This window comes from Gymnogyps californianus, chromosome 2, assembly GCF_018139145.2.
Source record: "Gymnogyps californianus isolate 813 chromosome 2, ASM1813914v2, whole genome shotgun sequence".
Taxonomy (NCBI): domain Eukaryota; kingdom Metazoa; phylum Chordata; class Aves; order Accipitriformes; family Cathartidae; genus Gymnogyps; species Gymnogyps californianus.
Window position 1 is genome coordinate 46,795,195 of NC_059472.1, and position 267,676 is coordinate 47,062,870.

Here is a 267,676-nt window from a genome sequence, read left to right on the forward strand (position 1 = left end):
TCTCCCCTGAGCCTCCCTTTCTCCAGGCTAAACAATCCCAGCTCCCTCAGCCGCTCCTCACAAGACTTGTTCTCCAGATCCTTCACCAGCTTCATTGCTCTTCTTTGGACATGCTCCAGCACCTCAATGTCTTTCTTGTATTGAGGGGCCCAAAACTGAACACAGTATTCGAGGTGCGGCCTCACCAGTGCCGAGTAGAGGGGGCAATCACTTCCCTAGTCCTGCTGGCCAGACTATTTCTGATACGAGCCAGGATGCTATTGGCCTTCTTGGCCACCTGGGCACACTGCTGGCTCATATTCAGCCAGCTGTCAACCAACACCCCCAGGTCCTTTTCCGCCAGGCAGCTTTCCAGCCGCTCTTCCCCAAGCCTGTAGCGTTGCACGGGGTTGTTGTGACCCAAGTGCAGGACCCGGCACTTCGCCTTGTTGAAGCTCATACAACTGGCCTCAGCCTATCAATCCAGCCTGTCCAGATCCCTCTGTAGAGCCTTCCTTCCCTCAAGGAGATCAATACTCCCGCCCAACTTGGTATCATCTGCAAACTTACTGAGGGCGCACTCGATCCCCTCTTCCAGATCATTGATAAAGATATTAAACAGAACTGGCCCCAGTACTGAGCCCTGGGGAATACCACTTGTGACCGACCGCCAACTGGATTTAACTCCATTCACCACCACTCTTTGGGCCTGGCCATCCAGCCAGGTTTTTACCCAGTGAAGAGTACGCCCATCCAAGCCATGAGCAGCCAGTTTCTCCAGGAGAGAGCAGTCCCATACCAGGATTATATAACCTTTCTCAGCTTGTATGTCCCTAAATATTTTCAGTGGATGAATAAGTACCAACACAACAAGAGTATGTAGCACAGTAAACAATGATAATACTCGCTTTCCTAATTTATGTTTTTGGGACAGCCGAGTTGTTCTGGCTTCAGAAAGAATCTGTTTTTCATTCTTCTTGAGGTTAGCCACATGGTTCCCAACTTTCTTTTGACAGCTTCCTCAGCTGCACAGAGCAATTTCTCCCCTGCCCAGGGTGATCCCCCCCCAGGGGGGCTCCAATTCTCAAGTTTAGGTGCAAGCCCAGACGAAGAATTCCAGAGAGCTTGACTTACGCCTTTGCTTATAAACCTGGTGTAGGGTCCAGTTTGTAGCCATGCTAAAAGGTTTAGTCTACAGCTACTGCTTACTGAGCCACTGGAAAAAAAACCAACATGTAAATGATCTTCTTCTAAGTGTCATTATTTACTTATTAATTATTTCCAGAAGTTTTCTTCCTTTCATCTTATTTTGTAATCTGGGTTATGAATGTAGAAAGAGAGGTATGTATAACATTTCAGTGGGGAAGTCTTGAAAGCGCAACCACATCCATGATTTTTATTTCAGATGGGTAATTCAGCATGGCTTTAGGGAGAAAACAAAAGAGAACACTGTTTGGACACCAATAAAATTCAAGGTTGGGGTCTTCAAAACAGACCATCAGCCTTGTCAGCTTACCAAATCCAGGATCTGGAGCTGCACAGCTGTATCTTTTAAATGAAATTGTCAGTATTAATTACTACTAAATACCCTAATAGAAAAACAGGGCAGAAAGGGACTACCTAGTCCCTCTCACTGTTTCAAGGCAGGATTAACTATAACTGTGAGTTTTTACTCACATCAGCCCCCAATATTCCTTGCACCAATTTAAAGCCATTGCTCTTATCCACCATATTTGAAGAGATAGCCCCTTCCTCTCTGAAACCATCTCTATATACTTGAAAATTGTGATCATTCCTTTTCTCCCACTCCCAGATTTTTCTTTCTTCATCTAGACAACTTTTTAAAAAATCTTTTATTTGAAGGTTATGTTCTTTACTAAGAAGAACATGTTATTCTCCTCTGGATTCTCTCCAAGTGTGCCACATTGCTCCTAAAGTATAATAATCCAAAACCAGCCACAGTGCTTCAGCTGAGGCTTGATCAATGATGGGTGGAAAAAGGATCTTTCCATGTGTCTTGCAATCTATATTTCTGTCTGTATCTCCCACTCTTATGAGATTCAGGGGGAGTGTTGGCAACAGCACAGTTATGATTTATGTTTAGTATACTCCCAAGACCCTTTTCTGGAAAAAGGCTAGCTAACCATTTATTTTTCATCCTCTATTGGGGAGGAATAATCAACTAACAAATATATTGCATCTTATTTATCTTTATTGAATCTCACCCAGTCCTTTAATCCATTTTTCCAGATCTTTTAAATTCTAAATAACCCTTGTGTGCACTTGCAGTCCCTCCCCACCTTGAGTCATCTTCAAGTTTAACTCCCACTTCCATTGCCTAAGTCAGAGACCAAACGGATCAGCATTAAAACAGCCAAGATGTCTCTCATGCTTCACCCCAGCTAAAAGGCCTGTTTTGGTGTCAGAGAAAGCAAGGTGGCCTGACACCTCCACGAGGAACCGGCATAGGCTGTTATTTATTTCTTTGCAGTTTCCCCCATTACTTACCAGTCTTTTTGTGTGTGTTCTTTCTAGGAACTGGCATCAGGCTGGCCAATCTACAGCTGCCACCATCCTCTGCTTCTCCCATTTTTTCCCTGAGAGACCTATCCCATTTGCCCTTTTCCAGAACTTTACCCACCTTCAGAAATATCCATTGTGTTCTAACACAATTTTAGTCAGTTTTTAAGTATTCTAGGCCCAGCTGATTTCAAAATACCTAACTTAGGCTAAGAGCACTTAGCTCTTTCCTTACTCTTGGAGGAGATCAGTACTTCAACTAATAACTGCTTTTACAATGCATTTTGAAGTTATGCAAAAGCTACACACTAGTCATGAAATTTGATGTTTGACTTTTGTAAGCATACATCATATTTCCAAAAGTACATAAAATACTGGTGGGACTATGCTTTCACGTTTTAGATGTATTCAGCAATTTATTAGTGCGTGAAGGGCACAACATAGGATTGTTCAACAGCATTCCTAAATTTTGATCAGACCCTCGTTGCAAGAATCAAGCTTCCGAATTAGCTGAACACTATTCTGAAAGCAGAAACCCAGCTGTTTACTGCCAAATCTATAGACTATTGATGAGAGCAGAGATTTGTTACTCTATAGCTTGTCCTCCCCCCCATATTTATTGATCAGTATCTAACAGCTGTATTATCACTCAGATTTCTTGCTTTGTAAAATGACTGATGTCTGCAGCAATTCTATCAATGCCTTTTATTCCAGTCATGAGAGAAAGGAGACAGGGGATGCTAGCAAGAGTCAAAGATAACATCAAAACTCAGTCTTAATTTAAGTAACCTCTAAAAAGCTCGGCTTTACCCATTTATTAGGGTAAAGAGACGAACTTAGCACACGTTTCCGATGACCATTACTACTGCCTTGTTACATGACTGCTCCAAATACCTCCCTGCAGGTGATCCTGTCACCAGCGACCACAGAGCACTGCTTGAAGTCTGATGAAGTTGCAGCTACAGGATGCTCCAGATCCAGGGAACCGACATAGCAGAGACAAGAGCAAAACGTGAGTATTAAGCAGTGCCATCTAGTGTAGTGCAGGCACTCATTCACAAGGAAGGGAGCCGGCCTCCGGGCGTTGTTTAGCCTTTAACTGGAAGAGAATTACAGGACTAAACCCATACACACCACAGAAGGGTTTTGATGGCAAATACAAGGAAAAGATGCCAGAGTGGGTTTGGACCTTTTAAGTTCTGCCTGATTTGCACCCTGGATACCCAGCTCCTCCTTTTTTTTTTTTTTGGATCTTTGCCTGAACTACAAAGAGGGGAGTGTGTCTGCATAAGCCTCTCTATAGATTTGAGCATTCATACTGCCGGATTAAGAGACCCATTTGAGCACTGCAATGACAGATGGTAAGAACTTGGTTGGAGGGAGCTACCAAACCAATTTGTGTACAGCACCTGGTACTGCAAGGCTTTAAGGGAAGCTCTAGCAAGATTTGAAGCCCCTGATGGTACAGATGCTTTCACTAGTGAATTAGAAGAACTCCTACACAAGAGGTTAACACACTGCCTAGTTTTAGGCATTGCCCATCCTATACAGAGCTCTGCATTGCTTGGTGGTGAACTCTCTGCATTCCTTATTAGAGTTTACAATTGCAACATAGTTCAAGGACAAACATATAGATAAAATACTCTATGAAATCACATCAATTGCTGTTAAAAAACAATGGACACATACCACAATCAAATCTCTCACATAGGTCAGCAAGGATTGCTGTAGTAAAATAACCTTTGCATCAGCTGAACATTTTCCACTCAGCAAGCATATTCTCAGTCCTCTGTTTCTCTTGAGCAGGCTGGCAGACTAGCTAGCTGAACTGAACTGAATACAGGCAACATTTTCTAAGACTCCTCCTAAAGGGACAAAATCAGTCACAAGCATAACTCAAAGCCAAGTAAAATAGGTAAGCCAAATCTTACCACCTGACTCCTTCCAGCTCTCTACCATCACCTACATAGCCCGCAGATCACCCAGTTTTGCATAACAGAGCCTTATCCTTAACATAACCCAGCCTTTTTAGCTCTAGCAGGCTCCCTCCCTTAAGTAAGCTGCTTGTTAGCCTTATCTCATCAGCTGGGAGACAGCTGATTAGTTACAGGTAGAGGCTAAACCCATCATCTGAAAGCCCCATCTCACATGTGACCTGATGAATTATACTTTTTTTTAAATGCATGGAAAATGCCCGTCTTCCTAAGCACATACTTCGAGAATTACACGTTACTAAGAAACCAGGTGAAATTATGTGACCTGTGTTATACAGAACAATGCGTTAGATGAGACACTGGCGTCTTCCTTCTTAAAAACTATGAATGTATTTTGGTTTGAGCAGTACAAGAAATGCTTCAACTTGTGCCTGAGTTGTAAAACTACGTGCCCTACTATGTGAGAGCATCATTGTCACAAAGAAACTGTCTCTTTAAAGGAAGTAATTTCTTTGAAAATGGTTATCTATAGAAATGGGCAAATTAAAGCTTTTGAGGTTTTCAATTCTCAGTTTGGGCTTCTAAAGTAATCACCTCTGCAGATAAATATAACTGTATGGCTGTTGTTACTCACAAAACAAATATTTGGAAGTGTACTGAAAAGTAGAAAAAACCGGGAGCGTGGGACAAGGGGACGGGAAGGGCGAAGCCTGCAATGGCCGGGTGCTCCCCACCTGCTGCTTCGCCCCCAGCCCCTCCTCTGCCCCTGCAAAGCGGGGAACTACAGGAGAGATTTCTTCTCACCCCTCTGCTCTTCTGCTCCGCTATCCTGTACCTTTGCAGATTTGCCTGGTCTCCAGAGGGCCTGATCTCCGGGTTGGAAAATGCTGCGTTAACACTTCACCGGCCTTGGGACGGGGAATGACAGTGTCACCGGCCTTGGGAGAGGGAGCGGCTGGCGCCTGCGTGCTCTGCAGCGGGTTTTCCACCAGATCGTGGGCGGCGGTGTGCGACCTGCCTCCCTGTCCCCTCAGAGAAGGTGCATCCCTGCCTCTCTGCCTCGTTCAGCTGGGAAGCGGCAGGGGAGGAACACGCCATGCGGCTCTCCAGCGCCAGGCTCGTTACACCGGTCCCTGGCTGAGGCTGGCAGCAATTATACAAAACCCCAGAAGAAAGTGGCCTGACTTTACGCTGCCCGCTCGGTAAAACCTCCCTCCTTTACAGCAAGATCTTTGAAGAGCACATGCCAATATTTTTGGCAATATGTCATTTATTGAGAAATCTGGAAAAGATGTCCCCTATTATTCCATCATGGATCCCGTCAAAAAACTCATGATGAGGAAACAGCGTCAATTCTCCCACCAGGGGCTCTTAGAAGCTAGTGCTAAGAGCAGGCAGCTTCAACCATCCTGATGCCTCAGGGACCGCCTGGTAGACATGCCCTTAGATTTGGCCCTGTGTATAGACACAAGGTGCAAGCTAAATGTGGTGGTGATTTTTACATTTTATCGCTGTGTAATTTCAAAATGCTTTTTCAGAGCCTGTGTAAAGCAGCCAGGCATAGCATTCCCCTGAGAAATTTTGCTGTACAATAAATTATTTTCACCCGTATTTGCTAGCAGCAATCCAGTTCCCAAAGCAGGTACGATAGTGGGGGTGGAGGTCTCAGAATAGGCAAATCCCTTATGCCCAGTACACTTCTTACATGGTATCAATAAACCTAAAGTGTAGGTTTGTCCAGCAACAGTGATTCACATGAGAAACTGGAGTAAGCTTTGGGGGGGGGGGGGGAGTGATTGCAAAATTCCCATCTAAAAAGATGTTTTTAAAAGAAGTTAAGCGTGAAGCGGTTAAGTGTTAGCAGTGCCAGAGTCCAGCCTAGCAGGGATCTGTCAGTATTGCCCTGCCTCGGTGGATTTTATCCACTAACTGAAGGGTTCTGAGTGAGTTTATCTTGAACATCCAGACCGCACTCACCACATTGAGCACCCTTCTTAAAGGGACGGTTCTTCCTTGCTATTAGAAAAATGTCTGACTAAATATTTAGTGATCGCTATCAAAAAAATTCAGCTGGAGAAATAAAAAAATCAGGCCATTGTGGATGTCCTCAGCAAAATTATACAGGATGTCATCAAAAACAGGAACTGTCCCAATAGCACCCTGATCTGGGCTCACTCTCTAATCACCTAATTGACCCAATATTGCAAATAGGTGAGGTTCTGAGTGCTTTTTTATTCTTCCAAAGTCGCTGTTACCTGTTAAATTGCGCTGCAGATAGCAGCAATTTTCCCTCCTTCTCCCCCATCCTCCAAAAATCTCTAATGCTTTACAATGCATCGCCACTTATTGCTCATTTTGCCACCTGAACACTCGCATAGAGCTGACTGACTAATCTCTGCTGTTAATGCACATCAGTGGTCGTCAGATCACTCATATCTGAATCATTTGTATCCTCTGCAAGCTGAGTCTCATTCAGGTGTTTAACATGCTAGTCCAAGTGTAGCTCTACATTACAGTCATTTAGTAAATGAATGATTGTTTTGGTCTTCAGAAAGGAAGGTGGGAGAGGGGAATATTTTTGTTTTCTGTTACAGTGTTGCTGCCACCTAACTTACACAGAAAAAAATGTTATACCCAGTGTCTAACTCTTCTTCCCTTACTTTTTGTTCGCTTAAAATTAAAGATTTTTTAAAATTGTCTTCACTATATCTTGATATGAAGTTAAGAAAAGCAGTTATGAGTTGATCCTTCTTCAGAAAGAGATGATGCATGATTATAGCAAATAGATTCAACTTGATCATGGATAAAATTCATAGAAGGGTATATTCTGTGAAGTAAGTAACTGACATGAATAGTTCAACCTGTGGATTCTTTTAACAATTTTTTTACCGCTATATCTACCCAGACCTAATGTGGAGGGAAAGGGCATTATTTTTACAGACAAATTTGTCATCTCATTTTGTTAAAAAAAAAAGAAAAAACAGTGAGAATATCTAACTATTGGTTTTCTCACCTACGCTTTAAAGTGCATGTTTTACTGTGTATGATCATTGCTTTTGTTTTATTTCTCAAGTATTCTGTGCCGTATGTAAAATCTGTTCTATTAACAATACTGTTTATGCAGAAAGAGTGGTAGCATTGTAGCCATGGCAGTTCAAAGACACAAAGTTTGCAGGAAAAAGTAACCTCTTTGATTAGAACAACTGTTATATTCATTTTTCCAGCTGTAATAAAAGACACTCCCTCCTCTATCTTGACTCTTTTATATAGCTATGTATGTTGTAATGGCTTCAGATGAACTATACAGAACTGCCCAGAGCTACACTTTGAAGTAATGTTTATTTACAGTTCTCTGTATAGTTGGTCTCCATGACTTACCATCAAAATACCGAAAGGGTTCTCCTTTTCCTTGTGAGCAGTAATTTTCTAGGTCAAGTAACATTTGCATTGAGCACTGCTCAGAGACAGACACTCTGCTGGATTTAGACAGTACAATTTGATGCAGTGGCTGGGAAGATCTTGGACAAGTATTGAAACAAAAATTCTCTGCCTATTTTAAAGTAGATTTTTCCTTCTTATTTCATACACCTCAGTGAAAGGTGATCAGGAATAGAGAGGTCCTGGTCAGAGAGGTCCAATGGTGTCTTATTTTACATTTAGTTCTGCATAACAAAATCCATGGAGAACTATTAATTGATATTTTGGGATATCTTCAGTGTGGCAAATGCAGCATCATTTTGGCTCATCCAGTGGAATTCACTGAAATCCAAGTCAAGGTGTCTGCTGGCTTCAGCAGCGGCAGGACCTCATTCTTTAAATTGGGTCCGGGGTGTAACTTACAAAAGTGCCCGGAAAAATCAAGAACTCACATTCCACTGAGATGGACAAGGAGTGGGGCATCCCGCTTCCCCCTGAACCCCCGTGGCAAACGATAACCCACATGCCTTTTGGAAACGGCTGCCGTCAATTAGATGTCAGCTCCTCAAGTAGTGCAGGAACGGTGGGGTGAAATGCGATGCTGTGTGCTGGAGGTACTCGGGCTAGATGATGATTAGGGGTTCCTCAGCCTTAAAATCTTTGAATCCATATGCCAGACAGAATGTCCCACCTGAACAGCAAGCATGTAGCTTACGTTATAGTCCTTCACTGTACATTTCCCAAGCAAACGTAAATAAAGGGAAAAATGTTTGAATCATACTTACTAGTTACAGTAGGAGAATATAGCACATAGGCAGCTATGCATTAGCTATTTGGTGCACGTTTATAGATCATAAAGCTGGAAAGATGATTTGTGATTATCTATTTTTGTCCTGTATTACACAGGTTACAGGACTTTCTTGAATTAACTCCTGTAGGAACTAGAGCATTTCTCTAAGAAAATCAATCAATTTCAACTTCAAAATGTCTAGTGATGGAGAATCCATTACAATCCTTGGTAAATTGTTCTAATAATTAATTACCTTCCATGCTAAAATATGCCTAGTTTCAAATTTCACTGGTTCTTGTCAGACTTTTTTCCACTTGACTGAAATGCCATATATTATCAAATTTCTACTCTTCTATTTCTACAGGGAGACGGGAAGCTTATAAATGATAACCAACTCTCCCCTTAACCTTGTCTTTGTTAAGCTAAATAGATTGATCTACTTAAGTCTCTCATTGAAAGCCATCCCTTCCCCTCCTGTAGCCCTTCTCTGAAGCCCTCTCTGTTGGCTGATGATAGACCCAAAAGTGAACCCTACTTCAGTCACCACTGCACCTCTGCTGATACAGAGGCAACACAGCTTTACTCTGAGAAATCCTGCACCAGATACGAGGCATTGACCCTTTGACTCACATCCCTGGATTGAAAATTTACATTTAGCAGATTATTCACCATTAACCATTACTCTTGATTTTTTTTTTTTTTAAGAGAGCCTTTATACATATGGACAAGACCCCAAATCTATAAATGTATATACCGAGCCCTGAAATGAGCCTGGAGATCCTAAGCACAGTTAGGCTAAGTCTGAAATGGGGCTGATCTGTCAGGAGTTGTGTGCCACAGAGAAATGATTTCTCTGAAGAAGTCAACTGCTTCTCTAGATACACTAAACTGTGCCTCAGACATGGAGAACAAAACACAGCAACCCCCTTAACAGACTGCTTTTCATGTGTACTCCAAGATCTGTGACCATTGCTTGGTTTCCCAGACAGAATTGACGATATTTGGATTTTTCTACGACACTCCACACAGTCTTTTTGGATGTGTCTCTTTTCCTGTTTGGGAATGGTACCCACCATGGCCAGGACACCCAGCAATACCAGAGAGTTACAGACAGAGCGGTATCTGGAAAGGTCTTTTACCTTTAGTTACCCTTTAGGATATATTTCATGCTCACTCTTTAAAATGGGCCAATGAGAGAACTTCTCATGTTGTATCTGTACTTTGGGATGGTTTTGAGAACAGAAGTGATACAATTTGCCTTCAACACACCATGATTATTTCCTGCAGTATGTTTGCAAACCTGCTGTCTGTTTTCTAGGGATACTGCATCTACAGATGGATTTATTGTATTTTAATTCATTCTCAGAGGCCTGTAGCAAGTGATGGGCTAAGGGATCACCTCTTTCATGAAGCCAGATGTGTAAATAAAACTGATAGAAAAAAGCAAGGTGAACAATTGGGCCGGTCAGCATGAGCTAATGTATGACGGACAAGTTTTGGTCTAGCCTATGTTCTTTTTCTGTTTCCTCTGATTAATGCATACATGAAATAGAAAGTCACTAATATGCCAACAGGTAGCTTTCTGCCCATGCTAAGCACAACAACAGAGGGGGTGGTTACAGAGCGGGGAGTCTTGCAAGTTTGGAGGCAAAGGCCAAAATGGCCTTTTCCTTCCCATCAGAGACTAGGGAAAGCACCATGGCCATGCTTGATCTTACACAGAGAGTAAATATCTTTTTAAAAAACCAACCAAAACCAAAACCAAACAGTAAAAACAGTAGAATAGCTTCCTAAGCTACCCTGCCTATGGCCATGCACATCTCTACCTCCCCAGTCTCTGGCATGACTAAGAGTAGTGAAGGCAAGATTTTGCTTATGAAGTTGAGTGCGTTACCCGATGAGTAAAATTCCCCTACTGAGTCATCATTTCTCTAGTATGTAGTATCTGTATAACAAGTTGGCCAGAATTTCAACACTGCATATGGCTTTTTCACACATGAACACATTTTTAATCGCATATTTGTTTGAATGGGGATATCAACTTCAGAAAACAAAGTACACCTCTGGTTCAAAAAATGGCTGTGGGAAGTACAAGGAGCTTCAGTTTTACTTTCTTTCATAAGAACCGTAATGCAAAGTTCAATCAGAAATGTATGAAAATATATAGAGCTTAACACTGCAAAGTTCAGTATGTGTTAAACAGAGTGAGGACTTTGCTAAGGCAGCATTGTTCTCTATAGGCTACTGGTCATAAATACAAATATTCATGCAATCTTTCCCATTTCAGACACGCTGCTGTCACTATTGAGGTTCTTCACTAAGCATTTTTTTCTGTTTCAGAGCCTTGAAGCAGTATCCAATGGGCTATTTTTTTTCAGATGGTCTTTTCCTTTTGGGAAGAGAGAAATCAAAATTAGGTAAGAGAACATGCTGGTTCAGGTGAATCATGTCCATTAGCAGCAATGGACAAGCCTCAGAGGTACCTTGGAGACTTGCAAGCATCCAAAAGACAAGGCACCAGGATCATTTTTGTTAAAGCCACTTTTGCATTGCTTTATATACTAGGGAGTGCTCATTAAATGGTTGGGGACAGCAGGTGGAGAAATGCCACTGCTTAAAAGAAGTCCTTCCTGAAACAAAACAGACATTTTTGCTGCCTCGTGCTCCATCTCTACCTCTCCATACCCCAGCTCAGAGTCAGGGGCTGTATCAAAGGGGTGCCTCGGCAGAATGGTCACAGTGATGCCCAGCTCCATCTACACTGTTGTAAGACTCTGTGGATTTCGTCCTGAGTAACACGAATATGGGATTAAGGAAACACACAGGCACACTGAGGTCTAAATAAACCTGCTTCTAATAGCAAATAACCTGCAAGGCCTTGGTAGGTGCCGTGATTCTGGCAGATCTCCAGAGACAGAGCACAGAGGGGCAGTCCTGGGCTCATACCTCATTTAATTCCTGAGTGCTGTCATCTTTCACACTTAGTGCCTCCTTGCTGCACTGCTTGCGGTAGGGCACAGCTGGTTAGCAATCAGACTGCCACAACTATTTCCCTGTTGTCGCAAACTATTCTGGATTTTTGTTTCTTTCTGCGGGTTTCCAGATTGACATAGAGGGTTGGGAGAGCTGCGGAGCATAGGGGAAACATGGAAGAGGTGTTTTGCAGACCCTCCTTGACTGAATGTTCCAAGGTACTTACAGCAGGTGGGACCTGTGAGGAGGTCCTCTCCAGGCCTGTATTCCTAAGCTGGGAGACCTGCAGGACACGACAACTATCTCCAGCTCCATATCTTGGGCATTTTCTACACACAATGCCTCAAAATTCTCTACCTAATTTGATTTGTGGCAGTGTCCCGCTTCCCTACAGGTGGCAGGGACCATCCTTGGTCAGGTGTCCTCTCCTCACTCCTGAGGGGCGAGGAATAACCCAGTCATGCAGGGCACACAGAAAGCAGCAGACCAACAAACAACCAAACCCAAACAACCAGGAGAACCCTCCAAACCAAACCAAAACTGCTTCTTGGGTCTGAACCAATTTTACTCGCTGGAAATTAATGGAGATCTGCACCCCACTTCTATTTATAAATCCTCAGTTGTTCCGAGAATTCTTTTTATTTAATCAATTCAGTTGTTTGTGTTCACTTTTTTAATTAATGATCTTTCTTTTGTTGTTATTGTTCAGAATGGGGTTATACTCAGTAAAATTTATTCAGTAGTTTAACAGGAACAGAGACCAGCATAAGGAGTGTGCAATAGATAAGCTTCATTTGTTGAGTGGGGAAAAGTCACATGAGGGCAGATACTATTTATACTGTTCTGCTGCTTAAAGTTGATGCTAACGGCACTGACTCGGTGTTTTGATGATAACTTTATTCAGGACATTGAAACGGCGCATAAATGTTACCAAGTCAAAAGCTACCAGTAATGACAGTTTCTGAAAGGGCACTTTTTTAATGACCATTCTGGGACCCTACACATATAACCGCAAAATGTGCATGGCATTTTCATTTAAAGAGCATGGCAAGCTTATAGTGAAACTATGGTGGCAAAAATTTGGGAAGTACTTTGAGCAAATTTCACCTGTGAAGCAAGATCAATTAGGTTAAGGAGCTGAAACCCATAAAATAGTGAAGGAAGTAATATCTGCAACAAGAGGTGACACTCGTTTCTTCTGTTTTGGTCTTTAGCTAGCAATCTCTAATGTTACGAAGTGACAGGAGGACACTCCATGCTGCTGATGCAAAAGTAAAATTTGGATTTTTCTTTTACATCAGATGCAAAAGTAAAATTTGGATGGTATTTTATACCAGGGAGGGATTAATGTTGTATTTTGCCAAATATTTCAGATTGAGTAATTATCTTCTTCTTTTTTCTTCCTCCACAGTTTCCTCCTGTTGTAAGGAGTAGAGTGCCAGCCGGTTAACCACACTCTGCTCCACTGTTGGCTTTGTGTAGTAGTGCCTGACACGATGGCTGTAGAACCATATCTGGAACTTTCTGGCAAAATTTCCAATTATCACATCTTCCTCCATGGCAGTAAAGTTGAAAACACTAACAGAGATAGGCTGCTAGCATTTTCAGCACTGCTTTATTAGTCCTGGCTTGGTTTAGACAACACACTGGGTGATATTGCAGTAGCTGGTTTATATTAGTATTGCTCTAGCTGAGAAAGATACATTACCTCTAGAAAGAATAAAAAATCCTACACACACAAAAAAAAAATTTCTTTGTGCACACCTCCTTCGGGATAAAAGCAAGCAAAGTTGAATGTAAGGCATCATTATAACATTAAAAAACATTCGATGCCCATATACAAACCTTAACACATTTGAAACATTCTTTTTTTTCCACTGTATGTTACATTTTTACTCCCTTTTCCTTTCCTTACTACTAAGGAAATGAGGACATTTGCATGAGAACAAGAGCTTAGATTCTTAAAAGTTTGTCTATTCCTGCTTGTATTTTCCTGCTCTGAAGGGATCGGAGCCTTCTGTAGAGGCTATCGTAATTGCTTCCAACCCAACGAGCTGTGATGAATAAGAAGCAGGAACTTTTAAACAAAGATGCTGTTTTCATGCAAATATTCTCAGTAATAAAGCATTGAGTAAAAGAAATATGTAAAGTTATGTTTTGCAGAACTGCTACTTAAAGCAAAGCAGCTTTGTAGCACGAAGTTGAGTCTGAATTTTTATAACTGCAGTAAGGGCAAGTGAGTTTGAGTATTTTCCGTAAGAGATTCCAAATGTCTCCAAACAAGATTGTTAAAAGGCAAAGATGGAATATATCCCAATATTATTCTCATCAGCATCATCAACATCACTCTATGTGAAAAGTTCCTAATCAGAATTATGGCACCATTCTCCTGTTCCTTTATAAACCCAGGAACATACAGCCTCTTTCCCCCAAAGGTTTAGCAATCTAGTATGTTCTTATAATCCATCGCCGAGTCATTGCCTTGGTCTACCCCCTCTTAATTTTCCAAACTCAGCAGTAACTGACTGAAACCCACTGAAAAAAATAGAGAAGAATATTGGAATTGGAAACAATAGAGAATTTGTAGGAAACATTTATATTCAACAATAACAAATAGTTTAGGCTTCGCTTCACAATAGCTCACTCAGTAGATAAATCAAAAACCAAGAGGCGTTCATTTGCTTGCAGTTTTCATACATTAATATCACCAAGTATCCACCTCTCTAGTTTCTGATCTTCTAAGCAGCAAATGCCTTGGAGTTATCATTAAGACCAACTTTCTAGAGTGGTCCTTTGCCAGTACTATTAGTAGGTGGAACGGTGACTATTTTCTCCTCGTGGAAGCCATGTGACAGCAGAGTCCTACCTCCCCAAATGTAATGAGGTGACTGATCATCCAGCCACTTGGGGAATTTTGTCACGTACCCAAGACCAAAGGAAGACAGCGCAGACAAGTCCATGCAGTGCGTGAACACTGACTTCTGCCTCCACAAGTGGTAGGGCTGCCAGTGCTCATCGGTACTGCCATCACCGGGCTGTAAAGGACGTGACAAAAGACTTCCACTGACATTCTCCCCAGAAGAGAGGAAAAGTGCTAGCAGGTACGCCGCTTAAAGTAAATCATTTGGACTTGCAGTTTCTTTATTCCTCAGTGCATCTTCTCTCAGTTCAGCGTGGAAGATTTTCAGTCGGCACAGAAAGCGGACTTTTCATCGTAGGTCATGGACATGGCAAGTTAGAAGTGTCAAAATCATTTTTCTAACTATGTTGGTGAACAAAAAACCAAGAGACAGAAAATTCTTACCCTCAAAGGCTACCCTTAACCATCCAATAACTCCGTATCAAGCACTGTGCTGAAAGATTATGGTGCATGTTTTCTAAACACTCCTCTTTGGCAGAAGTCAGATCACAGATTTCAGCCAAAAGCCTTCTCTTTTTTTCAGCAAGTTTTAAAAACTTGAAAGTGTCTTCTCAGCTTTTTCTATGGACTCAGTGCTACGTCACCACAACACTGTAATTTCATCTAGAAACACTGGTAACTTTAATGAGAGACATCACGCCCCGTTCTGCCTAAGTCTTCACTTTCTATTGCCAGTGGACTCGTTAGAGCTGATAATTCCAAAAATACAATATTTATAACTTATTCATGATTTATTTTAAACCTCTTTCACAGCCTGATGCACATGAGGCAATTTAAATCGCCAAAATTCTGTTTTGCAACTAACACTTCATTACACTGAATGGAAAAGTTCACACATCTGTTGGTGTTCTATTGTTTCGGGCTGGCTGCACAGCAAACAATCCAGCAAGGCACAGATTCGCCGTAGGAAGGCTGTCTCCAAACCAGAGGACAGAAACTTCCATCTTCTGACAAAGGCAAGCGAGTTCTGCAGAATGCAGAACGCAGAAGAGCCTCAGTCCGTGGCATCGAAGGACCGACACAGCCCCTTTCCTCAAGGACGCTAAGGCAGACTCTTTGCGTTCAGCTGAGTAATGGGCTGTCACTAGAAGTCTTGACAGAGGGAGGATCTTGTGCAAGCCCTTTTCGTTGCAAGGAGATTCCCGTCTGTGTTATTAAACCCTGTTAATCCTGATACCATAAAACCAAAACGGTGAACCTAACCTCATGCAATTTTCCTCATTTAAATACAATCTTACACTTCTAATTTCAGAGTCTCAGATGATTTAAAAATTGGAGATTAAAAATCTGCATTCTGAACTCATCATATGAATTCTGCTGAAATTACTATAGACATACATATATATATATGGGCATATGTAATGAGTATAGGTTACGCAGATACATTCTACATATAAAAGTGAAGTCATGTACCATGCAATTGACTGTATTTAGATCACAAATTCTTCATGGTAAGCAGCATTTTTGTGACCTGTGCTGATCCATTGCCTGGCATGGTGGGGTTCCAGGATGCTCCTAGGACTTCTGCCCAAGTAATTTAATGGAAGCAGTAATAAAATGACCATACTTTTCACCAACGCAAATCAAAAATCCTAACTGTAAAACAAAGAAACAAACCCAGCTGAGTTAAATATTATGCTAGTTTCTACACTCCATCCCCACTCCACGCCACAGTTGGTTTTCATCCGCTTTTGTTTGTTCTCTCTCCTGTCATTAAAGAGTTTGAAAAAATAATGAGTATTTCTGGTTTTTTTAAGGCACGGTCCAAACTTGACTGACTTTAGGAATTTGTCTCTGCTGAGAAGGCATATGGCTCTTTACATGTTCCAAAGCAGTACTTCTGGATATGGAATTATTTTCTGATATACTAAAGTGCTCCTGCAGTATTATTTCAAGCATTTCACTCAGGCATGCTGAAACTGTCTGTATCACCACTCCTGGCTACATCGCTTCCTCCTTTCCGCCCCCTTGCTTTGTGAGCTGACTTTGGATTCAGGCATAGCACGGTATCAGTGTGATATGGAAGTTACCGAGACCCTCAGCAGGAGGTTGGTTTGAGAACAATTATCTGACAGAATTGTTTAGCAGTGCAGCCCAATCCATGTTATGACCCTTTTTCTCAATGTAGATATAATGGCACATTAAAGTAATGTTACATCTCATAAAGCCTGCTGGGTGAGGGTTCAGCGAGGTTCCCCTCGTTTCCCTTCTGCACAGCAGTTTCTTTGTTACTGCCTCCCCTCCAGATCCTGTGATGGACGGGAGTCCCGCGCTCCTCTAACACTGAAATGGGGCTGCCAAGATAATTTATGGGTCCTGTGGCCAACAAAAAGTCTCAGGCCTCCTTGGGTTATCTCTAAGTCCTACTTTTCTCCGCCCATTGTGCCAGCTTGTCCTCTCAGATTTTACAGATGCCAGGAAAGGTTTTGGCAACACAAACACCCTTCAGCGCGCTGCTTTTAAACAAGTCTTCTCCTGGCTTCGCCTATGTCTGCGGCGGTGTTTCTAGACAGAAAGCAGAAAAGCAGAGCGTAAACACAGGACCGGGGAGGTGGGGGAGAGGGGAGAGGGAGAGGGAGCGGGAGAGGGAGAGGGAGAGGGAGCGGGAGAGGGAGAGGAGCAGAGCAGCGACAGTGGGCACGAGTTGGGTCAGGCGGGGAGATGGAGGCCGGGTTGAGGTGCCCACGCGTGGGGCCGGCCCGACAGACCAGCGTGGTCTGGCTGGGGTGCGTGAGGAAGGGTTTCTCCCGGCTCTCTCAGCACCTTCCCTTCTTGCACTAGAAATCCCGGCTCGGCGTAAACAGTTTTGCTGGCACCGCAGGCCATGGCAGCCTTTTCCTGCGGAGCGCAAGGTGGTGAAAGCAGAGGGTGCTCGTCACTGCCCAAGCCTGGGCAGGAAAAATCCACAGCTGCCTTTGCACCGGGTCCTTCCGGGCCCTGAGTAACTGGCAACCCGGGCACAGGCAAGCCTTCTGCCGAGGACGCCGAGCGAAAGCTTGGCAACCCCACAACCCCCTTCATTTCGGCGCAACTGAAGGGAAAAGGGCACGCGCCGGGGGTTTCATTTGATTTCGGCCTCCCCTCCCAGCCAGCAGCCGCACGACGAACGCCGCACCGTGAGGCGGCCGCTCGCTGCGAGGAAGCACGGCGCGGTGCCCCGGCGCAGCCCCGGCTGCGACGCCGCCGCTCCGGCCGGCCGAGCCCCGGCCCGCCCGCCCGCCCGGCCGCCCGCGGGGCCCCAACGCGCGGCTGCACCCCCCCCCCCCCCCCCCCCGCGGAGCCGGCGCGGAGCCGGGTTGCGCGGAGGGTCCCGGAGGCGACAGGAGATGCGGGCAGCGCTGGAGGAGGGTGCCCCGCGGGAGCGCGGCCCCTCCGCTCCGCCGGGCGGGGGGCGGGCCGCGGGGGAGGCGGCCGCCGCGGAGGGGCTTCGCTCTCCGTGTCCAAGGGAAAGCCCGGGCCGGCGACGGCCACGTGCCCCCCGCAGGGACCCCCGCCGGGCCCGCCGCAGCCCCGCCGGCCGGTGCGGCGCAAAGTGCGCGGTGCCGCCGTTCCTCCCCCGCTCCGCCGGCGGCTGCGGCGTGCGCGGGCCGGCGGCGGGGAAACGGGGGGGAGCGGCGGGGGGGGGGGGGGCGGGGGGGTCCGCCGGGGGCGCGGAGGCCGCCAGCCCCCCGCCGCGGCCCTGCGCGCGTTTCTTGCTCCAATAAGCAATAATTAGGTCCTAAGCTAATGATGTGTCAGCTGATCCGCTCGCTCCGTCTGCGCGCGGGGAGGGAGGGGGCTGCGCCCGGAGACATCGCCATGGAAACGCTGCCCTCGCCTCTTCCCACCCCCCACCCCCCACCCAGACACCCCTCCCCTCCCCCCGTCGGCCCGCGGCCGGGTCCGCGCCGGCCCCCGCGCCCCGCCGCGCCCGCGGAGGCGGGGGCGCCGCGCGCGCCATCCCGACATGGGACAGCGCTGCCCGTCACCGCGCCGCGCCGCCGTCGCCACAGAAACTTTTGTCCCGGCGGCCAATCAGGGCGCGGGGGGGGCGCGGAGCGGCGCTGGGCCCGGCCCGGTGCGCCGCCGCCGCCGCCGCCGCCAGCCCGCCGCGGAGCGCAGCGCAGCGCAGAGCAGCGCGGAGAGCGGCGCAGAGGAGCGGAGCGGCACGGCGGTGCGCGGCCCCCGGCGCGCAACCCGCGGCCGGGCCCGGGTGGGACGCGTGCCCCAGCCGCGGAGGTGCCGGCTGCGGGCGGGGGCGCGGAGCCGGGCGCTGGATGGCGGAGGCTGGGGCGGGCGCGGCCGCGGAGAGGCGACGAGAGGAGAGCGCCGCCGCGGCGCCTTCCCCCCGCGGAGGGGGTGTCCTGCTTGGCGCGGCGGGGGAGACCGGGGAGAGCGCGGAAATCTCCGGCGTGAACTGAAACTGTGGCAAAGGGAGGGGAGAAAAAAACCAAGATTGCTTTTTTTCCTTCTTCTTCTTCTTCCCCCTTTAAAAAAAGGGGGTTTTGCTCAGCATCCGCACGCAAACTTACTTGAATGCCTTGTAGCCAGTTTAGCCCAGAGACCAAAGGATACCCCGCACCCGAGGAGTCCTACATGTGTGAGCACCATCATTACACTGGCAGAGCAACGGAGAGCCGCCTCCTTTCCTTTACCAACATCCTCCTGGGACTGATCTCTCTCTCCTCTGGTCCAATATTCGAGCCTATCTCGTATTTATCTGGTTTGGTGGGGGTTTTTTGTTGTTTTTTTTTTTTTTTTACCTCCATCTGCTGGGATTGCTAAGTAAATAAATAGAGGAAAATTCCTAAAAGGGCACCTGAAAATTCAGTGGGACTGAATATGAGGAAGTGAAATGCTCACAGACATTTTTTTTTTTTTTTAATTAAAAAATATGTACTTAAAACGCGGATCGGATGTATTAGGCTTAGAAAATAGCAGGTAAGAACTTTCTTTCTTTCCAGTACCTTCATGCCCGGAGCGGGGATATCTAAAGCAAAGCCGCCCAGCCCTGGAATAAAGGGGGAGCAGAGAGACCAGTTTGCCCTTCAGTGCTTCCTCCATCCTGCGCGGCGAGGCTGCTTTAGGGAGAGGCACAGCCCGCCAGGACAGAGACAGAAAGCCTTTCGAGAAGGCAGCCGAGGGCTGCCGGGGCGGAGGAGGGTGGGCTTTTTTTTCTTCTTTCCTTTCCCCCCCCCCCCATCTTCACCTGCACTATCCAGGGTGAATCCAGGTGCAGCTGATGTATGGAAAAGAAGAAGGATCCGAGTCAATATTTTCTTTTCTCTTCGCTAAGCCGAGGGATAGGATTTTAATTATTCATCCACCCGAACCCTCTCCGGGTAAGACGCTGCTGGAGCCAGTGGGATAGTCCTGCCTTGCACAATTATTAAAGAGACTGATCACGTACAGTGGAAGGATAAGAGGAGCCTCCACCAGACCCGTTTTGCCTCCTGTGACAAAAAAAAAAAAAAATAATGAAGGAGAACATTGCCACACTATTGAATTGATTGCTGCCCCCCCTCACCCATCCCCCTCCCGGCCCCCCACCCCCCCGAACCACCACCACCACCATCACCAACCACCACCACAACAAAAAAAAAAAAACCAACACCACCACCACCAACAACAAAAAACCCCGCTGGGATCTGCCTGCACCGGGACCTCCTTCGCTCCGGCTCGGAGGTGGATGCATTTTTCATGAGCGCTGGGTGAACAGGTGCAAAGTGCGGCGGGGCGGCCCGGCCCCGCACCCCGGCCCGCTGCGGGGCGGCGTGTGCGTGTGCGTGTCTGTGTGTGTGTGTGTGTGTGTGTCTGCGTGTGTGTGCGCCCCGGCGTGTGCATGTGTGCGTGTGTGTACTAGGAGATTATGGAGAGCAGCGACCGGGACATGTACCGCCAGTTTCAAGACTGGTGTCTCAGGACTTACGGGGACTCAGGAAAAACCAAGACGGTGACCCGTAAAAAATACGACCGGATCGTCCAGCTCCTGAACGGCTCCGAGTCGAGCTCCACGGATAATGCCAAATTCAAATTCTGGGTCAAATCTAAAGGCTTCCAGCTCGGCAACTCGGACGAGGTCAGTGGTGGTGCTGGAGGAGGGAAGCAAGTGCTGTACGTGCCAGTCAAAACCACGGTTAGTAGAGAATTGTCTTCCTTGTTCTATGTCGGCCGCTGCAGCCCGCTCCGGGAGCGAGAGGCACAGGGGGAGCCGCAGCCACAGTTGGCTCCTTCCTCCCTCTTCCCCCAAGTCATCATCACCATGTTGCGTTTGCCTGTCACATTATACACCGCCGAGGTCTTTGTGGGTCCTTTTATTTAAAGCGATCGTGCGCACAACACACCCTGCCGGGTCGGTGTCGTTCTCCTCCTCGTCCTCCTTCGTCCCCCCGTCCCCCCCCGGGGCCGCCGCGGCGGGTTTAGGGTGCGCTATTGTCCCGCCGCCGCCGCTCCGGCCATTGTGCCGGGCCCCGCCGCCCCGGGCAGCGGCCCCCCGCCGCCGGCGGGGCTGATCGATGGCGCACGGGGGTAGCCTGCCTGGCACAAAGCCAAGCGTGGCGCCGGTCGGTGATTTGGGGGGGGGGGGGGGTTTCCCCGGGATATCAGTTGGTGGGTTTTTTTTCCTTTTTTTTTTTTTTTTAGATTTTTTAAATTCATTATTTATTTATTGTTATCCCGCAGCCCTTGAGCCGCCGAGCGGCACGAATGTGCCTGGCTGGCTGTGAAGCGCCGGCTGCGGTAGTAACGGCGGCGGGGAGAGAGGATGCTCAACAAAGGGGGAGAGGGTTCCGCATGAGCGAAGGAAGGGTGCATTTTGTTCCTCTTTCTGGGCTTGCACGAGTCTCGCAGCCATAAGGCTTAAAACTCAATTTGATGCGCTAGGGTAGCGTGGCATCCCCCGGCAGGCGCTGGAGCTGCAGAGCTCGGCGCAGGTCTGACAGCGGGAGAGCTATTATGCTTGGTGGTGGCAGGAGCGACAGATTTTGCTATTTGAGAAGATGGGGACTGTTGGCTGCAAGTAGGTTTTGCCTATTGAACTCTCTTAATGTATCATTATTCTTACTTCTTCTGCTCTGGGTCACGCAAGCTAAGCTTCTTTTGTCTGTGCGTGGGGCGGGTGGGGAGGGGGAGCTGAGAAAGGAAACCTGGCAATTAAAAATATTCCTGCCTGGGCATTTGGCTTGGATGAGCAATGTTCTCCCTTTTTTTTTTTTTTTTTTTGAGTGGCAGCTTATTCTGACCTAACGGGAAGGTTGCTGGGTGGCGCAGCAAAGGGGGCTTCTTGGAAAGTATTCTGGGTTGGGTTGTGACGTAGGCTGCTGGGGAAATCTGCCTCTCTCTGCCTCGCTGAAGTCATAAACCTGGGCATTCCCAGGGGCCGGCTTGTATTTGCCCCCTTGTCATCAGCGCCGTCATGGCTGCGAGGAGGCAGAGGTGGGAAATCAATTTTAAGGAGTTTACAAACATGAAGATTGAAAGTGAAAGAGAAGCTCTGGACAGAGTTTGTTCCCTCTCTATGGTTTTTATTCACCAAAGTGTTCTAGGTCTGCCTATAGATTCAGGTTATTTGGCAGATTTCTGTTCTACCGTTAGATGACTGATCGCTAATCTCTGACCCCAGAGGGTACTGTAGATACAATTTATAATGAAAACGTTGTCTATAGCAGAAGTCTCCAATTAGGTTGGTATTTTTTAATATCTCTTCTGCTTACTGAAATAATAATTTTGGAGAGCCAGTAGGCAAGATCGTTTATTCCTAAGACTATCCTTTTCACTGCAAGTTCAAAACTGTAAGCGAATTCAGTATTTTTTAAAATTACATTGACTACACTACTAAATAAAAAGGCTAACCTTAATTTTACATGATGGAATTTAAAAATTAAGTGTTGTTCTGAGCCTCTGAAACACAAGCCTCAGTGATGATCAGCTCGTCTATTTTCCCTCACCTTTGCTAGGCCATGAAAGCCTGGAGTCCCATCTTGCATCCTCTCTTCTATTTTATTTTCAGATCAAATAATCAAAATTTTTCTCTTTTTTTTTTTCCTTCAGAGATTTCAGTCAGAGGTCGAGCACCTTGCTGGTCTTACCTTTGTTCATTTGGGGGAATCACACCCTCAACTGTGAATATCTCTGTATGTCCCTATATATGTATTTATATTCATATAGAAGTAACTGTCTTTAGATAGCTTAAGCAACCAAGCAGGCTTCCTAATAAAATAAGGATGCCTGCTAATAAAATCAAGAAAGGAAACTTAGCATGACCTATCTGTAAGCAATTCCTGAATATCTGTACATTACTTGAACGACGACATATTGTTGTGGTTTAACCCCAGCCGACAACTAAGCACCACACAGACTGTTGCTCACTCCCCCCACCCAGGGGGATGGGGGAGAGAATCGAAAAAAAGTAAAACTTGTAGGTTGAGATAAAGACAGTTTAATAGGACAGAAAGGAAGGAAAATAATAACAATGATAATAATAACAATAATAATAAATGACAATAATAATACTAAAAGAATTAGAATATACAAACCAAGTGATGCACAATGCAATTGCTCACCACTCACTGACCAATGCCTACTTAGTTCCCAATCCGCCCCTCCTGGCCAGCTCGCCCCAGTTTATATACTGGGCATGACATCATATGGTATGGAATATTCCTTTGGCCAGTTTGGGTCAGCTGTCCTGGCTGTGTCCCCTCCCAGCTTCTTGTGCCCCTCCAGCCTTCTTGCTGGCTGGGCATGAGAAGCTGAAAAATCCTTGACTTAGTATAAACACTGCTTAGCAACAACTAAAAACACCAGTGTGTTATCAACATTATTCTCATACTAAATCCAAAACATAACACTGTACCAGCTACTGGGAAGAAAATAAACTCTATCCCAGCCGAAACCAGGACACATATAAACCTTTACAGGAAAGGTCTTGCATGTAGGTAAAATTTCCTCCTGCTGGCTGACATAAATCTGCTGTCCAACATAAATGAGAAAAGGTGATACTCAGCACTCTCATACAACATTCAGCTCTGAGAAACAAATGCCGCCCCCCTCCTAAACCCATGAATCTGGTGTCACTATCCCATCACAAAAGGCAGAGGAGTATTTAAGTAGACCCGTAGGGTGGCAATGGTTTGTGCGAGCTATTGCCAGGGCAGGGGCAGCGCCTGCCAGGCGCTGAAGGCTCAGAAACAACCCATTTGACAGAACAGGGATGCAGCCCCCGGTCCAGAGAAAGCCAGTGGCAAAGCTCCTATTGACTTCAAGAGGCCTAGGATTTCACCCAGTCAGGAATGATAAGTTACAGGCGGAAAGACTGGGTTTTCATCAGACAGTAATTCTTTAAAAGCCCATTCTCTCATTTCTTTAACTCTTACTAATTATTTAAGAGTTTATTAATTCATGGCCATTTAGAAACATCCCCACTGTTTTGGTTTTTTTTTTCCTCTCTCGTTGTTATCCCATACATTTGAGCTCGTCCAGTCTGCAGAGACAGCCACAAACAGTAACAGATCCCCAAACTGTGAATCTCCCCCTCATCCTCTCCCTCTTTTTGTCCATCACTTGATCTCACCATAGGTAAAAGTAATTTCAATTTAAAATTAATCACTGCTGGCAGCATGAGTGCTCCCTCTGCAGTAACAGGATGGATGAAATTACAAGTTGGGCTCTACAGTCACAAGCTGGTCAAAAATAAGCAAATATTCAAATACTTCGTTAGGAATTATTCTCTCCTTGAAGCTTTAAGATTTGCTGCTCAGCTTTGCTGTCAGCCAGAGAGATTTGCTCCTGATGGTGCTGTAATCCACTGCTGCTGGTAATTAGACATCATTACTGCTGCGTTAAAGGGAAAGAGAGAAGGAGAGAGGACAGGCTGGGGCTAATTAACTACTTGATTCTAATGAAAGAAAGAGAGCCTGATAGCAACTGGGAGGTTGCACCGGAACAGGCTAGATGTACAACACAGACTTAATTGAAGCAGGGGTGTCTTGCAGTCTCACAGTAGCTGAGGCTTGGTCTACTTTCGTATTCTGTGGGCAGTAGCGCACGAGGTATTATTCTGTTTTTCCCTTGCCTGGTTGGTAAGTAGCTCAAAATTACAAGCCTATCTTCAATATCAAGTTTAAGCACGCCAGCAAGGAGAATGCATAGATGATTATGTGCTGGCTTAATCTATTTTACGGGTATGGTCTCCTCAAGAGCAACAGGAACAAATCAATTTCTGAATGTTCACATCCCTCTGCGGCCTAGGAGATGCACTTTTGGTCACCAGGCAACAACATCCCCTGCAAAACAGCCATTTTAGGTCCAGAATGGGACAACACACAGTAAGGTATTCCTACATGCAACCCAGTGAGTATCTCACTTCTGCAACTTTTCAGATTGCTACTGTTATCACCGTAGGTTTTCTTTCATTAAGCCCAAGCTGCACTTTCATAAAGTGGTGAAATTGTGCCTAGCCTGGAAACACTGTATAAACATGTTAGGCCAACAAATATGCCAAATGGCTGACAGTATCGACTTTTAATGGTTGGTACTCACAACCCATGAGGAGGCGTAGAGCTAGTATTTCTAGTATAATATCTTTTCTAACCGTGTACATGATTTTTATGGTGGATTTTTTGGTGTGTATTTTCTGCATAGTTCTTTAACTGGAACTATTTATTGATTGGCAGCTTGAAAACCAATTTCGTTTCACCACTTTTCTTTCTCTTGCTTGATGTCGTCCATAGACACAATATGGCTTCTAAAATCAGTCTTGATTTAAAAATAAGTTATAAAATAACGGCCCAAGCTGTATCAGCGGATTCTAAGCAGAACTTTCCTTTAAAAAAGAAGGGCCAAGATGACTGCAGGATACCTCTCAAATATAGAATTTACACGGTATTAGCAAACTAATAGAATATAACCTCAAAGGCCAAGTTCAGATTGCTTTTATGTCATTATTAATTTGGAATGACTCCGCTGACTTTAATGAAATCACAAGCCTAATGTATGAATTTTCCTGTGTCTTCTTTTATGTTTTCCAACTATAAGCATGGAATGAACTTTCATTCAGAAACGAAATTTGTTCAGTTTAGTTAAATCTTTAGATCCTCCAGGAGGATCTGGTACCTCTTGGATTGCCGCTAGCAGACCAGTGAGGCTCTCTGCAGGTGCAGGGCTGTACTACTGAACCTGATTACAGGATTTAGGGCTTAAAATTACAGGCCAGTCAGTTCTATGGAACAGGCTGTATCCCAGCCCACCTCTTGTTCTGTTAGTGATGAAGAATAGTAGATGGACGTACGAGTTTATGGTTCGTTTGATTTTATATAAATGACTTTGTTTATGAACAATAGAAGAAACAGATCACAGTATAAATAGCTTATATGTCAAAATATGGTGATTTAAATTATCTTATGTTTTAAATTGTTTATTATTTTAGGGCATTTTATAGCAATCTGAAAATATGCAGCTTTGCTTCATTGCGTTTCTCCCCATTTTTGTAGCCATCCATATTAAAAATGAATAAAAGTGTTTGTCAAATATATATTGGTAGCTCTGTAGCCTACTGAACTGCCAACACATAATGGCAGTAAGTACCACAGAAAGGTGATGCTGAGGGTGAGCTATAATTTATCCCAAGGTACAATTCTGCGGTAGTTTACAGTCCCGTTAAATGCACCTTCCAGGCTCAGAAGCGGTATTCGAGCCCTGCCGTATCCGTCCCGTTCTAACTGCCCACCACATTTTCCTTAACCCCTGTTCAGGTCTGTAGAGCTTCATCTCCTCCAGTTACCCGCAGCCTCTGCCCTGCCGTTTGCAGAACTCCCGATGGACTCGGTGAGGAGGGATGCTGGTGAATCAGACAGACAGTGCTGGAAAATGGTCATAGCAGATGGAACAAAACCGGTTTAGTTGGCAACTCTTAATGCAGGCATTCAGCGAAGTGTTCATGAATAAAGAGAATAACTCTGCCCTGAAATGTAAAAATGTTAAAGCGGCCATATGTAAGACGCCATCTCCACATGCGTGTGTGCGAGAGAGAGGCAAAGGGAGACGGGGATCTGAGATTTCTTGGTAACAATGTTAAGCTAGAATTTTCCAAAGAAACACGAGCCAAAGAGAGCAAATTTATTTTAAAGTGCTTCTTTTGTAAAACTAGAAACTGTTAACGGTACTTTAGAAACATTAAATAGGGTGTAGCAATACCATAACAAAACCTACTACTGATATATCCATCCATGCATATAATGAGACAGGATGACAGATTCAGTGCTATCCCCTGGTAAAGGCCAGGCTTATAGCTCGAAAGCCCAAATCTTTCCACTGATCCAAAATAAAACCTCCCAGTTTAATTTTCGTGCTGCTGTGAACCTTTGCCGAGAAGACTGAGGCGACAGTGAACTTGGTTCTTCAGTGTCTTACCCTCAGCCTCTTGTCAGTGAAGCTGCACTGGATTCAGTCATGATGCAGCGCGGCAGGGACTCCAGCTCAGACACTTCAGCCCTGATTTTCTTCAGAGGTACCGCATGTTGTTTCTGTGGCTACATAGCTATGTGATCAGTGAGAAATAAGCAGGCATTTGCTAGCAGGTTGGTGCTAAAATGGGCTGATAGGCATCAGTACAGCATAATGGGATTTTTTTCTGATCTTTTTATGGAGACATTTTGTTTCTTTCACCAACTTTTGGGGTGATCACCATTGCTCTTGTTCAACGCTCTAGACAGAAAGGAGACACAATCCAGAGAGACTACACACATATATACACAGAAAGACTCCATGTAGAGAGGGCTTATCATGAACACAGGCCCCTGGGGGAAGAGGGCAAGTGCTAGTGCTGGATGAACGTGGGAGTTAATGATTCAAATTTCATTTTACGCTACAGAAATAAATTAAAATGGGCTGACATTGAACCGTGAGTTTTGGTCTGCTGTTGAAAGGAGGCACCCAGCAGCTGTTGGGTTTGGTCTGAAGGAAGCTATTCGGGTCCTGATCTTTCCCTGTACGCAGGATACACCTGTGAGAGTTTGCTGGTAAAAGAGGAACAAAACAAGCAGGGCAAATGTTGAAGAGAGATATAAATGAGGTAGATGTGGAGAAAGATCCTGAGACAGCGTGGCAGGAAACACTCTCCAAGAGAATCATACCAGATTCTGCAGCTTCCCATGCACCACAGAGCATCACAGGAATCTTTTGTTCCTTCTTGAGTAGGTTGACCCTGGTCAACACAGCCTCCAAAATGAGCAGAGCTTTCCAGGACGTAAAAGATGTTTTTATCTTGTATATGTCATTTTAAACCTGCCAGAAGCCCCTCTGACTTTAGAAAACTCAGGAGGTATTGGCTGGTGCATGAGAGTTGTTTGCATTGTCCTGCAGCAGCACTGAAAGCGATCCTGTAGCTTTCTTAAATTACCTTTTTGTTCTGTTTAAATAGATGAGCCTCAAAACCTTACATTTCCACTAGCAAGTTATTTTTTAATGGTTTATAAACATAAAATATCCAGGTAGGCATCGCCAATATCCAGGAGAGGCTTGCTAAAAGTTACGGCATTGAGCATTCTTCCGGATGCAAATGGATTTTCTTAGTGATGATCAACTTTATCACAGACAGTTGTACGGGCTTCTAACTGCTTATTCAATAACTCTGCAAGCTGCAAAACCTGACAGTTACTATGTGCATCTGCAGGGATTACAGCTAGTTGTTGAAATTGAATTGTAGGGTTTGAACCATTTAGTTGTACATGTGGATACTCTTCAACTTAAGGGGCTATCTGTAGTGAACATTTTACTTAATAAATCTGATCTATGTTAGAGTTAACCTCAAGTAAAGACTTTTTTCAGAAATAAATATTCTGTATAGACTTGGAAGGACAATTTTTATTAAATGACCTACTTGAGCCTAGGCTGAAACTTATTCAACCTTTTTCGCTTGAGAGCCTATAATTAAGCTCCTCTGGGAAATGAGAGGTTTTATATATTATATTGCCAGTAAGGTCTGTGTGTCTGAAAGTTTTGTAAATTTTGTTACCCCAAAGTTTTTAATACAACAAGAGATGGATGCTATAACATTTTGACTGTACTTAAGAAAATTTAGGAGGTGAGATCACTTGCACTTAAATGACTTATGACTCTAACTCACCGTACAATTTTTAAATGAGTACGTCTTGTGATTGCTCTGTTTGTTGCCTCCGGACTTATACATACCACTACCAATACTGCCAGGTGGATTTTGTAGAAAACTTTTGTTCAAGGCAGATCCAGAGCTGAAGTAGCTGCCACTAAATCATGACCTATCTGTAGGGTAAAGCAGCATTGTGTTGGCATATGGGAAATCAAACTTGTGAAGGGACTAGCGCTCACTACCCTGAGCTGATAGAAGATGAGCAACAAGCAAGTAATTATACAAGTATTTAGATACAATAAGAGAAGAACAGCTAAAGTATGGCCAGAGGTTTCAGCAGACAGGAAAGTCAAGGAGTATAAAAAGGTTTCACAGAACTTTATTTTTCAGTGTGTATCTTCTCTGTTGTGGGTGATGAGGAAATACCTATCCTGGGTTTACATTTTTCAAGTGATGAAACTGAAGAATGGTCAGAAATAGAGAAATAAAAAAAAGAGGTGATGGCAAATCAAGATATTAAATTGCAGTGCATCACCAGGACTAATACAAATCCAAGAACGCTAAAGAACTTAAGAATGAAGTAACTAAAATATTATTAAAATGTATCATTTGCCACTATATATGGCAATGATACTGGAGGATGGCCAAAAATGTACTAGAAAGAGAAAAAACAAGGTGGTAAAGATAGTGGTGGTTCATAGAAATGACAGACCAGTGAACCATATTTCAGCACCAGAAAAAAAAAATCAAGAAGAAAATAATTAAAAATAGAGTTGTTAAGTGTCAATATGAACTGTACATGGTTGGTGCAACTAGTCTGGATTTTGTGAGGGTTAATTATGTTCCTCTAACCTGTCACGTTCAGAAGTCTTTTGAAAACAACCTTCAGGTGAAACTTTGGTTCTAGCTTCCTTCTGAAATGAAACCGATCTGATACTGACTTTATTAAAGAAGGGTTGAAACTTTGGCTATGATGACAAATGAAAGCTGGTGAAGAGTTGGGAAACCATAGGAAGTGTTTGAGAGCTATACAAATGCAGTCCAATGTGCATATACGCACACATAAGTATATATTTATACATATATACACATAAAAGACAAATGAAGGGATTTCAACACTGGATGGAAATGCAAATTAATTAGGTTAAGCAAGTCAAAGAAGAACTGGGAGGGAAAATAGAAATATCATAACAAAGGAAAAAAGGAGAAATCATGGCAGGCAGAATTCCCTACAGACCATTGCCAGATAATTTACATTTTATGCCATTGTGACATTAGCTTTTTGAAAGGAAAGGAAGAATTCAAGCTTTTCAATCATATTTAAAATGTATAGAATTAGTACAACATCTCAAGGGAAATATTTAGGAATACTTTCAAACAAATCAATAAGCGTATCTTCAATAAGCATAGCAGGTATAACAAAAATCAGCATTAGGAAAAGTATAGAGAATAACATTGAAAACTTATTCTTCTCATTAATTAAATGGTATGTCCTTGCCTTTAATAACATGCTTAGTGTATTTACCTCATCTCTAAAAGGTCATGACAGATGAAAGGTCCAGGGAAGGTAACTAAGCTAATTAAAGAAAAGGGGTACTTATAAGAGAAATAGATTTTAATGCTTATATCACCCAGAAAGATGAATGTTAAGAGAACATGCACAGTAGAAAAGAGACCTGTAAAGAGGTAGAAAGAAGCTGAGAGAAATGGTGTCGTGTAAATACTGATGAACAGCAGAGAGAGAAAATTCAGCAGCCACCCTTTTTAATCCTATTCCACCTTCTAAGACTCTTTTGACAACTGTCTCAAAAGGTAAATTCAAAGCTAGGCCATTGTTTCATAACCCGTAGTGTTGGGAATGGAAAGTCTGCACTGCAGCCCACAGAGAAAACTGATTCAGCCAAAATTTCTTCCAAGGATTTTACAAGAGAATGATAGCTCCGTGGCTCTCGTAGGGATGTAGTATGCTCTTTACGTCAGTTCAGCTTTGCTGGCTGGAGCAGAAGTGAGCACAAGGTCACGTTCCTGCCCTTCCTGCTCTGTGCCCCTGGGAGCGCGGGCATCGGCGATGGCACTTACCTGCCTTGCTGTTACCTGGTGTCTTGCAGCATCTCCCCAGGTGTTTTCCCGTAGAGCCTCTATCAGGGTTAGTCACGTTCCAGTCCATACAGTCAACACAAGGAAAGACGTGTGGAGCGTGGTGAAATCCCAGCATCTTCCCATCCCCTTCCCCTTCGTACTGAATTTTAATATTGCTGGTGGTCTCAGCCTTCATGCTCTTGTTTCATGAATAGATTATTAAGTTTTAGGTATGTGTTCTTAGGTTGGCTGGAGCTAGCAGAGGAAAATAATTCGGTCATTATGGCACAATGCACCTGTATGCACCATACTTTGTTCAGGGATTTATTTGTTTATTTACTAATTACTGAGCTCTGAAACATCTTTTGCAGACTCCCTTGGAGACTGGGACTAGATGGTTCGTTGGTCAGTCTGACTGTGGCAGTTTCTATGGCTCGTTGCTGTAGCGATATTAGTAGTCTGGAGGAAGGAAGGAGACCATCAAGTTTCTGAGCTTCAGCACTATCCTATGTGGACCAGTGCATGAGATTATTGTGATTTACACAGAACGTTTGTGATGAACCATGTAATGTGCTGTTTTCACCTCCGTATTTTTGTCTACTTGTGCTAGGTTTTTTTGTGTGTATTTGTTGCAACTATTACCAAACTCTTACTACGGTGGGAAGAAAAGGAAAAAAGAGCAGAATTATTAGAGAATTAATTGCAAATATGAGGGGAAATCAGCTCATTCAAATGGCAATTTCTGGAAGACTTTGCTTTTGACCAGTCTGACCAGCAAGTGTGGCACATACATAATTAGATGACTCGTCCCATTGCATTTCTCAAGAAACTGCAGTGGAAAAGAAAAAAAGAATGTAACTCATTCTTTTCTCCCTTAATCTAGACATAGTCACAATTTTTTTTAATGACATCTTTTGATAACCTTTACCTTTTTGTATTCTGAGAGTTCAGCAAAGCCCCACGGCCATGGTTGCCATAATACTGAAGTATTTCATTCGTAGCGAGCAAACAGCTCAGCCTTCTTTTAATGAGTGCTACATTCCAATTCCAGGCATCCACCTAAAACTTGTAGTTCAGACAGACCACATCTATTTACCCCTTTTTGTCTCAATTTGGGCTTATCCAACAAGGAGATGGGACAGTAAGGTCTGTATGGATGCAGCAGCAAAAACCAGAACTTCTCAAAAAGACGTATATTGTAAAATCATTGCACTTTGACCCTGCTTTTTTAGAAAACTTACACAAATCCTCTGCTGTGTTTTACCAGTGCACAAGGCCTGGTTATCATTGTTTTGGTGTAACTGAGAGTTGCATTGGGCATATGGTGAGCTTTCAAGGAGTTAAATTTGCACCGAAACAAATAATAAAGCAATATAAATAAAGCTAGGTCTAGAGCTGAATAAAGCTCGTTAAAATAAGACTACTTTCTTCCTTTTTAATTGCCCTTCTATATAGCAAATTCTAGTAGTATTCTCTTCAAATCAGCCCAATTTTGGCAAGATACATCAGACTTCGAGGAAACTGTGGAACTGAAAAGATTGTTTTACCTGTATTCCTAATTGAACCTTAAATTTTCAACTTGAACCAAAAGGACTGCTTTCAAAAACTGAGTAGGAAAAAGCATTCCTAAATAGGAGAAAGCGGGTCAAATTTTATTAATAAGTAGAACATTTTAATTAATAGAATTCTAATGAACTATGTCTTTTCTGCTACTTATCGTTGAACTTTAATGAATTTATAGGTAATTACCAGATTTTTTTTTAGAAATTTAATTCTTAATAAATGTGAAGTCAGGAAAATTTTCACATATACAGACTTCAAAAATTTTAACAAATTTGCATTATCATGCTTGCTGTAATTTGAAAGCAGGCAAATAAACAAAAGTACAATATAGATGGTTATGTGAAAATATTTTAAAAAGAAGTGAATTAGTACTTTGCCTAATAGATCCAAAGAGTGAACTAACAAACAAACAGACCTACGAAAGAGATGAAAAACTGTAGCTGTAGGAACTTGGAAGGAGTCAAGCCGGTGAAATCTGTGAGGCTTTGAAGGACCAGTCCTGTCATCCTAAATTGCGCTGGATGAAGTCCCCTCCTGGGACAGGACCAGCAGAAGGTCTGTGAATCATTCTTTTGGCACAAAGATTATGCCCCTGATTTGAAGACATAATGCAGTCCTTGGGTGATGCTTAGGCTTTGTAATGGCCAGTGCCCGAGGGAGGAGTCCACCCACAAAGCATCCACCGTGTGCACTCAACACCCCAGTCAGTTGGTATCGGCTGACTGGGTGGCAATGACTGAATTCTCAATAGGATACGTTCAGATAAAGTCTTTTTATTTGTAAAGAATAATTTACCTGTGACTGCTATCTGGTTTTGCCACAGTATATTACAATGTGCTAGACCAGCGCTTAGTAAGTGTATAGACATGTTTATAAAATGTATAAAAATATCTAGAAGGGTTTAATTACAGCAAGGCCAAATTCAGCTGTAAAATAATACTAGGAGCACCCTGCTCCCACCTCTTTGATTATAATCTTCTGCAATGCCAGAGTTGCACTCATCGCAGTGCACTGTACAGACAGCTCTCTGTTGCAGAAATCCCCACATTCTGATTGTTTAGGGAGGGAAAAACCAAACTGGAGAACGAGCTTGATCTTAGTCCCTTAAACTCTCCATATATTTAAGTCGATTAAAAGCGCATCTCTCATCCTGTCCCCTTCCCAACTAAACATACACAACACATACACTCACCCTCAATTACACTGTTGAGGTTGGTTGTTTGCTTAAGTATTCTCCCTTTTCTATGGATATTGCATTAGCACATCTGCTATGGGAAGAATTCAGATCTCTTGCCCTTTTCCCTGTCTCTTTGAACTATATTTGCATCAGAGCAATCCTGCTTCTAATAAGAGTGCAAGAAAAGTGAGATGAGAGAACAAATGGAGTAAAGTGTTAAAGCCAATCAAGTATAAACAAACTTTGGCTTAATAGCTCCCTATGAGCTCCTCCTAAAGCAAGAAAGTCAGCTTTGGGAGAGGTGGAGGCTGGGGAAAGTAAAATAAGCCCGGAAAACACATATTACACATTTCACAACTACAACAGCAACAATAATAATAAAGATAATGAAGTAAACCAGGTAAAAGAAGGCTGCTGCTTCCTGTTAATTTGGTAATAAAACTACTATTGATCTTCAAAACCAGTATTTAAGCAGCTAAGCATACCTGTTGGCCACCTATAAGCACAGAACAACCTTAAGATATTAACTACCTAACAAGTAAAACTGCCTGGAAAATGTGAGGAAGATGAAACATGATTTTTTGGGGGCATTTTTCATGGAAATTTCATTTCAGCAAAATTTTGAATAAATTCATGTCTATACCCCAGCATTTATTTCAAATTGGAATTTATTAGTCAACATTTAATTTGAGTATCACAGCATGATATAGCAGAAACTAGCTAAGCAGAATGTTGCTAGACACTAAAAAGCTTGTCGGTATACAAATGTGCAAATAATTAATATAGGTGCTAGATACACCGCGCAATTTGAATTTGAATGTGTTCGCCATTGTGTCGTAGCCCCAATATCTATTTGATGTCTGCAGCACTACACGTTTTCCTCAATCCTTTTCATTTGTCTTTGCTGCTGCAGATTATTATTTACTAATAGGCAGAGAACAGGTTTTTTCCTTGTGTTGCCTTTATTTCCAGACCTCGAGGCCTGCTGTTTCTCATTTTGAATTCCAATCCAACGGCAGGTGCCAAGATTCAAATGTATATTATCTATGGGCAGTAGGATCAGCCCGTTTGTGTAACATCAGTTGAACTGAACCACTCACTGTGCTGGCTGCATTTTAATATTTTTAATCTTTCTTTGGAAGGCATGCTATTTTGGTGAGCAACCAAATGCAGTCTAAGCTGCACACAAGAGGAGATCTACAAATGGGTTTCTAAATCTAGGCTTCTGTAAAATTAAAAAAACAGACCAAAACAAAAAAACTTAAAAACATGTAACTGGAGAATCTATTAGGTCCAATCCACCCACAACCGTCTGGAGCAATAAGTTATCTATATCTTATTTATCTAAACAAAACTTTGGACATGACATGAGCAGAAATGAGGTGAGTGAGTTGAGCTGAAATAATTTGTACATTAATCTTTTAAAACGTCCAAGGCCAAGAAGGCCGATTTTAAGAATTGCTGAATGACATTACCATAATAATGTGAAATAGACCATTTTAAAGGCAAAAAACTGTTCCCACTAAAGTCAACAGCAAAATCCCACTGACTACAATAGTAGCGGGATTGGTCTGCTAAGTAGCAAACCATGCTTTAAAAAAATCAATACTTCAATTTTACAAGGTAATATGGATAGCAGTATAGTTGCCTATTATCAGACCCCATAGTCTGTGGATTTTATCTCTCTAATAATACCGAGGTTCAGCACCTATCTTATGAATCATTGAGAGGACAGACACAAGCCATTTCAAAGCATTTCCCCTGCCCCTAGCTGAGAAAGCTCTCCAGAGGCAGGATGCGCTGCACCGAGCGTGCCTCCATCAGCGCCGCGCAGCAAGGATTACTCTGAAATGAATGACTGCCTCACTTGGAAAAAAAAAAATAGCATTAATCGCTGTGGCTCTCGCTGTAGCATTTGATGCCCGGAACTTAAATTCCAACTCTTAATACGTGTCAACAATAAACAGAAATGCCCCGAAATGGGTCAGGTTTTCGTCTCAAACCACACCGCAAAAAATACTGGCGACATTTTTATTTTGTATTTTCCTTTTACGTTTCAAGCATTGCAGTGTTGGGATTCAAAATAGAACTATGTCCCATACGTTCGTCTTTACACAAAAGATATAGATAGATTTTAACAGAAACAGAGACAGACTTTGGGGAAGGGGCTGAATTTTCCCCCATCGGCAACACAAGAGCTGCCAGACCGCTGTGTTTTTATTCCCGGGAGCTCAAACAATCCCTTGCAATACAGAGGGTTTTCGGGGTCCCTCCGCTCCGGGGCACGCCGTACCCCCCCAAAAAAATCCGTGTGCGATGGGAGCTGACGCGGTGAGAGGCCGTGTGTGGCCCCAACCCGCCCCCGGGGCTGCGGTGCGGGGAGGCGGCGGGCTGGGCGCTGGCGGGAGGCGCGGTGACCGTGACTCCATCGGACATAATGAGCGCAGCGGTTCGGCAGCCGGCAGACATTTCCTTCACCCCTCCCCCTGCAGCCATATGGTGCCGTAAACAACCGCCGCGCCGTGCGGGGCCGGGGTTTCGTTGTTGTTGTTGTTGTTGTTGCTGTTTCACCGCTCCCCCCCCCTCCCCTTCTCCCCGCGCTGCACAGGCCGCGGGTGTCTCCCGGGGGTGCGGGCCGGTGCTCCGGAGCGCCTCTCCCCGGGCGCACCTTGCCGGGGGGGGAGGGGGGGGCGGCGGGCGCGGAGCGGCGCCGGCTGCGGAGGGGCCATCTGCCGGGGCCGCCCCTCGGGGGCCCGGGGTCCGGGGCCGCCCCGCGGAGACAGCCCGGGCCGCGACGCCAGCTGGGTGCGGGGGCTGCCCTGAGGGGCGAGGAGGGGGCCGGGGCGAGGGCTGCGCCGCCGATAACGCCCCCCCGCCCCCCCCCCCGCCCCAGCCCGGTGCAGGCTCCGCCGCCGCTGCGGCTCCATTAATTGATTCAGGGCCTGGGCTGGCATTGAGGGCACGGGGGAGGGGGGAGCGGGGAGAGGGTGCGGCTGTGCCGCCATCGCCTCCCCCCGCCTGTTCCTATGGTAACAGTGAAATACCTCCGGGACACACGCACACCCGCTCCTCACTCCCACTCGCGGACGGGGGGCCCGGCCGGGCACGGCCACCGCGCCCTCGGCACCGCCCCCCCTCCGCGCCGTTCCCATGGCGACGGGCTGCGGCAGCACCTGTGCGGCCGCCGAGGCGGCGCAGAGCGGCTCCCGCCCGGCCGTCGCCCCCTCGCCTGCCCCCGCTCCCCGCCTCAGCCCGCCCTGGCTCCCGCGGGGCCCCGCTGCGAGGCTGCGCCAGCCCGCCCGAGAAAGGGCTGCGGTCGGTCGGGGCGGAGGGGGATCCGGCCCGGCCCGCACCTCTCATCCCGCTGGCCGCCGGGCCTCGGCCTGTGCCCCCGCGGTGGGCCCTGCCGGCCCCGCGCAGCCGTTAGCCAGCGCCCGCGCGGTTAAACCTGCGGGCAGATAATAACGTGAGGTAAAATAGGAGCTCCGGTGTATTTTCAGTGCAGCAAATGCCCTGTGCCTGCCCAGCGTGGTGGTTACTGCTGGCACTGGTAGCACCCAGAATAATGCTAGCGCTGGAGATGACAGGTGGGCGATACCCTCCTCTGTCCGGAGCAGTCGTGTGGGCGGCCGTGGGTGAATTTCTACGCTAGCCTGCCCTGTTCCCGGCAGAGGATGGGTGCTAGCGTGCATATGCAGTGATGCAGCTGGTACCTATTTCGTCAAGACGGCCCCGGACGCCTGCAGTGCACTTGCACTATGGCTGTATAGCCTGCAGACATCACAGGCCTCCGGGAACTAGTGGTTTGACTTAGGGAAGCCCTTGTCTTTGGAAACAAGCCCCAAGTCTCTTAAGTCAAGTCACTGTACCATGACACGATGCCACATGAGACCCTTCTGGCAGATGTAGGGCTGCCCAACGGCACAGCAGCTACAAATACTTGCTGTAAATAGTGACATGTCTTGGTTGGCATGGCTTGAGGTGCAGGGAATGGAAATAAAACCTTGCGCCACTGTCACTGTTGGTGTTCAGCCTCGCTTTCTGCTTTTGCCAGAACCCAGCACTTGAGACACCTCTTGCTTAGCAGCCCTGGCACTCTCTTACCACATGTATGTAGCTACATGGTATGTAGCATAGTATATAGTTATAGCTATTGCTGAAAAGTAGTGTTGCTCAACTTTTGGCCCTCAACGTACTAAACTGGCTATTACAGGCAATAAAAACGTTTGCATATAGTTATGAAAATGTGGTTTTGGGTCCGTGACGTGCAAATATTAATCTGATATATTTTGAAGCCAGGTCTGTCCCTCATGAAGGAGACTTGTGAGTCCCTTCCTCTGTGTAGCTGAATGGGGCAGCCCAGGAATTGGGAAGAGAGGGTGGATAGAAGGAATGACCTTACCCCAGGTACTCTCTTAGCCGTAATATGAGAAAACTATTTTTTATCAGCTTGACTAAATGCTGGATTGCGTGTCATCGAATACAGCTGGAGGACTCCCATTATCTTTAATAGAACACAGCTGAGACCTAAAAAGATAGTAAAATACCTGACCAATAATATCACCACCCATGAAAACAAAAATTGAATTCCTTTGTGAAAAACTAACCACAAAACTGCATCTGTATCCTAAAGACGTTGATGTAAAAAAGAGCAGGAAGCTTTCTTTTTCTTTATAGATGTTAAAATAGCTTAAAAATGGCGTGTTATCAACTGTTACAATTTCATTGTGAGTCCCATGGTGTTTGTCATTTTTTGTTAAAAAATCCCATCTGCAGTCAAATGCTCGTGAAAATTCTACTTTTGCGTTAAAAAAATCAGACAAAAATCATTTAGTAATCCCCATAGCTGTATAGAAGAGATTGTCAGTCTTAGCAACAACTCCCTGTCAGTTCTCAGAATCTCTCAAGGACCGTAGGTATTTAATTATCAGCCTTTTGACTGATGAATGTACAAAATGCTAGTGGTTAGTGTGGTTCTTGAGACTGATGCTGTTGATGTACAAACCACGAATGGTCTTGCAGGCTGCTGTTTGAGAACTTTCGCTTTAAACTCTGCAAATGTCCCAGCTGGACCCTGTAGACTTGGAAACCAGGAAACAAAACAAGTGTGTTTTTTCCTAAATCATAAGATTTTTCAGACCAATTTAATGATTTCCCATACCCTATTTCATTAATTCAAATATCAGTTAAATAATTATTCTTAAAACAAAGGCCATAAATATGAAAGGTGAGAAAACGAAGGATATAATTTCAGCAGAATCCTTTCAACATAATGCCTAGTAAGCTCTTTGAAGAAAATTTCGGAAGGTGCTCAAAATAACAAAAACAGACTAAAATTTAATTACAGAGAGAGGAACATTGATATATAAAGCTCAGCTTCGTAATAGGGGAGTCTAGAAGCTTCAGTTTCTTAAGTTTACAAATCATCTTGTAAAACCTTAATATGAAAAAAATTGCATGAGTATGCTGCACCGTAAAGCAAGCTCTGGAGAAGGAGAGCATTCTAGTAAACGGCTTGCTGAAGACCATATTTCCCAGGTGCCGTCTCACCGCAACGAGGAGGCATTCCTCGTGCTGCAACACAGGAGCACAGGAGGATCAAATGTGAAAGCAACATCAATGCCGTTATTTCCTGGCCCCATAATTCTAACAGGTTGACTTCTGTGGGACCAAAAATGCAAAATAAATTGCTACGATACCTACAGCATCAATAACTCACAAGAATTAATTCAGAGAATTTATATAGCTTGAGTTATACGTAGCATCAGTTGAGTTGGTGATAGTGGTTCCTTCTAAACCATTACAATCATCACCACCATAAAAAGAAGCGTGGCCAGCAGGTTGAGGCAGGTGGTTCTCCCCCTCTACTCCACTCTCGTGAGACCCCCCCTGGAGTACTGCGTTCAGCTCTGGAGTCCTCAGCACAGGAAAGACATGGACCTGTTGGAGCGTGTCCAGAGGAGGGCCACAAAAATGATGAGAGGGATGGAACACCTCTCCTATGAAGAAAGGCTGAGAGAGTTGGGGTTGTTCAGCCTGGAGAAGACCAGGCTCCGGGGAGACCTTATTGCGGCCTTTCAATACTTAAAGGGGGCCTATAAGAAAGATGGAGAGAGGCTTTTTACCAAGGCCTGTAGTGACAGGACAAGGGGCAATAGTTTTAAACTGAAAGAGGGTAGATTTAGATTGGATGTCAGGAAGACATTTTTTACCATGAGAGTGGTGAGGCACTGGAACAGGTTGCCCGGAGAAATTGTGGATGCTCCATCCCTGGAAGTGTTCGAGGCCCAGTTGGATGGGGCTTTCAGCAGCCTGATGTAGTTGAAGATGTCCCTGCCCATGGCAGGGTGGTTGGAATTAGGTGATCTTTAAAGGTCCCTTCCAGCCCAAACCATTCTATGGTTCTATGATTCTATGATTCTGTCTCTGTAACTCATGATACCCAGTATAACTGAGGTCTGGGAAGGATGAATGCAAACAGTAGGATCCTAGACTGGATGCTGTCATCTTAATAGATTTCTTTATTTCAGTGAATATGCAGAGCTGGAACAGATACATTGAATGGAGAAGGAATGTCTATAAACTACCAGTGGAAACAAGGAAGCAAAAAAAAAATAGGACAAAAAAAAGGAGCATCTGAGCAGAAAATCTAATAGGAAAAAACTGAATGGAGCAACCCTTTTTGCTTCAACATCCAAAATCTGAGGGAGTTTCAGAAATACTTTTTTGGGTATCATCAGAAATCATAAAATGTGTTTGTCAAAAAGCCTGAAGAAAAAGTATTCCTGACCCCTGGAGGAGAGTGCAATGATGGCATTGTGTTGTGAAGTACCCTCAGATGGCAGGTTACTGTTAAAAATGACTGAGCAAGATGGGAAATGGGCTGTAGTGGTGAATAGATAGATGGGATAAAACCCAAGATACAGAATGAAACCCCATCCTAAATGCATTGTACCAGCCGGTGACAGCTACCTCAAGGGTCTGTTTGTTTTTCTTAGGCAATGTTTAGCCAGCTTGCCATGCCAGTAAAGTATTATTGAATCAAATTGAATTTAATTTCACACACACCCGTATGTAAAAAACAAACACACATATTTACCAGACATGCAGCTGTGCCTGATGTCTCCCCAGAAAGCAAATTCCAGGATACATGCAGCATACCCCCAATGAAAAGTTATGCTAGAAATGATTTGATTTGATGGGAAATTACTGTGTCATTTCCTTTTAAAGACTGTAGCACTCAAAATATAGTACTGTAATAGGCTATTTGCACAGAACAGAACAGGGCTTGTCTGCGTGGTCTTTTTAACATCCTCTTGGTGATCCATGCTGATTTGGCAGTTGTAGACGTAGGATTTTGAATTTAGAGTTTTCCTAGTGAGGGAGAACTGGCCTTCTATGTGGTTTGGGTAGCAGGTGTGATTCATCAATAAAGTAATAGCATGTTTCTCTTAGAGCAGACAAGGCTTAAATGATGTAGATAAAGTACATATTCAGTCCACATAGCTGACTCCATCTGTTGGTGCAAGTGCTGCGAAGTCTTTTAGGTTATTTGGAGATAGTGGTTGCTGTAAAGTGCAAGCAAATGAGTGGGTGCAATGTATTTACAAAGAGAGAGATGTGATACAAGAATTCCTACTACACTGGCATCCTTGATTTTACTAAATGTTTCACAATACACATGCTCTTCTTCTGCAGTGCGTCTTGGGAAATGTAGTCCAGGAAGAATCGAGCCTGATGTAAGGAAAAGGTGACGGTCTGAGCAAAGAAAGTTGCAGCTTCCTGTAGGCACAGCAGCATCTCAGAAGATGCAGTTTAATGTTGAATTGGTGCAGAAAGAAACAAAATACTGCATTTGCAAATTCAGTTCTTGGTAATGTTTCGTTCAGCAGAAAAAAATGTTGTCATTCATGGTGTCAGCAAGACGAAAATAGATGTTGGCTCTCCTTGTAACATAGATTTGAAACTTTATACCCTTAGCCATCTCTCACGTGTATGTGAAACTGTGATCTCTGTATCAGCTTTGCTGAAGAACTGAAACTGATGATGGTGTGTCCCTTGTCCTTTGCAGGCAGAACATCGTTTTAGAGAGAATAGGACAATTTGGGAGGTTGAGCCATAGTTTATTAAAATCAATGTGAGTCTTCAATGGGATTTTTAATTATGTTATTATTCTTGAAGATAGAATGTGCTGGACCCCTTGCAAGGGAAACTGTTTTTGGCAGGAGCAGAGCAGGAATTGGGAGCTATGCTGGAAACAAGGCAAAGCCTTAGGGAGGTGATCACCGATTTCTCCCTGCCACTGAGAGGCCCTTGCTAACTCTTTCTCAGCAAATATGATCTAGTATGGCAGAGAAACTCTATTCCCCAAATGAGTCCTAGAGAGTGTTAGTATCCTGTCTGTCTTCCAAGTGAACATAACTAAGGAACGGGAGCACAGCAGTCTGCAAACCTTTTGCAGCAGGCGGTTGACATGGGCTCAGCCAAAGATTCTGTATTTACCTCTACTAGTCTGTAAAATAGTGTCTCAGAGGCAGTGATGAAAGCTACCTCAGAAGAGTCATTTATGACAAGACAGAAGAAAGTGCATCATGAGCAACAGAAGACAGTCCCTTTTCTGTCAGGGGATGGGCTAAGTGACCATTTGATTTTTCTTTCATCTGTAATGAGGTGCCTGATCTTGTATAGTACTATTCGTCTCAAGAGATCCCATAGCACATTGCAAGCTAAACCGTGAATTACAACCGGCTCTGGGTTGGACGGCCATATCCATCAGTGAAACTGTACACAGCATGTGTACGTAATGAGAGGAAGAGAAACATTATTGTCATTATTATTACTGAAGACATCCGAGTGCTGTGTCCCATTATCTTAATACAGCCAGTATACACAGAGGAGTGAGAAAATGGGCAGGTCACTTAATATTGGTGAATGATGGTTTTGCTATAGTTTGAATGCAGTAGTTTAAGATATTGGGAGACAGAGCACCAAATTCTGGTGAACCTGATGAATAATATAGTCATTATACTGTATTTAATACATAATTGAATTCTAATGCTATGTTTCAACTTTTCTTCCTGTTCTGGTAAACAGCTGAGAAATTTAAAACTTTATTCTTTTTATATAAAGAGAGAAAGTGCAAGTAAGGATACATACTCAAAGAACAAAATGTTAATATAGTGCTTGGTTCGTGTTTTGAGCACAGAATTGTACTAATAATGACGAAGATTCGTATAGTTTGCATATTAACTGTTGTAGATATGAAAGAATAATCATGAACTTTAATTATACAGAGCAGACTATTTCATTTGCATCTTTCCTTTTCTTTCATCAACTGTGCTTTACGTATACTAATATTAGCATGCGAAGCAATACTGTATGGTAGTAAATTCATGGGCATGCCTAGACTAAGGCAGAGACTTGCAAACATCTGATTAATAGGGAGTCTTCAACTTGCAAATACTCTGATTTCCTGTCTTCTATCATGCATCAGATGTTGGGTAAATCTGGTTACCTACTTATTCAAAACACCTATTTGTGCAGTACTGTTGAGGAAATAATATGTTTTCCTTCATTATTTGACTGTTTCTTTAATTCTGTTAAAAAAAGAAAAGGGATGGTGGACAGCATCATTAGTGATCAGAACTGGGGTGCACCTCTTATCTTCACTAAAAGAATTAAGAAGCTGATATTTATAAAAATTAAGAAGCTGAATTTACCCAATAAACAGCATTTGCAAAGTCAGTGTTGTAATTTGTAATTACTGTTGTTTTGAACTGTTTGCTGTTTAGGGCATGCTCCAGATTTGATGCAGGAAATGTTCTGAGTAAAATTCGTGTAACTGAAGATCTAACCCCTTTCTACTAGGAATTTACAGTCCAGACATCTATGTCTGTTTCAGTTTCAAAGCAACATAATAAAGGAAAATAGTTCCATTCACTCTCCTGTTTTATAATCAGCGATACATGTGCATGTTAGATAAGACTGCAAAACATGTAAAAGAAAATTCATACAGCAGCATATCCTTTAAGTATAGGCTTTCGAAGAAGGGGACTGCTATGCAGTAAAGGTCTGAATGAAGGACACGACAAGCGTGAACCCACTGAATTTCATTGCCAGTGGCAGAACAGACACAGATTTTGATCCCCAGCCCTCAGATGAGTGGTGGTGCCTGAGCATGCCTGAGAGAACATGCACACAGTCCCCGTGGAAATTGCTAACCATAAATCTGTTTAAGCCCTGAAAAAAGTGTTTGGACTGCATGAGGAGCTGCAGATAGACTGAGAGAGGAGCAAGGGGGAGAAAAAGTAAGAAGTAGCAGGGAAAATGCATTTTATCTTACTGCTTCTGTAAGAAGAACCAATATCACTCCCGCAAACATTTAAGTAGAGTATTCTCACTGCTTTCAGAAGGGCATTAAGTAAGGCAAGAAAGACTTATGTTCTTATAGTACTTATTGAAAGAAAGGTTGATAGAGTTTATTTAGAGAAAAACTGAGTCTACTGGGTCTTCAAAGAAGTTCAGGAGACTGTTTTAGATGGTTGTATTCTCTTAGTGTATAACCCTACAGACCAAATAGAGTTTGGTGGGCTTTCATGAAGGTTCATCATGTGTAACATGAGCAAGTGTTTTCTATCACACAAACAGCTTCAATGTAATATTTGTTACAGAAGAATTTTCCTTCTAAAGGAGATTACCGCAAGGATTCATAAAGTCTCCCTTTTCCAATCACCCCCACCATTTTTTCTCTTAGATTCTTTTTAGATATATATTTAATTTACATCACTGTAGCAAAAATTAATTGGCAAGGTGAAACTGAAGATCAGTGTTGAAATTTTCTCCTAAGCAAAGTCTGGCTAATATTGACTTCAGTGTACAGTAGCAGCATGTTTGTGCTGAATGGTGATATGAACTCTCCATCTGCAGATGTCAGCCTCCTAACTATCACGCTGGTCAGGACTGAACATATGGTTGCGCAGTGTTTTTCAAAACTTGGTTCTGCTGGCAAGGATTGGCCTCTTCATGCTGTGGACTTTGTTTATGGTTGAGGAAGGGAGGAAGAAGAAAAGGAGAAAAAATTGGTGTAAATGATCTGACTATCTGCAACAGTGCTTCCTCACAGAAACACGGGGTTTTGCATCTGGCGCTTGTTCTTGCCTAGGTTACCCAGGAGAGAGAAGTGCTGTTGTAGGAGTGAAAAAAAAAAAAAAATTAGAATTAGGGAAATGTAATTTAATTAAGGAAAAAGCGAACAAATAAGTTGTTAAAGAGCCCCACATAAGTCTGCTAAGGTAATTTCATTTTGTGAAACCTGCTCTGTGCACACACACACAAATATTAACAAAACTAATGCAAAAAAAAGCGCGCAATATTCTTTATTCACCAACTAATTTAGTTTGATGGTACTTCTGAGTGCACAAGCCCTCCCTCAGGTCTGAGATAGGATCAAAAAACTTGGGTTTTTTTAACGTATTTTTGGAAGGATAACTTGCACCCCTCATAATGATTTTTCCTGAAGAACATGGTTAGATATTTGGTTCATGGCATTTGCTGACTACACTGAAAACTTATTGCCAATATCTGACACGACATTTGCTGCTTCTGTTTCAGACCTGGTGGAGAGATTGTGTATCCAATGTTTTGCCTGATTTTCCTAGGTACTGTGTTGCTTCATCGGAGAACAGACCCTAATTCTCCCTACAGTTCCTACTTTGCTTATGTTCCTAGGTCATCAGGGCTGTAACACCACCACTGCTAAAACTGCCTGCAGGCAGAAGTCGGTGTGCCAAGCACAGACCCATGCATTCAGTTTTGTACTAATCTGACCGCTGAGTCCCCAGTGGCCTGTATCCCTGGCCAGGTAACATTACCTGTGCAATTATAGCGAGCCCCGTCGTAATCCCTGCCCGTTTGTCCTTGCAGAAATCTAGAGGGACCTCCATTAGAGGCTGTTAGTTGATGCTCCAGGAATATTTAGTCTTGGAAGTACCTCTTTGCTCCCTGCAACAAACAGCTTTCTTCCAGCATGGGAAATATATTGGTAACGTGGTCAGAGAACCAGGCCACACGTGGAGCACGGGGTGCCCTGGAGACTCCTGTCCCCTTTGGCACTGGAGTTGGGGACAGTTGTTGTTATGCTGCGCTTTGCCTTGCAAACGAGGTTGCTGAGCCAGCACCTGGGATATATCAGCACCATGGTTTTGTACGGGTGATGGAAAGCCATTAATGTTTTCTCATCTGTCCCTACCATAAGCTGCCTGTACAGCACCAGTGCAGCTTAAAATCTGATCCCCAGTGTCTTTACTGATGTTGCTAATGAGGTTACCAATTAATGGCACCTAATGGTCTGTTGTAGCAGTGGTTTTGGTAACGGAGACAGCTGTCCTCTGGGAGCTGTGCTGAGACCGTGAACTCATTTTGTATAAGCAAGTGAACAGCTGTTGCAGAAATGTCGATGGGAGAGATTAGGTCACACACTTCATCTCCTGCCACCCCGGGGCTATTCCTTGCGGTAGGCAGCAGGTGGAAGGTGGAAGCAACTTTAAGGGACCGAAGCCCTTGCTGGAGTTGGACCCAGAGATCTAGACACAAAAACACTATATCCCATTAGCAGTCTTCTGATCCATCCCGTTCCCCTGACTTTTTGAAGTATTTTACCAATTAACTAGGATTTTGAAGCAATTTATTATTTTTTTAGAAGTTTTGTCACTGAGCTGTGTTGATCTGTGGTGTGGTATCCTCTTGGCACCTGATTGCAGTATGTAGCTCTTGGCACTTGCATATCACGTTATTTATTAAAAAAGCTCCCTCTGCGAACAGCCTTGCATCAGAGGCTTATGAGTATTTGGAATATAATTTAAAAATATACATTTAATTTCACAGGCAGCACTTTGGGGTAATGAGTTCTCATTATTTAAGCTTCACTTTAGTGTTAGGTTACTTTTGGCATACAGTAGTTGCATTTCATCAGTCTGAAAAAAGGTGGCATTATAGATCTACATTGCATTCTCCTAGTGCTTGAATACCTGTAAAGTATAGCACACTTTAAAATACAACTGTGTAATTGTTCATTTTTGGAACATGACAGGAATGTTAAGAGTTAACATTTAGTTAGTAGCTTGCCCATTTCTTTTTGCTGAACTGATGACAATACCAGATATTATAGTTTAGGAAAAAAACCCAAAACATACTAAACAGGTCCACTCTAGGATTCACACTCATTCATTTTAAAATCCCCTGCAGTCAAAAATATTTTAGGAGAATGAGTTGTTTTATCCTGGTAACCTTATTTGGGAAAAGCAAATCTTTTCATGCTCACCAAAGTACTATAGATAGAAAGAACTGTCTATTTTGAGATGAAAGTAAAACTAAGTTTTGTATGTATTGTCATTGCTAGTAACTTTTAGAAACAAAGTTTCATGGAAATTAATGTACAGTGTGCTGAGCTGTCAGAGTGGGGAGCTGAAGTCCCTTCCCTTCAAAATACTCACCAGGAGTAGCTGACCCTTCCAGATTACCTGTGAGATTGAAAAGGCAGTTCCCCTCCTAAGCATTTAGCTTGGCATTGCAATCTTCTCTGGAAAAGTCTTGGAGTAACTGTTTACAGCTTGGCAGATATAATGATCAGATAAAATGTATGAAGAGTAGAAAGACACGAAAAAGTGTTTAAAGGGAATGTCATTTCAGTGTTTGTACACTTAGTGGTCACTTGTGCTTCACTGAGTTGTTATCCTTATATTTTTTGTCTTAGCCTGGTAGTGTATTTACAATTTTGTGAACAACTGAAGAAATCTGTACACAGAAAGATTACCACCAGCCTCAGAATTGCTTCTTTGAACTTCTTTTGGTGTCTCTTAGTTAGGAGAAATCTTATTTTATAGCTATCCTAATACTTAGCTCTATGTTCAGTTTTACTTTCAGTAAAAGAGTAATGTTACTTTAATGGGATGAATTTTCATACACTTTCATCCTGTTTCATGGTAGAACTGAAGTGTTGGCAGTTTTTTAAGCTTAAAAACTGCAGTTTCTTAGAATTCACACAGTTACAGAAAATTCTGGTAGAAGTTCCTCATACCTAGATGAATCCCCTAATAAGTCATTGAGAAGGCATAAACACATTAAAACTTGGATCATGAATGTAAGCTTAAACAAAAGCTTCAGTTAAATTTGGCTATGTTACACTCCTCCTCTGTTCAGTTATCCTTGATGTCCCAGCTAGGTTTATTAGCTCTCAGCTGCTTACCAAACAGTGAGTTTGAAGTGGGCAAGTGAAGTGTGCTGGATATTTCCAGAACTGTAGTGAGTATTTTAAAAAAAAATAGACTTATAAGTTAAAACTTAATTATTTCTAATAGAAAACTAACCCACTAGAAAAGAGACAACATCCTTCAGGGAACAGGAAATAATACAATCCGGTTATCAAAAAAAGATATCAAAAAAGAAATTGGTGCAATTGGAATTGTCCCATACTTTTCACAGAATATGATGCATTTAATGCTTCGGTTAATTGTTCCTGTATTAAATATACCAACTCAACATACTTCTGTAGACAGAATACAGCATTAATTTGCTTTCTCTGTCAACAAATAAAGAAAAGGAAAAAAGGCCAGCTGTAATCAGACTGCATCTAATGATGGAAGCATCATCTGTTGTTTTAACAGGCTAAGTAGGCAGGAATTTGCTGGAGAGGGAGTAATGTGGCAAATATGGTCTCCACGTCAGAATAGGTGTTTGCTCAGCTTCTTTCTGCTCTCCCCAGTCACACCAGGGCCGTGTGTGTCCCTGAGCTAGATGCTTAAGTATATCTTCCTCATCGGTTTGGGTAATGTTCACCACAGTGTGCACATGTGAAAAATCCTATCTCGTTGTCTGACTGAGGAAGCTATGGCTGCATCTGCACTGGCATTTTAGTTTGGAGAATGAATGTACCTTTGAAACAAAGCTCCTGACCATGCTCACTGTGCTTCATTTCACACTGCAGTGTTTTTTCACTGCATGAACCGGATTCCTTTCAGTGGAAGAAAACTGGCATTTGTTCCAGGCGTGCACCTACTGGGTTGCAGCCAGAAGTGAGTGTCCAGCTCAGGGGACCAGGTTAGAGCTAGCCTGAATACATACAGTGTGGAATCAGCTCCTTGATAGCAACTGCTTTGCTCTACAGATCTGCTGCTCCTGCAGTGCCCCGCTTGCTCATGGAGATACAGCTCACGGTGTTTGGTTAGCCTGCAGCAACAGACTTCATAAACAATAAAATGTGGCCTGTCTTGTGGCCTGTTTTTGTTCGGAATGGTTGTGTAAATGTTAAAAAACCTAAGGAAAAAAAAATCAGGTGTTAGTGCACTGAGGGGAAAAGAGTATTCAGACCTCAGTTAAGAAGTAACTCTTAACTATGAAGAGTAAACTGCAACCAGGGCTCTGCCTGTCCTGTATTTCTCACTGGGGTCTTCTCTGCCATTCCTTCAGGGCTCTGAGTGCAGTTGATCTTGAGGCAGCTTTTTGAAATTGCCTCTTTCTTCCCATGTCCCTGCTTATTTTCAGTAAGAGACACAAGAGTCAGTAGACACGTTCCATGTTTCGTTTCAAAGCTCTTCTCCTGCACTAACACTGATGATGACAGATCTGCCTATCCATCCATGCTTCTGAAGAAAGATGAAAAAGGAAAGTTTCTGCCCTTCTCCAATATGGAAAGAACTTTAAATATTTATCTCAGAGACCACTGGCCAGGTTATTATCCTGTTCATGCTAAAGGGACCTCTGAAGATAACTTTGAAGGTACCTGTCTATCATGAAATAATCTCCAGGCCCATTTCACTACACTTCAAGGAAAGAAAGGTGACAGACCTTCCCTTTGCAGGTCAGAAAGCTAGATTTCACAACTCATTAGCTCTAATTGCTACAGCTTAGTTTAATAGAGCTAGTGATTCACACCAGATGATGGCCTCACCTGAAAGGACTCAGTAGGATAGTCCTTTTGGGTGGGACCTTTTAGACTTATATGGCACTCAGCATTCACCCCTTATTGCTTATGGACAGAGAATTGGCTTTGGTGCATTCTCATCATCTGGACTGGTCTAAGAGATAAAGGAGAAAGGGATGTCTGCTAGGTATTTATTTGGTCTCTCTTGCTGTTTATTGGGTCTCTTGGATGCCCCTATCAAGACAGTTAGAGGACTTTTTCTCACCTACAGCTTTCATAACATCCCAAAACTTTGTGTCTGTTGTTTAGTTTTAGTCTCTAATCTCAAATGGCATACTAATTTGCCATTTTGCTTCACTTTATTCTCTTTATTTTCATGATCTATTTCCACAATTAGTTTGACTCGTTGCTGCCATATCCTAGCTTATTGATTTAGTCTTTGCAGGGTTTGTTGTTCTAAAGGTTCCAGAGAGAGGACTTGTCAGCTGGAAATGGTTCTGGTGTGTATCTGCCTTAATATAACTCTGATTTTTCCTGTCTCCATCTGCTGGTAAAATATGAGATTTGCCGTTCAAACAGATCATATAATGAGTAACAGAAACTATAAATTTCAAATAATAAATACCCCTTTTGCTGCTATGGACATTTTCCATTAGGAACTGGATAGAATGATCAATTTATTTATTTTTAGGCTGCTTAATAATAGCTATCAAATACTAATAACTTTTGATCTGTACTGCACTGACAGGAATGAGTTAGATATTCAAATGGATGTACTAATAACCTGGGAATTCAAATCAGTGTGCTGATGAAACTAGATTTGTTTGTTTCTATGGGAGTAAGAGACATTCTTAAATGGTCATCAGTCTTTTTGAATATTAATATTTTTACAGTTACTGAGCAAGCAGATAAAGGAAATAACATATAATGGGATTTTCAGTCTCATCATTTGTTTTAACTTATTTCTGCAGACAAGTATATAAGGCTCATGTTATACATAAACTACCACCGGTTCCTCCTAACAGTTACAATACAAAATTTTTCCAGTGTTGAATCCAAAGGGAGTAAAACACCTACATACAACGACGTGAGGAGCTCATTACATATAAGCTAACAAGGCGGGGGTTTATGTGCAAAACTTTTTGTAAGGATATAGTTCGTTCAGAGCACAATGTTTTAGTCAGCAAAAGACTTTGCTTCCCATTCAGGGGAAATGCATCTTCAAGACTGCAAAAGGCAACACTAGTCAGCAGAGGTGTGGTGACACAAATGTGCTTTAACTCTGCTGTCATCTGAACTGGTTATATCAGAAAAATGTTACACATTGTATTTCTGCATTCAAAGCAGTCTTACATTTGTAGGTGACTTATGTTATGTAATGAAATATTTAGGTTGATTGTTATTTCCATCTACTCCTAATGTTTCGTAGATGCTTCTGGCTTTGATGCTTTTACCACAGAGGTTTTTATAGACCTGAACATTTTCTATAAAACCACCAACCAAGCCTTTACTTTTATTTTCTATTTCAGTCTATCATGTGTTTATAGGAGTATTTATCAAACACTGTAAAGATGCTGATAGTTATATTCATTCATGAATCAAGAGGGTGTTTTATGAGACATATTTCCCCCAAGAAATTTCAACATGAGATGGTGCAGGTATTCTCAAGCGAGGAATTGCAAGCACTTTTGTTTCAGTGGCTTTAATTTTAAAGGCTTGTATTAAATTTTTTTCTCCTCTGCAAAGTAACTGTAAAAATGACAGCCTTTCATTTAGTAGATCTTTTTGTGTCTTGACTAAGAGTTTTATCTGTTCACTTCACTGGCAAACTTTTTTCCCTTCTTTACTCCCCCTAGCCCTGTACGGTCCACCTCGATAACAGAGACTGACTCTCTCAAGCATCCTTGTTCAAAGGGTTCCTTAGCACTTTCCGAGAGGTGCACAACTCTTTGTAAAAGTCAATTCTGTCCAGAAATTTATTCTTTGTGTATATATCTAAAGACAAACAAACAACTTTAATCTCAGAGTGCAAATGGAATTTGTAGGGCTGAAAATGAAAAGAAACATCTATTTATTTGTATCCTAACAACATAGCAACATAGGAAGAGCACTGGATAAACATAAAACAAAGAGTAAACAGGAAACCCTGCAATGCAAAGAGTAAAATTAAGTAATTTCTCACTGGTAGAGATTGAAACCATTCCAGCAGCTATAGGGATGAATTGTATCTTGGCAGTGCCTGTGACGCTGTTGACCGGAGAGGAATCTGAGACAACTGGTTTAGGATAGGGGCATACTTCTGTGATGGCTGGAACAAGTAGGATGAAGCTTGGCCTAAAAGATTTAAGAGTCTAAGTCCAATTTTTGAAGTGAAACATTCATTGAGGCTGCCATTCCGAAGTCATTTTTGAAAGTAGGGCTTGGACTCTTGCCATGACGAATGAAAGTCCTAAAAATACTTCAGTGATTTATAAATATCCTCCTTGCTATTCCAGAGTTGTTAGTACCCAAGTCGCTTTGAAAGTGGCATTTAAGCTTCTCAGTCATAGAGTTATCAAGAAGGAGCTCAATTAATATCTAGTCTATCCAAGACAGGATTTACTCAAACTATCCCTGACAGATATTTGTCTAACCTGCTTTCAAAATCCTCCTGTGACAGACATCCCACAGTCTCCCCAGGCAAACTATTACTGTACTTGACTATCCACATCAATAGTAAGTTTTTCCTAATGTCTAATGTAAATCTCCCATGCTGTGGTTTAAGCCTATTACTTGTCCTGTCCCTTGTGGACATTTCATAGCCTTTCAGACATCTGCATAGCATTATCATGTATTCCCTCATTCCTCTCTTTTTAGCCTTAGTTGAGGCTAAAAAAATGTCCCCTTAGGCACTGTGAAAATTTTTACCCAAAGCCAGCTTATAAAGTAGAGCTGCTTTGTTAATGCCTTTATCAAATAGCAATTTCAGGATAAAAGTGTAGTGTGATAGCATATGGTAGGAAAGCCTGATACAACTGCATCCACTTCAGAGACTTTATGGTTTAAATGGAGATTTGAGGTTGTATCATTTGCCCAGCCTTTTACTTATTGGGATGTCAATATTGGGATATCAAAAGTCTCAGTAAGTAGCTACCTTAGTCAAGTGACACATCTGGTGTATTGCTTCTGCAGCTAAGGCTTACATCTCTGCACAGCATTGTGTGTTGCCAGATGGACTGAACAGCTTACTCACGGCAACTCAGCACCTTCTGCAGCTCTGCAGGCTTTCTGAAACAAGATCTACCTTATTGCCTCATACAGCACCAAGCAGAATAAAGCCTGACCTAGTCACGTCCAGGCCCCACCAGATAAAGTTATGATGAAGTTACAAGTATAGATGTTAAATAATAGTACTGTCTTCCCTGAAGCAGTTTCCACTCCATGTAAACCATTTTTTCCCCTGCCCTTTTTGACTGACAAGATTTGGAAAGTTTGTATTCATTTTCTGGGACTTCAATTAGGAGGCATGACAGAGGGTTTGTGCAGATTTTACTTCCTTGTATTTTTAGAAGTAATAGTGTTTTATTCAGCTGGATGGAGAAACGCGGCTTAAAGAGTGCACCCGCATCATGCCTACCTACCTTTGGGTATCAGTGTCCGGGGAGGGAGGTAGGAGGACCATCAAAAAAGAGCACTGCACACTATGGCCACCAAAAGCAGCAAAATGAGTTTTGTTTTTGAGTTTCTTCTTTGAATGTATTCCTAATGTTTGCATGTGTCAGCTCTGCTGAGGTGGCATCTCAGGTTTTAAATTAATATTGTTGTAATGCATTTCTCTTTAATTAAAAAAAGAGAGCTCCCCCGTAGGAAATTTCCTAAAAAAACCTCATCAGTAATAAACAGATTAAATCTTTATCAGTTAATCAACACTATAAACTTCTGAGTGTTTGGAGAGCGGCGTGAGATAACACTGTCGTCATAATAAGAGTGTTTGAAATCATTAGGGATCCCACCGTGCCATTTGGGTGGTGAGAAAATAATGATTGAAGATGGGCCCCCCTACAGAGCTCACATGTGAATTCCCCTAAAGATTAAAGCTGCAAAGATCTGGATTTTATGTGGGCCCCCTCTCTAAAGCTTTTTTTTTTTTTTTAAATAGTAGGCAATAGTGGTGGGCAATACCAAGCAAATGCTTAATGATGCTGATATCAGAACCTGTCACGATGCCGCAAAATTTTTGAGCTGGTGGTTAATGAAATTTTAGAGACTGGTCATGGGATGGGAGCCTCGCCGCCTTCTCAGAGCAACCGTTCCCGGCTGATCTCTCTGAGGCTTTAACCTGTGCTGGAGACTGCACTGCAAATTCCTCATCTTCCTCCACCCTGAATTTGCAACACAGTCACTTCCATGAGGACTATGGCAGTCCTCTCATCACGCGTGTGCAGGAGTTCTGCTCTGGTCCAGCTGTCTCCTGGGGATAAAGAGCACAACCTGCTGGGCAGGTGGAAGGGGCCACGTAGCTTTGGGCAGGGATCTCTCTGAAGAAGGCTGGGCATACCAGAGCAGGACAGGACAAAACTTGTCTGGTTGGTAGCATATCAACACCTCCTAACCCGATATCATTTGGAGTCATGCACGTTTAGAAAGTTACGCTATAAAGGCACTGACATTTTCTCTGTCGCTACTGGGAATGTGTCAGAGCTCCTCTGTGTCTCCCTGGGGGGTTCTTTGGAGCCATTGGGATTATTTGGGTTCTTTCCATGAACTCTATGAAAAATAAGAGTAAGTAAGTGGGCTGGAACAAAAATTGGGGCAGTGAGAAAAATAAATCATGTTTGTCCACATCCAGCAAACTTACTGGAATGGGTTAGCAAGAAGTTATGAGCAGGGGGATGGCAACTGGGAGTCATACATAATTACTGCCTTTTCGTTTCTCATCTTTCATCTTTATTTGGTGACCGCAGCAATAATTGCGTGTGTTTTGTCACAAAAGGGGGAAATGTGAATCAGTTTTGTTGTGGCGTGAATTACAGCAGCAGTAATAGTATTATTAAATGTGTTAAGTTTGGAGCGCCCTTATTGCTTAAAATACGCATTTAAGGTTAGGTGACACTGCTGCCTCCAGAGGTCTAAATTCAAATACCGTGTTGGAGTACAAGTGAATTGGCCATTCTTATTTTATTCTTCATATACTTATGTTGTATTACAAAACACGGCCTGCTTGATAGATGCCCGCTCTGGAAAAACAAGAGTCCCAATTCCTGCCCCTTCATTAGAATTGAATCCATAGACGGCTGTAAAACAAAAAAAACCCTCATAGGGATGGTCCTATTTAAAAGGTAGGAACCGAACTGCACTGCACTGATTAATTTCAGAGGCATTGGAGACTGTTTCTGTTCAGAAGTCTTTAGCTGCCATGGCACTATCAGTTTTGAAAATCAGATGGTAGGTGTCCTCACTTTTCTGTCACTCGTTCCAACCGGACGTCTGCATGCAAAAAGCACAAAGTTTAAAAACATCCCTTTCTTTTCCTCGTATTGTGCTATGTCTTCATGTAGTATATTTTCAAGCAGGTTTTGCAGGCATAAATTGTTTGTAACAACTTCCTTTGTATTCATAATTACAGTCAGCTCTGTCACCTGTGAATTAAAACCTTTTATTAAATACCTTTATGAAATGCTAGGTACAGATTTACTGGGCGGGGAATGAGAGGATAAAAGAGCTGTTGTGTTCTTATTAACAGCCGCATAATGCATTTCTGTGCCACGTGTTTGGGACTGCTTCTGCCTTTGAATCTTGTTTGTGCATTTGGAGAAAGAAGCACAGATACTTTTTGTTTCGTTTTTTAAATACTGGAGTGAAAGATCACTTTCTATCAAGAGACCGAATGCCCTGGCTTGGCAAAATGGACTGCTTGCAAGGGTCCATATGATCCTTCTGATCATACAGCTTTCCTACAATTCTGTCATTCACAGGGTGAGTGACCTTCAGATCTCAGCGGAAGGGTCTTTAACTCCCTGCTAAAAAAGGAGAATGTGTCCCATGATTATCATAATTTATCTATTCATCCCATCCGCCTTACTTTTTCTTTTCTCTTTTTTTTTTCTTTTCAGGATGGAGTAGGTGTAGATGAGAAGCTGTCTTTACGGCGGGTAGCCGTTGTAGAAGATTTCTTTGACATTATCTATTCCATGCATGTTGAAACTGGGCCTAATGGAGAACAAATCAGAAAACATGCTGGACAAAAGAGAACGTATAAAGCAGTAAGTAAAAAAAACAACTAAAAATGAACATCAGTCTAAAAGCATGAATTATTTGGTCTTAGTCACATGGCAGGCGATTTGTGTTTTTTCTAACTGGATTAGTACTGCAACTCTCACCCTCAAATTTATTTCAGAGATCTTTCAATAATGCATGAAAACATACAGTTTAGAAATCACGTTTTCTGTGTAATAAGGGCCGGATCCATTGACTTCAATAGAGATTTTCTCTTTGGTACAAGCAGGGAATTTATTCTCTGAGAGAGAGAATCTATTTCTCTAATAACTCTGTATTAATTAATTGTTATTAAATGGATGAAGACTTAGAAGGTATTGCCACAACTTTGCCAAATGAGGTGCTGTACTTCAGCATATGAATGAAGTTGCCTTAGAGTTTATTGCTGCAGACTAAGTATACTTAATGGTTTAATGGTATGAAAACTTGTAAATATCCTAAATTCAAAAGGCCAGAACGCTACTAGGTACAATGAGAGAAGTGTTGAGAGGGCAGCTCTCACACCTGCATAAACCGACTGAGTAGAGAGAAATGATTGTTTCTAAGACTTTTTGATTGCATGTTGTTGCTTGACCTAACCAGTTCAGCCACTGCCTTAAAATAGTTATAAACAGCTTTTGTGGTTAGTGGTACAAATATAACACTTTCTTTTCTTACGGAGAACTAATGAAACATATACTGCACTTTCCCAAGGTGCTTAAACTGTATGTGCTTGACTGGATTTGGATGGCCAAACTTCCATGCGCAGGGCTGTGATAGCGTCGGGCACGCTCAGGAGTTGATCCTGGTCCACCTGCCCAGCTGTTTCCAGCTGCTGAAGCACCAGGGGCTCCCCCAGAGCGGCAGGGCAGGGGGTCCCAGCGAGAGCCCATCCCACGGCCCCGGCCAGGGTGCAGGGCATCCGAGGCATCTCTCCCCATGGCCCCAGCGGGACGAGGCCAGCGGGGGGCTGTGCACAGGGCCCTGAGGTGACCTGTCACCCTGAACACAGTGCTCTTCACCTTAAAAAGAACCTGCAGTCATGACAGCCATTTTTCGTCAGAGGTCACCAAAATGTGGGGGAACTCCAGGTTTCTGATACCACATCTTCAATTTTAGCCGTAAGGAATAGCTATTTTTCCATTACTGCTTTTTTTCAGGTATATAACAATCTTTACTATGTATCTATGAATCCCTTCACAGATATTTTATTTATAGGCTATTTCAGATGGTTTGTTGTGGGATAAGCTCTTGGCAAAATTTCTTATAATTTGTTCCCAGCGGTATTGACCTTAAGATAGATATATGAAGGAAGACATCAGTCATCTGAGTGTGCTTTTGTAAGGCTTGGAGTGTTATTTCAGGGTGAACAAATACAAACTGTCTAAATTAATTTTCATCTGTCACCTTGGCCATTTTGATACTTGGTCTTCTCTTTTAGAAAGCATTAGAAAAGTAATATTTTCATTGACCTTTCTATTTTGTTTTACTTCAGTAAGCTGTTCAAAGGTATAGGTCACAAACTTTGTAGAATAATATACAAGTATAAGGAATGCTGCCAACTATAAATACAATACTTCAAGTCATCATCCTACAAATACATGCCAAGTATAATATTTACTACCATAAGAATCTCATGATTCCACGTCAGATAAGAAATTTGTTTATTGCTAACAGCATGAAAGAAAATTAGTATATCTTCTGTGAGGAGAACTATTTGTGCAGATTCATTAGCCTACACAGTAGTTTCATTTGATGTCAACGTTTATTGCAACTGATACCTGAGCTTATTACATCATTATGAGCAGAGGATAAGGATGCCCAAATGTAAGTTTATGTCATTACCAGTCTGCAATATTTGTGCATTCATTTCATTGCATATTAGTTTGTTAAGGGCATTGAGTCATATTTCCCAAGGACAGGATTCACATATACAATTTTTAAAGACTTCCATAGATTAAAAAAAGGAAAAAAGACACCAGAACAAACTAATATCAACTCTTGCTTTCTATCCCGGTATGAGAATTAGGTTACATAAACAGGCCTCAAACCCTACCAGACTAACTGGGGAAATGCATGGCCTTTATTGGACCTGTCCATGAAAATGCCTTCAGTAAAAATGATGGGCTGTAGTGTCGGTCTGTTCCAGCAAGCCATGCAGTATCTGTCATCTCCTCTGTGGCATTGCAGGGGGAAAGAGGTAGTATCTCGCGTAACTGTCTCACAAAACATTATACCCTAAAAGCTTTATAAATCAAACTGAAGTACCTTGGCGGGGTTTAATTTTATTAAGTGAATCGGGAACAAGATTAATTTAGTCTTGTTTCTTTATTCACGAGTCAAAAGTGAATCATCCTCGAGATCTGTGAATGTATTTATCATGCATAAGTATTCACCAAATAGTTTGAGTGAAGAATTTTTACAGGAAGGATGGTTCACAAACTGTATGCTACAACTGCTATTTGTTATTCATAATTCCTGGCATGTGATGATCACATTGCTTGTGCTCTCTGACTGGATAACGGAAACATTTTAACAGAGAAATGATGGGGAGAAAATCACCACAATTTTGGTACAAAATTGCTAAACTTCTGACGTTCATAAATATTGTCACGGATTTTCAGTACCTGAGTATTTCTAAAAAATTAATGGCACAGCCCTAAGAATTGCAACATATTGATTTCAAGTAATTAGTTTGCTTATATATGTGTGAGTCTATTTTCAATAGTGAACCTGCTCCACTCAAAATTTTGAATAGCACTCAAGCATAATTAGAAGGGTAATGAAATTGTCAAAGGTGACTTAATTAACTGCTGTTTGCATTTATATAGAGTAACAATCTTGGAGTAGGTAGAGTCTTTTTAATTTTTGATAGAGTCACCCCAGATGCTGGAGTGCTAAAACACATCAGTATGTCTCTCTGAAAACGTGTTCAGAACAGCTTACAAACTCAGTCAGTGAATCTGTAATTTGCACTGACTTATGTTAACTGTGTGAAAATGAATGGCATTTTTACAACTGATTGATTTCTGTGGGACTTCCTACACTGGTGCTGCACAGGAAGATAAATAGGATGTGGTGCTTGGTACCTCTAAAAGAGCAGCATATTGGAAGGGAGCCTTTATATTTTAATTGGGGCAGCAATGTACCAAACTCAAACTTTATGATTACTTGGCACAAACCCTATAGATTAATTAGGAAAGAATCTGTGCTTCAATATTTAAGTTTAGAATAAGGTCCCATTTTCTTCTTCTCTGCACACTAACAAATGAGAAGGGAATTGTACAAAGTCTATGTATATGATGTGGGAGAGTAACCTTGAAAATACACAAAAAAGAGTGAGCTTCCCATTTAACTGGCAGGTTTTGTGCTCATTTCAAGTGTCCAACTTGTATACAATATAAGCTTGATGGGCTGTGTTCCTTGCCAGCATAACTGTAGGTAGATCTACACCAGCAAAAACAAGACCTGGCTTATATATATAACATGAAACCAAGAACTTTAAATCATATCTGGAGTATGCCAGACTGAAGGAATACTTAATAGGATGTTTATAATCTCAGCTAGTTCCCTGGTTCCCAGGGAAGTTTACAAACAGGGAGAATGTCGAGGGCCTTGATCTGGGAGATAATTCCCTCACAAAGGCAGGATATGTGACACAAGGCCCGGCCAAGTCGGTTGCTCAGCAGGGGCACAGATGACTAGGAAGGTGTGGAAGGCGAAAAGAGCACGTTCCTTGGTGCCAAGGAAAGCAGTGGTGCCCAAACAGGTCCCTGCTTGTCCTGCATTCCCCCGGCTCCTCTGCCGGGCTCCATAGCAGGTGGGGTGAAATGTGCTGATGCAAGGAATTGGTTAAGCAGTCAGGAGAAAGTACTGAGGATCCTCATAGGGGTGACTCTGCTAGCACTCGCTGCTACAGCTCAGTGTCCTAGAGGAACTGCGTTGCTTTGGGATAGTACTTTTCACTCTCTGTCCTAAAGGACTTATTTTTGTATAGGCATCCCACCCTGAAAGGAGAACTGCAGTGTCAAAGTGGAGACGGGGATGCACAGGAGAGAAGTGTTCAGGAAAAGAATCCATCTGGTGTATTGGGAGAGGCGTGCAACAAGTGCATAGCGGGCTTTCTGTGCCTTTGTAGAGCTGCATTTCTTGATTTAAACTATTCAGCTGTGTCTAAAATTTAAATTTGAGTGCTGAGGGGTATATCAGAGGTGGGAGTAGCTGGGAAAAGTTGTGGCTACAGTAGCAGCATAATGCAACAGGCTCAAGCTGTTAGGACAACTCTTTGTGACTCAGTGCAAACTAGGAAAAAAAATAGCCTTATTAGATTTTTCAAGAAACTCAAATGGTCTGTCACGAGAGTGAAGATGGAAAACATCTCTGCCTCCTCTCAGGCCCAGCTATAGAATCATAGAATCATAGAATGGTTTGGGTTGGAAGGGACCTTAAAGAGAAGGGGGTAGTTCCAGCCCCTCTCCCATGATCAGGGACGTCTTTCACTAGATCAGGTTGCTCAAAGCCCCATCCAACCTGGCCTTGAACGCTTCCAGAGATGAGGCATCCACAGCTTCTCTGGGCAACCTGTTCCAGTGTCTCACCACCCTCACAATAAAGAATTTCTTCCTAATATCTAATCTAAATCTACCCTCTTTCAGTTTAAAACCACTGCCCCTTTTTCTGTCACTACACTCCCTGATAACGAGTCCCTCCCCATCTTTCCTGTAGGCCCCCTTTAAGTACTGGAAGGCTCCTATAAGGTCTCTCTGGAGCCTTCTCTTCTCCAGGCTGAACAACCTCAACTCTCTCAGCCTGTCCTCATAGGGGAGGTGCTCCAGCCCCTTGATCATCTTTGTGGCCCTCCTGTAGACCCGCTCGAGCAGGTCCATGTCTTTCTTATGCTGGGGGCCCCAGAGCTGAACAACACAGTACTCCAGGTGGGGTCTCACGAGAGCAGAGTAGAGGGGTAGAATCACCTCCCTCGACCTGCTAGCCACACTTCTTTTGATGCAGCCCAGGATGCGACTGGCTTTCTGGGCTGCGAGCGCACATTGCTGGCTCATATTCAATTTTTAATCCACTAATACCCCCAAGTCCTTCTCTGCAGGGCTGCTCTCAATCCACTCATCGCCCAGCCTGTATTTGTGCTTGGGATTGCCCCGACCCATGTGCAGGACCTTGCACTTGGCCTTGTTGAACTTCATGAGGGTACAGGTAGGCCAGATTTAGTGATCAAGCCCTATATTTCAGAGTAGATTTTATTTTCTTTACTTTCTTTAATATTCTTAAAAGAGATGTTAGATTTTCATTCATTTAAACAATAGAGTAAGTGCCTCACCTTTGTATGTTATATCTGGACAAAGTTTCCCATAACTAAGTGCATCATCTACCCAAGAACTGTTTGTGTAAGTCTCATAGCCACCTTAAGCACCTTAAATTCTATGTGCATATTCTACTTGAATATTTTTACTTGTGAAGGATGATGTAATATCTGCCTGTTGAGCCTGAGTAGCCGCCGTGCAAAGCCTTGAAACGTTACAGCAGTGAACTTGAGTTGTGAGTGAGGGTTGCGATGTCTGAGCAGGAGAAATGGGTCCGTTAATAAAACTCCCAACCCATGAATGAAAAAAGAGCACTGGGCTGATGAGCTGGAAGAGAAGCAGGCTTGTAAAACATGGGGGAGATATTGATGTATAAAGGGAAAGTAGCTTGAGGCAAGACTCTGATCAGCTAGGTACTACATAAATATGTAACATCTGAGGCCTAACAGGAATCTGTTAGGTGTGGGGCAATATCTGGGGTCCTGTGCTTCATCCAGCTGTTGCAGTAATAAATGTTTCTTGGTTTGGGATCAGGCTGTTGAGTAGCCTCCCTCTTTCCTGTCACCCTAAGAAAAAGCTTCCTCAGATTGTGAAACATGGTGTGACTCTTTTTCCCTCCCAAAACACGAATGTGCTTGCGAGTCCCCTCTGAGCATCACAGTGAAGGGCAGACCTTGTCCTTGGGGAAGCGGAAGAACACGAGGTTTGTGCAGGGCCTTAACACGCTTAAATCCTTGCATCCACGCTGTTCCTGTGTGCACGGTGAAACAGCCAAGCCCTGTGCGCTTTTACTCTATGGACTTGTTCTTGCTTCTTTGCAGAGGGCGAGTGTTGAGTGTCCTGGCAGTGGTCCCGCTAGCAGGTGTTCCCCATTGCTTCCCTCGCAGAAAGCGTCTTCTGCTACACGGGGAGGGAAGGGAGCTGTGAAGCACAAGTTTAGCATGAGAGGGAACAGCATTTTCCCCAGTATAGCAGGGTAGCGAGCTCTTGATAAAACTTGCAGCAGTAATATATCTGCTTTCCTATGTCAGCCTTTTATTCTGACCTCTTGTTGAGGAAAGGAGAGGACTTTCCTTGGCTGGCTTGCCCTCCTGTCATCAAGAAACCAATTTCTGCCACCTGGTTTGATGGCTGTGGGCCCAGGACAGATTACCATCTTCACTCTCTCTCCCTGTCTGTCTCTCTCTCCTCTTGGAAGTCTTCTTTGGATCATCTTCCCCCCCTTACCCTCCTTAATTAAAAAAATATACACACACAACCACAACAAAATATCCCTATTCTGACACATCGTATCTTCCAGACTACACATACATCCTCCATGTTAATTCTTCAGGGGTTAATAGGTTTACTTGCAAAATTTCACTCCCTCTCCTCACACTTGTCTTTCCTGCTCTGCCATATGTGTCCTAAAATCTGCCTTTCAGTTTAGAGCTTGATAATTTTCCAAATAAAAATGTAGCTCTGAAAGCTACATCATCACAACATCCTGCACTTAAATCATCTGAATATTGGAGAGCATAAAGGAGACTTTGCCCATTTTCTCTACCTGCAGTGATGCAGTAGGAATGCAATACGCTTCTCATAGACAATTAGGGCATGCATGACTTAGCTCCAATGTAAATCAGATTACATGCTCAGGTACTGGATTACTTGCCTTGTAGTAGTTTTGCTCTTCGCGGGATCCAGTAAACAGCATGTAGGTCAATTATAGGTCTAGAAGGCCTTCGTTGTTGGGTGATGTTTTGGATGGGTTGATATATGTCAAAATCTATTATATCATAGACTTTTTGTGAATGGTGAAATAAGATCATCAAAGTTTTGACTCTGAAGCTGCTGAAGTCAACTCTTTATTTTCCTCTGAGTTCAGAGTTAAAACAAAACGTGTAGGTGCACGGGGACTGTATTGTTAGGAAATGTTTGCTTCTCATCCTGTAACTTCTGAGGCTAAAACAAACCCTGTATGATTTTTGCACTCTTTGCTCAATGCTCCAGTTGTTTAGTTTCTTCTTCATATAATTTTTTTCTCTTTACAATGTAAAAAGCATTCAGCTGTAAGAGCTATATCTAGTACACAATACCTAAGCACCAACTTGCTAGAATCTGCTTATTTTCTGATTTGTCCGTGATACAGAATACATCTAGATACAAGATAACACATTTCTACAAGCAACAGATTCTAATATGCAATAAAACCACTAGTAAGAATAAGGAATCCCATAAGGATACTTCTAAAGCTTCATATTTGAAAAAAGTATACTTACAATTTTTTTTAAAGCAATCCAAGTAATTTTATCAATATGGTGAATCAGGACTGATTGTTCTTTGATTAGTACAGGCATGTGCATGAGCAGTTTCTTGTAAGTAAGTCGTGCCAAAAATATGCTGGTCTACATTGTCAGTGTGTGGACGTAAATAATGCAATATCCCCCACATCAATTCACTTTTCTGTCTTTATTTTTTCTTAAAATGTAGAAGTGTGTGCATTTGGGTTTTTTGTGTGGAATTGCAATAAAACAATATTCTTTTATTGCAGCACATCACTGAATGATATGGTCTGGCTATATTTTTCTTAGCTAACAGCCTTGAGAAGAGAGCTAGGAGCAGGGCCACTGAAGGCAGTAAGAATATACAGCATCAGTGAGGACTGAGTCATTATTGCTTTCTTTCAGATAGATAGAATAGAGGACAGAAACAAATTTTCCTGATGAAGTCAGACCACTGTCTAAGGTATTTCTGTATAGTTACTTAGAAAGTGTCATAGGCCTCCAGGTTGTGCTCTGAAATACTCACATGCAGGCCAGCTCCATGAACTACATCAGCCCAACCTTGTGCACAAGTTGGTAAACCCTACTGAGGGGTGAAATATAGGATTTTGTGTTTGGCCTTGTGCTAATTTGGTTAGAGAGCTTCTTGGATACAGCTGGTGCTAAGCCATCTGGTTCAGAGCATGGCCAGAGCGAGCAAGCGGCTATCTGCATCTTATAAAGTAGACGTGCCCTTCTTTAATGAGAAAGGCAAACAGGAGTTTGCACTGTTGGGGACGTGAGGTTTGGGGGGAGGGTTTGTAAACTTTCTGGCATTGAAAATTGGAAAGAGCTTTTTGTGTATATTCAAGCAGCAAGAATAAGGAAAGCTGTGGGTTATGACCTCTACGTATCACTTTTAATATCATACCTATTGTGTTATGCCAGTTTGTACAGGCTGAAGTCTTGGAATGTGATTGGTTCAAATTACAGAATAAACAGGGGAGGAAGTTGGTGAAAACTGGTGTTATTTACGGAAGGGCATCCTTAAAACTGTGTTGCCGTGGGAGGTTGGAGACACAAGCATCTGCTGTGTGGACAAATTTAGTTATAAAACCAGGTTCCCTTATAGTCAGTGGAGCATACCTATCAAATCTGGGCCTTAGCTCACTTGCTTTCCGTGGAGGACTTTCATCTTGTTTGAGCAGAACTGGAATTTTGACAGAGATGCTTGATTAGAATAAATGGAGCATTCCTATCAAATGCAGGCAACTAATGAATCCATGGGTAAGCTCCATTAATTTCAATACACTGCTAAATGTGTTAAATGTTGAGAGAGAGGTTACTGCGTATATGCACTTACCAATTTTCTTAATGCTAAATTCTAGCTGATTTGAAGTTCTTTTTTTAGATTCCATAAAGCATGAGTATAACCAATGTTTTCATATTTAGAAAGGTAAATAAGCATCTGTTCTGTGGTATAAAAAAACAGGAAAAATAATCTGAAAATGTTTTGGTTTTTTTTTGGTAGGATCTTCCATTCAAAAGTAGCTTCATTTAGTGCCTTCATTTTCAGAAAAATTGTTTCAGGCCTAGAGAAAATCTTTGCCAATTTTCGTCACAGAACAAATTTTGCTTTTGTACTAATCCGCTTCTCCCCCCCAAAATAGGAAAACAACAACAATAAACAGCCTAAACAACAATACCATAAACAGGATGGTATAATTTGCGTTCTTATTTTACAATGCATCATTTCCGTGTATTTGGATAACTCATGTCACATCAACAGACACTAATTTAAACTCCACCTATTTTCCAAAATACTGTCACTGATAAATTTGGTCCATGGAGTTTTAGGAAACGTAAGTTTCAGCACAGGTTAAGTAGGTGACAAGCCAAGGAGAAGAGTGTAAGAGAGTTAAAACTGGCCGTTCCTCCTCCTTTTAACACCCTTGTGAGGAGCAAGAGTGATTTGCACAGTATGTAATCCCATTTACATCCAGTTAAAGAAAGTTGTCTTGTCCTTTCCGTATCCACACTTTCATACACCCCACCTCCATCCTTCTGCACTTCCTACAGAGACTTGCATCAATAGACTGCTTGATAGGAAATCAAATCCTGCTATAGGTTTTACAATAAGGGAATACAAGCAGGTATCAGTTGACTCTTTTAATCTCTCTTGCTGGGACTTTGTCTTTCTTTAAGGATTATCTCCATTGCAAGACAACCACCTTGGTTGGGAAAAGAAAGGCTAGAGATTCCTTACAACACTTGCACTGTTCAGTGTATATACATCAACATATATAGTGAATCACAGAAAAGTCATGGCCTTGCCGCAGTTGGTGGCTGTTGTCCCTGGTTATACCCTCTGAAGAGTTTCTCTCCACGGTTTTTTAACTCCCCTTCAGGCAGTGGTGGGCTGCAATTAGATCTCTCTCTGCCTCACAACCTATGTGAAACAAATCCAGCTCCCTCAGCCTTTCCTTCAAGGTTTCCTTTAGGTTCCAGCTGCCATGGTGGCCTGCCACAGAGCCCTCTCCTGCTTCTCAGCAGCCTTCTTGAACTGTGGAGGGGCAACCCTGGCACGCTATTCCAGCTGCTGTCTTACCAGCACTGAGTGGAGAGGGATAACAACTTTTCTTGATCTGCTGGCCATACACTTAATGTAGCCAGTATGAGATGTGCTTCATCTGTGATCAGAGAGTATGCTGTTGGCTCATTTTCAGCTTGGCACCAACCTCCAGGTCCTTTTCAGCAAGGCAAAATGTCTGTAAAGATATATGCATCCTTGGGGGTGGGGGGAATGCAGTCTTTAAAAACAGCACTAACGGCTTCCTCCTCTCCCCTTTCAAAAAAGAAAAAAAATCCCACTGATGCCTCCTTGTGAGTATGTGGTTGGAAAGAATGATAATGTTGAAACGAGGAAACAACCAAAATCTGTTGTTTCAAGGTATCTCCAGCTAAAGCAGGGTCTTTAAAATCAAGCGATTCCCAAACTCTATAACTACTAGTAAAAATATTTACTCCATAGTATTAAATCACAAGCTTTCAAAGAATATTTTCACAAAACACACAAATACAAAGTTAAAATAGTAAGGAGGCTGTCATTGCTGCTAATACACTGAGTTCTGTATCTGTCTACGTATTGTCACAATAAAAATAAATAGAGCATATAAGCCAAGCACTTTCTTTTTTTGGTATTGGTTATAAGAAAAAGGTCGCTTTTCAACTTTTTTTAAAAACATCCCTCAGTGGGATGCCTGTTATGTATGAATCTTTTTGCTGAAAGGAATTTGAAAAAAACCTGTAAACAGAAAGCAAACCCCCTTTTGATATAAGTGAAATTTTGTTCAGTATCGACTGTTATTAGCCATTAGATGATAAGTAGACAGATTGGATAGATGTTTCTTGAAATCCTACATAGTATGCAGAGCATGCCTTCATTGTGCTTCCTGGCATTATAAGATAATATGCCTTTTTTGGAAATATAATGGTCAGTTCTGTTAAATCATGTTCAATCAGCTTATATAATAACACCTATATTTTGTTATTCATTTCAGATTTCAGAGACCTATGCCTTCCTACCGAGAGAAGCGGTGACACGATTTCTAATGAGCTGCTCAGAGTGCCAGAAAAGAATGCATTTAAACCCAGATGGAGCGGATCATAAAGGTAGTTTTAGTGTCAAATAGTGGGATGTAAAGTCATTTTATTCCTACTACCCATTTATATTTTCCTAGCTTAAGTGAGGGTTCATAAAAAATTGGTAGACTGGAACAGTTCAATAAGTCAGATCATCTCATTTGCTTAAGCTGGAAGGTAGTGAATCTTCTGCTTTCACTTAAGGATGGAGTGTAATACCATATGCACTCTCAATAGAAAGTTAATTTTATCTGGAGGAAATAATTTATTTTGCTATGGAAATGTTTATGTGGGGGCTTAAACATAAGGAATAGATAGGGTGCATGTGCTGTGGTCATTTAGGGTAGAAGAACTCATCACTTTTCAGGGTTTGAATTTGATTATCATTTTTCTTTGGGAGACTTCCATCTGTACAGCCTACAAGCGATTGCAAATGCCAAAGTTAGAACTAAATGACATAACTGTCTGACTTTGACTGCAGAGTAGGCTGAAGTAGCCTCCACAATTAACATATAATGCATAATAAATATTTTTATTGCAGATAATGGAAAACCTCCAACTTTGGTGACCAGTATGATTGATTACAACATGCCAATTACTATGGCTTATATGAAACACATGAAGCTGCAGCTACTAAATTCACAGCAAGATGAGGTAAAACCTGAAATCTTTTGTTTTTCTGTTCTCCTGTGTTCTTGAAGATGATTGTTGATCCCATCTTTATAATTTCATTGCTCATATAGTGAGTCTGAAACCAAACCAAGGCTGTTTGCAAGTAATCAGGTTGAGAGAAAATGTCATGACTTACCACCCCTCCATGGTTGGGTGTAATATGCTGTACTGCTTTTAGTTACCTGAAGGTGCCCTTTTACTGTCTGGACCAGCAGAAAGGGTAACGGGGGCAGCATGTTCACCCAAGACTTAGTGCTGTGCTCAGCAGTGACTTTCATTGTCTACTTCTAGAAAGCAATACCATCAACAGCTGAAATGAATGCCAGGGTGTTCTCAAGGTTAGCAGCCAGGATGCAACACATTATAGTGAGACAGATGGAAGCCCTGGCAACATCAGTTGAAATCTTTAAGGCAAAAAGCTTGATAAATAAGAGTAGGGGTTGCTTTTGAAACTTTGAATAAAAAGACAGGGGAAAAAAAAGGGAGAGAAGTAGGCTGAGAATCAAGCTTCTTCAGAGAGAATCGGAGTTGAATTATATTTATTTCTTCTTGAAAATTATTTTCTTTCTGTGATTTATCCACAGTTTTCCCAGATCTTAAGAAGTGCTTCATCAATTGGATGGCACCTACCAAATTATTTGTAATAAACTCATTTTGCTAGAAATGTGTTCATTTACCATTTGAGCTGCCAAATAGTTAGAAGCCCAGCTATGTGCCAGCCAAAAAGCAGTCCTGCATGCTGTGTCCTTCTGCCTGACTACAAGATTTTTTTTTTAATAAAGAAGACCTTCAAAAACATCCTTAGCAGCTGGATTATGTCAAAGGCCCTGACTGACTCCTGACTTCTGTGGAGTCAGGCAGATTTAGTTTCATAATAAGTAGACATGGGCTATTGGTGGAAATTTATGAATTATTCAACACCCATAGAACGGGGATTTCATCAATTTTCTAGAAATATCAGGATTCTTGTTTCACTTTTGCCTTTTTTTTAATTGTGGAGGGTGTGGGGAGAGATCCCCAGCTCAGAGTTCTTAATGCACAAATACAGCCTGGTCATCTTTCCCTCCTATTGAGTCTCCCTTCTGCATGCTGCCCCTTTTCAGGGATCTGGCAGCAGGGTTTCAAGCAGCAGGAGAGAAGAGGCTTTATCCCTGCGGTAGCCTTAGGAGTTAAAGGACTCTTTGTTTTTTCCACTTCCTCCCTTTGAGAATTACTCCTCCCACAACAGGGTCAAGGGCTCATGCTGGATCAGGGCCACCTGCCACAGTGCCTCTACAGCCTGAATGTTTAGGTGTAGTCTTTCTGGTCTGATGACTGAAATCTGTGTTAAACCAGTTTTTCGTCTAGATGAACCGGTGGAGATGATACGTTGGCAGCAGGAAGCACCATGGCTTGGTACCTCCCTGCCCAGCTCGGTTTTGCAGCTCTAATATTACTGTGTATGAAATGTTTGTAGCACTGGACTTAGGAAGATAAAAGTAATTTTTGATACGTTTTAGTAATAATGTCTTTGCCAGGGCAGAGTGGGCACAAGGAAAGTTCTCAAGATGATCTTTACGTCTTTTCTCAAGGCAGAGTTTTGCTAAGAATTGCTTTTTCCTTCGGGCTGTACATTTGTTGCACTGAGAACAAAATGGCAATGAAAATGGTGTAGTACAAAGCAGGAAGATTTCTGGTGCATACATTCAAACTATTTAATGCACTTAAAAAACATGCTTGGGTTTGTAGGAAGACTCTGTTTCCAAGGTTTCATCAATCATATCTGTATTCTTGTGGAGGGGGTGGAATTGAGACAGGAGTAAACTTGGATCCCACGACTAGCTAGCACAGTGACTGAAAGCCTCCTAATTCTCTCATCCTCAATTCATCATTTTTAAGCTGAGGCCATCGATGAAAGGGAAACAGGCTTCATCTAACAGGAGAACTCATCACTGTGTGGGAATTTACAGCTGTGCTACAACCGGTACAAAGATGCCAGTGGCTCCCAGCTCCTCTCCCCATGCCTGTGTGTCCACACAGATTCAGATAAATGTTTACACAGTTTGGGGAGTGAGGTGGAGACATTCTGCAGAGTGCTGTAGGCAAAGACAGGCTGCCCGTGTGTGTTGTTTTATACCTATGGAAGCGTTGGATAGCCAGAGCTCCCTTTCTGGGACCCCATACAGATTGCCTAACCTCAGAATGGGAAAATGTAAGCTGCTGCTTGCTGGTTCCTGCAAGATTCAATGAGAATAAAAAGGACTTGGTATGGGGTCTCTAGTTACTAGCCCTCTTGTGCAAAATACTATGGAAACAGTTACTAGTGTGCAGTAATGGAGTATCCTCATAGTTGAACAAATTGCATTTGTCAGATTATCATATCACATAAACCCTGTGTTTTCCTTGCTGCTCTTTATGTGCTCTGCTTGTTTCCTTATATACACAAAGATTTAGCATGATTACACTCCATTCCAGGTATGAGTGAAACAAACAGGAACGAGTGAACTGCACATATAATGTGAACAGCGTACGATGTTTTCTGACATGTCTCTGAAACTTTCCGTTTGCAGGATGAAAGCTCTATAGAAAGTGATGAGTTTGATATGAGTGACTCAACTAGGATGTCAGCTGTGAACTCTGACCTCAGCTCAAACCTGGAAGAGAGAATGCAAAGTCCTCAGAACCTCCAGGGCCAGCAGGATGGTAAGGCTCTCGTTTCGTACAGAAAATGCGGTATTGCCTTGTCTTTTTCCCATTCTGTGCCTTCATTTAGTACCTGCTGTGTCTTTTTCTTCCTAGTGTGTTTCATTAGGTAATCTGAAATGTATGTTCCCTATGTCTCAGCATGAAGAGGATGAAGTTGGGGTTTTTTGTGGGTTAATTTATTTGTTGCTTAGGCAACAGGTGAGTGCTTAGACCACTATATGTTAAGTATTATTATTTTACTATTTTTATATATGTAGTGTGACCATACACAGGCATAAAAGGAAATGAAACTCAAACCTTTCTGAGGCAACCCAGAAGGCTGAGAAAGTTGTTTTTACTGGTTGAAATGAGGGAGAGGGGTGTGACAGAAGCATGGTTATTTGAGAGCTAGGAATTGGGATGTGATATTCAGAAGAAAGGATGAAAAAGACAAACTCTGATAGGGAAATACAGGTAAAAGAAGAGAAAACAGAATAAGCAGCATTGTAAATTTGAATGTTAATTATTTCTAGGTTAGTTACAACACAAAGCTAATTTGTTGGTGAAAGAGATGGAAGTTTTACTTTGCATAGAAGATGCATAGATGAGTACTCTTTGATTTCAGCCCTTGTTATAGAACAAGTTAGATGAGCCTGGTTTGGAATGAACTTTCTCCTTGGCTATGGAGCTCACAAAGACCCTGTCCACTACAGACTGCGACAGTGGCTCATGAGTGGCACGGGAACGTGCAACGCCCAAAGTGCAGGTCTATTCTATTGCTATTAGAAGCAACACATTGGTATTCCGTACTTGTTACTCTGTAATTTCCTGATCATGTGTGCCAGTTCAGAAGTGCTTCTTATATTTCTCCTGAACACTAAATATATGGGATTTGACAGTTAAGCTGGATTCTTTCCACTTTATGCATCGTGGTCAATTGCTAGCTGGTAAGCTATTTAGGTGAGAATGGGTGTGCTGCATAGTGGCTGATAGGATCTGGTGATAGGTAGGACCTTCTGCTGTGTTGGTCTCCGGACAAATAAAGGAGGAGGATGTCTATGATAATTTGGTAGGCCAGATTCTAACCACAGCTGCCTTTTGTCTCAGTGTCCTCAAGCTATCACAAAATTTGTGCAACTTTTGACTTAATTTCTATCTGCGTGTGTTCCCTAAAGGAGCGGTCCTGAAGCACAAGATGTAGGGAAAGCCAGTGCACTTTTCTGTTGAAGTTTGACTTTTCAGGGCTAATATATTCTAATAATACTGCTAAGTTAGAGTTTTCAGGGATACTTTGGAAGGTGTCATTTTTATGTATCTGGCTTTCAGTGCAAAACTGTGCTTTAGAGGTTTTTGCTTACCTATATACTCAATCTTTCACATACATAGAGTGTTTCTTAATAGTAATTGTGTGCATGTATATGTCTGAAATAAAGATCATAGCTCAGTACAGTAACCTATGAAGAAATGCCTGTCATACATGTCTTAATACCTGCCATAACCAGATTCATGTGCCACACCTAATCATATTAGAAGATAAGTACGAATGATAAAATGCTGCAAATCTGTCACTTGCTATTTAAAATGTATGGGAAATAAATACACTGTCATCTTTGAACTGCAGGTAGTGTGATCTTACAGAATTGCTTTAAATCTCTCAGCTTTCCTTCCCTTCCTCCCAGATGGTACTTGCTCACCTTCCTAAGGCAATCCTATTTTTTGCTGCATCTTCTGGCTAAAGCATCTGCTGATAGATTTGAAATAGCAGCTCTTCCTGCTTCATGGTTTTCCTGTGCTAGCTGTTGTCAGGTAGCAAACCTGAGTGTGGCTAGTTATAGCAACACTGCTTTTTCAGATATGGGAGAAGGGGCTGAAGGAGGAACTGAAAGACATTAGAGAAGGGGGAAGAAAGAAGAATGATAGGAGAGGGCAGGAAAAAAGAAGACTGGAAGAAAATAATGAACACAGAGATAGAGGGATGGAAGTGGGAACAGAAAGGAGGGAAGACAAAAGGGAATTTAAATGAACTTAGCAGTACAATCCCTTTTGCTGTCCCAGCCTTCACTGTAAAATTTTACAAATTTAATACTTAATTATAGCACATGCACACCAGAATCATCACCAAAGCATGAATTTGTGTGTCTAAAGTGATTCCTGACCCCTTCCCTCAAACATTCTCTATGTCCATGAGAGTCATGGACATGTATGTCAGCCACCACATTCAGTCTACAGATAAAGACACTTGGCATTTGGCTCATCTGAAATGTCTTTGCTGTGTTCTGGCAAGTGAAAACTTACTGCTGCATAAGGTTGCCTGTGCACACACGGTTGGGAATGGTGTCTGTGGTGGAATGGGAGAGCACAGGTCTTCTGCTGCCCCAAGCATGTCCCCACTGGGAGAATGATTTGCTAATGGGAATCATTAGGAAAACTGCTGCCTGGGGTGAATTAGTGACAGCTCCAGTGTACCTAAAGGTGATGTGTTCTGTCACTTTGCTTATCTGGCTTTCCATGTGAGGTGGCATGAGAATATTTTGGGACATCTGGGTTTTTTTCCATGGATTTCCACTGATTTGGTACTAGGATATAAACAGAGTCCATGTACCCTAGAGGAATGTAATAGTGAGCTGGGTCATGCCACTGGGGGATAGATGAAGGCTCCTCTTCCAGTTCAGTTTATCAGAGCATAGTGGAATGCTGACACTATCTATGTAAAAGGAATAAGATGCTTTTGTACCCTCTTCCCTTGGGGGTATACCTGCATCGTATTTAGACAGGCATTTGGCTTTGGGACTCCATTGCAGAGCTCATACTAGAAAATTTGACCTGAGGTTTCTCAATGTCTTCCAGTCTAGTACGCTGTGTTCTGTTTCTCATGGTTAGGTTGTTTGAACCTAAATAGAATAAAGGCAAATATGAGAGCAACCCACAGTAGCAGCTGAAAGCAATAGACTTCTTCACCCAGAAATGTCATGGTAGGTAGGAAAAATGCTGAGAAGGAGGGCACAGAGATGGAAGGTGTGTGTTTGCTTGCAGTAGATGGGTGCTGGTACTGCACAAAAGTCCTGGGCTCTGCAAAGGTACTGAGGCTTCATAGGATTCCTTGTATAAAGCATATTAGGTTGAAAGGGAACAGGGAATTGAGGAAGAAATGAAAAGTGGGGAGAGTTGGTGAATTGTATCCATAATACTGAAGTTGCCACAATACTACGAAGGACAGTTCCCACTTTAAATTAGCCTTTGTACGCTTTTAAATAACAGGGCCTTGAGTCACACCTGCTGGTGAATGGCTGAAAATAGCATCCTGAGCACCTGCAGGGCTGCTGCAACGATGGGGGAGGAGTTGGAAAAGAGCTGCTGCTCTTCCCTGGGGAGTTAGAAAAGGAAAGCAGCTCTAATTTGCAATCGGTTCATTCCCCAGCTGGGAATGGGGTAGGGCTATCTGGTTATCAGTGCCTCAGAGCTGCTTTCCCTAGCAGCCAGCTGGATAATAGGGCTGCAAATTGCTGGTGTGTTCCTTTCTCTTTTGCACCCTCTCCCCTTGCTTGCCCCTGTTTTCTTGCTTCCCTATAAATGCTACAGCTCCCTTGTCCTAAGCTGGTTCTTTGGAGCGAGCCCTGCATACCACTCATCTGCGGGCAAAGCTCCCACTCGAAAGCTGTCTTTAATTCTCCTTTCTCCTGATAATGCTCTAGGGACTCTGATGTTGCTGGATCAAACCCTTTTGCCCTTGTCTCAGACCACAGACAGCAGGCAGGGTTTGCAAACTGAGTTGGAAATAAAGGAGCTTGTCTTTTTTTTTTAATTAGTGCTTCAACCTGCACAAAAATAATTTTTGTAGTGAAAACTGACCTCTAGATAGGTCTGTCAGAGCGGCAACAAGAGCTTCTACCCTGAGGGAAGATGGGATTCTTGTTGCCCTTGCCTGTTAGCTGGAGCCCTATGCAGAACAGCTGAGTGTGTTTGCTCCCTCGCTGTGGTGGTTCATTAGTTACCAAGACATGAGAGAGGTTTAGGGGGATGCTCTGATTAGAGGAGATTAAGAACATGCACAACTCTAGAAATAACAAGTTAGGTATAAATTTTATGTTGAATTTTTTTTGGTTTTCACTATGTGAGCTATCAAATACCAGGGATGAGACTATTTGACTGTAACTCAGTGCAAGTTGCAGAATTCATTTATTTTCAGTGTTTCTCACTGTACTGAGGTACACCAAAACATATCAATTTTTGGCTGGAGGGACTATGTTCTCTTCAATCTGGTTTTTAGAAAATGATAGTTACATGTTTATACATATTTATGTAGAACTCCCCCTCACAGGCACTGTATGGAGACTGTGCTTATAGCAGCTAGCTGTGACAAAATATGTCACGATTCAACCTTTGACAGGGGTTGTGCTATCATCTTAGATGTGTGTCGTGGTTTAACCCCAGTCAGCAACTCAGCACCACGCAGCCGTTTCCCCCTCCCCCTCCCAGTGGGGTGAGGAGGAGGAAAGGAAAGAAAAAAAGTAAAACTCATGGGTTGAGATAAGAACAGTTTAATAACTAAAGTAAAATATAATACTAACAATAGTAATAATGAAATATAATAATAATAGTAATAAAAAGGAATATAACCAAAAAAAAAGGGGGGGGGGAAGACAAAAACCTAGTGATGCGCAATGCAATTGCTCACCACCCGCTGACCGATGCCCAGTTAGTTCCCATGCCGTGACCCACGCCTCCCGGCCAACTCCCCCCTGTTTATATACTGGGCATGACATTCCATGGTATGGAATACCCCTTTGGCTAGTTCAGGTCAGCTGCCCCGGCTCTGCTCCCTCCCAGCTTCTTGCACACCTGCTTGCTGGCAGAGCATGGGAGACTGAAAAGTCCTTGGCTGAAGATAAGCGCTACTTAGCAACAACTGAAACCTCAGAGTGTTATCAACATTATTCTCACATTAAATCCAAAACACAGCACTGTACCAGCTACTAAAAAGAAAGTTAACTCTGTCCCAGCCAAAACCAGGACAGACGTGGAGATTACTAATAAGCTTTTTCTGGTTGTATCTTTTTTTCAATTTATAGAAAATTGAGCAATAGTACTGTAATGCAATGGGGGACTATGCCTTCAAGTAGTTTATGGTCATCTGGATGGTGCTAGTTCTCTTTCCCCAGCATGTTGAAGTTGCCCAGCTTTCTACAATATAGATGTAGGAGATGTGGTTGTTCACATTAACTATTCCCTTCACTCATTTGGTGTTTGTGGTAGATAGAAGTACTGGAGTCAGTCATCTAAATACTTGTTTTCTGCATCGAAGCTATAACCTTTACTCAACAGCTTCACCTGAAACAAGTAACATCAGCTGATTAAGCTGTCAAAACCGTGTGTCTGTGCAAGAGTGCAGAGTTTGCTGTACCTGTGCTTGTGGTTGGTTTGTTCATTCTGAACTGAGTCCAAGTCATTGGTGAAATGGCAGACCATTTAAAATTACATTTGAGCTAGGGCCAGGAGAGCTGACTGAATTTTGTGATATATTCAGACCTTCCAGTCTTGCTTGAGCCAGTGAAACTTGCAACATTTTTGGCAATAATATCTCACATCTTATGACTAAGGATGAAACAATAAATACTAGTCTTCTGAAAGAGATCAAAGATACCAGTCTGTCTCATGGCAGTGGAAGAGAGGAGTACAGTAACATCCAGGCAATGCTAGCAATACAGCACCTTATGCATAGTCTTTTGTGATCTTGCTGTAATTTCCCTGAAGGGGAAAGCCCACCGGTATGAACGGGTTTTACCTTTCCCCTGTTCTGGGAGATAGAGCAGAGGCAGTAGAGGCTGAATGAGGGCAACAACCACGTCCTGAAGACGAGGGCTGAGACAAGCTGGCAAGAGAGAATGAGGAAGGTCTCTGCTTTGGCTGCCTGGCAATCTGTTCTGAGGATAAGCGAAGGTCTCCTGTCTCTGCAGCTGTCGATCTGCCAGCTTTTGCAAGCACCAGTTTCATTACTGAATAAAGCAAAAGACAGCACAGTCACATATGCACGTTTCCGAGTAAGTCTATGGGCTGCACTGAAGTGTTATCTTACACATGTCAAAATCACACAGGTTTCTTTAGACAGGGGTTAGTTATAATACATTGCTCTATCTGAGAAAATTAGTATTATCTTCACCTCAGCAGCGTTAAAGTGGACCTGAGAACCTGGCATATAGTACTAGTATTATTTTGCTTCAGTGGAGCTACACCTGGGGTGATTTGGCCCATCAGATTTGCTCTGATGTAGTATTATTTGCATAAACCAATACATTTAAGAAAGAGAAAGAAAATGGTGAAACAAGAACAGAAAGCTAGAGAGCTGTGGAAATCTAGTTTCAGTGGCATTTTAATGGCTTCTTTAGAGATAATACCCTATCAGTGCAAAAGGCACTACAAGTGACACTGTAATGACACTTGAGCAGTGTTCCAATGTCAGTGATAATGCATTGTACTGAGCCTGGGCAAGAGCTTGAAATGTTGGTGCAGTTATGTTAGAAACTTTCAGTCCTTAACATCATTAAGGAGAGCTGGGTCGAATTTTCAGCAAATCAAGTATTTTAACGTACTGGCTGCTGACGAGGCAGCTGGTGTGTGCAATGTCATCAGAATACTGAGCTGATATATAAGGCACTTCTATTGTACGATAGATGAAAATCTTCCTTTGACTCTCTATACAACTCAAATTTGATAAGAATTAAGCATCAGTGTCTCTCCATGGAGAGCACTCCTTCCTTCCTCCAGATTAATGGAAGGAACTTCCAGAACTTCACTAACTTAGTGGACCTGCCTAATCAGACAAGGGTCTCAAACCAGGATATGGACATGAGCACCCCTCTCACTGAAGTGTACCGGATGGATTACTTTTACAACTGACTCTTTTAATATGTAGAGTTACTGTATTTTCATTTGCTAGTTGCAAGCATCTTGTGAGTTGGCTGTGCTGAATGTCTCCCCCCTGCTCCATTTTACTTCTGTGTGTCTTCTCTCATTTTTTAATAACTTGTGTTCTTTTTTTTTTGACATGTCTTTGTTTGTTTTTTATCTTATGCTGTAATTTGCTTTGGAGACTAAAATATTATTAAACATGAATTATGCATTGAGCAGACTCTCTGCTAGAGTCTGACTGGTCTGTTGCAACCAGAGAACAATCCTGTTTCCCGCACCACCCTCCCAGCTGCACAACTGTCACTTTCTATTACGCTTGCCTTGAACAACTGAGTGTGGCTTGTAATGACAATAATTGCCTCCAAATTGTTTGTCATGTTTGCCTTGTTAGCAACAAACTACTAACTGTTGGTTACAATCAAGTTCTCGGCTATTACTCCATAATTACATCAGGGAATACTTGCAGCCAATAATAGCTGAGAAATTAGATTTATCTTTTCACAAGTTATGCTAAAATGCTTGCAGGCCATTCACTCTATTCACAGCCATTCTTTTTTACATCAGCAATCTAGTGGTAAGTGAAGCCTACCCCGGTGTAAAAGGCTAGCCACAGACTTGTATCCTTTTGCACCTTCAAAATAGGTCTGCGGGTTGCATCAGTGTTGTACAGGTCCTCTATCAACAGATATTTCACTTTGGCAATAATACTAACCAACCAAGCTATCTCTTCCTTACACAGGTACTGAAGGGAGCCAATTTGCTTTTGCTTTCAGTATGCAAGCCCTTGTAACTAAGCTTAGCAGGATTTCTGAAAGCTTTGCTTTGCTTTTGGTTGATTTTTTCTTTTCCCTTATGTTAGGGTCTTTCCCTCCCCTTTCTCTGTAACATCAAAATTAAGGAGGGGCATTCTAGTATAGGGATTTAGTTTTGCTTTCCAGTGCAGACACTTTACCCAGTTTATTCTTTTGTATGTACCAGTTGACTTTAGCAGGGGCTATGTGCACAGATTGCTTGATTTAATTTGATCTACTTCCTTACAGTATAGGTAGAGTTTTTTCATAACTACTGTTAAAATGTATGCTAGGCATTGACTCCACTTTTTTTTCCATTATGTTTAATATAGAATACTATAATAGAGCATTTTTATTTCAGTAAAAGGAATGTAAAACAATGTGCTTTAAAGAAAATTAAATTTAGCCATTAATTCTTCACTGTGTTATATTTTAATTAAGGAAGCTATTAATTTGTTTTTTCTGAACAGGAAATTCCCTGGAGACACTGGGCTGTCTTGTGAAAGACTTTTTTAAAATGGAAATTTCTTTAAAGTATTTCTTGTTTGATAAAATATTTGTAATACCGAATGTTTAAAATTCGGAGTAATTTTTTAACCAAATGCAAATACTTTGATTACAAAAAGAGAGTAGTACTTTTTCAGCACTATAGAGTTTTGTAATATTTAACACATAGGAAGTAGTTATATATATTTTTCTGAGACCTGTGAAGGGGTGTTTTCAAATAGTTGATTTAATGTTGCCAAATAGTAACCATATTTGTTATTCTGAGGCAGAGGGACATGCTATCTCTGGCACTTCTTAATAACAGGATGTAAGAAATGATAAGGTTCAGGATAGGCTGAACTCCAGTGGTGTCCTCCAAGTATTTGTGAATGCTGATAGCCTGGTTATTGTGAGAAAGATGGATGTGATGGTTTGCAGGTTGACTGGAGACAGAAGAATGCAACAACTCCATTTAGCATCAACGCAGATTAAAATGCAGCCAGGCTCTTTTACAAGTTTGTTTAGCACTTGGTGACTGGTTAACAGCTTGCTGGGAGATGTGTGAGGGTCAAGCAGTCTCTCCACTGCTGCATGCCAGGTGGGCACTGACCAGTCGCTGAAGGAGCACCCTTCCAGACAGACAGAGAGACTTTAGTAGCTGCTCAAACCCACTCTGGGAAAAGATGTGGAGGAGCACACCCTGTTTAGTTGCCTTTGTGGGTTGTACTGTGTGTGATGCTGAGAAACCAATCCAGAACCTCAATTGTAAGGGTTGTCATTACCATTAGAATAAATTCAAATGAAAGCTAACATAAAGGAAGAATCCAAATTTATATAATATACAATTTTCAGACTTAACTGCACAGAAATGAAGAGAAATTGATGCTTTAAGTCAGCTCCAACCTTTTCTCCATTTCCATCAGATAACAACTCATTAGTGTGCTAGTCTTGCAGCTGGAACGTGGTTTTCCAGCAGAAATATTGCCCTGAGATCAGTCGCTATTGCAGAAGTTCCTGGTTATGGGGATAGCTGCATCTTTATATCTTAAGTCCTTCCTCAGTGCTTCAGTTTCATTTCAGAGGTTTTACAAGCCTGCTTTCTTGTGAAATGACTCAAGGAGTCAGCTTAATGCATCTCTGAGAGAACTAGTGACTGCTTCTACCGAACTTCTAGCAGTCCTGATGTCCCGTGTGCTTTACTGGGTAGAGTTGTTCCCTAAGAAGAAGGTAGAGTGATCCTTGTTAATAACCATCCCGCATCCCTGCTATAAACAAACTGTTAAACTTGCATAAAAGGAATAATTACTTCTGACTGGAAGGTGGAGTTCAAGCCTCTGTGTTTAGCTTTTCATACTCTGAAACTTGGATTTCACATAAGCATAGACATTGGCATGGAGATTTAAAAGAGATCATAAACCAGAATAAAGCATGTGGTTCACTAGCAGCTTTTAAATAAGGCAACAGTAATAGGTACTTTGGGGCAATAATGGATTAGAAAATTTGATTTTGTGCTTTGAGAAACACTGTGATAAAACCATGATATCAACAGACTAGTCTAAATTCTTAGGAGCGATAATTGCTATTACTGCTTTGATGGGAAAAGGAATTAGGAGATACAGACAGGGAATAAGGTTTTTTTCCTCTGCAAAGAAAACAAAATAAAGAGATGACATTTCAGTTACACAAAGCTACTGTTCCAAGAAGAACCAAAATATGAAGTGTATTAAAATTTTAATGACTTAATTGGCAAAGACATGCAGTGGGTTTGTTATGTCACACTGTTTAAGCGTCTCTTGGATGGTTATTCTGAAGGGAGCTGATGCTGCAGCCTGTCAAAGAGAGGATAAAGAGACAGAACTACAAGACTTGAGAACTTTTAATGTGAATTACCTGCAATGGGAGAAATAGGCCCTCTTCAAGAGGAGGTGGTACAAATAGTGAGAGCAGCCAGGTGGTCTAGAGGCAGAAAGTAAATGGAAGCAACCAGTGCTGTCAAACCTCTTTTAACAGGACTCCTTGTATGTGTACGAAGAATCGATAAATAATCTTTGAATGGTTTACAGGTCTGTATACATCTTCTTTACCAAAGAAAGCTAGGATTTCTGTCTGTCTAAAAGCAATTGGTAACTTTTTAAAAATATCCCTCTTAGTTAACTGTCCAAGGACCATATTTTTATGAAAAGTTTCAAAGAACTTTGAGATTTAGTGACTTGGCTTTTGGAAATTGTATCCAGCATGATCGTGTCCAAAATATATGGGTGCAATTCAAACCTTACTAAAATCAATGGTAAGAATTTCTACAAACTCCAGTGGAGACAAGGTTTCATCCTTTATGTTTTCATAATAGATTCTGGGCAGTTGAACTGATCCTAAAGTAGTTAATTTGGCTGCTGAAATTGCTACTGGTTCTTTAATTAAACCATTAGTGCAGTTTATGCAGAGATTACAAGCTGTACATGCTGTTTATGCAGAGATTACAAGATTCAGTAAGTTAGCCAAGCTCTGTCTGTGTTCCTATATCTTCCTTTCTTCTTTCTGCTACATTTCTGCAATTCTGTACTAGTTATGTGTGCTCTGTAGGAACTGTGTATCTTTAGATTTCTGGATCAGACTATAATCCCTGGTTATTCCTGTACATCTGTAGTCACAGCCTTGCAGTTGCACCTATTGTTATATCTCCTGCAAATATGCCCTATTTTAATTAAAAGCATGGATGTTGTAAAGCCTGTTAGAAAGGACAAATATTTTTCTGTTGTCTGAATCAGCTACTCAGCAGCATACTTCCATTCAGTCCCTGGAAAAAAAGGGCCTGAAATGATTGCTTGCTGAAGGAGGCGGGGAAACGGTGGTGACAGCATTAAAAGGCACGTGGTATGGGTGGATTTTGAAAAGTAAGATGACAGCCTGGCCAAGTTCTCCACAGTGATTTAAGACAGAGGGTTCCGTGGTGATTCTTGAACTTAATTCTCTCTGTTGGCATTGTAAAGTGCTGATTTCAATAGAAACTTACTTAAGTGCAGCTTTGCAAAGGAGAGGGTGGACCTGGTAAAACAATTATTTTTTCTCAGAAACAATTCTTCACCACCTAGGAAACTGTGTACACTCCCAGCTTTCTAGCCTTTTACAGGCATCTCCAACACCGCCATGGCCACGCACAACAGGTTCCTTTCAGAAGAGCTTCTAGTGCACGGATTATTGACTTGGATGGGTAGTGGTAGCCTACTAGTCTTTTCTGTTTCTTGTGCTGCCTGGTTTTGAGTAGTGCAGTTGGTAGTCTGTGGGGCAGTTCTGTTCTATCTATGGCTTTTTTTTTAGGATGGCTTTGATGCCTTCTGTCGTGGTTTAACCCCAGTCAGCAGCCAAGCACCATGCAGCCACTCCCTCATTCCGCCCCGCCCCGTCCCCGCTCCCAGTGGGATGGGGAGGAGAATCGGGAAAGAAGGTAGAACTCATGGGTTGAGATAAGAACAGTTTAATGACTAAAGTAAAATATAATACTAACAATAATAATAATGAAATATAATAGTAATAGTAATGAAAAGGAATATAACAAAAAAAAAAAAAAGAAGAGGGAAAAAAAGGAAAAAACCCCAGTGATGCACAATGCAATTGCTCACCACCCGCTGACCGATGCCAGAGCCACAATCCATGCCTCCCAGCCACCTCCCCCCTGTTTATATACTGGGCATGACATTCCATGGTATGGAATACCCCTTTGGCTAGTTTAGGTCAGCTGCCCCGGCTCTGCTCCCTCCCAGCTTCTTGCACACCTGCTTGCTGGCAGAGCATGGGAAACTGAAAAGTCCTTGGCTTAAGATAAGCGCTACTTAGCAACAGCTCAAACATCAGTGTGTTATCAACATTATTCTCACACTAAATCCAAAACACGGCACTGTACCAGCTACTAAGAAGAGAGTTAACTCTGTCCCAGCCGAAACCAGGACACCTTCTAGGGCATCTGCTGTTTTTGTAGATGCTTGGTATGAGCTTCTGTGAGGATACTGTGATGTGGCTTCAGGGGGGAGGACAACTAGGGTGTCCCAAATCAGGCATGTGGCCCACCAAACTAGCATACTGTAATAGAACAAAAGCCCATTGCTTCTTAGCTGAAGTTGCACAACGACCTTGTGTAACAGGTGAGCTGGCTAACACCTGGGTGTGAACAGACTGGCTAGTAAGACCCCAAACCTAACTGACCATCAAGTACACGCGTATGATGGAGAGAGCAGGTGTTAGCAGTACCAATATCTCATGTTTTTTCTTTGTATACAGATAGAAGGAAAATAACTATTTGTTTTTTAAACTGTTCCTGCCCTGCAGAGTAAATTTCTCCGAATAATAATGAGTTTCTTTAAAGATAATCCTGTCTTGTGGGTCAGGAAGAAATCTAGTCTCACATGTTGTCTGACTACCTCTTGGGAATACTGCAATTAGCTACATTTTGAACCTGAATGAAAAAATGAGGAGAAAACTACCGTCCTGACTCCTCCATTATTTCTGCTGAGAGTGAAAACTGTTACCCTTCAGCACCCTTCAAGGCAGGAAAATTTTACTTACTCTGCTTTCCTATTTGAGTATGTGGTGGATGCCTTACTGTTTGTTTCTCCCTGGCTGTACACACAGATGTGAACAGAAATCAGTTCTGAGGAAAAATCCAGAGAGTAGAGGGTTAGGAAGGCTGCTTAGAGAGTAGCAGAAATTGAGCTTGCCAGCTTGACAAGGTTATTTTTCCAGCAGCATTTATTAAAAATAAAGTTACCATTGAGTTGTATGTTTGCCCTGTTGAATATTTCATTACACAATATGGAACAAGCACAAAGCTAATTCAAGCGTACACAGAAATATCTATTACTAAGAATAGATTTTCTATTTGTATGTTTCATAACCATATTTATAAATCTATATTTCTCTTAGCACATATATATCTCTTCCTATAGTTATCTATTTCTAAGTAAACTGAAATGATCCCTGAAGAGAGGCAGAGCTTTGTTGCATGGGAATCTGTTATTAAGCAGATGATACATTTTCCTGTGCTCTCATGTGACCATGTCAGAGAGTTCAGAAATACCATGGGCCTGAATTTTGAGAAGAGGCAATTCTGCGAAGGCTAAATCCAAGCAGAGCAGTATAGAATCATAGAATGCTTTGGGTTGGAAGGGACCTTCAAAGGTCATCTAGTCCAGCCCACCTGCAATGAGCAGGGACATCTTCAACTAGATCAGGTTGCTCAGAGCCCTGTCCAACCTGACCTTGAATGTTTCCAGGGATGGGGCATGTACCATCTCTCTGGGCAACCTATTTCAGTGTTTCACCACCCTCATCATAAAAAATTTCTTCCTTCTATCTAGTCTAAATCTACCTTCTTTTAGTTTAAAACCATTACCCCTTGTCCTGTTGCTACAGACCCTATTAAAAAGTCTGCCCCCATCTTTCTTATAAGCCCCCTTCAAGTATTGAAAGGCTGCAATAAGATCTCCCCAGAGCCTTCTCTTCTCCAAGCTGAACAACTCCAACTCTCTCAGCCTTTCTTCATAGGAGAGGTGTTCCAGCCCTCTCATCATTTTTGCGGCCCTCCTCTGGACCCACTCCAACAGGTCCATGGCTTTCCTGTGCTGAGGACTCCAGAGCTGGACACAGTACTCCAGGTAGGCTCTCACCAGAGCGGAGCAGAGGGGGAGAATCACCTCCCTTGACCTGCTGGCCACGCTTCTTTTGATGCAGCCCAGGATATGGCTGGCCTTCTGGGCTGCAATCGCACATTGCTGGGTCATGTTCAGCTTTTCGTCCACCAGTACCCCCAAGTCCTTCTCTGCAGGGCTGCTCTCAATCCCTTCATCCCCCAACCTGTATTGATACCGGGGGTTGCCCCGACCCAGGTGCAGGACCTTGCCCTTGGCCTTGCTGAACCTCAAGAGGTTCACATGGGCCCACTTCTTGAGCTTGTCCAGGTCCCTCGGGATGGCATCCCATCCCTCAGACGTGTAAACTGCACCACTCAGCTTGGTGTCATCTGCAAATCTGCTGAGGGTGCACTCGATCCCACTGTCTATGTCATTGATGAAGATATTAAACAGTACTGGTCCCAGTAGAACTACTATATGGACCCTTGAGGGACACCACTCATCACTGATCTCCATCTGGACATTGAGCTGTTGACCACTACTCTCTGGATGCAACCATCCAGCCAATTCCTTATCCACCGAATAGTCCATCCATCAAATCCATCTCTCTCCAATTTAGAGAGAAGGATGTTGTGGGGGACTGTGACAAAGGCCTTACAGAAGGCCAGATAGATGACATCCGTAGCTCTTCCCTTGTCCACTGGTGTAGTCACGCCATCATAGAATGCCACTAGGTTGGTCAGGCAGGACTTGCCCTTGGTGAAGCCATGCTGGCTGTCTCGAGTCATCTCCCTGTCCTCCATGTGCCTTAGCATAGCTTCTAGGAGGATCTGTTCCATGATCTTCCCAGGCACAGAGATGAGGCTGACAGGTTGGTAGTTCCCAGGGTCTTCCTTTCTATCCTTTTTAAAAACAGGTGCAATGTTTCCCTTTTTCCAGTTACCGGGGACTTTACCTGACTGCCATGACTTTTCAAATGTGATGGAGAGTGGCTTGGCAACTACATCAGCCAATTCCCTCAGGACTCTGGCATGCATCTCGTCAGGTCCCATAGAATTATGTATGTTCAGGTTCCTCAGGTGGTCTTGAACTTGATCTCCTCTTACAGTGGGATGGACTTTGCTCCCCCAGTCCCTGTCTTGTGGTCCGTTCACCCGAGAGGTATGGGAAGAGAGATTGCCAGTGAAGATGGAGGCAAAAATGTTGTTGAGTACCTCAGCCTTCTCCTCGTCCGTTGTTACCAGTTTGCCAGTCTTGTTCATCGGGGAGGGTACACTTTCTTTGATCTTCCTTTTCTGGCTGACATAGCTATAGAAGCCCTTCTTATTCTTCTTTGCGTCCCTTGCCAAGTTCAGCTCCAGCCGTGCCTTGGCCTTCCTGACCCCATCCCTATACTCTTCCCAGGATACCTGTCCCTGCTTCCACTGCCTGTGCATTTCCTTCTTGCCCTTTAGTTTGACCAGCAGGTCTTGACTCATCCATGCCGGTCTCTTGCCTTCCTTTCCTGATTTCTTGCACCTGGGGATCGAGAGCTCTTGTGCTCTGTGGAAAGCGTCCTTAAAGATCTGCCAGCTCTGTTCTGCTCCCTTGTCCCTGAGGGCAGTTTCCCAGGGGGTCCTATTGTCTCATTGCTTAACAGATGGAATTTTGCTTTCCTAAAATTCAGGGTCCTGACTTTACTCTTTGCCTGTCCCATACCCCTCAGGACTGTGAACTCCACCAGTGCGTGATCACTGCAGCCCAGGCTGCTTCCAATCCTGATGTCTCTGATTGGTCACCCCTTGTGCTGGTGACCAACAGGTCCAGTATCGCATCCCCTCTAGTAGGGCTGTCTATTACCTGGCTTAAGAAGTTGTCCTCCATGCATTCCAGGAGTCTCCTGGACTGCCTACAGCTCACCGTGCTACTTTTCCAGCAGATGTCGAGGTGGTTGAAGTCCCCCAGCAGGACGAGAGCCTGCGAGCGTGATGCCTCCCATAGCTGGATTAAGAAGGCTTCGTCAATAGGCTCCCCTTGATCGGGTGGCCTGTAGTAGACAGCAACCACAAGGTTCCCTTTGTTGCCTGGGTCTCTAATTCTTACCCATAAGCTTTCAACCTGCTCGTGGCTATTCTTCAGAGACAGCTCTTCACACTCTCTCCATTTCTTGATGTAGAGGGCAAACCCTCCACCCCTCCTTCCTTGCCTGTCCCTTCTGAACAGCCTGTAGTCATTGATAGCCGCACTCCAGTCATGGGATTCATCCCACCAAGTTTCCATAATGGCAACTAGGTCGTAGCTTTCTAGCAGCACGGTGGCTTCCAACTCCTCCTGTTTGTTGCCCATGCTGCATGCATTGATGTAGAGGCACTTCAGCTGGGCTGTCAGCCATGTCACCTTCTTAGAGGAACACCCCTTAATTCCTTTGGGGTATTTCACTGGCGTTTCCCTGTTGGCTCCTATTACCTCAGGAGGCCCTGGCTCATCTCTGTAAGACTTCAAGTGTGCTGCAGTGTACCCAGCAAGTCTCAGAGCAACAGGCTGAGAGCCCTCGTTAGCACCCTGACCTTGGTGTGTCATCCCTTGGCTTGTCACGGGTGAGTCCGATATTATTCCCCTCTTTCTTCAAGTCTAGCTTAAAGCTCTGTCAATCAGCCTCGCTAGCTCATGAGCAAAGACCCTTTTTCCCCTTTGAGAAAGGTGAATCCCATCCAATGCTAGCAGGCCTGGTGCTGTGTAGGCCATCCCATTATCAAAAACCCCCAAATTGTGGCAGTGATACCAGCCATGGAGCTATGTATTAATTGATTGGGTGTGTCTGTTTCTTCTAATATTGCTGCCTGCAACTGGAATGAGAGAGGAAAAAATTACCTGTGCTCCAGATTCCCTTACTAACTGTCCCAAGGCCCTGAAGTCTCTTTTGATCGCCCTTGGACTACATGTTGCGGCTTCATTGCCACCCACATGGAAGAGCAGTAATGGGTAATACTCTGAGGGCCATACCAGGCTAGGAAGTTTCCTAGTGATGTCCTTAACCTGGGCCCCAGGGAGGCAGCAGACTTTCCTAAAAGGACGGTCTGTCTGGCATCTTGGACCTTCTGTTCCCCTCAGAAGGGAGTCACCCACAACTGTAACCTGTCTTTTCTTCCTCGTGGAGGTGGTTGTGATACAGGGGGTAGGCATTTCTGACATTGGCAACACCTCTGGTGTAGATGGACCATCATCCACATCATCCATTGACTGACCTTCCACATCCAGAACCTCATACTTGTTGTATAGAGGCACCTGGGAAGGCAAGGTGGGCAAGGAGGGGGTTCGCCTGCCTCCTCGAGTGTAGACTTGCCACCATTCACTCCTTTCCTGTAAGCTACTGCCTTTTGCCTGGCAGGAGGAGGATATAGGATCCCCTTGATCTTGGTTTTTTTCTGGTGGCTCTTCCTGTTTCTGTCTCAGGGAGGGCAGAGCATGGTTCCACCAGCCTGTCTTTTTCTCAGAGGTATATATTCCAATACCTCTTGAAGCTCCAAGGCAAAAAAAGAGTTTGCATCTCTTGCTTTCTTGTTGTTTTGGTGTGGGTGGAAAAGGTTTTGCTTGAATGTGTTTCAAACAAATTACTAGGTGTGTGCCATCTAAGCCAGCTTGTGTTTTCCTGGTCAATAGGAGCAACAGCAAGAAACGGCGGATGTCAGTGTCTGTAGCTCCTATCAGAATATTACAGGTTATATCTGAGGGACAGCAGTAGCTACAACAGCTTAGCAGCACATTCTTCTTCCAGGGAAGCAACATAAAAAATAAATTTGGATGGCTGTCTCTTGTAGAAGCAGGTTCCATTTATATATATACATGTGTATCTATATCTATGAAACCTATAGTGAAGCTCTTTCCATCATTCAAAGTGTTTTCCTGATACAGGACAGTGCCCATGTTAGGGGCTTCCTCTCAAAGCCATTTCCAGTGGTGCTTTGCAGGGCAGGTCAGAGATTGAGTGGAGAACTTGGTGTGGACTTGACAATTGGTATTGGTGAGTAAATGGTCTCCTGAGGGCTCTTCTTTAGTTGGTTTCATTCTTAAGTACAATGAGTTACAGTCAATGGCTCAGTGTCCAAGTGGAAATCACTAACAAGTGGTGTCCCTCAAGGGTCCATACTGGGACCAATACTATTTAATATCTTCATCAATGACATAGGGGGATTGAGTGCACACTCAGCAAGTTTGCAGATGATGTCAAGCTGACTGGTGCAGTTGATTCACTAGAGGGAAGGGATGCCATCCAGAGGGACCTAGATAGGCTTGAGAAGTGGGCCTGTACAGGCCTCATGAAGTTCAACAAGGCCAAGGGCAAGGTCCTGCACCTGGGTTGGGACAATTCCCAACATCAATACAGACTGGTGGATGAATGAATTGAGAGTGGAGAAGGACTTGAGAATACTGGTGGATGAAAAATTGGGCATGAGCTGGCAATGTGTGATGGCAGCCCAGAAAGCCAACCGTATCCTGGGCTGCATAAAAAGAAGCATGGCCAGAAGGTTGAGGGAGGTGATTCTCCCTCTCTACTCTGCTCTTGTGACAACCCATCTAGAGTACTGTGTTCAGCTCTGGGGTCCCCAGTACAAGAAAGATATGGACCTGTTAGAGTGGGTCCAGAGGAGGGCCATGAAAATGGGCAGAGGGCTGGAACACCTCTCCTATGAAGAAAGGCTGAGAGAGTTGGAGTTGTTCAGCTTGGAGAAGAGAAGCCTCTGGGGAGATCTTAATGCAGCTTTTCAATATGTAAAGGGGGCTTATAGGAAAGATGGAGAGAGACTTTTTACCAAGGCCTGTAGTGACAGGGCAAGGGCCAGTGGTTTTAAACTGAAAGAGGGTAGGTTTTAGATTAGACATAACAAAGACATTTTTTACCATGAGTGGTGAGGCACTGGAACAGGTTTTCCAGAGAAGTTGTGGGTGCCCCCTCATTGGAAGTGTTCAAGGTCAGGTTGGACAGGGCTTTGAGCAACCTGATCTAGTTGAAGATGTCCCTGCCCATGGCAGGGAGGTTGAACTAGATGATCTTTAAAGGTCCCTTCCAACCCAAACCACCCTATGATTCTATGATTGCGGTAATCAAGGTGAGAACTCATACACTCCAGATTATAAGGCCTGTGTCAAAAAAAGAAAGGAGATTTCTGGCTCATTACAGGTGGAAGATTATTTATTTTTGCTGCCGTGGCTGTCTGGGCAGCCAATAACATAGAATCTTGAAAGGTCCCAAAATTGAAAAATGGGTTGCATAATTTAAAGCTGGATGTTCTTGTTACTGGAAGATGATCAGGAGGCACTTCCTTCCTCCTACCACCTTTCATGTGTCCGCCTTCATTGTTAAAAGGCTTTTTTTCCTGCTATCATCTAAACATCAAGACAGCTGGAGAACTAGATGGGTTGTGGAGTGAAAAGCTTTGTGCATTGGTGTCAAAGTGATAAGAAACAGTTTTTTCCACACGTTCATGTAGTTATTGGGGAAGAACACTGAGGCTTTTTTTGTCTCTAAGGTGTGGGTTTTGGCAGGAGAGAAACAGTTTTCATAATAATAGTTAGTTCTCTGTCTAAGGAAGTCTGAAATATTTCTCCTCAATACTTCTTATTTGGTTATTTGCCAGCTCAATCTATGTCATATCAGAGGAGAAAGGTAGTAAAGGAAGAGGTGCTGGTGGTTGAAAGGCATGTACTTCCATGAGAACGGACTGGAGTAGAGCAAATAAAAAGGTACGCTGTCTTCATGCTGATTTCTGGCTTGGATTCTGAGTATGAGAAGAGAAAGTCAGTTTTAGCAGCAAGGAAAAACAGTTTTCCAGAGTTGTCTGGCAGGCAGGAAGAGAGGCAGTAGTGAGGGGCTTGGCAGAGGCATAAGTGGTAGTTAGACCTCTAACTCCTGCAGAGAGGTAGCAGGAGAGAGAGCGCACTCTTCTGCCATTTGTGCCTTTGAAAGTGCTGCTCTTGGTGAAGGTTTGCAAGTTCTCTTCCAGTCACTCCACAAAGAAGCTGTTTAAAAGAGTATTACTTGCCAGTGTGTGAAAGGAAAATGTCAGTGCAGGCAAATTTAGATGACTTGCATCATGTTCTCAGTGGGCCTACACTGGTTTATAGCAAATGAGGTTCTGACCTTGTTTAAAAATAGCTATTATTTTCTGTCTGCAATATTGATTTCTGTGATAGTTGATAGTTGTCAGTGCATCCTTGTAAGTATGAAAAATATAATCTTAACTTCATTAATTATTAGGCACGATTTATAAGTCCAAAGTGCAGTGGTAATTCTTTGTTATATATATTACTATAATATATATATTTATATATATATAAATAATATATATATTACTATAAACCTGCTGATGTCCACCCGCTATCCATTCTCATCTTCAAATGGTGAAGTAACCACATAGATGTTTGTGGTAAACGCCTGCCTGATTTCAGTACAACAAAATCTGTTTTGGAATACCAGCGAGTCAGTAACATGGTATAAGTAAGTGGCATGCCGTATTATGTTGTCTACGTTCCAGAAGAGAAGCTGTCACCTCTTCCACCCACCCTCTGCATGTGGAGTATCTTTTCAAAGCAATCTGAGGGTGTTTGCCTGTGCATTTAAGTTGAAGGCCTGATTCAGTCGTTTTATTGTTCTAAGTAGTAATATTAAAGGAAGCATTTTCAATTGGGAGCATTTGGGGAAATATTACCATCTTTGTTAAATGTACCCATCCATACAACAAGAGTGACAGCCATTTCCAGTGACTCAGAGCATCATTAATCCAGAATGTTTACAGCTATTAGCAGGGATGGCAAGGCTCAGAAAGGTTACTCTCCAATCTCCCTAGTTAAATCAGAAGGCCAGTGGAGCTAGGGAAATGAGGCAAGGACGGGTCTTTGACAGAAGAAGAATGTCCGTTGCCTTGAGTCACAGCAATATATATTATTTAGAAGCTGGAGGTATCAGAAATTGCCAGCAATATGACTGAAGGCCAGAACATAGCTTGCAGACTGTGAAATAAAGAATACAAAATAGTCCAAAAGATATGGTTTAATAAATTGAGTTACCAATTTGGTGATGCTGGCATTTATTGATGGCTGTAAGTAATGTGTCCAGGAACTCTGGTGAATGGGTAAAGAACGAGGAGAACATTACTGTCATATTCCTCCCATGAGAGTGAACAGAGGTGATGGAGGTTTTTTGGCAACTACAAGCTCTAATGGGAGGGAGCTGTAGAGTTAGTGGAAAAAATTCCACCTTAAGTTAAATCTGCACTACTCTTTAATGAAATGTGACCAGCTTTTGGAAGGAAAGGACGGTTTTTGGCCCTGAACATTGAAAATGATTTATATTTGTTTTTGTCCTGGATGTTCACACTGATTCAGCACTGACTATATATGGATTTTTTTTTTTTTAACAAATCCACTCCCTTGATATTAAAGAGGAGCAGCTTTTACACTAAGCCAGAAACCTGGAGGATATTTTAAGATCCACCTACATCTTGTGAGATAGTCTTTACTACTCTAAATTAGATTCCCTAAACATACCAGATATGAGAATGAGTAGAACATATGGATTGGCCAAAGGTATCCTAAGTGGGAGCCTTTTCTTTCTGCGTGCTACAGCTCAGCTCAGCCTGAAGTGTGACAGGCACTTTTAGTGACACGTTCGTGCAGGAAAGGAGAGGATAGCTGTGAAGATAGACCAGAAGCTTTCTCTCTGGTAAGAGCTCTGCCGGCTGCATGACATGATTACATAAAAAGCCATAGGGAAGCTGTGAGATGCTAATGTTTTCAAGGTAGGGCTGAGGCCTTGCTTTTGGATTTTGGATCATGACGTATTTCTCCTTATACCTATCTAGATCCAGTGCGGGCAAGCTTTGGTAGAAACACAAAATGCCAGTGAGTTCCTTTGTTCTTTGCTTTAAACATGGTCCTCAATGAACTCGTTAAAGTCCTCGTTTAAAAAAATAAATGTCTGTGATGTTTAAGTTTGAACCCAGGTTCCAGGTCTTTATTAGCTAGTGTTGGAGTCTGATGGATTGCACATCCTCATCTTCAGCCCAAACACGTTTTATATAGTTGAAAAGTACCGATGAGCCCTACAACACACAGAGGATTTTGGTAGCAGAATCAATAGTGGATAGTTTCACCAGTTACTCTGATTCCAGATCTTCAGTCTGCTGCAGGGTCTGCCTTGGGCTGGAGTCCCCTCAGGATCAGCTGAGCCCAGAAAATGCCTTGAACACACAGCTTTTCATTATTAGCTCTCAAATGGGAGCTGCTGACACACTGACTCTTCTTGTTCCATTTCAGGACAAATTCAAAGACATACGGAGGGGGGTTCAAACTTACTCCATTTCCATTGGGTTTGCCACTCCATATTGACTTCACACTAAGGTAGAGGCACTCATGTGCTTGGTTGCAATGAGAGAAGCTCAGTTAAATGAAGCTGTTCGCTATTGTGCGGCTTCCCACTGCTCTGTTTCCAAAGAGACTGTAACCAGGAACATACAGGAAGAGCCAAAGGTTGTCCAGAAGGGCTGGCTCTCCCCAGCTTCTGGCTCTGAGAAAGCTTCAGAGGAGGAGGGTAAGGAACAGGTATTTTACCTGTTTGGATGAACGTTTGTCTTGGCAGGATGTGTCAAGAATCATCTGAGCTGTAAGCTCATCTCATTTACGCACAGTATACTTCCTGGGTTTGGAGGAGAAAGGAAAATATTGTTTTAATAGAGACTAAGGAATAATAAACAGTGCACTTCCATGGTATGTTCAGATCCTGAGAAGTGTTAAATACTGGGAACTAACATACTTTTTAGTTTCCTATTTGTAGCTGTTTGCTCAGCAATGCAAAGAATCCTTGTAAATAAATTAACCAAATCACCTGGGGCTCTTTTTGTATTTAAAAAAAAAATATGTATCACTTTTCTTTGTATTGCTCAATCAACCTTGCAATGGCAGGTTATCTCTGCTGGCACACAGCAGAAAGTTTCTGCAGAGTAATATTGCTTCCAGTGTTATCCAGGTTGCTCAGCCAAACTTGTTAATGATAAGTTTGGCAACAGCCTTAGGCAAAGAGATGATTTGCTAATGAACAGCCATCATCCTATCTGAATAGACAGCTATTGGACATAGACTGCCAAGAGATCGTCTGCTGAACTCTTTGGAAGTATGAATGCCTAGCTGCAAATGTTTTAAACTCTTTCTTTTTGAACTGCTCAGCCTACAATAATCAGTCAAGAATAGCTTCAATGAGTGTGTGCTGGAAGTTCTTCCTCGAGGGAGAGATTTTTGCTCTGGCACCCACATTTTACATCACTACGCTTCCCTGTGTGTGCTCAGATCTCTTTGGACTCATTTCCACAGTGTTTCTTTCATTCAAATGATCTGTCTTTGATTATGTAGGCCTTCAATTCTTTTTTAAAATCCTGTGGCATGGTAAAGGTTCAACCTTTTGAGAGTGTTGTGTTTTCTGTCTTTGTGTACGCAAATATGTACAAGGTTATGTATAGAAGATATTTTCTGGATACTGTTTAGTTTCTAAACCTACAGAGGTGGTGCAGAATTACTTTTTTGTGACCATTTTAGGTTGTGAAAGTCGCCTTGGCACAAAGGTCCATCAGAAGGCAGTAGATTTCATACATAGGTGCACATGATTGTCCTTTAAGTAAGAATCGACTTTTCTGATTGTACATATGATTAATCATTTTTTTACCGGCATATGAAGGAGGTCATACCAAAAATCTGTTGAACAATTTTGACTTAGCAGAGTTCTTTTGATTTAGTGGTTTCAAGAAGATGCAATACTATGTGAGGAAGACAAAATGATAGCTACTCTGAATCTAAAATATATCTGAAAGAAATAGTATGTGCAAACCAACTAAAATGAAGCCTCTTAAATGGGCAAATATGAGGCCCTCAGGCAATGAGAATTTAATTTTCGTACTGCTTTCTTACTAATACTGTATGATTCCAAGTGTATCTCCTTAGGAGATAAACCCCCTCGATTCCCCTTGAATTCCCTGAGAGAAAAAGATAGTTAATACCATCCAAAAAAGCCATTAAGTGTTTGTTAGGCCTAAATATCACCAAAGCCTTTTAACTAGTCACATGGCAAGAGCAAGATGGCCAATATTCAGATATGTTCATATAGATTGTTCTCTTATTCTCTTTGCCTTTCTGCATTTTGTTGAAAGTCCGACCCTTTCGTTTTGAGAAGTGTGGGAAAGATAAAAATTTTAAATGTGTACCCAGGCCCCTGAACTGCATTTCAGATAATGTAGGGAGATGTCGTGTCATGACAAAACCTCTAAAAAAGCAAACTAAATGAGCAAAGGCTTAAACTTTTAGGGTTGAGTGTCCCATATTCAGGCATCAAATCCATGTCTTTGATATTGCATTACGCTAATGTAGCCTGATTTTTCAAAGGTCATCAAGGCTTGCCCTTTACTGGTCCCTTTACTAAATCATTGCAGGGAATCCTATCTGTTTTACACCTGCTGACAGGCACTGAAATGTGACAGTTTAGCCACAATGAATGAAGATTCATTAAAATGGAAATTTTACCAAATACCGACAGTGGCTGACTGTAGATATGGCTAGCTTAGAGTCATGGCTAGCTATACCACGTGACAATGTTCTCCTGTCCCACAGCTCCCAGTCTAGACTGGGGACTGTCCTGAGCCCTCTGCAGACCGCTTCCAACTTGCAGATCTGAGGTCCTTGCCGGCGAGCAGAGTGAGGAGGGATGGTGTGTGGGCAGGGTGAGGGCACGTGCCCCGGCTGGGGAGCGAGGAAGTGCTTTCCTGTCCCTTTTAATACTCAACCTGTCAATAGCTCCCTCAGAGTGTTTGGCAGATATTTTTTTATTTAATCTCAGGAAATTTTAAAACATCCACTGCTGACTCAGATTTGGGTTTTGATGACTAGATTTGTAAAGGTATTTAGCTGTGTAATTTTATTAAAACCAATGATAACCAGGCCTCTAAGTACTTGTTGGATAACAGTTGTGAAATAAGAGGTTTATTATGGTTTTTGTACTCTAATAACATTTTGCTGCAGTTTTGCTCCCGTGTTTTTTTTCCTGTTTTGTTTTCTGAAGAGAATATTTAAAAAAAAAAAAAAAAGGTAATGTAATCATCAATTACTGTAATAGCCACTAGAGGTCTACTGATATCAAAATTCTGCCAACATCAATTATTTCTGCAAGTATTAAAAATGTTTCATCCAAAAGAAAGTACTTCTTATTAAACATTAATTGTTTGCTTTGTGAGGTGTTTCATTTTAATTCTCTGAATTTTTAACCTCTTAGTGTTGTTTTTAATTAAGTAGCATTTAACTGAAGTAGGGAAGAGTTGCAATGTAAAACTCACAACTGAAAAGTGACTTAAAAGATTGCCAACTATATTCACCAAGTAAGTATATTATAATGTAATTCACTCTGGATAGAATATATTTCTTAGTGGTTAACCTTGCAGCAAACAATGTTTTAATGAAATTGTTCTACAATTAATGGCTTCTTATGGCATTATTGAATTCCATCTGCCTTTGAGGATTATTTTTGTTTCTCAAAAAATAAAACAATCTTCAAACCCTCTTTTAAATGTCCTTAGTATGATGCTTTTTAAATTTCTAACAAGTGGGAATTAGATTACTGTATTTCCTGTACGCCTAGTTATTAATCACAAGAACAGGAATGTATTCGTTGGGACAAAAGGGGGGACGTGTTACATTAATGACTTTTTTTCCAGAGACTTCTCTGCAGTCAGGTGGCAAATACTGCTTCTCAGTCAAAACAAACACAAAACAAACACAAAACAAACCAACCAAACAAAATGGGTAAGTCACAGTTGCCCTGTGATTCATGAGCTCCTTACCTAGAGTTTGTAGGGAATCAGGCTGGGGCATGAGAAGATCCATTTGAGACCTGGCTGACGGTTAAACATGGCTTTATCTGTTCCTGCTCAGCAAAATGTTTTTACATCCTCTTTCTGGTGGCCTAACAAGTCATGAAACAGTAGCCTGTGGGTCTCATAAGAAGTGTCAGGCTCCTCAGATTTCATCTGACGGTGCTTCCTGCTTGGTGTCTGACAAGTGGGGATATTTTTTTTTTTTTTGCTTTTTTTGAAAGAAGGTGGTGTCACAGGTAGTGTTGCTGAAATCAGCTGCTGGGCTAAGTATACAAACGAGGCCTGGTTCAGAAAACTTGCAAAACTTTCCTGATGCGTACTTAGCTGAATGGGGTGCTTTGCTGAACTGGGACGAATCTCAGTGGAAATATTGATTGTGTATTGTGTACTGTATTGGGTCTTGTAATGAAATATTGTCTGTGTACTGACTGTGTTGTGACTGCTGTACTCCCCCTGTTCTTAGCTTAGCACTAGGTGTTACCTTGTGCGTAGTTTTCTTCACTCACTGAAGGATGAGGGCTGTGATAGTGTGGTGACTTCAATTAGTTGTGTGTGTAAAGTCAGTAGCTGATGGCTGGCAGCTAAAGAAAAGGAAAACCTATAAAGTCTGGTTTTTTTCAGACTGTTTATTATAAAGGAAAAAATTCTGATGGCCATATCTGTCAACCTTAATATTTATGAAGGTATCCAGACATGCCTCTTACTGATTGGAGTGCTTGGTATGAGTATACCTCTTTAATAAGAGGGGAAATCATTAGTGTGATAGCAGAACAACTCAGGGTAAATCATTATACTAAGGGATTTGGTAAAACCGTGTATAAATGGCCACTGTGTACGTAAGTCATGCCCAAGATAGTTCTCACTTACTGCCCTTTATGGAAATACTTCATTTTTCTCCTTCTTCACTTTAAAGAGGAAATGCCACATGAAGAGGGCAATGCTTTCCTTAAGAAAGACCTGTGAAATTAATTCTTTTAAGAATATCTTTGCTTTCTTCATTGAACAGTCAGAGAATCACTCAGGTCCTTTGTGCAAAAGGCAAAAGAGCAGATTCAGTCAAGGCGGTGCTGGGAGGTGTAATCACGTCTCCCTGCGCAGGTCTGGATCCAGCATCCCAACAGGGATTCCTCTCCAGGGAGAGCAGGTGGTGGAGCTGCTCTGTCCTCCCTGGGGTTTCAGGGGAAGGGTAATTTTAAGTTGTTGTCAGGGCTCCGAAGAAGGCTTGCCAGTGAAGCTGGATAGAGCAAACAGATACAGCCAGAGTAGCTGGGAAAAGTGAGGACAAAGGGTGCGTTCTCTAGCCATTTGTTGATCCTGTTCATTAGTGTCCATTCACTACCTCATTTCTCAACTCCTGAATGAAGAATTATTTTATCTGTTTTCATCTAGTGTTGAGAGACTTGGTTGGAAAAAAGCTATAGATTATTATTTTTATTAGTGTTATTATTGTTATCGTCATCGTCGTCATCATCATCTCTCTCTTAATAGTCCCCAGAAATTGTTCTGGTGCTAGGTCCCCTGTACAGACTTTGTGACGACTGTAGCTTCTGTACAACCCTGAATTGTTCTTAAAGTGTTGGGCAACAGGCAAAATACTGGGACTGTCTGGCTTTCCTCCTGAACATCCCATACTTCAGAGGAATGAATGCTGAAAATGATTAGTGTGAGGGACAGAAAAGATACATCATGAGCATGGGCTATTATGTTTTTCATATTTAAGTAAAAGCAGATGTAAGCTATGTGAGGCTAATGGGGCATTACTTACAGAGTCTCAATGTAGCAAAACTAATGGAAACATTTTTCTTTTTAGCTCTAAAATACAGTGTTTAAATGGAATTATATGGCAGAAGGGGTGGAGCCAGCATGGCAATTTTTCCAGATGTTTGAATTCCTCGTTATCCTTGCCCCGGAATTGGCGATTCACCTCTTCAAAGCTTTATTCCCTGTGTCTATGTCACCAGTATGTGAACACCTTCACAGCTTCTTTTTTGTTTCTGCAAGTAGTAGGTTTGAGGGAAAAAGGAGTATCTGAACTAGGAAAAGGCACCTTATTTCCTTTTTCCCTTGGGTAGAATGTGGCAAATTTCCATCCTCTGTCTTCCTTTCCCTGTGAGGAGAGGATGAGAAGTCAAATGACAGTTTATTAGCACTTGCTATGCTCACCACTATCTCAGGCTGGGACCTCAGCCAGAAACACGATTCAGGCATTAGGAGTAAATGAGAGGAATATTGTTCACTGCAAGATTCCCAACCCTTTCTCAAGTTTGCAGATATAGCCAACAGATTTGACTGAATTCACAATGAAAGCATCTTTAGGACCATAAAAGCTTTTTTTGTTTCAATTCTCCAGAAAATGTGGTTGATTTTTAGGAGAGCTGTAAGCAGAAATGCTTATTCAAGCAAGACCCAAAGAAACACCTAAATGAAATGCAAAAATCCATTTTGCTGAACAAAATGCAGATTTCAGGATATATCTATACCTACCTATATATGTATGATTTCTCTAATAATTTTGAGAATTTTGGGCTTCTAATTTGGGGCACTTGATATCATGAAAGTGAAACTTATGGATAAATAGCTCAAGTTTCTGGAGTTCTTTTCACTTTATGTGTGAGATCAGAAACCTCGGCAACTTAAAGTATTTAGATGCTGTGTTCTTATTATATGCATTAATTAAATAGCAGAGACTCAGTGAACTGGATACGGATAATACGCTGGAGAAAGCCATCTATGGTGCTGGTTTTATTAAGTGGGTCGACATACTGTGTATTTACTTAAGGCTAGGGTGTCTATAAATAGAATGGCCTCAGGCCTGTGGCTTGCTTACAGGACCTGGGTTTGTGTGCTGTAAGTTGGGGTGAAAGAAACCCTTGGAAAGGGTTTCCCTGTGGTATTGAGTAATATACATATAAATATGTGCAGGGAAGAGATGGCTTTTATATGTACCATCGATTCAGTGGCTGGAATACTAATATCCCTGTATCTGAAGCCTTTACTTCCCGTGACAGCCTAATGAGACACTGACAGTGGCTGTCTACTTGTCCTGAGTGAATGTCCTGCATTATGTTGTTTGTGTTGTACTGAAGGATGTTGAAGTGAGGCTGTCTGACTGCTGTCCCCTTGGGAAGCTCAGGAAGAGATGTACTGAATCTCCCATGAGGCTATCCTCAGAAACAGTTTTCCACCTAAATAAATACCGTCTCCTGGGGATCTTCTAGAATAGTAACCACTGTATGACTGCCAGTATCTTTTCATGTTGTGAAAATCTGAAGCCTGAACTAGAGCATCTATAATATGGAGGCATAGTTAAAGCATCAAAAAGGGGATGCATCTTATCATTTACTTACTGAACAGCATTGGCTTCCTACCTGCTTCTATGTGTAACTTCAGTTGTATACACTTCATACTGTTTGGGACTAAGCTTTCTTAGGGACTTCTGTTCTCCTTATTTACCATACAAAAGCTGAGGTCATCCGTGATGTGTTCTCTGATATTTCTTACAGGTGTGTGCTAAACAGGGGAGGGAAGCGTTTAAGGCATACTGCTGTATTCCTGTGTGGGATTTCTTAGCTGGAAATATATGTGTAGTGTGAGTCCAGCCCATCAGACCCACTGATGTGAGCTTTACAAACAGGTTCTATGTTCTTCTGCAGAAGAATCTTCATAGAAACCCCTTGTGTTTGGTAGCTTTGTATGGAAGAGTAGCAGATTTGGACTTCCCAATCTACAGCTCCTAAATCTTTTATACATAAATTGATCTCATATTTGTACACTTATGGAGAAATGTTAGCTAAAAATCTTTGCTGCTTCTTCAAACTCTGTTTAAACACTACAAAAAAATTTACGTCGAGAATACGAATTCATTGTCATATTATGTTCTGTGTGCTTCCTTGAACTTTATTGCATTATCGCACCTTGAAAACTGATGTTATAAAACAAATACTAGCACAAGATGCTCTAGGCTCAGAAAAGACACAATGAAGAAAGACTAGAATAGAAAGTAATGTGGAATGAAGAGACATTAAATAAACTCTTGGACTCTTCAGTTTGGAAAAAAAAAAGATGCCTGAGGGAGGGGTATGACAGGGGTCTGTACAGTTGTAAGTGGTGTATAGTGGTAAACATGGTATTATTCTACACTGTTTCTCATACTGTAGGAAATTGGGACACTTAATAAAATGATCGGGCAGTGAGATCATAAGAATCAAAATACATTTTTGCACACAGGACATCATTAGATTGTGGTATTATTGTCACAGAATGTTGCAGAAGCCGAAAAAATGAACAGTTCAAAAGTGGAGTGAACATAGTCCTGAAGCATAGATCAACTGATGGCTATTCAATACAGTTTTTAAAAATCTTTACTCAGAGAAGATCATAAAGTATTGATTGCTGGAAGCTGCAAGGATGTACTAGGAGAAGGATCATCATATTTTACTGTTCCTATGGTCTTTTGCTCAACATCTGCTTAGAATTGGGATACTTGGCAAGATGAATCTTTGCTTGACCCACTGTGATTATTTGTGCTTGTTTTTAGATTTCCAGGCATCACATCTATATGTCAAATACTTGATGGTATACCCTTCATAGTATCAAGCAAGCAAAGTCCTGCAGATAAAGGCAGTGAGGGGATTCCCTTCGCCTAACAGAGCATGAGAGAGAGAATCTGTAGCAAAACAGGAAGAAAAGGCAGTGTTCAGTTGCATGCTGTATTGCGAGCCTGCTGTTTGATTTTCGGTCTACATTGTGCTATTTATCATCATGAAACAACATAAAGGCTGACTGTAACCTGAATCTCTGTCTTACCTCCCCCAATTGCCTAACATACTTTTTGCCATCAGGTGAAGTAGAATTCTTCACTGAAAAGTATCTGATCGTTTTGTAGAAACACGCTCAGTTCAACCATCCTGAGGCCTTTTAGAGTTTGTTACTGCTGACAATTTGCTACTCTTTTTTTTTTAAGGAGAATATGTTATTAGATGCACCAGTGGTTACACAAAGAAACAAATAGGTCAGACAAAAATGAAGTACCTCTGAAAAAATTAACCTTTTTGGGATGGTAGAAGAAAATGGCTAGGCAGCAAAAATAGCACTATGGAAGTGACCAGTGTGCAAGCCCTGCTCTGGTCATGAGAGAGGGGGATGCAGAACTGGGATCCAGTGGGTTTGCGTTTCTTTCCTAGTTACCTTTGCCCTGGTCAAGTCTCTTGATTTCTTTTTGTCTTGTTTCCCATCTGGAGAGTGGAGGTCATAATATTGCTTTAAATCCATCTATTTTCCGTCTTGCTTGATTAAGCAGTAAGCTTTTAGGCTAGGGAGTTTATTACTATGTATGGGTACAATGCCTGGCATAATGGTGACCTGATACAAGCCAGCTATCTGGTGCTAATGCACCATGTACATTAAGCAGAAATACTTAAAAAAACAAACCTACCAACCAAAAGAAAAACTACTTGAGGACAAAGAATAGGCAAGTCCTTGGCTCTTCACTTCTGCCTTTTTTTCTCTCTTTACTTCCCCTCTTGTACTCTGCTGACACTGTCTCACTTTCTTTTCCTTAACCTTTCTCAGATGGCAAGAAGAATCTCTCTAAAACAAAAGCCTGACTCTGTTTGATGGTGTTCTTTAAAAGCAGAAGTAAACTGTGAGGGAATCACTGCCTGGAACTGCATGTGCCTGCCTCCTCCAAACAGGAACTTGGGTGCTTAGGAGGGCTCCTTAACGGTTGCTCTGTGCTGCAGCTGGACCCACCAGCTTGGCTGCTTGTGCCACCCTCATCTCCCTCTTCTGTGCAAAGAGTGACACACTCGTACATGCCTTGGAGGCAGGGCTCAGTGGAGACGCAGGTGTTACAGGCAGCCCTACAAGACGTGCCTACTGGCAACGTCAAACCAGTGTACCAGCTTTGCAAAAACAAACCAGAAGCACACATCTTACTGGGAACCAGTACCCCAGGACTCTGACTCTAGAAAATGATTCTCTGTGCATCCATGACCTTTTAGTGATTTGGTGTCAGGAAATGTGAACAAAAATTAAAAAATAAAATAAAAGGGACTTTATTCTTTCAGTGAAAAGCTTTAAGCCTGAGATGTAGGGGGAAAATGTTACCATTCTCATTTTGATGTCATCAAAGCCTTTATGTAATCTGAGCATTGGTGGGGAAGAGTGCTCCTGAATCGTGGTTACTAGTGGGAGTTTCAGAACTGATGCGTAGGTGGGAACTAACAATAATACCGCACATATCTGACTGCTGCACTGCATGGGTTGGGCTAGGCTGGTACCAAGACTAGCCATCAATGTTAGCCTCACCAATTTTGACTTGCATAGGGGACATTAGACTTGCTAGCATTTCTGTTTGAGAGGCACCAGCCAAGTGATTGGGAAGGAAAAGGCACTGGAATTCCTCAAGATTTGGCTACCCCCCCGTCATGCATTTAGTTTAACTTTGCATATTTTTCATTTCTTAAATGGGAAGGTCACAGTACCATTAAAGTCACCCACTGGAGACAGATAAATTATGCAGGACCCACATGAACTGCTGTGCGTGACTGGAATTCCAGCCCCTAGTCCTGGCCATGCACTTCTCACTGAAATCAGTTTTGCACCATGGGACCCCTAAATGGTTTTGTCACTGCTTGGTTCGGCTTTGAGTAATCCTTTTGTTGTTGTTTGTCCAAACGTCCTAGTGCAGTTTTTGTAAATCTCAGCCCAACCATCCTTTATAGTGAATGTCAATTCATCGTCTCCCTCTGTATCTGAAGCACTTGGACCCTGATGCAAACCTTCATGACATCAGTGAGCAGTGGACTAGATCTTCAGTAAGCAAGGTTAATCAAGGTATTCAGAGGTCACATACACAGAATTTATTTATGTTGTGGTGGCTAGAGAATACAATTACCAGCATGTCTTTGTGTTTTTCATGGTGAGCAAACTGTTGCCAGTTTAAAGCATCAGTGTTGCAAGATGTAGCATATCCAAAGACTGCTGAAATCACTGCAGTAACTCCCACATATTTAAATGGATTTTGCTATAGGACTTTTCCTTATTATAAAAGTAGTACTTAATCTGGTGATGTTCTGCAGACCAATTGTGCACCACCATTGGGAAGAGCAATAGGCAAAGTTTTCACTTCAGCTGAGAATTAAAGAGTATTTAATTTTTTTATTTGATGTCTTAGCGTAGACAGTCCATCGAAGTTCATTCAGGTGGTGCTATTCCTCCTTTTTGTGCAACATATTGAAGTTTGTTTTCCCAAATTCACTGATTAAATGTTTTTTTTTTTCTCAAAGCAGGAGGGGGAAGAAGATACCAGTCACTGTCTTGACATGATAGTTTTTTCTGCTACCTTACTATACACATGGAGAACGCTTTGCTTTGAGCATTAGAATACCCTGTGGATGTGATATCCCTTTCCCCCCACTGTCGTCCTCTACAGCGAATACTCTTAGATCAGTTTTATGGTGCCATCTCCGTTCTGTCCCTATTAGATGTTCATCAACTTTAATGTCTGTCTGTGAGAATTAGCTAGCAGATGGAGTAAGCAGCCAAGGTTATGATTCAGGTAATGCTCTCATGTCTCAACTTTTTGTTTATTTGTTTTTCTTATCTGCAATGCATAAACGATTTACTGCAGGGTAGGTGTCCTTGGAATATTTTCTTCATATAATTCTTTTAGTCTAATGCCAGCTGAGATATTGAATCAGTCAACTGCTGTCTCTTCTGGTGAGAATGTAAGATAACAATTTAAATGACAGTTTCATAATTCCCCTCTGGAAACTGAGTTTAGCTGTTGCTCCTACCAGGGCCAAAGAATTATTCTTTATATACCTGCTGATGAAACTTAACAGAGCTTTTGAACTAGGTGAAAACAGCAAGAGGAAGTGAAGTTTTCTTCATACTCTTCCTCATGTCCTCTTGACATGCTATTGCTTCAGCATCTCATACAAGTCTTCCAGAGATGCATCTCGTAGCAAAACGAAGAACTGATGCAAGTATTAGGGTACAGATTGGCTATGCTTAAAAGGTCTTAGATCTACCTGTCTAACTGGGTGTTTGAAAAGTATCTGTTTTTCAGCTTGTGCTTTCTTTATCTCCACCTTACTCTCTTCCTCAGTTTTCATTCTAGCAACCATGGGGTAATATGGGTAAATTTCTTATGAATATACTGACATATACCGAACCAGAAGGAAAATTTGAGTATTCAACTCTTCCCATATTGTATGTTCCTTGATTATGATGCTTTGTCAAGCCAGAGCTGGCTAGCATATCTTTCTTGCCTCTTTTTATAGTTATGCAAAGAAAAAGAACATAAACTGCTTCACTTTTGATTTTGGTACTCTTGGTCTTATACCAAATATTCATCCTTAGATTTTAAAAGATAAATAGCTGGGATTTTTTGTGTCACTTTGCTGGGCCATTAACATAGTATCACTTGTCTTGCTCCCTCACCTTGATTTCTCTGTGTGTCTGTCGTAAATGGCAGCTCCTGGAGAAACATCATCAGCCAGTATGGTTTATGTAAACTTTGTTATTGACTGTGATCTTTAAGATAGAAATTACTTAAAACATTTTCTCCTGCTCTGAATTCCTAAAGCTATTCAGGGAGCGTTAAATAGAACTTCCTGCCTGGCATGATTGGGAAACAGGCATTTTTGGTCTTTCAAAGCTGTTTGTTTACAGAAGTTTCAGTCATCTCACTATGTGTTTTTGCATCCTATTTCCAGCTTCTTTTAATATTAGTATCTTTCTCCTCAACAGTAACTTAAATTGATATATATGGGAAAAGAAGCTGTAAAATTCTAAAAAGACCAAATATTATATCAGGGAAAATCAGACTTCCTGTTACATTGAAAGCAGACCTAAACACATTCAAACACAGAAATGCACAGTAGGTCATCTAAAGTACTGTAGTGACATGATTTGGAGTAATAGGAAGGAAATTTGATGCAGCTTCTAAAATTAATTTCATTTGAAACCATGAGCACTATAGAAAGCATTTATCATACTGATAATATCTATTGCAATTGCATTATTCTGTGGGTTTGGTTTTTGGTTTTGGTGGGGGTTTTTTTTGAGGTAATGGAAACGAATTTGTGCATTTAGAAGACGTGTTCCAGTAGAGCTCTTTCTGCTCCTGGACAGGAAATAAATAGGTGGGAAATATGCACAGAAGAGCGAGACAGGAGAAGTAAGCCCTAGCGTATTTACTGGTAATGCTTAAAATTAGTCAATATCCCATAATATCATAAATATCAGCAATGAAGCAGAAATTACTGCCATAAAGCTAATTTAGATTAGGTTTTCTTTTCTTAACTAAAAGTAGTATTTGAATTTCTTCAATGCTTGAACAATACACACTGGATTTCCTGGATTTTTAAAATGAGCTGTGGCATAGAGATGCTGCTTTCTAACCAAAATTATGAACACTAAAAGAATAAAGCAATAAATACACTAGTCATCTTAATTTTTTTTTTTTTTTTTGGTCTGACAAGCCCAACCTGATGCTAGCCTGCCCCATTTGGATAGATTATGCACAAAAACACACGGTAGTAGAGCAAAATTCACATGAATAAACAGAAATCAATTAGCTTCTTTAAGAGAATTAAATGTAAATATTAGAAGTAATAGATACAGAAAGGAAATAAATTCAGAGAGTATACTTTAACACTGTATGACAGGAATAGCACTGAGCTTGGAAAACATAGATTTGGAAATGAGTTCTGTTATCTCAGAGAGTGAATAGGTTTTACATTACTGAACATTTTCATTTGTCCAAATTTACATGGTGCTAAATGCAACCTTGTTGTGATAGTACCCAGATCATATTTAATTTAAATATTTTAAGTGCCTGTGCCTTGAATTTCCTATTTGGGAATGTATAGTTTAATGCTCACACTTATATTTAGGTAGATAAAAATGATCTGACCTTCAAAGCATCTTGCATTGAAATGGAAGATAGCAAATGTGAATCTTGCAATGTTGCAGCTGGTATCCAGGGAACTGCAAATGAAAAAATCAGAGGTCTTCACTGGTCACATCGGTACAAACTGCCCTGAAGAACAGGGCTTCTATGCAGGAGCATAACAACGCAATGTAGAACTACAATGTACTGAGGAAGAGTCGGGAGCTCAAACCTGTTAAGAGTCAAAACTATTAGTGTGTGAAAGAGTCGCTGAGCTTGGGGCTGGTGTAGGGTACATCTATGTGCTGTTCAGAAAAGGGTCAGGGTCTGCAAGCTTGAGCACTGGAACGCCCAGACACTCAGTTTCATTGTTAGCTCTCTCCAAGGTCTGTGCTGGGCCATTTCAGTTTGCTTGCTCCAGTGCAAATCTGTTGTAAAGGAAGGAGCCCTCAGCAATGGGGATGAAAACGTAACCCATCTGGGTTACCTAAAGGCTTTTAACAAGGCCCCTCCTAAAGGCTCTGTAGTACCTAAGTGGTTGAAAAATCAGAAATGGAGAATATGAATAAATACTTAGTTCTCTCAATAGAGAGAGGTCACCGGTGGAGTCTAAATGGATTTGCAGTAGGGCTCTTACTGTTCAAAATATTCAGAAATAGTTCAGAAAAAGGCTGGAGAGCGAGGTGACACATGTTGTTGAGAAGACTAAGTTACTCAGGATCACAAAAAAAATCCTGATTATAGAGTTACAGAAGAATCTCATGGTACTGGGTGATAAAATGACATAAGAAATTCAGCTGTGGTGAATGTAAAGTAAAAATAATGAAGAAATGCAATCCTCAATTTGTACAGAGTCTACAAAGGCTGTGAATGGCTGTTACCACCTTGGAATAAAATCTTGGGGGGCTAGTAAATAGATCTATGAAAACATCAGCTCAGAGCTCAGTGACGGTTTACAAACAGACTGAGTGTTAAGAATTTTTTGAAGTAGCACTGAAGATACGGCTTAAACAGGATTTGTAGGTAGATGTTAGACCAGCTAGTGCAGTTGGAAAAAATAGTATTATGGATTGGTAGAAGCAGTGCTAAAGATACGGGTATAACGGGATTTGTAGATAGATGTTAAATCAGCTAGTGCAGTTGGAAAAAGTAGACAAGCTTTTTGGCACGCAAACCTTGATGAGGTTGCAGATTGAAGGAGGACACTTCAGAGCTTAATACAGAGCTTAATATTGGATCCACCAGGAAAGAAGTAGACAGCAAAACAGTGAACAGTAGCATCCCCTTTTTAACCACCGTCAAAGACAGGATATTAGGCTAAATGGACTTTCTCTGACCCAGCATAGCAATTCCTATATTCCTGTCACATCCCTGTGTAAATTTATGTACCTACAGTGCTATTCTGCCCTCCCTTTTCCAAAAAGTGTATAGAAGAAAAGGTACGGGGAAAGGTGATAAGGAAGGTCAAACATACGAAATTGTCTCCGTGAAAGAAGAAACTACATTGACTATGACTCTTTAACCTGGAAAAAGGATGATTTAAGAGGACATAACTGACATTTGTAAAGTCATGAGTGGCATGGAGAAGATTAAGAAGGACAAATTATTTGTTGTCTTTCATAATACAAAAGGTATGGGCCATCAGATGGAATTAACAGAGGTCATGACCAGAATAAGTAAAAGAAGATACTTTTTTGTGCATCACAAAAGGATGTCGTAGATGCCAAATGCTTGTTATAGGTTAAAAAAAAAAAAAAAAAAAGAAAAATTAATGGAGAGAAAATCCTTGAAGAGCTTTAAAAGGCAAGAATAAGTCTTTAAGCTATTCGTTGGCTTTTTGCATTTTTCAGACCCAGGTCTGATCCCCAGATCATACACACCATATCCATGCAGTTCACATTCAGGCTTCTCTTGGGAACAAGACAACGAAGTCTCTCCAGGGACTTGGACATCGCAATGCAATGTCATTGTTGCGCTTTTACAACCACTGCTGTGGAGGATTGTGCTATGTCTGTCTCATCAATCGGTTAATTTGGGGTTGCCATGCAGATAAGACGGGTTAAGTGTTATGCAGTGTGGATAAAGCTAGTCCTGCCCTGAGCAGCATGGACACAAGTCAGTCTGCTCTAGTGGTCCAAAGGCCAGAACCTACTTCCTAGTGTGGTCCACAAAGCTGACAATGTAGCCAAGATATATAAGGTCAGGTTTAGGAGACGTCTGACCTAAAGGTAGCTGGGTGGCGGGAGGGTAAGCCAGGGAAACATTCTCACTCTGTTCTCAGTCACGCCTCTAGCTGTTGCCTGGTGTCAGGGTCAGGAGAGTGTATCTGTTCTTATCCTCTTGCAGCAGAGTGCTAAGGGCTTATTGCTGGAAATAACATGTGTTTCAAAGTCATTGTTATTTTCCATATATCCTCTTTTTGAATAAGAATGTCTATCAGACATGAGTATGGTGTAATCTTTTATTGTTGGTCTCACACACCAGAGACTGTACTGCCACAAAGTAGCCCGTGTAACTCACAGAATCACAGAATAGTTGAATTTGGAAGGCACCTCTGGAGATTGCTCAGTCCAACCCTGTTGCCTGTTTAAGAAAGTTATGAAATTCAGTTTTTAGAAGATGTATAAGCAACAGACAGTTGAAAGAGCATTTTTACCTTTGCTATGCCTCTCCGCCACTCCCAATCTGATAAACTAATCTTACAGATCTAGAAAAAAAAAATCTTACTGAGAACATCTGACCTCATCTTGCATTTATGATTTCAGTGTAGAAATAATTTAGTTTAATGTTGTTTAATGTTGCCCAGGTCTCACAATGGGGTAGCTTATCCCTTCAATGAGTACTTCTACATTTGGCACTACATTCCCAAAATGCACAGCATTTGCTTAAGAAGACAAAATTATATTACAATTTTACAAGTACAGGCTGTTTTAGTTTTTCTGTATAAATTACTTTGGCTATTAGAATGAAATCACAGTAATTTTTATCATTTTGCATATTAAAAAAATAATATCTCTTGAAATGTGTCATTACTTACAAAATAGTTTGATTCGAAATTCCTGAACACTGATTCTGCTAATACCTACTCCTATTTGTAAACCTTGAGTAAAGTCAGTGAATTGAGAGGAACCACAGGTAGAGAAAAACAGTCTAAGAGGTACCAGGAATATGTCCCGATTGCCTGTGTGATCCAGTGGATAAAATCACAGGAGGAAAATGCTTAATTATATGACACATCTCCAAAAATAAAATAAGATTGTGTTTAAGAACAGTTTTGTTACACTCTTGAAGTGCAAAAGCAAAAAATTTTCTTTTTCATTTACATATTTAGGTATATTCTGATTATTAGCTCCGCACCATTAGTTCTGTGCTTAGAATATGCAAACTGAGCGTTTGCTGTCAGAAGGTGGTGGTACAGCTTGCACTGGTGTAGGCTTCTTCTTGATTTATCACTGCACTAGGACTGAAGGTCACTCGGTGTTTTGTATAAGGAATTCATCTGACAAAAGCAGGATCTGAGTTACCAAGTTATATTCAAAAAGAGAAAGGAAAGGATAGGGAATTAGGGGTTTTAAAACCCCAAATCACAGGTTTGATCCTGTGAAGTACTGGGCACTGTTGCTCTATTTCAGCAAGACTTACATGCGCTTAAACCTTTTGTTCAGGGCTCAGCATTTAGCGCTGTTTAATCTCAAATGAATAGTTCTTAAAATGAAGATTGATACTTCCTTTCATCCATAGATTTCAAAGGACTCTGTGAACATCTATGTACAGAAACTATATAATAAAAATGAGAATTCAATGGTGATTTCACAGTTAAGCATAGTAAAGAAAAAGACAGGAAATCAAAACAGAAACCTTCACTTTCTCATGTCAACTTTTCATGTTGGACCTGTATATAGTTTTATTCTCCTGTCTTTTTTCCTGTTTATTTTCAACATGAAATCCTCAGACTCCTCATTTGTGGCTAAAGCTGTGAATTCATGCAGAAACATAGGACAGGATGTGTCTTCTGAGCTCCCACGTCTTGCCTTTGAACTGTGGGTGCCCTGTTGAGAGGAAAAGTGGCTGTTGTGTATTCACCTCTCATCCCCCTCCCAAGCAAGAGGGTAGACAAAGAGCAAAATTCAGACTCCAACCTTGATAAAGGTAGACTCTACTTTCGAAAAAGGTAGAGCAGACCTATGAGAGCAGTGGGAGCAGCTTGTTTCTGCTAAGGACCTGGAGCTGGTTACTCTACTCGAGCCTTACAAGTGTGCTTCTTTGCTCCTAGTATGTTACACGTACATGTTTTTCCTTAGAGTAGATTGCTTAAATACATGTCATTACCTTTCATTTTATCTTATTCCTTGTTCTGGCAAGCTCCACCTGGGTTCACTAAAACAGTTGCCTTTCCCTGGGTATACCCAGGGATATACATATGCAATAGGGATACCTGTGAGCTCTTGGATGTTCCAGGAGATCTCTGAACTTTGCACATTTAAAGTGTTTCTGTTTCTCCACGTGTGTGTGTTCCTGCTGAGGGAATGATTTGGGTATTCATCTGAAATAAAACCCAAGAAGTTTCAGCCAGAAATGGGAAGAAGATGGTCAGGGTTAATTTGGACCCATTTTAGTAACTGGGTGCTACTTGTTTAGGGTGCTGGCAGGGGAATCCATTCCCTATCCAACAACTAAAGGAACGTAGTACTTATATTTTGTATTTGGTTGAAAGACTGAATTTCCAGAAACACACGATTCAGTATTATTAAACGTAAGTTCTGCACATGAGCGTTAAGAAATGAATGTTTGCATTCTAAGGGCAATGTTTACTGATTTCTACAGTCATAGTTTGTGAAACAAAAAAGAAACAGAACTTTGCTTTCATTATCCATAATAGTAGTTTAGCTACTTTCACGGCATTAATCTTGCTGTTAACTGTTCTTTTCACATTGTGAGGAGACAGCATATGACAGGAAAAATCTGTAACATCATTCAACATCTGATTATATGCCCTTTTTCCTCAAAACCAATTTGCATGCCTACAAATATCAGTGTTTCCCAGTGGAATTGAAGGTGTAAAATATTGTCTCTTGAGCTGAAAATTATTTAGCCAAAGTTTTTTCAGTATTTGGGAATTCTGGCTGGATGATTTCAAAAGCAAAACCATATGTCGCTTACATGATTTGGCATTTCTCCAGTTGCATAGAACATGAGTGGAAAAGTGGAAAAAAAAAAAAAGAAAAACCTAACACTAATTAGATGATAATAAATACAGGTGCTATACTGTGTGGTGTAATTCATCTTCATAGCAAGCTGTGGGATGAGTCAGAGCCAGCAGATTCTGAGGAATACTGTTTTGTGCATGTATATTCCCAACACATGCTAAGATCCAAATTAAGGTAAAACTGAAAGAGTTGTGTAACACTGAGATACTTTTCAAGGTTACAGAAGTGCAATATTGCTTAGCCATGGAAAATAAATTGTATGCTTTTTGTTTGGTTGGGTTTTGTCTGGGGGCTTCTCACTGTAAATGCAATTAGTATAGTACCAGGAAAAAAACAGTGATTTGATGATAATTTGGAGATCCTGACCTGGGCTTCCCCACGCCCCCATCCCCCTAGAGTTCCCAACAATTTCCTTACCCATTCTAGGCAGTGAGGTACCTCCCCAAGAAGGCACCTTCCCTCTTCAACCAAAGCCTTATTCCCGGCCTTATGTGGTTTGCCGAGACTAAGTTAGTTGGGACTAACCTGCCAACTATCCTGTATAGCTGTACAGGGAAAGCTGTTATACATCTGCCCACTGTTTTGCCTGCCCCCCTCCCCTACCCATAGGAGTTCTGGCTAAATGCAGCCTCTGGGCTCTGTCATGTGTCAAAGACTGTCATGGAGGTTCTTTTCTTTTAAAATTTCCAGAGAGAGAAGTGGATTCAGATGGTGTAGATTTGACTCATCTGCAGCTCTTTTAGTACTCAGATAGCTCAAGCCATTACAGGTACTGAGGGGACTGGTGTATCTGACCTGCTGATGGAGTGTTGTGTGTGTAGCCACGCACATTACATGCTCGAGAGCGAAGGCACGAAGGAGGAAGGAATCTGTTCTGTGCAAACGGACGGTTAAAAACATGATTAGAGACTGGCCTTACATTCTCAGTTGCTGCTTCTTTAATGTGAAAGCTCACTGAGACACGCTTGTGTCTGAAATAACAGGAGAAGACACAGTCATGCTCCAGCCTCCAGGAATTTACCACAATAATATGTTGTGTGGTTTTGTAAGAGAAATTAAAACACAAAGAAAAACCCTTTGCATGAAAATTTGATTGAACAATTAAGAATGTGTAAATAATTGAAATGCAGGGACTCTAAAAGCTTTCTATTATTCTCATTGAGAAAAAAATGTTTAAAGCATAGCATCCAGACATTATTCTGGGGCAGTAAATAGCTGATATTTACAGTATGGATTACTCAATTTTCTTTTGCCTGATGAACAGGGCTCCCAAAGCTTATTGTGGCTGTTTTGTCGTTTATATAAGACACGTGGCTGCTGTGATTTGCTTTTCTCGGTATCCCCTCCCCCATCAGCAGAAACCTTTGAGCTTCAAACACAGATGTTATACTGTGCTCTTTGTGTGCATGTATGTGTATGAGTGTACAACCATTAAAGAAAGACCGCGTGGCTAATATGCTGGAAAACCAAAGCTGAAGCACAGGACTCGGCTTGTGACTTTATTTCTTTTTCTTTATTACAGTGAGATGTTAGCGTGGACTAAGTGTAGGACTAATGTGTATGAACAAGTAGTGGTTTAAAAGCAGCCACGCTGCTTATAAAATCAGCAATTTAACGTAAGCAGGAATGGCAGTTTCATTAAATAATGCTATGATCTCTCAACCATATTCTTAACTAGTAATCTCCCCGTAGCAAAATACATAGCTAATCAACCTCCTAGCCTGTCAGTAAACTTGCAGGGGAATTAAATCCTGGAGGAAGAAGCCCGTAGCCCCGGAGGAAGGCTGAGTGCATGTTTCACTGTCGTCTTTTCAGCTCATCTCAGTGGTCCCACTGCTAGAATGTGCTCTGTTGTCATGGCAACCCCATCTCCTGCTTCCTACAGGAAAGATTAGCTCGTACTGTGCACTGGAGAGAATTTAGGGGAAGTCAAGCTAATCCCTGGGTGCACTGCGAGAGAAAGGTTGGACCTCGCCTGAGGGATGCTGTATCTGCAATGATAGAATTGGCCTGCCACAGACACTGGTATTTAGGTTGAAGAGCAGAATTCACAGTAAGTGTCAGATCCTCCAGAGAGGAATATTGAATGAGGTTTTCTAAGTCTTGGTGAAGACTGTCCCATGCCAACAGTGGAATGACAGCAGGAGGCTGTGTGTGGAATACCAATATGTTTCACCTGTTCAGGTGGTATTTCAAATATAGATTCAAAGCCTCAGTTCCCTGGAAACTAGGTGATAAAATTTAAAAACATCATCGTGAGATGCGCACCTAGAAACCTGAAGCACGTCTCATTTCGTGCATAAAGCTGAACAAGTGGTGATGAGCATACCTTACAAATTGTGTATGCACTGTGCGGCGTGCTTAAGAATTCCTGTGTGCTGAAAAATAAGCGGGAAAGCGTGAGGAAACCGATCTGTGTGTGCTGCAAACTCAACTGCAAAAGTGTTGAACTATCAAATTAAGCATGAAAATTTACAACTCCTGATTCAGCCTTGTTTTTTCTTCATATTAAAACCCAAACAGAGAAAACATGAGCTTTTTAAAGGTATAGTCATCATACAAGCTTTTCTTTGAGGAAAACTCATTTTAATGTAGCTAAATTAAGGTGGTGTGTGACATGATGCAGTGTGTGAAATGTGTGTTTGTTTTCTTGCTGGTAGAGTTATACAGAGGGTATTCTAGCTATGCCATTTAAGGTTATTTTAGTGCTCTGCCTTTCTTTGATATGGTCCTGTATTTCACTTTAATAGATGCTGAAGACTCCCAGCTTTAAACTAGACTGTTTGCAGTAAGATTTTAACTGTCTGCTTTTTATTACTGTCAGCTTTTCCTGAACTTATTTTTTTCAGCAGAGTTTGTATGTTCAGCTTATGTATTTTTACATTTTTAGTATGCATGCTTTTTCTGTTGAGTTTTTAATCAAAAAATAACTTTATCATTATTTAATGGTTATTTAATGTATAGCAGTATTCTCTAACTTAGATCTATTATGCATATATGTTTTACATGTATAAAATGTATGTGTGCTTGTGTGTTTCTGCAATACATACATGCATATACATATGCAGACAAATGGGGTCTTTGTTTTAATGAGGCCCGTTAGTGATTCATGATAATATAACACCGAGGAAGTAAAAGACCTGTTTTCACCTTGAAGGATAGATATTTTTCTCCTATCTCTCTAAAATGTTTATTGTTGCAAAAACCTAATAAACACACTCAGTCCATTTAAAGAAACAGCATATGTTATATTTCTGTGTGTGTCTATAGAGTAAAAGGGAAAGCATCTTGACTGATATGATGAAAGAGCGCTGGGTTGCCTTTCCAGAGACCTGGGTCCATGGAATAGGTAGTGAAGGGACAGTTGTTTTTTTCTCCTCCCTCCCAGGGCAGCTCAGAAAGAGTCACACATAAGCTTCAGATTGGTTAGTATAAGAGCAGTCTTGCCCGAAAACTTCCTTTTTTTGGCTGATTTACCAAATAGTAAAAGCATTGATAATCAACGACAACATCTGTCTTCTTCGTAGTTAAAAAACTTATTAGCCAGTGTACATCTATTATATGGAGTACTATAGAAATAAACACAAAAGGTATGGAAGCTTTAAGCCATTATTTAGGCTGGCCCTTGAATCTGTGTTAGACATATGGGTGACAGGGAATCTACACAAGTGCCAAGCAAAGCGGGGATCGGGGTAAGAGAAAATTCATCAAATAAATGTTTTTCATTAGAAAGAGCACTAAGAAATTATTGTTTGTTATCCGTCAAATTAAATTACTGATTAAAAAGTCCCTTCTGTGATAAAATAACACAAGGAAACATTTGTCAGAGAATTCATTGTCTATTTTCACCACCTCTGTGAGGCTGTGTTTTAGAGTGACACCTTTTAACATAGCTGTTTACACCTTTTAAAGAATTTTAGATGGTTAATGGCACAAATTTTCTACCTTGTGTGTCCTTTTATTAAATTAATTAACCAAGAAGTTGGATTTTTTTCTCTCAAGGTCATGATTTGTTTCCCTTTTTTTTCTCCAGCATTTAACTTGTGTATGGAAAATGTTGGCTGGTCAAACATTGTCTCAGCTTTTTTTGTCTTCTGCAAAATGTGTGATTTTAGGAAGTTGGTCCAAGTTTTATTAGGACTGAGTTTTCACAGAGGGACTTGAATTCCTTATCTGCATTTCTAGACAAATTTAAGCACCAACTGTAAACAGGACTAACTGCATGTGAGGAAGTGCAGTGGGGTTCAAAGCATGCACCCAAACCCATAACCTGTCTTGCATTCTCTTCCAAGAAAAGGGTGTGAACGCTCCTTGTAGCAGTGGGACTGTATTACACATGGGCAGGTACAATTGGTAGAGACTGCTCACGCTCAGGAGTCCAGGCCTCCAAACTTGAGGGAGTTCCTGTATAAACTCTGTTTCGATTAAATAAAATTAATTTCCTTGAGTTAACCAGAAACCAAAAAGCAGAGGTAACTCTGCTTGCTGTATACAAAAAAGTCAGAGTTCCTAAACTCTTAAAAATAATAGATGTAGCGTGTTCTGCCAAGACTTCTCTACGACACTCTCCTGTTGTAAGAACAGTTGGCTTCCCCACAGCAGTGGGTCACTCCTCTGCCCAGGCTTTTCTCTTCAGTCCTTTTCTGCCCAGCGTTCCTGCTCCCTACAGGTATTGCCCTCTTCCTGAACTGCCTTCTCCCTGTGCCACTGTGTCCTAGTGTTCAGGCTGTCTGCTGGCTAGATGTTGAACTGGCTAACATAATGCTCTCTGATGTGCCTTTTCCATGCATAAAAGTAAGTAAGTAGGATGATTTAATGTATATACTGTTTCACCAGATCAAGGTTTTGAATTATGACACCAATCAGAAAAATATTGTTAATAGTGTGTCGCTCTCTTTCCTTGAAACATTTCTCGCTATTACACCTTCCCCCTCCACCCCGCCCCCCGCCAAACTGATACAGCACCGCTTCTGCCTACAGCCTCCCTTTGGAATTCGTGACTAACAAGTTGTCCCGCTTTCATTGAGATACTCATTCAGGGAAAAGTAGGTAAGATGTTCAGCTCTTCCTGGGTGGTATGCTGCACCTCACAGAATCTGGTCTTTTAACATCCACAAATGTGATAAAATCACAAACTCTGTTCTGTCCCAGCAGAGATCTTGCTGCTGGTATTCTCATTAAATCAATAACAGAAATAACAAATTTATACTATATACAAACTTTACACACAATGTATGTGTCTCTCCCTATCAGAGATTTATCCTTCACATTTTAGTAAGAAAACAGTAATAGTGATGATATTTTTTCTTGTTTGCAAGGCATTTTTTTCCCTGAGGCATCTCTGCCTCTTTAATTCCTTTAAAATGTATGTATATATGTCATATTTCCAAAAGGACTATAAATGGCCAATTTGAAGGTAGCAGAAATGGCACTCAATGAAAGAAGCGTACCTTCAGTTGAAACAGGAAGTTTAAATCTATTGGGATTTTGTTTGTCTTTAAACATAAGCTCAAGTATTTTGATTAATATTTGTATTTTTCTTTTGTTTAAACAAATCTGCAAGGATTTAAAAAAAATATCTTTTGAGTTGACAGTTTGCCCTAATTTGAAACAGTAATAGCCAGCCACATGGGAATATTTTGATTATTTTAAGCCTCCTTTATCTTCCTTTTCTCCTCAAAAGTAAAACTCTGAAGCCACTAATGGTATGTAAATTGCATGAATTTAATGGACTAAATTATTTCCTAGGCTGCACTCACTGGCTCCTGTTGACTCTAGTAAGATTAAGATTGTATGCATCCAAAGGTAGATTTCAGCCCTGTGTATGGTGTTCTTCTGGCCAGCTTTGTAGCAGTTAATTAAAAAGTGCTTTCGCAGTGCTGTGCTGCTGGCTTTGTGGCTTTCTGCGTAATAAGTTCTTTATATTAGCTGAAGAGCTAAGCAAAACAGCAATGTTAATTTTCAGCAGGGCCAAATACAAAGGGAGAGAAACCAAGATTTCCTGGGCAAGTTTTCTGTTCCTAGTGGCAGTTGAGATACTATGTGCTGTCTGGCAGACAGCCCTAATATTAAAAGGAGTGGAATTGTTCGTGTTGCACCTCCGTTATTCTAGTTTGTATGCTTCTAGCCGTAGCAAACTGAATTTTTTAGTCTTCTCCAGAGGTCATTTGTGAGGCCATGGCAGCAGGTGGCTACAAGGAGCATGAGGAACGTACATGCGTCCTCTAGGGCAATGGTCAGGTTCATTTTAGATTCCAAATATCAAAATATCAAATGTTGGTATCAGTAATATCAAAATCGCAATTGTAGTAGAAAGTTATACAATGGGAATCCAGGGTTTCTGTCGTACTGTTGCCAGAAGAGTACACCTGGAGTTTTACAGGAGATAGGAGAATGAATGTAAACTCAAGATTGGAGTGATCAATCTTTTCACACATAGTGCATTTTAATTTCTCATTGAAAACTTATTCTTGACAATAGATTAGTTATTGTATCCTGGTGTGGTCCCCTTTAATGGTCTTTCTTTGGGTGGATAATCAGTCATTTTGAGTTTGTCATTTCTCTAGTCATTATGGTTGAAATTGTTTTCTGAAACATGCTGAGGAGAAGACTACTGTATGTGTGGGTTGATGGCAACAACAGCAGCAATCCTGATTGCATCTGTGATTTGTGAATGCTTTCAGCCAGCAGCAAACCAAATGGAATCTGATCAAAACTATGTTTTGGATATTCAAGTCCAAGGGCAAGAGTGCCACGATATTCACTAATGTCCTTCCATTCTGCTCTTTGCTACTACATAAACTACTGAAGATTGTTTTTGATGGCTCATATTGTGGTTACCACATGATGTAGAAATTGCATTAACAGTACCAGTCCTTTTACTGTCTGCAAATGTGCTGTCAGCATAAGTCCACTTCCGATACAAAAGCTCAGCCTCTACTCCCTGTACTTTATCTTAATTTCCTGCAGGAGCAGCTGTGGTGTAGAATTTGGCAGGGACTTGTAGTGTAGGAAACTCCAGAAACTGCAGATTTCATTGCTGAAGTTAAAAAGAAATGCATTTTGGGAAAACAAACTGCTTGAGAATCGAGTAATGACATCTACGTAAAAGGAACTCCACACTAGTGATTTTCACCACACTTGTCGAGTGGTTTTTGCCATTTGTTGGAGATATTTCAAATTAGAGCTGTCTCAGGTGTTCTTCAATAGAAGAAGATAATGTTGAAATTAAAGCAGTTCTGAGAAAATTTTAATCTTCAAAGGATTCTCAAGTTCAGCCTGAAAGATTTTGGACCAAAAGTCCACAAGCCTCATAGTACATTTTTCCTAGGATTGAGAGATGCACGTTCAAACCTCTGATCTCAATCAGGTAATGCAGTGACTTGAGTTTAGGTATTTTCTGCATCATTGAAAACTGCTCCATCTCCATCTATATGTGTTTTTCTCTTCTTTGCTCTGTTGATAATGTGTATACAACAGGATATTCACTGTACAGGAGAGAGCCACTGACTCTGTATCCCACTGTTCTGGGACTTCAGCTAACATTGGGGAGACAGGATCAGGAACTTGAAAAACTGTATTTATCTGTTTGCATAAAGGTGGATGCCAAGAATATCTTTGAAATATTAGAAACTTTTCTAAAGAGGAAGATCATATCTTTAGACCACCTTCTAAATGCTTCTCTGTTGAAGCTGCTATAGTTGACACAGGGTAACAGAGAGGTTTGTTCTTTTAGAAAGGCTGCCCTTTGAGTCCTCCAAAATGTTTTTGTTCATGTGTTGGAGAATCAAAGATGCTTAGACAGCTGAAACTTTTTTAAGTACCTGAACTGACATACAGTATGATTGGTCATTTTGTGTCAATATTTTTCTGTATGTGGGAGCCTGTCACACTCACTTAATCAGGGGTAGTAAAATTATGCTTTCCGCAGATTGTTTTGTAATTTTTGGACTGATTAAATATCTAGCTCTGAAGTTTTCTGTTGATTCCTATATGCAGAATAAGGAACAGTCTCTGAAGCTGTCATACCTGGAGAACCTCTGGGTGCCATTCGCAACAACCTTTCCCACCCAAATTTGTGTTTGAAGTACAATTAATAGATTTGCTCGGTGTGCATTTACCATTGCCAGCTTTCACTTAGGTTATGGGTTTTTTTGTTGCATTGGTTTGTGTTATTTCTTCTGATGGCAGTTATTTGCAATTGCAGAAAAGGAAAAATCTGCTGCTCTTTTGTGAAAGAGGGCACACTAGGCATTTAATGCTGTTGAGTATCGGTATTATTGTTTGGTTTTGCACTGGATATAAAAGATAACAGCCCACCAAGATTGCAATAGTTATTGTAAGTAACATTCTATTCATGATCAAGATTGATACCACGTGTTTCACTTTGCGGCATGCATAACTTCTCTGCTTGATCCAATGATAGCAACTTGCCACCCAGAAGTAATAAGCTTATTCTATTCTCAAACCGAGCTTCAGATCCATGTTCTGCTTCTAAAAATTTTAAACTAAGCTTCTGGAAAACACAATTCCTTCAGGATTAATTGTTATTTAGGAAGGAAGGTGATCAGTTTATGTAGGTGATGATAAGAATTGCAAAGCAAACCTGGGATGTGAAAGAACTTCCCAAGATTCTGTTGTTTTGATGGGCATTTACAGGTTATTTAAGCAGGAGAAAGACTATCAGCAAGTGTTGCTTATTCTCTGCATTGTTTTTTGCAAACACTCTATATTTTCTAACTTCTCTGGAAGCTTGGGAATAGGTTTGCCATACAGCCATTTGTCACACAGCTGTTTCTGTTTCTAATGTGCATTTCAGTTAGATTAAAGTAGCTATACAATGATGATCCCTTCAAAAGACAAAGTGTATTGTGGGCCAAGTAATCTTGTTTACAGATTTTAAAGGAAAAACAAATTATATAGCGGATTTTGCAATATCATTGTCCTTTATTTTGTTATTTAAAATAACACCAAGTATTTCTGTGAGGGCTCTTGCCCTAGGCTCTCCCTTCCTCCCCTAGCTAGCTTTGCAACAGAGAACATCATCTGTGGGCAGGATGCTTTGTTTACCAGGAGCAACCTGCTGGTTTCCACACATGAATCTGTTGGGCAAGCTCAGCAAATGGTCATTTCTCACAATTTTATGCTACCCTGCATTCTTAACCAATCCCATATTATAAGGAGGCCAAGCAGGTGTTACAGTTGGACTCTTTGGTATGGTTTTATTCTTTCCCTTTGTAGTGCTCTGACCTTGAACAACAATCTGTACATAAATAGTTGTTGGAATTTCAGTGAGAATAGGACTGATTCACTGTGATTAAAAAATTCTTAAATTTCATTGGTAATGGTACGTCATCAATACTGTAAAGCACAGGAAAAGCACGTGCTGCAAATACTCTGTGTGTGGACTGTCCCATTGCTGAATCCTGCTGGGCTACCAGAAGCCTTCAAGTGAATTAGAAACATGGACCAGTTATTTTATTTCTTAAGAAATCTCTCCAGTCCACAAAGAACTGCAAAACAGTTCATGGATTCTCTCTGAAGGGTGGTGTTCTGTTTGCTCTGCTTCCTGGTCTTGTTGAGTAATCTGGTTTTGAGACTAGCTCTCAGTGATGTTTGAGCAAGGGCAAACTGGCTGCCTTTAATGAGAAGAAAATTTTTGAAAGTTACTAAAATAGTATTATGTCCAAGAACCTGTAGTGTTTGTGTTGGCATTAGCTTTCAGAAAGGAACTGTAAAATGATAGTCTTCATGCAAAAGTTTTCAAGCGCAAATAGTTTTCAAGTTTTCCCATCTTTCATTTATGCTTTTGCTCAATGCACCCTCTCATACTTGCTCTCTTCCTCACCCAAGCGCAGTCCACTGCATTGCAGTGGAAGGGAAAGTTCGAAACAAGAGATGCATTGCTTAGTCGGGTGGCTTGGCAGTGAAAATTTCAAGTCCACAGCTCTGGTGAGGAATAGCAGTGGATGTGCCAGAACTATCTATCAGATCCTTTGGTCTTTGTGAAGTTTCTGGGCATTGAATCATAGTTACTTGGTTTGCCAGAGATATTGTGCTGACAGACCATCTAGCAAAATTATTCTCTTTTGTCTTCAGATACCTCTTATTCTAGTCCATTTTTAGATGATGTGTGACCAAATGCTCAGCTATATTTTGGGAATTGTAAAAAAATTTATTGACTTTGATGTCTGTGCCGAAAATAATTTCTGAAAAGGAAAGAGCATGTTTTAATTTTGCCAGTCAGATTGGAAGTCAACATGTCTATCTGTAGTGTTATGAGGCAGCTGGGATTTAAAAGTGGTGACTTTAATGAAGGCAGAAAAGACCTTGCTGTAGTATTAATACCTTATGGGAAGTCTGCTATCTTCTGCCTAATATCACCCAATTGGTGGCAAAGACCTCAATCATGGATGTTTGTGGATAGAATTTGCAAATCTGCCATTTTCAACCAAAGTTATGTTATATGATTTGGGATTCTGCTGTCTTGGGCCATGCGATTTTTCAGTAGGAAAAAATACTAAACCACGACAACATCTCTCATGGCAGTTTTTGCGTTCACTGCGTGAGAGAGATTTTTCAGACTGATCAAAGGGAGGTCAATCATTGGTACTGTTTATTTTTCTCCCTTTTGTAATTGTAATCAACATAGTAGGGAGACTCCTGATATGCTTATGTCCTTTACCTCAGTGGCAATATTTTTGTGTTCAGTTAAAGCTTCCTTAGCATTGATGACTGTTGTCACCTTTTGCATTCTTTTGCTGGTGTTTGGGCCTGTGCTTTGCCTTTGTAGATGCTGAATATTTTTAACTTTCACTTGATACAGTGAAAAATAAAATTAGGAAAGCATAATGAATGTAATATTAAAAAATGATTGCTTGCCAGATGGAGAAAGGCCATCAAGTTTGTTATCAAGTGTTGCCCTGTGTGACCAGAATACTGTTTTCACTCAAGCAGTGAGGATACCACTCACCGTAGTTACCCAAGGCATGCTCAAATCAGGAAACAGTAACGTACAGGCTGCCATGGACATCCATAAGCATTTTAAAGTGACAGAATAAAAAGCTAACTGAATTGAAAAGGAACACGTAATTTATATCCCTTGAACATGCTTATTTGCTCAAGTTTGTAATAGCAGCTTTCCAAGCTCTGGAATTCTTCATCAAATTTCTAAACTTACAGTTTATCTGTGACAGAATCCTACACTTGACTCACTGAGACTCTGTGTCGGCAAAAACATTAATTACATCACAGTCATTAAATAAGGAAACAGCAACCCTAAAGGATTCCTAAACTTGGATATTTAGTGTTCTGACTTCTCGGATTCACTGACATCCACTTTCCTAATGTATCAAGGAAGTTTTAGTTCACTGTTGATAATGCTAGAACTGCGATGAAGTACAAAGGCTGTAAGTTCCTACTTCATATTCCACGTACTTTTCTTCTAGTTCTTCCCAGTTACATGTTTATTACCTATTTTTAAACTGATTTTCAGTATGTGAATATTAGAGGCACTTATTTACTCTCTGCTGAGTTAGGGAATTTTCCTGAAAGCCTATATGTTAATATGAGTGGAGAGAACTGATGGGAAAGGATGCGACAGAATTGTTCTAGAGCGAAAACCAAATCTTTTGCAAAGGCCAGTTGATTTTACCAACATTATCAAATGAAAACTAGAAAAAAAAATTATGAAAATGGTAGGAAATGTTTTCACTTCTAGTTATGAAGCATTTTTCATGTCCTAGCTTTTAGTATGCGGTTGTAAATAACAATAAAATGGCTTTAATTTACTTGATACGTCTTTAAACTATACTTTTTCTGTGTAAAAAAAATTTAAAAAAATTAGATTGTTATTTTGAAATCCTGAACTATAGAGCTACAAACCTGGTGATGGAGGGTCTAATGAGTCTGAACCATTTGTAGAAATATTGTTACTGACAGTTATGCTGTCAACTCAATTAAACTATTTTCATTATTATAGAGGTACCCAAAATATTGGTCTGACAGCGCATTTTCAACTTAGTTACTCTTTGTTTTATGCACCTAAATAGCAACTTTATAGCTACTGAGACTGTGTATACATTACAAATATAAAGTAAAGATTGCTTGCAACTCTTCTTCAGAATGCTTCTAAAATAAAACTTAAAATATAAGAACAGTATCTGTTGAACTTCAGCAAACTCTTGGTTTTCCTACACTTGGGCATGTATAGATATTGTTTCCCAATTCTTTTTTTTTTTTTTTTTTTTGGGTATGTAAGATTTTTTCTTATTTCTGCTTCGTTGTAGTCTTTTAGTGATAAGCAAAATATTAACAAACATATGATTTTTTCATATATCAAGAGGAAACTTCTATTCAGTTTTCTGCTAGGAATATAGCAGACAGGCAAATCCAGCAATTTGTACTGTAAAGTTTGGGGCCCAAGTCAGAATTTGGGTTAAATATTGCTAAGGATGTATGAAGCTCAAAGCAGCCATTTCTGTTTGCTCTTAAGGCTTTTCCACCCTTCCTCTCCCAGTTTTACTGATGGAGGGGCTATAACAAGCCTTTCTATAGCCTTGCTGCCTTTATGGAAGAGCAGGCAGCAGTTTGCTGAGGGGGTGCAGAGCTGTCAAGTGATCATTTGTCTTGCTTGTGCTCAGGGCGTCACCCTTCCAGAAGGAAGTACAGACTGATACCACTGTGTGAACCCACTCAACACACTAAAGCTGGTAGGCTAAATTTTAGACTTTAAAGGGCCTTATTAAAAATGCCAGTATTTGGGGCATTCAGTCTGCAGAGAATTTCCTCTACTGACTCCAACTTGATCTTTCCTCTTTGCTTTTGTCTTCTGGCAGATCCCGATGAAGTAAAATATGACATCACACATATGCACTAGGTCCAAGTGGCAGATAAGTTTAACATAATTCCTTTCAGCCCCATTTGGGTTGACGTTTAGGCACCAAACATGCACCTACGTGTTACTCTTTTGTCTATTGCTGGCACAGCACCAGATTCTTCTTGCTGTCAGGAATGGCGGCAGCTGCTGCTGCCCACAACAGCTTTTGGCTAGAGCAGTATAAGCCTCTTCCATGCTGGGCAAGTAAGAGGAGAGAGTAAGATCTCCTAGGTTACCTCTTTTTACTTTAAGGAAAAGACTTCATATTTCTCCTTCTTTTATTAACATGTTGCAGTCTCAAACGTCTTTGTTGTTCATATGTTCTGTACATGGTTGGAATTCTAGTGAAGCTGAAAAGTCAGAGTTAGTCTATCCTGAGCCCTGCTTGCCTGCCTGTCTCCCAGCCGCCTTCAGTTCCTAGCTTAATATCAGTAAACTGCTCTGGAGTCCTGTTTGGGATGAATGTAAGGCAATACCTCTGGCATCACTCCTATGTTACTGGGCTGAGAACTTGTTCCTGCAATGCTTGTCCAGAGATGGAGCTCTAAGCCACATTCTCAATGCCAGATGACATTTTGCCTGTCAAATACGATCCTAAACGCAGCATAAAAACTTTTAGAAGAATTGCAAGTTTTCTGTATTAAGAACTGCTTGATAGAGCCTTTGCCACAAAAAGCGCCTTTCTCCAGAGTAAAAGGAAAACCAGAGATTTTTCTCCCCAGAGGCAGTGAGGGCTATGTCTTTTGAAGTGGAAATGCCAAAGCACAAGTACAAACTAGATGCAAAGTGATAATAAGACTACTGTGCACCCAGTGAGCTATTCAATTGGTTATTTACACGTGCGTTACCCTCCTAATAGCCATTCTGCTTCATCTCCTTGTTGTGTGTATGCAGGGACAGTAGCTCTGCAGGCAAAGTAAGCATGCAATCACCCATGAAGCTTTATAAATGAGCCCTTCTATAACACTGTGACTGACAGGGCAGTATTATTTTTCTGATAGCTGCTGATGTCATGGAGTGGCAGTTGTTCACTGTTCTGTTACTTAATGTCGTAATTGAATAATATATCTGCCTGTTTTGTGCCTCCAACAAGAAGAGACATTTATCCATGGAAAAATTGTGAATTACTGGGGGGTTTGTTTAATGATGAAATAAGATTTACAGCCTGGCTAATGCTGATTCCACTAGGTATGTGCATATGTATATCAAATTTACTGTACTCTTGTTGACAATGCTAAGGATTAATTTTGTAGTTTGCTTTGTTCCTTTTTCTTTTCATAAACGCATGTAGTGAGTGATCATATGAAGTAGCTCCTGACCTGTTCCTCCACCACTGAAAACAACAGTGAGGGATTCATTGGTTGGCATCACACACAAACTGATGGACATTCCAGGTTCAAATTTCAATGCAGTGAGTTCCATAGCTGAATTCACAGAAGCCAACCACATCAGGAAAGCTACATGTATCCAAAGGAGAAAAAAAATTGTTAACGTTAGTGAGGTTAGCTGAAGAGGACAATTAATACATATTCTTGTAATGGAGCCAATGCAGTCTCACTGTGAATGAAGTGACTGAGCTCTGTGCACATCACCCCACTCTGTCCTCTGGAAAGGCTCTTGCCCACCTCTTAATTCCCGTTCCTTGTTTCCTTGACACAGTACTGACATTTTAGTGGAAACAGAAATAGTGGCAGTAACTTTTTGGAGGAGCAGAGAAGGGTGCTTGAGGTTTACACAGGTTCAAAGAGAGACTGCATATTTGCATGGAAAAGAAGTCTGTTGAGCATCAGGATGTTACTAGAAACCACATCCAGCTCAGAAAGACCTTGAGCTGAAAATTATTAAGGGCTCAGCAAGCCATAGGAGGAAGAATTGTATATGCTTGCCTTATTCTCTCCCCTAAACATCTCCTAATAGCCACTGCTGGAGATAGGATATTGGACTAAATGGATTTTTGATCTGACCAACTATGGCCATTCTTACGCTGTATGAAACAGGGAATAATAGAGGGTCTGAAATCACCTTTGTACCTCCATTAATTCAACCCCTGTTCTTTATCATAATATGAAAGGGAATGGAGAAGATGAATAGATATAGTTGATTTTGACTGGCTTTTAAGTTATGTATTGAACTTGTGCTTGAAACATGACTTGTGATGTAAATGAAGCATAACCAAATACATAACTATGACAAACTGGTATTAAACGGTCATTGTGAAAAGTGGTGGGAGTGAAATGTGACCTCGCCTTTTTATCCGTTCATTTAGAAAAGTCTCTATAATTCTTTCATACTGCAGGAGTTTCCATGAGTCAGCGCTCTACACCACCTTTTCTCTGATTCATGGTGTTCCTCTCTCAAAACTGCCTCCTGTCAAGTTGCCACCAGTAGAGCATTTTTTTCAATAGCTCCTGTTAGGAAGGTTTGCTAGCATGCCTTGGGTTTGTGGAATTACAGAAGGAATGTAACTAACTTAGTTTTAAATGTTTGCTTATGTAGCGCATTATTTTCATTAAAGTTGTATTTTAACATAGGAAAAATAAACCACGTGCAATATTGAAGCCAAAGATTAAAGAGAACGGAATAGTAACTCAAAACTGCTCTGGAGTCTGTCACTCTTTGGGCTGCAGTACTGTCTCTTGCAAGTGATCCTGTTCAAATGAATCAAATTGCTAAGGGTGTAAGGTGGTGTGTAGCAAGACCTGGGCTGGTGGTATCCGGCCCAAAGTGATTAAAGCAACCTTCATCATACAGGACTTCGGTAGACAATCTTTAAGAGTGGGGTTTATGACAGCCTGCACTTGCACAGCCAGCAGCTTCAGGCTCGCTCATCCCACTCAGCTCATTCACATCCAATCTCCTCCTTTTAGAGAGAACAGTTACCCATCTTACAGTGACTGCTGCTCTCAGAGATGCTCTGTCAACAGGCAACCCAGTCAAAATGTTCGTTTAACCTGTGTGCATGCTACCTTGCAGTCTGCAGGCATCAGTGTCTGTTTGGGCTACATATGTGGCCCTCTCCCATCTCTACTTCTTAGAGCAGAATGAACAAAGTGGCCCCAACAATTGCCATGTTCATTTGGTGTGATTAATTGGACTCATTATCGCCGGGAATGATTTTGGCTTGTGGGACGCCCTCATGTAGTCAGAATGTCTCAAAAGGGCCAAAGGTGCTGTAAGGTTAATTGCCTTTCCCTCCTTTTTTGTCTACTTCCTAAATACACTGTCTGCCTTGCTTCATGGCAAAAAAGGGAGCTGTGTTAGAGTTGCTTTGGTATCATGGGGCTCTTGCTTCATTCTTAGTGTTAATGAGAGGGTCCCTTAGCTCCCTGACCCATCACCATGTCTGTCCTTTCGGCAGATCTGAGCTTCCATGTGGGTGTATGGTTGTAGGACTGTGCCACGCTACTGCTGTTAGAGCTGAAGGCCAACACTATGGATTACTGACTAGTAAAATATGCAGTAAGTTTCAGGTAGCTGAAGTCTCAGCTGTATAAACTTTTTAAGCGTACTCTAAATATTAATTGAATTCTAGCCGTACTCTAAATATTAATTGAATTCTAGCCTGAGAATTAATTTGAGAGAGGGAGAAGATTTATTCAGATATCTGTCTTTATGTAGAATGGCTTGTTGACTCCTCCCTGACTTACCTGCAAGGAATACGAAAAGTCTGGGTGATTTATAGTATGAAATTGATTGCTAAGAGTAATGCAAGAGATCCTTTAAAACACCTGGAGATTTTTCTCTCAAGGAGACAAGTGAGAGTTATATATATGTACCTTGGTTTGAGATTCACAGTACTTGAATGGCACTTATATATCAGAGTTCAGATCTTAAATTTGTGCTTTCAGAAAACTGGTGCTTGAGGGACTTGTTATTCCAGCCAGATCTGGTGCACACTTCAACTTGCTTTCCTTTAAGAAAGCACTCTTACTGACAACGATGTTAAGCATTTGACATATCTGGTCTGAAGACAGTTCTCTCTGGGTAGAAGAACTGTATTTTAACCTGTAACAGAAGAATCTCTAATTCTAGCAATATATGTTGGTTGCCCATTCATAAATCTAGATATTGTTTGGTAGGAGAACATAATCCTATAAATTAAGATCTGATTTCATGCTCTAAATCAGAGTGCCCTTAAAGTTTCAACTGCCATGGAAATCACCTCGCAGAACCCAAGGTGTTAAATACAGAGAAACTGGGTTTTGGCAGAAGTTTAGGCCATGATAGTGCGAATGTCTGTGGCAGATAACTGAAATGAAGGATGCAACAGTTCTGAGAATCAAAACTTATATTCAGAACATCTGTTTGCTTGGGCTTTCTTTGGCATTGTCTTTTCTTCCACCATTTCCAAGTTTCCTTCAAAAGCAGGGGGAGAAGCTAACACAGTGGTGACTGCAATGAGCCTGGAAAGTTCTCAGGCAGGAGCCTGAGTGCAAAAACAAAGCTGGTGTCACTTTGTGTCTAGTTGGTCTCAAGGTGATCTAGAAAGATGAGCTGGAAGCTCTAATGCAATGTGATGAATAATAAGAAACTAACTTGAAGTAGGAAAATTACTGCAGTTCTTTTGAGAATTACCCCTAACACAGAGAGTACTTGGACTGAAGGTGCCCAAAGGGTGTTGGTCAGAGCAGAGGATCAGCGTGGAGCTCTGTACAAGGCAGGAGAAAGGATGTCTTGGCATCAGGAGGTTTAAGAAATATCAGTCCACGAGTGAGAATTCCATGCCTAAGCCTGGACAGTGCTTCTTGCTTCAGCAAGAAGGTGGCTGCTGCCCGATCCAAAGGTACCTTCCCTCTGCTCTTGGAGACTTTCTCTGAGGGGTGATGATCTTTAATCCCTGGAGGAGGATCTCTGCGTAGGTGAGGCACCAGCTGGCTGTTTTTGAGAAGTGAAACACATACATGTTTTGCAGTCAGACTCTCCCTTTTCAGGCTTCAGTAACAAAAACAGTTGTAGATGTACTTCCAGTCTTCCAGTGTGCTGGGGTAAGGGTTTGAAAACTGCACAGTTGCTAAAGACGTGTCCTGCCCTGAGCAAGCAGCAGCGTTTGATGAGGCCATCATTCGCTGTCATGGCTGATGCCTGTAGATAGTGGTGGCCCTGGGAGGTGATGAAGACACGAGCTCATCCCACAGCCTCTTTCGTGACTGCCCCAACACCCAATGCAGGGCAGGGAAGCGCTCTGCTCCCTCCCTTCTCAGCTCCCAGTGCCTGTGGCATGCTTCCCTGGAGGTCTGCCCATAAAACCCACCCTGCGGCAGCAGTTCAGACAAGAGGCATGTTTTGAAAACACCCTGTTCTTGCATCAGTGGTGCAATCGGTACCAAGTACCCAGATGTAGGCTGATCGCGATGGAGTTTTATTTTCCCCCTCATGAGCCAGCTGTTGGAAGGAAGCCTGGGGTGACCGCCAACCGGCGGCAGTGCTGAAACGAGCCCAGGGAGGGCTGCTGTGGTTTGCTCAGCCTCCTGTGGGAGGGCAGCCTTGCAGCGGGTTAATGGCTGCTGCCCCACGTGCGCCGGGCTGGGGTAAGCCTGGCCTCCGCGGGGTCCCCGGCAAGGGGCAGGGGCCGGGCTGCGCCCAGGCAGCCCCCAACTGCCACCATGATGTCAGCGGGTCCCAGGGGTGCAACCATGTTCCCCAGCTGCGCTCCCGCAGCCTCTCCGCTGCCCCAGGGATGGGCCCCTGGCCTCTCCCCCTCAGCGCCTGCCATTAGTGGTGCCCTTGTCCTGAAAGAGGAGCTGTTGGCAAGCTGCCACAGAGAAACACTCGCCGGTGGCCACAGCGGGGCAAAGCCACGGCTCCCCTGGGCCTGCGCACAGGTCTCCCCAAGCTGCCACACCTCTGCCTCTGCGGGATGGAGGAAAAAAATATTTGGTAAGAGGACAGGCTTTTAGCGTTAGCAGTTTATTGTTGCTGAGGTGTTGTGATAAATAAAGGTGAGAAAACTGTGCAAGCAAACTGCTGGTCCGTACCCAGGCCCCGGCTTAGGTGCAGCCCCTGCTCACCAGCCGTGCCGGCCGCAGTGACGAGGTGAGATCTCACCTCCTGCCCCCGGAGAGGTGGTCGCCACCAGGGAGGGTGGTCCGAGGGACAGGTCTCCATGAAACCAGCCTTGTCCCTTGGTAGCCATGCAGCGGCCACGAGTGCTTGCAGTCCCTGCGGGCCCAGGAGTGGGGTGGCTCGGCCCAGCAGCCACGAGCAGGGCTGGGAGGTGTTGGGGCCGTGGCTGCCCATATCCGAAGGTGAACATGCCTTTCCTCTCCTGGGCCAGACCCTCCTGCCTTTTTCCCCAAACCCAATTATTCCTGATGTGGTCTGTGTTTCTGATACCTCAGAAACTCTTGCTTTAGAGTAGCCTTGTTCTTGGCAAAAATAGACCAGCTGCCCAGGGATGAGAAATGTACTAAACCTTGTAATTTAGTTACCTTGGTAACATCTGTAAGGAACTACTAGCGCTAAACCACTTCTTGATCTCTTTTATGGCAATACATATTTATATTTACTTGGCAAAATTGTGATTTATAGCCATTGTAGCCATTCCCCTGAACATTATTCTTACAGACAATAGTTCCTGTTTCTAACAAGCAAGGTTAAATGACTGTAAAAGCAGGTATTTGACTTTATAGTAGAAATTGAGATTGACCATCGAGTAACTAAGCTTTTGCTAAGCAAAGCTAAAATCATGTAAATACTGTATTATTGTTTCAGAATATTATAATGCGTGATCACATTTGCTCAGCATAGGAATTTTTTCAATGGTTGTGTTTTAGAACAAATACAAAAAATCTGTTTATTTTTTTTCTTTTGCATTGTAACATTCTCACACATGCGTAGGTTTTAGTTGTGACCATTCATCATGCAAGGGGAAAAAAAAAAGAAATAAAAGCAGTATTGCTTATGATTACAAGCCAAAAGTAACAGCTGTGCTTTGGACTTGGTTGTTCCTGGATTTGGCTCTAGGCACAGTTCTCTTCCTACTCCATCATTCCCATTTAGCTGTCTATGTCCTGGTAGTGGCTCCTCTGCACTGCGCGACCTGGGAGACTCGGGTGCTGGCACATGGAAGTTCCCTAGGGATCAGACTTGTGTGCTGCAGACTAGGCAGTGCCCCCAGCTTTTAGGTGCCTCTTTGCATCCTCTTGTTACTCCCTTGTTTCTCTCTTTGCTCCCAACAGCAGGGAATTTTCTGAGCCCTTCAAAGGGAGGAGCATCCCTCACTCGGTGACCAATTCAGTAATTGATTTGATTAATTTGAAACTAACTGTCACTTGTTAAACTGATAATCAAGAAGCCAATTATCTGTTAACAGTCCTAAATACGAATCAGTGGTAACCAAAGTGCTTCTCTCTTAAATAAAGAAATCTGGATTTCTTTCTGATATCTCAGAGCTTTTAAAATGAGTTGTAAATACGGCTATTTTCTTTAAAAAAATAAAGACCCTATATTAGAATGCCATTTTCTAGTTCAGAATAATAAAATTGCATATTTATTTCTGAAACTGTGTTTAGCATTTTAACATTTTTAATGTGTTATGTCCTGTAAGACATAAGACTCAGGGCATGATAGAAAGTTTATTAAGGATAAATCCTACTCACGTTATTCATTTATGTACCTCAAGTAGCCCCAGGTTTTTAAATCAGAACATTTCCATTACTCTGTTGCAAGTTGGGCTGGTGTACACGTTTAAAAGTCTTATTCTAGGAATGTTGTGTCTTTTATGTATATACATTTGTATTTGTAAGAGGTAATGTAAAGTGGTACATACCAAAACATAGCTTTATTTTTCATTGCAGCCATTAATTATAAAGCATTTTGTAAAACCAGAAAATGTTCCTTAAATAGAAGCATTTAAATTATGATTTTTATTATGTATTTTCATGAAATTAGATTTTTTTACAGGTTTACAAAACAAAGCATTTTAAAAAAATATGTTCAGAATGTGTTCCCAGTCCTGTATACTTTATGACATAAAAGTGTTGAATGAGTAAAGCAAGCCACTGATGTATGATGGCTTGTCTATGGCTCTCTAAGTACTTAATTGAATTAGATCATTACCCATTTATACAATATTTTCTTCACTTTTTAAATTCTGATCTGAGGGCGGTGAATAGTTGTTTTTTACTGTGTTAATGATGGAGAGTCAACAATTTGATTAATCATGTAGTTTCAAGTATCAGTATTTCTGAGCACATCCTTTAAAGAATGTGTCCTGATGTTTTTTTTAAATTCCACGTGTATATGAATGTGTTTGTTTCTTTTCCATGGAAGTTGTTTAGAAGGGCGCAAAAGCAGATGGTATATTAAGGTACTAGTATATTAAGGTCCATCTCATCCTTTATCTCCAGTTTCAGTCTGTACACATTCCTGGCTGCTAACCTCCCAGTTTTGTTTCCAGCTTCACTGTCTGCGATAAGCACAGGCTTGTAGAGCCCTGGGCAGCTGTTTGCACCATTAGCAAACCCATGTAAATCGCCAAAAAAGAGGTGCTTTAGAGCACAAGAAGTAAGCAAATTGAGGGCCAAATTCTGCTGCCATTTAATCCATTGAAGGATGAATTGTTTTACTGGCCAAAAGATTGTTTAGAAGTAAAGAAGGGCTGAGTAGTAGCACAGGTGGCAAATTCCAGTGCTGACAAACACAGGATACACAAACCCATAAGCATGTGAAGACACATATTAATCATACATTTCAGCTGTAAAATCTTAGGGGTAACAACACCACATCCAGAGTTTTCAGATGTAACTTTCAGGTTGGTAATTTAATCCTTTATTGAGCAGTATTTTTAAATATATTATGACACACAATGAATGAACAAAAAGTGAATGAGCACCTGAACAAAATGAAGAGAGGATTTTTGTTTCTGGAGTCAACTTTTCCAGTATAATCTCTGCTGCCAGCAGTGAATACATCAGATGTATTTACATCGTATCTGTGCAAGAGGATGTTTATGGATATGACATATGCTGCTCTGCACCCTTAAAACCTGAGAACTAGATTCTCTCTCAGTACCATGTGCATCTCGGTTGATTTCAGAAATATGCAATACTGCAGTAATGAGTATGGTATAAGAATCTAAATAGATCCATAGACATATGGACAGACAGATGGATTAAGACAGACTTTGTCACTTTGTCCCTAAAAATCCTTTGTGATGCTTATCTTTTGTGTACACAGTGACACTAAAGTGTCAGCCCAGATCATTTCCCTTAACTTAGTAATATTTTATGGATTTACATAAAGTTTTTACTTGAAAACGTGGAGGAGTGTGTGTGCACATTTTGCAGAAATGTACTGGTGCTAGTAATATAAACCATTTTCATTCTATTTTGAAAAACATTGTGAAGGTATAAATTATGTTTGAACTGGACAGAGATGATAATGTGGCATGTGACTGAAAATATATATTTTTTAATAGATGATTCAGCCGCAGAGAGTTTTAATGGCAATGAGACCGTGGGACACAGTTCCAATGCTTCAGGGGGAACACACTGCAGGGAGATGGCAGAAACCAACAGTAATGGCAAAACAAATCTGGAGCAGGATGAGCAGCCTCTGAACCTGAGTGACAGTCCCCTCTCTGCTCAGCTGACTTCAGAATACAGACTAGATGATCACAGCAGTAATGGAAAGAACAAATACAAGACTCTCCTAATTTCTGATCTCAAGATGGAACGGGAGGCAAGAGAAAATGGAAGCAAGGTAAGATGCTTCCACATGCTCCAGATATGAAGTGTGTAGCTTAGAAAAGGAAAAGATTTGTGAGGCCAAACCAAAGGCTATTCCCAGCTAAGCACTTAATGCAATGTGTCTAATGTTTGTCACATCATTACTCAAATGCTATACATAGATTTGTATGCTCTGTTACACATATATGATGCATACATACATTAAGTGTATGTGGATGTACATGGGTGAATACATATATATAGGCATATATATTGCGCTGACACACTGACAAAAACCAGTGCAGTTCTCCATCAGGCATGAATTTTATCAGTCCATTTATTGAGAACTGTCTACATTACCCACTTGAAATACATATATATTAAAATATGTATATAATATGATACATATATATATGTATATATACTGAGATACATATATCTATGTATATTTATAGATGACCATCTCATTACATGTATTATGTATCTGTAGAATGAATCCGTATGAATGTTAAGTGTGTATACCCAAGCAAATTACTACATGTGAATTATCAACATCTGAAAGGAACTGATTTGGTTCCTTCCTGATTGTTTGTGATATGCAGGCACCTAACCTGAATTAGAACTGACAAGTTTGCTTTAAGAAGCTGTAATCCCCTGAGGGCTTTTCTCTGTAGTTTCCATTATGTGGGTAAGGAGAAACGAGAATGGTTATATTGTGGATAAAGACCGATCCTATAGACTAGGTAGCTAGCTTTCTAGGAAGGTGTTTGTCATGAGGGCATACTGTAGGGAGGGTGAAGAAATGGCCTGTATCATAGAATTTGTCCATTGGTCTTATTGGTGACAAGTTCCTGGTTTTTATCTGATAACTCCCAACTGGATTACCGCTTTTACAGCAGCAATAATAGGATGTTAGTACTGGATCCAAATACTATTAATGCTGGTCACTAGCTTTCAGTAGCCCACTACAAAATAACCTGACAATGTAGATATACTTTGAATGGCCACGTTTTTTGCAGGGCTTTGAAATAGGAGTGATACGGAAAATCACTTTTTCTAGGTGTATCCAGAAAGGGATTGTACCTGACTGATGTCTAGAGAACAACATTTATTTATGCTAAAGTTTTAACTCCTGTCTTCATTGCCTGGGGAGTAAAAATAAAAACTTGAATGTTTTTTTAACTCAAGTGTCTGGTTTTGGTGGGTAGAAGAAAGGGTGACCAAATGGGAGATTGTTAGTCTTTCTCTTTCTTGGCCATTCCAGTTTAGCAAATCATGTATCCCAAAACCTTCTCCAGAAAATATTTACGAAAACCTGTTTATCTGCATGGAATTTTTTTGTTTCCACAAATTTTCATTTTATTGAAAATGTTCTGAATAGCTCTAGTCTCAGAGTGTGTATACACTCCAGTGCTGGATTTACTCAGTACTTTGACTGTTGCACAGTGAGTCCCAAATTGGCTAATATGAATGGTATCTTCATTTGCTTCAGGGCACAGTGTTCTAATGAACCTTTTATAAGCCAGTCACCCAAATATTGATAGGCACACAGGCTCTTTTGCCTGAGGTACATTGCTGCTTCTGCCATTACTCTTGCAAATACACAAATAAGCTTGGTGAAGAAAGGGAGGAGTCTTAATGTAGAACTCATTTATAGCTAAGACAAGAACATAGCCTAACGTTACATTTCCAATTTTAATCAGTTCCAACTCAGATGCAAAAAGAATGTATCAAAAAGTGTTAAAAATCTGTTTGTAATGAATTGAGATGACAATCAAAGCCATCTCATTCTTTGTTATTCTACAAATTTTAAGAGGCCTGAATCATCCCCCACATTGATATATTCTTTCATCACTCACTGTCATCCTACCCACTCTATACTGCCAACAATATGCAGATTTGTCTCCCCTTTTTGTCCTAGTGAAACTCATGTTGATGTTTACAGTTCATTTAAATATATGATTTATTAGGTATACAGTGAAGGTTATTAAATATGGAGTGAAGACTTCAGGAAGAACACACTCCTGGGATAAACAAAAATTTGTCAGAGATTTGTAAGCTGAGTGTGGAGTAAAAGAATGTTTTTGTGGCCAATTTCATATTTTACAGATGAATTCTACTCTTACTTTTTAAATTTAAAAGAAGTTATAGAATATTTTTAGAAGGAACAAAACCCATCAGTGTATTAGAATCGAATGGGACTGTACAGCATCTCAGTGTTTCATATGCATACATATACAGTCATATAAATCATTACTACTGTTTTACCATAAGCGGTATCTTACATGCTAAAGGGTCAGAGAATGTTTTACAAGCCCTAGACCTGATCAAGGAGGTCCTCTTGCCTTCCCCTGGTGATTCAGGTTACTGGGCCCCTCCAGAAGAGTGTTTTGGCCATTACTGAGCTGATTAATTTTGAACAATGCAGAAGATCAGACTCCTAGTTGTGTGCAGTACTCACTGGATGCACTTGGGCAAGGGTATCACAAGGAACTAGCCAGAACTCTAATTCTCTGCCAAAAAGGAAACAAAATAAAGAAGAAGTAAGGTAAACAGAGTACTATAGTTTACTAGGAGCCACATCTCACATATCCTTTTTACCCAGAATACACCAAGTATGTGGGTTGTTTTTTGAAGTCATCTAGGAATTCTCCCAGTGCTCTCGCAGCATCTAACCTCCAGCCATTCACAGTTGTACAGTTATCAGACATGATTAGACCTGAATAATGGCATCATTGGTAGTGATGGGTAAGCAAATGTGTTTAGCATAACCTCTAATCATGTTTTCATGAGAAAAATAATCTGCAGTGTTCACCAAATATCAAATTGATATGCCACTTCTTATAATGTAGTATTCTTACGGTATCTTTACGTGGCAAAGAATTGAGAAAAGTTGTGTGAGAAGTTAGTGAAGAAAATATCTGGTTTCTAAATGAAGGGAAATATATTTTAATTATTGGACTAGCATTGCAGGAAGTAATACATTATGCTTCCTCCAGCTTCTACACTGGCCCATTCAGCCTGCGGAAGATGTTACTTGCTTGACATGGCCAGGACTCTGTGAAACCCAAAGGCAAAGGGCTGGAGCTGGGAAGATCTGTTGGCTGACATGTTCGCTACCTGCTCTGTCTGAGTCTCCTTTTTGGATACTATATATGTTTTATTAAATTTGAACCCACAGTTTCTCTGATCAGCTTGTATCCATTCCGACCTGTCACTAGGTTTAAAGATCACACATTAGAGCTGAATCTAGCCACAAAAAGCCAAAACATTACTTTTTCTTGGTTGAAAATTATCAACATATTGTACCTCCTCCACCAAATCACAGATTTTTTAAGGGAGTTTATTTTTTCTGGAAACAAGCAGTTTTGTTAAACTATATTATAGGTATTTGCCTGTACAACACTGTTTACAAGAACGATACTTCCTTCACATGTGTAGTGGTGGGCTCCACCATTTGACAATACAGTTCTGATTGATTGATAATTTTGTACATGCTGCAGAAATATGATCAGAAGAAGCAGTTGAGATAAAAATGGTAGTTTTTTCATCATATTTTCTTTGTAAATTTGATAGCTAATAGGCAAATGTTTTTTGAAAATGGTTACTTCTTTGTTGAAGTTCATTTTTTAGAATATTAATCTTGTCAATACCTATTTGAAGCAATTATATACTTATGCTATATGGAAAGTTTGCTAGATAGTGGCCTCATGCTGTGAAAGAGTCTTGGATGTCAAAACAGAGATACTAAACATTTTCCTAAAATCAGGCCTCTCTAATGTACACAGAGGAAGTCATTAGTGATTTGTAAGAAATGTAGTTTTTTGGGAATAATAAATCAAGTTTTCTTGTCTGAAAAGACTCTGAGGAATAACTGGAGATTAGATAAACCTGTGAACAAATTTTAATTCAATTTTTCAAACTACTAGGGTATATTATTTAAAGAATGCTCCGTTCAGTCACTTCAGAATATGACTTTTAAAACTGATGTTGATAACACTCTTTAAACACGAATGACATTTCAGTGGACAGTGTAACTTTACTCTTTGAATCCTCAGTTTCAGGCAGTGAGTATGTGTGCTAACCTCTTCTTTGTGTAAAAAGACCACATGCCAAGTGCAGTGGAGGGAGTTGCCAAATTGTAACATAACCCTAAAATTTGGTCCAAAATGTTTTACCATTCACTGAAAAAATGTTATGCAAGGAAGAAATGGGTTTTCATAGTCTTAAATACATATATGTAAGTATGTATGTATATATGTATATGCGTATATATATACTTTATATATATGCTTTCATTAAGCTGATATTAGGGAACTGATCCTCCAGTAAGACTCAGATGTTCACGGCAGTAGAACTTTCTACAACCATTTAGGGCTAAACTGAAGTCAGTGAAATTTTGTATAGCTGCAAAAATATAGATATAAATTTACCTTAACAGGCCTGAGTCTTTGTACTACAAAAGACTTATGAAGTACTCATCTGTAAATGCTCTGCAAATGCCGCTCTATGAATTCAAATAGTTAAGTGCACATATAAATTATTTGAGATCATTATATACTTATGTGTGAGACTGCTGGGTTTCTCTATGACCATGGTGAAGTCTCTGTAGCACTGAGACTTTTGATTTCTGATTCTTGTGTTATTGCTTTTTCCTAGACCATATATTTTATTTTGAAAACTCATTATATAGCTTTATCTCTTCCACATCATTTATTTCATGAAATATAGCAAGCCCACTCCTTTTAAATGGTTTTGTCTCTTCTGCATTTGGATAACAAGGTTATTTTGTTACAGTATGGGAAAACAGGTTTTTGAGCTAACCAGCCATATTTGTATTGTGCCATGTATTTTACCTGGATTAATAAATAGTTCATTATGTCTGTATTGCAAAGGACATTCCTCATATGCAAAACTTCTCTTTGGGATTTCCCAGACAGAAACATGCGCTACTGATCATGAATGCCTAGGAGATGCCTTAAAGTGAGGTAACAAGGAGGACACACACCATGTGCCCATTTTGTCCAGATACCTGCTAATTGCAGACAGTTGGTTAATGTCTTCTTTCTTTCTACCAGACAAAATTTCTGATAGAAAAGTTGTACACCCCCAGACCCTTTGGATGTATGGTAGGCTAAGTTAATATGCATTATGTTTAGCTCGAGTGTGTAACTGGCTGCATGGAGAAGTGCACAAGATAAGTAATTTTTCTCTAAGCTGGAAAAGAAAAGCACAGTTTTAAAGGAGAGAACAGTAAATAATGATTGCTGCATACAGTGACCTTTAATTATAATACTGCATTCTAATGTGCATGTCATTATAGTTACAGTGGTTCACAACAAGGCAGAGCTTTCAAGTAGTTTCTGAAAGGAAGATCTTACTTTCCGTCCCTCCTTTAATGCTGGGCTTTTGAAGTGTTTCTCAAGCTTTTTTCTTCAGCCTAATGTAAAGAACAGTGTTATTGTCATGGGCCACTGCCAGGGGCTGTTTGCTCCCAACTATTGCAACTTCAAACTGGTGTTGTAATGGATGCACTTACACTATGGCAGGTTAGCCTGGCAGGCTGTCCACTTTTTAGACAGGTCCCGCTCTAAGAAGGTATTTAAAGACTGTAACCTTGCATGGGATCTGAAAGCCAGAGCATATGTGAGATCCTGGGTGAAGAGTCATTTGAAGTTCGTGCACGCTGCTCTAGTTAAAACTTTAGTCATCTTTGGTGGTTAGTCCAGCTGTAGAATCTTGTAACATCTGCTTTGCTGGAGATCATCATTACTGAAGGAAACCGGGCACAACCATCCAAGCAGCCTGACCTGAATATACAAATATACAGATAAGCCTGTTGTAATCTGCTGGTGCATCATGAATCCAGCTGGTTTCCAAAAGTGCACATGAATTTGGCCACAGATAGACACCACCTCTGAGAAATAAGGTAGAGTTTCAATGTGTTTCTTTCTCACTCTCTCTCCTTTCTAAAGATATGATTGTATCTTAGTAAAATATGAAAGGTCATTCCTAATATCAAGTGAACATCATCACATCTGACATTGTGTCTCTGAGGCATGTGAAGTCACTGTCTGTCTAGTTCCCCTCTGCCTGTATTTTTGTCTGCAGGTTTGCTTGGGGAAATGCTCAGAATGTAAGGGAGCATATAGCTTTTTCCAAAGCAAGTGGAGTCCTCAGGAGTTACAGTGGGCTTTTATATAGACCGATAATAGGTTATTACACTTAGGAAGTAATTTATTAAAAAATTTTCTTAATGAAATGTGAAATAGGTATGCGTCTACTTGAAGCAAGAGGTAAAATGCAGACTGTGGGAATTTGGCATGTTAAAGAACAATGTTGGAGACCATTTATTTTGTCTTCCTTTTTTTATACTTCATAACTAAAACATTTCTTATTTCCTTTTTTTTTTTATCATCATTCATTATTTATATTCAAGTGGCATAGATAGGTTTCAGCTGAATTGGAGCATTGTCATATGGTACTTATATGATATGGTTACCTCAGCTCTAAGCAGGAAGGAAAGCTGGAAAGGGTAAGATAGAAGTGTCTCCTCCTCTTTTGAGGATACCATTAAACTCTGCATGTTGGCTTTTTTGGTACAAAGAAGCCCTTTTGCCCTTCTAGTTCATGCTGCCAAGTGCGCAAGTTACAGTTAATCAATCTGGATTAGGAGTTAGTTAAGCCTTTCAGAAAGGAGTTTTTGACTCCAACTCATCCTCTCCACAGAACTTCTCACTCATCTCTCTTGCTTGAAGTTGCATCTCATTACCTAGGTATGGCATAAGAGGAAAGTAGATTTTTTTTTAATTGTTCTTTTATTTCATTTCCATAGTCAGATAGAAAGTGTTAAAGCAATGCCATATTTTACTGACTGCTCTTTTGTTAATACAAATGTCTTAAGAGTCTGCAGTCCAGGTGTCTGACAGCCTTATTTTATGGCTTAATTGTTAAGACTAGGAAGAGGCTTAGCATGAAATTCTGTTTGCTACTGTAATGAATAATCTATGAGAAGGGAAGCAAAGTCTGGTGAAAGGTATAGGCAGGACATGTTACAACAGTTAGTGGCATACTAGATTTTGAGCAAACAACAACATAAGAGTGGGGCAGAATGCAAAGCCAGCATGATACACACCCTGTGGAGCAGCGAGACATCAACACAGACTGAGCCTGCAGCTCCACAACAGTCCAGCCTGCTTCCACTGTTCCAACCACAGCATTGAGGAGAGGATGGTGACTTCTTCCAGCTGTGCCCTAATTGTTATCTGATGGATTCCATCATTGCTGCTTTTCATTAACTCCTTGGAAATAGTTTGTACTGAAATTCAAAAGTAAAAATGATAAAAGAAGTGAACTGAAGGTGAAATCCACCCCTGCTGCCATCATGTGTAGGTGATACAAGGTTACAACATCTTTTGGCTTGCATCTCACATCTTTGGTGTGTGAAGACAAGCTCAAATGTTGTTGAAGTATGCATCTTTTTCTTTCTCTGCTATACTCAGGTTTGTGCCAAGGTAGCAGGCATGCCAGTGGTTTTTACGGCTCCTTGGGAGATAGATACACTACAATGGAAGGAGATAGGCCCCTTCTCCTATGCATGGAGAACATTAATGAAAGGAGAACAGAAAGTGTATGCAAGGAGTTTTGTGATCTCCTTATTTTTTCCTATCCACTCACCTACACAAGAGTGAGACAAACTAGCCTGTTTTCTCTTTCCCTGTTAATTCCTACTTCATACATAGGGTTTTTGTAGGTTGGTCTAATTGTAAAGACTGAGTCCTTTACATTTTGCTTTACCATTTTATCAAACACCTTGGCTTTACTTTCCTCTGCTTTTAGAAAATGAGAAAGCAGAGAAAATCACAATTTTCTAGCTCCAAAAGTCAGTCTGTTGGTTGTTTGGAAAAAACAGTATAGTTCTATGAAGAAAAAAAGGTCTTTCTTCTTTTTTGCTGCTCTTTGATAGGGGAATTGTTATAGGCCACTGAGAAGCTGTTTAGTACAAAAAAATTGATGTTAGTTTACTGGTTTAATAAGCCTTTTCCTTGAAAAAGAAGTTGAATTTATAAAGCACTGGTTTTTCCAGACTTGAATCTTCTGATTTTGGGGGTTACCCATAATAAATGGCTAAATAGAACGTTGTTATGAAGAGAGACAACTACAGGTGCATGAAAAATCAGTGCAGTGTTTGTCAGAAAATATAAATGCTCTAGTGTTCTCTAACAGTCACATTCATCAAAGTCCTTTGTCTATGATAATATCAGTTCTATGTCTGATTCCTCCCATTGGAAGTACATTTAGTAGCAAGTTTTCATGTTCAGTGAAAGCTCTTGAAAATGAAATTGGTTTCCTGCAGGGCGTTCATTACAATGATGTAAATCCAGATCAATTAAACTGAAGTTGATGATGCTACTCCAGATTTACATATCTGTAATGGAGAATACAGTCTGGCTCCGTACGCGTATGAAATCCCAGCTAATGTAAAACTGGCATGGAAGAGAATAACTTTTAATGTGAGCTTTTATAAATTTTCTCAGAAGTTTTTTTTTAAAGGAACAAGTGCACATTGGTCACGTATCAGACAGTGGTGCTGTTGATTCCAGACTGCATGTGTATACCTCACAGATCCAGCTGTCTATCTTCATTCACACTGACCTTTGGAGTCATTGGTCCCTCATACTGAAACAGAAGCAGTACCTGGAGGGGATGCAGGACTTTGTCCAACTCGGTTTTAGTGGCTGGACATCTGTTCAGACAAGAGAGAAAGCTATCAATCAAGTGCATCTGCAATCAGTGAGGTAAGGTGTATGAAATTACTACTTCCCTCCCTGTTTACAGCCAAGAACTTTTTATAACTCAACAGTCTGGGAACCCAAGTCTGTACCTTTCAGGCAAATTCCTGTTGACTTCAACCAGGATTTGTACCTGACAGATACCTTCAAGGCTGGGCCTTGTTACAATTAATATCTTCAATCCCTAACTCTTGCTTTTGTGTTTTGTTTTTTTCTTTTTTTTCCTTAGGAAGGAAATTGAATTTGTGTTGAAGTCCTACTAGGTCAAATGGTTCACTGCAGCTTTTTCTTCTCCTTCTGTTACCACGTATGCAGCTCCTCTACCAACTAGAAAAAGGCTGAGAGCAAATCTTGCTCTTGGAAGATTAAATACTATTTGATGGTAAATTGAGCAAGATATAATGGGGCAGCAATAATTGCTACCTACTGCAATTGTGTTTAGTCTTAATATTATTTACAGCTAATGAACTGTCATTTTTTTATTTTTCAGATGCAGAGGTTGAAGAGCTGATCCTCAAAACTAATCTGTGATGAATGGCTTGATAATTGGCCACTTTCTACACATGTTACACTCCACCAAAACTATATTGTTGTACAAGAAGTTGATAATCCTGAAATGTTATTCCTAATATTTTATTCTGGTATTGAATTCTTTTCTATATACCAAGTCAGCTGCTGAAGAAAGGGAGGAAAGAAGTCAAAGATTTTTTTTTTCTTTTTTTCTTTAATGACTTTTATAACAACATATTGCTGACATTTTAAAATAAATATAATTTTTATTAGTTGTCTTACAGACATCTCACTTTCTAATCTTGTTTTTTGTTGAATGAATGGCAGTAGTCAAATGTCTTGCTGAATACTTGATACACCTTCAAACTGTGCTTTTGTGTGCTCTCCATTTTCCTTCTATAGCAATTGCTGAGAATAATTAGTTACACTAGAACACTGAATGCTTTTTTCAGATACTTACTTATTCACGTAACTGGATTTGCAAGGTGATGTGAGAGAAGTGAATAGGTCAATTTTTTAATAGAGGAAGGAAGGAGAAGTAGAATTCAACTTTAAAACTATTTAACTATTTTGTTCTCTTTCATCTTTCTTTTTGTTGCCAGCCTTTTAACCCTCCTTTTGCTGCTTCAGCTTTTTCTGTTAATTCTCCTCTGTTCTCCTCCATTTGCTTCCAAAGACTCCTAGGAAGACCTACCTGAAATTTTGTTTTTAGGAACAAAATAGTAGATGTAGATAATAATATCAATTACCAGAAAAGAGGACTGTAAGGAATCACCTGAATTACTGAGTCCAGTCCTCTGGAAATGGCAACCTAGGTAATAGACATTTACTCCAAGAGGATATGCAACAGTTCAGCTCACTAAACGTTGCAACATCCCTGAAGTTCTGATTAATAACCTTCAACCTTATAGGAAACAACGATGGTGCAGCTGTAATATGCCACAGGAAAAAAGTGAGGTACTGGAATCATTGCTGATGTCCTAGATCCCTGCAACAACAAGGGATTTGCTAGGTGGATTTCCCAGATGGTCTCTAGCAGTATCTTTTTCCCTGCAGAATAGGGAGTAAAAAAGAACAACCTCCAATAATCCCTATCAGTCTGCTTGAGGTTTTGTCTGCCATATGTTTCATCAAAACATCCTGCCTTATATTTCACCTCTAGCAGTGACTGATTTTGAATACTTAAAAAAAACAATTAAAAAAGCAGCATCTACATTAGTTATTGAGACAGGGAGGGGATGGTGATGTAGGTAAGCATTGAAAGCTGTGAAATGTGTGTTATGTTTATTAAACACAGTCAAAAGGCAGCGATCAAATAATTTTGCAAAATGTGTGGTAATGAATAAGCCACTGACTGTTGCAAATATTACAGAACAGTATTCTTGTGCAATCAGCAAAAGATCCCGGAAACTGGTATTTGAGAACTGTGTAAACAGTCAACATCTACTTTTCACTGGGCACTGATGAAGGAGTATGAAAACATGAGCAAGTATGAAAATATGCAGCCAAAGGTAGGGGTCTGTAACTGGTGTGAGTTTTCATTCCACCCATGTAAGTGTGCCATATCATGAAACATTTTAATACTGGATGAATTCCGTATGCATCTGTAGAGTTTTTACTAAGCTGCAGCTTCTTGGAGCTCACAGTGTTTCTATGAAATACTGCAGCTGTTGCTTGGATCTTGGCATGGTACAACTGAATATTTCCCATATAGGTGCTGCTTCTCATCAGTTGCTTTGGTCACAGACTGTCACTCTCAGTGTCCCTTCACACCTATTCAGTCTGTGTTTTCTTAACTCTTCTCATCATGAATATGCCATGAGCTACTCCCTGGATCTGATGGGTAATGATACATGCTGTTCTCTTCATATACATACATACATACACACAAACACACTTTTACATATATATATATTTATTTATATATTCTTTTTTCCCCCTTGTCTGATGAGAACAGTCATATCCAGTGGCCATGACCCAAAGCTGATGGAATCATACAGATGAATCAGGAGCATATGAAGAGCTCATATCTCTTGTTGAGGCACCTGCAATGACACACACCTAACCTTTGTGTACAGGTGCTCCAGTACACAAGAGTGTGTGATTGTCTTTCTCGTGCATTTTAATTAAAATCAGGATGGTATCTTGTATGTTGCTTCTGACTCCATTTTATATTTGGGTAGAGGTCATGAAGTAATGTGTTTCCTCCTCTTGTGTTTCCCACGGCATTTGGGAATTGTCTGACTCCATCAGGAAGATGCCTTGCAGAACTATTAAGAATTTCTGCCCTGTACCTTCTGCCATTGAGCTCCTGGGCTGTGCAGTCTCAGGATGGATAAAAGAATCTGCATGAAGAACAGGGAAAGGTGAGTTGATTTCCTTAGGGGTTACCACAAATGGCCCCACTATCAGCTCTCAAAAAGACACATGGATATTCTTTGGGCCTTTTGTACTGAATCAGTGATATATAAGGTTTTTTGGACCCCCTCTGAATGCATGGGTCTTTGTCTCACTTTGTCCAGTTAGTCATGTACTCTTAAAAAATCTTTTGCAGATGGAACCCCGTGGGACTGGACCTGTATCAAAAACTGTATTAAATGACTAAAATAAAGGTTTTAAAAATTCCTGTTTCCCCCAGTGTGTTGCTTAGAGGGAGTAGCTGTGTTTAGTGGAAAAGAAGTCAGATGAGTCTGGGGCATGTGTGCCACCTCGTGCCCTCTTGGCCTAGCCAGGAAATGGAGGGATGGAGGAATGAGATACAGGCATCTTTTGGAATATGCTTGTTGTGTCAGGTGCGCCTTAAAGATGACTGTCTCACGAGGTTGATGCTTCTGTGTGGTTCATTAGATGCTTTTTAAAATCCACCTCTATACATAATCATGCAATTAAGTGTCCACCCTGCCTTCAGGAAATACATAATATGCAGGTTTATGTAATATTGAAAAAAGATCTTGGAAGCCATAGTGGATTTGAATAAGTGACAAAACACCAAGGAGCTGAAAAACTTGCTACACAAAGAGGGAATTACCTTGTTAGAGATAAAGCAGTGGCGACTTCATCACAGATCTCACTGGTTCTTACCAATTAATAGATTGTCTTTTATTTTAGAAGACAAAGTTATTAAAAGACTCAGCAGATGAAACTTTTTTTTGGTTAGGTTGGAATTGAGATAAAACATTTTTACAATTATTGTAACCAACCATTCATATGAAAGTAGTGAATTATTACACAAAAATTTCTACGTAAGGTAGTTCTTTTTATGAATATTTGTTCTAATTAATCTGCAAGTTATTTGGCATGATTGTATTATTCAGGAAAACGGTGACAACTATTCCCTCCTGTTCAAGAGTTACCAGGTGATGTTCTACAGTGCAAGCATTCTCTTCTGAGCTTAACATCTATGAATCTGTAGAAGTGTCTTGAATGCTTAAAGAGCTAAAAAGGCTTTTAGCCTCTAGACTGCCAGTTCTCTGGCATAAGCTTTTGAAAAACCTGGCCTAGATGTCTATATTTCATACTCTGTAGTACTTAGCCCAGCATACATCTGGTTTGGGGTATAAAACCCAGGACAGGATATTTATTTTTACTGCACTGACTATGCCAATTCAAGATCATTCTTATTAGTATAAGAGGTAAGTAGTTTTTAAGACTATCTCTAAACTCTGTTGAGATCACTTTTTATCTTCCTTATTTTTCCTTTTTTTCATAGGAAATTAGCAGGGAGTACGCTGCTTTGCTTTTACTCTGTTTCTCTGTTTCTCTGTTTCTCTGTTTAGATTTTGATTTTTTTTTTCATATTTAATGCTCACTTTATAACGGTGTTTCACTTTATAATGGTGTTTACAGTGCCAAAAACTTGTATCTAGGGCTATATATGCCAAACAGCAAATTAAAAAAAAATGAATTTAGGCAGTGTGAATCTACTGTTCAACTGTGAGACACTCAGTTATCTCTACTTGAACTGTTCTGCCCATGTGAGGTAGGCAATGTCAGTGGTGGCAGGATCTTCAAAACTTTTGCTCCACCTTTTGTTATCTTTTCCTAGTTGAGAGTTATGTCCTTTAACTGTATATGATGCTGCAGTGTTACTTTTTACATTTGTCATTTATCATCTGTAATTCATACAGTTAATTTAAGTTTTAGGATATACTGTTTCTAATAAGATAATGCTGTGCATAATAACTTTGTACAACATGAATGAGTTATTTATACCTTCACTAGTATGTTAATTGCCAGAGGTTCCTATGTCTTAATTCTTTGGATTTACATAGCACGTTTGGGATTCTGAAAACATCAATAAAAATAAATCAGCTTAACGTTGGGTCGGTCCCATGAGGCAAGCATATTCCATCACTGTCTATTGATTAGTAAACACAGGCATGACATAATTCATTGACTTTCCCAAAGCCAAACAATCTGTAGGAAAGCTGGAGAAGTCATTTGTTTCCTGCGTGCTATACCTGAACATTAATCACAGTACTAATCCTTATCTCCAGACATTACTGTTCAGTTAGGGTAAAGAGGCAGAGTCAACTTCAATTGAATAGCCATTGGAAAGTTTCCTCTGGTTTTATCAGCATAGCTAAAATTCAAAGCAGTTTTAGAATTGTTTGTTTTAATTTGTGCTTTGCTGGAACCATAAGGATGACAATTTCACTGATTGTCTTGATAAATCTATCCAGCCCTCATCATGAAAACATATACATGTATACACAAGAGATCCTATGGGCTACATTGTTAGTACTTATGTGAATAAACCTTAGTTGCCTTAAAGTTAGATGCTTTCCTTAAATTTAGTCATATACCTTCCCTGTATAATGTATTTACATAATACAGAAGTTAGCAGCTGTGGCAGTTCGTCCTGGTTTTAGATAGTAGAATGGGATTCAGTTGCACAGAGATGGGCATTTGGTACCCTTGTAGGGACCCTAGAGTAATCTGTGCCCAACATACACCTCTCTGGAAGGATGTGTCTCTCACAACGGCCTTGTGTCATATTTGCCAGCACTGTACAGTGCTCCTATTCCATCCTAAAATAGCAATGGGGCTCAGTTGCCTTTCACCTAGCCATCTGGTTGCCTTTCAGACTGTCTTGCACATCCCTATAGGCTTCTCTCTTGACAGTCAAGTAAGTTCAGAGTACTTTGGTACAAACTGCATTTAATTCCACTTACATTGATGGTGTAGTCTTTTTTATATTCCTGAGGATAGAAGACCAACATTGGGCCTCTGAACTTCTTTAAATGTGTCTCAGAATGTGGCCCTGGCCTTGGAGAGTTGGAATGGATACAGCCATTAATTTGCTGACTGATTGGATCATTGATTGAACTAAGTAATGAGTATGTAGCCAAAACTGAGAGAACTGCAGGGTGATGAGACAGTAGAAGTGTCAGAATAATTGTCTGAAGCTATATAGTAGTGTGATTTCTTCTGCTTAATTAGGAAAAAAATCAAAATAATATTTCAAATCACTGAAGCATTGGACTTTAAATCTAGGTTTTCAATTTATGTACAAAATATGAGTGTGCGTGTGCATCTGTGTACCAGTGTCAAGCAAGTTGTTTGACTTCCTCCTTAAATATTACTTCTTACCATACAATCTTTGTTTCACAGCGCTGGTATATATAGCTTGCTTGGCTGAGTGCTCTCCCCATTGCTAAATTTATGTCCTGCTTAATAGGCTTGTGTACTTTCCATGTGTTTCTGGCAAGTGCTTTTGACAGTGTGCCTTTATACACATCTTTAAATTACAGATTCTTTTTCCAGCAGCCCATTTTCTAAAACTTACATGCGTCAGCCACCAAAGCCATATAACTAATGTTGACACCAACAGATCCCACAGTAGCTTACACATACCACTCCTTGGTGTTACAGCAGCTGGGCGCTATGTTTACAATTCACTGTTTTTTGGGCAAGTGTTAACTGAAACGTGTAACATAGAAAACATAAAAAGATTAAAAAATTAAGAGCTTTTTTACTTTAAATAGCAATGAATAGACAGAGCTGAGGGCAAAAATGAACATCTCCTAGTGCTCCATCTCTTGCAGAGCTCTGCAAAGTCCTTTTGCTGCAGGTCAGAGGCTGGGTGTGCAATAGCCTCCCTCTTCCTTCCTTCTTCTTTGAAATGGCTTTGTCACCAGGACATGAAATTTCCACTGCCATGCAGCCATTTTAGGCCCTCACTTCATCTGCCTGTTCATCCTGATTGGCATAAATGACTTTTTATATTATTACCTCCTGTCTCCTGTGTTGTTGGGAACTCTTCCTCAATCAGCCTTACAAGTTAATCCAAGTCAACTGTGTAGTGATCTGCTACATAATTACTTATTGAGAGAATTCAGCTCGAAAAGTGGATCCACTCTGTATGGTGATCTTCTCTTCATACAGGATTATCCCAACAGATGATCTCATGACTTTCAATATCTGTTCTTACACTTGTGCCAGAAGCAGAAGTTTCCCCTGTTCCCTCTGCTACAATATATGAAGGCAAAAGCCAATAGAGGAGTCAGAAAAGCTGCCCATTCAAAACCCAGTTCACAATCTGAGTTTTACATTACCACTGCCTTAGTTCAGTGACCTTTTCTTGTCATATTGTTCATTTCAGTAAAAAAGGCTCAGAAAGACAATTTATTGACTAGAACAAGTGGTGACATTGGCAAGAATAGAAGACATTCCCTATCTGATTTTGGGAGCATGCATTTCAGGTCATTGCTTTACCTTTGATAAAGTATCAAAAGGAGGAAAAATTCTGAAACTGTGGAGAAACCGGTATAATGTTATGCAGACTTTAATTTAGCAAATAGCATGCAAAATGAAATTAGTAGTATTTTCACAGAGCAGATTTGCTGTAGATTTTGTTGAATATGGGACTAGATTGGATGCAATAATACTTTTATATGGTACTTTCAAAGAAGCTATTCCAAAAGTTTTTCTAAATAGAGAACAAGGAAGGAAATGATCCTGTGTGTAGCAGTTCAAAAGCAAGACTGGCAGCAGAGCACTGAAGGGAACTATTTCTGCAAATAGCATGTCAGTACTTAGAGCAGATTTGATCATCAGCATTGTCGGAGAGCCGCAAGAGCAAGGCTCCTCCATAAGGGAAGGCAATCAGGGAGGTAAGGGTGGCCGTCACCCAAAGGCAGTGCCCTCTCTGATGCAGACATAGCCCCACAGCACCCCACAGCCTGCAGGACAGGTCCCACCGACAGCCCAGTGACCAGCAGACAAGCAGGAGGGCGTGGACAGGTCCCAGCTCAGTGCAGGAAGGGCAGGCAGCAAGCCAGGAGCAGCCTGGGACAGCACTGGCCCCCACTTGCCCACGGCATAGCTCAGCTTCAGTGGGGCTCCTGGAAAGGGGCACAGAAGTGGAGGTCCCAGGAGAGGTGGCCAGAAAAAATAAGGCCTGATGGTGCACTCAAGGTCCTGATGAGAGTATGGATTAATGACAGAAAATGTAAGAGGGTTTTAAGTGGCAGTGGTAAAAAATGAAATGTTAGCTTCAGAGCCCATTCCTATCTCACATAGGAGGACTTGTATTAACTCTGCAAGGACAAAGGCTACAGCCAGCTATCTTTCTTACACAATAGAGATGTTTACTTCTGTCTTCGGTGGAAATGCAGAATCCAAGATATGGGAAAGCAAAAGGACAGCATTTAATTTCAAAAATTAATGGGCCTCACTAATCCTACCTTAAAGCCTTTCATCCTTCCAGAAAAAAAACATGTTCTTACCTTGAATTAGTTAATTGAAGGCAGTGCAGTTTTCAGTGATCAGATCAAGTGAAGCACTAACCAAGGTAAACCATTTTTGGTGCGCAAAGTTAAGGCATAAAGAGTGTTTCCATAGCTCCAGTTATTTAAAGCCTGTGAAACGTGAGCTCTGCAAAACATAAGGCAGCAAAGCCTCACGTTTGGTCCCATGATCCTCCTGTCAGCTGTAGATCTTCAGAGATGTGCCAAACCATGGATTTGCGTGTGGTCATTAGGATTGACCAGTGCTGCTGGGATCAAGAAATCATTAAAAAATACAAAAATACATTGTAGAAACATTCCTCAAGAAGTGTCAGGTTGGAGGCTGATTTATTTGCACACAAAGAATAGGAAAAAAGAGAAGATAAATGGGCTTCGGGTTTATTTCAAGGCTTTTCATAAAACAGCTACTGAAATACTGACCTTGGAAATAGTGAGTGTAGTCCACAAAGCAAAACCAAGTGATGTAGTGTTTCCTCTTGAGAAGAGAGTTTTCCAACACTTCAACACCTTTCATGGTGTGTGTGCAATTACACTATGTTTGCTTCTTAACTTTAACAAGATGATAAATAAGGATTATTTGCTTATTTAAGATATTGGCATGAACATATTAGAAAATGTTTTGGGAGTGGTGGTACGCGAAATAATTCCTTGTGGTTAGTTTTCAATGAATGAGAAGCCTTTGGTAGGGAGTAGTGAGGGATCAAAACAGAAGTTTCTCCAGGTCTTTGAAGTCTTGCAACCAGATGATTTTGCTCCACCTTCTTTGCAAGGTGAGAGTAGACTTGCCAGACTCCAGTGATATTTTTTGTAATCCCACTTTTGGGAAAGCATCATGAAGAGGAAGGCTGAAGAAAAAATAGCTTCCTTCATCCTCCCTCTGGAGTTTGTCTGAGGGATGGCTTGCAGGGAATTCTTTTGCAAATCAAGAAGTCTGAGGTAGTAAAAAGGGAGTGGTCTGGCAAAAAAGGTTGTAAGTTCTTCTGTAGTTTTCTCGCACTGATAATGCTATTAAGGAGAGTAGTTTGTGTATCTTGTTCCCTGACTTTTGAAAGGCTGAATCGTAAATGGTAGAAATTTTTGCTTTCAGCTTATAAACTGGTTTTTTGTGGTTTTAAAGAAAGCTAGAGTTGTCCTAAAACTCATGTGGAACTTCGATTAAGCATATCATGCAGAATTTATGCAATTAAAAACTGCTGGATGGTCCATTTGTCACACATAATGTCTTAAGAGCAGGGCCTTGGAAGGCAGGGCGTTAAAAGGAACGTGGCTGTGCACAGACATACTGCTCCATACATTAGTTAACCTTTCATAGGTTTGTAAAATAAAAGTAGCTACTTGGAAAGTTGAATCTTTTTAAGAACATCACCTTATCAAATAATTTTCATGAAAGTTATTTCATGCCTTCAACAGATTTTGTATAATCATCACTTTATATTTCTTGCCTTCAGTCAAGCTGTGAGGTTAAATTATATTAAATAAACAAAAAAAGAGATTATCTCCTAGCCTTATTCAGTATTGTGAACTACATAATAATGCTACAGAACATATTCACAGTTGTACATATATCCAGAAAAATAATAGTACATGCTAAAAGTGCTATGGAAGTGGCTGGTAAATATGGGATTCTTCTCTGTATGGATACCTCCCACACACCACTTTGAAATTCATTCTACCTAGAGCAAGCATTTGCAAGATACTTGTTAGATCTTTTCAAAGTATGATTTTCCATAAAAATACATTTAGATACAAAGTGTTATTTAGAGATTTTATGCCAGACTGCTCCTGTTTTACTCATGTCCCAGGTAAGAAATGTTATTTAAAATCTTGGTTACAAGGAAAGTTTTCTCCAGAAACAATATCGGTTTGCTATCCATGTAGTGCAGTTTATTCTATCAATGTGAAAAGATGTTTGTTGTGGTGCTGATCATTGTCTTGATTTTTGTTTCCTAAGGAAGTGTCTTATGCTCTGTCAGTTTGTCTGTCCCTGCCTAACCTTTGAAACTATTGCCCAATTTCAATCTGATTTGATAAGGTAGGAATCTTGACAATGCTGAGTTGCTACAAGTTCTGTGAAAATCTGCATTTGACTCAAGTAGAAAGACCGAGGTTACTGCCTTCATGAGAGCCTTTCATTTTGAGAGGCAGAAGCTGCTTGGGCAATGACTACTCTCCTAGCCCTCAACAAGCCACGAACTCTTGCCCTGTAAGAAGCGGGAGAGATGTGGAGTGAAATGGAGAAGGCATGCCAGTGAGGACTTGGGGATCTAGGACATAAGTCAATAGGATGTCAGGTTTCTTCAGTTCTACTTTTTGAAGATAAACCTATTTAAGTATTATATACTGGATATTTCTGTATAGGAATCTCTGAGCAGATATTAAAGCTACTCCTTTACAGGACTCATAGAGATGAGCTATGACTGCCAGAGTGAGTCACATCTCTGTATTTTCTTTGTTGCTTATGGCACTGTTGAAAGCACTTACTGCATAGAAAAATTCAATAGCTTGAACCCATATCATCGCATTCATTTAAAAACTGGAGTTGCAACATTTCTGGACAAGACTGAAGAGGTGATATTTACCAGAGAAAACCAATTTCTGTATACTTTCATCGCCTGCATGGTGTTACTTTTTAATAATGGAAAACAAAGCCATTAGTGTCCTATGCCACATGTGAACAGATCCTTGTGTTCAAATAGAGCCCTACTATACGGGTTGTAGGCCCAGGGTCTACAAAATGAAATCCTGTTGTATTTACTTTGTTGACTAGAAGATTGATAGGTAGTTTAGCAAGTTGGAATGGAAAGTAAAATGTACACAGTAATATTACAGATGTTGCCTTACAGACGAGTAAACATTGGTGGTTTATAAATTCTGGCATTGCAAAGCTTGATGGTGTATATACCTTTAAAAATTGCACAGGTATATGTGTGTTTCAGAAAACCTTCTATCTGGGGACCATTTTCTGAGTCATAAAGTTTTCATTTGGATTTTAGAAAATCTGTCTGTAATCCCTTAGCTACAAAATAAATATACTGTAGCCTTTTCAGATACCCTACAAATTCCTTCTGGTGAGCTGAATCACAGTTTCATTGAGAAATCTTACATTTAGAAACTCATGGCTCCTCATGGCTCCTAATGTCCAGTGCCTATCTAGATAACCAGCTGAGATGCTTTCTAGATGCACATCAGGGGATCTCAAAAACTCTTGTGTGCAAAAATTAGTAAGACAAGAAGAGCAGATGAGTTTGTTTTCTGTTTTGTGCAGCTATCTTTAAATCCACAGAATTTAGACTGTACCCTAACCCTTAGCACATACACTGTTGAGTTAATTGATCATAAGGAACCAGTAAAGATCTTGGGATGAAAACTCTTGATGTTTTGTTGGTACATGGACCACAGTGCAAATCCTGGCAGCTAAACCAGCTTCAGGTATATGGGTGCTTTTTCGACCCCACGTGACCTTCTGCTCTGTGTAATCAGCTCTGAGCTGTCCCTGATGCAGCTCACTAGGCAGAAAGCAAGTTTCATGCAGGAAAGTTCAGAGAGCTGCAGGGATGCCAGCGCCAGCAGATGATGCTGGATGCATACAGCAGGTCTGGCACACTAAGGGAAAGACTGCACAGATAGTGCATGTGCAAAAGAGATCATTCTACTTAGGTTCATTAAATCTGGTTACTCACTAAGGAAGGGGAACTTTACTAAAGTTATCCTTGCCTTTCAGTTTTTAAAATTAATTCCTGCTTACTGGTTTCCTGATCTGTGGCCTGGCTGCACAACAGAGCAGAGTCAATGCCACTGCCAGTGACAATGATGGGGGTGTTCACAGAAAACTCTTCTGTCCCTCACATTCTGTGCATCTTGTATTTGCGTTTAGTAAAATGCAACAGATGACAGTTACGTTCCCCGTTCATACTCCAAAAGGATCTCAGCCTGTAGATCACAGCACTGCGTGTCTTGAATTCAGGTAAATTCAGAAAGAGGAGAATGGGTGAGCACACAGTGTAGGCAAGCTGCATCATGAGAGGGAGGCCACTTTCTCAAGATAGACATGGATGTCTTATTTTTATTTTTAAAAATATATTCTGTTTTCCTCTTTGTTCTTTCAATTTCATCTATGGAAGCTAAGGATAAAGTAGTAGTCATATAACATAAGAAAGCAAATAGAAATGGACACAAACTTTTAAAGCTTTAGGCCAGTTCAGATCTGGATCAGAACTTTTCAGCTAGTTTTCTTCATGCAGTAAGCTGACTTACTATAGGATCAAATCCCTTTTCCCTGAATTTGGGGGTGGGGCAGGGAAGATTAAATCATTTGGGTTGGAGCAAGATACAAAGCAGTTTTTATAGCTGTTCACTGCTCCATAGTCAGGCACTGAGTTGTGATATCAATATGAGAAAATGCACTGCCTGCTCTGATCTATTCCATTTTTCTGGTATACTTCTAGCTGGTTTTCCTCCCAGAACTCTTCCTCTACAACAACATGGATTGAATGTGTTTTTTGGAGGAAGTGGAGTTTTGCCAAATAGGATTTGCTACTCTGCTAGGGGAATTCTCCATTGCTGGATGGTGATAAGAGCTGAGCCTTGTGCACTGATTTAGTAAGCTAAAGTGAGCACTTGTAACAAAGTGGTCCCTAGAATTTACAACTCAAAATATCTCTCCTAATAGAAGCTAAAAATATTGTTTGTTGTAAATGAGTTTGATCTTTTACAGACCAGGTCTATTAGATCATCTTGGAAACTTCTGTGCTGCTTGATGGCTGCATGGTTCCCTCTAACTGAGCTCTAAGTACCAATGTGACAGAAACATTTTGCAGTAAACAAAGATTATGCAACTACAAGAAATCACAGAGAGTACTGGAGCACAGAGTCAAGTTCGGAAGTACAATTTCCTTTCCAAACAGCAGCAGTTCTGGGAGCTTACACTATGCCATGCTATCCTGGAGGAAGCAGGATGATTCTCTTCTCACAAGCCTGAGAGTTTAACAGGCTGCATATAAAATCCCAGGGCTCATTTATAACCAGGCCACCCAAAAGTTCTAGCTCACTTTTGTATCAAATATATACTAATATTTGTACAAGTTAGACAGTGCTGCACCATCTCGAGCAGGTAAACTTATGGATTACAATGAGAGTTTCTGGCTTCTTCAGGATGATACCAGGAAAGCTATGATCCAATAGAGATATTTAATGATATTGGTAGGGATTTAGGAGGCTACTGTGATCTCTCCGATTCTTCTGGGGAAGAGCATTTGCTCTTCAACAGAACTGTGTTGTTTGCTAGAATTGGTTCCCTGAATAGTTTGATCAGGAATTGCCTTTTCTTTTGGGAGTCATGTTTAATGCTTTTTATAATGTTGTCCTCCATCCCCCATCCCCAAAATGTTAGACTATGTCTTTAGCAGGAGCACAGCCAGCGTAGCTTTAGGACTGAAAGGTTCTTTTGTTGTTTCTGTTTCTTGGTGCTCTTTTTGTATCAATCCTAAGGATGCGTTGGTCTGGAGAATTAGTGGCTAGAGATTGCCTTTATCAGGAATTCTCCTGCAATATTCTTATGGTTGCTGTCATGTGCTAACTTCAAGCAATACGTCTGGCTTACTCATATGATAAATGCTTTATTTCTCCTTCCCTAAACAAGAAGGGTCAAACTACATGCATTTCTTACAAATCAGTCTAAAGATTTATTTGTGATAGATAAGTAGGGAACTAATCAGTAATCTATTCTGTCAGCTTCAGCTACAGACATCTCAGCTGCTCTTGTGTCACTCAGACTATTGCAAACTAGGAATAGTTGTGTCCCCCTCCGCCCAGTCCAGGAGCCCGGTCTTCATCTGTCCCCTCTTGCTTGGTCTCAAGTTCTAAATCTCCCCACCTGCCCCTTAAGCAATAATTAAGGCAATTAGCCTCTGTCTCCCAGGGCTAGTTGCTAACATAATCCAACTGATTTACCTCCAGAGACATTTTATAAAGCTCAGCAAAGAAAAAAAAAAAGGTTGCTACTATAAGCAGATAGAGGCAAAAGGCAGAAAGGAAAAGTAAGAACAAGCTAGTCCTTCATTCTCTAGTTGTGCCCTGTACTTCTCCTCTCTTGCAATGTGCTTCTCTCTTGCATATGCAACAAATTTGCGTTGTGCCCCTGTTGCGTTCCTAGCTTTCCCCCAAAGAAATCAATCTTTAATATGTCATCTTATTACAAGGATAATTGTAAATGGCTGTTCAGTACTGAACAGATTATTTTGGGTTACGTGCATGTCATTAATCAATTGGCTTTCGTTTTTCGCATGAGTCTGTCTCTCAATATGTTACCATTACTGTCTTTTTTCCTCTAATCTGTACTTCTGAAGATGTAAATGATCAGTCAGACTCTCATGATCAGAAGAGGAGGAGTGACAGGACTGTCTCCTCTCACCTATTCTGGCATATGACTGTAGTGACTGAGCAACACAAACTGAAGGAGGGAGAGCCTAAATTTGTCTCAAACGATGGAGACAGGTGAGTTGGAGTTCCCTCCTCCACTGCTTCCACCAATTGATTTTTAATCTCCTTCCCAAACATTTGCACTTCTGCTATGCTCAGACTGGAAAGGAGAAAGGTAGGAGAACCTCTGAAATGCCATTGCGTAGGAATGAAGTAGGAAGAGGAAATCAGCACAGGGAAGAACTTACGATAAATTCAGAAAGAGCATGCCAAGAAAGGTCCATTGTTAAACCATTTTCATCTCTCGTCCTGATCATCATTTTTAGTTCCTTATTATTTCCCACTTTTGTTCTGTGCACGTGTTCTTCTTACTCATATGAATTAGGATAAAAACCGCTGCTCCTCCTTCCTTATTAGAAAATACAGGTGCACAGCTTAGCATGTAACTATGCGTTTAGTAAGTCCAGCTGCTGTGTAGCCTTAGGCAGACTTCATAGGGAGTTGCTGAGTTCCTGGACCTCAAATAGCACTCTTTTGCCAAAGTCCTGGCAAGAACGGACAGAGGCATCCTTCGTCTTTGTTGCTTTCTTTCTCTTTACCTAGTGAAAACAAATGCATCTTTCCTTTGCTGCTGCTGCTGCTCTTGCGACACAGAAACCCTGCAGTGGTGATGTATTATTATCCCTACATCTGTCTCTGCTGTTACTCTCTGGAAGTTTCTTTTGAAACTTTGTACAACCCGGAAGCCTCTTGTGTAGCTTCCATCTCCAGCTTTCCTGGGATACACAGAGACAGGAGAGCAGGTTGAAAGTAAGTGTCAAAAAAAAAAAAGTCTTCTGACTTCCTGATGTAACTTGAACTCTTTTGCCTGCGAATCCACTCCTTGGGAACATTGCTCTACAGATAGAAAAAGCTTGCATGTACCTGAGCTGCTATGGAGGAGTAGAAAACTGTTATAGTAGAGAGTGAGAGGAAGAAAAAGGTGGTAGAGTATAGGGGCAGGTACAAAGTCTTTTGATTCCCTGTGGTTGTAGTTCTCTTAGCAAGGGCTTCACTTGTAGTTGACAGTCGTAGATTCAAGGGATGATGTTCACAAATAAGCACATAATTTCCCAGTGTAGATTCATGCTTTGGGACTTGAGAAAATAGCCTTATGTTTCATGTTTGTAATTGAAGAAGAAAACAGGTTATTGAACCCTTTTGGTGTCACAGCTTAAATTTATGGCAAGAGGGAGCAGAGAGAAATTTAAGGAGGAAGATGTGAAGGAAATAGTATGAGAGTCAAGAGAACAATGCAAGAGGAGAATGAAGCAATAAGTACTAAAGGCATAATGAGTTCAAAGAGAAAGAAAAGAATGAAAGATTTTAGGAGAAAGCAGCTTCGAAAAAAATAGTTTAAACTGAACCAAGGGGCATGAACAGAAGGAATAGCAAAGGAGGAAAAAAAAGAACAAACACTGTGGCAGTTTTCTAGTTCATTGTAGATGTTTGATAAGGGGCCCATGACTAAACCAGTGAATTGCATGTGGTTTGTATTCCCTGGTTTGTATTCCTCACTGCTGAAGTGAGGAAGGGGATTCTTCTACTTAGGTTTTCCAGCAGCAATATGCTCAAGATTAAAATAGAGCATCCGATGATGCCATGTTGACAAGAAACCCCCACTCTTCTGTATTTATGATAACATTATTTCCCCGCATACAGATATCCCTAAGAAATTAAAATCCTAGAAATAAAACAGTAAGGTTAGGACATTTAAACTACTACTCAAGAAATTATTTCACTCCTGTATCTCAATTCCTGCTTCTGCTGACGATAACTTCACGCCTAAATCAGACTTCAGAGGCCATGACTGCAGTTGTAGTATTCAGCAACTACTTTTGTAAAGCTAGCGGCAGTTCGGGATATTTTCTAACAATAGGGGCAGCACTGTTGGCCAGTAAGTGGGCTTTTTGAAGGATAGATTGAGTTTTGACAGGGATTCTGCTGTTTCCTTGCAGGAGAGTTCCTATGAAACTCGACTGTTGTACTCCTGCTGACGTGCTCAGTTATGTCTTACTCTTCTGTCACTTAGATGAGGACAGGCTGCAAAGAGAGGAGTGAGAGTCTTGAGGCTTGCATTGTGATTGTCATTGTGATATTCAGGTTTATATACATCTTATCCATCTTAGTTACTTCCTAAATGTGTTGCCTACATTAGCAGTTTCATTCTCACTTTAAATAGAACGAGAAGCAATTAATAGCCGAGTGTTTTTGCAAAATAGTTTGTAGCTCTTACCAGCCAGTTGTCTAACAATTGACCAAAGAACTGGTGGTCAAAAATGCTCACAACCTGCCTGTAATGTGAACCTCAGTAGTCACTGAAGTATATGTCATAAGAAAAATGTTCCGTAATCCCCATATAAACTGTCGCTATTTCATTTAAAAAAGAAAACAAAAAAGAAAAAACCCTGACAAACGGAAGGCTGTGGAATCTGGGTGGAAACTGTAAAGGTTCTTGGCAAAAGGTCAAAATTTCACCAAAAATTAGAAATGATAGTTTTCCAATAGAAGTTTTTGATTGTTGCATTTTGACAAAAGCACAAGAACTACATGGGGCACTCCCAGGCTCTTGGCTTCACAGAGCTATGGTAGTACCTGCAGTGTATGCTAATGCTGTCCTTAGGAGGGCACTCATGAAGTTTCCTTACCTTTGATAATCAGGTAGGTTTTCTTTTTTTTTGTAAGGTAGGCTCTTACAAGAGTATAACATCTTCATTCAAATCTTCTGGTTTGATTTTGGTTGTACTATAGGAAATGTTTAAATCCTGTATTGGCTCACAGTTTGCAGAAATCCAGAAGTTTGTGATGGAGCTTTCCTATGTGGCAGCCTCTGTTTCTCAAATTCACAGAAACTCTGTCAGATCCCTTTAAAGCTTCAAAATAGTGGTGTATGATGCCAAAAATAACTTAGGCTTTTATTTGAGTCTGTCACCATTTAGCTTTGACTTTTCAACTCCCACAAAGGACATTGTATTTTTGCCAAAAACACAGCAGCCACATTTTGCAATATGACCAGTTATTGAGACTTATGTAACTAGGGTTTTTTAGTATTTGGTTGAAAATACCTGTCTTCCTACATCAGTGACAGGAGTTCTAGAAGTCATTAATAAAACAAGTTTGTAAAATAAAAGCTGTGAGAAGTAGGCAAGTCTCCTGCTCTGTTAAATCGGCTCTGCCCTGGTACTCTCGACACTGGTGGGCTAGGGAGCTTTGGACACGCTTATTCTAATCCTCCAGAATGGCTGGGGAAGGAGCAGGAGCCTTCCTGAAAGTGCTGAATCAGGTAATAAGAGATTGGTTGTGGATGAATTAGAAAGAAGCTCATTAAACTATCGCCTCTAAATATACTTCATTCTTCTACTGGACTGAGAATTCTCAGTTGCCTCTCTGTTTTTACTCTCTACTTAAATTCTGAGGTTATTTCTACTAGGGCAAAGTGATGTATTTCAATAATGTTGGTCAATACCAGTAGGGATAGACCGAGGATAGACTATATTTTAGCTAAAAGGAGAAAATATACCCCAGGAAGATCTGTGTTTCGGGGGGGTCTTTCAATTATTTCTTATCTTTCAATTGTCCAAACTTCTACCTATCCACATAAATCCTGCTGGAATGAAAGTGTCTGGGTAATTTACAGTTTACTTATTGCTAATAAATGTGCTTCTGTTGAAAGGAATATTATAAGCAAACAGATAATATGATATAGACTTACTGAGAAAGAACAAGTAGGTAGTCTTAGGAGCAGTCATTGTTCTCTCAGTGACTACTGTAGAAACAATGACTCTGGAGAAAAGACCATGTCAAAGATAATTCAGGAGAAAAATCTTTTTATTTCTTAATTCCTATTGTAAATAACTGAACAGTTGTCTTTCTGGAGCTTACATTGTTAACACAGAGCAAACAGAAAAGATCTTTTAATATTTCAGTGTAATACAAGTTTTGTGTAAAAATGTCTTAGACAATCTACTCCACAACACTTTACATGTTAGATAACACTTTTATAGAGTCAAACATATGAAACCCGAGATTTCAGCTCTCCATTCTTCTAGTACAAATGCTGTTATCCTCATGCTCCAAATAGCAGAATTATATAAAATGATGCCTTCCCATTATCAAGGGTGAAATTCTATGAAGGAGCTGGAAAAGCCAATTGTGGTGTAACAAGGGGAGCAAACTCGTCATAGTCAGATGCAAAGATATGGGTAGGATGAGCAAACGTGTGACAAGTTTATAAAAATGAGGTTAATTGGATCTTGAAATAAATGGTGAGATGCTGGAATTGTATTTGAGACTTTACAGTCTTTTCTGTAATAAGAAAAAAATTACAGGCTGTGAAGTTCCACACACATGACAGTATGAAGGTTTAAAGGGGCTGTGTAAAAAGGTTAATAACAGTAAAGTCTGGAAGAGAGAAAGGCATAGGATTTAAGAGGGATTGTGGAAAAAAATGGTTTATTAATGAAAAATAATAGAAAGCTAGACTTCTATAAAAACTGAAAGAGGATTGCTTAGGATAATAGCTGAACCTTAGTTTTCCAGTTATGCCTCCTGCTTTATTGTTTGAATTGAGGAGAAAAAGATAGGAACATTTGAATTCATAGTTTCATCTCTTCTAATACCAAAAGGGCACGTATGTGCCAGATGTATTTTACGTTTTCTAATGTGCTATTTATATTACATACGTTATAGTTTTAATGTAAAAAAAAACCCACTACCTCCTGTAGGCAAATTCCATGCAATATGGAAAACTCACAGTTTGTGCAGGAAAGAAGGTGGAACTCTAAGAATCCAGTATTCATTTCAAATAAAATTTTAAGGGGAAGATATAGGACATAAATTTCCCCTTAACCTTACAGGCTTAACCTTTTAATTTTGTTTATATGTCAAATAAAATGCATGCTTCTTACTCACAGTCAGTTCACTGAAAACCAGCGTGTTACACTTTTTTCAAAAACCTTGTCATATGTAGAATCAGTTAAACACATAAATGTGAAATAAAAAATTAAAATCAAGTTCTAATTTAATTGACAATTTTGGAAAAAAAGTCTTCAAAGCAATCAAATCTGGTGTCATCAGAATATTCTAAACCCTTTCTATATCATAGGATTTGTTTCTATAAAAATATGTATACACAATAGGACATGGGAAAATATGCGGAAAAGCACACATAATTTGCAAAAGTAATTGCTGAAATTGTAGACTTGTATGTGTTCAGTGGTACAGGGGGAAAGACTGAGATGTAGAAAGAGAAGGAAGAAAGGGTTGGAGGTACAACTGAGGGGACGAGCAGAACTGTCAGCTTTAGATTATGGTTTTATTTACTCATTAAAAAATTTTATTTGGTAACTCTTATAGAAGTGGAGGCAGATTTCTAGAAGAGACTCATCTATAGCCAGTAGAGTCTTTTCATCTCTGCCTACCTCACAACTCCTTTCCTTTCCGTGCTGTGTGGAAACCTGGGCCACTGTCTTGCCAGCTCTTCAAATCTCCAGATCTCTTCAGCTCACAGGAGTGCTGTGGTTTATGAGTGTCTAATGTAACAACTGAAAGAATTACACACTATCCAACTAAATGTAAAACTATCCAACCAAATGTAATTGTAAAATGTAATGTAAATGTGAAAAATGAACCTTCATTTAAAAAAAAAGAAATCTGCTACACTTCCTTCAGAGGCTTTTTTCCCTGAAAAGGTGGGGTCTTTTTTTCCCTTTTGGCATTTTTAAATAATCACAAAGCCATGATTTTTCCAATTTTAGGTCATTACAAATAACTAGGCTCAGTAATTAACTTTCTGTCACTGAATAACTTTTGGTCCAGTAATCAATAGCCTTCTTTGTACACTCACCAAGATAGCCAAGAGTCTCTTGCTGTCAGTTGCTGGGAGAAGCCTCATGCAATGAGTTCATGTGGCATCATCCTCCAAACCATGTCTGATGGCCATACACCAGTGTCTGAGCCTACCAGGCATTGGGGCACTATTGTAGACGTTGTATTTATTAATGTTCTGGATTACTTCTGCTTTATTTCTCACAAAGTAACAGCATGACTTCTGTTGGCAACTGTGGGGTTTCTGCATTACTGTCTTTTGCATGTATGGGGTATTCTTTTATCTTGCAAATAAAGTGATAAGCTTTTTCTGCTGTAAGCACATTAGAAATCAGTCAAGCAATAAATGAATATATTTTCCATAGAAAGGCCTCAAATGGAATACACTTTGGAGTTTTGGGAGTTGCTCTTTGAGAAATTTTCAAATCAAATAAAGAACATCCAGAGCAGACCAGTAAGAATGATTATGAATCTGGAAAACATGAGTTTCATAGCATGAATGAATGTATTGGGAAGAGAAGATTAAGGGGAGGGGACATGATAACAGTCTTCAAATATCTGAAAGATTCTTGTAAAGAGGGAAGAGAATGCTCTCTTCTCCAAGTACACCTGTCCTCCATTGTCATGTGGTAGATGATAGGTGAAAAAGAAATGGGCTTAGTATTGTTTATGAAAGTCAGAGGTGGGTGTTAAGAATATTTTAATAATTCTGAAGACAGTGAAACACTGATGCAGATTGTCTGGGGGATGCACGGCATCTCTGTCACTGGAAGTCTTAAGATAACAACCAGACAAACAGTGGTCAGGAATGACCTTCTGACCTTGTTCTGTGGCAGCAAGATGAACTAGATGACACTGTGATGCCCTCCTGGGTCTTTTATTGTACTATTTGACACTTAGTGTACTTCAGGTGACTTTTGTTGCTGATTTGTAATGTATTGGAAAGATGTTGATATTTCATGTCACAAGCTCCTGAAAGCAGTTTGTTAGGCCAGAACCTCTACTTTCATTTTTATAGAGCAGAAGTGTCTAATACTTATTATTGCAAGGAAGAGATTAAAATAATGAACTCAGAACCTTCAGCAAAGGGCAAGGACAAAGTGGTCAGACTGTATATATCAACATCTGAGTATTTTTAAGACAACTTTATAATCATCTAAATGTTTGGGGGAGGCAATACTCTTGGCCTTAGCCTTGGCCTCATTTGTTCTCCTTGAATAATTTCTCATTTTACATTGCTGTCACTTTCTTTTCCAGCCCACATTTGTTAAGCACAAAGGTTTCACCTGTGAAACATCTTGTGTCTACTAATGCTTCCACTCCATGATTGCTTTAATCTTGCACTGCTGTCAACAGAGAAGTGTATGCTCCCTCTATCCCTTCCATGCTCACACTCTCCTGTCAGCACAAAGGTTTGTGCTTTCAGGTGGTGAACTGGAGCCAAGAACTGATCCTGGTCTTAAACAGACTGGCAAAAGAAAAAAAAAACCAAACCCAAAACATTTTAACCAGGATCACTTCTCCAGTCTAGTTCACTGCAGGACCATAAAAATGTATGTGTCAAGGGGTGTACAGGAATCTGAATGAGCAGGTTTCCTGCCTGGCAAAGGTGGGAGCAGCCTTTTGGAAGGACAGTGCAAGACCTAAAATTGAGGAATGTGTACTAAGGAAAAGTTTTCCTCTGCTGTCCTACTCCATGTTTGGTTAGCACTGCAGCTGCTTAATAGAGTACTAAAAGAAAATGCTTATCAGCTTTTGCACAACTACAGAGTCAACACAAGTGAGAGAAACAGTCTGTTCCTTCTCTGACTCAACATTCATCTGTGCAGAAATACAAAAAGGTAGAATTTTTATTCTTAACTGAGCTTTTGTAACCTCTTCCCTCAGTTTGCCGATGCAACAGTTAGGGAAAAAACCATGGTTTTTTTTCCTGGTATTGTACACAGTCTTCAAATCCGTGATGAATAAATATGGATTCCTGTCATGCAACTTTCTCAGAGTATGTTATTCTCCACGGTTCATTTAAGATGCTAAAGTTGTTCTTGAAATAAATATTTTGGAGAAGACATTGGACAAGGCTCTCTATGCAATGCTTTCTTTAAAAAAAATTACTATTGCATTTTTGAGAGACATAGCTAATCCATTTTGGCCTGAATTTCTTTCCTTCACAAGAGCAAATCTCAATCCTGGTGCATAATTTATGATCTTGGCATCCAGCCCAAACATATGTACATACTGAAATCAGTTTTGCATCTGTTTAACTTCATGCACATGAGTAGTCTAATTGGATTTAGTCTGATGAAATGACTCATGCGAAATCAAATGTTTGCAGAACAAGGGTTTCAGACAGTAGGGTTCTTCAGGGCAGTGGCTTCTACAGCTTTATATGGTATCTAGCACATGAAATGGCTTTTTGATTATCTAGAAGCCCTCTGCATGCTGTATAGCTGTAGTACAAGGTGAAACAAAGAAGTACAAAAGAACAAGTCTTGCAGTCTAGGTCAGATCTGCTGCATAGCACTTGGACACAATTACAATAATTGTAACAATTAATTAATTGTAACTTTCTTTTCAAAAAAATTTCATCTGGGAGTCTCTTCAGGATCAAGGAAAATCACTCTTCTTATTGCTTCATAATAGGCTACTAGGCTGCAGCTGTTGCCCTTCTGGTAGCCATTGGCCTTCTGGTAGCCATTGGCCAGGCTAATTACTGTTGCTTATATTTGCTCGACACTCTGATAAGTTATAGCCATCATCTCCTATTAGGATGGAACCATATTCTTCTGGAGCCTGATAATTCAATGTATTCAACATCTCCTGCAAGGAAGAGTTATCTGAATGGGCAGCAATGTAGATATTCGTCATCGTCCCAGAACAAAATATCAGTGTGTCAAGAAAAGGAACAGGTTTTTCTGCTGCTGTCCCAAGTCTTATCTTCCCATGCCATCTCACGTCTGCCATCCTGAACCCTGGCTAATTTCTTGCCTCGTAACTCTGCAGTCGTAGGCTGTAGGAAGAGAAGAGGTGATGCTGAGCTTGCTACTTGTTGAAGGTGTTTGTATCCAGAGGCTGGCTCTTCTGTTTTCTTTTGATGTTTTCTCATTCTCCCTATGTCTGCTATAAGAGTCTAGGGAATGGAGAGTAGTCTAGAGAGTGAAAAGACTCAGGGAAGGGGATGAAAGAGGCTGCAAGATCTGATGTTAGGAGCATTAGCGATTAAAAAGTGGAACTCCAAGGGATTTGTACTGTGAGAATACAGTCTGGGGAGGATAGATTAAAAAAAAGAAGGCTTCGAGTATGGGTGCTGTTAAGGCAAGACAAGGAAACGTGTGGGAGTGACTCCAAAACTGATGGTGTACAGAGGACCAACGTAAGATGGAAATGAAAACAGGGAAAGAAAAAAAGTAGTTGGAGTAAGAATGTAAAGCAAGAAGTATACCTTAAAGATGAATGGTTTTGTTGGCCTTTCCCTCCTACCTCACTGCCCAGCTACGTTCTGTGATTGGTGAAAACACCCTGAAATAAACACAATTTTAGGAAGCTCAGAATGTAGATCAAGGCATGTGATTTTAAGTATTTGAAAGGTATTTTTGATTGAGGCATGCTCCTGACTTTTGGTGACATTTAGGCCGGAGGCACCTAAAAAAAGTATGTGAAGTTCATTGTGTAGCACCTGATTCAGGACTCTCTGAAGTTGATAGACTACAGTATGCTTCGAAGCAAGAGAGGAAAATATTGAAATATTACAGGATGAAAATATTATAGAAGTAAAATTGTGCTCTGAATTACCTAAATGTGAATCTGATGGCTCTGGTGACGATACTTTCTGATACTTTTGTGTGACTGGGGGAAAGCTTTGATCTTAAAGTGTTAAGTTGTAGAAGGCTTTTTATTATTGATGTCTTTTTGTCGTGTGCAGTTTGAAGTGTATGCAGAGAAAACAGGTAACTGAAGTCTTGATATTGCAAGGAAAAATGCACAGTATTGACTTTTGGTAACTGTAAACTTTTTGGTCCTACAAGTGGATACACTTTAATGAGATGGTCATCTGGTTTATCCAGCAAGCTGAATTTCTGCTCAGGGGAAAGTTCTGAATGCTGATAGGCAAAGAGAAAATGGTTTTACTATATGATTCTCAGAAGAGCATTCAAAATGTTAACAAGCCTACACATCTCTCATTCATTCTGGGGTTTTGCAAGTGAAACTAGAACATAAGCATCTCCATGTTTTGAATAACTTATTGCAGCTCTTGATAATATTTCATATTGATTGGATGAATATCAGTGTTTCCTACTTAAATCCTCTTTGCCTTAAAATGTGAAATTTTTAATCCTTTAGAGTTTTGTGCAAATCAACTGCCCTTTATTTACATCTTGGCTAATACAAAGAAGTTGGTATTTGTAAGAAACTGCTGTATGTAGTACTTAAACAAAGCTGTATGGCAAAGATCTCATGTTAACTGTAATTATCATAGGTAATTCATTTGTTAATTGATTTACTGAATTTGCAGCTGGTCACTTCTTTAAAGTACTGAAATGAATATTATTGTGAATTCTTCGCTCTTAGAAAGATTATGAGCACTTTATGTTGAACAAAGAACAAAAAGAAATCATGGCATTCTTTAAATATTTATAAAGCATTTTTGATGAGTAGATCTTATTTCCATGGTGAATTTTTACAAACATATTCTTTTTGTCTATTTTCAGTCCCCTGCACATAGCTATTCAAGCTATGACTCTGGCAAGAATGAGAGTGTAGGCAGAGGTGCTGAAGATCTGTCTCTGAATCGAGGAGATGAGGATGAGGATGACCATGATGAGCAGGAAGATCCTGAGAAGGTTAATGAATCAGATGGGGTAGAAGCTGAGCGACTGAAAGCTTTTAATGTAAGTCCTCTTGCACTCATTGTCTTGTTTACTTCTACTATTCCTTTTACATTGTTATTTATGGGTAAGTCTGACAATATTAAAGGCACATTAATTTAATTTGCAGGATTTATTTCAATTATTATTTTAATGCACATTAAACTCTTGCCAACAGACGACAGATTTACTGTGTTTTATTTAGAATTTTAAGGCACAGTGCCATCTTTACCAGTGAGGAAAACAAAGCTTTGTTCTGTATGTGTGCATGTGCGCCTGTGTGTGTGGATGTGGATGTGTGTATGTGCATGTTCACCCATTGAACGGAAAGGGGCTGTAGCTAGTTTATGAGAAGACCATTCCGGTGGTCAGCTGTTCTCTATTGCTTTCCCAATGTATGTAATTATGCATGAAAACACAAGCAATTGCTCAAACAAAGAAAAAGTGAGAGTCAGTTCAATAAAATGATTAGCAATCACAGCTTATTGTTAATAATGAAACTTAAGTAGTGCCTATTTTCACAATCTGTTCTGGTTTATCTCACAAGTTCTATATCCTATAGACTATTCTTTCCTTGTCTTTTTTTTTTAATCAGCCCCCCCCCAAAATAATCCTTTAAAGAACTGTTTGCTTAATATCTCTGGCTTCCCATTACAAAGCTCTTCAGTGGATAGAAAAAATGTCTTCCTATCAGTAATCAAGACAGGAAGCTAGGAAGAGAAGAGAGCCGCCCTCCAAACCCATCTCCTCTGTCTCCCTCTTGCCAACAGATGTTTGTCAGGCTGTTTGTAGATGAAAACTTGGACCGAATGGTCCCAATCTCTAAGCAGCCCAAAGAAAAGATCCAGGCTATCATTGACTCATGCAGGCGACAATTCCCTGAGTATCAAGAGCGTGCCAGAAAACGCATACGTACTTACCTCAAGTCCTGCAGGCGGATGAAAAGAAGTGGTTTTGAGATGGTGAGTTTTGATTTAAAAACCCAGCCCTAGTTTCCATCAAAACCCCATATGTAAATCCATGGCACTATTTTGTTTTCATCTTAGTGTCTTTTTTTTGTTTGTTTATTTTTTTGGTAATACCAGGTCAGAGGTTTCTTTTTCCCTCCTTCATTCTTCCTGAATTTATTCCTTTTGTTCACTGGTTTAAAAATGCTTTGAGACACTAGAGTTCACAAGATGAACTAGTATGGATGTATAGGAGAAGAAGAACAAAGCAAGGCATGAGGAGGGAAACCAAATGATGGCATATATAGTGACTTATTTCCTACTTTAGGTTACAGTTAGAGATTTTTGCCTGGAAAAGTCTTGCAGTAAGATGGATTTTTCTTTAAAATGCCTCTGCTAACTGGATTTCTGTGAGCTCTGTAAAAATTAGATCCTGCTAGAGAAATGCTATACCCAAGAAAATGCCCAGTGTAGTAACATCACACTGGCAATGGTTTTAGCTTTGGTTTTTTTTTCTTGTACATTTTAGCCTATTACTTATCAGTAAAAGTTACTCCTTTGAAATCTTTCAGTTGATATCTAGGTGTGAAAAACACATTAAATGGTTTTAAAACACAGACATCAAGCTTACAGTTTGAACATCCCAATGGTTTAGCAATTGTAATTGAACCAAAACCCATGAAAATTATGATGGTATACAACTGTCAGTGTTTTCAGACATTAATTTTTTAGTATTATTCAGTAGCACAGGAATGGGCAAATAATAAGTCTTCTCACCAATTGGCAGCTTCGTTATTTCTAAAAAACTTTTGTTATTTCCAAAACCCAGGAAAGTTGGAAGAAACTAGGTAGCTGCACACCTTATGTTTGACGTGTCTTAGCTATCTCTCTGGCCTTTAGATGACAATAAAATCACCTCATCGTTACAAATAGATATCATTTAGTGATTAAACATATCATTTTTTTTTTAATGAATCATCTGCAAACCCATTGATTACATTAAAAAATTACTGGAGATGATTGAATTTTACTGTTTCTCTCTTTCTCTCTGTCTTTCTCTTTCCTGCAGTCTTTGCAGAATACTTATGATTTCCATATGTTGTTTAAGATGTTAGCTGACAGTTTTAAGAACAAAATATCAGGTTTATTTGTAGGGTAAGACCACTATTGGATAACACAAAAAGCAAAGACAGAAACTAAATTTTATGTGTTTGTGATTCTAATCAACTGCATCGGTTTATTATTTGAAACATTGGGATAACACTGTTTCTGAACAATGGAAATGCAGATGAAGAGAGACAGGTAGAATAAAGGACATCTGTACAGATAAAAGGGCCAAAGATTGACTGGTGGTGTACAAGTCAGATTGTACAGCCTTCCAAAATAAAAGAAGGAAAAACAGAAAGTAAATATTTTCTATGATACACTAAGTAGCATCAAATTGCATCTACTTGCTCTGGCTGAAAATAATTCAGCAACATCAAGTTCAGCTTTCACGATGCCAAATATTTTTATTTTGCTGTACTTTCAATTGAAAATACTTACAAAATTAGCCAATGCTAGCAAGTCTCCTCACTGTTTCAATTTATGGCCTCATTACTGTCATTATTCACACTGATGAGCAGTTATGTAAACTGGCTCATTTTTTGTCATCTGAAAGACTTGCACAACTGTTTTGCAATATGAATAAGGGGCTTACAGTCTGACCCATAAGAGCTAGGTTGGCTTGACTTCAGTGCACATTTGCAAATGTTACTTTCATGTGAATAAAGGTTGCAGGATCAAATTTGTTCCTGGGAGGGGAAAAGGAGCAGAGATTACCAGGAATGTGATCCAAATAGGCGATCTTTATAGTTCAGAAATATTCCCTATTTCTATAATGTTCCATGACAGTTTATGATGGGCTTTATTTCTTTTTAAACAAACAAATTACCCTCTAAAATATTGACTTTGCTGCCCATGAATGGAAGTGACAAGGCACTGGAGCTTATGCCAAAGATTTCAGCCCTCTTGGGCCTGAAGGGACATCTGTCCTGCTTCCCCGTTTGCAGGTAGGAACACAAGCCAAAGACTATCCAAAGTCTTTGGAGGAGCTCCCATTAACTTCCTAAAAGAATAAGTGGTGGTTTATGTTTATGTCTTGAATAATTCTGAAATGTAATACGTATCCATTTGTTGTTTTTAATTATTTTCTGATTTCTAAATTACTGTGTCAGCATCTCCTGATTATAAGCAGTTTTTAAAAATACTACCATGGACAGAGGCGCTTGACTGTGTGATAATTTTAAACGTACTTACCATTTTGACAGTGGAGAGGAATCACTTTGTCTGGATAATAACATTTGTTCAAAACAATCATGAAGGGACATGTTGGTGTTGATTTGAATAAGGTGCTACCCTCAAATATAGCAAAACAGGATAATGATCTCCTCAGGAACAATAGTGCTACTGTTGTTATATTAAATAGGATGTCAGATAATAATCTCCACAGGAGATGTCTTTTGCTATAGACATATTAAACACAAGTTTTTCATTTTGTTCAGGTTCAGAATGCTACATTTTGAGCATCTAGTTGCAAGAGAAAAAGAGAATAATCTCATATATGGCATATGACAGTTCAGACTGTGTGTGGAACAGTGCAGCTATCTACAGTGTCATATTGTAAAGTGAAGAGAAGATATAAACACTAAGTTAAATTACTGTAAGACTGCATAGTAAAGATGAAAAGGCATGCCTGAAGCTGGCTTCTGTCAGTTATTTGCCATCTGTAATCCCAATGACAGTTCTTGCTGCATAACAGGCCAGTTCTAGCTCTGAGGCAATGGCAAAGGCTCAGTCTCATGAGTGTTCATATTGTTAATTAATGTGTTTCTTGGTATTAATATTTTTAAGAGATTGCTTATAGTTATTCTGCTTCTACTTATGACAGATAGTTGTTTGTGGACTCCAAGGCAGCTTGCATAGCTTCGTTACAAATATTCCTTTGAGGAGTTCCCTTTCTACATAGGAAATGCTTTCCCCATTTGACTGTGCAGCTTGTAATTGTGCCATTTTCATTCTGACACAGCATATCCCTCAACAAGGCACTGTCAAAGTTTTTCTCATGAATTGTAAGATTGTTCTTCTCCTCCCATTGTCTCTTGCTTATGGACTGTTGAGAATGTTGTCTTACTAAATTCTATGATCTTGCTCAGAATCTTTCATTGGGAGGGAAGTTTATCAAGTCCTGAAATCACTGGCTCTTCGATGGGATCTCTAGGTTGTGCTTCCACCTGCGCTATGCTCTAGCACTTTGTGAACTTCTTAAAGTTCTTGATGTTCTTAAATTCTTTCTTTTTCTCTTTATTAGCCCATAAGCAAAAGGAAAAAATACATTACTGCCTCTTTCTCAAGGACTGATATTAATGAGAATTCCTTTATATACATTAAGTGTTTTGTGACCTATATATGCTATACAGGAGGAATTTTCTCCCCAAAATGGTCAAATGACTTGTTTCACTAATGTTTTTAAAATCCATCCTTTAGACTTGTCCCAGCTTCTGTATCTATAGAAAACTGCCAATAAAAAAAGATAGTAGACAGCTGCTGAAGGTATGTGGTATGTATTTATTTAGTTACAGTCCAGAAAAATTTTAAATGCTAGAAATAATCAAATGAGGTTGAATTGACTTAATAATTATATTTTCTTACTACTATCTGCTTCCTCCCATCTTCAGGATTTCCTATCATCAGTCTCATTGCATTCAGTTTGAAACTACTTCTTACAGTATCTTTTTCACAGTTATGCTATTTTTTCTATGTGCATCCCAATGCAAGAGCGAGGTCTTAAACTCTCATTCACAAACAGATTCTTCCTTTTGTTTAAGCAAAAGGAAACCCTCCTTCCTAGGCACTACTGTAATACAAAGCAATAGTATCAAAGAGCAAAGTGTTCTTATGTATTGGAGAGAAAAGGCTGGTCATAAATACTTTTCATTATCTGAAGACAAGTTTGGATGTGTCAGGGAAGAAGAGTCACACTATGCCTGAAGACAGTTCCTCAGTTAGATCCCAGTGTTATTCGTCCCAGCTCCTTCTGTTCTATCACCAGCCTCAATAACAAATAACTAAGCTCTGTATCTTTCACTGCTTCTGTCATTTGGTTGTGCCAATTGGCTGTAAGAGATGTTTTAACGATCTGCAACTGTGCACGTGTTGATCGAGGTGTTTTAAATGTGTCTAGTGGCTTGGAGTGCTTCTATATTTTGATTGAGCAACTTCGGTAGGGAATGGTTTTCAGAAGCAGGTATGTTTTCTGAAGTCTGCCTCATTAAGATTTCTCAGGATAGATATCTAGCCTCTGTTTTTAGGTTTTAGCTTTAGAGAGAGGAAGTCTTCATTATTTACTGAATGTAGTGCTGAATAGTCCAGCTGCCCTCGCAGTCACGTGGCTTCTCAGTCCTCCAGGCCTTTTATGGCTGGAAAGGTCATAAGCATTTTCAGGAAGATGAGGGTCTGTGGATCCAGGGATGCATACCTCATCTTGATTAATAAGCTGGGAAGCATTAAGAAAATTATCACAAGAACAGTTACATGAAGATCTCCAAATAATAATAGCTTGCTTTGTACTATACCCCAAACTCTGTTGATTGGTCACTTTCCTTTCTAAGCATCTCACCCTTGTTTGACAGTGGTTAGCTCATGTAAGTCTGATGGGCAACCTGGTTGAAAAAGGGCAAAGCTACTCTCTGACAAACTTTGACTTTTTTGATTAGGTCTCACATATCCTTAAAAAAAAAAATTCTAGAAACAGTTTCCCTAAGGCTCTTAAATACTTTTGCCCCCCCACAGAACAGTTAAGTGAATACTCATGTGATTTTTAAGAACTGCCTTTTAAATCTGTCTCAGATACATTTTGCTTTTCAATAACATTTGCAAGTATAGGCAATTTTGGAAAAGCGAGTAGCAGAAGTTGTTACACTTTTTCCAGTAACCTTGGAAAATGTGAAGAAGTTAGCTTTGAAAAAGGCATGATATTTGGAAAAAGAATGAAAACTTAAAAATGAAAAATACCTAGCAACCTGTTAGTAATTAGTCTTCCACATTCTGTGAGAGAGGAAAAGACATTTGTTTCACTTTTTTATTGAATTTAGAAGAAAAACAATCCCCTCCAAAATGGCAATAAGTTCTGATATAGAAAAAAACCTTTTTTTAATGGAGAAAAAAAATCTGGGGTAAAAGAATGTTCACCCTGATTACTTGTAAGCTTGAAATCAGAAAAAAAGTAGTAAATATGTCAGTTTTTCTTATGCTGTGATTCTGACTTAGACTGAGACCTCAGCTGCAATGTTACTTGATTAGCTGGTTTGTGCCAGTAGTTTAAGCCTATGGAGCCAGTTCAGTGTATTTGTTTAGGGGAAACAGGAAATCATGTTAAATCAGACTCAGTTTTTCCTAGTCCTCTGGAGTTCTGCTAGTAAACTGTTTACTATTGGAGTGTCCAATCCAATCCCCACCTAACTCAGAAGGACTTAGTTCAGCATGACGATTCCTGGGGTTCTCTGTCACTCTGAAATACCAGATAAATTTGGGATAGAGGTAATCCTACCTAAGTCTGCCAGAGAAATTAGGTGCCTTGGGCTCCCCCAGCAATCAGTGAAATGCTTAGATGAACCAATCCAGAGAGGTCCATCCCCAGCTGCCTCATGAGTCAACTTCTGGAGATACCTGTCTTTTCAATGGAAGAAAAAAGAAAGATGACTAGTTTAGACAAAATACTTGAGTTTTAGGTGGATAAAGTGGGATGGATATTCTTTCTGTTGTTCATATAAGTATTTTAAAATTTCCACTAGCCCTGCTGAAACTGCTCTCTTGAATAAGTGGAGCAGGACTTGGCCCCATATGTAGGCGCAGCAGCAGCAGCAGCAGAATGGTGGTTGATTGGAATATGTCACTTGCTTAACATTTAGACAGGAATATGGATATGTTAGGATATATATGGATATATTTAGGTGCTGTCATAATCAAGGTGCAACATGCAATGTTTCAATTAAATGTACCTTAAAGCTGAAAACTTTAAAAAGTGATGTGAACATCACTGAATGTTTTAAAAAGCCCCTTCTGCCATTTAAGAAAATATTTCTAGCTATTTCTTTGAATTCCTTAGTAGGTGTTACAATTGAGTATTTATCACAAGACTGCAAGACTGAGCAAAATATATCAAAACCCAGACTGAAACGCAGTGCCACAAGCATTAAAATGCCGGTCCAGTTGTTCGTATTTCACTATTCTGTACTAACTAACAATTATAAAAGTACATCCAATAGAGTGCAGTACTGTACTTCAGTATATAAATTTAAAAATACTCTGTGGAAAGGTTTCTGAATCCTTTGTAACTGTGCAGTGTAGGACAGTTCTGTGTCATACATTTCACTGCATTACACTGAGTAAAAAATCTCATTTGAAGATAACGCGAACCCTGTCTTGTGAAGTATTTTGGATGTTTTCTACAAAAAATGCTATTTAGGTATTGCATACTGTTATAAATATGTTGGGGATTTTAACACATTGTGTTAGATCTTAGTAAGTTATTGTGAAAGAGTTGTGGCATATTTGCAATATTTCATTTTGGAAATGAACTGGTCTTATGATACCTGAGGAAAAAGCTGACATGCAGGAGAGCACTAGGGAGTATCACGTTGTTAGGAGCCCAACATGCAAAGAAGTGCTTAGTGGTACCTCTGGAAAAACTCATTTACTGTCAGTGAGGCATCTTAGGCATTCATCTTCACCTTTGGATGCCCTATCACTTTGGAAAATTTGGAATTATTTTTTTTTGAGTTTGAGTAATAGTTAAAATATTTTCTCCTTCACACATTTATATTGGAGTTCATACATTTATATTAGGGTCTCTATGAACAAAATGAAGTAACTTGTATGTTTATGTGCTTGCAACTGTCTTATACTGAAAGATCTCCTTTTCAATGTTAATTGGCCTAAACTAGAAGGTAGTATTTATGCACAAATGTCAGGTTATAAAGTTTGGTATTTTAGCAGGTGTGCATGTGTGCCCATTATTTGACATAATAGATAGCTGCATTTTTTCAGAACTGAGTCAACTGGTGTAACATATGTAAGAGTATCTAGACCAAGCTTCTGTATGACAACTTTGGCTTTTATTTATAAATACTGGATCTCATGAAAAATGCCCAGGTAGTAACTTTAGAGACCACAGATCTCCAACCACAGGAGGACAGCACGTACAGCAGATTGCAGACTTCTTTTTGGTGAATATTCTGCTCCTAGTGGTTTAGACTGAAATATAATCCATCTATTACATCAATAATTGGTAGATTTATACCAAAAATGTACATTTGAAATTAGAACATAGCAGGTTTTTAGATTCTGTGTAGAAATACAGGAATTGTGTGAATATGCCAAAAAGAGTATTTTGTGTTTCCCATGAAGATACTGCAAAGGTACCTCACTTTAAACAGAAGATCCAATGATACTGTATACAGTTGGTGTACTGCAAATGGGTATTTCACAGCATATTGAAAGTGCTAGTCTCTTTTATGTTAAGGAATCAGAGATTATACTAATAGAGCTAATTTCTAGAGAATCTGGGCCAAGGATTTCTGATTTCAGCTACTAAAAAACCTTGCAGGACTACTCCATAACTCCAGAAAGGCTTTTTGTAAGATGCTTTGATTGTTGAGAGCCAGATCTCAAGACCACCAAAGCCATGGAAGAATCTTCATTAGCTTTAATGTTCTTTGAAGCAGACAAACAGTTACTTGACTACAAAGAAGTATCGGCTAATTTGATTTTTCATTAAGAAATCTGCAAAAGTATATCTGTCAATAATTTGTACACTCTTCAGAAAGAGATAAGGGGATGAGTGTGTAAAGTCTTCATATCAATTTGCACAAAACTGATTTCTCTTAAAACCATGCAAAAGTCCCTGTCCAATATGGTGGTTAAGTGAGCTTGTTGCTTTGTCGTCATCGTCATCTACAGGCTCTGTGGTGGTCTCAAGAATCAGGTTTAAATTACCTTGAAATGCAGTTTCAAATATGAGAGGACTGGAGGTGGTTGGTCATCTCCCTTGGGCTACTGAGGGAATTTCAACCACTTCCTGAACGTCAGTCACTTCAAAAGATGTTAAAAACAGAGGCATCCACATGTACATGAAATCTAGCAGGTTTCCCTTACATCTTTTGTCAAAATGTTCTTCGCCTACATCATGTTAGAGGCTGAACATTAGTTGTGTGTCAGCTAAAGAGATGTATAAAACCAAAAAAAAAAGTGTGTTCAAAAAGTGGCTGCTGTTTTAGTGCAGTCACAAGCAGTATCGTGTTTCCAAGTAAATACGAAGGAATTCTGTATACTGCTGCTGTGTGACGGACAGAGGCATATAGTCTTCTCAGAAAGTCTGTATTAAGCTGTTTACCAGATTCCCTCTAAATTTTATTCATCTCTTCACCTGAAAGTTACTATAAAATTTTCACATGCCTCTTTTCTATCTGTCATTGGTTCAAAATGACAAAAATGTTATCCTGCCTTCTAATTTTGCCATGTGAATCGCTTGTTTTGGTAGACTAAAGTTTACAGGCTTACTTCTTTTCTGTTGTCTTACACATGGGTAGTTCCAGTTATTTCCTGCTTTACATCAATGTGAAGTGAAAGAAATACCAGACTGGGGCTGTGAATGTTATGTATCAAACAACACTAGGTGCGTTCTGCCAGTTAAAGCTGGTTGGGAATTTTTTGATAATGCCTTTTTTTTTTTTTCCTTTAAGAAATGTTAGTTTGTCAAAGGTTTTCTGTTTTGACATACTCCAGTAAAATGAAATCTAGTTTCCTGCTAGTCCAGTGGGCAGGCTGTGGATCCAGGGATTGTGGGGGGAGCCTGGGAGCCCTTGGAAATAAGGACTCCTTGGCTCCCATATTTCCTGCCATAGTCAAAAACATGCAGGAACCAGCAATCAGCTCTCAGCTCTGCAGGGGGGAGCCTGGGAACCTAGAAAACGCTGGTTTGGCTGAGATCTGCAGGCTCCCTTCTGCAGAACTAAATGATGTTGCTTTTGCCATGTTTTCCAAGGCCTTTGTGTCTCACCCTCAGATAGGGATTTGAGAAATGTTCAGAACCCCACAAGGACTGGGATGCTTGAGCTTCTTACAGAAGTGGTTTTATAGCTGGTAGTCATGACAGAGATCATGAATAATCAGAAGTATAGAAGATGAGGAAGTTAAGTTAAGCCAGAAGGGGTCTCTGAGCCTAGAAGATGGGTCTATTAATTCAGTTTATTTAAAAACATTTTTTTAAAAGTGCTTATTTCAAAGCAATTTTTCCTCTTAGGCAAGGCTTTTCAAAATTGATCTTTTTGACATTTCACAGATATGGCATTTCATGGAACAGAAAATCCTCTTTTTAACAGCTCTACTTATAGTGACGGAGGACTGTGTTCTTCTTCTCAGTCAATGCCAGACTAGTACTCTGCCTGAGTTAAGTTGATTGAGCCTGAACCTTAATCAGATGATTTTTTTCCTGTGCTTTGTTACAGTATTTTACTCCCCAGGTGACTCAACCATGCATTCATTACATTCTCCCTAAGGTTCACTCTAGATAGTTCTTGACATGAACATATCAACAGCCAGCTGCAGTGATGAGTGAGAGAAATTATGGGTTAACACATATTTCAAGAGGAAGATACTCCATTACCTGGAGATTTCCTCTTTTTTGCAGGTACTAACTTTGAGTTAAATATTTCAACAGTGAACACATAACTATTGCACTCCTTTTCAGAGAAAAGCACATGACTGCTTGATTTTTATGGTAACTCTTTATTTTTTATATTAGAAAACACTTCAACAAACCTATTCTCTCCCATAAACAAATAAGCTAGGGGAACTTGGGTTCATTTTACTTTTTGGTCAGAACATTAATTTTTTGGCTCATATGTCACCTTCTAAAAATCCATTGATGTGTAGGTATAGTTATAGATCTAATTAAAGACCTGAGCTGGAGGAATTAACCAGGTGTTTACTTGCCATTTTTCAAGGACGTCATTGTGTGGCCACTGCTACAAGACCATACTGAGACTTCCATGCAGCCAACATAGCCAATGTACCTTGAACATACATAAAACAGTGGCATGCACAGTGATACTTGGCCACCAAATACAGGGAGAGATCTAGTGTGGCTAAGTGATGCAATAGCAAATTCAGAGTAACATCACCATTCTAGGGAGGCAGAATAATAAATATAACGCTTTGTCACTGAAAACCTTCCGCAAAGACTTACTCCCTCCTCTGGACCTCAGAGGAAGGTGTCTGCTTGTACTGTAATGTTAAATTCTGTAATGACCCAAGGGTTTAATGTCAGTGTCCCTCATCACTTAGACTGATTTATTTTCAAAACTGGAAACAAGTTCAGTAGTTTGTTCTGTCAAATCAATCCAAGTATATTTTATTGTAGTATTGTAGCCTCTGTCTTTCTTACACAGCTGTTACACTGATGCCAGAGAGCTTGTTCTTGTATGAGTAGGGAGAAGTAAGCCTATTGCACTAGTGAGGGAGACCCATAAATCCTTGTCTATTTCTAAAAGCTAGTTCGGCTTCTGGTCCCAGACAGACTGTGGTCCCATGCATTAGAGAAAATACGGTGTCAGATTAAAAATGGGCATTCTGCAGAGCACATCCAAAGTCAATAAACGAACTTTAATTTTTAGAGGTAAAAATGTAGTATTAGTAATGGTTGGCTCCTCAGTTTCTGGAATGTTATGAAAACCATAAAATCAGCTGAGCCAATATAATGAATCTGTTCTAAGGTTGTCTAAGAACTGAATGGGAATACTTCAAAACTTGCTTCCAAAACTCAGTGACATTTCATAACAGGTTCATATTTATGCTTTTGGGAGTAAGAAGGTAAAACTCTTTAAAAAAAAAAAAACAAACAAAAAACAACCAAAAAAACCAGCAGCAAACAAAAAACCACGCCCAAAACCCTACACACGTGGCCAGTTCCTCAGTAGGTATAAATTTACATAGTACTTTTGAGTTCAATGAAGCTTTGAAAATTTATGGAAGTTCAGAACCTGGTTCAATAAATTGCAGTCTCTGGAATGGGCTTATACGTATGTCAGTATCTATGTTATTATCCCCATTTTCTTTATTTTCTTGGTAGTTCAGATAAGTCTTTGTATATTAATGAAGAAGATTAGTTTTATTGTGAGCTTCATCTTTCAGAAAGATTGTTTTGCATGTAATTAGGAAAAAAATGTGTGTAAATATTCTTCTTAATGAAATGGTAGGGAATATCATATTGGAGTTCATAACCAACAATGGAGCTAAAAAGATTTTAGCATTCCCTTGGTTTTGGGGGATTCATTGCACCTTTAACCTAAAACATGTAAATGCTATGAAATTAGTAATGAGAGGTTTTGAATCGGAAAAATGAACCATACCTAGTTGAACCACAAAATTACTACAGTGTTGGAAGGCTGGCATTATCAAAACAGATTTTTTTTTTTTAGTCATTTTGATCACATCAGTCATGTTGCAGCAAGGAATGCAAATATTCATATACTACAGATTGAGACTGCTCTGAAATGTTCTGACAATCTGTTATGTTTTGAGTGATGTTTCAACCCTATCACTTGGGGTTTTTTGTTTTGTTTTTTTATGACTATAAAAAACCACTACTCGTCTCTGTCACATGCTGTACAGGATAAAAAGCCTTTCAGTTTTCTTAACAAGAATCAGACGGCCAGGGTGCTGCTGGAACGCAGAGAATATGCCACTGTCTGTTCAAAGTACAGCTTAATGAGCCAGACTAAACACACTGGACAATAGAGCTGTGGGGGGAAAGGGCTTCTCATGGATCTATGGATCAGCTGCAGCTTTAACATCTAACTAGTTTCATTTTTCATCTTTACAAGTTCCATTTCCCTGTTTCGTTGGTATAAACTGCATTTCAATGAGCGGAGTTTCCTGCCTAGGTGATGGTATTGTGAGCTTTGAAAAAGGATGTCGTGGATTATGCTAGAAATAATTTCTGTGTTTCTTTTTTCTCTCATAGTCACGACCTATTCCCTCACACCTTACTTCAGCAGTTGCAGAGAGTATCCTGGCTTCCGCCTGTGAGAGTGAAAGCAGAAATGCTGCAAAAAGGATGCGGTTGGATAGACAGCAGGTACTGTGTTGTTTGGGGGTCTACCACATCCATCTTTATAAATGCACTGGACTCATTTACATAGAATGCCATGTAGAAGGGTGGTGCAATCCCTTACACATTTCTTGCTAGCACGAATAATTAAAATACAAAAGCTGTAGTTCTTTAAATGAATACACAAGCATGTCTTTGTCTATATTTACATAAGCTGTATGAGGGTGTCTCGTGTATTTATAATGTCCAGCTGGATAAAGCTATATATTTGCTTTTTAACAGTTGTAGATTTTGAGGGCATAGCGTGTAATCTGCATACTGGAATTAAAAGGAACAGAACATACAGTATATATAATTTACATAAATAACAGAAATGGTGCATGTATCCATGAGTCAGTGTGTTTATCTGTGCACATACCCTCTGTCAAAATGTGTATGCATTTGTAAATGTAAGGTGAAATAGTGTAAGTTTCTGATAATACCTATTTGCCTAAAACAGAAAAGTTATTGTGATATGTAGCAAAATGCTGTCAATTAACTTATTAGTGAGTTTTTAAAGCTCTTATCAATATTTATTTTATCTTTTCTTATGTGATTATTCACCTATTATAGCGTATGTTAGGATTTCATTATTTTTAATTTGCTGAGAATTGCATGTTTTCTTTCAATTTGTTTAAATCAAACTGGTGGCTCATTCCAGGCTTTGATTATTTAGTTGCTCCACAGATACAGTGAATGTCTAACATTCTTATTGCAAAGACTATTATGCTTTATTTCTCTCCATGAATATCACAGAGTCAAATCTTAGTAATATCTCAGTTGTTCCAAAATATGCCTCTGTCATGGTAGATGAACTTTTTTTGTGGAAAAGAACATTTTTTAAAAGAACATTTTCCTTTTATACATAGTCCATTGAGTTCTTTCAGGTTGTGCCCTAACTGAATAAAGGATTCCTATGACTATTCCTAGAACACTGATAGTTTAGGATCTGAGAGCGGATATTGGTATTTCTTTTTGCTGTTATATTTTTTGCTAGTATTTTCATTATTGCGGTACATTTGCCTTAAGATTTACAAATCACATGGGATGTCAAAGCACTGTAATATTAAGTATGGCTTAGTTTAGAAGTAGTGCTCATTCAGATTGTGCAGGTTTTATATTCTCTCATTTGTTCTCTGACTTTTCAGTAACAACAACAACAACAAAAAGCTACAAAGTCGATGTGCTTAGCCCAAGGAGAAGTGGAAAAGACTTGTGCAAATATCAGTTACTTTCATTGCACAAAACTAGTGGCTCAATTCCTTGGTCCAGCCAGGGTGAGGCTGAGTTTTTGAGTGATTTAAATGAGAATTCCATGATACTCTCCAGGGATCCAGAGAGCTGTTGAAACAAAAACAATTTCAAAACTGTAGACAGAACTCAAAAAGCATATTAATAGTAATACCACAAATAAAAGAAAAAAAAAATCCTGTCACAGAAGGATTTGGTAACAGTTATCGTTGAGGGGAGAGGTATTTCCTTGCTTTTCATTACAGAATTAAAAATCTGTAGGCAGAATGGCTCCAAACTGATCACCTTAATTAAAATTGTGATGTTAAAGTAGGAAAGCTGCCTATGAAGAACAGGTGTTGGGTTCTGCTTCCTTCAGCTCTGTCCTCTTTTGGCAGTGAGCTAAGTCATTAAAGAAGTAGAAAACCTTGGTTCTAGCCTCAGTTCCATTGAAATTTAATTATTTATTCCAAGTATGTGACATTAACAAAGTAGACTGAGAGCAAAGCATTCCAGAATATTTCTGAGTGGCGTATTTAACATACACTAGTGTGCTCGGTTCTTATGCTGAGATGGGAAGTGGACCTGTATCCTCACATCCAGGGAGAGTGCCTTACAGGTAAAAGGGTACTATCCTTCTCCTCTTCCTATTTTTATCTTTTACTTACTTTTAAATTTCCTTCACTTTTCTTACATATATCCAAAATGAAATATTTTCATTGGATTTTTTTCTTAAACAGAATAAGGTTGAAAAAGTTCAGTTCAGCATGTTGTTTTTACTGTTCCATAGCTCTAAAAAAAAAACAAAACCAACCTTATTTTCTTGTTAACATGTCTCTACTTTTCCTTTTTAAATGTAACTTTCCAAAATTGGGCATTATACCAATGGATGGACTCAGGATTTGAGGACCCTTCAGTCGAAATTTGGGAGGAAGAAAGGGGAAATAAGATTTGGATAATAAAAATTACCACTTCATAAATTATATCAAGAGATCTTCTAATAGAGGACAAGCATTAGACAGTCCTGGAAAGTAGATTGTTAAGAGGATCTTCCAAAAGCACTCATTCAGCACTTCCTCTCAGAGCTGCATGGAAGTGTTGCATTAAAACTGCTTTATTCTTGCACACAGCACAGTGAAGGTCTGCCTTTTATTCTCCAGAGGGGTGATCTGCCTCAAAATGAGATGTAATTTGCATCCCCACCAGCACCTTTTTCAGAATATTACCCATAAAACATGGATGTATTTAGAACACAATGAGTGTTATGCCCAATCCTGAAGCTAAGACAAAACTTCAGCAGCTTCCTGAACTCCTTTTCTTGTCTGGTTTATGCTCTTTCCTCTTCTTCTCTATTTCTCCTCCTCTCTCTGGCACAACATGGTCCCTGAGCCGGAAGTTATGAGCATGTTGCGTGTACGTCCCTAATGGAAGTCTGTACTTCGGTAAAATAATATGAATTTCCAAACTAAGTATGGTTTTGCTTACAGTGTTAATTTTAACAGTGGTTTGATGAAAAACCATCTCAATTATTGCTCAGCAAAAAGAACCAGCTTAAAAGTCAAAACTATGGAAACTTCTAAGAGCTCATTTTTTCTTTTGAAGAGATAGAGTATTGGCCATGCTCATGAGTATTAGCTGTTTTTTTCACAAGTATTAAACATGAAGGGTTGGCTTTATATACCTATAATCCTGTGCACAGATTTGTTATCTCTTCAGAAGAAACCTCTCCAAAGTGTGTGTGTGTCTGCGCACACACAAATACTGCATCTTATGAATGACTTTCTAGAAGTATTTCTGATAGCTGCAGTGCTTAATATAGCCCTGATCTAGGGATATTGTTAAGTCTGATAAAGTTAAGTGTGAAGCAGGAAGAAGCCATCCTTCTATCTATATGCCTTAAATTCCACTCACATGATCTTTGTATTTCCTAACTCAAGGCTGAAAATTTGTGCCTGCAAAAATCCAATTTTAAAAATAAGTAAGTTAATGAAAACTGGTCTCACTGGCATCAATTACTTATTTTCCAAATTGTTTTTTTTCATGGCAATAATTTATTTCATAATGGGAAAATCAATGTGATCTTGTCTGTGAGGAAACTAGTAACTTCCCATAGTTTTTGAAACTGCAATAATAAAAGCATTGGCAGTTTCTGAGACTTCTCTGTAAGGAATATAAATGTGTTTACTAGATCATGGTAGCTTGGACTACAATGCTATGGCTGTCTGACCGTGTTAGATGTTACTCAAGTGCTCACTTTAGCTTCAGTGCATTTTCATTACCTTGAGATCAAGCTCTGTCAGTTGGCCAGTAGCTTAAGTGCTGAGAAGTTATATATTTGATACCTATTACCCAACCGAAGAGTTCTGTCGCTTCCACTTTTTAATTCTGCCTGGTAGTAAAAATAATTTATTCACTTGCACAAATTTTATAGATTTATATATTGAAATTGTATAGGTTTACTGATATTACTGCCAAACAGTGAAATGCTCATGACACTGGGCTGGATTTGGTTGATCTTTCCCAGTCCAGATCAGGCAGTGGGTACAGAGGCCATGCAGAGCTTTTATGTTGCTCTCCAAATCATCTCTGCTGAGTCTGGATACTGAAAAAGGGTAACTCCAGTCTTGAATTTTGAGGACTTTTTTCATCACAGTTGATAAAAAATGTAGAAACAATAATTGGATCCACCTTCTATGACTTGCTTCAGTCAGAGATATAAGAGGCATTATCTGAATCCTTAAGATTGTTTGTGCTTCTGAATGATATCTTGGGATGCTCTCCTGGGATAATCCTTCAAGATCCTTATTACATCTCTAGCAATATTCAGTGTGAAGCAGTTGCACTGAAGTGGAGGTTTTGGACTACTATCAACAAGGTAGTCATGAAACAAATTAAGTAGAGCTAAAATACAGCCCTTTTTACACGCATTCATTACATATGGTGAACAGGATGACTTCTTTTGTTTTGTCCTTCACTTTACGAACCAAATTGTGTCTTGGTTGGGCAAAAGAAGAACAGTTAAATAGGTAGAAAAATCTGGAAAAAGTCATTCTGTCATTACTGTCCTGGGCAGTGAGCAGAGGTCGAGATACCTGTTTTGTGGGCTGCTGCTGCAGAGGCCTCAGCTCCGTGGCTCTACTTGTTGTCGATCACAGAAATGGAAGTTTCGTTTTAAGAGCTTAACCATTGTCAGTCTCTACTTCTTCCGAACAGGTATGTGCCTGGTGTAGTTCTTATAAAACCTCATCATAAAACAGCCTGGAGCAGTGTTGGGCTATGGTACTCTGTGGAAAGTGGAGGTGGATTAGTCTTGTTACTGTCCTGTCTGAAATCAAAAAGACCAATGAAAATTCTTCAAGGGAAGATCTAAGAGGAAATAGTAGTTTATATACATCAGTATGCAAGAGGACCTGCCCCTTTCTTTTTCCTAAGGAAGATGAAAAGGTGAAATCTTCCTTTCGAAAAGCAAATAAGAATGATACTAGGAAAAAATTGCTTTCACCTTTATTTGGACACAAGTGTTTTTTATAACAGCTGCTTTTTGTTTCATTGTTTTGTTGTTTAGAATTGATTCTTTTTGCATGCTGTTATGTTGCAAAATTTATGAATGAGCATTTTTCTTCTAATTGAAATAAGTTGGTTTTGGTGATCAAGATGAAATGTCAACACCTGGGAGCAAGGAGGGAGGATGAATATGGGAAAGCAGGAAAAGAACTGAATCATAGAATGCTATGTCTGTAGAACTGTATGAACCTTTTTATGGGCATGTCGTGTATAGTTAGCCAGATCATTTAGAAAATTGATGTAGCTTCCATCGCACCATGTTGATTTGTACCAGTTAGGAACCTGGACCTTTGAGAATTCATTATTATATTTGTAGATAGGAGAATAGTGGTCACATATGACTGCGAAGCCAGGGGACTGGATTCTCTCCTGGATTCAGTCCATGTTATTTTAGCAGTGTGACCTCCATTTCAGTAGGTAATGTCACAGAAGGGCTACCATAGCATGCAGAGTTTTTTGGTCAGCCAAAGGAGTGAGCTATGTACACTTCTTTCATCCTTATGCCCCAAGTAATCGGACATGCAAGGTATGATGCTTTTGTAGTTACATAGCAAATGACAAGTTGAGCCCAAAGAGAGCTTAAGCTCAGAGGAAAATGAAAGTTATCATCTTATATATCTCCCATCCTGACAAAGGCATTTCTCAGCCAGAGCTGGTGCTTTTTAAATTAGTAGGCTCTTCACAGAGTGCTTGTCAGTCAATATTTTATAGAATATACATGATAAGAAAAAGGTTTTCTGCATTTTCATTTTTTTAATATGTGAATTTAAGGGGTACAGTTTCTTTTCGTCCCAGAGACTAGCTGAAAATAACAGCAGACAACTTTATAGCCTGACAAAGGTGTTGTCCTCATACCTTCACTGCACAGACATCAGAATAATACTTTTCTTGTAAAATTCGTAATTTCTTTAGTTTGATATAATTCAACTATTATTTATCACTATCTACAAGGCAAATGGGAAGTAATACAATGAAGCTATTAGGATATGTGTATGTCTCCATGTGCGCATGGGAGACAATTTCCCTTTCACTGAACAAACCAGTTATATGCAGACTTACTTTAATTCTTCACATGAGATCATATTTGGAGATGGCTGCAAGACAACTTTGCAGTTGCAAGAGTATTACTTACTTCATCTCTATCTCTGCTTCAATTATTTCAGTGTCTGCTAGGCATCTCAAAAAAGTTCCCTCAATATAAACGTTAAATGTCTTTTTTAATCATAAGGTTAAAAGATATGATGTAAGATTAGGATAAATAAGATTAGGATAAATGTGCGGGTTATATTTCTGAGCGTTGTGGAAGCTACCAGTTTCTTTAATTACAAAAGCTAAACTCAGTTAAAAAAATCTTTGATTTTTTGAGTTTTTCAAGATGATAAGAGCAAGTCTATGCACTGTACACAGACTATCATGCACTATGATGCTATGAAGCAGTTTTTTATGATAAACACTGGATGCATTTTTTAAGAAACCTTTCATCAAGATGATAGCTATAATTTTTTTCTATGCTGATTTGTAACCAGGCAAATTAAATATCAACAGTCATCATGGTAGAGTGAAAGATAATATCTAACCCCCAAGGAAGAGAAAGTTTAATGATCCCAGGTTTATACTGAAACATAAATGAACATAAATTTGCAAATAGGCACTTTAAACACATTCTTCACCCTCATTCTAATTTGGGGGATAAAAGGAAGGCAAATCTAAAGTTTTCAGTGCTTTAGTAGCATATGAATAGGGTGTTAAGAATTTTGCAACATTTAGTAATGTTAACAATATTGCTTTTAGCTGTTAGAGGAGTAGGAGTAGGTGGCTATTAGGTTTCTGACAAAGCAATTATGGCCTAGACACATATGCTGGGAGCTGACCTAACATTTGCCTCTGGATAGTTGTCATAGCAGCAACCTGAATAGAGCAGCTTGATACAAGTGCTGGTTGCAGATTGGATACAGGTTCTGTGCTAATGCAATACATCTGAATATTAATAAAAGTGCACATGTACTGCCACTTGGAAATCACCGCTACGGTGTTTCCTTCCATTTATATCTAATTCCTAAATGTTCGGTTTTAAAGAAATTGAGGTTTATAAGGAGATGTTAATGGTCTGCCTCTGTACAATTTCTGGTGCCATTTCTCTGCATATAACAAGGGAGTTGACCTAAAGAAAGACTCTTCAAGCACAGTTTTATTAACAAAAAAAATATCTGGCTGTTGCAGACCAGGAGCAGTTTATGTCTTGATTAAGAAGGAAGGAAATTACTGGTGGACAAATTACAGGTAATTGTGAAACTGTTTTGGAAGAAACAAATTAAAAATCTGAATTGCAGTGAGGGCATGGACCTCTGTTGCAGGATCACTGTATCTGGCTTTCAGCAGTGAGAGGGAAGAAACCTTTAAACCTTCCTATTTTGAGGACAGAGAATTTGTGTTTCAGCTGTGCCACTAATGCACAGCTTCTAAATCTTGACACTGAGGAGATATTTCCTGTATTACCCTTCAGACAGCGGGGAAGAAGGAAGAAGGATATATATTTGTGTCCCTGTATGTATGTTGTTCTCTTTCCTGATCAATGCGTACTGCAGCTCCCAGGAGGAAGGAAGAAACAAATTGTATGGTTCTTAAATGCTCTCTTTATTCTGTTATTTATATTGTCTGGTTTTGTATCAAGGGCAGATTTGGACAATATTGGTTACAGAAAAGGGAGTTATGCAAAAATATCTCCCAGTGGACGCTGGAGAATGCCCTGTTGAGGCAGTGCTTCTGTGGCAGAAAGCTGCAAATTCAGACGGAGCACAAAGAAGTGGTTTTGTTTCAGGGAGATGGAGTCCTTGCCACAGCTATTCAGTCCGCAGGAAGAGCACATCAACTATATATCCTTGTTAGAGGTGGAGGAGAAAGCATCAGGAGTTCCCTTCCTCTTGGATTTCACAGAGCCTAATTTGCTCTAGAGGATGGGAAAGAAAAGGCACTTTGTCCGTGCTGACCAAAAGTGGCAGCAGTGTGGAGGGATGGGGCCATGTCCTCTCTCTGCTGTATATTTACATAAGACCTGAAAAATTCCAGCTCAAAGTGATTTTCACTTCAGAATGGGAGGCTTGCAGAGTCTTAGATAATAGAAAAGAGCAAAGGGAAGCAGATAGATAGTTCACTTAACATAAAGCAAACAAATAGAAATTGGAATCCCAAAAACCTCAAGAGGCAAAAGTCACTTTAACTTGCAAAGAGTTCAATACCTCTTACACTACAGAAGCTTTATTAATAATAGCTTTTTGTATTCAGACATCTCTTTGTGATTTGGTATTTAATAGGGATCAGAGTGATTTTGTACTTCAGTACTTTATCCTTTTTTATCTGTGTTAAAAATGATCGCTAAGACAACTGTAACGTCCTTGGATACCCATGTGCTAGTTTGCATTTCAGGCCTTGTTCACTTCCATCATTTCCCCATCTAATGATTATTTTTCTTCTGAGTTGGTCTTTGGTTTGCTTTTGTGGTTCCAAATGATATGCTTTAACCACTGAGGCACAAAATGTTATGCAGGCACCGTTTAGCTGCATGGGGATTATTGTCAAGAGATCAAATTATGTACTAGTATTGGGAAACTTAGCTTCCTACCCAGAATGCACTGGCCATATTGTCAAGGGGAAGAAAATAAGCGGTATGCATTGTAATTTTAAATCCTGCTGCCTTTCAAGTCAGTGGCAAAATTCCTGATTTCAGCAGTGCTGGATAGGGTTCTGTCATTAGCAGATGCAGCTGGAAGGGACTGCCGAGTATCACAGGACAACCCCCCTCCCTCCACGCTCCAGCCCAACGTACATTAAATTTGCTACATGTATTGGAAAGGAATAATGTGCAAGGCATGCAATTGCAAATAATTTCATGCCTTGGATTTACAGTGAGGCCCTAAGGTGAGCAGCTAATTTTTCACCTCAACACAGAGATCATTAAATTAGAAAATGCTTTATTTTTCTAGGCTCTTCGTGCTGAGCATATATGGTTGAATTTCAAGCTGCTGATTTCAGAGAACACTTTAAACACCCCAAGCTGCAATAAGATCTTGAATGTGAAGTAAAATTGATGCCAATGTAAGTTTTCTGTTCTGGAGATTGAGAAATCTGAAGGCTCAGAAATGGAGTGTCGGGTTGTTTCTTGGACAGTAACTTTTAAACAGCCTTATCTCCCTTCCTACCATAGGTGGAATGAATATGAACAGGGACTGGAACAGCCTTCTTCCCTGTGTCTTTAATGTCCATCTCCTGTCAAGGAGGCAGAAGAGGAAAGGCTGGTGGAAATGTAAATATAAAAGTTCTCTCCTCAGCCCCAGAGATGGAGGTTTTGGAGTCAGGGCTTTTGTTCTTCCTGCCTCTGTGTTGAAAGCCAGGAATAGAGAGCTTTTTACTTATCCCTCCCTTTCATATGGCAAGAAGATATTAGATGTGAGGCATTTTCTTGCCTGTCAGATGTTTCTAGCATAGAGACAAGTATGTTAAAAGCATGATTTTGTCTTTCCTTTCCTGTGTTTAGCTAATGACTTCATTGCACGCACCCTCCTGCCTACAGCACAGGCAGGGAATGTTTCTCGTGAGTAAATCCCTGTTATCATGCAGAGTTTGGGCCAGTTTAATGAAATCAATGCAAACTGAGTGTGCATGTGCAAACTCTTGTTTTTCAAGAGTGGCATATTTTGGTTTTGGTTAATGAATTAGTAGATTTAGAAGACTTTAAACAATCATAAATTACTCCTAAATTCAAAGCATCAGTTGCACAATGGATTCAGATGTATTCCTCTGTTAGAACAGTGCAATTCTCCACACAGAAAATATATGTAGAAATGTACGCACAGACTGCTTATGTTTGGTAGCAGAAACATGTTTGTGATTCAACAACTGGCTTAATGTCCCTAAACTAAATTTAGAAACATATTTTTCTAAGAAAAAAATAAAAAATATAATAAGCTGTGGGAGCAGCAGCTGAGTGCATTGCCTGGGAGCAGCACCAGCTGCTAAAGAGGCTAGGCACAGGGCAAGGCAGCCAAGCAGGCTGTGGCCAGCAGCCCAGGCATCGTGCCAGAAGAATCCTCCCCTGAAATGAGAATATTTGGGGAACAGATTTGTACTGCAGTGCACAAATTTCATGCTTATTACTCATGGTATTTCATATTAAGCTTCAGTTTTACTGTCTCCATTAATGAAGCAAATCAGAAAGTGCATCCTCCAAAGGCCAGTCAAAGTTCATTTCTTTGTTTCTTCCAACAGCTTATGCTACTCTGGTTTGATGATTGTGGAATCAAAAGGCCATACCCCAAAGCATCACTTCTTATCTACTGAATCTTTTAAAATACAGAACCCTCGCAGTACTGAAGTTAAAGGATGTGCACCGAGTTCTGTCAAAAATTTAGAGCGGGTCTTCTTCAGTAGCAAAACATTTTCTTTCTACTAAATAGCTTGAGACAGGGTGGGGAGGTCAGGGGTTTTTTAAAATACCTTTTATTTTTAAAAGATTTTTTTCTTTTTTTTTTTTAACTGTAAAAGTCAAGTTGTACCTGAGGCAGTGTTCAAAAACAGACATCCTGCATTGAATTCATAGAAAGAATTTTGGTTTTCACAAACATGCAGTTGAAGTTTTAATGCAGATTTGAAATAAAATAATTAGCAATATCAAATGTATTGAACACAGGGTAAAATATCTTTAAAATATCTGAACTTACTGTTGAAAACAAGAACCAGTCATTAAGTGCATGCAAAAAAGTAATTGCTCACTCTCTAACAGGCAAGAAAACTGTTGTGTTTTTTTTTTTAAAGACAGCTATCTGTAACTCCCACTAGAATTTACCTGTGGGAGAGACACCATACTGTAAATATGGCAATATGCTGGAATCTCCAGCACGTTTATTTTTTTCCTTTTCAAAGCAGAACACACAGACATTTTTAATTAGTTGAAACTGAGGAAGTTAATTCAGCATTGACCTCAAATGCTTCATGTCTAGGCTGTCATCTTCTGTTTCTAAATGAAGAATTTAATTTAGAATCTAATATAAAGTGCTTTGGTCCATTCCGCCTGCCACACACTCCAATATATGTAATATTAAAGGAAAGTGTGGGGCAGAAGAGAAGTAGGAAGAAGCACTCAAAAGTCCAAATCATACCCCATAGTTTTCCAATAAAGCCTTTTTCAGTAGTTGCATCTCCATACCCCAGAGCTAGCAGGTGTATGGAAAGCTGTTTTGTGTTAAGAAAATATGCTGTCAGTGGTGGGAGTGATACCAGTTGTAATGCAGTAGACGAAGAGACCTATAGTGGGAGGTTTAATTATGTTGACCGTGATGATTTTGTAGTAATAAATCTGCAAAGCTGGCACAAGCATTGCTCCAGTACTCCCACACACTTTCCCCTGCATGCTCCCTAAGCATTTGATTCACGAGTTTAAAATTTTTCTCTGTTGGTGCTCTGGTGCCACAGTCCTCCTGCACTGAATGGAGTAATGCTGATCTATCCCAGCTGAAAGTGTTGCCCATCATAGTCACTAAAAAATGGCAAGTTGGCAAGGGGGAAGAGAAACGTCTCTCCCTATAGGGGTGCCTCACTGAGATAATTTCTTGAGGACAGTACGCATAAGTATGAAAAAAGCAGAGAAAAATGCTTGATTGTGATCATAAAAGTGGAGCAGCCTGAGGCATAGCAAGGCTTGTTCTGAATGAGAGGAATACACCGTGGAAGAGGAATTTCTCTTGCTTTGCATCCTTCTGGTTCAGCAGTAAGTACTGCTACGCCTTTGTCATCATGCATCAGTTTCAGTAATACATTGATTCATTCAGCACCGTTACCTGCAGGCAAAACTGCTCTTGGGATGGGAAAAGATGACATTGTTTTCTTGCAGTTTATGTTGTTTCTGTTTGGAAGAAAGGTCAGATATTCAGACTCCTCCATTTGTACTGCCTGTCAATGAGGAAGCAGCAAAAATGATCAGTAGCCATGTTCTTCTGCAAGGTGCTGGCCTCTGCAAAGAAATTGGCTTTGAAAGGACTAGAGGGGATATGCAGCAACACAAGAATAAACATGACATAACCTGTATTTCATTTCCACTGAAGTTTTACCTTTATTTTCTTCAGATTTTCAGCTAATCTAATTTCAGGAGGGGCATCCTAGGCCCTGGAGTTCATTACGCAGTGCTTCACTTTTGGAATCAGGCATGTACCAAATGAGCTCTCTTAGGAGCAGGCTTAGCAAGCCTGCTCCCATGGTCCTGTGCCTTGAGGTATCTTAGGCCAGGAGATCTATGAAGGTGGCACAGGGAAGGAAAGGATCCTTTCATATTCTCTCTAGTCCCATCCTCTGTGGCAGGCTGAAGGAGCCGGTGATGCAGCCTCCCAAGGGAAACTAGCATTTCTTTGAAGGAAAATGTTGGCTGAGAGTGGATAAGGAGGTGCAAACAGAGGAGGTAAGGATTCTCGAGGCTGACTACTGAAACAAGGCCTAAATCAGTAACTTATCATAAGGCCCAAGGCAAGGGCCATGCTGTGCTATTCTTTAGGTCAGAGTAAAAATCTATGTTTGTTTTCTGCCTATCCTGAGAGGAAGAAATTCTGTATAAGGACTGGGCCCTAATAAATCTCTTCTCTTTGCTGGTACAACGAGGAGGAGCAGAAGTTCCACCTGCACCCTCTCCTCTGGTGTTCCTCTGCAAAGCAGAAAATGGTGGCCCTGAAGGAGTCTTAGCATGCTCTTTGCATGGCACCTTTGTCCCTTTGTCTGAATTTGTACCACTTTCTCTGTGGGAAATGTCACATGTATGTTGTGAAATATGCCATGAGCAAGTAAGAGTTTTGCCAAAACTCAAAGGCATTGGCAGAATTCATGTATTCAAACCAGGTCCAGTTCTGCCTTTTACATGCCTGTAGCCGTTTGTAATCTGGTGCTGGCCATCGTTGGACACATTATTTAAAATTGCACTGAGGAAGTCATTGCTGTGCATATACTGCAGTGCACTATGCAGTCTTGCACTATGCACCTGTCGTGTGTTGAGACAACTTTCAATTAATAGTGGTGAAACCATTAGCTAACTATATTTTTTCATACATTAAAATTCTCTAGAAAAATAAAGAGCATGACCATGTCCAGTATAACTTATGAAATAGCTTATGAAGAGTGATAACTGCAACCTAACACAAGAACAGCAGGAGCTATGGAGAAAGTTAACTTGCAGGACGCTTTCCGTCATTAGTCCACCTCAAATGTGATTGCTACCTTGAATTACACTTCTTAACATTCCTTTGTCCCTGATGGAAAAAGCACACCAGGGAAAGCACATTCAAAAATCAACTATCTAGAACTTCACTAAAGAACAGTAAGTTTATCTCAAGCACCACACAAAAAGATAAATGCTATCCTTTTCCATTTGGACAGAGAGAGACGTGGTCCTTTAGAAGAACCCAGTTTCTCTTTCCCCAGTGATTTTGCATCACAGTTATCTAAACTGTAGGAATAGCTCATCCATGTGTCCATGCTCAACCAGCAGCACTGGTGACATCTGAAAGCTCATGTTGCTCTTCTGCTATCACAGTGGATAATGAACTGGCTAAAGCTGACAGGCTATGAAAAATGACCCCTCTGCTTTGCTGTTGCTCCAACAAAAGTGATTCTCTGACAACTCCTTGCAACAGCCATACAAGTACCTCTTCCAAAAAAGTTTTCTGTTCTGCAGGTGAAGTGGTAGTGGTGAATAAACAAGACTCAAACACTGCAATGTGAAAACACTAACCTTTTATTTAAGGTTAACATACCCATTCCAGTCTATAAATAACGTGTCATTCTATCAGAAATGCAGAAGACTGAGGTTCATTTTTCTCTCTTCTACACAGTAACACCTTTTTATTTTGATCTTCTTTTTCTGTGTCAGTCTCATGCTTTCATTTCTTGTTGAACACTGGCTCGTGTCATTTTTGATGTCTGGTGACAGCACTGATGGTGGCAGTTCACTTCAGTGTTAATAACCTGAAAGCAAAAGGAACCTACTGCCCTTCTAATCTGAAACTGAAGCATGGTGCTTTCTTTCCTTGGCTCTATACCCTATGTCAGGAGGACAGTTTGGAGGTCCTCAAACTTTTGGCAGCTAACAACATTTTGATAGACACTCTTCAAGTTCCCACATAACCATTGGCATTACAGGGAGTTTAGATGCCTAACTGGACTCTGTATTACACCTGATTTAGCTCAATTAGACTATATCAATATTTCCTCACCATCTAAAAAATCATATTTATAATTTTTTATCTAAAATATGAAAACCATTTTGATACTGGACTTCACGGCAAAATCATCATTAATGCCTAGACTTCTGGCACTAACGTGTTCAATACAGTTGCATCTGCATGCTAGGAGCACTTTTTCATATAATGTTATATCTATGCCAGAAAATTCTATGCTGAGACTGATGTGCTCTCCATGTAATGATGAGATGATAGACAGAAACAAGGAGAGTGGGATACAGGGTATGTACTACTGGGTCACAGGCAAGGGAAAGGCAGCGATCTCTGGATATTTAAGAAGGGGACACCTTCCAGACCCTGCAATGGGAACCAAGAATCCCATGGCTCATCTTCCTTTAAACGCCCGGCTCTGTGCAGATGATGGTGGCCGTTTACCCTGGCAGCTGCTTCTCTGCACAGGAGCCAGCAAACTCTAAGCTGAGACTGATGTCTCTCCATGTAATGATGAGATGATAGACTCACAGCTAAAGCATGAATGTTCAGCTCAGCTGGAATACCCAGCTCCAACTGAGCTACAAATTGAGTAGTATGTCACACAAGAACAGGCTTTCTCATTTTTTTACATACTTGATTTAAGTAAGTGAAAGTGAAGAAAATAATGCAGAGAGAGTGGTAGAGAAAAACATGGTCTAGATCTGATAACAGAGGGTGGGAAATAGAACGCTGTGCAGTCCCCCAGCTGTTCCTTACAAGAGGAGAAATAGTGTGCATGCCCAAGGACAGCAATTATGGCCCTCTTGATTTCACTGCTAAGTCCACCCCTGAATTATCAAAACACTTCCCAATCTAAAGAATATCTGGCATGAGTTCTGTGATATTATTTGAACTAGACTTTGTGTTTTATTTTAGCCAGCTTGCTCGAATTTACTCTTCGTACTTCTGGGGAAAACCTCAGGGGCCTTTCTGCTGGTTGTGCATAGACCTCATCCATAATTCTAGTGCCTTATCCTCTGATGAAGACCTGGAATGCTGTTTATGAAGGACAACTAAGCTTAAAGGGGAAGGAATCTGTCCAGAGGTGCAACTATTTTTTAAATCTATCTGTCCTGATGATTTTGGACAACAGGTTATGGGACTGTCAATGGATGCATCATTTTAAAGAATACTGTGACTAGCCTGAGAGGTGGAGAAATACCCAAGTATAGATACATATATAAATATATATATATAAATATAGATATCTGTCTTGGAAAGTTATCAGAGAATAACTTTGCCCCTCAGATAAAATATATCTGTGGTATGTTTTAAATATTTTCCTAAACAGACTATAAAGATTCTAGCAATCCAGTTTTCAGGTTTCAGCTATGGGTCTGGTGTGATGAGTTGAAATGTCAGGTAGATGTTAATTTTGAATTAGTAATCCCTCAATATAGGGACCGGAAATTTTGTAGAACTTTATTCAAAATAGTTTTGAGGTATGAAAGCACAATGCAGCATGGCAAACAGGTTCACACAAATTAACTTTTCTGTGCACAAATTCATCAGGGGGCCTGTAGCAAATGCTTGGCTTTTCTCATTGTGAGTACTGAAACTCTGCTGACTTCAGCTGAAAATCTGGCTTTTGCTTATTGTGTTGCAAGAGAAATAAGGCTTTCTGGCGAAGGCAGTATCTTTTATTAGATCAGCTTTTGGGCACAGAAGTTCTTCTCCTGGTCTGGGGAAAGGTATTACCTTTTTCTACAAACCTTACCTTGCCTCCATGCTTAGATCACAGCTGTAAGAGCACCTCCTACAATATTAAAAGATGTTGTCCTTTTTAAGGACTATAAATATTCAGTACTTTTTAAATATGAAGGTCAGCCAATGCAAAGGACTACTGTGAAGCTTCATTTAGATTTCAAACTCAGTGAATTATGTAGGTCTATTTCATTTTATTCAGGCTTCCCTAGTCTTGAACAGGTTTTATTTAGTGAGTAGTAATCCCAACACAAACCTTAGCAACTGGAGAGGGGAGACAGAATATGCAATGAAAACCAAAAGTAAAGTGAAGACTCACATCCATCATTTGCAGAAATACCGTTTCCACCATTGCTAAACACACTGAGTCAACAGCCTTACTGCAGCATTAAAGGAAAATTTAGCCTCCTGTGATGTGCCAAAATAACGTTTAGCTGTCTAGGCTTCCAGGATATTGGTCATAAAATTAAAAGCTGGGTCAAACACTAGAGAATTAATTTAATGTAATTAAAGCTAATAAAAGATCCAGTGTTCTGTCAGAACAATGTGTGTCATCCAAGCAGTTGATAGTATCATCACTTATTAAGATTACCTGACACTTCCCATTATAATGCTAGGTATGCAGTTTGGTGATAACTTCATTACCTTCAGCCCCCAGGCATTACATTTACTCTTTTGTATGTCTTCCATCTGTTGAACTCTTTCAGAGAAAACTTCAGCCATTTTCAAGAACGAGGAAACTTTTGTCCTGTAAGGGTAGTTTGATCCTTAAATGTATTTACCATTCCTTAAAAAAAGAAAAGGGGGGGGGCCTCTATGTTTGGTCTTGACAATATAGTGGTGTCATTTATGCCAAGGATGTGACACTGGATGCACATGCTTACACAGTCAAAACATTTTAGTTGCTAAATTCCCAGATTATTTGAATTTCAGTGAGTGGGACTAGGAATCTGATCTCAGTGCAGAAAGGAGGGGAAGAGTGTTGGGGCTGTGAACCATGGCAGGAGCAGAGATAACGAGGGATGAAGGGAAAGCGAGATTATGAATGGGGTTGGATGGGGAAGTGAGTAGCTGAGGCTGGCAATGTGAAGGAAACTGGTCAGGTGAATTAAAGGACTAGTGGTGAAAGAGGATCAGATATTACTGGCAAAAAATAATGTGGGTTGAAAACAGGAGCTGCCCTGGCTAATCGTGGAACCTGGCTTTGCTCCCTGTGGGACAGGATTTGGGGGATTAGGAAACTGACAGGAGTCTGAGGAGGGAGAGAAAATCTCAGATGGGACCATCAGTGGATGTGACACTGATTAAATACAAATAAGGAAACGAGAGGGCTTGAGTTGCTGAAGCTGCTCAGGTATCAGGCATCAAGAGACTTGTTTGGAAAGGCAAGATTAGGATTTGCTAGGCAAGAAGACTGAAACTGAGATGGAAGGTAGAAGATGAAACTGAAGAAGCAAGGAGGATGGGGTGAGTCAGGGATTTTGAAGAGGCAGTATGAGATAAGTTTGAAGAGACAGAGCACAAGGTATACATGATCAGGTTATGGGCAGGGAAATGGCAGTGATCTCCAGGTGTCTATGAAGGGGCCACCTTCTGGGCTCTGCAATGGGAGTCAGGAATCCCGTGGCTCATCCTCCTTTAAACACCTTCCTCCATGCAGACAATGATGGCCCCTTACCCTGGCAGCTGCTTCTCTGCACAAGAGCTGAGATGGGCAGAGAGCTCCTAGCCCCACAGCCCCCTGCGGATTCAGCAGGGTGCCCCGTGATAGAACTTCTGAGTTTCTTCCCATTATTTTAAAAATTAAGTTACACAAAGAGAAGCCCGTTATGTTGTTACAGTTGCAGAACTCAAGCGCTTTACGTATTAGGTAATGCTAGCTTAAGTTTGCCTTTGTTGCCAGAATCTCACCATCTGAAAAGCAGTGATAAAAGTCCTACCTAACAGGAGTATTGTGAGGATTAATTGGGTATGCTTTGAAAAGTGCTACATGGTTTTATCATGTGTTTCTATTTATTCTACTTTTGATTCAAAAATCATAGAAATAAATTGGTGGGTTCCAAATGGGAAAAATATATGAAACATTATCTCCTTTCTTCTAAAGCCATTCTACAAGCTATTGAGGCTAAAAAAAAATTTACAGCACATGAAAGCATGTTTTGTTTTTTTCATGTGAATGAATTTTTTTTTCCTATGCTGAAAAAATGGAAGACTATATGCAAATGTTGGGTCCCTGACTTGCCTATTTGTTTGAAGACTAATCTGCATTTGAGTTTTCCTAACCTCAAAGTGGTATTCTAAGAGAAGTGTTTATTGACAAGAACAACAATCCACATTTTTCAGTTTAACATATTAAAAAAGAAAGTATCAAGAAACATGAGGCAAAACTGTGTTTGCCTTTTTGTCTATTTTCTAATTGAGTGGGAAAAAATCACCTTGACATAGGGGCAGTTAAAAGCTGTCATTCTTAGAGTTGCTAATTTGTCAATCTGGTAGACACTGCATTTCATGAAAGCAGTAGTTAAATGCATGTTGCCATCTTTGCCATTTTTGGAACATTACCATTTATATTCTTGTTGCAGAAGTTTTGTTAGGTTTATGGTCAGCTAGCATTGTCCATGAGAGTTGGTCTGCATCCACACTCCCTTTCGGGATTTACATTTACATGGTAGCAATGCCTATTGCTAACAGTGGAGCCAAGGCAATAGCACTGCTCTCTCTTAATGGGAATACACAGAATTTCTGACACTTGTGTATATATGGGATCAAAACTCAATGTAGCTCAGATTTGAAGGGCTTTTTATTTTAACAAGTTATTACTTTTCGTATTATTTTGGTGGCGGGGAAGGAGATGTGGAACAGAAAGGAGCAATGGCATTGTTAGAGTTGCTTCCACGAAGGACAGACTTTTTGAAAAAAAAAAGTGTACGCTGTGCCTCCCCTGACATGGGGAACAGGAGGCTGGGACACTGCCGGTGAGCCTCACTCCTTGTACCACAGTTGTGACATTCTGCACTAGCGTCTGTGTTGCTGTAGATGGTATTTCCTTTTAAACTATTCACTAGCTGCTCAGAATATCAGTCAGAGGAGAGCAGGGTTTCTTCAATATACAGGTTATGCAATAGTTCATGAAATCTTTTCTTAGTATGTACTGTCCTTAGAGGGTTGCTTAATTGCTTCCGTGATTAAAAATAAAATAAAATAAATTGCATCTATCATCTGCTCTTTTAAAGAAAAAATTGTGTTCTCCTAGTACAGACCTGGACATAAAATTGAGACGTAGATATGTCTGATATATACTAAGTTGAGGATCGCAGTATGTACTTCATGCTTCCACTTTTTCAAGTGAACAGATAACTTTGTATTTTAGCATGCTTTTGTACCTAAAAGGTATTTTTGCATTTCTGTGATTTCCATCATTTTCCACATGATATGCTCAAGACTTAAATTACTTCTCCTCCAAAATAAATTCAGAAGAGAAATATTGTTAGAAGGATGACTTATTTCCATTGCCATATACAAAATGAAGATGGTATAAGTCAAATTCTAGATGGACAAATGTTTTATCTGTATCTTGTTCATAGTTCTTATTGACGGTAAATTATAAATAGTTTAAAAATGGTTAGTTAATACTTCGCAGGTTTTATAAATTTGTTATGAATTACAACAGTGTGTGTTCCAGGTAGTTAGGTCAAACATATTAAGAAACAGTTAGCTACTTGTTACTGGTTATTATGAAATTATTTTTTTTCTTTTAGATAACATTTAAAATAAATTATTAATCCTTTCCAGTGTAAACATAACATGGGGGAAACAAGAAGTGCTGAATGACTAACACAGAATATTAAAAAAATCTCAGTTCTGGAACAACACTATGTTTGTTTAATTTCTACATTCGTTTAAAAGCAAAGGCAATTAAGATGAAAAGAAAGAACAGAATGAATCTGTGCAGAATAAATCTCAGGTACACAAAAGTGAATATGATATTCATGTTCTCTCTCCCCAAGAAAAAGAGAGCCTGATTTCTTTATCCTTGGTGTTACTGCAAGGAAAAAGGACATAGTTTTGCCTTTTGAAGTACAAAAAATTTCTGAAAAATGCTTAAATCCCAGGGCAATGTATGAGAGGTAACACCTAACCCCCTAGGACCAGGCTAATGGTTCATAATCCTACCAGTAGGGCTGACAGTTGACCCTGCTCAGAAAATGCTCGCCAAAAATCCTGCCCTGCTTCTGCATTTAGTCATCCTGAAGCACTGGGCTAAGCACTTATGAGACCCAGATTTCAGGTCTGAAATGTATGGCAACTTATTCATCATTTAGGTACAGGTGATTGGTCTGCTCTTTAAAAATATATGTAATATTTAGAGGAAGCCACCTCTTGTATAGTGGCCGAGATATTAGATCTCATACGCAGACCCAGGAGTCCTGGGCTCAGCATCCTCCTCAACCCCTTTCACCCCTCCGAGGAGTGCCTTCCCCACCAGGATGCCTGGGCTCCAACTCAAGCCCCAGCCTGTGGCACGCCACGGTGTTGCACAGGGCTGCGATTAGTTCGATACAAAGATCCCCCTTTGGCAGCCCCAGCCTTGGATTCCCGACCTCAGAGCAGCTTGTGAGTTTTGTGTTAGGGAGTAGCTGGACGGGAGCAGGGCCAGAAGCCTCCCAGGGCAGCACTTCTCTGAAAGGGAACTGAGTCATGCTCCCTTTTTGTTTGCTATCTCTGTAGCCCTATGAATTGTGCATTTCTTTCCACACAGTGGCACAGCTTCAGCTACAACTCCCACTGCAGTTTTGCTTTGAGCCTGGTTGCTAGGAGATGGCAGCTCTGAGTTCAGGTCCACTCCTTACCACAGCTAGCAAAGACCTTGCATCCCAAATTTTCCGCCTCTTCACCGTGTATTGCAACAAGGAGCCAGAACTCAGGTCTCCCACTTTTTGGCCGTGTGCTCTAACATGTGGGCTGGTATACACCAAGGTGCACCAAGCACCCTTGCTGTGCCCTCCAGCCAGGCTCTGCTTGCTGTGCTCTGCTAGAAGCTCAGTGCATCAGCTTTGCAAGAAACTCACTGTTAGGTTTTCAGTGCACTGACTAGAGGGGCTCTGGAGGACATGTAAATTCAGGGACAGCAAATCTGTGGGTTCCAGACAGTCAGGATAAGCAGACAGGCCCTGGGATGCTCTGCTCAGCTACAGGAGTTAGTTCCCTTTGCACTGCACCCCTTGAACTCAGTCCAGTCCTTGATAAATTTGCAGAAGATCCCTTACTGATCTTCGTGAGAATAAAATGAGGCTCTGAGTGAGTCTATGGCAGGAAGTATCATCTAGTTTTTAGACATAAGGATGCAGAACATCTCAGCCTTGAGAGTGTTAAAGATTTGGACAATGAGTTAAGCTTTGTTGCCAAGATAGAACTTTACTGTATAGCTTATGAATATTTTCTCAGAGAAAATAATACATTTCCTCTTTTAAGAGACAGCAATGACCTTTGGAGATAAAAGGTAAGTGATATTAAAGTTGAATTCCTGGCAAAAATACATTGCAATTTTGGCCCTTTTTTTAAGCCTATTATTACTTAAGAAATTGCATAGGAGACCAGTTTGGCCAACTCTCTTAAAAATGCAAAGCTTTGCCTCAGCTCATATTAGTGCTCAAGAGGCCCCATTCTGATTGTTTATGGAATTAATTATCTGATGGTTCAGTGTTCTGTATTAAATATTAAAATTTCTGTTAATAATATATATACCTTCTCCTGCATCATCTCAGTTGCGCCCAAGTCTCTTTCACCAATAAATATCTACAAGACAGGGATATCTTCATCTCAGAAAAGTTGGCAGTGTCTTATTTGAGAGGTGGAACCAATGACTGCTCCTAATGCAAACAGGAAAGCTACTTCAGAACCTTTGTTGCTTCAACACAGAGACTAGACACTGTTTGAAGTATTTGATCCCTCTGCGCTGATACATACATTCTTATTTTTAAGTAAACACTGTAAAAAAGGTTTGAGGTATTTTATAGCATTCTTAATGTTTGGTATATTTAGCAACCATAAAAGGGTTGTGCAGAAGAGAGGCATAAAATGGACAAAATCTTACACAAAGGGGAGATAATTCCAACATCATTTTTCAGTTAGCTACTCTGAAAAGGTCTGCAAACATTCTCACCTCTGTTTTTTTAAATACTGATCTTCCATAGATCCATTTTATTTGAAATCACTGAAATATATTTTCGTCAGATAAGAGTGTAGAATCAGGCCCGTAAAAAAGTCTACAAGTTAAAAGAAACAAAGAAAAAGTTCAAGTACATTTGCTGACTAAATCAGAAATTCTGGCACTCAGGTCCCTGTGGTGGGCTGAGCAGTCACACACTGATAGTTTTCCTTGTTTCCAACTACTAAAACACATTAAATCTTCTCGTAATGCTTTTCTTTTTTTCACCTGTGTCATTATGAAAGTTGCCACAGGGGCATTCTGTGATCATGAGTGGAGGTGAGGTGCTCTAAGCAGTAGCTACGGTAAGTGCAGGTGGGGAAAAATACACTGTCACCTGAAACATGATCTCCTTTAGGGGAAAATTGGAGCCGTTGTGCTAAATCCTGTTAAATATTATGCAAGCATCTAAGAGGCAAACAGGGAGCATTGAGGGGAACTCATGGTATACAAACAGTCGCTGCTCATACACAGATAACAAATGCTTTCAAGTCATGTTTGTAGAGGCATCCTTACCACTTGGCCCTTGTGTGGATGGACACTTACTCTGCAAACACAGGAAATGCTGTTTTATTCCATTCCTCTACTCCTTCTGTCATTTCTGAGGCTGATACATCAAAAGAAGTAGTTGGTGCATTCTGTATTGGTTTGTCTTATTGAGAAAGATATGATTCTCTGGCTTGGAAGAGTCACTCTTGTACTCAGAAAGTAATGGCTTTTTTCTATCCTTTCCCACGCTATTTCTGGGCAGAGTTGGGTTTTGCAGGAGACTGAGAGCTCTTCAGGGTGAGAGGATGCATCTTCTCCTTTGAGAAACAGTATGGTTAGCTTGTGGAGCACAAATAAATGAATATTCTCAGATTTGTAGGAAACCCGTATTCTTGCTTGTTTCCATTGTTTCTTTTCAGCTGATATTTGGTCAATCAGAAACACATCTGTGCTTGTTTAACATGTATTATACTTTTCTGAAAGCAGTAGATGTGGAGTCTTAACAATGGAAAAGACCCTCTTGTGCAAGGTAAAATGTAACAATAATTCAAAACCTTTCCTTGTTTTTGCAGGACGAGGCTGCCCCAGCTGACAAGCAGTACAAACAGGAGCCAGCCCAGGTCACTTACTCAACATCAGCTGTTTCCAGCACACAGGAGGTGTTGTACATCAATGGCAATGGGACCTACAGTTACCATAGTTACAGAGGGCTTGGAGGTGGGCTGCTAAATCTCAATGATGCTTCTAGCAGTGGTGAGTTTCCTTACAAAATGTGCCTGTGTGTGTCTGTGCTCATGTGTATGTTTCCCCCTGCTGTACAGAAAGGTAGTCCAAGGGGTTCAATATCCATAGGCTATTATCAGATAATGAGCAAGAACGCAATCCCACAAACAGCTACTGCTGAGTAAAATACTTGCTCACTGCATGCTAGTCTCCTTTCAGTTTCAGGGGACTAATTCACAATAGGGCGAGACTGAACCTGAAGTCTCTAACAAAGCTGAGTAAAAAAATGCCAGGTTAGATCTTCAGTCGATTTGCATGACTTTATGAGGACCCACCCTGTCATTATTGTCCTATCCTATATTGATCACAAAATGAGGCCATTAGTATCTTTGTGGCTGGACTTTGAAAATGCTGAAGTCCATATTTTGTAACACAAATGAATTGACCTAGATTTCTCACATGGTCTCTCTAGCTACTTTAATTTACTGCAGATAAGGATCTGGCATACCAAGTGTTAAATTAGAAATCAGCATATCCATCTATACTCTAAACTAAAAATGATGCAGGTAATTGTGTGTCACCATGAGGCTGTATGCCCCTCTGAAAAAAACAGTGCTGTCATTTATTTAGACAACATTCCTTTCTTCCTACATTAGCAAGCTTTTGTAACAAACAAATGTAAGCGAATTGTATTATTTGTTTGAAATAGTCCCCCATATGGATTTCATACAAATTCGGAGCAAAGGAAAAGGTTTGCCCATTCTGATAACAAGGGTATTGTCTGTCTGTCAGAGAAAAGTGATTACTCTGGAAGCCTGAGGGTCTCTTGCCTCCAAGAATGGTATTTAAAAAATGTCTCAGAGGACAGAGAAATCCCTGGGTTTTTGTCCTGGCTGATCCCTCTCTGGCTGAGGAGAGTGCTGCTTCAGGTACATGGGCTGACTTAGGCAAGATGGTAATTGTTCAGCTACAGCCTCTATGTTCAACATGCTAAGCAATTTTCAAAATGCTATCAGGGCTGCAGCCTGCAAGGAGTTATTGGCGTGTGGTGTCCTGGTGACCTTCAGTCATGTCTGCTTCCTCACCCCCCACCCCCAAAATCCTCAAAGGCCTGTGAATGATTTGCATTAAGTTTTCAAAAGGCTTTAAAAAGATAATATTTTAGTTGTCAAAAGTCTTTGACTTAAAGAGAGTGAATGATGATTACAATTGTTTTCATATGCATGAAAAACACATCTGAAGTACTGAATATGATCTCTGATCAAGTATTTTCTTAAGAGTAAGACAGGCTGTGGAAATCTGGTTTCTTGGGAAAATGCACAAGAACTTTACAATTGTCTTTTACATTGTGGCCAGAGAAGATCCGAGCCAGTTCCCACTGAAAACAGTTGGCATTTGCTCTTTCACCCAACTAAGAATAGGATTAAACTCCCCATGTGTTATTTGTCAGCAGAAGCCATCAGAATTGTCCTGTTATACATAATCTTAAACTGTGAGGAATCACAACTGTTTTGTGTACTTGTTCTTCCCTTCAAACCTCTTGTAATAGGATACATTTTCATAATTCCCATTTTTCAGTGAATTGTGGGATTTAGGCAAAAGTATTCTATGTCACTTCAGCATGCAATTTTAAAAAATGAGATACAAATTCAACATCATAAATTAGTGTTGCTTTCTGATTAGAAGCAACATTTTCTTTGTACCTTTAACGTAGAGGACTCCAGTGTTTTTTCACAATCAAAGCTCAAGATGGGTTTTGGAGGACAAACTATGGTTATTCAGGAACTGCCAGATTCTGCACAGCTAACGCAGCCAAGGAACTGTGCAGTGCACTGCATTTGCCCGTGTAGCGTCGCTGGGGTGAAGGGACCAGTGGATGCTTATGGTTTGCATACTGACATATGCTCAAACATTTCTTCTTCCTTGCCTTTCCCTACTTACAGTGGAAAATTTTGTCTGTATGTCCTCTTACTTTGGAAGACTAGTAAACGATTGCATCTCTCCCAGATGGTTGTGCATAGTTGGAGCGTTGTGCAAAGATGTCCGTCTTCTCCACAGGGATCCTACAGGATCCAAAGCACATAAGCGCCACAAACCAAAAGTCTGTGTGCCAGCACTTGGAAACCAGTTGTTGATGCTAACAGTCTAGCTGGCTGCTGATTTGTGACCCACCTGCCATTTCAGGGAGATCATTAGGAAAGTTGTGGAAAGGCAACTCCATCAATTTCTTCATTTCATTGACACAAAAGCAATCAGTAGCCAACCTAATTATCTCTTGGCTATTAAGGGTAAAGTGCTCTGGCTCCATTAGCTGGTTTCCCTACAGGAGAAATGGGAGGACTTGGAGGCCAGTTCTTTGGGATCTGTCACTCCTCTCTGATATATCCATGGATATTTGCTTTTTCATTTGTAGACTAAGAGGAGTGGATGGAGTTGCAGTTGAGAGGGGTAACCATTGCCCTCCTGACAGACCTCACAGGAAAGTTGTTTGCAGTCATTATTCTGTTTCAAGGACTCTTGTTCCAAACATATGCAAGGCTGTTAAGATGGTTAATGAGTTCCCTCTCTGGAGAACAGGGTATTTGCTTGCAAATTGTTTTCAGGACCTAAGAAGTAATTTAAGAATGCATTTCCTTTTCAATTTAGTAACCCATCAAATGTTCTTGTCACGTTTACAAATGTTCTCCTAGTGTAAAAATAAATATACACCTCAGTCAGGATGTGTGTATAAACAAATACAGTCTGTTTTTGTGTATGTGCTAAAACTGAAACAAGGAGAAGTTGCAAAAGCTAGCTAAAACTCATTGCTTGAATACCTATTTCTGGACCTTCCCGCACAGTAACATAATGACTATGTCCAATTAGCTCTCCTGTCTAGTAGTCCAACTGATGTGTGTATTTTGCATGCTGTGACTCATTTAATTTGGTTATTTCCTTCCCTATAAAGTTCATCCCTACTCTGATCCCATCTTACAGACTTAGCTATCTGTTCGCCCAACTGTTGGTGGCTCTGGCTCAGGGACCTCTCTGTGCCTGCTGTTGCAGTGCTTCCCTCCTCAACCTGTCCTTCCACATGGCTAATTACAGAACCATAATTAACTCCTTACACAACTGTATGGTGCAAGCCTTCATGCAACTGCTCCATATGAGCAAGCAGAATGCAACAGCTTGTTCAGTGAGCCTTCCTTTATTGTGGGCAGGAAAAAAGCACAGCAGGAAAAGGCTTGGGCTTACAGCACCAAGGTCTCTTTTTCCCCTGCTTTTAAACCCTTTAGGCCAAGCCAGCTTGGCTGGAAAGCTTCACCCCATCACCAAGCAATCTGTGGGTTGAGAGCGCCTCTGTCAGCCTGTACATGGGCCGGGGAGAAGCCTTTGGGCACATTGTCCTTGATTCTTGTAGATGTTAAAGGAGAGCTGCTCTTTGAGAAGGGTGAATTTCCACAGCTCTCTGTTTTAAGGCTAATGCAGTTCCTGCTACAGAACTGAACGGAGAATCTCCAAGCTGGGGTAGCCCAGTGGATGTAAACAAAATTTGCTTGCCAGCTCCTAGCCAGCCACAAAGGCTTCAGCTGGCCCTGCTCCATCACACCTGGACCAAGCTTGGAGGGACACCCAGCTTGAAGGCAGGAGGGTGAGGACAGGAGACAGGCTGCTCTGTTGGGAGAAAAATCTCTTGCTGTCGCCAGAAGCTGTTGAAGTCCTTGCATGCTGCCTGAGCCTCTTCTGACAGAGTGGGATCACCCCGTCTCCCCATGTTTCTGTCCAGTGGGTTGCCATCCGCCCTCTCCTGATGACTGTCAGCTGTCAGCACTCTCCGCAGCCAGGGCGGGCTTGTCAGAGCCTTGCTCTCCACAGCCACTTCATTTCCTGAAGTCCATTTTCCCTAAAAGGTGTGGAGAGTGTTTCTGCTGCCATTGCTGGGTTTTCTGGAGGTGATTTGGGGCTGTTTCTCCTGCATCATTGCCTGGTTTTCTAGGCAGAAATGTCAGTCATTTCCCTTTGTCTGTGTAAAAAGAGAGGGTGTTTCACACTCGATGGCAGACTGGCCATGCAGGACATGCCCTCGTGTCATGGTAAGACAAAGCAGCTGTTGTGTCTCCATTTCTCTACACAGATCTGCAGCCTACCTCCACCACAGCCGCAACTCAGCACTGCATCCCAGGCACCACAAACGTCCAGTCCCCTTCCAGCTCAGGTGAGTCCTCTTGCCGAATCCAAATACGTTCACACCACAAGCAAATCCTGAGCCCTGGCAGGCTTCTCTTTCAGCCTCCTCTCCCACAGGCAGGCCTGCAGACCATGACCAACAGCCCCATGCTCCAACCGGTAGCTGCCAGACTCCCACCACACCACTCACCTCTCCCTACTGCTCCCTTCCAGAAGCCCAGAAGGGCTGCGCTCTCCCAGCCGTTCCTCGCTTTAGCCAGGCCTCTTACCCACGTGCAAATCAGCCTTCCTCATCCTTCTGCCTCCCAATCCTTCTGGTGGTGCAGCCCTGCTGAAGACGATGGGGTAGCTGGGGGAAGCTCCCGGAGCTGATGCTGCTGAGCCCCAGCGATCAGCATGGCCGTGCTGCTCTGGGGCAGGGAGAGGAGGGCCAAGCACTCTTGCTTACTTTTGCATGTGACAGGAGGGAGGGTGCCTCATTTCTGCACCCTCAAATTTGGTAAAGCTGTAACCTTCTGTAAAATCTTGACATTTGCATGATTGGTAGAGGCTTCTTGGCAATAAACCAGGAAAAAAAAAAGTCCAGCTGAGAATATCCAGTATGTAGCTAATTCTTGAAGTGCTGACTGGGTTACCTGCAGCATGGCTGGCCATGATGTAGGGGTTGAATGGGTTTTTTGCTGTGGTTGCTCTCTCCAGCTTTTCTTTATACCTCTACTCTTGCACAGTCTTCTGTGTTCTCAGTGCTACCCTGATGACATCAAAGTGAGAGAGAGAGGAAAGACAAAATAGCTTGTCTCTAACACAGCTGGAGCCTGGGGCACGAAAAGACACAGAACAAGCGTTAAGCGTTAAGCGATAAGAGTTAGGAACCTGGGAGAGTGTGTTTAGTCTCATTTAAAAAAAGGCAAAATGTGGGGTTGGGAGAAGTTAAATGGTTTGACTTATGTTGTGGGAAAGGTGGGAATTTTGCTGGCTGAGTTCTATATTAAGATCATCCCCACGTTCCTCTTCCCCCTTCCTCCTCCTCTTCAAATTATCGGATACGTGGCATATGCAAGTATTAGTCTGCTCCCACCATAGGAATGGAGATGGAATGTCTGTGGATATATTGGGCAGTATCCTACTTTTCTACCTTTGCACAAAGCTCAGGAGACTGCCATTAAGGCAAGACAGGTGTATGCCACATAATTAATCTCCTATAGTGGACAGGAAACATTACTGGAGAACCTCACATAATCATTTCATCACAAACCAGTGTGTTTGCTGATTGTTGAAAATACACGATGTTCAGTGGCTATAGGCATTTCTGTATTTTCATATCTCTTTCCTCAGGCAACACAGCAGTTTTTTCTGCTATCTAAACTAGCTGAAGGTATGTTTTCCAGAGGGAAAGGTGTAGAAGGGAGAAAGAAGCTTAAAAGGTCCGATTCATTAGTCCCTGTTTTCTTGATCTGAGATCTCCTGGCACTTGAAACAATAGTTTTAGGCACATCTGCTCTCTGTTTGAAGGCAGGAGGAAAAGAAACATTGACAGATGCATAATATCACAATAAAACATTCTTGTAATAATAAATACATCTGATTTGGAAAAAGTAGCATACTTTGATAGTTGTTTCTATTTAGTTTTATTGGAGTATATGAGAATCTAGTATATACTCACTTCTAAAGCCACTCATGGGGAAAAAATGGGGAGAGGAGAATAGGTGCATGTCATGGTTGAACCCCAGCCAGCAACTAAGCACCACGCAGCCGCTCCCTCACTCCCCCACCCAGCTCCCAGTGCGATGGGGAGGAGAATCGGGAAAGAAGGTAAAACTCGTGGGCTGATGTCCTTGTTTCGGCTAGGACAGAGTTAATTTTCTTCCTAGTAGCTGGTATAGTGCTGTGTTTTGGATTTAGTAGGAAAATAATGTTGATAACACACTGATGTTTTTAGTTGTTGCCAAGTAGTGTTTATACTAAGTCAAGGATTTTTCAGCTTCTCGTGCCCAGCTAGCAAGAAGGCTGGAGGGGCACAAGAAGCTGGGAGGGGACACCGCCAGGACAGCTGACCCAAACTGGCCAAAGAGCTATTCCATACCATATGACATCATGCCCAGTATATAAACTGGGGGAGCTGGCTGGGAGGGGCGGATCGCAGCTCGGGAACTAACTGGGCATCGGTCAACGAGTGGTGAGCAATTGCATTGTGCACCACTTGCTTTGTATAGTTTAATTCTTTTAGTATTACTATTGTCATATTATTATTATCATTATCATTGTTTTTCCTTCCTTTCTGTCCTATTAAACTGTCTTTATCTCAACTCACGAGGTTTTTTTCCTGATTCTCTCCCCCATCCCAGGGGTGGGGGGTCAGTGAGCGAGCGGCTGCGTGGTGCTTAGCTGCCGGCTGGGGTTAAACCACGACAGTTGAGATAAGAACAGTTTAATAGCTAAAGTAAAATATAATACTAACAATAACAATAATGAAATATAATAATAATAATAGTAATGAAAAGGAATATAACAAAAAAAAAGAAGAGGGGGAAAAAAAGGAAAAAAAAAGCACCAGTGATGCACAATGCAGTTGCTCATCACCTGCTGACCAATGCCTGAGCAGTGATCCACCCCTCCCAGCCAACTCCCCCCAGTTTATATACTGGGCATGACGTTCTATGGTATGGAATATCCCTTTGGCTAGTTCAGGTCAGCTGTCCTGGTTCTGCTCCCTCCCAGCTTCTTGCACACCTGCTTGCTGGCAGAGCATGGGAAACTGAAAAATCCTTAACTTAAGCGCTACTTAGCAACAACTAAAACATGAGCGTTATCAACATTATTCTCACAACACAGCACTGTACCAGCTACTAAGAAGAAAATTAACTCTATCCCAGCTGAAACCAGGACAGTGCAATAGAAAAGATACACAAGAGAGATTTCAAAGCATGGGCAAATGTATTTTTCTATAAATAAGTGCCACTGCTTTTTACATCTTCACTGATGAAAAAGGTTGCTTAACTGTTAATGAAAATGTAGAAGCACAGATGCTTAAGCAGATATAGCTTTTTAAAATTATTTTTGTTATTCTAAATTATTATCTGCAATAGTGATAACCATTCTGAGAGTCACTGACGCATTTATTATTCTTTCAGTAGTTGTTAATTATAAGATTGGTAGCTACCCAGTGACAGCATACAATTCTTAAGGGATTTTTGCTGAGACAGCTGATAGTGTCTAAGCAATCAGTAACAGCACGTTTACATCTGACCCATATTTTGGAATTTGGTATAAATCATGTTGCTAATGAGTAGTGCATGAAGCAATAACTAGTTCCATTTAAGTCTTGCAATTTACAGAAAAGCCATTTGTCCTGCAGTGTATTTATTTAATGGCAGATATTCCTAGCAGCTAATTTGATAAATGATTGTCTAGCACATGAAGAGTGGGTTTTCAGAGTTCTCATATTCAGCTTGATGTGGTTCCAACAAGAACAATTTCACCTCAAAGGGGAAATTAGGTCCATGTAACTGGACTGAGGTGGTAAATCAAAAATATTCCCGTGTTAAAGTGTCAATCAGGTGGCCTCAGCAAGAGGCAGAGGAACAATACTTCAGTCTTCTGAAAGAGTATAAAAGAAAGGATCTGTCTCAGCAATTTGTTTAACCCACTGCTTAAGAGAACGTTGTGCTGTTATAAAAACATGGGAGGTGACAATTGTGAGTTATTATGCACTAAGAGAAATAAATAAATAAAAATAAGTATCCTGTCTTCATCTCTGTGATATATGCTTAATCTTTGCTTGCACATACAGACATTGTGGAACCTGATAATGTTTGCCATCAAGATTTTTAATTGTCCTGAAGTACTCCAGGATAGGAAGCAGTATGCTAAAATGGGCAGTATCACCTTGGAGGAACCTGACACTGCAAAATTCATTGCAAAAATATTCAGATTTCCCTCTGTATAAGGATACACTTCTTTGTTCCTGTGAAGACTGGCAGCTTAAGAAATAATGCGAAGTACACTACGGAAATAGTTCTATTTAAAGTGAGGATAGTTATTAAAAGAAATCGTGGTGAAGCTGTTCAGCTTTCTCCAGATGTAGTCATCTGTAGTGATGGCTTCTGGAGATAGAGGTACATGAAATGTCTACCTTAACCAGCTATTTTAAGCCTTCAGAATATCTGTGATTTATTTGTCTGGTTAAAGGAATGTGGTGGATATTTATGAGTAAGATTTAGGTTCCCGTGTTTCAATAGCTGATCTGCATAAAATTACACAGGAAAAATCTACACTATAAGAATAAGATGCATTTATTCCTTATTTTCTGAACGACCAGGTATGACTGATGAAGCTACAGATAAGTTACAGCATTTTTAGCATATAACAGCCTGGACAACCTTTAAGAATCAGTAATACTGCCAGTGAGTGTCTGTCATAGCTATTAAAAGCTGAGACCAGTACAATACATCCTGGGGCTGGTCTCTGAGTGAGGTATTCTCCCAGATATAAAGCTTGGGCTGTCGTAGGCAAGCTTTGGAGGTGAGGTGTAGGGGTCACATAACATAATTAAAAGAAGAACTAAAATCCTTATCCCCACATCAAGCATGGCTTGTTCTCTTTCTGTTCAGCTCTCTGCCAGCACATGCAGCTTCCCTTCCTGAAAAGGCACGGCTGTACTCACTGTCCTGAAACCATAGCCATGAACGCTTTTCTGTGTGTGTGGATTTCTTTGCTTTTTTGCTCAGAGGGCTTTCCTTTGAGGGGAAGGAGGGCAGCACTGTGACTTGTTAAGTACAAGGCAGGAGTTGGGGAGTGAAGTAAAATCCTATTTTCCTAGTATGTAGAAATTAAAAAAAATCAAGTAGTTTGAAGTAGCTGGGATAAGTTAAAATCTGAGATTTCTTATTTCCTTTGTATACAAGAACTCTGTATAGAACAGAAGTCTCCCAGACCAAGAGGAATTCTGGGTCCTGATGGTTCCTTGTGTATGCAGACTGCAGATTTGCACTTGCACAAAACTTTATTTCCCGTACCTTCAGGGATTCAAAGATATACATTCTGGAGAGTTAAAAAACTTTCCTCATGATAGTTAATCCGGACATCTAGGAATATGGGGCCAGATCTTCAGTTTGTGTAAATCAGTGTGACCCTATAGACTTGTGAGGAGTTACACTGATCTATGCATGCTGGACATCTGGTCTTCTCCTAGTTTTCCTTTCAGAGCGGTGCTTTTACTTTGTGTCATCAATTTTTGTAAGGAAAACCTCAGAGATGTAAGCAAGCACATTTCTGTGTATCTTCTACTTATGAGTGAAATAAACTTAATATCCTATTCAATCACTTAAAAATCTGGATTACCAATGAGAAAAGCCCTTCAGTTTAGTTTCAGAAAAAGACATGCTCTGCCGCCGAAGCTCTGTTCTGCCATATATTGTGTGTGTGTGACGTGAATGAGAGTCAAGGAAAGAACATAAAAGTTAAAGTAGGTTCATATGGAGCACAATGCCCTCAATATGTCAGTGGTAGCTTTTTCACTACTGCCTCAATAAATATAGAAGTCTTTAATGGCTTCTTACAACCATTCAGTCCAGCTGGCTTTATGATTTGTATACCCTTCTTCTCTGTGCTGGGTTAAGATTTTACTTAGAAATACCCTCTGAGCTTCTTCACACTGTGATCGTTTCCCTGCAGTGTGCGGTCACACTGAAACAAATTCACTGAGCTAATTGTCCTTTTATTTATCCTTTGTACACTGGAAGTCATTTAGAAGTCAGTTCATTTATGCCGGTGTAAAACTGGATAATACAGTTGTAAGGCTAAGTGCTGTTCATGCTAGTTGCGTAGTAGGAAATAAGATCTAATAGGACCCTTTCTGTTTGAGTAGTTTCTTTTCATAGTCCCAGCTCTGCTTTCATTCACTCAAAGGGAGATTTTCATTAACTTCAGTGAGTGTGGGGACATGGCAATCTCCACGTTCTTTGTGGTCTCAGCCGTATCTCTGCATAAACATAAAAGAAAGAAAAATACGTAAGGTTTATGACCAGATCTTCAGCTTCTGGAAATCAGTACATCTCTTCCCATTAGTGCTTAAGATAGCGAATCTGTTTTTGAATCTTGTGATTCTGGTGGGATTATTTAGGAGAACCTCTAGGGTATGAATTGGTGTGTTCTGTATTCTACAGTTGAATATGTTAAATTTTAAAATTATTCCAGTCTTTTTAGGAAGCGAGGTCCATCCAGTGAGCCAATGCTGAGAAAGCCTTGGCATTGACATACATTGTCCAGATGAAATTGAACAGTGACATTTTTCTCATGGGAAAGCAAGATACATTGCTTTGGAGAACTTGATCGCAATTTCCAGGAGAGTATTAAGATTAAGATCAGGCTAGTCTGATCTTCTGCCTGCCAGAAGTATAGATTTGCTACGCTGTCAAAATGAATGAGCAGTATTTTTCCAGATTTACACATAATAAACTGCTTGATAGGTATACTTGCCATCTGTATCCTTCTATGTTTAAAAAAGTCCTCAGTCCAATTCTACCTGTCCAAATTTACACTCCAGGAAGAAAAAATGTATTGTGTTAAGTGGAAAACGCAAACATCTCATCAAAGCACCGTACAGCTTAGCTGATTAATAACTATGGTCAAACAACCAGGGAAATTCCACACAAAGCCGAACTTCATGATGGCAGATGGTTTTGCCGATTGCGGTAACCTGCAGACTGCCCTCAGGAGTGCTCTCTTCTGCACGCAGCATACACGGTCTTGAGGATATTCTTTGGCGAAAAGTGCTAAGCATATTGGTATAAGCTGCCAATGCACCGTGATGATTGCTGCAGATTCTCTTGTCAGTGTTCAGGCCTTACAAGATCCTTGCAATGTACTGCCAGCTGTATGCAGCCCCCACAGATGACAGTGTACTCCTCACTGTAGCAGCCAGATTGTCACCAGCCTAATCTCATTCATGACCAGCTATTTATGTAAGTGGTCACATGGCAACAGGGCTAGTCAAGTGAATGACCATTTAGCTGCGTCTGTAAGGGATTCACAATCTGGCCGCATGCCGATTCAAGCATAAAACATGAAAATAGGTATCTAGAGAACATAAGTTTGATATTCTGTGATTAAAAACTGCAAGTGTGCAGATTGCCATGAAGGCTATGATGGCAGCTGGAGCTGGGGGAGACACAGGAGATGAACCTTCTGCCTGCTCAGAGCGTCAGGTCCCAGGGCAGTGTTGGGGTGCAAGTGGTTTACACTGTTGGGATACCACCCAGAGGGTAATTTTCTGCTGGCAGTGGACTTGCCCCTCATGTTATGTAAGTAGAACTTAAAGGGTGTTTGTCTATATAAATACAAATTGCTGCGTTTCCTGTCAAGGCAACTGGTAACTGAGCAGTTATTGCTTGTTTCTGCTGCTTCTCACTGGCACTCAGCTGAGAGCAGATTTTGCTGCTCTGCATTTGTAGCTACAAACCTGTGAAACGTCTCTGACAGCGGATCTGAAGCTTATTTTCTTTTCCTTTGTTATCTGCAGGTCCAACAGATCTCAGTATGAAGAGGCAGTTAGCAACCAGCTCTGGATCCTCTAGTAGTTCAAGCTCTAGAACCCAGCTGAGTCCAACTGAAATAAATGCAGTGAGGCAGCTTGTGGCAGGGTATCGAGAATCAGCCGCGTTTTTATTGCGTTCCGCAGATGAACTGGAAAACCTTATTTTGCAGCAGAACTGAGTCATGTGACCTTCACACTGGCCTGGTCTTATCTCAGAGTTTCCACTAATGACATTTTGATTTCCCAGAGCACACACTTCAGTTACTGCACAGTCTTTTAGGAGAGTTAATTACCATAATGCCACACTGTTCTTGATCCATAAAGTGATGTGTTAAGGTGCTTCAAGTGAACTTCGACCTCTGGTATTTCCAAGGTACTTTGCTGTGTCCAGCCTATTGCTTTTGTTTTAGTGTGTCAGCATAAATATCGAAAAAGTGGCTAGAAATTAACTCGTTCTAACAAGTGGAGGAAACAGAAGATGCTGTGATGGTTTAAAAAAAAATGGTTCAAGATCCAAGTGCAATATTAGTGGAATGTGATACTGACTCATTGGACTTAAAGCTGCAGTATATGGCAAAACGTTGCCAAATGTCCTGTTGCTACGGGGCACAATTGCAATTAAAAGGATCTTGTATTTTAAAAAAATGTAATTTTTATAAAAAACAAAACAAAAGATTTTTGTTTTCATTCAAGATTTTTCATTTTTACTTTGGTAAACTTTTTCACTGGTCCTGAAAATGTTTTGAGGAGCTATTTTAAGTCCCCCCTTCCTCTCTTGAACCCCTGACTGTGCCCTTCTCCCCAACTTCATATTCTTTCTACAACGAGTAACTCTTGATGCTGGATAATTCTTCCCCCGTGTACTGTAAATTGTCATCTATGGAATACCTTCCAAAGGAAGCATGCATTTCCTGCATTCATGCCATTCTCAACTCCATTCTGTAATATATTGCAGCTTTATTAGCAATTAATAAAGAGTTGAGGGTTTTTTAAAAAAGACATATCATTGAGAAAAAAAAAAGATAAATTGATTTCTTACGGTGAGCTCATCTAACTCCATGATCACTGCTGCTGTCCTATACAAGTCCCTCTAGTTGTGATTGGATGTAGATGATGAATGTTAAGAGGTTGCAAGTGACAATCTGAAAATTTGCACTCTTGTGTGTATTTATTTTTTTTTCCTTAATTTAAACAAAATTCTTACCGAGGAAGGTCATTGACACTTCTGGTATGATTTGTATAATTCCCAGGCCTAGCTAAAACCTGTACAAAACTGTAAATGGATGCAGCTGCAACTATAATAAAACTCTTCTCTCCCCTTCCCCACTCTTCCCAACCCCTCTATTTCTTATTTTATAATATTGATTACACATTAATGGTGTTTTCTTTGTGCACTACGGCAGGCTTATTTTTAAGTATATAGAAAAAAGTACTTTAGTTTATGCTTACTGTACTATCTGTTCTGTTGTTTAGCTTTTGTTGAATAACAAGTTTCTTGTGCATTCCTAAATTTGCCTTATTTCATGTACAAAATTTTATGTAATTCCGTTTTTGACAATGAGTTTAAGGCATCAGTGATATTTTATATCTACTTGTTACATATAGTTTTCCAAGTAATGACTGTGATTGTGACCAAGTAATGTGCACTTTTTCTTGTAACTGTGGACATTGCTATGCTTTTTTTTCTCTAGTGTTTCTAGAATTACTGTTGCTTACAGTTATGTAAAAGAAAAAGAACTTTTGTGATACTGTTGGTGAATATTAATGTGAAAAAGCCTATGAAATATGAGTATTTTGGAGGTACATAGATACACAAACATCTCTAAGTTGTGGGCTGATGTTCACATATTTAAACGAGAATTCAAAACCTGAGGGCTGGAATCATTTCCTCTGTTTTGTTTGGGTAAATAAACAGATTTCTGTGTTTAAATAAATGATTGTGAAACATTATAACATTTAAATTGACATAGCATTTAAAGCTATAAATATTATTGTCTTTCAACAGGAAAAAGGGCCTTCCAGTCCAATTCATGCAGACACCCAAACCTCATTTCTCAAAATTGTTGAGTAAATCCAGTAGGCTGATCTAGCTGGAGCTTTGTATTAATGAAGAATTTCCTCAATAAGAGCAGAAGCGGGTGGTCCATAAATCATGAGATCCGAGTCACTATAATTTTAAGTTGGCTGGAGGCAACAGCATTTTGCCACTCTACGTTTATTCTTAAAAATCTATTGGCTGTCTTTTTAAAGGCACTTATTCTTGGATATGAGAATATTGTTGCAAATTCTTGCTAGTTGCTACCCATCGCTTGAGAGATGCATTTGCTCCTAACATCTTACCATGCTTGTGAAAGCCTATAGCTTGTCTCTACCATAGATGTGTGGTTGCCTCAGCTTTTGTCTCACCAGGCATTCAAAAGCCTCTTAGGAGCCAAGTGCCTTTTTCCTCTCTTCCACTTCCAAATATCTACAGCTTCTTCTGTCTCTTGCATGCCAGGAGGGGATGAAGCAGGTACCTTGTGCCAGGTCACTATCTTGGCCTCGTCCAAAGAAAAGCTCTGGCATACATCTTCCACAAAGAAGAGGAGTGACAACTATGCCTAGGTTTCAAAGTTTCCTTAGTCCTGTTGTGCAGGGCAGTGTGCCTCGAACTGCCAACTAAGTAGCAACCTGCGGTTTGTCTAAGAGGCTGTTTGCCAGCCAGGAATGCTTCTCAGCTGGGCAGCCTCACTGCTTTTCAAGCTGTCTTGCTAAATCCAGATAAGGACAAGAGCCTAGAGGATGAGGAGGTAAGAGATTTACTTCAGTGTTCTACCCTCTGACTCCTCTTTCCTCTCCCCCAATTACTCCTTCTCTTGAGGGAGAAGTAGAAAAGTTGGGGGTCACTGTATGACCTTCAAGGCCCACGGCTAATCTCCCCTTTTTCCTGCTCCACCCCAGCCTACTTTGATAGTTCTCCAAGTATGTCTTCTACAGCACACACATCCTCTTCTTCTGGCTGCCTTCTCTGAAATATTTAGGGCCTTCTTCAATTATAGGAGCAATTGATGTCCTTCTCTAAAGGCTCAGACAGTTAGCTTCCAGTCCTCAAGCGGTTTATCTGTGCCAAATTCCAGCAGACTGATGGGGTTTTTACTCTACAGCTGTTTCCACCTCTAAGTACTGGGTTTATTCACCTCTTCTTTGGAACAATCATAGATTCAACTGTAGTTTTAACTTTCTCTTTTTCTAAGAGGGTACTGAAATTCAGACCCATCCTGAGAAAGAGAGACCATAAATATCAGTCCGCTTTTGTGAGTGCAAATCTAGATCCAAGCATCGCAATTAATTTTGCCCTCTTGGATCCAGTATAGGTCTCAGAGCCACCTACGCTCTGCCTGCTTGGAACATCCTAAGGAAGTAAAGGCGCAGGTGGAGAAGATCTTACTCCAGCTATAGACTGAGTCAGGTATCCAGAAATAACTTCAGAGTTGTTTCTTTCTCTTATCCACATCTTGTGTAATCAATGCCTGATCACCTCAGCCTGAATAAGGCCAGTCCCTTCCAGCGTGGGCATGTCCCCTGAGTATGACTGCTTAAGGCTGCCTTCAGAAAAGCGTTATCCGTATATCCAATACCTTTATTAAACTAGCACTCAAGTTGATGGATGTCTCACTACAGAACCTCATCAGCTCAGACTGGCAGGTGCTGGTCTTCCTTGAGACAACCTCACGTCTTCCCAACTATCCTGGAGTTTCCTTGGGAGTGGTCCTGTAAGACTTTCAGTCTTCATGGGGTTGCTGGAAAGGGAAGGACAGTGGGAGAATGTCATATAATGTCCCTAAATTTCCATCCAGAATTAAGTACCAAACTTGACCACGGTCTCAGTGGATTGAGTCTCTTTAGGCTTACATCCACACTGGGAAGACAAGTCATTTATCCATTCTTCTCTCTTCTCTCCCTGATTACCAGGGTAATTTTCATTGTCAGGGCAAGCAACCGTGGGTAATAACTTTAGATGCAACCTTAGGTTGTGGGCACGGACAATCTGACCAGCTTAGCAACTAACCAGATTTGTTTACTGCTTTCGATGTCAGCTGGGAAACTGGAGTCAGAACACATGAAAAGAGTCAAAAGGTTTTATCCAGATTGGCACCTTGCTGCCTGTCATCGAAGGAGAACACCACCGTATCAGCCATGATGAGTATCAAAAGCTACAGGAAGACAATGCATAGGTAAGCAAGTATTTGAGAGTTCAAAACCTGCCCATCCTGTATGGAGAATGAATTTTCTGAATGAGGAAAAGCAGATGAACATGTACATGACCATATCTATAAAACCAATTGGAAAACAGAGTTATACTGAAGGGATTAAATATTCTTGCTGTAATGACCTGAGTCCCTGCTGAATACAGTTTAAGTGGAGGTAAGTTTTGTTGGTAAAACCCCAATGAAATAAGGAACAACTTCATTTCTCTCAAGTTCCTGGCACTGTGTTAAAAACGTCCCATAAATTTGTTAAAACTCCTCTGAATTTGGCTTTGAGTGCCTTGTGAGGCATTCATAAGGAAGACATATGTTGTTCTATATAAAGAAAAGCCAGTCTCAGTAGATCCTGGAGTCAGGATCTAGCCCTGACTCCAACCACTATTGAAAAACAGTTACCAGAACATGAAAGAGAATTGTGAAATAATGGCAGAAATCAAGCAATGCCACACAGATGGTTACTGGAGTAAGTATGTAAGAATATGAAATGGCTGTACTGGACAAGACCAATTGTCACAGCCTCGTATTCTGTCTCTGATAATAAATAAAACAGATAAAGATGTAGCAGATATAACAGACCAGAAGAATAAAGAAAGCATATAGCAATGTTCTCTAAATGCACGTCCATGGCCTACAACAGTTTGAGGCTGTGGTGGGTTGTCCCTGGCTGGCAGGTAAGCCCCCACCCTGTCACTTGCTCACTCCCCACAGCGGCACAGGGAGAGAATCGGAAGGGCAAAAGCGAGGAAAAAAAAAAGTGGGTCCAGTTTAATAAGTGAAGAACGAAAAAAGAAAAAGTGATGCCAAGGCAATCACTCACCACCTCCCACCAGCAGACTGATGCTCAGCCGGTCCCTGAGCAAGGGCTACTTTGGACACATGCCCCACCCCAATTCCCCCCATGTTTTATTGCCAAGAAAGACGTCATATGGTATGGTATATAATAAAAAAAATATTGAGCACAAAAGGCAAATGAGTTGCTTGAGGCCAAGCAATCTGTGAATGCCCGAGCCAGGTCTGCTGACTCCTTTCCAATGTCCTGCCCCAGTAAAGCGCACTCCAGATGTGCCAAGTGCAGTACGTAAAGTCCAAAAATCAGATTCTCTTTTTCTGCCAAGCTGTCCACAGGACTGGATGAAATGTTGGGGAAAAGGGTGCAGAAATGTTTTTTTACTCTAACCCAAATAACCTGCTTAAATCTCTTTTTCACCACTGAAAAAAGGAGCACAAAGGAGCTGGAAAGGCTGTAAAATTAATAACTGCTTTATGAATAGAAACTTTATGTTTTGCCACTTAATTCAGTTAATTTCTCCAAGTGTGGAGAAAGATATTTTATGCAAAGTTTTTTGTTCCCTTTTCTAATAATGTCTGGAAACACAATGGAAAAGAGTTCTAATTATTGTGACTATATATATATAATTTGTTTTGTAAGTACACCTTTGCTGTGGTAAGCCAACTATAAAATTATGGTGTAAGGAGAGTTGGGAGAAGGATCCAGTCTACCAATTGCACATAGATAGGATTGTCCTCGTTTTCCCTGAGAGTCTAGGCAACCGCTGACTCAGCAGGGGGGTAGATCACAGTAGCCAATTAAAAAGAAACAGTGTTGCCGAATTTTCAAGGTTTTCTAGAAAATAATTTTAGTTTAAGTTTTTCCTAATGCTCCCCTGGAAACTTAAATCAGATAATTTTTCCCTTTTTCCTGCAAGGCTGCTATTTTGTTATTGTAGGGTTGCTAATCAGTTCTTGGTGCTAATTTGTTTTTTACACTCAGTCACAACACAGTGAAGCACTCATAGGAGGAAAAGCACTAGGAAAAACTGCAAAAATAGAAAGGATAAGTATTATTAATTTTTCAAACATGTCTCTGTTTAACTGTTTTAAATTAATTTTATTTGTGGTTGCAAACTCAGAGTGCCTTATCACCACCAGCTTGACCTATTTATTTCCTCTCATATTCTGTAGCAGGGAGGGAAGGATTTGCTATGTGGAAAAATAGCTTCTAGCTGGGAAAAGCTCTTACTGCCCTAGCCAGCAGGCAGCCTTATCGACGTTCATTTGCTGCCCCTGATATTTGAAAATTAGAAGCTACAAGGCATGCTTAACTTGCAGATCTGTTCTCTAATAATTAGAGGCACAGGCTAATTTTTTTTTAATGTCTTTGTCCAACCTTAGATTTTTCTTTTCAATGCAAACATTAAGCTATAAAGAAAAACAAACAAAAATAATTGTAGATTTAAAATAAAACTTTAATATCCAGCATACAGCTGAGGTCCACGTTTGGAAAACTTTAATAGCCTCAGTGCTGAAGTACAAAATCTTATGATTGCTCCTTTTTAAAAAATTATTATTAATACTGTTTGTTTACAGTATATGGAGCCCAGATTTCGTCTGCTATGTGGGGAAATCTCTACAGTGGAAATCCACCCTCTTCTTTGGAGTAGGGTGTCAAAGAAGGCAGCACATCCTGTCTATTCTCCCTGCCAAGTTCTTTGTCAGCTATTACCTTACAAACATTGCTGATGAAGGGCTTGAAATCACGCTCATTTAAAAAACTACCACATGGTTATTGACTAAAGTTTAGTGGTTTAAACACCAAATCATTTAGATCCTGGTAGAATCATAGAATCAAAGAATGGTGTGTGTTGGAAGGGACCTTTAAAGATCACCTAGTCCAGCCCCTCTCCCATGATCAGGGACGTCTTTCACTAGAGCAGGTTGCTCAAAGCCCCATCCAACCTGACCTTGAACACTTCCAGTGATGGGGCATCCACTGCTTCTCGGGGTAACCTGTTCCAGTGTCTCACCAACTGCATTGTAAAAAATTTCTTCCTTATATCCTATCTAAATTTTGGTAAAAAGTCGCTTTCTGTCTGTCATATATTGAAAGGCTGCATTAAAGTCTCCCTGGAGTCTTCTCTTCTCCAGGCTAAACAACCCCAACTCTCTCAGCCTTTCGTCATAGGAGAGGTGTTCCAGCCCTCTGATCATTTTCGTGGCCCTCCTCTGGACCTGCTCTAACAGGTCCATATCTTTCTTGTACTGGGGACTCCGGAGCTGGACACAGTACTCCAGGTGGGGTCTCACGAGAGCAGAGTAGAGGGGGAGAATCACCTCCCTCGACCTGCTGGCCGTACTTTTTTTTAGGTAGCCAAGGATATGATTGGGTTTCTGGCCTGCAAGCACACATTGCTGGCTCACGTCCAATTTTTCATCCACCAGTATTCCCAAGTCCTTCTCCACTCTCAATCCATTCATCCCCCAGTCTGTACTGATATTGGGGACTGTCCCCAATGACTGACCCAGGTGCAGGACCTTGCCCTTGGCCTTGTTGAACTTCATGAGGTTCACGTTGGTCCGCTCCTCAAGCCTGTCAAGGTCCTTCTGCATGGCATCTCAGAGGTATCAATGTCTTGACCCATTACTACAGTATGCATAGGAGTAGGCTGTTATGATTACCGTGTGATGCTGTAGAAAAAGCTCTCATGCCCGATGGCCTTTTGGCTGGTCATTGCTTTTCAATATTTTTGGGCTGAAGAGTTTGTGGAAAATCTCTGTGAAATGCTATAGCTTAGGTATTGGGGGCACGTTTGGGGATGTTTCAGTAGTAGTTCAGGAAAGCTTCCAGTGGCAGTTTCTTGTATCACTGTCACTGGGACTTGGGACTGATATTTTAGAATTTGAAAGAGAATTCCATTGTCAAGAAATTGAGAGAGAAATGTGGTTATTAGCTGTCACTCTGTACATCATGCTAGATGGTACATTTTTATGATGTAAAGAAGTGAAAATTAATGTTCTTTGCTTAAAAAGGGCCATCTGCCCATCCTAGTCACTATAAAAGGCCACTTTCTTCTTTTCTTCTGTAGGGGAGAATGAGAATACTAACAGGGATACTGATTTTTTATTAGCCTTCTATTGCTCCCCACCAATAAGAAGGTGTCATTGTTATTATAATACAGTGAGAATGACACAATACAATGAAAGAAATCAGTAGGCATTAGGTACCCTGATGAGCACCAGGCCCTGAAAGGACTCTGCAGATCCAGATCTGTTTGTCTGAAGTTACTTGAGTCAAGACTCAACCCAACTTGAGTGGGCACAGTTTGCTCCGTCAACATTTTGTTCACTAAATTTATATTAGTGCACTATTAGAAAGACTTACCTACAGTTCGAACGTTGCAGATCCTGTCCCAGGCTGTGAATAACAGCTATCGGGGCCACTCGTGAATGGGAAAAGGGACGGCACTTGTTGAACAGAGAGCAGCTCTCAGGCTAAGAGCTTAGAAAATCTTTATAAAAACGAGAAGCATTCACCTAAGCCACAGCTTTACCCGGTTCAGGCTTTGGCAAACCTCACGAACAGGGTGCCCTTATGACGAGGTGCAATTTCAGTTGTAACTGCAACTAAGACATTAAGAAAGATATTCAGCTAAAACAATCACATCATTGACCTGGATGCAGTGCAGAGTTAATTACACGTCTCTCATTATAATAGTTCTTCCAGTGATCACAGCTGAGCTGGGAGGCCTGTGCCAAACACTCTATGTTGCTTTCTAGAAAGCTGACAGCTCTAAGATGAAGGTAAAAAGCTCTTTCATTACTGACTGATTCTTCTCCAGCTCAAAAAAGGGTAAGCATTTGGTTTGGGTGGCAGAGACTCTGTGTTCATCCACTGAAACCTGCTAGTTAGTTGGTTATGTTCACTTGCAAGTTTTAGTTGCCAAGTAGTGAATGCTGAAAAATGGTAAACCACTCTCAAGTGGTCGTTTTTCGTGACAAGCAGATGATACACTGTGGTAGCTTCTCCTCGTGAATATTTCACTGTTTATGTGAGAATATTGCTCTGAAACTGAGGCAAAGTAGAGACAAGTGAAAAATTGGCCCAGTCTGGCACCAAACAACCAGACCTGTGTTTTTGCAAGCTGCTGAGCAGCAGCAGTTTTGAAAATCAGTCCCTGGAAAGAGGGCAGCTGCTTTTCTCTGAGAAACACTTGGGTAATTAGGAATAGGATTTAAGGTAAGTATTGCCAAGACTGGCTCCTGTGTCACTGCCTTCTCTTTTCCCAAAGTGTATTTAAAGTAAGTGTATTTATGGTAGGAATTCAACAGAGACCGGACTTCTCCCTGAAGTATTTTGAGATACCAAAATAATGTAGTGATCTTGTCTCATTTCCTTCAGGAATGACAATATGACATGGTGGAGGTGTGCTGTGTAAAACCCACACTTGTCAAACTAAAGAAGTTTCATTAACAATTAAGCAGTTTTGATTCTGTTCTGCAGATGGCAGTGCTTATTGCAGTGTTGCGTTACATCCAACACTCAGGTAAGACTTGGGTGATCAGCCCCTCCAAGTCAGAGGTGCAGAAGGGTTTCTGTGGGGGTAGTTGGTGAGTCTGAGCTGAAGAGCTCCATCACGTCTTGCCTGACTAGAGGTCCGTCATGGGCTCCTCGTGGTTAACCCTGTACACTTCCATGGTGCCTTCTTAACCTCATGCTATATTTGTTCTTACACTGTCGTTTGGCTTCTTTACTGAATTTGTAGAGTTGGGGTTTTCACTAACAGGAAATGCATATTCTTAAATATTTTTGCTTCCATCTGTCCTGAGGAATCCATTTAATGAAACTCTGTTTATTTTCTCATATTAACCCTTTAAGAATCTAGAAATTCAGTTGTAAACACAAATGCCTTAAAAACATGGGAGTAGCTTCAAAATATGGGTTGCAAAAATCATTAAAAATACCTAGAATGGATTTGCATGACCCCTGGAGCTTGGAGGAAGAACTTGCCTGAGAACATGAAGCAAGGGTAGACAAAGGAGGGTTTATACATTTCTGATAAGATATTACACTCCAGTTTTTCTTCCCTCACTGAACAGTAACAGGCCCTTTCATGTAACATGGTGGGGGTTTTTTTTGCAACCACAATCTTTAAAGGGCTAAGATAAATACAAAAAAAGAAAAAAACCCAAACTCAAAACATTTTAACAGATGCTTCCATTGGGAGCAGGAGACATATTCAGGAGAAGTCATCAGGCCAGCAATCGGATCAAACTTAAAAACTCCGCTGCTTTATTCCTCTTAAATTGCAACATGTCTGTACAGGCAAAGGCTTGAAAACTAAACACCCTACGCGGCATTTGTACCCTCAGCTTGCATGGACGGCCGTGCGAGCTGAGAATGCCTGCTGCTCTGAAGGCTTAGTATGGGGAAGGTGAAAGAAAGCACATGTCATACTGTAATTGGCAGCAGCTCATCTCCGTGAATACGGAGGTTTGCCTATGCTAAAACATTTCCCCCACTCTCTGGTCATTTACCCCACTCTGGAATGTCGATATGAATATGACATTCTTTCACACTTATTTAAAGTATTTTTCTGTTTCATCATCCTCCTAGCAGGAGGGAAGAGCCGGGAAGAAGTGTGACATGCAGTTATAGTCATACTTTGCTATGATGTTTTTACATTTACAACTGCAACTTCAGTGGGGCACAGCAACGTTACTGAAGGGGCATGATCCTAGTTAGCCCAGGCACCTGATTGACTATCATCTGACATACTGCCATTACGTTTAATTTCTCAGACGAGGCAGCTTTTTTTCTTGCCAGAAGGATGAAACCAGGATCATCACAAAAATGGACATGGCTGTGAGCGTGCTTTGATGTGTGACAAAACCATCTAAGCGGACTGCTCTTAGATGTAGCAAATATGTGTGGCATTTGTTTTGAATCTCTTTCTTCAAAGGAGAGGTTGTCATGAATTTCTTCAGAGGATGTCACTCCTCAGTCACTTACCCACCCCATTATTAGTGTGTCCCGCTGAAGGGCAGGTACTATTCCTGGAACAAGGGAAATGCGTATATTAGGCATCGAAAAGAAAATTTTTGGGCAGTGACAGAGGTTTTCATTTGCAGTGCACCCAAAACAAGCAGACTAATGTCTGGGTGGTAGCATCTAGCAAAATTAACCAACCTTTTAACCACTGACATCCAATGATTTAAATAAAATTCCATGATTATTAGTGTGTCTTTAACCACTTTATCTCCTACTACACCAAGAATTTTCACAGGTTGCTGTATCATGACACCTACTGGTAGAGATAACCAAAATAAATAGATGCAGCTCTTTCTGAACTATGAAATAGATGTTTCTGTCTACACTGGGATTTTTGCTTCACGTTGAAGTGATTACCGATGTATGTACATTCACACGGGCAGCACAATGACTGTGGCTTGGAAAGGGGTGAGGAGGAAAGGGAGGTGGTGTCTTTAAACACAACAGTGTCTGCAAGGGGCAGGTGCACCCCAGATCGGTGTGGCCCAGGTAAGTATTGCGTACTCAGCCTCTGTGCCCTGGAGTCCAGACAAGCCACTTCATTTCGGGTTTTAGCTTCAACTGAAGCTGTAATTTGTTTCTGGTTTGTCCTAGTCAACAGAGCAGAGCGATCACGTAAGACACCATCCCTACCTGAAAAATATAGCTGCTGGTTTAGCTTAGGTTTTTGGAAAGCAATAGCTCATCACTGAGAAGCAGCTTTAACAGACGTATTCTACACGGGCTGCTGTAGGTAAGCTTGATTTTCTTTTAATTAAGGTAATGTAATAGCTGATGGACTATTCTGAAGACACTAGGGATGGATTGAAGGCGCTGTGAAGAGAAGCAGTAGAACTGAGCTTTAAACCCTTTTGTATGGTTGTCGTCGTCAGGGGGTTTTTTAACTTACAGACCTTCTCACCTTATATCATCTGTCCTTTGTTGGGGCAAAAATACCAATATGAAGAAGTACAGAAAACAGATTTGTATGAACTATAATCAGGCACTGGTGGGTTGAAATAAAAATACCATATTTTACCATACCACTCCAACAATGGGTGCAGAATTTTCCAAAATGTTTCTGAAACAAGCAACTTCTTGGCATGTTCACAAAAATAAAGCATCTTTCCATTCCTCAGTGCTAAATCCATTGGACTCTGACCCTTTCAACCATTTTATTCCAACTCAGACCCACCTTCATACTTCTGTTACCACCTTGAAAGCCACCTGCTTCCCTAATGAGTCTTGTTTCTTTATTGAATAGAATTTCCCTATTTGACAGCACACTGGCAGCACTTTCATTCCTCAGGATATGGTTTACCAGTGAGCTATTATCTATGTCTACTCAAGCTTTTGAGATCTAGTCTAGGTTTTCTCCTCTTATTAAATTACCGTAACAATGTCAGTTATCAAATTGTCACCCCTGTTAAGTTCTTCCACTGTGCCTAAATCCATTTTCACACTGCACAAGGCAGAATCAAGCAGCTTTTCCATCAGTTTACAAGCGGTATGTCTGGCCAATACTTCAGCTGCATAAATCATCTCATGTCACACAAATATGAATGGGAGATTAGGTATATGTAGAGAGAGAGGAGTAAAAGATAGTAAGGATGCCAGCATTTCTCACTTGTTGTTTGGTCTTTCCTTCTAGGAAGAAGGAGCACAACAAAAGGAACTTTTTTGTATTGCACCTTCCAAAGCAGTAAAACAGATGGCACAGTTTCCCACTAGGAAGAGTACCTTTCGCTTTAACCATTTTTGAAAACTCCAGTTTGAGATGTCAAAACATTTTTTCCCACATGACCATCCCTTTAAAAGCTGTGATTGTATTTTGGCTGCATTCAGTTGGATTTCACCTGGAATCATTTTTCAGTGTGTGTTCGTATTAGCTAGAGAGGCTCCTAAGCAGATACCCCACAGTTTTGTCAGGGAGGAAAGTGCAGATCTCAATTTTGTGGTTAGATCCCTTTTCACTGCAGCCACGTTGCCTCACTGGTTTGCGCATGAGAAAAAATCCACTTTCTTCACTTGCATTTTCCTTTTGCAAATGAGAACTTGCTCTTGGATGTTCCTTTCAACAGCAAATTGCCTCTCACCTGAGATAAGACAGTGGCAGGAGCCTTCTTGTTAGATCAGCCTCTCCTGAGACCTTTAACTGATGTGTTTACTGTGCATTGCAGCCAACAGAGGCTGAGCCAGGAAATTTGTCTCCTAAATCTTTGCAGAAAAAGACTGGTTTTTTCCATTAATTTACACCAGATAAGGTGATATCTAAGACATGTTTTTCTTTGAAAAAAGTTTAATTGGGTAATTATAGCTGCAACGCCACTTCCACTGTCATCTTTCCTCCTGGGTAAAATTTTGTGCCAATTCACACAGACAAGTTACTTAAAAGGGAGTACCTCTCCAAAAACCAGCTTTTCAGCTATTTTCTGGTTGTGAGGAATCCTTTCCCAATGCCATCCCCTATAGCAGTGCTATTCACAAGCTCAAAGGATGGCTTGCAAGTTCAGTGAACTGACCGTTCAACACCATCCACATCCCCACGCACTGACATTGCATCCTTAAGCCTCAGCAAAAAAGACAGCTGCCGCTTTGGATGTCCTGAAGGTCTTCTGAGCATGGAGCAAAGCACCTGCCTGGACCTGGGGGCGGAAACAGATCTAGGTATTAACAACCACTACAAAAAAAAAAAAGGAAACAAATTCCATTTACACATCTACATTTAACTCTGTATAAAGACTGCAGGCTGCATTTATATTTGATTCACTAACCCTCCCTCTTCTTGGTAGGGTTTTCCCTTTATAAGGTTAGCGACTTAGTGGCCCAAATCCATCCAAATACATACTACTACTGTGCTCCCCTTCCCCATCCTTTCCCCCATGTCTAGGGCAAGAGGGAAGGGAAAGGGACCTTAGGAGGGAGGCTCAGTTCTGGGCTCCTAAACTCAGAGCAGCCCCACCTGCTTTTGCTAGGCATGTGGCAAATGTGCCCTTAGGGATCCCAGGCTCCTGATACAGCAACCAATTTTTCACCTCTGTTCAGGCAATCGAAATCTTAAGCTTATCCTGAACACACAAAATCTGGTGTTTCTTTTCTTCGTGTGCCATTGTGTGTGTAAGAGGAAAGAGTGTGGATCAACAGCTGCCTTTAGTCAACACAGTCAATCGGCTTAAGAATGTAATCATCTAGAAAAAGGAAGGGAGGCTAAACTGCTGTCACTTGCTGCTAATAAAAGTTACAGCATTAAGCAACAGCGGGAGACAGGCTTTTGTTCACTCTAAGTGAGCATTTGGCTCTCTGTGTGCCTTATACTGTGGCAAAACTGTACATTGAGAAGGGCTCTTACAATGGACCAAACTCGGAGGAGACAATTATTCAACGTACTACTTACTCTGCCATTCATTTCCAGTGTCCCTGCTAGTTCAGTGAACATTAGCGCTTGAATAAAGCTTCCCTTTCCTCTACCATCTAATTCTGCATTGTTAGGCACAATCCAGTGGTTTTGTTTCTTGGATTTTGGGGGGGTGTTCTTTTTTAAACAGCAGTTGGTTGGGTTTGGGACAGTAATTACTGTTGTGTCATAAATTCAGCATAATGGCTGCACTGCAGGACCAAGCAGACAGGCTGTGAGGCAGCAAGCCTTTGCTTAAACAAAAGAGAGCTTTGATAAATAGTAATATTGGCCAGGAAAACAATCAAAAAATATTTGCAACAAAGTATAGGCTCAGTTACCTGACAGATACCATACTCTAACATGCCCTTCCCTTAAAATATATCATTTTTCTTAGCTTATTTGGGATTGTGGGTTTTGGGGGATTTTAGCCAAGTTTACTTCTCACGTAGCAAGCACTAGGAAGGATGCTAGAGTCCTGTTCACCCACAAAAGAGATGAACACTAATTCAGACTTCTGCATTGCCCGATGTGACTAAGGAATGATATGGGAAATCAGACGCCTTGGAGCTAGTACTTACCTGATGATTCAGGCCTTTGTGTCGTTTCTGAGACCTTCAAGGAGCTTACCAGTGTTGCCAGTAACTGTGATGTCCACTGTAAACTGCAAGAAGAGAGTAAAATCACTTTAGATAGACACTGAATAGTTAGCTGCAAGTTATTCCCTTTTTCAGTATTGCTAATGTGCTGGGATGAAGCAAGAAAACCAAGGTTACAACAACTGATAAAGCCATGACAAAAAGAAAAGTTCAATATCCAAGTACAAGACATGAAAAACCAAAGCCAACATGCAAAAATGAAGAATATTCCTAATTAAAACAACAACTCTCATTGGGCTACTGGCTACTGCTATTCAGATAAGTTGTTTCTAGGAGGAATCCCAAATCTAATGAGTTTTCTACATACTTTACAAACTAAGTAAATATGAAAATAGTGCTATAGCTGTCCACATTGTAGAAATTATGATTGCACTTGAATTGGGAGCAAAAAAGCTGCCCTTCCTACACAGAATGTAAAAAAAGGAGGAATATTTTAGCCTGTCAGTGAACAAAGTAAGACTCCTAGACTTCAGTTTATCATTTACATTCCTTCTTTCTCTTATACTATTGTTTCTAACACCATCAATATTTGGGGAGCTTGTGATGACAATCTATTAAGATTCAGTCAAGCATCTGTTTCTCTGCTCCTCTGAACCAGCTCCTGCACACCACTCTGTATACACTGCACTTGGGATTATTAAAAGCATTTAACAACAAGCGTTTAATGTAAGCCAGCATTAAGTGTATCCAAGATGCTGGGATCAGCCCTTGAAAGAAAGCTAAAAGTGTGGTATTTCAGATAACGTCAGATGCTAATAGTGGGTGAACACTGACTTTAGTTGTAACTCGCCGCAGTTTGCTGCCCTGCGTGGTGAGAAACTCTTGTCTGTGCGGGTCAGAAGCCACAGCACGCCTCGAATGCCCAAAGGGTGATTGCAAAAGCAGCAACCGAAAACTTCTCATTTGAGTTATTCCTGACCACTCAGTGCTGGCCAGGTTAACACTGCCAGAGGCCTTTCCGCCAGCAGAGGAGGACGGGCAGCGCACCCACCAGTAACACTATGCTGGAGTTCATCCCATGAGGGACACAGCAAAGCTGAGGGCCCACGGAGGCTCAGGGAAGGGGTAGCGGCATCGCAGTTTCCCTTGTGAGGTCTTGAGTTTTCTTACCTGAGAATTAAGTTGCTAATGTCTCGCTGGGTAAGGTACGCGAGTTAAGGGGTTCAGCGGCAGTCAGAGGTAAGGCGTTGTTCAGCCCAGAAATTGAGCACTTAGCCTGAGATCCTGAACTGGAAGTGACAGCCTGAGTCCACAGAGCCATTCAAGGAAGGAAAGAAGAGCAGCCTTTAAGCCTGACAGTTATGTGCCTCCCTGGTACAGTAATACCAGAAACATGTCATGGGAAGATTTAAATAGAAAATGTTCCATTTAATGGGATTTCGGTCACAGTACTGTGGATCTCTTTAGCAGCATAAAATGTACATTTGAAGCACTGCCCCTTTGCCTTAAACTTCTGGCTCATTTTTCTTTGCTAGTGCCTAAATGGTGGGCACTTTTTTTTCAAAGGGAGAAATGATCTGCAGCCCATAGACAATTTGATGGCTTAACATATTGCACTGCCGGCTGCTGAAGGCAAAATACCAACCACTGCCTCTTCGCTTTATCTGTTACATGCTAATTGATGTAACTGCAAGAAAAAGGAATTAATTATGGGATTGTACAGTTAATTTCATTGAACAAGAACACTACACAAGACAACCAATATGGCAGTCCTTCTTCAACTGAAGATTTTTTTCTCTGGCTTGTATTTCATTTCTTCAAACACCTTGTTACTCCAATCCCTTCTTACTATAGTGAAGAAGCTCAGACTTCGCGTATGAGACCTGAGAAAGGGACAATAGAGGGGGTAAAACAGGTGAGAGGGTAACTGGCAAAGAAGACGGGAGGGGAATGTTGATGAGAGGGGAAGAAGTAAAAGAGTGAGGGTATGTCTCTACATTTTTTATCAGAGCATCCTTTGCTACCATGTGCCCCAGTTCCAAGTGGGAAATGGGGTGATTCATGGAGGAGCTGCCCAGTTCCACCTGAGATAATCATGTTTCTTCCATTCAACAACCTGCTCTCTTTTCTGAGGCAGACAGCAACCCCAAGAGTGGATACTGCTTTCAGCAGTACTGCAAGATGCAAACAAAAATCAGTTTGAATAAATTCAGGATATACAATTCTTCTACCACCAAGAATACACAGTTCTTGATCGAGTCTCACCTACTGTCTAGAGCTCATTGGAGACCCTTCCAGCCCTCGGGCCAGTGGTGCACTCCCTCCCCACACAGAAATCTGTGACAGCATATTCATTTCCCCTCTTTGGGCTGGTCATCATCCTCATAAGCAGAAATAAGTCTTCATTACCCTACTCCACTCCCTGGTTCCCCTTCAAGACTGAAGCTCCCTTTTCCTGCAGAACGCAATTCCTTAAACCTGCTTCCTTCTCTGCCCCCTCACTGCCCCCAGCCAGTAGTTTCTGAAGCAGAGGGCCTAATGATATCATAGCAATTCTCCTCTTCCTCAACACCAACCATTATCCACTGCCAACACACCCTTTTTGAAGACTCTAAAACCAGTACCTAGTTTTCACTCTGAAAACTTTTCCTGATGCCTTCTACTATTTCTGCGCATCCTGCAAGCATTTGCTAATATTCCTGCCATGAACAAATAGTACATGGTCCCATGATTAAATGGTGTTTTTAGAGAAGCTAGTAGCTACTAAATGTTCAATATTTGCTTATAGCGATAACATATCTGAATTTTTTAAATGCAGAAGAGAAACTAAGTGGGATTGGTATGCAAATAAGTAAAACAATAAATGTTATATGCAAATTACACTATCTTCATAAAAATTATGCAATTGCCCCATAAATGATACTTTGCACAAACACAGACATTTGGGGTTAAGGGGAGGGAAAGTAATTCCCAGTTCCAAGTGGGCCATGTGGTCTGAGAAGAGAAACTGCAGCCATAGCTCCCACCTCACCTTTTGTTCTTCCCTAACTTTCAACATCTTGCTTTTTCTACTTCTCATGCCATATCTGTTTCACTTTCCCTCCTTTCTCCTAACCCCTCAGCCACAAAGGCCCCTGTAAATGGTCTCCAGCTCCATGCATCATTGTGCACACATGCAGCACGAAGCACATCTCCAGCCCATCTCTTACCAGCAGCAGTGAGAGAGGTCAGGCTCCATGCACCTGTCCACACGCGGGAGAAGGCATTTAAACTGTAGGTCAGCATGGACCTGCAAGGTCCCAGTTGAACCCCACTTTTGTCTGTTGCTTACAGATAATCTCATGCTCTTAGTCATTTTTGTTTTGTTCTCCTTTCTTCTCCAGGTTAGTATCCTGGAACTTGTCCATCCACTCAACATGTTCTAACACTCCTGCTGAACAGGTAAAGGGCTAGGTTTCAACTTTCTTGGGAGTTCTGAGCTACCACTTCCTTCCACCCTTGCAGCCATCCGCCCTCCAGCAAAGAGGCTGCAATGCCATTCTGTAACGCCAGAGTTATCCTTTCATAGGCACAGCGGGCAGAAAAAAAATACCGTGTATACAAGGGCGCTCCTCCTCATATGAAGCTCCTTCTTCCTTGGTTTCTTGGTTCAACTGCAATTCACGCCACCACATTCCTGAAAACTCTGTTCTCACAAACATGTTCTCACAACCCAGCCCTGATCCTTTGCTCTGGCCTCCACATGACATAGAACTGTATTGCTAAATAACTGAAATAAATATTATTACTTTAGGCTGAAATAAAGTTAGGTTCTCTGTATTCTGCTCACTAAACAAGTGATCGTGCTTTCAACCTCAGTGCAGGCATATTAGCAGCACCTTCCACTTTGATGTGCTGACAAGCCTCCTATCTTCCCATTCTTTTTGATGTCTCTCTCTGCAAGACACCCAGACACGATCATCCACTAAAGCGTTTTGCATGCTTGCGATGAGCTGCCCTACGTACCTCCTCATCTCCCCACTGGCGTCCCAGCACCTTGTGGGTGGCTCCAGGTCATCTGGCAACAGCATGCCTGAAAAGGGGGGTTCCCATGAGCCATGCATGGCTGAGCTGCGTGTGCTTTGTGCTGGTAACAGTTTTCCAGCTCTTCCTTGTGATCAGCAAAGCCCCAGCAGGTGACACTTGCCATTTCCAGTGGTGATGCTGCTGAGGCTCTTTGTAGGCTCAGTTTTGCATCTGTTGAAATCTTTGTACTCACTTCAGTGGGAGCAGTTTTGACCATCGGAAAAGGCATGACTACAATAGGTGTATTTAATGATTCAAAGACTTGCTTCTCAGCAATATGTAGTTTACCCTCCAAGAGCTTTCACTTGAGACCTCTGATTACTTTTCCTGTTCTACTTTAATCTTCTTCCTCATCGACCTCTGTTATTCTTTCCTTTGATACATCTACTTCCAAAGTTTCTCTGTCTTGTTACTCATTTTATTTTTGTCTTTTATCTCATGCCAGCAATGGCATTTCCTTGGTCTTTACACAGAATTTCACCTGATGGCTCTATTTCAGAATGCTACTTTGAACTTTGTTTAAAAAATAAAAAATAAAAGTCACAATTCACAGCATTTGCTAACAGTTACTACTATGTGGTACCTAGTGTAACACAGCTATTTCTCCCCTTAAGAAGAGCTACCAGCAATGGCCCCTAGCGTCCCACTGAGTTATTGACTTTTTATAGGTTAGCTTTTTTGATCCATCTTAATTTATGTGTTGCCCCGTCTTTCAGTTGAAATCTTGTCTCATTGCCCCTCTCCCTGCCACAACAAATGAAGAGATCATGTGTTAGAGGGCAGTTATTAGCATGACTTTTCTCGATTAAAAATAAAAAAGTGATTCAAAAAGCCTTTTTTATTATTTTAAGTTTTTTTTTTTTAAACTCTAGAAATCTGAACTTCATGGATGAATGACAGGGCAGTATTTCTGAAGCGTAGTGATCCGCATATTATCCTGTGATGGTCCTATAAGTGCTACCTTAATCACAAATGGTGCATATTAATGAAGGTCCTCACCAGATGAAAGAGAATGTTAAAGAGTAGATGAAGCTTGATGGAATTAATACAACCCACTTTTTGAGTTGTGCTCAGATTGAGTCAAACAGCTTCAAGCTACATTTCTGCAAGAGAGGGAGGGGGAAATCCCAAGATGACAGATGCCGTGCAGAGCAAAGCCCTCTCTAAAGAAAGAAATAAATCATTTATGTACAGTATTCACTAAAAACTGCAGGGGGCAAGAGACTGCAGGTTTTCCTTTCAATAAGGAAGAAAAATGCGTATATAATAATTGCTGTTGCAAACATACACAGTACACAGAGAGTCCAGATAAGAGCCATTCCCTTCCCCATGAAGGAACATGGCTAAGTCACTCCTGGGGTACTCATCTGCCAATAGTATTGGGATTCTCTTGTTGCAAAACAAAAGGAATCTCTAACTTTACATTTTAAATTTCTGAATTTCTATCGTTCAACTGAACAATCCAAAATGCACAATTACCCGTCCTAACAGGCATGCGCACACAGTCCCTCTGCCTAAACATGAGAAGTGGTCACAGAGCGTACACAGAGTTGCGAACAGAAGTGGTTGGATGGGGTTTGCAGGAACCGGGGTAGGTCGCTGTGCTGCAGCGCTGTCCCTTTTGTTGAGCTCATTAATTCAGTAAGGTCAGCGATGTAAGCAACTGTTGCCGCAACCACATTCTGAGTAAGTTTTTTGGTTTTCCTTTCAAAACAAAACACAATTCACAACAGCAGTCCGCTGACTGTCTCAAACTTCATAAAGCAGACCACCCATTTATGTGCTTAAGCACGTAGGAAAAATAAACTTTTATGGTCTAATGTACGGCAATGAATTGAAAAGCCTTCTACATATTAGTTCCCCCTCCTCATGTTATGGTTGTCATTACTTGTTGTATTTCTGTAAGCTGCAGGATCCTCTCCCGAGCCAGAGAAGCCTCCCAACGCGGGGGATTCCCCGCAGACCCGGTGCTCAGTGCCGCCAGTGCCCAGCCCTCCTGCCTGCTCCTCCAGCATCACTCCTGCGCTGAGGGCAGGAGGGTAGGGGCCACATGGCTGCAGTGATCCAGCCATTTCTGGCTGGTTGATGGTCCCTTGAGGACTATTAGCCACAGACATTGTGTCGAAGAGCTCTGAGAGACGACTCCTAATTGCTGGCTGAGTCACCTCAAAGAAGGAACAGCCTGTAACTCTTTTTGGCCTCTTTCCCTGAATTATGCTCTCAGAGGATGACAGTGGCAGAATATCTGGGTGTCTCATACACTGAAGTAACAGAGGCACTATTCATCATATGCATTCTCAGAAGTGTATTCATCATCGTAAGATATGCTTTTAAATATTTCAAAGACCTCATTTTTTTCAGTAGTAGCATCTGTTCTTTTCAGGGGGAAGTTTGTGACCAATGACACTAATTGTACCCATCTCAGTTAACAGAGCAGAGATTGTATACACACTTGCAAATCAATTAAGTGGCTAACCTATAAGCCTGCCTGCCATGTATGTGGAGGCAAGAAAGCCCACACAAAACCCAGGTTCCCGGGGGAAAAACCACCCCATGCTGAAACATTAGGCTGTGGTTGACAGGCCTGGTCCATGTTAGAGCTCCACCACATGCATCGTGCCTTTCTCCTGCCGTCAGCGGCACAGCACCAGTTCACCCCACTTAAGGACTGGACCCTGCGTGTTTGAGGGGGTAAAGTCTGAAGCGGTTGTTGGCGTTTCCCAAACATCCTGGCCTCGCATCTGTTGGAGGTAAGGAAACACTGGCGTATCTTATCTCTTCGAGCCCTTGCTGCGATAGCTGATGTGCACATGTTGCTGTCAGCTAAACCCACAAATGGCTTAATGGCAGGTGCATAATAGCCCGTTAGTACAGGTTTGCCTGGGATGCTGGCAGGTGTTTACATGAAATTTTGTCCTGCTTGTCATAGCATATAGGACAGCCAGCACCTGGCAACCTCCTACCGAACAACACATTCTTTAATTGCTCCGAAGCGGTAGCAGCAGCTGCCGCCAGCCTTGTTAAATAAACAACAGGTTCTGCACCTGCCTGAGCAAAATCCTGACCCGGCTCCCAGACAGCCAGCGGGCACGCAGGTAACCCTGCCTTCCCCCCCCGCACAGCGGCCTCGGGGATTAGTAGGAGTCTATCAGTATTGATTTGTCCTTCAGCTGCGGAGGTTTGCCCTGCCCTTCTGGTTTACGGGTGATTCTCGTCACACACACCCACACACACTCACCCACACACCTCCCCACCCCCTCACCACCACCCCCCAACATACAGGCACGATGGTAATGAGAAAAAAAGACTGTGGCACGATAGCCAAGTGCCTGTCCCTTGTAGAGCACTTTGATATAGTACAGAACAATTCTGAGTTTTTTCTGAGGATCTAAAGGCTTGGTACAGGACAGGGCTTTTTGTTCTCCAAGGAGCAAAGCTGTGCAAAAAGCCTGATTTTTGTTAGGTATAGCCAGCAAAGACAAGAGAACTATGCATCCTGACTTGTAACAGGTGAGCTTGTACTCTCAAAGCCATAAATGATTATGTTATCATTCCCTTTTCTATCAGGTTTAATTAAATCTTGGCATCTTATTAGATTCTACAGTAAATACGCTTGCCTGGATCCACAAACTTACCAAATCAGGAGGAATAGTGGGGAGGAGGAGTGAGTTACCTGCTGCCAGGATACTTCCCCTCTGGGTTTTTTTCCCCTCCCCTTCGTGCTGTTGAACAAGACATGCTCTGAGGGACACCGTGGCATCTCTTCCAGCCTCCAGCCAGTGGCAGGTGCCTGCAGAGGCTGCACTTGAAGCACAAGTGAGTAAAAAGGAACAAATGCAAAGGTCCTTGTTATTCAGGCATAAGACAAAAGCCACTGTAAGAGACAAAGCAATGACAACAAAGAGAGTGGAATTCCAGGTGAATGCTAGGGAAAAAAGCAAACAAAATGACCCCCCCAAAAAACAGGTGACAAAAGATCAAGATGGTCCATTTAAAACCTATATGGAACCTAGTTTGGGGCAGCACTCTGAAAGCAGAGCACCATGCTAATTGGGCTCCGTTCTTTTGATCCATAGAGCAAGATTTCCTCCATTTACATGTTTTCTTGAAAATTAAAAGGCAGAAAATACTTAGTGGCAGCTCTTATACTACAGTTTTAAAACACAGACACAGAAAGGACCATCTGTTGGGTCTCTCAGCTACAAGAGACATGAAAAGGAAAAGGTGAAGCAGGAGCACTGCATCTATTTTGTAGTTGTATAACCACCCAGACATAGAGATATATTAACTATGCTTTGGGAACATTAAATTCCTGACAGGGACAAGTTATTTACTGCTAATAGTTCACAAAAGCAAGCTGGCACAGCAAATCCCTTTCACACAGTCATACAGAGCTTCAGGTCTAAGAAACCAGTAATGATCATCAAGAGACTCTTATTTGCATTTAACTATCTTCCAATAAATTGCCATCAGCCTGCTTTGCAAACATAGCTGATTATAAGTACAGTAAATGCTGTTAAAGCACGAGACTGAAATGCCTGCGTGCCGGCAGTGACCGCTGTCTCTTCTCATGCTCTGCCTTTCAAATGCCATGGTGCTGCAGTCACTGCCCAAGTAAAATGCTGTATTTTTAATAGATCCTCTACTAATGAAACATACAAGTGACAGAAGTTATTTTATTGAGCAGAAGTGCAGGTTTCAGCTTAAGTAGCTCCGAGGGAGTATTACCTTTGCCTGTTTGTGGGATCACGTTGCCTTCTAGTGGCTGGCCCCAGCTCCCTGGTACCAGAAAGGTTTCAGGATACTCTTCCACAAGCATACCCAGGGTGCAGGGTATTTTCTTAATTCCTTCTAGGGGAGAAACAACTGTCCGACAAGACTCATGCTCTGTATTGCTTAGGAGGCAAGAAAGAACAGTCACAAGAAAAGTCCCTTTTTTTGACACACATTACTGTTTGTTTTGAGTGTCTTCTAGGAGAAATTTTAAATATGTTTTAAGCTCTCCACAACCTGTGGCAAGCCAAAGCAATGGAAGTTTATCAATTCATGGTGCTGAATAGGCCTGTCTCTCCTGTATGAGCACAAAGAAAGAAAGAACACTTAAAAAATCAAGAAAAGTGAAGTAATTTCTTTCAAAATACTGATTGCACAACACCCATGAGAACTGGAGCTGAAGGAGAGCTCCGGGACCAGGTTTGCTTACCGGACTCTGAGAACCAGGGCAGTCTCCATCTTAGCAAGTGGGGAAAAAACAGGTACTGCTGAAAAGCAGAAATAGGTTGGGGAAATATTTGTCAGTAGAATCAGGAATATGGAAAGCAGGAGAGAAAGAGAGATGACAAAGCCAGATGGGGCGGTCTGCCCTCCCAGATTTGCTAGAGGAAGAATTCACTAGTGAGGCAGTTAACCAACATTCTTTTTATCTGCATGTAAAAACAATTTCATCTGAAGTGGCTGCACTTGAAAGGCATTGGCTGCTTCAACAAAATACTTCCTATGCGCTTGATGTTGGTGGTCCATGTTACCTTCAGGATTATCTGCAGGGCTGGATCCTAAAACGCTTATCTGCAAATGCAAGAAAAGTCATTACAAGAAGAGGCATTAGAAATGACTGCAAGAAAACAGTGACTAAGCTACATCACTGAAAGAGGGAGCCACATGAAAATGGCCAAAGCTGTGGACTATTTAAAGAAACACAGATATGGAAGACAATTTTTTCCTCCTTTGATGTACAAAACTAAGGCTGGGGAGGAAAATGGTTGGACACAAAGAACAGAGGCAGACGAAACAGAATTACAGCTGAAAATTAGAAGCAGTAGCCAAATCATTGGAGGAACAAAGACTGCATCGTCAGCTCAGAGGGTGAAAGAAAATGTGATAGCAAGTAAAATGTAAGGGGCCCGTTACAAGAGAGCTGAAGAAAATGAAAATAAAATGGCAAGAAATTTGAAGGAAATACTTTCAGTTGCACAGACTACAAACAGCAAGTGGTCAAGGACAGATGCATGGGCCTGGAGAGGAATCCAGTCATTGATGGGGTGGGCATTTTTTAAAATTCAACATCCCCACCACCCCCCTCCTGCTTCAACAAATGAAGAGTTTATTATCTCAGGAGAAATAAGATCCTCGGTATTGAGGACTACTGATTAACATAACTAAGGAAATAAATGTTTAAATCAAAATGGGATGTTTCCCCTCGAACTATTTCATGCATGTTTGCATATAACATGTAAGAAGTCAGATTAGACTGTTGCAGTCCTCCCCCTTGGCTCCGTAATCTATGAATATACTTGCAACACATGGTTGTGTCATTCCCACCTGTTCTCCAAAACCCTGCTCATGCACACACTTTATACATAATGGGGAAAAAAGCAGCGCATACGTGAGCAGCAACTGCCTTCAACGCAATCTGCATGAGACAAACATGACAGAGATGAGCTAAACACATGAATATACCATGCAAAATCCAAGTCTGTTTCTTCTATTCAAAGCTCCAAGTACTGACTCTCGGGGAACTGCCAGTTTCAAGAACGTAGCTCATCTTCCTTGAATATCCAAGCAGCAGGATTGGTGGAAATACAGGTTTCCTCTCCTCTAATCTATTTGTTATGTAACTGCAACTCTGAATCTCCTGCAAAGTATAGGAGCATTAATTGGTATACATTGGTATACCTCTTTTTTTAAACCCAATAATAAAAAATAAGAGGCTCCTTATAACTGTGGATTTATACATAGTAAGACCGCATGACTTATTATGATCCCTTTTCCAAAGAGATTGCCATCCAAGTGATGCACTTTGTAGAATATTCCTTTCTGTTGGTCCAGTGAAGGAACAGATGCATACAAGACTGAATTTAACCTACTAATTGCCTTTTTTTTTTTACACCGAAGGCCATCAGCCACCTTTTTTCTGTCTTGTTAGATTCTTGGGTGACATCACACTACACGATAAATGCAGAATGACTTGAAACACAAATATAGTCTTCCAAATTGTCACCTGCAAACTCAGGTCACAAAAAGAAAGAGAAAGAGAAGAAAGAGAAAGAGAAAGAGAAAGAGAAAGAGAAAGAGAAAGAGAAAGAGAAAGAGAAAGAGAAAGAGAAACAGAAACAGAAACAGAAACAGAAACAGAAAGAGAGAAAGAGAAGTGTTAGAAAAATGTTACTAGCAGCGTCCTTATCATTTTGGTGCTTTGAGAAAGTTGTGGCTCAAAACTTAACGCCATTTTCTAATGAAATGTCACCTAAAGTATTCAGAGGGCTACCTCTTGGAAAGAGAAAATACCCCAGTCTACTGTAATCACTGTGGGCTATCTAATGAGATGATCCTGAAGGTAATATGGACCATTAATGTCAAGCCCATAGGAATTATTTTGTTGAAGCAGCCAACGCCTTTCAAGTGCAGCCACTTCAGATGAAATTGTTTTTACATGCGGATAAAAAGAGTTTGGCTACGGTAAACGAAGGAATGCATTTGGTACAGGGTAACTAATCACTGTGACAGTCTGCTACTAACTGGAATAGTTAGTATTCTAACTCCAACCTCACTCTAAAAACAATAAACTTACCCCTAAACTTGAGAAAACTGTCAAATTTTAAAAACAGCAATTTCTCTCTCTTCAAGAAAGATAAAAAACTCCCCCTGCAATGTGTTGATAAGCCTGATAAGGCAAAGGTATTTACATTCAATAATTATACAATATGATCTTTCCAGAAAGTCATAGCGTATGTCAAATGAACGGTATTCGTGAGACAGATTGAAAGTAGAAAAGAAAGTGGAGTCCAGATTTTAAATATAAAATCATTGGGATTCAGTTAGATGAAGTAGTGCCAAGGGAGAATTCAAAATTTCTTCAATATTCTTCAGGTTCATCATAGCACATTGAATAAAAATCAAAATGTCTGTTCCTTAATCTTCCAGAAAGGATTAATAACCAAGGTAGGCAATGTGGAACAATATTAGTGTTCATGTCTATGAATTTAGATAGTCACACCACCATTCTGCATTTCTAACTTCATTTATTTAATGAGAGACAAAAATAAAGGCTGGTAGCCCTTATGTCAGCATCCCCAGCTATGCTTCATAGGGGCAAGGTTCCATCCCCTTGTGGATGGAGGCAAAAGCTTTTTGTTCCCAAGCAGGTAGTTCTTATTTTCCAGTGTAAACTGAGCTACAGCCACTATGTAGCTTAGTGTGTATATAGCACTTCATTATTAGTCTTCCCATATGCCATCAAGACAAAAAAATCAGTCTCCTGGTACCCTATGCCTGGAACCGTATTAGCCTCTCTGTTTGCAAGCAATGGGAAGTTCATCTCAAGACCATAAAATGCCATCTTAGATTCAGAAAAAATGACAGCATGTGGATGACTGATTTCATATGAGGAACCTTAAAATATAAACCAAGCAGCTTTTCTAGGAGGAATCCCATTCCAAACAGGGAGAGTTGATTCATCAGTTTGCTTCCTTTTAACTTAATTACTCACTCTTAAATTGAAGTGCTAAAAGAACATAATGTTTTTAAAAACCATGAGGAACTCAGTTATGTCTACATGGCATTTTCTGTAGTGTCATCATCTTATTCTGCCCACACTTGGAGATAGCTAGAAGCAAACGAGCTCTGAATGAAAGCTAGACAGCCACGCTTGCATAAAGCTGGGCCCAAGCTAATAAGCTTTGCTGAGAATCAAATTTTTTTGTTACTGTAAGTTGGCAACACATTAACATGGCTATGTAGCTTCAAGTAAGGCTATAGCATCAGTGAAGTAAGCTCATGTGTGCTTGGGGCATGTGTAGACATATTCACAGACTGGGGGAATAAAAGAAGCAAAAAAGAGGGTTTTATTCGTTACAAACACTAGACTTAGTGCCTGTGCTGCAGTCATCCCCAGCATACCAGTCAGCACAGTCAATCTGCTGTTAGTAAGGAAGCACCGACTAATCCTTCTGCATCATGTCTCAGGGAGCATGGAGCCATATGACAGCTTCCAGAATCACAGCTCTGTCCCTGGTCTGCTCCCGAGACAGCCCAGCTGTACCCCACGACTGCTGCAAGGGCCATGTTATAAAGCTAACAATTGGCTTATGATTAGTCTTAATTTTCCCTTACCAGCCATAGATTTGGTCTCTTCTTTTACAAATATTGTAATTAAGATGATGTGAATGCTTAGTAATCCTGATTTACAATAATGACATATTATCCATTCCTAATTGCTATTCAATCCTAATTGTCTCCTTGGAACATATACCTGATTAGAACAAGTTTTAAAGGCAAGAACCAGAGCAACGGCTTGGGATCTCAGACCACTGAGGACAGGGCAGGAGAAGGTCTGCCGAAGTCGGAGGAGGTAGCAGTGCAAGACAGTAGAGTACAGCTAGAAGAGAGACTCCACCGTGCCTCTGTTTCCGCCTGGAAACTCCATAGCTGTAACACCCGCTCTGCATCCGATGTTAAAAAAAAAAAAAAGTCTCTCTGGAGTGTGAGACACCACATGTCAGAAGTGTACTGTGAAACATATGTTCATGTTTTCCCTTTAAGACAGAGTATTTCACATTTCGTTTTTTATATATACTTTAGATTACAGATGAATCTATTGTACCAAAATATTGGCAGCTGTTTTCCAACATGGGAGACTGCCTTCCATGTTCAGCGAACTCTCCATGCTTTTGACTATAAAACATTTCAGCAGACTCTTGTATATTGATATTCATTACCTGTATGGTTTGCATAACAGACACGCAAACAGTCCAATCAATAGTATCAGCTCATATTGACTAGCTATTTCTACCCTGAAATAGGAATGTCAAGCTTCAATTGATTCACATTCATGCACTGTGTAAACATAATTTTAAATTAACATGTACAAGATAGAGCACATACTATTATTGCCATGTGGAGTAACCCGGGGGATGCACCGTAGCACAAAGCTGGTGTACTAGACAGAACTAGTCAATAAAATGCAAGGCATAATTTGCCACCTAAATATCCCATAAACTTCAACTGCTGCTGGCTGCTACAAAGCTATAGTCCGTTCTTGTGCTAGCACCAGTAGCTCCCTGCAAGCCACAGGAGGGGCGGTGAGAGAGGGTACAAAACATGGCTAATCAAGCCAGGGCTGCCCGGGAGGAGGAGATGTAGCCGCAGCTAGAAGTCCAAGAAAGGACAATACCTGGGACAAAGGGATGCTCTGGGTACCAAAATGCCTCTCTGTTTCCTCTACAGCACACTGAAGAAACAGACTCCCACCTACCTTGCACAACTGATTAGAAAACAAAACTTAGCTTACACTACATGGTCTAAATATTTCATAGAATCATAGAATATCTCAAGTTGGAAGGGACCCAGAAGGATCATTGAGTCCAACTCCCTGCTCCTTGCAGGACTACCTAAAACTAAACCATGTGACTAAGAGCGTCTTCCAGATGCTCCTTGAATTCTGACAGGCTTGGTGCTGTGACCTGCCGAGCCTGTTTCAGTGACCGACCACCCTCTCAGTAAAGAACCATTTCCTAACGTCCAATCTGAACTTCCTCTGATGCAGCTTCATTCCATTTCCTTGTGTCCTATCGCTGGTCACCAGAGGGAGGAGATCACCACCTCCCCCTCCACCGCCCCCCTTGGGGAAGTTGTAGACTGCGATGAGGTCACCTCTCAGCCTTCTCTTTTCCAAGCTGAACAAACTAAGTGACCTCAGCCACTCCTCATAAGTCTTGCCCTCGAGACCTTTCACCATCTTGGTCGCCCTCCTCTGGACACGCTGTAATAGTTTGATGTCCTTCTTATATTGAGGCACCCAAAACTGCACACAGTACTCGAGGTGGGGCTGCACCAGTGCAGTGCAGAGTGGGACAGTCACCTCCCTCAGCCAGCTGGCTATGCTGTGCTTGATGCATTCCAGGGCATGGTTGGCCCTTTTGGCTGCCAGGGCACGCTGTTGACTCATATTCAACTTGCCATCAACCCAAACCCCCAGATCTCTTTCCATGGGGCTGCTCTCCAGCCTCTCGTCCCCCAATTTGTACGCATAACCAGGATTACCCCGTCCCAGGTGGAGAATCTGGCACTTGCTCTTGTTAAATTTCATACAGTTGGTGATTGCCCAGCTCTCTAGTCTATCCAGATCTCTCTGTAAGGCCTCTCTGCCCTCAAGGGAGTCCACAGCTCCTCCTAGTTTAGTATCGTTAGCAACCTTACTTAATGTACATTGGATTCCTGTGTCCAGATGATTTTTAAAAACATTAAAGAGCACTGGCCCTAAAATTGAGCCCTGAGGAACCCCACTGGTGACTGGCCACCAGCGTGATGCAACCCCATTTACTACAACCCTTTGAGCCCGACACGTCAGCCAATTGCTCACCCAACGTATTATGGACTTGTCTAGATGTGTGCTGGACAGTTTATCCAGAAGGATACTGTGAGAGAGAGTATCAAAAGCTTTGCTAATATCCAAAACCACCACATCTACTGGCTTCCCTTGGTCAACTAGAAGGATGACCTTGTCATAAAAGGAAATTAAGTTGGTCAAGCAGGACTTTCCCCTCGTGAACCCGTGCTGTCTATGACCAATGACTGCGTTGTCTCTCAAGTGTTTTTCAACAACTCCCATAATAACCTTCTCCATAATTTTACCAGGCACTGAAGTGAGAGTGACAAGCCTGTAATTACCAGGGTCTTCCTTCTTACCTTTCTTGAAAATTGGGACAACGTTTGCCAGCTTCCAGTCAACTGGGACTTCTCCAGACTCCCAAGACTGTTGAAAAATAATGGAGAGAGGTCCTGTGATGACATCGGCCAGCTCTTTCAGTACCCTGGGATGAATCCCATCAGACCCCGTAGATTTATGCTCATCCAGCTGGAGCACCAAGTCTCGAATCATAGATTTGTACAACTTCATGTTATATTCCGCTTCTCATGCTGCACATGCTGGTTTTCGTGCACATTATCCATAGGAGTGCTTCTCAGTTTGGGCAAGTACCAGGTTCCAGTTCAAACAAGGAAGCTCTGAAGACCCAGGAAGACCCCACTCACCCTCACTCTGAGGACCACTTATACCACCCTTGCTCTTTCCTCCCGGGGCACCCGCCGCTGTCTGGTACCTTTATCCTTCAACCACCTCGAGGAGAGAAAGGGAGAGGTATGTGATCCCTTCTTTACTTACGGTCAACTGAGGCATAGCAATTTCCCCAACACACAGAGGAAAAATGTGGCTGAGTAGTGCAGTCCTGAGTTAACTAGTAGACCCCAATGCTCCTTAAACACACACATGCATTTCTGAACATCCACAGCACCTCCTTCAGGGCCTGTGCTGTTCAGTGATTCATGGCTCACCCTTTGCAAGGCTTTGATGTTCTTGTCTCAGTAACCAGGGCTGAACAAAACACTCCAAAGATGTTTTTCCACCAGTTTATGTCCTTGCCTGTTACACTGGCAGCCTAGAGTGGGCTGTCCTGGCCCTCGCATCACTTCATCCTTTCTCTGCTGCCTTGGCAGTGAGCTCCCCAACCTCTGTATTCACAAGGTGGCCCAAGGAGGGATGTGGCAGAACAAGCAGCCAATGTTTAGTTATATGTAGAGGTAAAAAGATCCAACATAATTCTCTTTTAACTAAGCTACTATCAATTAACTGTGGGGAGGGGAGGAAGGGGGCAAAAATCTCAAGCTCTAGAGATAATAAACTAGATAAAATTAAATCCTTTCTACAGGGGGTCACTAAAATCTATTTGGTACTGAAACACATTATGAATCACAGGACAGTCACTAAAAGCTGTAGGAAGAATAGCTTTTTTCCTAGTCCTGGGGAACATAAAAAAATAATTAAAAAATCAGGATAGCATTCACAAACTCCTCTAGAGTTTTCTGCCTCTCTTTCGGAACCACCACAAAACCCCTGACAAGATTTTCCAGCTATTTTCTCACCTGGGTTTGCTTGCTTTTTAACAAAGAAAAACCCATAAAAAACAAAAAGCAAACCGCTCAGCACAAACGTTACCATTATAATGACAGCCTGAATGAAAACAATAACAGCCCCCCCCCAAGAACTAAGTAGTTTGTTTTACAAAAAAAAAAAAAAAAAAGGAGTTCCTTCAGCAGAAGAGAAAAAGGCACTTCAGCTGTCTTCTTGTCAAGTCAGGACTAGAGTTCCACAAACAGTTCCACAAACAAGTTTCGCTGACACTCTCCACTGGTGATGAGAGGGACCATATTTTATCCACCAGCACCCTGATGCTGTAAGATCTCTGTGCCCTACATTTTTATCTATTGAGGGCTCATCATCTAGTGTTTTCAAGGAAAAAAAATGAAGCTCAATGATGAGAAGAAAAAGATACCATAGAGCAGCTGCAGCTGTAATTGGCTGAAGGGCTAACAAATGACCTAATATTCTTCTAGTTAGGATTTATCCAGCTGCTCACTGTTCTGATTAAACAGGACTAATCTATCAGATGAAAATTGCTTCGCTGGTTCAAGAAATAAACTCACCTGTTTCTTAATTTTTCTTTAATTTTATTATTAGAACATAAAGCTCCACTTCTCTAAATCTAATGTTTGTTCTAAATTATTCATGGATAATTTCGTAAATTAACACATAAACCTACTCCCATAGAGCTCTTTTATGGAGCTGCTGATTCTGATCTTTATTTAAAGCTGTGAATTAAAACAAAGCACAAGATGAACCACTAAAACTCCCAGACTTCTCTATCAGTGAATGTATCATCTCATACAAGCTACAGAGTTTTTTCTAGTATTTGACCTCTGAAATAGGAAGCTACCACAGTTATAATTAGCATTTGATTGATCACAATATATACACATCATTGTTCCACTTCTGACAAATGCTTTGCATTCCAAGATAAATATGCCCAATTAAATTGTAATCAATATGATTTTTTGAAGTAATTTTGTCCCCATGATCAGAAATAATATAAAAGGAATGTTAAAAATGATTGAACCTCTGACAGTCCTCACCTTATTTCAGTTCTGTCTCCTGATTCAACTTCTCAGCACCCTGCCCTTAAATCCTGGCTGGCAGACAGGCTCCCTTGTCCCCTGAACACCTCAGTGTGAACGCGTCAGCCACAGACCACCATCTTTTGGTATTCTGCTACTGCAGTAATGGAGCATTTTCCATCTCATCACCATCTTTGTCTTAGCCTTCCTCGTACTGAGGAGAATAATGATTCAAAGCCCTGAGTGTGCTGCTATCAAAAGAACTAAAACTTTTAGTATCAGATAGTGTACTACAGTATATTATACACCTTTAGCTAATGTCACTGTGCTTCAGCAAACATTATGGGTCTAGTGTTAGTAAATATCACTTGATCTGCTACTAAGTCCTGCCAGCAGAATACATATTTAAAAAAAAAAAAAAAAGAAAAAAAAGAAAAAAAAAGGAGAGAAAGAAAGGGAGAAAGCAGAAAACAGAACAGTACAGGAGCTTCCACTTAGAGGATAAACTTGTTATGAATCCACTTAATGAGCAGAATGTTCCTTTCCAGTGACATTTGTAAAAGCCAATTTCCAACACTGCATGTCTTTTTGCACTGAAATACATGACAAATCTTCCCTACAAAGTCATTCAAGAGCTTAGCATGTATACAAACAAACAAAAAATATTCACTGTGGCAGCATTTTCTTTCCCCCGTTGCTCAAGGGACCTCCATCAATACCATGTTTCACTTCTGATCCATATGGCTGAGATCATGTTTCAGGATCTTGCTCCCCATCAGTGCAGAGATTGCTATGGCTTCAGTTCTGGGACAGCTTCACTATTGAAACCAGGAAAGAAAATGGAAATGCTGGAAGGTTCTTCAGATGGGACTGCTGGAATGGACCCTTAAAAGAAATAAAAGACCAAAGACTGAAGAGTTTATGAATGTAAGATCCAACTTCCAAGTCTCTCTTCATTTACAATACACAACGTGGTTTAGCTACCAGAGAAATGGAACAACAATCAAAGCTGTAACGTGACTTATATTTCACCAGATGGCAAGATCAGAAATAGCCTTTACAAGATCTAACTGGTCAGATGAAAGATCAGATTTTGGTGGAGCGCTGTTTGCTGGATCTGACAGAGTACCTTTTACGAGGTGCACGTCAGCATTAGAAGAGTTCACTGTTTTACTCTGTTCAAATCAATAATTGCAAACTTACTACAAACTGATTGTAAGCATACAAATAATCAAAAGAATCAAAGAAAAGAGTATCAAAATGTTTACTCTTTAATTTATATTCTTGTTAATGAATCAAGAGTGTGTTTTGGAAAAAAAACCTGCAACCTTGCTTGGTCTGATTTCCCATCTGCTCAAAAATGAAGGCAAAAAATAGAAGATAGCATTAACAAAAGGTGCTACATATGTTAAGGGCAAGTGAACATTATTACTGAAAGAGCTGTGTATAGATATGGTCCTTCAGCAAGAAACGTAGACTTAAGCAACCTACTGTCTCGCCTGAGGGACGCAATCACCAGCCACGGGTTCATTTCAACATTTCTGACATTTGGTCCTTAACTCTCCCCAACATCTGGGAGCCCCTTGGGTCTAAGCCCTCCTGGCAGAACAGGAGAGACGGCAGCAGTTCCAGGGAATGGGTTTCTCCTGGGTAGCGTGAGCATTTTCTAGTGCTAAAATTGGTGGAAGTCAGCTCCCTGCTAAGATCACTCCCCACTTCCCATTTTTATCTCAAAGCTTACATGAAACCTGTGCTCTGTATAAGGCTCTGAAAAGCTGATCTAAAAAGAAATATCAAGGCTTTCACCGTCATAAGAAACAGAGGCTCATAAAATTGTGATCGTTAAGCCTCCTCAGTCAAGTGAAGCAGGAAAAAAAAATAAAGGTTTTAGTAAACACATCTGAATTTGCCATCTTGGATAACTGAGTACTGCAATAAAGTGCCAAGAAGAGACTAATACATACTTACATGCTACTAATTTCCTGGTTTCAATAAATCCAATATAATAAAATTGACAGATGCTGTTTTACCTACTCAAGTGATTCATGAAGGGCCTGAAACTGTAATGCTGCAACAAGACATGCCATCTGTGCTAGGGTTTGGGGTTTTTTTAAAACAAAAAGAACTGACTGGCTGAAGAGTGGTGACAGCACATGATTTGCCTAGCACAAAATGAGAAGCTTGTCACCTTTACCTATAGAGGTAAGAGAATTACTGGACTTGGTTACTATTTTCCTATCCATTGTCTGCCCAGACTGTTGTTTTGCAAATGCTGAAAAGAAAGAAAAATAAAACAAAGAAATAATTGAAATTTAAAGCAAAATTAGATATTTTTTCATGTCTCCTTTTAAAATTATGTTAATTGGTATGCAATTTTAATGAAAACATTAGCAGCGAGTAATAAAAAGTCAGCAGGATCTACACATGGATAAATAACAACACACTAATGATAATTACATAAACCTTCTGTGTAGTGACATGTGGGTCAGGAATTGAATTTGCACTCTCAAATTAAATCATCTATCAGGTCCCCACATCATCAGTAACAAATGTCACTGGTAGGTTTCATTCTCCCAGATTCAGAGTGCTCTCGTAGTTCTGTTTGTTAACATGCAATAAAAGATTACGTTTCAAGGTCAAATCTTGACACCTAATGGTACTCAACGGGAGAGCTGATTGATTGCAAAAGGGTAGTAACGTTTGAGTTTCAAAAAAGAGCTTATTTCAGAAACTTAGAGAATGTAATTTCTACTTCATATTTAGGCATTTAGAAGGGCCTTTCTGATAAAAAAGGATCGACTTGAATACATGTGTTTATAGTTATACACTGGCATAACTGCCTTGCTGAAATGGGAACTGTTTTTAAGCAGGTGACTTTAACAGTGAAGATTTAAAGACTGAGCAAAGAGTTTCTGAATTACTGAGATCAGGCCAAACAGGAAATGATTGAAGTCAAATGGAAAGGTTGCCTTTAGTTTCAGAGAAAATACACATTTTTGCATCTTTTTTTTTTTCAACGTAATGGGATATGCTTTCTTGTCGTTACAGAACAAGCTGACAAAGTAGCTGAAAATAATTCTCATAAGATCAGAAGAACATGGTGCTTCCAAACAGGACTTTATTCTGTGGTACCAAGAAGCATTTGGCAGAATAAGTCACATAACATGGGCTGTTTGGGAACCCTGAAAATGGCATCTGCTCTGCCTTGCTTTAGGCACAGGTAGGACAATGGTTTGCTCGCAAAGCCTGTGGTCCTGAGCTACGCTGATATATGAAAAATAAAAGCTAATCTAATACCTGTTGTATTGAGCATAACTGGCAGCATCTGGGTAGCTGAGGGCTGCATGGGAGAAGGTCATGAGTTGCCCTGAACCGGTAATGGCTACGTCCAGCCAGCTCTGAAACTGGTGTGAGCAACCCATTGCCTGCCAAAACTTCAACATTGAAGGGGCACGTGGTGCCTCTGCTCAAATGCATTTCAGAAAAAGCAGCAGCCGCAAAGGGCAGGGGACACATGGGGAGATGCTCTTGGGCAGATACATGGAGGAGCCACCAGGAAGGAGACATTTTGGGGCATGGAGGTGACCCATGTCAGAGTGGGGACAACCTCAAGGGACTGCAGCCTAGGGTGACCCATGCCAGGGCAGGGGCACCCCTGAGGGACCGTGGCCATTGGTGGCCCTCACTGGAGCAAGGGAAAAATGAGAAGGAGCAGCAGAAAGAAACCATTAGGCATAGGACCTGCCCGTGCGCTCACGGAATGAATAAGGAGGGACTGAGCGTATTCCACAGCAAAAACAAGGCAAGATGACACTTATAAGAGGAGAGCAGAAATGTTTGCCTTAAGATAAGCCTGGGAAAGAGGAAGGAAAGTGGGTTACTTAAGTGTTCGTTTTCTCATTTATGTGTGTGTGTCCCCCAATACCTGAATCAGAAGATGGTGTTAACTGGCAGTAAATCAAATCAAGTAAAAATTCCCCCAGTTGAGACTGTTTTGCCTGTGACACCTGTGTCTTTTCAGTTGTAGTTGTTGAAGTAGAAAAGATCTAGTGAAATGTGCTGTCAAGCTTGACTTATAAATTTACAATGGATGATGGAGAATCCTCCACAACTCTTGACGCTTCAGGACCTCTTTACCGTTTATCACTTTCCTGTCATTGTTAAAAATGTATATTTTAAATTGCTCAGTTTAGCTTCCAACTAATAGATTTTGTTACACCTTCAGCAAATAGAGTGAGCTATTAATAACTCATGTTCAAGTTACTTCCATAACTACCTTCAGTATTTAGATACTATGAAACTTCAGAGTCTTTTATCTTCAGATTTTCTGGTTTTTAAATCATTCTACAGTTATTTGGCAATTTCTTACCAAGTTTTCAATGTTATTCATTAGTTATGGACACTTGCATTGGTGGGTTTTAGTAGCAGATGCACAAAAGCCAAAGAAAGAGGCAATACAAAGTCTACATTCCAATTTAGATCTAAACAGGATTTTCTATTGCCAACAAAAGAGACACTAATTTGTTAAACTCAGTCTATTAAATTTGATGATTACACATGGAAGGGTAATACATTTTTTACTCAGCCTTTGTGTTTGTGAATTTTGCCTTGGACCAATATTTGCTGTCTTAATTTGATATGCTGTGCTCAGTTTTCACAGAGAAAATATCAATTTCTTTTCACAGACAGTGTAGGTACACAAACAGTGGTGAAACCATAGTTTCCTGAAAGTCAAGTTATATTTTTGAAAGTTCCATATGATTCTCAGAAAGGATAAATTGAAAATAGGGTTAATTATGTATCAAAGTGCAATACGCACTTAAAGTTGAATAATGGGGAAATGTGACCAGGCAAATATTTCAATCAAAATGTAAAGAATTAATATTTTCTTCCCAGAATAACCTGTCCGCTTTTTTCTATTAAACTAGCTATATTAAGTATGTACAGATCATTAATATAATGAAAAAGAATGCATAAAATCTAATAGTCTAATAGAACACCTCTCACCTTTTGGATATTTCTTGACAAGGTCAGAACTCCATCAGGATAACTTCTGATTTTGAGAAGTTATTTTTATCCTGAAATCCTAATTCCAAATGTCTTAATATACTTGAGAAGCCAAAGTCAGGTTCCTTAGCAAGGACTAGAGAAAAACAGATGATTAGCCAAACAAAAGGTTGCTTTATATATCTGCACCTCCACTTAAATAACTTCCTTGAGTCCAGTCACCTCTCCCAAAGCAATGACAAGGCATCAAAAAGAGGAAGAAATTATTGAGGACGCTTGCCTCATGCAGCACTGTGTTTCAGGAGAGGCAGATTTAGATTTATTAGCAATTACAGCTACATGGCTAAAGGAATTTTAAGTTAAATTAATCCAGTCTTAAAGTTCTGTGCCCCTTTGTTACTTTAGACCAAGTTTTATTGGAATTTACAGATCTCTGAACTGTGGATTGATTTTCACTTTTACCAATGAAATCCTGTGCAAACACATTTTTTACAAGCATTATTCAGGCTTACTTCTCTTGGATATAGTATATACTGTGTTCAAACTGATGATTTTTACCAGCAATGTCACCTGGGCTCTACCCATAGTGACTTCTTAAGCATACCAAGCACACCTTGGAATCCTCCTCATCAAATGTCCTCATCAGGTGTTGTCGGAGGCCAAAGTGGTAGTTTCGACTCTTGCAAGCCAAGATTTCCTTTCAATGAAAAAAATCACAGGTGAGGCTGATGCATGACTCCAGTATGGAATTGGGATGTGGACAGGGTATGTATTCAGCGGCGCTGGAACAGTAATTTAGATGTAAATCTTGGTCACCAAGATTGATAGATCAGTTAATACCCAGGACAACAACTCCATTGCCATATATAACGTGAATAACAGAGTTCTGAGGAAAGCCAGAGATGGTATGAACAGGATGTTCATCAATGGAAGCTTCCTTTTCTGTTCTTCACTGAATGTTCTTTCAGCAGAAAGTGGTGGGACCGTGCTTTCACACATTTCACATAAGCCAAGAATAAGAAGTATTATGTTGGGACTTGTGAGACTGAATAAACAGTTCTGGTTTTTTTTCCCTGTTTGTAATTGAGAAGCAAACAGAAGAAGGATATTCAAAAGCTAAATAGTGAAAAACAGAAGGAGAAGAAGAAAATAATAATTAATAACTAGTACTATTACTACTTATAAATAATAATAATAACAAATAACTACAAGAATAATACTATTTTCTTTATTGTAATAAAGTTTTAGTTTAGTGTTAGAAGGAATTATTTTTTCCCTAATTTTTCTATGTTATTTTTCCATCTGACAGCTCTGAGGACACAAAATTGCAAAAACAGAAATCAAACAAAGCTGTTATGTGGGTTTGATGTACTGTCATATACTGAGGAGTCCTATTCAGAGACCAGAATACAGTGAAAAGACCAAAATAAACATAAGAGAAAAGGATAGTCCTTGTGTTAGAAAGATGAAATTAGAAAAAAAGGATAAGACCCTGTTCCTATTCACAAACAGGGGAGTTCCTTGTTCATCCATGCAGACCTCTTGCTGGCTTTGCTTGATTTCCTATTTGTAGGGATGGACCATTCTTGAGCTCAGAGTAAGTCATCCTTGAAAATCAGCCAGGTCTCCTGGGCCCTTCTTTTCTCCAAGGCTGTATCCCATGGGATTCTCCCAAGCAGATCCTTGGACTTGTGGATGTATAAAAGAATCACCCTTCATCTCAAACACATCAAACCGGGTCTCCATTATCCTTTGGAGATGAACATCATTGGGAAATGACGACTTGTCTCAAAGACCAAACACCCCCTGGTTCCCTCAAAATGTCGGCAACCAACAAGTGTTGAGCAATTAAGCTCACAAGAACCACATGAATTAGAGCAAAGGCAGCAGATGCAGGAGACACAGCACCACCAGACAAGTCAGAGCAGTAAAATGAGAAGGAAAGTAGATATGGAGGAGATGATACAATCAGAAGGTTAGAAGAGGAACTGGAGAAAGGTTACATTGGTGAGGCAGAGGAGAGATAATGAAAAAATGAATGTGTTTACACTATGAATGTTCTTACTCGGGGAAAAATCCAGTATTGAGATTTTGCAGGAGACAATGAAAATTTCAAAATGTTTCGTAAATACTGGAGAAAGGAATTCTTTTCTCTATTAGAGCTCTCCATTTTTCTTTCTACCTTCTGTGAAGTAAATTCTGGCTTTCAGAAGTACAGTTGACTAACATGGCATGTTTAGAGAGAAGAACAGAACCAAAATATACTGGAATTTTAGTTCAGGTGATAGATGTGTAATGCTGAGGCCAACAGCATAAGCAAGCAACTTCTGTATTTCCCTCTTGAGAACATAAGTGTGCTAAGCTGCTGAATGAGAAGAAATACTGGGAAACACAAGAATAAGGAGATCATGAATAAAATCTGCAACTATGTTAATCTTACATGTACAGCTTTTCAACAAAGCACAGCAGCAAATGATAGAAGGAAGTGTACATCCTTAAGATCAAAAGGCTAAAAAAATTCTTTGCGCAGACTCAGCCCCACTCTTAGGGTTACCATATTACTGCCTGAGATTTTCAAGCTAAAAATGTGTCTATAGTGCACATGCAGTGAGTCTGATATGCCCAGGATCCACCAAATTTACTGATGACCGAGGCGTGCCCGTAAAAGTGTCGCATCTCAAACTCCTTGCATGCTTGTACCTTCACGCATCACCTATGCAACTCGCGTACAGGAAATAAATCCTATACATCTTGACGGACACCTTGGCTGCATCTACGATTGTAAATTAAGAAGTGTCCAGGACCTTTGCCAGCATTTGGACATGATCGTGCCTACTAACACACTGTAGTAATATCCTCTGCTGAGGTTCTGGCCTGCGCCAAGAAGCACCATTCCAGGAAAGTCCCGAGGCTGGCTCTGCCAATTGGCCTCGGAGCTCACGAGCATTCCCAGGCACAGGTAACTCAGTACCTTCGATAGAGCCAGTATGGCCTGCTGGACAGCAAGAAATTTTGGGCAAGGTCCTCCTACCTACTAGGGTAATACTTTTCAGCAGAAAAAGAGGACTTTGGCAGATATGCTCTGTAACTAGGATGTAACTTACATGCATAACATACCCAAATGCACATGTAACTAAGAAGTAATGGTGATTAACAGCACCCACGTACTTTGGGACAGTTTATGTGCTTGTGCTGTATAATGCAGCTGTGTTCCCAGTTACTTCAGTGTGAATACTGTGAATTCATGCACCTTTTAGTGGGAGGATGAGTATAAAGTATGTTAATAATTTTGAGGGTGTAAGCAGGCATATTACTAAATAGTAGTAATTTAAAACTATAAGAAAAGGTTATTGTGTAAAACCAAGTACTTTATTAATAAAACCCTATCATTTAAGCAACAATAAAACTACTTCTCTATGCCATCGATCTTCATTATAAGAAAATCCATGTGTATAAACCCCATATTCTTTAATAACATTTTGTATCTAGCAGCAGCAGGATTATTTCTGAGGCACAAACAAGGAGTGTTTACTTTTCTAAATGTCTGATTAGCATTTATTTCTTTTACGCTCCTGCATCTGCCAAAGCTGAGACCTGTCCTGCTTAGTAGAATGATAGAGAATTTATTTATTTTCTGCAACAGCTGCTTCTTGGCGAAGTGACAGAGGGCATCGCTGCACCGGGCTGATAGTAGCAGCCACAGCATGGGTTTTGCTGCACTTTGGTTGGATGTTCAAATTTGGGGTCCTTCTGCATATGCATGTCAGTTCCAAACAAATCTCAATCTATTCTAAGCAAAAAAAATCAAAACATAAATAAAGCTAGTGAGTTTCTTTCTTTTCTGTGTGTGTGCTTTGAATACGACTGTTCCCCATGCAAGAGTTTTTACTTCGTGCACTTGCAATGCTTCTGCACGAGGTGGCCCAAAACCATATATTAACGTTAGAGGAAATAGTTTCTTGCTGACAGGTGACAGAGATCTTTATGCAGGTAAAACAAACATTAAATTGATCTAAAATCCTATAATTGTGAACTGGTACCCATTTACAGTTTTGAACACTGGAGCAAATAACTACAAGCTGTACAGCCACAGAAAATCAGTCAAAAAATACTAAATTCTGCAAAATGTGTAGCAAAGTAAGAAAGTGTAGCTAATTTTAATTCACTGTTTATGACAGGTGAATTAGTCCTTTGAAATTATTTCTGTACAGTATCTAAAAGGGATTTAATCTATTAGGCTCTCCAGTTTTTAGACTATACAGACATTATGCTCATTATTACTTTATTGTTTTACTATAGTTAGTATTCGAGTTCATTTTCTGATATTCGGTACAGACCCCTCATTTTGTTTCAGGACTAGCTTTAGCTTGATAAAAAAATATGCTGTGTCAAAGTACTGTTTTCTTCATAATTTGTCTTTATGATCTTAATATCATAGTTCATCTCTTGTATATTGTATATTATTGGTCTTGAAGATCTTGAAAGCCATTTGATCTTTTAATTTTTAGAACTTCTTAATAATGGTTGGTAGGTATTTTAATATTTAGTTTAAAATTACTTTGTGGGCTTGGATTGTCCAGAGAGTTTTCTTGTGTTTCTTTCTCAGTTCAACCAAAGTTTTGAAGAAGCAAGTCAATTTTACTGCAGAGAAGTGATAAGTATAGCCAGAGGATATCTTTTAATAACGCTTCCTCTTCATGAGCACTTCTTTCCTCAAGGAAAGGTAGTACACAGAAAGTGGTAACCTATAGTACAAGCATGTAAGGATGAAATCACAAGCACAAAATCAGGTTTGACCCGCAAAGGACATTAAAAACAACAAAAAAGTCACTCTTGAAATACATCAGCAGTAAGAGGAACACCAAGGTGCCAGCTGGTCGGCTACTTAATGGAGAGGGAAAGCCATCCCTAAAAATGTTGACTATAATCAGATAATTAACACAATTGGTACCAGAGACAAAAGGGTACTATCTCAGCCTTGAATAGGTTAGAGAGCACTTGTATGAGCTATATGTTTTAAAATTACGTGGGCATAATGGCCTTCATTGGATGGCACGTAGATTTCAAAAGAGGAGGAGTAAAGGGAATTAGTATCATCAGCTTCATTTCACTCTCTGGAAAAATGTTAGCAGAAGTTAATGGTTTATAAGCACCCTCAGAGATAAAAACTAAACCAGCTACGGTCAACGTGAATTTGTCAAGAAGAAGCTGGGTCAACCCAGTCTAACTTCCTTCCATGACAGATTAACAGGCACCGTGGACTGAGGAGCAGTAAATCTCACATTTCAATTTCAGTAAAGCTTTTAGCACTACTTCCATGACATTTTCATAAGTAAACCAGAAAAATATGGTCTAGACAAAACTGTTACCCAGTTAGTCAAAAGTGGGTGGAAAACCATTCTCACACAGTTGTAGCGGCAACCATAGCAGAGTCAGTTCTGGCACGGCTCCAGTTCCTTCCAGCGTTTTAGTTAATGAGATGGGTGATGGCACAGCGAGTTCCGAGCGGGAGGCTGGGCTCGATGACCTACTGAGGGCCCTTCGAACAGGAATTATCCTGTGATACTGTGGTCCTGCTTTTCTCAATTTGCAGATGATACCTATCTGGGAAATACTGTTAGCCTGTTGACAGATAAGACTGGAATTTAAAATGATCTGGAAAAGTTCAAGTTATGATTTAAAAGCTTAGGATAGCACTAAGTGCTGATAAATAGAATATTCTACACTTAGAAATAATTAATTAATCAAATACAGGATGGGGAAGAAGCAGCTAGAACTAGTTTTACTGGGAAGGATGCAGGGGTTACTGGGACCAACCTGAACCTGAGTCAAACTGGCCGTGGACAAACCAAACACTGTTCTGGGACACAGGAGCACAATTTCAGCCTCTAAAGCATGCAAACCGGTCCTACCTCTCTGCTTGGCCTCAGCTGAGATAACATAGTCACTCTTGGGAACTAAACAGCAAAAAGGATTTGAACTAACTGGAGAGAGTCTACAGAAGATCAATGAAAACGATAAGAAGTCGGAAAACATGACCTATAAAGAAAGGCTGAATATTAAGATTGTTTAGCTTAAACAATGGAAAACCAAGAGAGGCAAATTAACAGCGTAACTATCTAATAGACTGCTGGAAAGAGGAAAGGAAAAAGTTATTTTCAGTGTCTGTGAAGTGTAGATAAGGCGGAATGGGCTTAAACAGCAGCAAGGAAGATTTGGGTTAAACGTTAGGATAAGCTCTCTAATTGTAAGAACAGTGAAGCGCTGAAACAAACTGTGTCCATGACTGGAGGCCCTGCAGGGTGGGTGAGGCACACCACCCGCAGCAGCAGTCTGAGCCTACTGGGAGGCAGCAGGGACACATTGGCCTTCAGATTTCTGGCAATCCTATTTTTCAGATTCTATAATATATGCATAAAATCAGACTTCTTTTTGCAGCACCAGAAATACCCTAATATTTAATCCTGATTTAAGCGTACTTCATAGCCCACTTTCCTAATGTCTTACTCTCCTTCAGTAGTCCTTAAATATAATCTTTTTTTTTTATTTAACCATGTCACAATCATCAGATGCCAGAGAGAAGAACCCCTTGTGACTGACACCTCACACGTATTTCCTTCTATTCCTCCCAAGCGTTATTTCATTTTCTGCCTAGGTCTCTATAAATCCTTTTTTATTAAATATTCAAGTACCATTGGCACTGGTGTACATATCATTCCTCTTTACTGTCACCTACACACTTCATAAAGATCCTGATATTATTTCTCTGAAAATTTAGAAGATGCAGAATGGCGAAGGTCTGTTCCTCAAGTCCAGTAATACTCTACAAAGTCCCTTGAATCACATGGCTATTTTCACCGCCCTTTCATTTGATTTTAAAGGAACTGAAAAGACAAATGCAGATTTTCCCCACCCAGATTAATTCGTTCTAGGTAGCATGACATACTTAACTGCAATAGGTGACACTGAATGTATTTCTAGATTACCTTTTGACCTGTCCTACACAGCGAAGAACATAAATCAGACTTGCCTGGCAATGCAGGCAAGGACTGTTAGAATCAGGAAACTAAAGTAAGGCTCTGAAATTCCTATTTTAGGAAACCAAAACAAAGACCCTTAATTAGAAAAATGCTAAGCATACAGTAACTTTTAAATTTTCTAACCAGAAATATTGTAAAATACCTTCAAACAGCCATTTTTAAGGAACTAGCCATGAAGTTTTGTAATTTTATACTATCAACTAGCTGTGGATCTGTTTTTCCTTAAATATTTAAATTTCTCTCCCAATTTAGAGCTACAAAAGGTGTTCTTAATATTTGCAATTCTATACAGATACTGAAATTTTAAAACGATTGGCAGGCTACTAAACTTCTTTTTCACTAGTCTTATGCTGACTGTGTCCTTATCCATGCTTCTTTTCAGTGACAGACTATCTGTGTTGGCTGTGTTTTCCTAATACTCTGAGGACATTTATTTGGACGTGTTGAACTGTAAATGCTCACTTCTGGATAGAACCCAGGACCATCGTCTATTCTGGCTGCTATGGGTCAGCTCCTGCTCACACTCATTAAAAAATCTGAGGCTTGGACTTTTCCACTCAATAACGTAAAGGAAGTCAACGTATGTTAGGATTATTGCATTTTCACAGCTAATTTTATTCTTTTCCCCAAAGACTCCATACCATTCTGCACAATGCATAAGTAAATGAGTGAAGGATGAGGCACTGTGTACAAGTCTCTCCACCATCGCCCAGATTTTCTCCTTTAATAGCCAGAAATGCACACAGCAGTAGCAAAGGTTCTGCATGATGGATGTTGGGCTGAGAGTTCACGATCAGGGGGGTGAAAAAGTGATTTGCAGGATGGATCTGAGCAGTTGGGAAAGAATCAGGAGAAAGTAAGACTCTTTACAGCAAGGCCCAATATATTTTTTTTTTTAAAAAAGGCATCTCCTCCTTTATATTCATATCAACAGTCATTTATTTACTCAACATAGCGTGATTTCTTATTAATATAAGTCAATTATCCAATATATTCAGCTTATTTTCAGATGTGTTTTTTCTACATGGGATCTTAAACTTGTCCTCTGCCCTGGTGATACATGCATGAGGATGCTCAGAGATATCGGAAGAAAGCTGTCAGCTTTTTGTTGGAAAGACATGGAGATAAGACTCTGAAGGCTGAACTAAGCTCTACAAGACCAGGACAAAGGACACAGAACAGAAGGGCTTTATAAAGGTGACCTGTACACAGAAATTCACATTTATCCAGGGTGTCATCAGCTTCCAAAAATTACGATCCAGGTATTTTTTCCCCCATGGATATGTGAAACAACTGTTGATTTCATCACTTCTGGTGAGTCAATAGGCACCTCCCAGGTGGGAGCATGAGCACCTCCCAGTTCAGGCTGGGAGCACGAACTTTCAGTACTTAAAAGTATACAACTGTCATTTAACTGAGATATAACAAACTCCTCTCACCAGTGTCTGCTATGTATTTGTATTTGTAGAGTACCAGTGTCCAGGTGTCTGAGTTATCTCAACAAGCATTGCTTTCTTTCTATGTCTAGCTCAGTTTCCATAAAAAACAGCCATACTAATAATGTACTCTGCCTCCAGGAGCAGGTACCAGCAGGTATCAGTGCCTGTGACCGTCTACCTTCCTTATCATGGAAAGCTGTCTCCAAGGTGGTGGTGCTCAAAGGTATTGCTATTTAGTGGTCCTTCAACCGTAAGCCACGTCAGCCAACAAAGGCCAGGCTTGATAACAGCACACCCTCTGCACACCAAGCGGTGATAATACCTTCATATTTATTTGTGAAGCGCCTCGATACAAAGAGCTGTGTTGCTGTCTCTCTTCATCCACGGGTGGTAAGGGAAACAGCAGGAAAAAAAATATGCCCTGGCTCTGGCCTGGGGAAGAATTTTTTCCAGTGTGTCAGTACTTCAATTCCATAGACTGCACAACTCAGACAGTGCCAAGTGCAGGAAAGGATGATGCGAGCTTCAGGGCATCATTTCTATTGAAAGCCAAGTTCCAGGACTGGGGCGGGGGGAAGGAGGGTTTGTTTTCACTACAACTAAAGCTCCACACTGAAGAAAGACAAACCCAGAAACCCTGTGTATGCCTGGTCGGTTTTCCCTGTGCTGTGTGCTTTTGCTGAGGGAGAGGAAAACCGAAGAGAGCCCAGCAGCGTGTTTCCTCCTGATGCCATCTGCTGGCTGAACCCGTAGGGGAAGTCTGGGCTGACCTAAGGAGAGCACACGGACTTAAAAGCAATCACAAGGCTTAACTTACTAATACTTATAAGGTCCTTAGCAAACACCACGGAAAAGCGAAATAATTATTTTTTTTAAGATCGAATAAAAGTGTGCAGAAATATTTTACAGGTTTTAAAAAGAAGGAAAAGGACAAAAGTGAGTATTTAGCTAGTACAGATTTAACACATTGATTTGTATCACAGTGCTTAGATGAAAAATTGTAAAGAAAAAAGCTGTTACTGTCAGAAGCAGAGCTGGCCCCTGATTTGGCACAGCCCCATCCAAAACCAAATATCTAAGCAGAAAGAAATAAGTTAAATAATCTGCATGACAGTACTAGCCGAGGGAGTTTGCCAGGTGGGTATTGGATATGAAAAGAAAGGTCATTGGATTATGAACTACATAGGTTGGTACTGTCTTCTGTCTGGATTTGGACAGATTTTGGCAGAAGGGGCTGCCATTTGCTGCTAACAAGACCCTCAGATGGTACCACATCTGAAATAATAACGACAGGAGGCTGGACAAAAGATGGTGTTTAGGATGCGCTGTTCTGGTATTTCTGAGCAGGCCTATGAAAAAGCTATTTGTTGCCCACCCTCTAACACTTGCACCCTAACCACCAGTACTCAAAGCTCTCTTTGCAGGGTAACATGATGAAATTTTTCTTTTTAAAATTTTTAATATAATGGCGTCCTGGTTTCGGCTGGGATAGGGTTAATTTTCTTCTTAATAGCTGGTACAGTGCTGTGGTTTGGATTTAGTGTGACAGTAATGTTGATAACACACTGATGTTTTAGTTGTTGCTAAGTAGCGCTTATCTTAAGCCAAGGATTTTTCAGCCTCCCGTGCTCTGCCAGCAAGCAGGTGTGCAAGAAGCTGGGAGGGAGCAGAGCCGGGGCAGCTGACCTGAACTAGCCAAAGGGGTATTCCATACCATGGAACGTCATGCCCAGTATATAAACTCGGGGCAGTTGGCTGAGAGTGGCCAATTGCTGCTGGGGCATCGGTCAGTGGGTGGTGAGCGATTGCATTGTGCATCACTTGTCTTTTCTTGGGTGTTCTCTTTTTTTTGTTATATTCCTTTTCATTACTATTATTAATAATATTATTATTTAGTATTGTATTTTACTTTGGTTATTAAACTGCTCTTATCTCAACCCATGAGTTTTACTTCTTTTTCCCCAATCCTCCTCCTCACCCCCCTGGGAGGGCAGAAGGGGGAGCGGCTGCGTGGTGCTTAGTTGCTGGCTGGGGTTAAACCATGACAAATGGCTACTGAATTTCCATTTCAGGAAGGCCTTCCAGACTTCAAAAGATAACCAGTTTGAGGAATGTAACTTGGACTGGTTGCCTTTCATGTACCATGGACATTTAATTTCTTCTGCTGTGGGGATGAGAAATAACGGAGGTGTATGCCCGGATTGCCGTTGTTAAGCACGTTCTGGATGGGGTTGCAGACAGAGGCCAAGTACTAAAATACACCTGGCATTAACTACCCAAAGCAATATAACAACTTTCATCCACAAACTATTCTACTTACAACAACTTAATATACAACACCTAGTTTTATTTGACTAGTATAAGATGATTAATACTTGAGTTACATCAGAAGTCATTCAAACTGTCTTACATCATCGTAATTGAAAAATCCTTTACAAAGGACTGATTTTTCTCTCACATTTCTATTTCATCAACCTGTACATACAATGGATGTGCACAAGCAGGATCTCCTGCCTAAGGCACTGAACATAAAATAAATAAACAGATGACAAATATTATTTTATCTCTTTATTTTTTTTTCAGAATATTTTAATATTGAAGCCCAAGTTATTATTTTCAAGGGACAGGGAAGGGGAAAAGGAAAGGGAGAAGAGAGAAGTTATGAAGACAAATTATTTAATTTATGGTTTTGTGAATGGTCATTTCTGTAGGCAACAAAAGGTTGTTTTCTTAAAAAAAAATAAAACAAACAGCACCATTAAAGAAAGCATGATCCCTGAATTCTAAACAAAACACTGTCTTGAAACAAAAAAATTGCTAAAATGCTTGTTTCACCCAGTCACGTCTGGTGGGGTAACAGAGCAAAGCATAACAGCATTAAACTGTAGCAATCCCGCTGAAACCAACTACACCCCCTTCTGAAGATTCAGAGAACCACTTTCCGAGCTTGTCCTGTGGGAATAATATTTTCTTTGGTAGAGGACTGAAGGAGGGTATTCACTTCGCTGAATGCGGACAGAAAAAATATCTATGCACGTTAGGGATCTCCCCAATAAATCTGTATTTCTCATGCATGTTAGGTATGAGTGGATTTCACATTGCTGTTATACTGCAGGAGTAATACTGCCCTATAAAGGCATAGAATGGCTAATGTTGAACAGATGTAAACATTCAGAATACTGACAAAAAAAAAATACATACACACAAAAAACCCTGTACTGAAAATGTGAATTGAGTTAAGTTTCCGTAAAGCAGAAAAAATATTTTACAGCAGTACAAGAGAATTATGGCAACAAAGTAAAGCACTTTTCTTGTAACATTCATGAACAGTACAAATACAACAAAGTTATTCTACGGACTAAATTATTCTTTAACTATCAAATATAGTACAAAGCGAAATATTATGTGCTATAAAAGAAGCAGCTCCTTAAATTAGACTAAAAAATGCTTTTTTTTCTTTTCGTTGGTTTTACAGTGACAAAGCATGATGACCGAAGACAACAGGATTTCATAGATTCAGAAACATTTAGCTACACAGGTCCATGATAAATCCACTGAATATTTTGTTGCTTCCCCCCCCAGTGTTCTGCAGAGCCACAGAAGACAAACCGCTGCGCTGCTGCCAGGAGACTGCAGAAGTCATTCAGTGTTCAGAGCAGGGCCGTTCACGTGTGTCAGCTAAAATGATCCCTTTCGGTGACACTTCTCAGCTCATCTTGAGTGTTTATCCTGGTACTTCACCACACCTTGGAGAAACTGCTAAACCAGAGGCTACAATAACAATTCTGAAATTGTGCGTGTGTTTATAAGGGGAAGGGGGTGCAGCATAAGGTAATTTTACTTCAGAAATTTCATTATAAAGCACCATATGCACCAGCTTAAAAACTGTGCAAGGAATTGCAGGGCCCTGAAAAACCATCTGCACGTTCTGTAGCTTACCCTGACAACATGCACCACCCTCAAGAAGACAGTCTATAGTACAGAGAATATACCTTTTGCTTTATGGCTCAACCTTTATTTTTGTCTTTTAAATGCTATTTATTTCATGTACTAGACCTCAGCAGATAAATAAAATGCAAACAGGGAGCATCCAGTTCACCATTTCTTGATTATTTTTTTTTAAACATTATTTCAAAGGGAGTTTCTGCTTGGAAAATTAGTTCAGAACAGAAACACACAAACACACACACTGCAAATGCCCTAACGTTATCTGCATATCTCACAGGTATGCAACTAAAACAATAAAGAGGGAGGAAAGAAAATAAGAGTGTTTCTCCCTCTCACCCAAAAGTGCTGCTCCAGGGGTAGGAGTGGGGGAACAATTCTGGAGATTTAAAAAAAAAATAGGTAAATTATACATGCTGGACATTGGGACACATACGTACGTACACGCAAACACAGAGCAGTGTGTTCTTAAGCAATTCTTTCACCACTTTTCAGTGCATAAACTATTAACACCCCACGGTGCAAACTGCATGGTCATTAGAAAACACAATGACACTGGGCCTGAAACCTGGACAATTAAACAGAAAAAGAAGTCATTCAAAATTAACCTCTAAATGCAATTGTGTTCTTATTGAAGACCAAGGGTCACTCTCTCCCAAGCATTTGTGTGATACCAGAATCCAAGTAAGGTTTTTAGTCACACTAGGATTCAGTCAGGCTCCTGTATCACCGCAGTTGCTTTTAATACCCTAAAACTATAATCTGTAATAACACTTCATGACTGCTGCTAACTAATTGGTCAAATTTATTCCTGGTGCAACTCCAATGACTCAAGAATGAAAGGAGTGGAACTGCACTATGGAAGAGTTTGGTCAGTTGTGTAATGTAACATAGCACCATCCAGTCTAATGCCATTTTAAATAACATTTTATCATGACCTCACACATGCAAGTTGCAATCCTGATACAAAAATGACAATATGACATGAATGAGTTACCTGCCACATTAGTCACACTCTTATCCTTCAAACAAAGTAAAACTATTTTGTGGCCGGAATTTATTTCTGTATTATGTCAGTCAATACAAGAAGTATTTCAAGATGCAAGTACAAACAAATATTGACTTATGTGCTGTGGACAGGAAAACCTGAGCTAGAAATAAGGATTCCCAGCAGGCTTATACAAACATTGGTTATAGAAGTCTAAGACTGGTTGCTCTCTTTATTTTAAATAGAAGTATCCTACCTCTACCACGTATAAATACAATGCAATACAATTCCGATACAAAGGCTCCTCAAATATGAATTTGATATGCATTAACTGACTACACTCATGCTTAGTCATGAGTATTTTCCAGTCACTGTTTTGCCAGCAGCTGGCGTAGCACTTGATGCTAATTTTCATGTGGTTACTTTTAGGTTTTTGCTTGGCTGGCTTATTTTCCTACCAGAAGACCTGAAAGTGCTGAGAAGTCGTTTCTTAACTCACATGTCATATTAAGGAGCACTTTTGTATAGAAAAAATATATTAT

At 40.7% G+C, this 267,676-nt stretch overlaps 1 protein-coding gene across 4 annotated transcripts; it reads left to right on the forward strand.

Moving 5' to 3' along the window:
- The first annotated feature begins 20,381 nt into the window (after positions 1-20,381).
- On the forward strand, positions 20,382-215,951 carry NOL4 (nucleolar protein 4). Of its 4 annotated transcripts, XM_050891571.1 has the most exons (12): positions 20,382-20,648; positions 55,444-55,593; positions 66,707-66,818; positions 67,330-67,442; positions 70,010-70,142; positions 133,217-133,500; positions 167,508-167,687; positions 168,434-168,625; positions 180,672-180,785; positions 203,810-203,990; positions 208,075-208,155; positions 215,647-215,951. In XM_050891571.1, the coding sequence occupies exons 1-12, from the start codon at positions 20,382-20,384 to the stop codon at positions 215,838-215,840; spliced, it is 2,001 nt and encodes a 666-aa protein (XP_050747528.1). In that variant the 3' UTR covers positions 215,841-215,951. The 4 variants fall into 4 exon arrangements, with proteins under 4 accessions (XP_050747528.1, XP_050747530.1, XP_050747531.1 ...); XM_050891573.1 differs by lacking the exon at positions 208,075-208,155; XM_050891574.1 differs by lacking the exons at positions 168,434-168,625; positions 208,075-208,155.
- Positions 215,952-267,676: the final 51,725 nt, after the last annotated feature.

Bases quoted from the DNA above. Each gene is read 5' to 3' on its own strand.
- NOL4 (XM_050891571.1), top strand. From the start codon at position 20,382: ATGGAGAGCAGCGACCGGGACATGTACCGCCAGTTTCAAGACTGGTGT. The intron at 66,819-67,329 runs GTAGTTTTAGTG...TTTTTATTGCAG, and splicing joins AGATGGAGCGGATCATAAAG to ATAATGGAAAACCTCCAACT. The intron at 208,156-215,646 runs GTGAGTCCTCTT...TGTTATCTGCAG, and splicing joins CCAGTCCCCTTCCAGCTCAG to GTCCAACAGATCTCAGTATG.